We start from the raw sequence: 288,358 nt of genomic DNA on the forward strand, positions 1-288,358 counted from the left end.
AAAGAATGAGGGCTAGAGGGTCCAGCTCACAACATGAAGCTCACTACAAAGAGTGGTGAGTGCAATTAGAAAAATAACTACACTGATAACTTTTATAACAATGTGAATTTATGAGGGAAGTGGAAAACCTGTCTAGATTACAGGTGGGGTGGGGTGGAGAGGAGGGAGATCTGGGACATTGGTGGTGGGAATGTTGCACCAGTGAATGGGTGTGTTCTTTACATGACCGAAACCCAACTACAATCATATTTGTAATCAAGGTGTTTAAATAAAGTATTCTTGTATGTTTTTTTCTTTAGAAAGTTTATTGGAAAGTAGAGGAGCATAGAAAAGGAACTTCCCAAGTGGGAAAGAACTTAGTATAGGATTAAGTCAATATTGTTTAAGTTTTGGGGGTGTTATATAAAAATTGAGTTTGTGTAGGTTGTAAAAGTCTCTTTGCATTTCTTTTCAAAGAAAGTAAGAGTGGTTTGGCTGGCCTAAGTCTTTTGTGTTTGGCTATTTTCCTTAGGCATTGTCTATTATCTTATCTTCCTTAATAGGACAGAATTCCATGGTCCAGACTGAGAAAAATATGTGCCAGGTCCTTGGGGGTAAAATGTGTGTTAGGTCCAAGGGGACATATGAAACTGCTGTCAAAAGGAACTGGGGCTTCCATTTTTATCCACCCCTCTCAAAGATGAAACCTTGACTGAAGTCATGAAGTAGTCCAATCTATCAGGCTGACTCATAGGGCCCAATGCAAACAAAGTGTTCTTCAGAAGAGGAATAAGTGGAGGTCCAACATCATGTCTCAGGCACCTGCATCTGTGATTCCAAGTTCATTACCAACTGTTATGTGAATATCTCAATCATGGAGGAAACAAACCTGACAAGAAGGTTATAAGGTCACAGAGGCTCTTTCTGTTATGACAGGTTTAGATCCACCAAGGGACTGAGAAAGACAGGATACAAATGAACTAAAACCAAGTATTTTACATGAAAGTTACTTCTAAGAATACCATTTTCAAAATTTGAAGGTCTTCTTTGTAGGTTGAAAATTAATCCGGATTTATCTAGACTTTTTCACAAAGAAATAGTCTTTCTTTCCAAACATAGTACATACATGAAGACTGGAAGGTTTTTTTTATGTTGTTTTGTTGTTTCATTTTCATGCATATACAAAGTTATTTCACTAGAGAGCACTACAATTCTTTCTTAACCTATAGACATGTTATTTGTTTTTGTTCATGTTATTTGTTCATGCTATATTATTCTTAGAGATAATATTAGAAAATATTAATATTCAGACTTCAGAAAGCTATTTTGCTCTAATTTTTATCATGATTTATTAAAATATGCAAAAAGCATTGATTTTTAATTTTTTAATTGAAATGTATTTAAATATGTTTTCTTTTTTTTTTTTTTTTGTGGTTTTTGGGTCACACCCGGCAGTGCTCAGGGGTTACTCCTGGCTCCATGCTCAGAAATTGCTCCTGGCAGGCACGGGGGACCATATGGGACGCTGGGATTCGAACCGATGACCTCTTGCATGAAAGGCAAACGCCTTACCTCCATGCTATCTCTCCAGCCCCTAAATATGTTTTCTAAATAACCTGACATACAATATATTTTTGTTTTCATATTCATTGGCAGTTTCTGCTCTACTAAGCTATTAATTTTGAGATTGCAGAGACCTCTTTTGTTTCGTTTGCTATTGTATCCTCATCTTCTGAAACAGTTTTGACTCCTAGTAGACATTGTTAATTAGATCAAAAGTAGCAGATATACTTCAGTGAATGAGGATTTCACTTTTATCACATAACCACTAACTGGTTGTTTTAAGTCTTTTAGACATATGCCATTCTCATTATGTAACATGATAGTTTATTGTCATTTTACTAATAATAATTTATAATGAGTACTTTTTGATATGTCTAATGGTTGTCCATATGCCTCTTGTTGAAAGTTGATTGGAAGGTTGTGAGTTCCACAATCATGCCTTCTGTATGAGTAGGATATAAGACACAGGATTGGCAGCAATTTTGATGCAGGAAATCATCTGCACACAATTGGGAAGGTATAGCATGCCAGAAACTAATGCTGCAAGCTGTTCTCCCACCAGACAGTCACTCCACCAAGTGGAACCAGGAGCCAAGATGGCAGCTCCTCCTCCAGGCCTCCTGAGTAGCATTCATTGAGATAAAAAAAAAAAAGCCCACCCCAAAGGGGAATAGAAAAGGCCAGATGAGGCAGCATTGGGAAATATCTTGGGCGGAGGGGGTGGGGGTGAGGAGCCAAACCCGTTTGACGCTCAGGGGTTACTCCTGGCTATGCACTCAGAAATTGCCCCTGGTTTGGGGGATGTAGAATTAAATAATTAGCGATAATTATTTAATTCTACAGGGGGACCATATTGGACACCAGGGGATCGAACCGTCACGGTTCGTCCTAGGCTAGTGCTTGCAAGGCAGATGTCTTACTTTTAACACTTCCTCTCCAGCCCTGGGAAACATCTTAACAAGAAAACCAAAGGAACTAATTGAGAGATATCTACATAGAAGGAAATATGAGATCCAATCCAAAGGCCTCTACCAACAAATTGTTCATCTCTCTTCATTTTCTAATGGAGTTATTTTGTTGTTGTTGAGGTTTATGAATGTCTGATATATAAGATGTGAGCTCTTTGCCTGACATATATATTTCCTTTATTTAATAGTTTTAATTTTAGTTTGAGCTTCTTTTGGTGCGACATACTCATTAATTTGATATAGCCCCACTTCTTTATTTTGATATTTTTATCTTTATAATATAATCAACTCAATTCCCTTCTAATACTGATTACATTCTTCAAGGACTTAAGTTATTAAAATTTTTGTGGAATCAAATTCCTTGAATAAACAAATCTAAGAAAATACGACAAGTATCACATTTCCTGAGTAATATTTTTATAAAGTTACAATAATCAAAATGTATGCTAATAGGGCAAGAATAGACTCACACCTGTGGAATAAAATTTAGAATACAGATAAGCCCTCAAATATATGAACAATTAACATATGACATAGGAGCTTGATGTAAGAAGTATGTCTTTTGATAGTCCTTGATTCAGATCTAAATTACAGTGCTAACCACATTATTCATCATATTCACATTATTATTATTCATATTCACATTACTCCTCATATTCAGAACAACTGAGAGACAAAGGGATGAAACAAATGAATGTCTTTATGCCATTTTTCTCACAAATGTTGGAATATCTGATCCAAGTGATAGTAGAGTAGAAAGTTTAATGATATATTCTCCAGAGAACATATACAAAAAGATACATGTGCATATACTTATGCACAAAGATAGTTACTGAGGGAAACCATTTTCCAATGTTAAGAATGCATTTGGACATTCTAGCATGAAATATTGTTTAAAAAACTATTCTATGATCTTTTTCCCAAACATATATGTTTCCAATAAGGAACCAGCAAAATACAAAACAACTACTAAGAAACTTGAAGAAAGACATCAATAGCAACAAAATAGTAGATGGATATTTTAGTACAACTCTGTCATCTCTTGATTGATCAAGCAGGCTAAAACTCAGCATGGCTTTGAAGGAAGAAATGGAAGAGAATGTAGATATACATAGTGTTATTTATACCCCCAAAACTGGATACATATGCTTCTTCAATGCATATGGAACATTTTCCAAGATAGTTCATATACTGGGCCATAAAATATATCTCATAAATATAAAAGGATAGAAATTGTATCAGTTATCCTCTCAGACCATGATGTACTTGAAATAGAAGTGAATTAGAAATTAAGAGCTAGATAATTAGCTGCTCTGTTGTGTCTCTGAAGCACAGCACCCATCTTGGGCCTTCTCTTCATCCTGGGAACTTTGATCTTCTTCGGCATCCTTCTCTGAGGGTGTGCCTTCTCCTGAGGTGAGTCATTCCTGCCCAGGGACTGTGGAATTAGCTGCTCTGCTATGTATCTAAGGCACAGCAACCATCTTGGGCCTTCTCTGTGCACTTCAGCCTGGGAACTTTGATCCTCTCTGGGATCCTTCCCTGAGGGTGTGCCTTCTCCTGAGGTGAGTCATCCCACCCACAAAGGGTGGAGCCAGAGGAGTGTGGCCACTCAGCTTCACTTCATGGCTGTGCACATCATCCAGCCAATGAATTCCACCAAAACACCTAGAAAAATCCACAATACAAAAGTGACAATGGGAAAACAATGCAGACCTCCAACACCAGGCATAGAGAATAAAGATGACAACTCTTATGACCCAAAAACAGCAAACCACCTAGTTTGTCTCTCAGATATGGAGTTTAGAGAAGAAATATAGACGATGCTCACAGAACTCAAAGATCGCATAGATTGAGTTGAACAGAACACTAATAAGAATCAAGAGAATATGAAGATATAAATCAGAAAACTCCATATTTAAAAAACAGATCAAATAACAGGTCTGAAAAACTCAGTAGATGAATTGAAAAACTCAGTGGAAAACCTCGCCAACAGGGTAACAGCAGCTGAGGATAGAATTAGTGAGCTGAAAGATGAGATGCATAACAACTCTATACAGCAGAAGAGAATGGAAAAAAGCCTTAAAGCAAATGATCAGACAATAGAAAATTTACTCAAAGAATGTGAGCAGATGAAAATAGAATTCTTTGATAATAAGCTCAACAGAAACAAATTAAGAACTATTGGAGTTCCAGAGACCCAGGAAGAAAATATCCAGGAAAAATCAACAGTCAAGAACATCATCACAGAGAAACAACTAGAGCTAAAGAATACATGTGACCAAATCCTGCATGCCCAAAGTGTACCAGCTAAAAGATACCCCAGGAAAAACACTCCAAGACACATCCTAGTCACAATGACAAATCCCACAGATAGAGACAGAATACTGAAAACAGCAAGATCAAAAAGGGGAAATACATTGAGATTTACAGTAGACCTGTCACAAGAAACACTCAAGGCCAGGAAGCAGTGGTGGGTCATTGAATTCAATGAAATAAATGCTTCGCCTAGAATACTGCACCCAGTAAAACTCACTTTTAGGTTTGAAGAAAGTATACATAGCTCCATGGATAAACAGCTCAGAAACCTTACAGACTCATAACCAGCCTTAAAAGAAATTTGACACCAAGAAATTAAACAGCTCATTACTGATCAATCGGTGAAACAGAGAGGAAATAAAAGAGGAAAACAAAAGATTGGTGGAAATAAATGAAAATAAAGACAAATTATCAGAAATTGTGGACACAGAAAAAGCAGTGTTAAAGAAAAATGTATCACTTTCAAAGCTTTCTTTAGAAAGGATGAAAAGCCCTGCATGAATAACTTAATGGAACAGCTTAAGAAATTGCAAAGGATCAACAAAATGAGCTGAAAGTAGGCAGGCAGGAGAAAATACAAAATCTAGAGCAGAAATTAATGAAATGGAAAGCCATAAAAACAATCTGAAAGATAAAAGCGGCAGTCACTTTTTTTTGAAAAACTAAACAAGATAAATAATTCATTATCAAGTCTCACAAAGAAATGGAGAGACAGAAACTTAATAAACTGAAGCAGAAATAAAAAGGGGAATATCACTGCAGATATTCAAAATGTATTAAGAGATTATTTGGAGAATATTTATGCTAAAAACAAGAACACTTGGAAAAAATGGATAATTTTTTTAACTCCTATAATCTCCCAAGGTTGAACCAAGATGATTTGCAATACCTGAACAAACCTAGCACAACCAAGGCAATTTAAATGGTAAACAAAAGGCTTCCTAAACATAAAAGCCCAAGCCCCAGATGGATTCACTAGTGAATTCTTTGAAACTTTGAGGACCTACTGCCAATACCTTTTATGTTCTTCCTGGATATTGAAGAGACAGAAACACTGCCAAACAGTTTCTATGAAGTTAACGTATTCCTGATACTCAAAACAAATAGACACACCACCAAAAAAAGAAAATTACAGGCTGATATCCTGATGAACATAGATGCAAATATCCTCAAACAAAACTAGCAATTAGAACCCAACAGTTCATCAAGAAGGTTATACACTATGGCCAAATAGGATTCATCACAGAGATCCCAGTATGGTTTAATATTTGCAAGCCAAATCAGTATAATATACCAGATCAATAAAAGAAAAACAAAAATTATATGATTATATCAATAAATGCAGAAAAAACATTTGACAAAGTCTTGCACCCTTCTTATGAAAAAACTTTCAGCAAAACGTGAATTGTAGGAACTTTTCTCAATGTAGTTAAAGCCATTTACCACAAGGCCATGGAAAGCATTATGCACATTGGGGAAAAACTAAAATCCTTTTCTCTAAGATCTGACACAAGATAAGGTTGCCCCTTCTACCACTTCCTTTCAATATAGTATTAGAGTTACTTGCCATAGCAGTTAGGCAGAAAAGTTATATTAAGGGCATCCTGATAGGAAAGGAAAAATTCAAGCTTTCACTGTTTGCATATGACATGATACTGTATCTAGAAAGCCCAAAAGAGTTTACCAAAAAAAATCTTTGAGAAACAATAGACATGTATAGCAATGTGGCAGATTACAAAATTAACAAGCAAAAATATATGACTTTTATATATACAATTAACAAAATAGAAAAAAAAGATATCTTAAAATATTTATTTCACAATTGTGCCTCAGAAAAGTAAATACATACCTTGGAATCAGCTTAACTAAATAGGTAAAGACTTATTAAAGAAAACTACATAATATTGCTTCAAGAAATTGAAAAGGAGGAAATGCAGAAATATACCCTGCTGATGAAATGGGAGGATTAATATTATTAAAATGCCAATGTTTTCCAAAGTATTTTAAAGCTTTAATGCAATCCATATATAAAGATAAAGATATCCATGACATTTTTCAAAGAAGTGGATTAAACACTCCAGAAATTGATAGGGAATAATAAATGTCCATGAAGAACTAAAGCAATCCTTGTTTGAGAAAAAGGTGATTTGAGGAAACACTTCTCCAACTATAAAAGGTACTATAAAGTAGCACTCATTAAAATAGCATGGTACTAGAATAAAGAGAGACTCTAAGATCAATAGAGTAGGCATGAATATTCAGAGATTGATTCCTAGGTATATGATCAATTAATATTTGATAAAGGGGCAAGAAATACAAAATGGAGCAAGAAAAAACTCTTAAACAAGTGAATTGAGAAAACTAGTTAACTACATGCAAAAAAGTTAAGATCTGACTTAACACCATTCACAAAACTCAGATTAACATGGGCTAAAGACCTTAATATTAACCCCAAAACCATAAAGTACATAGAAAAAAATATAGACTGAATGCTCCGTGACATTGAGGCTAAAGGCATCATCAAAGGAAAAAACACCACTGGCAAAACAAGTGGAATAAAAAATAAACAAATGGGACTACATTAAATTGAGAGGCTTCTAAACCTCACAAGAATTGGTAACTAGGATACAAAGACTACCTATAGAATAGAATAAACTATTCACCCAATATCCATCAGATAAGGGGTTAATATCTAAGATATACAAAGCACTGGTAGAATGTAACAAGAAAAAAAAACTAATTCTATTAAATATGGAAAGAAGAAATGGTCAGATATTTCCTCAAAGAAGAAATACAGCTGGCCAAAAGAAACATGAAGAAATGTTCCACATCACTAATAATTAGGAAGATGCAAATAAAAATAATAATGACATATCATCTCATACCACAGAGAATTGTACACATTAGAAAGAACAAGAACAACCAGTACTAGTGCAGATGAGGGAAGAGACTCTCATTCACTGCTGGTGGAAATGTTGGCTGGTCCAACCTTGTATTTTTTGAAAACTATATGGAAATTCCTCAAAAACTAAAAATTGAATTTTCATATGAGTGAGAAATACCACTCCAAGGGATATACCCTTGAAAAATCTCTCCTCATTACTATGTTTGTAATATCATTATTTACAATAGCCAAAATCTGGAAACAAAATCTGAAAAAAAATCTGAGAACAGTTGAGTGGCTAAAAATATTTTGGTACATATACACAATGAAATATTATATAGCTTTTAGGAAATATGAATTCATGAAATTTGCTTATATAGTGATGATATGGAGAGTATTATGTATAGTGAAATGAGTCAGAGGGAGAGGTATAGACATATAATAATCCCACTTATTTTGCATAAAAAAGTATGTTGATAATATCCAGAGACAATAGAAATGACAACCACAAGGAACAATCTATGGTAGGAAGCTTAACACAAGTAGTGGAGCAGTGCAATTAGGGTAGAGTAAGGACTACACATCTAACCTGAGTGTCTTTAGGCGTTGTCCTTAGGCCACCTGAGCAATATCTGAGTCTACTTACCCCATCAGTACGCATGACACATATATGAAATCATGTAAAATATAATGAGAATTTTTATTCACTGCCATCTTCTGAGATGGACAAATGCACTTATATAAATGCATGTTATCTTTGGTCAGGTCACATATAAAATGGCTAGTGAGCATATTTATTTTACTTAAAGATAATACAGACGCCTTTACATTGTAAATGCAAATCAGTCTGGAACTGCTCTTATCCCCAGGAATTCAGTGATAGATGCCAGTGAAACAGGTACTTCAAAGGTAGTCATGCAAAACTTTATGCAAATAAAATTATTAATTTTAGAATGGGACTAATGAAGGCAGACAAGGACACGGTCTACTTCAGAAACACTCATTAGAAATAATGATTTGGTGCTCGATTCGGCAGCACATATACTAAAATTGGAACGATACAAAAATTAGCATGGCCCCTGTGCAAGAATGACATGTAAATTCGTGAAGCGTTCCATATTTAAAAAAGAAAAGAAAAGAAAGAAATAATGATTTGAGTTTGTTCTTTATCAAAGCTAAGAAGTAAATGAGTGAACCTCAGCAGCTTTGAAAACAGTTGGACCAGCTTCGAATAGCAGTGTAATCTAACAGACAACAGCTGTTTAGAGATCAGTTTGGTCAGAATGAAAAAGAAGGCAAAGAGCTTCCACTGCAGTCATAATAATCTACAGTGGGTCTGATTACTGTAATTTGGTAAAAGTTTGAAAATGTAATGAAGTTAGAGATTAGAGAATGAAAGAAGTAAACAGAAAGTAAGGGAGACAAGAGATGTGTCAAATAAAAAAAAAAGATCTAATCTTGATATAAAATAGTATTCAATCATTTTTAATTTAAATTTTTATTGATTGAGATTCTGCAATTTATGATATTGTTAATGATGGCTTCTCATGCATGTAATTCCAACACCACACCCAGCACCAATGTTCCAGCTTCCCTGTCCAAGTTTTTCAGTCTTTTCTATTTGTGTGGGTCAGCACCATAGAAAACAACCACAGATATAAACTATTTACATTAGAAAAGGAAAGCATTGCACTTCACAAAGAAAAAAATAGATTCTGAGTAAGAAATCTAGTTAGTAAGAGATAAAAGACAATTAGTATATGTGGAATAAGTTATATTTAGCCAACTGCCTTCTTATCCTATGAAATAAATAAACACTATATAAAAACTATGGGTAAGGCAACATGTCAATGGGATGTAATTTGGAGAAAGCTTTAAAATGTAAACTAAATTCAAAAGCAGCACCAGAACCATTTGGTGACAAGGGAATTGTAAAATTTATGTCTATAAGCAAATGTGGCTAGATAGGGTTAAAATGTAAACACTGTTTACAGTGTTACACTACATTTCTCCTTTATATTTTAAATCAATTTGGTCAAATCACAGGAGACATTGGAGGTTATAGATTCAAAACTGAATGCCTGTGTTATTCTTTGAGCGTGTAAAACTACATGGTGAGAGAAGGCTGAAGAGAGAAGTGGTTTTTATTGTGGACACAGGGAAACTGCATAGTTAGTATGACAATCTTTAGGTTTTGAAAAGAGATGACTGTTGAAGTAGACATTTCAAATGTGACAAAATACTGAAATTAATGATATAACTAAATAGGAACAATGAGAAACAGGCTATTGACTTGTAATGCACACAAGCCGTTGGGCTAGTCCTTAGGTCAATAAAATGAGATTAATAGTAGAAGGTACTTAAATATTATATGTAAGAATGAGAAATCTAAGTAGTGATCTCTAATCAGTGGAAATGAACATGGGACAAAGAGACGATTTTTTATTGGCTTCCTTTTGTTAGATTCACTCCACACATGCAAATTCTACTTCAGGTTCATTCCTCCAAGATGTTTTCTGTGATTCTAATATATGCATACATTTGCTTTGCAAACCAAATTATTGGAACACTATGCTTAATAGATTGCAATATCTGTTCATGATAGATCATGAAAAATTATGTTTATGGAATAATATTATATTAATTATAGATGAAAAGCAGATAGTCTTTGATTTTTGGTGATTTTTCCAGCTGTAATTTGAGAATTGTCTTACTCTTTGAGATCTCTCTCTTTATTCTTAATGATTGATGATTTCTCTCCAATCTCCCCTGACTATTCCACATAAAAGTGAACTAGCTCCTTATACTAAATACTTACTCCTAAAGTCCCCAAATTATTACTGGAACCAAATTATTTATATTAACAAATTAGTAATCAAATTACATTTTTGCTATGCTCATTCAACAGAGAACATGGATCATTCTGATTGAAATTATTATCATAACCTATCCATATTTTAAAATACTCATTTTTTTTGGTGTTTGGGTCATACCTGGCAGTACTCAGGGGTACTCCTGGCTCTACACTCAGAAATCACCCCTGGTAGGTTCAGGGGACCATATGGGATGCTGGGATTTGAACCACGGACCTTCTGCATGCAAGGCAAGCACTTTACCTCCATGCTATCTCTTTGGCCCCTAAAATGATTTTTTAAATAAAAAGAATTTGGCTGAGAATCACCTAGGTATAAAAACTGTATTCCAAATGGAGTATGTGGATCCCAGCTATATAAGAATTCTTTCTAATACTGCTTTTTGACTGAAATTTTTCTTTACCTAGTCTTTAAACATTAATCTTTGGCTAATTAGAAAATTGCCCTAATCACATTTTCTTGTTCTATCAACAGTAGTTTTTATTGCTTATACTATGTGTCACCATATAGAGAAAAAATTTTGGAGATAGTATATGTATTTTATATGTAGCTTTATGTTTTGTTGGGGTGGGTTTTATAGGCTGTCTTGGATATAATAAAGAATTATTTTTTTTGTTAAGGCTATGTTTTTAACCCAGAGTAAAATTGTTTACAGAACTCTCATCTAGGGGCCAGAGCGATAGTACAGTGGTAGGGAGTTTGTCTTGCATGCAACTGACCCAATACAAACCTGGGTTCAATATCCGGGATCCCAGATGGTCCCCTGAGCCTGCCAGCAGGAACAATTTCTGAGCATAGAGCCAGGATTAACTCCTGAGCACTGCCAGGTGTGGCCCAAAAACAAACAAACAAACAAAAAATTTTATCTGACAAATATTCATTGCCCTTGTATTAAGATATTTTTAGACATTGCCAAGTTAATTAAAAAGCAGTTAGCTTAGTTTTTACACAATGAAAGCAATAATGTAAAAGTTGAGAAGAGGTTTTGAAATGATCTGTTATTTATAAATCTTGGAGAAAAATTGTTAGACTAAACAAATAGTAAAATCTTTAAATTAATAAATATTACCTTTTTGCAGCTAAAAATATAAACCTATGTAAAACTCTAGACTGGAGTATAATTTTTATCTGATGCCTAATTGGTTAATTTTGTAACTTATTTTTCCCCACTCTACGTATCTAAGAAAATGGAAAGTAAGGTTATTGAAGATTAAAAAAAATAAGAACTGTATTCCAGATAAAACTTTTTGGGTCAGTCATTTGATCACCTCATTTACTTTTTAATCAGTCAATCACTATTTCTTTGGCACTTCTATAGTCACTTTTTTAAAAGAATTATCGCTTGAACTATATAGGTAAATAATTAACATAGCACTTTAAATGCATTAAAATGCATTACTTAGAAAAACTAATTTGATTTCACATTTTCTGCCCTGAAATCCATGATTTTCTACTGTTATTCTGACCTCTTCTGGATAATTCATAAAGTGTCAATCTAATCATTTGTTCTTTTCTGTTAATACTACATATATGACAATGGTTATTAGGAAAAGCTGAGTCTGGTGTAACTATTCAAAGCTCACTAAATCAAGGACTCATTAGAGATGGATGCCAAGCATGTTTATCATGTAGCAGAAAGACAAAGCTGTCTCCTATGACCTTAGTGCAAATGAAGTAATGAACAAAGTACAGGTACTAGCCTAGGACAGACTGTGGTTCAATCCCCTGGTATCCCATATGGTCCCCCAAGCCAGAAGCAATTTCTGAGTGCATAGCCAGGAGAAACCTCTGAGGATCACTGGGTGTGGCTGAAAAAAAAGACGGAATACAAGTAGCCAAAATATGCATGAAAAAAATGCTCCACATCACTAATCATCAGGGAGGTGCAAATCAAAACAATGAGGTACCTTTGCATACCACAGAGACTGGCACACATCACAAAGAACAAGAACAATCTGTTGGTGGGGAAGTGGAGAGAAAGGGACTCTCATTCACTGCTGGTGGAATGAGATCTAGTTCCAGCTTTTATGGAAACAGTATGGAGATTCCTCAAAAAAATCAAAATTGAGCTCCCATATGATCAGATATATTATTCCTAGAGATATATCTTAGGAATACAAAAATACAATTCAAAAATTCCTTCTTTACACCTATATTCATTGCAGCACTATTTACAATGCCAGACTTGAAACAACCAAGATGCCTTCAACAGAATAATGGTTAAAGAAACTGTGGTACATATACACAATGGAATATTAAGCAGCCATCAGGAAATACTAAGTCATGAAATTTTCCTATACAGGAATGCACATGGAATCTATGCTGAGTGAAATAAGTAAGGAGGAGAGATAGAAACACAGTATAGTCTCACTCATCTATGGGTTTTAAGAAAATTAAAGACATATTGTAATAATGCCCTGAGACAATAGAGATGAGGGCTATAATGACCAGCTCACAATACGATGCTCATCACGAAGAGTGGTGAGTGCTGGTAGGGAAATAACTACACTAACAACTAGCATGGCAACGTCAATGAGTGAGAGAAGTAGAATGCCTGTCTCGAATATAGGCAGGGTGGGGAAGGAGGGAGGGGGAGCATTGGTGGTAGTAATGTTGCACTGGTGAAGGGAGGGTGTTCTGTATATTACTGAAACCCAGATACAATCATGCTTGTAATCATGGTGCTTAAATAAAAATTTAAAAAAATAATAAAATAAAATAAATGATTAGTTGAACATAAAAAGCTGTTGAGATAAAAGTATCAATTTACAAGGAAATTTGGGGATAGGGCATTTCTGGGAGAACTCAGAAACTAGGTCAAGCCCAAAACTACCTGCACCACATCACTGGATAGAAAGTTTTTCTTTAGAGCCCTTTTTAAGTGACAGCATGGGGCTGGAGTGGTATACTAATACTAATAATTTTGCACTTTCTAAATTTTATAACTTAAATTTTCATAAGGTCCTTGTCCACAATAGATTCTAATGAAAAGCTTGTCTCAGAATTCTCTTTTTGCTGTTCTTTTAAAATAAAGTTTATTTTAGAAAGTTATGATTACATAAAACTATCATGAGTCAAGTTTAAATTTGGTTTTGCAAAAAAAAAAAAAATTGGCACAGTTAGAACTATGTACTGGAATTGGTGCCCAAACAATTTTAAGTGTGCTCCGAGCTATTTATGCCACTAAGTAAAATTAGATATGCCTGTTGCTAATGCAAACTGGTGAAACATGAGACCAGGCCCAAACACGTGAGACTTTTCTTCTACTCATGGTTAGTGGGCTGAAATTGTTTACTTTCACTCTCTTTCATTCTGCGAATCTTGAAGAAGTTTAAGCCACTCTAACTTGGACAGAGCACCAGCTGTTTTTCATTATTTCACCAAGTGATTTTTAATACCTTGAAGGTAAGTCACTAGTTTTATCTTAGATTTAAGATAATTGCATTGTTTAAATTTAAAATGTGAAAAGGTATAAGGTTTCTTGAATTTTTCCATGGGTGACATAGAAAATGGTGAATAAATTTATCTGAAAATAATTGTATATTGAATATTGACAAAATTTAGTGAACATCTCATTTAGTCAACTTCTTTTAAATTATTCTGATGAATATGCTATGTATCTTAGTATAATTTTGTGCTTTAAATAACTTTAAATTCTAGTCTGGCATGTTAATTATTTATTATTATTAGAATTCAGTTATTGTAGTCTGGACAAAATATAAACTTAACAACTTCTAATAACGCTATTCAAATTTTTGTGATGAAATTTATATTTGCTTTATATATTGTCAGTTTTGTTAGTCATTAATTTAAAAAATGAGACAAAAGTCCAGGTTGTTTAATAAATTAGGAAAGTAAAACACAAAACTTGTCTTCCCAATTATTCTTGAACATAAAAAGGGGAAATATTTTCTTCCTCAAGTCTGGGAAAAATGGGTTTTGTTCAAAATGAGTCAAGGGCTAGAGTGAAAGTCCAGTGGAGTGAGCTCTTGCCTTACAAGCTGCCAACCTGGGTTAATCCCAGACACCACATATTGTTCCTTGCTTGAGTGCAGAGCTGAGTAAACTCTGATCCTACCAGATGTGGCCTAACAAACAATAACAAGAAAGATGAGTCAAATGTGAAAGGGAATGGTCAAAGGTAAATATGTGCCAACAGTGCTTGAAATTGGCACTGCTCATACTTCATCTATGATAAGCTCAATTGAGATGATAGGAAAATAAGCTTTTAAAAGAAAGCATTAAAAACTACAGGGAAGGGAAATATATCTCATCCTATTCAAAGATTTGCGAGCAGAATGGTGAAACCCAGTGGTCCAAAATAAACTAGAAAGTGTAATGCTTTTTGTTTGTTTCTTTGTTTTCTTACTCATTTTCTTGGGAACCTCATGTAGAGATTGTAACAAAAAACATGTTTAGCAACTCAAAAGTCATGGTTCAAGTGGGTGTTAGTTTTATAGGTTATAGACTTTTTCTAAGATTTGTTTCAAAGCCATGTGAGTATATATATGTGAATATATTTTAACATATTTAATGACCAATTCTAATATTAAAAACCTAACTTTGTTAAATGGTGGTTAAGCTTAGTGTTGAAGTGTTTTAACAAAATTATTCCATATTTCTTTTTGTTGTTTTGTTTTGTTATGAGGGACTCACTCAGTGCTGATAATTGTTTACTACTGGCTCTGTACTCAAGAATCACTCCTGGCAGGACTCAGGTTCAGCTGTGATTCAAATCTGGGTTGGCCATATGCATGGCAAACTCCCTACCCACTGTACTATCAATCTTGCTCTTTTTAAACTGTGCCTTTAGCTAGAGATAGCCTAAAACATTTAGGCTCTTGCTTTGTATACTGCCAACCAGATTCAATCCCTGGCACCCTATGTTATCTGAAATATTACCACGAGTGATTTCTGAGCACAGAGCTAGGGGATAACTGTGAGCACAGCCCAACACCAACAAAAAGAATATACGTTCTAATAATCAAATTAAATAGTTATCATATATAATTTAAAATAAAATAGTAATTGGTTAATTATGAGTGCACATTTTGTTTAATTTGGTATATTTTGTAGGACCCCATTTTATTGCTCTGTGTGTGGCTCATGTAAATTTTTTTGCTAATCTCGTTATGCTCAGGGCTAGCTCTGGTTCAGGAAATTCTCCTAACAGTGCTGGGGTACCATATTGGATGCTGGGAATCAAACCTGTATCAACCACATGCAAGGCAAATACTCAATCTTCTATAATATCACTCAGACTCCAAGGACTTCAGTCTTTGGTCTGACTTTGCTTCCTCTCTTTCCTCGAGATGCATCTTTTAGGGCTACCCTCAACTTTTTCTTCTTAGTCTCATCAGAGCTTGTAAATTCCTGCAGTAATTCTGGTTTATCATTAACAAATTTTTCATCTTTTGTGTTTGCAATTTCAGACTTCAACTTTTAAAGTGTTTTCTGTGCTATTAGACCTCAGAGAATTATATAGATAAAGTGACACAGGAGTGTTTACTCATGTGTAAATTTTCAGAAGTATCCAGACTTCTCTCAGAATTTCTCACAAAGTTCAAGCTGACTTGACTTCAGCATTACTCAAGTGTTCTGTTCCATGGTATATATCATCTCAAGAAGATGATCAGTCATTTCAGCATTTAAAACAGAAAAGTAGCCACATACATTTAATTTTTAGGAAGGTCACCATAGTTGCCAAGAGAAGTAGACTTGAGACCTCATAGAAGGGGTAAAAAGAAGGGACTCCAAAAAGATGGATTTATTTTGGGTCTGGAATGGAACTATAAAGGGAAAAGACAGGAAATAGATATGATCAATAAACCTCAAATTCTGCCCTCATCTTCCAATTATTTTAACTATTTGAAACATGCTCTATGAGTTCTACTTGTAAAATGTTTCTAAGCCACATAATGTTAAGCAATTGTGACTTAAGAAAATTATTTTCTGTTTGGTTTATTTTAGGTCAACAGCCAGTGTTGCTCAGGGTTTATTTAGTCTTGATTCTGTGTTTATGAGTCAGTACTGGTGAATTTAGGAGAACCAGACACAGTGCTGGGAATAGACCTGGGTCTGCTGTGTTCAAGGCAAGCACCTTGCCAATTGTATTCTCTCTCAAGCCAAGAAACAATGATTTCTTTAGGTTCTTTAAGCAAACTAATACTTTCCACTATATAATATAATGGGAATTATTTTATTATCATGTCTCTTTTTTTCCTATATTAAATTTTTATAATCACAACACCTCTTCAAAAGTTAAAGAGTGAAAATGTAGGCCCACTAAGGTATGCAAGAAGTTTCTGACTTCTTGGTGATTGATTTCATTGACACCATCATTGTCATCAGCAATAAAAGGTAAAAATAGAATTTCTTATACTCGTTGTTGTTAGGATTCTTTGGGTAGTAATCAGCATTTCTAACTTGCTCCTCCCAGATCTTGTAAGAAGACATCAGGAATATTCCAGAGTTTCTAGGCTGAGCTATTTCTGCTTAAACAATGAATGTTCTCCACAGGCAGTGACTCTGCAGGGAGGAATGTATGCATTCCAGGATGCAAATAGAAAATCCTCCCTGACATTCCCACCCACTGGCTGAAAGTCCCTACATGGAGTAAGCCATGGATATTTGTGAAAGAAAGATCAAATGACTATTTAGGTTGTCTGTAACTGTTTTCCTTTTATACAAAATACATATTTTAATAAAAATGTTACACAAAATATTCTAAAATTTTAATCTTGGCAAAATATATAAATATACTGTTCTTCAACTGCAATATATTTATATGTGGGTTCATACCCCATACAAATTATCTTTAAATTTCTTTAATTGATCATATTCCAATTCCAAAGAAATTAAACTCTAAGGACAAAAATGTTTGTCTCATAACACTGAAACTTTCGGAAACTTTGTAAAAATGTTCAAAGCTGTCTGAAAGTTGCTTCTATACCACATACTATTAGAACCATAATTATATGCATCTCAAGATTTTTTTTCTATTCAGACTTCACCTATGAAGACTCAGCTATGAATCTTGGCCTGCATCATAGATTTTTTTAAATATATTTATTTAAACAAATTTGTTACATACATGATTGTGTTTGGGATTCAGTCATGTAAAGAAAACCACCCATCACCAGTGCAACATTCCCATTACCAAAGTCCCAAATCACCCTCCTCCACACCCAACCCCCACCTGTACCCTAGATAGGCTTTCCATTTCCCTCATACATTCTCATTATTAGGATAGTTAAAAACGTAGTTATTTATCTAACTAAACTCATCCCTGTTCATGGTGAGCTTCCTTAGGTGAGCTGTAACTTCCAGCTCTTTTCTCTTTTGTGTCTGAAAGTTATTATTGCAAGAATGACTTTCATTTTTCTTAAAACCAATAGATGAGTGAGATCATTCTGCATCTTTCTCTATCTCTCTGACTTATTTCACTCAGGATAATAGATTCCATGTACATCCATGTATAGGAAAATTTCATTACTTCATCTCTCCTGACAGCTACATAATATTTTATTGTGTATATATACAACAGTTTCTTTAGCCATTCATTTGTTGAAGGGCATCTTGGCTCTTTCCAGAGCCTGGCTATTGTGAATAGTGCTGCAATAAATATAGGTGTGAAGAAGGGATTTTTGTATTGTATTTTTGTGTTCCTAAGGTATATTCCTAGAAGTGGTATAGCTGGATCGTATGGATGCTCGATTTTCCCAGTCTTCTCGGAGAATCTCCATAACGCTTTCCATAAAGGTTGAACTAGACGGCACTTCCCACCAGGCATTGAAAAGAATTCCTTTCTCTCCACATCCCCACCAACACTGTTTATTCTCATTCCTTGTGATGTGTGCCATTCTCTGTGGTGTGAGGTGGTATCTCATCATTGTTTTGATTTGCATCTCCCTGATGATTAGTGATGTGGAGCATTTTTTCATGTGTCTTTTGGCCATTTGTATTTCTTCTTTGTCAAAGTGTCTGTTCATTCTTCTCCCCATTTTTTGATGGGGTTAGATGTTTTATTCTTGTAAAGTTCTGTCAGTGCCTTGTATATTTTGGAGATTAGTCCCTTATCTCATGGGTATTGGGTGAATAGTTTCTCCCACTCAGTGGGTGGCTCTTGTATCCTGGGCACTATTTTCTTTGAGGTGCAGAAGCTTCTCAGCTTAATATATTCCCATCTGTTAATTTCTGCTTTCACTTGCTTGGAGAGTGCAGTTTCCTCCTTGAATATGCCTGTAGTCTCAATGTCCTGGAGTGTTTTGCCTATGTGTTGTTCTACATATCTTATGGTTTGGGTCTGATATTGATGTCTTTAATGCATTTGGATTTTACCTTCGTAGATGATGTTAGCTGGGGGTCTAAGTTCAATTTTTTGCAAGTGGCTAGCCAGTTGTGCCAAGGCCACTTGTTAAAGAGGCTTTCCCTGCTTCATTTTGGATTTCCTGCTTCTTTATCAAAAATTAGGTGATTGTATGTCTGGGGAACATTTTCTGAGTATTTAAGCCTATTCCACTGATCTGAGGGCCCTGTCCCTTATTCCAATACCATGCTGTTTTGATAACTATTGCTTTGTAGTAAAGTTTAAAGTTGGGGAATGTAATTCCTCCCATATTCTTTTTCCCAATGATTGCTTTAGCTATTAGAGGGTGTTTATTGTTCCAAACGAATTTCAAAAGTGCCTGATCCACTTCTTAGAAGAATGTCATGGGAATCTTTTAGAGGGATAGCATGAAATCTGTATAATGCCTTGGGGAGTATTGCCATTTTGATGATGTTAATCCTGCCAATCCATGAGCAGGGTATGCGTTTCCATTTCCACGTGTCCTCTCTTATTTCTTGCAGCAGAGTTTTATAGTTTTCTTTGTATAGCTCCTTTACATTTTTAGTCAAGTTGATTCCAAGATATTTGAGTTTGTGTGGCACTATTGTGAATGGGTTGTTTTCTAATGTCCATTTCTTCCCTAATTACTATTGGTGTGTAGAAAGGCCATTGATTTGTAGAGTGTTAATTTTGTAGCCTGCCACCTTGCTATATGAGTCTATTGTTTCTAGAAGCTTTTTGGTAGAGTCTTTAGGGTTTTCTAAGTAGAGTATCATGTCATCTGCAAACAATGAGAGCTTGATTTTTTGATTTTTGAGTGTTAATTTTGTAGCCTGTCACCTTGCTATATGAGTCTATTGTTTCTAGAAGCTTTTTGGTAGAGTCTTTAGGGTTTTCTAAGTAGAGTATCATGTCATCTGCAAACAGTGAGAGCTTGACTTCTTCCTTTCCTATCTGGATTTCCTTGATATCTTTTTCTTCCCTAATCGCTATAGCAAGTACTTCCAGTGCTATGTTGAATAGGAGTAGTGAGAGAGGACAGCCTTGTCTTGTGCCAGAATTTAGAGGGAAGGCTTTTAGTTTTTCTCCATTGAGGATAATATTTGCCACTGGCTTATGGTAGATGGCCTTAACTATATTGAGAAAGGTTCCTTCCATTCCCATCTTGCTGAAAGTTTTGATCAAGAATGGGTGTTGGACCTTATCAAATGCTTTCTCTGCATCTATTGATATGATCATGTGGTTTTTATTTTTCTTGTTGTTGATGTTGTGTATTATGTTGATATATTTACGGATGTTAAACCATTATTGCATTCCTGGGAAGAAACCTACTTGATCATTGTGGATGATCTTCTTAATGAGGCATTGAATCCTATTTGCCAGGATTTTGTTGAGGATCTTTGCATCTGCATTCGTCAGCGATATTGGTCTGTAATTTTCTTTTTTCATAGCATCTCTGTCTGGTTTAGGTATCAAGGTGATGTTGGCTTCATAAAAGCTATTTGGAAGTGTTCCTGTTTTTTTGATATCATGAAAGAGTCTTGCCAAGATTGGTAGAAGTTCCTCTTGAAAGGTTTGAAAGAATTCATTAGTAAATCCATCTGGGCCTGGACTTTTGTTTTGGGCAGAAATTTGATTACTGTCTTAATTTCATCAATAGTGATGGGTGTGTTTAGATATGCTACATCCTCTTTCTTCAACTGTGGAAGATTATAAGAGTCCAAAAATTTATCCATTTCTTCCAGGTTTTCATTTTTAGTGGCATAGAGTTTCTCAAAGTAGTTTCTGATTACCCTTTGGATCTCTACGATATCAGTAGGAATCTCTCCTTTTTTCATTCCTAGTACGAGTTATCAAGTCTCTCTCTGTCTTTCTTTGTTAGTTTTGCCAGTGGTCTATCAATCTTGTTTATTTTTTAAAGAACCTACTTCTGCTTTTGTTGATCTTTCGTATTGTTTTTCGGGTTTCCACTGCATTGATTTCTGCTCTCAGCTTTGTGATTTCCTTCTGCCTCCCTATTTTTGGATACTTTTGTTTAGTACACTCTAATTCTATGAGCTGCGTCATTAAGCTACTCAGGTAAGCCCTTTCTTTCTTCCTGATGTGTGCTTGCAAAGCTATAAATTTTCCTCTCAGTACTGCTTTTACTGTGTCCCATAGGTTCTGATAGTTTGTGTCTCCATTGTCATTTGTATGTAGGAAGGTTTTGATTTCCTCTTTAATTTCATCTCAGACCCACTGGTTATTCAGAATTAGGCTGTTTAACTTCCAGGTATTAAAATTATTCTTTGTCCCTTTTTGATTCCCATATAATTTCAGGGCCTTGTCATCAGCAATGGTAGCCTGCAAAATTTCTATCCTCTTGATATTATGGAGGTATGTTTTATGTGCTAGCATGTAGTCTATCCTGGAGAAAGTCCCATGTACATTAGAGAAGAATGTGTATTCACGCTTCTTGTGGTGGAGTGTCCTGTATATATCTACTAGGCCTCTTTCTTCCATTTCTCTTTTAAGGTTTAGTATATTCTTGTTGGGTTTCAGTCTGGTTGACCTGTCAAGTGTTGACAATGCCGTGCTGAGGTCTCCACAAGTATTGTGTTGTTATTGATATTATTTTTCAGATTTGTCAACAATTTCATTAAATATTTTGCTGGCCCCTCATTCAATGCATATATGTTTAGGAGAGTGATTTTTTCATACCCCTTGATTAATACAAAATGTCCATCTTTGTCCCTTACAACATTCCTAAGTATAAAGTTTGCATCATCTGATATTAGTATGGCCACTCCAGCTTTTTTATGGGTGTTGTTTGCTTGATTTTGAGTCTATGTTTTTTCTGACTATTCAGGTGTGTTTCTTGTAGGCAGCAGAAGGTTGGATTGAGTTTTTTGATCCATTTAGCCACTCTGTGTCTCTTAACTGGTGCATTTAGTCCATTGACATTGAGAGAAAGAATTGTCCTGGAAGTTAGTGCCGTCTTTATATCGAAGTTTGTTGTGTCAGTTGGTCAGTCTTGTCTGAAAGTAGGCCATTCAGTTTTTCTTTTAAGAATGGTTTTGAGGGCCCGGAGAGATAGCACAGTGGTGTTTGCCTTGCAAGCAGCCGATCCAGGACCAAAGGTGGTTGGTTCAAATCCCGGTGTCCCATATGGTCCCCGTGCCTGCCAGGAGCTATTTCTGAGCAGACAGCCAGGAGTAACCCCTGAGCAATGCTGGGTGTGGCCCAAATCCAAAAAAAAAAAAAAAAAAGAATGGTTTTGAGAAAGGAAGAAGTCAAGCTCTCCTGTTTGCAGATGACATGATACTCTATTTAGAAAACCCTAAAGACTCTACCAAAAAGCTTCTAGAAACAATAGACTCATATAGCAAGGTGGCAGGCTACAAAATTAACACACAAAAATCAATGGCCTTACTATACACCAATAGTAAAAAAGAAAAAAATGGACATTAAGAAAACAACCCTATTCACAACAGTGCCACACAAACTCAAATATCTTGGAATCAACTTGACTAAAAATGTAAAGGAGCTATACAAAGAAAACTATAAAACTCTGCTGCAAGAAATAAGAGAGGACACGTGGAAATGGAAACGCATACCTAGCTCATGGATTGGCAGGATTAACATCAATAAAACTGTAATACTCCCCAAAGCATTGTATAGATTTAATGCGATCCCTCTAAATATACCCATGATATTCTTCAAAGGAGTGGATCAGACACTTTTGAAATTCGTTTGGAACAATAAACACCCTCTAATAGCTAAAGCAATCATTGGGAAAAAGAATATGGGAGGAATTACATTCCCCAACTTTAAACTTTACTACAAAGAAATAGTTATCAAAACAGCATGGTATTGGAATAAGGACAGGCCCTCAGATAAGTGGAAAAGGCTTGAATAATCAGAAAATGTTCCCCAGACATACAATCATCTAATTTTCAATAAAGGAGCAGGAAATCCTAAATGGAGCAGGGAAAGCCTCTTTAACAAGTGGCCTTGGCACAGCTGGCTAGCCACTTGCAAAAAATTGAACTTAGACCCCCAGCTAACATCATCTATGAAGGTAAAATCCAAATGCATTAAAGACATCAATATAAGACCCAAACCATAAGATATATAGAACAACACATAGGCAAAACACTCCAGGACATTGAGACTACAGGCATATTCAAGGAGGAAACTGCACTGTCTAAGCAAGTGAAAGCAGAGATTAACTGATGGGAATATATTAAGCTGAGAAGCTTCTGCACCTCAAAGAAAATAGTGCCCAGGATACAAGAGCCACCCACTGAGTGGGAGAAACTATTCACCCAATACCCATGAGATAAGGGACTAATCTCCAAAATATACAAGGCACTGACAGAACTTTACAAGAATAAAACATCTAATCCCATCAAAAATTGGGGAGTAGAAATGAACAGACACTTTGACAAAGAAGAAATACAATGGTGAAAAGAAATGAAAAAATGCTCCACATCACTAATCATCAGGGAGATGCAAATCAAAACAATGATGAGATACCACCTCAGAGAATGGCACACATCACAAAGAATGAGAATAAACAGTACTGGCAGGGATGTGGAGAGAAAGGAACTCTTATCCACTGCTGGTTGGAATGCCATCTAGTTCAACCTTTATGGAAAGTGATATGAAGATTCCTCCAAGAACTGGAAATTGAGCTCCCATATGATCCAGCTATACCACTCCTAGAAATATACCCTAGGAACACAAAAATACAATACAAAACCCCTTCCTTACACCTGTATTTATTGCAGCACTAATTTACCATAGCAAGACTCTGGAAACAACCAAGATTCCCTTCAACAGACGAATGGCTAAAGAAACTGTGGTACATATACACAATGGAACATAATGCAGCTGTCAGGAGAGATGAAGTCATGAAATTTTCCTATACATGGATGTACATGGAATCTATTATGCTGAGTAAAATAAGTCAGAGAGAGAGAGTGAAAAACACAGAATGGTCTCACTCATCTATGGGTTTTTAGAAAAATGAAAGACATTCTTGCAACAATAACTTTCAGACACAAAAGAGAAAAGAGGTGGAAGTTACAGCTTATCTAAAGAAGCTCACTACAAAGAGTGATGAGTTTAGTTAGAGAAATAACTACATTTTGAACTGTCCTAATAATGAGAGTGTATGAGGGAAATGGAAAGCCTGTCTAGGGTACAGGCGGGGGTTGGGTGGGGAGGAGAAATATTTGGGACATTGGTAATGGGAATGTTGCACTGGTGATGGGTGGTGTTCTTTACATGACTGAAACCCAAACACAGTCATGTATGTAATCAAGGTGTTTAAAGAAAATATAAAAAAAAGAATCGTTTTGAATTTGTAAAGTTTCTGAGGTGTTATTTTTCTGTGAAACCATGTATTGTTCCTTCAAACCTAAAAGTCAGTATTCCTGGGTGCAGTATTCTAGGTGAACCAATTATTTCATTGAATTTTGTCACTATGTCCCACCACTGCCTTCTGGCCTTGAGTGTTTCTGGTGACAGGTCTGCAGTAAATATCAAGGATGTTCCCTTGAATGTAATTTCTCTTTTCAATCTTGCTGCTTTCATAATTCTGTCTCTATCTGTGGGATTTGTCATTGTGACTAGGATGAGTCTTGGGTGTTTTTTCTGGGGTCTCTTTTAGTTGGCACTCTTCGGGCATACTGGATTTGATCACATGTATTCTTTAGCTCTGGTAGTTTCTCTTTAATGATGTTCTTGACCGTTGATTCTTCCTGGAGATTTTCTTCCTTGGTCTCTGGGACTCCAATGATTCTTAAGTTGTTTCTATTGAGCTTCTTATAGACTTCTATTTTCATCTGTTCCCATTCTTTGAGTATTTTTTCCATTGTTTGATCGTTTTCTTTAAGTTTCTTTTCCAAATTCTTCTGCTGTATGGAATTGTTATTCATCTCATCTTCCAGTGTACTAATTCTATCCTCAGCTGCTGTTAACCTGTGGAAAAGCTCAACCATGTTTTTCTTCAATTCATCTACTGAGTTTTTCAGACCTTTTATTTGATCTGTCATTTCAGTTTGGAGTTTTCTGATTTCTATCTTCATATTCTCTTGATTATTATTAGTGTTTTCTTCTATAATTTCTTTGAGTTTTTTGAACATCTTCCATATTGCAACTCTAAACTCCTTATCTGAGAGACTGCCTAGTTGGTTGGTCATGTTCAAGTCATCAGAGTTGCCATCGTCATTCTCTGTGTCTGGCGCTGGCCAGCATTGTTTTCCCACTGTCACACTTGTTTTGTGGGTTTATTCTATGTGTTGTGATTGTATTCATTGGCTAAATGATGTGCTTGGCCAGGAAGCGAAGCAGAGTGGCTCTGCTACTCTGACCCCACCCTTTCTGAGCTTGTGAACTCACCTCCAGGGAAGGCTCCAGGTAAGGCGAGCCGTTGGCAGATGAGCCACACACAGGATGAAATCAGGTCAAAAATGGAGCACAGCACAGAAGACAGGCAGATAGGGGTGCTGGCATCTGAGTTTCAGCAGAGTTCAGTGTTTTCCCCTTTCTGGGCCTGTAAGCTCACCTCCAGGGAAGGCTCCAGGAAAGGCAATCCATCCATAGATGGGCCACACACAGGATGAAATCAGGCCGAAGATGGAGCACAGCAAGAAGACAGGCAGATAGGGATGCTGGCATCTGAGTTCCAGCAAAGTTCAGTGGCTTCCCCTTTCTGGGCTTGTAAACTCATCTCCAGGGAAGGCTCCAGGGAAGGCGAGCTGTCCACAGATGGGCCACACACAGGATGATATTGGGCCGAAGATGGAGCACAGCACAGAAGACAGGCAGATAAGGGTGCTGGCATCTGATTCCAGCAGAGTTCAGCAGCTTCCCCTTTCTGGGCGTGTAAGCTCACCTCCAGGGAAGGCTCCAGGGAAGGCAAGCCGTCTGCAGATGAGCCACACACAGGATGAAATCAGGCTGAAAATGGAGCACAGCACAGAAGACAAGCAGATAAGGATGCTGGCATCTGAGTTCCAGCAGAATTCAGCGGCTCTCCCTTTTCAGGCTTGTAAAGTCAGCCATTTCTTATGCACTCGCTCGCTCACTTGCTGGGGAGCTTCAGAATGCAGTTTTTTGGGGGTTCGTTTCCCAGGGCTCTGAGGAGAGCTTCAGGGATTCAGAAAAGACAGAGGAGCAAAGGACAGGGCTCCTTTGAGGTCCTCAGAAGAAGCACAGCAGGGCGAAGACTCTGCAGGTGAAGCATTCAGCACTTCACCTGGCAGTCCCCACAGTCAGCCATTTCTTACTCACCTTGCATCAGAGAGTTGTTATTTTTTTATTAATTTTTTTAAAAGTATTCTGTTTTAGAAGAGAATAGTTTATAGTTGATTTGACTGGAAATTTTAGATCAAAAATACTTAGATTAGATTAGGCAAATAACACAGGAACACTGTTTGATCTCTGGCATCAAGTAGTCCCTCAAATATCACCATTTATAGCCCTGGAGGCTCCCTGATCACCATCGATTATGGCCTTTAGGGTATCCCAGAACACTGTTAGGTCTGAGCCCATCATATTCTCAGGGTCTAGTATCACCTGGAGTGACCCCTTGACCCCTGAACATTGGATGGGAGGTAGGGACTACAAAAAAATCAAGTCATCAGATGGCTGACTTGTTCTTTGGGCAGATACAGCTTTTGTGTATAGCTTTAAATAGTTAAAAAAAAAAAGGTTGTGTTATAAACTGATTTACCAAGTTGTTCATATGCAGTTGTTTCACGCATTAAGTATTCCAACACCAATTCAGTGTGACCTTCTCTCCACCAGTGTCTCCAGTTCCTGCCCACCACCTAGCAGGCACAAACAAATTTACTTCTTATTGTTACAAAACAAATTTAAATCAAACTATGAAAACAAATTAATAAGTATCGATTTGTAATAATTGTTATATATCTCAATGTTGTTGCTAAACTCATTGTCTAAGGATTTATTGAGCTATGGTTGGAACTGGTTGAGTCTTCTGTTTTACTATTCAGTCACTGAGTTTGGTGGACTTCTGTGAATCTTTCCCATAGATTTGTTGTGATACTACTGGACAGATATGACTAAAAAATTCTGAGGTGTTTCTGTAGTCCAGGATCTATAGATCTGAAGCAAATTTTGTGGTTTGAGCAATTGGATGAGGTTAAATTGTGGAGGTGAGCTGTTTCTATCATAGAGTGTGTGTGGCTATAGGCTGCGATGCTTTCAGGCAGAAAGCATAATCGGCCCATTGCCATTTCAAGTAGGCTCCAGGGTTTTTAGCCCAGACCAATCTATCTGGGAAGATTCGGTGCCCATCATTTTCATTTGGAGCTTGGTAATCTCATGTGCAATTTTAAGACAATTTCACACTCTTTTTTTGTAGATCATGATCAGCATGAAACATTACCTTCAACTTGGTATCTTGCTAGTAGCTGGAGTCACCTATCATAGATGGAAAATTAGTTATGCTGTACCCTGGTAGAAATGTTCCCATTGATAATACATTTCTGGATCCACTGTCTGGTATTGGAAGTATCTCTCTTCAAAAACATATATGGTTTATTAAGACCACCTTCAAAGTGCAAATTTTCTGACACCAAGATCACCAATTTCTCTCCCCCATCACCACCTGACTGTCTTTGAGACAAGTATTTTATTTCTTTCTATTCTTGTCATGTTAGTTGTAAGTGAAGTTATTTCTCTAACTGCAGTTACCACTCTATGATAAGCTTCATATCATGGACTGGTCCTTCCAGTCCTGGGTATTATTATTATACTGTCTTATATTTTTTAAATTCCACAGATGTGTGAAATTATTCTGTGTTTATCTCCCTCTGACTTATCTCACTCAACATATTTTCCATATTCATCCATGTATAGACATATTTTATGATTTTATTTTTTTTTGAAGCTGCATAGTCTTATATGTGTAGATGCACCAGAGTTTCTCTAGACACTCATCTGATGGGCATCTGGGTTATTTCCAGATTCTGGCTATTGAAAATATCACTGCTATGAAAATAGGAGTGCAGAGGGCATTGCCATATTGTGTTTTTGTGTTCCTAGGATGTATCCCTAAGAAGAAATACCATTTCCATTTTATCTTGGTTCCCAATTATATTTCTGATAGAGGGTCTACACTTTACATCATGAGGTACTACATTTCTCTTCGATCTTCATATTGTAGTCCTAGCAATATTTTAAAAGTCTACTTCAAGGCTGAAGAGATAGTACAATGATAATTGTCTTGTGTACAGCTGGCCCAAGCCTGATACCTGGCACTACAAATGGGTACCAGAAAATCTCCAGGACTGATCCTTGAGTATAGAGCCAGGAGTAATGCCTAATAATTTTAAATGAATAACAAATAAAAAAGCTATTTAATAACTCTATTAGACTGGCAGTTTCTGTGAAATTCAATGAGTGGTAAGACTAGTAGATCACACAGGCAAGTTTCATATTGTTGGCACTATAAAGTGGATCAAAATTTGTTAGTCATTGGATAGTAATAATGGTAAGACATTGTAGTCAAGGAAAATAACACACTCAGTTTGTGTGTCAACTTTACTCATGAAGAAACAGTGGATTTACCATTAACAGTTTTAGACCTTTTAGATATTCACCAATGGCAGTGTCTAGATCTGCCTTTGTTGAGCTTGTGTATAGTCTCCATTCCAGCCATGATGCACCCTTTGTGAGGCTTCTGCAGGGTAGATGATAATGATAACTCACTGAATCTTTAAAAACTTGCTTCTGCATATGATAATGATAACTCACTGAATCTTTAAAAACTTGCTCATTTGACTACTTTAGGTCACTTTCCATTTGAATTTTAGAAGAATTTTGAGGAATATTTATATTTATAAAAGTGCTAAATCTGAAAATATGGTTAAATAATATTTAAAATATTTTGAATAACTGATTGATTACCATTATTAGTAACACAATCATATGTTTCAAAGAAATATTTGATTTTCTTTTTTAAGCTGTAAATTTATTACTGGTGTGAAAATACATGTTTTGTTAGACTTATAATAAGTGAGTTTTGTTAGACTCATAAGTATTAACAAATAAGGTTTTTTCTTCCTTTCTCTGTCTACCTTTCCTCACACTTCTTGCTTTCATCCTCTTACCCCTTTGATTACCAAAACTTTTTTTCCATAACAGATGGTACGAGAGCAGTACACTACAGCTACAGAAGGTACTCACATAGAAAGGCCAGAGAACCAGTATGTATACAAAATTGGCATTTATGGCTGGAGAAAACGTTGCCTCTACCTGTTTGTTCTTCTCTTACTCATCATTCTCCTCGTGAATTTTGCTCTAACAATTTGGATACTTAGAGTGATGTGGTTTTCACCAGTAAGTATTTTTTTATTTGGATAAGTGTGTTGTTTTCATGTTCTAGCATATACATTGATAAAAGTTTCCTTTCGTGTAATAACTAATGTTTGTTTCCTGTCTGAACCAAAGGTTTTAGTAATAAAATAAACACTTAACATTTTCTCTTTTTTTGCCTTTTATTCTCTGTGAACAATACAAAATACATATTTGAAACATTGTTTTTAATGCAATTTTCTTTTTTTTTATTTTATTTAAACACCTTGATTACATACATGATTGTGTTTCGGTTTTAGTCATGTAAAGAACACCACCCATCACCAGTGCAACATTCCCATCACCAATGTCCCAAGTCTCCCTCCTCCCCATAATGCAATTTTCTTATGTAAATATCTTTGTGATGAGAAAAATACATAAAATAATTCTGAACTTTTGGTTGATTCAGTCAAAATTGCTTAATGGAGGGCTGTAGAGATAGTGTAGTGGGTAGCGTGCTTGCCCTGCATGTGAGTTGTCCATGGTCCATCTCTGATACCACATCCAATTCCCCAAATAAATTATTGAATACAGTTTAATATTGTAAGTAGAGTCTAAGAGATAGCACAGTGGATGATGCCTGTGTCTGGCACCTGGCTGAACAGGCTTTGAGCTCTAGTACAACATGTGGTTCTCTAAGCCCACCAGAAATGATCCGTGAATACAGAGATAGGAGTAAATCCTGAACAACTACAGATGGAGTCCAAAAGCCTAATTAATTAATTAATTAAATTTAATGAATGAAATTCCAGAAGTCCTATAATTTATATTATATTTTGAATAGCATTGTGTTTCCAAGAGTGACTTTTTAAATACTCATTTAATGTATAATGTTAGAATTTTAAGAGAAATCATAGAAAGAAACAACTATAGCTGACATCACAAGTTAAATTATCTGCTCTCCACAGGCATCTTAATATATGATGTATGTACATGTGTGTCATAGTTCTGTAAACATAGATACATCATTTGCTTTGTTGATGTAATAGATAAATATTTTGTTTTTATATGCAAAGGTGTGAAAATATATTTAAATATATTATATAACAAATATAAATGTATTTACTATGTTAAATAGACAATGTGTTATAAATTTACAGTTTTATATGTCAATAATTGTATCATTATACATAATTCAGTCAAATTTAAGTAGGTATTTTGGAGAGTCAGTGTTTATAAAGCAATATTTTTTGTAGTATCACAGTAGTATTTATTGGCAGCTTCACTTTATGAATGTAGCACAACAGATTGTGTGTCCTTTTCTATATATCATCTATGTTTTACACAATCTTTTTTTTTTGGGCCACACCCAGTGACACTCAGGGGTTACTCCTGGCTATGTGCTCAGAAGTCGCTCCTGGCTTAGGGGACCATATGGGACACCGGGGGATCGAACCACGGTCCGTCCTAGGCTAGCGCTGGCAAGGCTAACCTTAACCTGGTAAGGCTAACCTTACCTCTAGCGCCACTATGCCGGCCCCTCATCTATGTTTTATATCTAAATTTAAAACATTGTGACATTTTGTTTTCTCCAAATTAATCAAAGTAGAAGTTTTTAGTGTAGAATTTTGGAAAATTCTGTGAGGAGAAGGCTCTGCATCAGCTTGCAAAAAAAAGAAAAAGTCCCAGAAATAATACTGCTAGTAAGAAAACTCCCAAAAGGGCTCTGAAGAAGAAAAAAAAAAAGCCACCTGAGTCCTGAAAGGACCAGATAGCCAGTTTTTCCAACTTCTATGACACCCATAACTGTGAGCTTTGTCATCTATCAGTGACCATAATACAGGGCTTGCATTCAAAACACATCCTCTGAATGAATAAAGGTGTATATTTAATTCAAACTTGTATGAATTGGTTTCATACATTGTATGTGCCTCTAAAGAAACACTATTTCATTTGACTTATAGCATTTGAAACAATCTTTAGGTATGTAAGTTTGTTTCTACCCTTTATAAAAAAAATTCAAATTAAGCTTTACACTTTACCAGTTTGAAAAATATCTTTGTTGTTTTTATGTATAAGACGATGTATTTTCTTAAATATTTACATGCCAAGAAGGTAACCTGTCTCTAAAAAAAACCTTTTCAAATGTTTAGAATCTGAAATGAGAGAGAGAGAAAAATGAAAGATATGTTGAACATGTAACAAAATAATTTATTTCTCTAGCCAAATTTGGTGTAAGAACCTTTATGCCACCTACACTGTCATTGGGAAAAAAATATGTTCCACATTAGTCAAGTTTAGTAAGGCTTTTTCTGTTTCATTCACAATAGCAATAATGTTATTATTGTAGGTGTTTTAAATTAGTTACTTTTGGAAAGGAAAATTTAGAAATTTCCAATGAAAAATTTTCTATTCATAACCTGTTTAGAAATAAAACAAAATAATATAGATTTCTACTGATTTTGCTCAGTCAAATGTTTCATAATTAAGTATTTATATAAGTTCAGTGGTGATATAACCAAATGAGTAGAAATTCAAAACTCAGAAAACATGTATATCTATAAAGATGACTATAGGAATTCTTTGAATACACAATTTTCTAAACTTTGTCTATTTTAACTGTTGCATTTAAAAGCTCTCAAAATAGGAGTGAAATTTATTGGTACTAACTTCATATAAAACTGACTATAAATGGACTGTGTCTTTTAAAACATTTCATTTAGGAGCCGGAAATAATAGTACAGTGCATAAGGCCTTGCACACTGTCAACCATTTTCTCCATTTCTAGTACGTAATATAGTATCCCAAGTCCTTCCAGAAGTGTTTCTTGAGCTCAGAGCCAGGAATACACGCTGCATCTAGCCAGATGAGGCCCCATAACAAAAAAATTTGATGTCTACTATATAATACCCAAGTCCTTACTAATACAACATTTGATTATTTTAATATGCTTTATTTACCAATTTTATGAGGGTTTTTTTGGGGGGGTTTGGGCCACACCCATTTGATACTCAGGGGTTACTCCTGGCTAAGCACTCAGAAATTGCCCCTGGCTTGGGGGGACCATATGGGACGCCAGGGGATCGAACCGCGGTGGCGATTTTTCCTTAGCTAGCGCTTGCAAGGCAGACACCTTACCTCTAGCGCCACCTCGCCGGCCCCTATTCACCAATTTTAGAAGAGTATATTTCTCTTACCAGATTTATAATATTTTGGTGATAATGAAAGTGCAGCATATTGAATACTAGTTCCATGATAATGTTATGAAAATTTATTTTCATGACAATAATTGTTAAAATGCATTTATATTGTAAATTTTATATAATTTTTAAACTTACTTGTTAAGCTAAGTAGATGACTAAAACAAAGTGCTTGCTTTGCATGCAGGAATACAGGACTCAAACTCAGCACTGCATGATCATCCAGGAATTGCTGGGAGTGACCCCAAAACAAAATATAGAAAGGTGTATATGTTTAGACTGGTGACAGAATTCTAAGAATGTCACCTTAAACAGGTGTGTTAAACATCTTGTGTTTTCCCTCCTTGATTGTAGGCAGGACTCTCCTGATTTGCTACTTGACAATAGAATAAAGATAAATGACAGATTTCTTATTCTACTAATCTTTCCTTTCTATTCATTTTTTATTGTTGTTGTTTTTAATTAAATAATGTCTTGATGTAAACACCGTGATTACAAACATAATTGTAATTGGGTTTCAGTCATAACAAGAAAACCCCCCTTCACCAGTGCAATCTTCCCATCACCAATGCCCCCATTTCTTCCCTTCCAACCCCCCAACTGCATTCGAGACTGGTCCTCTACATCCCTCACTCACTGACATTGTTATGATACTTCTTAGTGAAGTTATTTCTCTAACTGCACTCAGCACTCTTTGTAATGAGCTTCATATTGCGAGCCATTCCTACTACCCCTCAACTCTGGAAATTATTTCAAGTCTTTAATTTTTCTTAAAACCTATAGATAAGTGAGAATACTCTGTGTTTCTCTCTCTCCTTCTGACTTATTTCACTCAGGATAATAGATTCCATGTACAACCATGTATACGAAAATTTCATGACTTCATCTCTCCTGACAGCTGCATAATATTCCACTGTGTAAATTTACCTCAGTTTTTTTAGTTATTCATTTGTTGAAGGGAATCTTGGTTGTTTCCAGAGTCTAGCTATTGTGAAAAGTGCTTAGATGAATATAGGTGTGAGGAAAATATTTTTGTTTTAATTTTATGTACCTTCGGATTATATGCATAGGAGTGTTATAGATGGTTCAAATGGAAGCTCAATTTCCAGTTTTTTGGAGGAATCTCCATATTTTAAGGGCTGGACTAGATGACATTCTGACCAGCAATAAAAGAGTTCCTTTCTCTTCACATCCTCACCAGCACTGATTGTACTTGGTCTTTGTGATGTGTGCCAGTCACTGCAGTGTGAGATGGGACCTTATTGTTGTTTTGATTTGCATCTCCCTGATGATTAGTGATGTGGAACATTTTTTCATGTGCCTTTTGGTTATTTGTATTTCTTCTTTAAGAAATTATCTGTTCATTATTCTCCTCATTGTTTGATGGGGTTATATTTTTTCTTGTTAAGCTCTGTCAGTACTGTATATCTTTGATATTAGCCCCTTAGCTGATGGGTATTGGGTGAGTAGCTTCTCCCATTCTGTGGGTGCCTTTTGCATTACTTCCTTTGAGGTGCAGAAGCATCTCAGCTTAATATAATCCCATTTGTATATCTGCTTCAACTTGTTAGAGAGTGCTGTTTCTTCCTTAAAGACGTCTTTAGTTTCAGTGTCCTGGGGTGTTTTACCTACGTGTTGTTCTATATACCTTATGATTTCAGGTCTGATAGCAAGGTCTTTCATCCATTTGCATTTGATCTTGATGCATGGTGTTACTTGGACGTCTGCATTCATTTTGTTTTGCAAGTGACTGACCAGTTGTGCCAACAACACTTATTGAGATTTTCCTTGCTCCATATTGCATTTCTTGTCCCTTTATCAAAGATTAATTGATTGTATATCTGGGGAGCATTCTCTAAATACTCTAGACTATTCCACTGTTTGGAGGATATGTCATTATTCAAATGCCATACTGTTTTAATGACTATTGCTTTGTAATGCAATTTAAAGTTGGAGAAAGTGATGCCTCCCATATTCCTTTTCCCAAGGATTGCTCTACCTATTCTTGGGTGTTAATGTTCCAGATGAATTTCAGGAGTGTTTGATCCATATCTTTGAAGAATGTTATGGGTATTCTTAGAGGGATTTCATTAATTCTGTACAATGCCTTGGGGAGTATTGCCATTTTAATTATGTTACTACTCCAAATCCATAAGCAGGGTATATGCGACCACTTTTATTTCTTGAAGCAGGTTTTTGTAGTTTTCTTTGTATAAGTTCTTCACATATGTAGTTAAGTTGACACCAAGATATCTGAGTTTGTGTGGCACTAATATAAATGGAATTGTTTCTTATTATTCATTTCTTTTCTATCATTATTGGTGTATAAGAAGGCTATTGATTTTTCTGTGTTAATTTTGTATCCTACCACTTTGCTATGTGAGTCTATTGTTTCTCGAAGTTTTTTGGTACAATTTTTAGGGTTTTCTAAATATAGTATGTCATCTATAAACACTGACAGCTTGACTTCTTCCTTTAATATCTGGATGACTTTAATATTTTTCTGCCTAATCTCTATGGCAAGTACCTTCAGTACTATGTTAAATAGGGTTGGTCAGAGAAGGCAGCCTTGTCTTGTACCGGATTTTAGAGAAAAAGCTTTAATCATATCTCTGTTTATTTATTCCTGGACTATTGTATGTATATATAGTGTATATTCTATGTACCTCAGAAAAGTGCTATCATTCTGTATTTATTCTTCTTTTGGCTTACTGAGTTTAACATAATGTCTTGTAGATCCATCTATGTTGCTGCAAAATCCATGATTGTGTCATTTCTAACTTCTATGTATTATTCCATTGTAAATAAATACCACTTCTTCATGATCCAATCATCCATTGTTGGACATTGAGGTTGATTTCAGATCTCGGCTATTGTGCTGAGTGTTGCAATAAATAGTGGAGTGCATATATATTTTGGTATGAATATTGTTCCATATTGGGGATAGATACCCAGCAGTGTGATTGGTGGATCATATGGTAGCTCAATTCTAAGTTTTTCTAAGCACCTCCATACTATTTTCCATAGGGATTGGACTAGTGAACATTCCCACCAGCAGTGGATGAAAGTTCCTTTCTTACTACATCCATGCCAAAAGAGATTGGTCCTGTTATTTTTGATGTGTGCCATCCTCACTGATGTAATGTGGTACCTCATTGTTGTCTTGATTTGGATTTCCCTAATGACAAGTGATGGTGAACATGTTTTCATGTGTCTCAGGGCCATCTGTTTAGTCTTTATTGGAAAATTGTCTACTCGTTTCTGTTCCTTATTTTTCTATAGCTTTATTAGGTTTTGTAGAGTTCACCTTTCTGAGTGCTTTGTATATCCTAGATATCAGCCTTTATCTGATGTGTCGAGTGTGAATATTTTTCCCATTCTGTTAGCTGTCTTCTGGTTTTAGACAGTATTTTTCTTGACATACAGAAACTTTAGCTTGATGTAATCCCATTTATTCAGGTTTGATGATAGTACTCTTGCAATTGGCATTCCATCTTGAAAGACTGCTTTTGAGGTATATGTCTTGGAGTGTTCTTTCTATTACTTCCTCAATGAACTTTATAGATTTGGATCTGACTTTAAGGTCATTAATCCATTCTGAGTTGATTTTTGTGTAGGGTGTGAGGTATGGATCAATCTTTACTTTCTTACAGGTTGTTATCCAGTTGTTCCAACACCATTTGTTGAAGAGACCGTCTTTGTTCCATTTCAGGTTCTTGGATCCTTTGTCAAATATTAGTTGACCATATATTTGGGTATTTATTTCTGGATATTCTGTTTTAACCCACTAGTCTGCGACTCTGTTTTTGTTCCAGTACCATGCTGTCTTGATGACCATGTCTTTATAGTAAAGCTTCGGGTTAGATAAAGAAATGACACCCAGTTTCTTTTCTTTTTAGTATGGATTTTGGCTAGTCTAGGTCTTTTGTGGTTCCAGATGAACTTTATTATTGATTGTTCAAGTTCCTTAAAAAATTATGTCTGAATTTGGATAGGGATTGCATTGAATCTATATAGCAATTTAGTTAAGATAGACATTTTGATTATGTTGATTTTTCCTATCCATGAGTGAGGGATGTTCTTCCATTTCCTTGGGTCTTCTTCAATTTCTTTCTAAAGTGATTTGAAGTTTTCATGGTATAGGTTTTTCACTTCTCTTATCAGGTTGATTTTCAGTTACTTGATATTTTTTGATACTATTTTAAATGGGATCGACTCCTTAATGTCTTTTTCCTCTGCTTTGTTATATTTATAGAGGAATGCTATTGTCTTTTGTGTATTGATTTTGTATCTAGCCACTTTGCTGTATTGGCTTATTGTTTCTAGGAGTTTTTACAGTGGATTCTTTAGGGTTTACTATGTATATCATCATATCATCTGCAAATAGAGATAGTTTGACTACTTCTTTCCCTATCTGGATTCCTTGGATTCCTTTCTTTGGTCTGATTGCTATTGCTAGCACTTATAAAACTATGTTGATTAAGAGTGGAAAAAGCGGGCAGTCTTGCCTTGTTCCTGACCTTAGTGGGAAATTTTTCAGTTTTTCACCATTAAGGATAATGTTGACAGTAGGTTTTTAAAAGATAGCTCTAACTATCTTGAGGAGGGTTCCTTCCAGCCCTATTTTGCTGAGTGTTTTCAGCATGAATGGGTGTTGGATTTTGTCAAATATCTTCTCTGCACAACTGATGTGATCATGTGTTTTTTGTCTTTTTTCTTGTTGATGTAATGTATGTTGTTGATTGATACGCATATGTTGAACCATCCTTGCATTCCTGAGATGAAACCCATTTGGTCATAGTGTATAATCTTTTTTATGTACTGTTGAATTCGGTTTGCTAAGATTTTGTTGAGAATTTTTGCATCTATGTTCATTAGTGAGAATGGTCTATAATTTTTTTTCTTGGTGAGGTTTTTGCCATCTTTGGCAATGAGTGTGATGTTTGCCTCGTAAAATGAGTTAGGAAGGATTCCTGTCTTTTCAGTGGTTTGAAAGAGCCTAAGGAAAAGTGGTTCTCAGTCTTCTCGGAATGTTTGTTAGAATTCACCTGTAAAACTATCTGGACCTGGACTTTTGTTCTTGGGGAGTTTTTTGATTACTGATTCAATTTCCTCAGATGTGATTGGCCTGTTTAGGTTTTCTACATCCTCCTTTTCCAGAAGATGATACTCTTCCAGAAGTCTGTCAGCTTTTTCTGGGTTCTCTAACCTAACTGAGTATAGTTATTCATAGTAAGTTCTCACGTTGTGTTCAATATCTTGGGGTTCTGTTGTAATCTCAACCCTTTCATTTGTGATCCTGGTTATTTGGGTGATTTCCCTCTTTTTTTGGTGAGTCTTGCCAGTGGTTTATCTATCTTGTTCATTCTTTAAAAAAACCAACTCATGTTCTCAATGATTTTTTTGTTTTTCTAGTTTCTATGTTGTTTATTTCTGCTCTAGTTTTTATTATTTATTATCTTCTGATTGTGTTTGGGTTTTGTTGTTGTTGTTTTTTCAGCTCCTTAAGGTATTCCTTTAAACTATTTAATTTGTCATTTTCCTTTTTCCTGACATAGGCCAGTATTTCTATGAGTTTCCCCCTTATTATTGCTTTTGCTGTGTCCCACAGATTTTGATAGCTTGCCTCCTCATTATCATTAGTCTCAAGGAATCTTATTTATTCCTTGAGTTCCTTTTTGATACAGCTTTTGTTTAGTAGCATGTTGTTTAATCTCCAGGTGTTGGATTTTCTCCACAGTTTCTTTTTATAGTCGATCATGATCTCTGTTGCATAATGATCTGATAGGCTACTTCTGATAGTCCTTATTTTTGTGACTTTGTGTAAGTTAGATTTATATCCTAAGGCATGATCTATTCTAGAGAAGGTTCCATGTGCACTTGAAAAGAATAAGTATTCTGTTTTCTTAGGGTGGAGAGCCCTGTATAAGTCCACAATGCCCATTTCCTCTAGTTTCTCATTTAAGTCTCAAGTCTTTGCTGGTTTTCTGCATAGTGCATCTGTATAGTGATGATAGGGGAGTATTAAAATCCCCTATTACTATCACATTTCCCTCCTTGTGTTTCTCTATGTTTGTGAGCAAATGCCTTATATATTTTGCTGGCTCTACAGTCAGTGCATAGATATTGATCAGAGTTAGAATTCCTTGGTTTAAGGTTCCGCTGATCAATAAGTAGTGACCCTCTTGGTCTCTGATCAATTTCTTGAGGTTGAATGCAATTTGATCTGATATAAGAATGGCTGTCCCAGCTTTTATTTTTTTGTTTTCCATTGGCTTGAGTAATTGATTTCCATCCTTTTATTCTAAGCATGTGCCTATCCAATTCTGTTAGGTGTGTTTCTTGCAGGCAGCAGAAGTCTGGTTTTTGTTTTATGATCCAACCCCGTATTCTGTGTCTTTTAATGAGGGAATTTAGCCCATTGACATTTAAGAATATTATTGACAGAGTGGAATGTTGGGTTATTGTACTGAGTAGATTGGTTGTTGTTTGGATTGTGTAGTACCTCTATAAGAAGTTCATTTAAAATTGGCTTGGTTATTGCAAATAGTGTGAGATCTTTCTTGTCTGAGAATGTTTTTAGTCCTCCCTCCCATATGAATGAGAATTTTTCTGGGTAGAGAGGTTGGAGGTTTCTTTCATTCAGTACTTTGAATATGTAATTCCACTGTCTTCTTCTTGCTTGAATTGTTTCAAATGGGAGATTTGGTTTGATTCTTATGTTCTTTCCTTTGTACTTGAGGGATTTTTTAAGCCCTTATTGTTTTAAGAAATTCATCTTTCTCTTAATTTCATTTATTTTTTTGCTATTTGGATTACTATAAGTCTTGGTGTTGATTTGTTAGGATCCATTTTATTAGGAACTCTTTTTGCCTCTTAGATTTGTACCAGAGACTCTTTCCAGAGGATGGAAAAGTTTTCTACTATGATTTCCCTCACCACTTGTACTTCCCCTTTCTCTGTTTCCTCCCCTTCTGGTATTCCTATAATCCGTAGATTATTTCTTTTGTCTTTGTTTATTAAATATCTGACATTTTCATCAATGCCTTACCTCTTATTTCCTTATTGGCTTCTTTGTCGTTTTTGGTTTATAGTTTTTCTTCAAGTTCTTCTATGCGATTCTCCAACTGTCTAATTCTGCTATTATGGCTTGTTAGGTGTTTCTAATTTCCTTTAATTCCATTTGTATGGATTCTCTCATCTGCTGTAAAAGTTCATCTTTGAGTTGGTTGATTTGCTTATCAATGGATTTCTTGCAATCACTGGCTGGTGATTCTTTGATTTCTAATGTCATGGCTTTTAATGCCACATTTATGTCCCCATCTATTGGGATCATGTGCTTTGGTGGACTTGGTAACTTGCTAGTATTTCTTTCCATATCTCTGGCTGATAGTTTCTTTCTTCTTTGCTTTAGTTGGTTCAAAGTGTCTGCCCTTGTTCCTAGCCTTCCTATGTCACCTGTGGCGTGTGGGTGGGTCCTACTCTGGAGTGAGGCCCTAGGCAGGGAAGGTAAGAGTGGTTGCTGAAATTTGACCCTGCCCTCAAATCTCTACGATCTCGATACCTGTGAGAGGGTATAGTCCCCCCAGCTCTAATAATGGCAATCTTTGATAGCCTCATCTCAAATCTACCCCTAGTAGCTGTGAGATGAGCAGATCATCACCCACCCAGTTCCCCAGGCACTACTAATGACAACGACCAGCAGTATCATTGAGCTCTGCCCTAGGTTCCTGGGAGAGAAGCAGGTCACTGCCCGTCTGGGTACCCAGGCAACCGGCAGCCTCCCCTAAGGTCAACCCCCAGTATTTCCAAGGGAGACATGTTGCCACCCATCTGTCCCCAGGCATGCACCACAACCTTCCGGGTTCAAGACCCAGTACCAGTAGGGAAGGCAGGTCAGCACCTGTCCGTTCCCAGGTGTGCTAATGGTGCCTGCAGCCTCCTGAGATCAAACCCCAGTGCCTGCAGGAAAGGCTGGTAGGCACTTGTCCGTCCCCAGGCGTACCCTGAAGCCTCCCGAGTTCAAGCCCCAGTATTTGCGGGAGAGGCTGATTGGCGCTCATCTGTCCCCAGGTGTGCACCACAACCTCCCAGGTTCAAGCCCCAGTAGCAGCAGGAGCAGCAGGTCGGCACTTGTCCATACCCAGGTGTGCTAATTAATCAGGCCTTTCTAACTCCATATCTTGATATTTACACAGGTCATGGGACGAAGCCTAGGAAGTCTTTCTTTATAGTTCTAGAAGTTTTGTTCCATCACTGTTGTTGTAATCAGACTTTTATAGTTGGTGGTCTATAGGTCTTGCACAGATCCTAGGGAAAAGCCTGGAAAAAGAGTTTTAAAATATGATTCTGGAGATTCTATTTCCAGTTGTTACAGTCAGACTTCTGGGATGGGAGATCTTGGTTTTTGTACAGATTCTAGGCATAAGCCTAGGATAGGGTCTTTTTTATTGGTTCTAGGGTGAGTACTACCTACTACCCACTCTTGGCTGTCAATGTCAGTTTTTAGTAGTTGGTAATCTTGGTCTTTGCATAGATTTTTTTTTCTGATGTGTGCTTTCAAGGCTATAAATTTTCCTCTTAGTACTATTTTTGTTGTGTCTCATAAATTCTGATAATTTGTGTCTTCATGGTCATTTGTTTCCAGAAATGTTTTTATTTCCTTTTTGATTTCATCTCTGACCCACTTGTTCAGTAGTGAACTGTTTAGTTTCCAGGTGTTAAAGTTTTTCTTCTATGTTTCTTTGTAGTTCACATCTAATTTTAGTACCTTATGGTCTGTGAAGGTAGTTTGCACAATTTCTATTCTCTTGACATTATAGAGTCATGTTTTATGGCCCAGCATGTGCTATATTCTGAAGAATGACCCAGGTAAATTGGAAAAGAATGTGTATCCAGTTTTCTGGGGATGGGGTGCCTAATATATATCTACTAGTTCACTTTATTCCATTTCTCTCTTCAGAGCTAATATATTCTTGATGGTTTTTAATCTGGTTGATCTATCAAGTGGTGTCAGGGCAGTGTTGAGATCTCCCACTATTATTGTGTTGGAATTGATATTTTCTTTCGGTTTGTCAAGAGTTGTATTTTGCAGGTCCATCATTGAGTGCATATATGTTTAGGAGTGTGATTTCATGTAGTGTATATACTTTGATTAGTACAAAATGACCATATTTGTCCCTTATAACTTTTTTAATTCTAAAGTTTGTTTTATCTGACATTAATATGGCCACTCCAACTTTTTAAAGGGTGTTGTTTGCTTGGATGATTATTTCCAGCCTTTTATTTTGAGTCTATGCTTGTTTCGATTATTCATATGTGTTTCTTGTAGGCAGCAAAACATTGTCTTTTTTATTTATTTATTTACATAAAATTAAGAATTGATTGAATATTTAATTAAAAATAAAATAAAATTATAAATGAAACATTTAAGGAGAATTAGAGAAAATGTTGATAAATCAATTCAGCTCTTTTTTTTGGGGGGGGGCACACCTGGCATTGCTCAGGGGTTACTCCTGGCTGTCTGCTCAGAAAGAGCTCCTGGCAGGCACGGGGGACCATATGGGACACCGGGATTCGAACCAACCACCTTTGGTCCTGGATCGGCTGCTTGCAAGGCAAACGCCGCTGTGCTATCTCTCCGGGCCCCAATTCAGCTCTTTGATCCATTTTGCAACTCTGTGTCTCTTGACAGGTGTATTTAGTCCATTAACATTGAGAGAGATAATTTAGAGAGAATTTCTTTCTCATGAAAACCCCACCAACAATGACTTTGCAGATTTTTTCATATGTGCCATTCTTATTTGGCCAATATTTTTGTTTGATTTGGATTTTCCCAAATATGAGTGATGATAAGTACTTTTTCACGTGCCTGTTGACTATTCTTATGTGTTGCTGGGTAAATGTTTATCTCTTTGCCAATTAATGGATAGGGTAGTTGAATTTGATGTTGTTAAAATTTGTGAGTGCTTTATAGGGCTTATATATCAACCTTTTATTTGATATGTTGTTTGCATTATTTCTTATCCCATTTAATGTCTTTTTATTATAGCTTGAGTTTATTTTTCTATGCATGAAGCAAAAATTAATTGTATATTATTCCACTTATATGAGCTTCTCAGTATAGCAATGCTCATAATATATAGACAGTAGATAAGACAGTGCCAGGTTTTAGTAAATACAGAGAAATGGAAAGTAATGATCTAAAAGCCACAAAGTTTCAGTGTGGGAAGCTAAAAAGTTCTGAAGATAAATGGTAATCATTGTACCATAATGTTCACCTCACAAGTCCACTCTTTTTTGGCCACATCGATAGAATAAAAAGGTAGTGCATTTTCCTTTCATGCAGCCAACCCAGGTTCAAGTCCCTGGCATCCTATATGGTCACCTGAGCCTGCCAGGAGTGATTTCAGAGTGTTGAGCCAGGAGTAACCTGAGTGTCGCCAGGTGTGGCCCTAAAAATAAACAAACTAGCAAAACTCAACTTTTTTCTCTTAAATATTTTTATAATAGCTAGGCTAAGAATTTTTTCTTACAAGGAAGATTTTATTTCTTACATGGTGTGCATTTATTTATTTTCATCTTGGTTTTTGGGCACAGTTGATGACACTCAGAGGTTATTCCTGGCTATGAGCTCAGAAATTGCTCCTGGCTTGGGGGACCACATGGAATGCAGGGAGATCAAACTGCGGTTCATCCTATGTCAATGTGTGCAAAGCAAATGCCCTACCACTTGTGCCACAATTCTGGCCCTGCACATTTATTTTTTAAATAAAATTGACATTAAATTATATGCACTTTTTAAGTAATTGTATTTACATAAAATTAAGAATTGATTGAATATTTAATTAAAAATAAAAATAAAACATTTAAGGAGAAATAGAGAAAAATGTTGATAAATCAATGAAAATACGTGCTTAATTTGATTTGATACTTTGGAAATGAAAAAGAAAGCAATCAAAAACTACTTTATTACCTTGTTTTTAACAGACTGGAATGGGGCACTTACGTGTTACACAAGATGGACTTCGCCTGGAAGGTGAATCAGAATTTTTATTCCCACTATATGCCAAAGAAATACACTCAAGAATGGTAAGAAAATGATAAAACATTTAAATGATCTGTGCTTTGTGAAGAACAGTTGAAATCACTGTTTTAAAAAATAATTCTTAGCCTTATATGTGCACATATCCATGATATACTCTCTAGGAAAAACTTGACTGTTAGCTTCTAGAACATATCTTTATTCCATTCTCAATGATTGCCTTTTAATGTGCTTTAGTTAGATGTCTTAGTCATTTAAACTATAATAATTATTTGGAATTAAATACATACATCAAAAATAGCCCAAACTTATTTCTAATAGAGCATATAATTTAAAATTTTATTAAATTATAATTTAAATTTTAATCATATATTAATTTAAAAGATTAAAATGAATGTATTAATTTAAAAGATATATTAAATATCTTAAAGATATTTTAAATTCTAAGCGAAGTTTAGAAAAATTGTTTCGGTAGTATGCTTTGTACTGATTATACTAATTATAGTGATTATATAGTGATATTTAGGATTCTAAATAAAGCTAAATATTATTAAATGATGTATGACTTTGAAAGTAAATATGCTTTCAAAGAAGACATATAAATGACCAATGGATTCATGAGGGTATATTCTAATCTGTGATTATTGGTAAAATACAAAACAAAACAATAAAATCATAGAAAATGGCCTATATATTTATTTTTTTAATTTTTAATAAAATATGGAGAAAATGGAACCTCTTTCTTTGTGGGAGGGAGGTATGTAAGCTAGTTCTACCTTCATAAAGTACAGGTTTTTCCAAAAATTAAAAATAGGCAGTTGAAATGTTTGTATTAGGCCAGCTCCATAGACTCACTCTGACTTGAAAAATATATAAACCAAATCAAGAAAAGTCATGGATACACTGCCATGCAACTGAGAGCTGGCAATCTCAGGAGGAGAGAGCTGGCCAAGTCCCCACTCTGCTGAAGACATGCCTGCTGCAACTATCACTCATTATTGCTGCTTTGCCAAACTGCTCTGACCAAACTGACAGTATTTGGGCTGGTATCACCAGGACTTTTTTTGGAGTGAGTGTGGGCACCTTCTACACACAAAAACACATGCATGCGTGTGCACACACACTGCCATTTCATGCTTTTAGAAGACCTGGCAGCTATAATCATACTCAAAAGCCAAAGTAGCAACAATAGTTTTTTGAATTCGTGGACCACAAATTCATTTGCTCAACATGGCCATCATCTTATGGACATGCCAGTTTAGATGCCAATGCATACTCAGCTGAAATCAATATTCAGAAACAATTGAATTAACAAAATGGTCAGTTAGCAACAAAACCCTAGAAAACTTTCTGATAATGACTTAATAACCTCATTGGATATACAATAATTTTCAAAAATGTGCTTGCACTGTACTTCATTTTCCTCCCTACTCTTTCTTCTTTTTTGTTCTCTTTCTAGTTTTTAATTAATTTATTTATTTAAAGAAAATGTATCACATAGTTGACATAACTGATCATATTACAATTGGTTCAGGATGACAGAAGGTGAAATAATTAAAAAATAGTAAGAAAATAGAAAATCTGAAAAGAAAAAAGAATTTGAGAAAGGAGTTTATTGGCAGTTATATTAATGAAAATTATTGTATCACCAATAAAGTCATTAATACAATAGCAGAAGGATTAGTATGCTCTTTTTTAAAGATATACACTAGAAAACAAGGTGTGTGTGTGTGTGTGTGTGTGTGTGTGTGTGTGGCAGAGTTTGCATAGGCACAGCAAAATATGGAAGAGATTGGAAGAAAAAACCTTTGGCCTAAAAATAGGGAGACCTTACCCCTGAAGAATTTTGGAAAAAGTCTAGCTCCGGACTGCAGGCATATTAGGTTGTCCAACTCCTTTGTCCTTCTCTGTAATCCCAGTAAGAGTTCTTTACCATCTCAGTTGTTGCTGTCAGGTTTCTGTAGTTATAGATCCTGGTTTCTGTACAGGTCTTACCAGGTGGTGTTTAGCATCTTCTGGTTTTATCTAATCATTAGGTAGCATTGCAGAGAATTCTGCCCTAAAAACAGATTGTTGCTGTTCCTAGGTTGTCAGGGTGTCATAAGAACCATCTTTGGAGTAAGTCAGTGCCATGGCAGTGGCCTTTCTTGGTAGAATTTCTATTCCTGGTGGTGATGTAGAAAACCATGTTTGTTTCTGTAGATTGTATACATGGTTCAGAGGTGATTGATCAATGACCAATGGACTGAAGTCTAAGCCATGTTTCAGGATGTAAGGTCCCACTACAGTATAAAATGTTGTGTTCCTATATCTATTAGATAAGAACTTGTTTGTATCTGTAAACTTTTCCCATTTTAATGTGCTTATGCAAAAAAGAATAATGCCACAAGGTATTACTATTGTACGTGGGGGCCAAGGTATCAGGACCAACAATTCCCATAACCATTTTCTTACATAAAGCAAAGACTTTTATACAAGAATTCCATATTAACCAGATCTTGAGGATAGGGGAACTTGCTGCTATCTAAGAAAATATTTTATTTTCTCTGATTTTACCTCAGACCCCCTGGTTGTTGAGTAGTAGGCTGTTTAGCTTTCATGTGTTAAAGTTTTTCTTCTGTATCCCTTTGTAGTTCACATCTAATTTTGAAGCCTTGTGGTCAGCAGTGTTAGCCTGCAAAATTTCTATCATCTTGATTTTATGGAGGTATGCTTTATGTGCCAGCATGTGGTCTATCATGGAGAATGACTCATGTACATTGGAGAAGAATGTGTATCCAGGTTTTTGGGGGTGGAGTGTCCTATATATATATATATATATATATATATATATATATATATATATATATATATATTTAGATGTGTTTCTTGTAGGCAGCAGAAGGTTGGATTCATCTTTTTGACACATTTTGCTACTCTGTCTCTTAGTTGGTGAATTTAGTCCATTGACATTGAGGGAGATGATTGTCATAGGATTTAATGTGATCTTTGTAAATAAGTTTGCTGTGTTTGTTTGTCTCTCTTGTCTTAAAGTAGACCCGTCAGTTTTTCCTTTAAGGCTGGTTTTGCATCTGTGAAGTTTTTGAGCTGTTGCTTATCCATGAAACTATGTATCCTTTCTTCAAACCTAAATGAGAGTCCAACTGGGTGCAGTATTTTAGGTGATGCCTCCATTTTATTCAGTCTTTTCATAATATCCCACCACTGCCTTCTGGTCTTGAGAGTTTCTTGTGATATGTCTGCTGTAAGTCTTAACGATGCTCCTTTGAATATAATTTCCTTTTTTGATCTTGCTGCTTTCAGTATTCTATCTCTATCTGTGGGATTAGTCATTGAAACTAGGATGTGTCTTGGAGTCAATGAGTATTAGGCGAATAATTTCTCCCACTCAGTGGGTGGCCTTTGTATTCTGGGCACTATCTCCTTTGAGATGCAGAAGCTTCTCAGCTTAATATAGTCCCATCTGTTTATCTCTGCTTACACTTGTTTGGAGAGTGCTGTCTCCTCCTTAGAGATGTCTTTAGTCTCAATGTCCTGGAGTGTTTCACCTACATCTTGTTCTATATACCTTATAGTTTCAGGTTTGATATTAAGGTCTTTAATCCATTTGGATTTTACCTTTGTACATGATGTTAGTTGGGGGTCGAGTTCGCTTTTTGCAAGTGGCTAACCAGTTGTGCCAATACCACTTGTTGAATAGGCTTTCCTTGCTCCATTTAGGATTTCTTGCTCCTTTATAAAAAGCAAGGTGGTAGGCTCCATTCTAGGAGCAATACAACGACCAAGAACACCAACTACAGAAGATGGATTAAAATGACACTGAAGAAGCATAACTGCTAGAACCACAAAGAAAGACTTCATAAACTCCATTCCCTGAGCTGCACAGCCACCAAGATCTCTAGAAACAGATGTCTGATTTTACCATCCAAGACAAAGCAGAAGTCTTCCGCACACCATGAAAGTTGCAAGGGGAGAGTAAATGATCATGCAAGAAGTCTAGAATTAATCCCATGACAGTATACTTCAAGGGTGGAGAAACCCTGTATCTCCTAGGTCAAGGGAATTCCCTCTACAATATCCCCAGTAGTTACTGTGCCTATGCAGGGGGATAAAGAAAAGGAGAAAAAAAGAAGCACAAAACAATCGTTTTGCCATATGTTTATTTATAGATTGATCGATTTTTTTTTGGCGTCTCTGTTTTGGTGTGGAGACTATGGTTGATATCTCCAATATTATTTTATATTATTTTGTCTTGTCTTTCTCTTTCTTTTTGCACTCGAGCATAGATTTGATTTCAGAACTGAGATTACTGTGTGGTTGCCTGTCTTTACTGCTGTAGGTACTCACCGGATATTTAATTCGATATTTTTTCTGTATTGTTGTGGTATCTCAATTACCTTTTTCACGTCCTCTCTCAAACTGAGGTTGGAAGCCTATAGAGGGACTCTGCCCATTTTCAGTGTATTTGACTTTAGACTTTTTTTCCTCTTATTTTGTACCCCAATCTATTGCTTTTCTTTCCTTCAAACAAAACCACATACCTCGATTTTTCCAGCTCTTCCTCTAAAATAGAGGGGGAAACAAGGGAGGGTTCCAGGACCAAACAGATATGTAATCACTAATAGTAAGCCAGTCAAAGAGGGGTCTACCTACTCTAGCAGCCCGGGAGTTGATGGTGGGGTATATGGGTTGTAGAAAGGGAACTGGAATGGGGGGAGGACATAGTTGGAGTTGAGTTTTTCCCTGATTCAATGTTAATATATACCTAAAATACTACAGTGAAAGATATGTAAGCCATTATGGAAAAAAATTGTGTTTTTAATCAGAAACTTTCTTTGACTTACATGTATTATTATATCAATTATATTATATATTATGTTATGTTATATATTATGTTATGTTATTTTACCTCATTATGTTAATCAATTTTGTCTCTTGAATAAATTCTTACAATAAAAAATAAAAGCAAAAATAAACAAAAAATAAAAGCTATAAAACAAACAAACAAAAAAACTAGGTGGTTATATGTCTGAGGAACATTCTCTGAGTACTCAAGCCTAGTTCACTGCTCTGAAGGTCTGTATTCCAATACCATGCTGTTTTTTATAACTATTGCTTTGTAAATACAGCTTAAAATTGGGGAAAGTAATGCCTCCCATATTCATTTTCCCAAGGAGTGCTTTAGCTATTCAAGGTTGTTTATTGCTCCAAATGAATTTCAGAAGTGTTTGATCCACTTCTTTGAAGAATGTCATGAGTATCTTTAGAGGAATCGCACTAAATCTGTATAATGCTTTTGGAAGTATTGCCATTTTAATGATGTTGATCCTGCCAATCCAATGTGTTTCCATTTCTGCCTGTCCTCTCTTATTTCTTAGAGCAGTGTTTTATAATTTTCTTTGTATATATCCTTCACATCTTTAGTCTAGTTAACTCAAAGATATTTGAATTTGTGTGCACTAATGTGAATGTGATTGTTCTCTTAATGCCCATTTCTTCCCTATCATTATTAGTGTATAAAAAGGCCATTGATTTCTGTGTGTTCATTTTGTAGCCTGCCACCTTGCTATATGAATTAATTATTTCTAGAAGCTTTTTGGTAGAGTCTTTAGGGTTTTCTAAGTAGAGTATCATGTCATCTGCAAACAGTGAGAGCTTGACTTCTTCCTTTCCTATCTGATTCCCTTGATATCTTTTTCTTGCCTAATCGCTATAGCAAGTACTTCCAGTACTATGTTGAATAGAAGTGGTGAGAGAGGACAGCCTTGTCTTGTACCATAATTTAGAGGGAAGGCTTTTAGTTTTTCTCCATTGAGGATAATATTTGCCACTGGCTTGTGGTAGATGGCCTTAACTATATTGAGAAAGGTTTCTTTTATTTCTATTTTGCTGAGAGTTTTGATCAAGAATGGGTGTTGAACCTTATCAAATGCTTTTTCTGTATCTATTGATATGACCATGTGATTTTTATTTTTCTTGTTGTTTATGTTGTGTATTATGTTGATAAATTTATGGATGTTAAACCAGCCTTGCATTCCTGGGATGAAACCTTTTTGACCAAAGTGAATGATATTCTTGATGAGGCACTGGATCCTGTTTGCCAGGATTTTGTTGAGGATCTTTGCATCTGTGTTCATCAGGAATATTGGTCTGTAATTTTCTTTTATGGCAGCATCTCTATCTGGTTTTGGTATTATGGTGATGTTGGCTTCATAAAAGCTATTTGGAAGTGTTCCTGTTTTTTCGATTTCATAAAAGAGTTTTATGGTAGTAGTAACCAGGATTGGTAGTAGTTCCTCATGAAAGGTTTGAAAGAATTCATTTGTGAATCCATCAGGGCCTGGGATTTTGTTTTTGGACAAAATTTTGATTACATCTTATTTTTTCAACCGTGGAAGGTTATATGAGTTCAAAAATTTATACATTTTGTCCAGGTTCTCATATTTAGTGGCATAAAGTTTCTCAAAATATTCTCTGAATACCCTTTGAATCTCTGCAGTATCTGTAGTGATCTCCCCCTTTTCATTTCTAATACATGTTATGAAGTTTCTCTCTCTTTTGCTTTTTGAGTTTTGCCAATGGTCTATCAATCTTGTTTATTTTTTCAAAGAACCAACTTCTGCTTTCAGATTGTTTTTTGGGTTTTTATTTCATTGATTTCTGCTCTCAGCTTTGTTATTTCCTTCTATCTCCCTATTTTTAGTTTCTTTTGTTGATCATTTTCTAATTCTATAAGCTGCATCATCAAGCTATTCATGTATGCTCCTTCTTCCTTCCTGATGTGTGCTTGCAAAGCTATAAATTGTCCTCTCAGTACTGCTTTTGCTGTATCCCATAGGTTCTGATAGTTTGTGTGTTCATTGTCATTTGTTTCCAGGAAATATTTGATTTCTTTTTTGATTTTATCTCGGACCCACTGGTTGTTCAGTAGTAGACTATTTAATTTCCTGGTGTTAAATTTTTTTCTTCTGTGTCCCTTTGTAGTTCAAATATAACTTCAGAGCCTTGTGGTCAGCAAAGGTAGCATGCAAAATTTCTATCTACTTGATTTTATGGAGGTATGTTTTATACGCCAGCATGTGGTCTATCCTGGAGAATGACCTGTGTATGTTGGAAAGAATGTTTATCCAAGTTTCTGAGAATGGAGTGTCCTATATATATCTACTAGGCCTTTTTCTTTCATTTCTCTTTTCAGGTCTAGTATATTTTTGTTGGGTTTTAAATTCGTTGACCTATCAAGTGTTGACAAGCCTGTTTTGAGGTCTCATACAATTATTGTGTTATTATTGATATTCTTTTTCAGATTTTTCAACAATTGTATTAAATACTTTGCTGGTCCCTCATTGGGTGTGTATATTTTTAGGAGAGTGATTTCTTCCTGCTGTACATATCCCTTGATTAGTACATAATATCCATCTTTGTCCCTTACAGCTTTTCTGAGTATAGAGTTTGTATCATCTGATATTAATATGGCCACCCCGCCTTTTTAAGGGTGTTGTTTGCTTGAATAATTTTCCTCCAGCCTTTGATTTTGAGTCTATGTTTATTCTGACTATTCAGGTGTATTTCTTGTAGGCAGCAGAATGTTGGCTTTAGTTTTTTTCATCCATTTCGTCACTCTGTGCCTCTTAATGGGGGCATTTAGTCCATTGACATTGAGAGAAATAATTGTCATGGGATTTATTGCCATCTTTGCATAGAAATTTGGTGTGTTTTTGTTTGTCTTGTCTTTAGAATAGATTTTTTAGTATTTATATTAAGGCTGGTTTTGAGTTTGTAAAGTTTTTGAGCTGTTGTTTATCTGTGAAGCCATGTAATCTTCCTTCAAACCTGAAAGTGAGTTTTGATGGGTGCAGTATTCTAGTTGAAGCATATATTTCATTGAGTTTTGTCACTATATCCCTCCACTGTCTTCTGGCCTTGGTTGTTTCTGGTGACAGGTCTGCTGTAAATTTCAAAGATGCTCCCTGGAATGTTATTTCCCTTTTTGATCTTGCTGCTTGCAGTATTCTATCTGTGGGATTCATCATTGTGACTAGGATGTATCTTGGGGTGTTTCTCCTGGGGTCTTTTTTAGCTGGTACTCTTTGGGGATGCAGGATTTGGTCACATGTTTTCTTTACCTTTGGTAGTTTCTCTGTGTAGATGTTCTTGACTGTTGATTCTTCCTGGAGATTTTCTTCTTGGGTCTCTGGGACTCCAATGATTCTAAAGTTGCTTCTATTGAGCTTATCAAAGACTTCTATTTTCATCTTCATATTCTTTGAGTAATTGTTCCATTGTCTGATCATATGCTTTAAGGCTTTTTTCCCTCATTGGGTGTGTAAAGTTGTTATGCATTGAATTTTCCAGCGTACTAATTCTATCCTCAGCTGCTTTTAACCTGTTTAAAAACTCATTCATTATGTTCTTTAATTTGTCTACTGAGTTTTTCAGATCTGCTATTTGACCTGATATTTCAGTTTTGAGTTTTCTGATTTTTATCTTCATATTCTCTTGATTTTTATTAGTATTCTGATCTATACTTTATTTGAGTTCTGTGATCATCCTCCATATTTCTTCTCTAGACTCCATTTCTGAAAGACTGCTTAGGTGGTTGGCCATTGTTGGGGCATCAGAGTTTCTATCTTGATTCTCTATGGCTGATGTTGGTCTGTGTAGTTTTCCCATTGTTACACTTATACTGTGTGTTTTTTCTACGTATTTTGGTGGTATTCATTGGCTAGGTGGAGTGCGCGGCTGCGAAGCGAAGTGGAGAGGCCACGTTCCTCTGCTTTGACCCCTTATAGGTGGGCTTAAGGGGGCCAGCAGAGTCAGCTTTATCCACAACTCCAGCCCAGAAAAACTCACCTCAGCTTAGGCAAGCTGTCAGGGGATGAATGCCAGAGAAGATCAAAGTTCTCAGGTTGAAGCAAGCCGCAGGAAGCTCCAAATTGTCTGCCAAGCTTAAGAGGCTCAGCAGAGTCTGTCTTATCCACAAATCCGGCCCGGAAAGACTCACCTCAACAAGGCATGCCCTCAGGGGATTAATGCCGAGGAAAATCAAAGTTCCCAGGTTGAAGTAACCTGGGGAAAGCCCAAAAATATCTGCCAAGCTTAAGGGGCCCAGCAGTCAGCTTTATCTGCAACTCTGGCCCGGAAAAACTCACCTCAGCTGGGGCAAGCCGTCAGGGGATGAATGCCAGAGAAGATCAAAGTTCCCAGGTTGAAGCAAGACAGGGGAAGCCCCAAAATGTCTGCTGAGCTTAAGGGGCCCAGAAGAATCTGTCTTAGCCACAACTCCAGCCCAGAAAGACACACTTCAGCCAAGGCATGCCCTCAGGGGATGAATGCCAGAGAAGATCAAAGTTCCCAGGTTGAAGCAAGCTGGGGGAAGCCCCAAAATGTCTGCCAAGCTTATGGAGCCCAGCAGTCAGCTTTATCCACAACTCTGGCCTGGAAAGACTCACGTGAGCTGTGGCAAGCCATCAGGGGATGAATGCCAGAGAAGATCAAAGTTCCCAGGTTGAAGTAAGCTGGGGAAAGCCCCAAAATGTCTGCCGAGTTTATGGGGCCCAGCAGTCAGCTTTATCCATAACTCTGGCCTGGAAAGACTCACCTCAGTCGAGGCAAGCCGTCATGGAATGAATGCCAGAGAAGATCAAAGTTCCCAGGTTGAAGCAAGCTGGGGGAAGCCCCAAAATGTCTGCCGAGCTTATGGGGCCCAGCAGTCAGCTTTATCCATAACTCTGGCCTGGAAAGACACACCTCAGCTGAGGCAAGCCTTCAGGGGATAAATGCCAGAGAAGATCAAAGTTCCCAGGTTGAAGTAACCTAGGGGAAGCCCCAAAATGTCTGTCGAGCTTAAGGGGCCCAGAAGTCAGCTTTATCTGCAACTCTGGCCCGGAAAGACTCACCTCAGCTGGGGCAAGCCGTCAGGGGATGAATGCCAGAGAAGATCAAAGTTCCTAGGTTGAAGCAAGCCGGGAAAGCCCCAAAATGTCTGCTGAGCTTAAGGAGCCAAACAGAGTCTGTCTTAGCCACAACTCCGGCCTGGAAAGACACACCTCAGCCAAGGCATGCCCTCAGGGGATTAATGCCGGAGAAAATCAAAGTTCCCAGGTTGAAGCAACCTGGGGGAAGCCCCAAAATGTCTGCCGAGCTTAAGGGGCCCAGCAGAGTCTCGTAATGGGTTTATTGGCTAGAAGATGTGTACAGCCATGAAGCGAAGTGAAGTGGTTGCTCTTCTGGCCTCACCTTTGTGGGCGGAACCATCCTATCTTTGTGATTGACCCTGAAGAGCTTATGTTTGCTGGGGTCTTCTTAGACTGATGCACACCAGAAACAGGAAATCAGGAAGGAGTGCAGGTGTAGCTCTTTATAGTGTCCCTTTTGTGCCCAAACACAGGCAGGGACCAGCCACATTGTTTTTGCTCAGAAACAGCCTACCTCTGTGATGGGCACTGAGAGCTTCTCTTCCAGGTCATTGATTCTGTCCTCAACTGATGTTACTCTATTGCATAAGATTTCTAGTGAGGTTTCACTTTGCCTACCAAAAATTTTAGTCCTGTTATTTTAGTTTGGATTTTTCTCATTTTTATTTTTATATCCTCTTGATTCTCATTTGTGGTTTGTTTAGTTTGTTTTATTCTTTCTGTTCTAGGAGGGTCCTACCTATTTCTTTGCTAAAGTACTTATATGTGGTCAGCACGTTTCATGTCATCAGTGCTGCCATCTTCATTCTCTATGCATGGTGGAAGCTTGTGTTGTTTCCCCCATTCTCACGCTTGTAATGTAATATTTTCTATGTGCTGGAGTTAATTGACTAGATGTGCACGGTCACAGAGTGGAGTTTCTGGGTTCTTCTGGCTCCTTAGTTTATGGGCAGGGTTGCACATCTCTATTGACTTGAGTTTTGTGGCGCTTTGGGTCGGAGTGGGTTTCAGCAACAGCAGTAGGTCAGGATGGCACCAGCATTGAAGTGCATGTGGCTCAAAGGGCTTTTTGCAGCACAAAGAGCTCTGACCTTTATGAGTGGTTCAGCTCACCTCCATTGACTTGCGTTCCATGGGCTCTTCAGTGCAAGGTAGGTTCCAGCACCTGTGGTGGTTTTGTATGTCACCTGCATTGAAGTGCCTATTGGTAGATTTTTGATTGATTTATTTAAGCATCATAGTTACAAAAATGTACGTAGTTGAATTTCAGTCAAAGAATATACACCACCCTTCACCAGTGTTACTTTCCTGCCACCAATGTCCTCAATTTCCTTCCCATTACTTACCCCTGCCTGTCTCTGGGATTTGCATTTTGCTTCTCTCTCTCACTTTCTCTTTCTCTCCAAGACTGTTATTTGCACTATTGTTAATGGGAGAGTGTCATGCATGTCACTTTATTCTCTTTCAGTTCCTGTCCAAAATGATCAGTTCCAACTATCATTGTCATAGTGGATCCTTCTCTGTCCTAACTATACTCATTGCTATTGAGGCATGCTTCCTACTATAGATTTATTCTACTGACCCTCATCTCTATTGTATCTGTATATTAGTATCATACTGTCTATTATTTTCATTATATTCCACAAATAAATGAGATTATCCTATGGCTATTCTGCTCCCTCTGACTGTTTTCACTCAGCTTAATAATCTCCATGTCCATTCATGTATAAGCACATTTCATAACTTTATTTTTCTTTTTTCCTTTTTTTTTTTTTTTTTTTTTTGGTTTTTGGGCCACACCCGGCAGTGCTCAGGGGTTACTCCTGGCTGTCTGCTCAGAAATAGCTCCTGGCTGGCATGGGGGACCATATAGGACACCAGGATTCAAACCAACCACCTTTGGTCCTGGATTGGCTGCTTGCAAGTCAAATGCCGCTGTGCTATCTCTCCGGGCCCATAACTTTATTTTTCTTAACAGCTGGTGGTATTTCACTGAGTAGATATACCAGTTTCTTTAGCCACTCATCTCTTGTCGAGTACCTGGGTTGTTTCCAGATTCTAGCTATTGTAAATAGTGCTGCAATAAACATGGGGGTGAAGAGGGCATTTTTGCATTTTGTTTTGTTTTGGTTTGTTTTTTGGGTTTTGTTTGTTTTGCATGTGCGAGTGTGTTCCTAGGGTAGAAACCTAGGAGGTGTACTGTTGAATCATATGGAAGCTAAATTCTAGCTTATTGAGGGATGTTCAAATTGTTTTCCAAAAAGAAAACCAGAAAATTCATTCCACCAGCAATGAATAAAAATTCTTTTCTTTTCACATCCATAACAGCACCGGTTGTTCTTGTTCTTTGTGGTGTATGCCAGTATCTGTGGTATGAGATGATACTTCATTGTTGTTTTGATTTGCATATCCCTAGTAATTAATGATAAGCAGCAATTTTTATGTGCCTTTTAGCCATATGTATTTCTTCTAGGAAATATCTGTTCATTGCCTCTCCCCATTTTTGTTGGAGTTTTTAGATGTTTTATTCTTGTTTTATTCTTGGATAGTTGAATAAATGTTAAATATCTATATCTTATATGGTAACCCTCTGAGGGTTTGGGTGAATTGCTTCTCCTATTAAGTGGGTAGCCTTTGTATCCTAGTAATTGTTTTTTTTTTTTTTCAAGTACAAAAGCTTCTCAGTTTAATGTAGTCTCATTTATTTATTTGCTTTCTATTGCTTGAACAGTTTGTTTCATCTTCTAAGATACTTTTAGCTTTATGCCTTGGAGTGTTATGCCTATATTTTTCTCTATGTAATTTATGGCTCAGGTCTGATATCAAGGTCTTAATACATTTTGATTTCACCTTTTTGCATGGTCAAATAAAATAAAATGAAGAGAAGTATGAGTTCATTTATTTTGCATGTAGCTGACTAGTTTTTACAGTACTTGTTGAAGCTTTTCTTGCTTGACTTTGTATTTTTTTGCTCCTTTATCAAAAATTAATTGATCATTGACATGTGGGTCCATCTTAAATATTCAAATCTATTTCATTGATCGGAGAGTCTATCTTTATTCCAATATTATGCTGTTTTAATTATTGCTGCCTTGTAATACAGTTTAAAGTTGAGGAAAGTGATGCCTCTCATCCCCTTTTTTGGTAAATTCTTAACTATTTTCATTCTGTTCTCTTACAATACAGCAAGTATATTAAGACAACAACATCAAATAAAAGTCAGTATGTTAATGGATTTATCTGCTTTTACCAAACCAAGCTGGAAAATTTATGAACTACTAGAAATCCAGAGTATAGCCAAAACATATTTTCTTCTGAAATATAGCATATTTCCCATAACTTTAGATGATACTTTGTTTCCTGAGTGAATCACAATATTATCTGTATCCAAAAGCAAATTCACTAGAATTGTTGTAAAGTAACCTCTTTATATATAAATTATCTTTTTAAAAAGTGGTTACTCATTCAGAACTACTATCAAAAATGCATATGTACTTATAAAGCCATGTAACTTTTCAACAAAAGATGGGAAATAGCATTTCATAAACTCTGAAAGCTCTTTTAGATTTGATAAAATTTTGAATCATAAAAATATTAAATATGTTGCTTATTATAGAAAATATAAACATTCTCTGATTGATCTTGTCACAACATATACTTTGCCTGAACATCAATAGTAAAAATAAATTTGAATTTATTTTTAAACTTGATGTCTTTACAAAGAAAAAAATTAACTGATGAAATATCAAAATGACTTAAGGGTATAACTCCAGACCCCAACATCATGTGTTTTACTCCCCCTAACATATAACACAATACTTGGTGGACTTCAGGGCAGGACCAGAGTACACTGTATTCTCTAGTCCTACTGCACCAATAGGCCCTATCAATCAATTATTATTGGGAATAGTTTCCAGAGATTCCCCCAACTACTGCTCAGCCATATCCCCATCAAAAAGAGTAGTTAAAACTTAAGATCATTCCCTTGAGAACTGACTTAACACATTGTAAAAACTGCAATAGCGATTATAAACATAAGAGAATATAATATTTAATAAAAGAAGTTAAAACATTTACATAGTCACTAATTTATAAAATCATGACAGTGATCTATAACTAAAAGAAATTATTTTAAATACATCCTAAATGTATGTTATATAAGTCTTTAATTTGTGACTATGAAAAATTATTTTTTATAAATCGCAAATGTATATGTAACATGATTTGGTAAATCTCTAGGACTCATCACTGCTTTTGCAATCAACTCAGAATGTGACTGTCAATGCACGAAACACTGATGGAGATGTAACAGGCAGATTAAAAGTGGGTGAGTCTGACTTTATCTCAATGCTTTGCAATTGGTGTCCAATGGAAAAGTTGTACTGAATGTGTGAATTTTTTTCTCCTTCTATATAATTTAGAGTTATTTAAAATTAGAGTATAAATTTTCTAAATATGATGCTGTATCAATCACAAGTAGTTAAAATCAACTAGAATGAAAAGACAAAACACTTTAATTAAAGTCATTTTGTTTTAAAGAAACATTGGTTTCCAATGATACCATATCATATCTACGATGAAGGTGCCAATGTCTACCACCAGAAATAATCCATAAGACTTTCAGTTTGGTAACTTTAATTAAAGTTTATTTTAAACTTTAGTTAAAGTTTGGTTTAAAGTTAAAGTTTAAAGTTACTAAAGTAACTTTAGTTCTAAGATAATTTTAATTTTGTTGATAAGATTTCTTTTATTATAAATAGAAATTGTCAGGTCAAAGCTTTGTTTATATTGGGGGTCGGTGAGGTGGCGCTAAAGGTAAGGTGCCTGCCTTGCAAGCGCTAACCAAGGAATGACTGCGGTTCGATCCCCCAGTGTCCCATATGGTCCCCCCAAGCCCGGGGCAATTTCTGAGCATTTAGCCAGGAGTAACCCCTGAGCATCAAATGGGTGTGGACCATAAAAACAAAAACAAAAAAGAGCTTTGTTTATATTATTAGAAATACATGGTTTATCTGTATTGATGAAGTATATTACATTAATTGATTTGCATATATTGTGCTGTCCTTGAATTCCTATAATAAATTTCACTTGTTCAAGATATATTATTTTTGATGTATTAATGAATTTGGTTTGACTTTGTGAAAGCATTTATATCAGGGGTAATAATCTGTAGTTCCTATTTTTGTGATGCTCCTCTATATCTTTGGTATCAAGCTATGTTTTTCTCATGAAAAATATTTGAAAATTTTTTTCTAGAGAACTGGTAACAATCATCTTTATTTTGGTAGAATTCAATAATAGAATGTTTGGTCATGTATTTTATTTGGGTAAAATATTTTTATTACTGTTTTAATGTCTCTGCATATATTTTGTATGTTTGTGTTTATTTTCCTCCTTGTATTTTTCATCTTGTAACATGTTTATTAGACTCAACCATTTTTCTATTTTTAAATATATAATAGCAATCATAAGTTGAATTTTATTGATCTACTTTCTGATAATTTATTTATCATTTTGTTTTAAAAGTTATATAAAGTAAATTTGTGTAAGCTAGTAAATAAATTGTTGATGTTAATTATTAGAGTTTTAAAACTTTTGAATCTAGACAAGAATGTGTCACTCATTCTATCATTTTAAAATATAAATATTTTACAATAAAACCTAAAGGACTGATTTAGAGAACTTGATTTATCAAGAACAGAAGGTGGGAGTGGGAGGTATTTGGAAGAGAATTATGAGATATGGTTTAGCATAGGGGACACATTGATCAAGAGTTTTGCAGTGTTGAAACATTGGATGCAAGAGACTATCATAAATACTATTGTAAATCATATCAATTCCAATTTTTAATCAACTTTGTCTCATATATCTCCTGTATTATTGATTTCTACTTGACTATATTAAATGTTCTGATTTTAACAATTCCCTTGTTTTAGATTTCTTCTATTTTTTTAAATATGAGGTTGAATTGTTTATTTTAGAGTTCTCTTATTTTCTCATATGATTCTGTATTGATAAAGAGCTTCATATTAATAAAGTCTTAGTTGTGATGCATATATTCTTTTAGGGAATTGTATGAAACAGAAGAAATACAAGTATTGGATGACTGTGTATTCTGTGTTAAATATATAAAGTAAAACTGATATTAAAGGGCCAGAAAAATAGCACAGCAGGTAGGGAAATCGCCTTTTATGTAGCTGACCTGGATTTGATCCCAGCATCCGATATGGTCCCCCAAGCCTATCAGAACTTATTTCTGAGCACAGAGCCAGGAGTAATGCCTGAGCTTGGCCGGGTGTGGCGCATAAGCAAAAATAAACAAAAGCCCTTTAAAGGACATTAAAAAGAGGTTGGTTTCTGCTGTATGATCTGAAACACGGTAGATGTAGTTTGATCCTCTCCACCATTGTTCCCTGAGGGCTCGTCTTCTTTAGAGGTAAGCAGTCTGGTCCACAAAGGATGGAGCTAGATGAGCAAGGCCTCTCCACTTCGCTTTGCAGCTGCATGCATCTTCTAGCCAATGAATACCACTACAACACGTAAAAAATCCACATTACAAGTGTGACAATGGGGAAACAATGCAGGCCAACATCAGGTATAGAGAATGAAGATGGCAACTCTGTGACACAAAAACTGCCAAACACCTAGTTATTCTCTAAGATAAGGAGTTTAGAAAACAAATGTGGAGATGTTCATAGAACTCAAAAAAGCATAGATCAATTTGAATGAAACACAAATAAGAATCAAGAAGATATAAAGATAGAAATCAGAAAACTCCAAACTGAAATAACAGGTCTGAAAAACTCAGTAGAGAAAATGAAAAACTCAATAGAAAGCCTCTCCAACAGGGTAACAGCACTTTGAATAGAATCAGTGAGCTGTCACCATCAATTTAATCTATGTCAAGGAAAACCCACACTGTTAGTTTCTCTTTAGGAGAGGAACTTCAATACATAAGATGCAGTAGACAATACTACCACCTACATAGGTAGGTCTCATTACCTCATTGCTTAGTACTCTAGATGCAAAAACTATGCATATTCTAAAATGTTCCAGCCATTATCTAACCCTGAAACCTTCATTTAGCAAGACAAACCCCACCAGTGATGAAATGCTGAGAAAGTGGGAAAATTTACCAACTCTAACACACTGGCCAAATATTCTTTTTTTTTATTAATCTTATTACTTTTTTTTTATTTATTTTTACTGTATTTACTTATTTTTCTTTTTTCCTCTCTCTTATCATTTGTTCTCCCTTCCTTTCCTCCCTAAGCTATATCTAAGCTATTTATATTAATTCAACCACTTCTTAAGAGCTCAGACTCATCCTATTAGAGTCAGACCTCCAAAGACAAATTAAAAATTGATCACTAATGTATGTTTTTATTTGGGCATGAGTACATAGACAGAGGACTCCTCACTGAGTGCCAAACCTAAATTGTAAACAATACATGCCTAAAGGGTATATAGCCCCTTATATATACTATCCCTCTTCCCCCCCTAAGAAATTCCTCTATTTCTTCAACCCCCAACCCCGAACTGATATCCCTCTTACTTAATGCTCTTTACCCACAGTTCTTAACTCATTAGGTATTGAGATGGACCTCCTGCCCCAATAAGCCATCATCCAATTTACAAGCGAAAGGACACCCTCTTAGGCCCACATCTTGTACCCCAGCAAGAAACAACAACCAACATTCCTGCTGACTCATGCTTTGTGGCTCTCCTTCTCACCTCCCCCCAAATGTGGAGTGTGGCATGAGACCAGACTCTGCTCCAGAAGGAGCCCCAGTACAAGAGCACTACCTGATTCCTTTCTGCCACAATCATTTCTCAAATTCAACAAGACCAGGGCGTGTGATGAAAATGTGTCCTGGATTTCAACCCCACAGAATATCTCAAAAGACTTAATGGGGAAGCTTATATTTCCTTTATATGTTTAATACCTCTATAATACTACGTCTTAGTCCCAAATGTAAGGTAGTTTCTTACATCACTTTTTTTCTTAATCACTTTTTTCTTTCATTTTTATTTATTTTTTCTATTTTATATATATATATATATATATATATATATATATATATATATATATATATATATTCTTCCTTAATTTCACCTGTTTTGGTTCTGCTTGGTACAAAGCATACAAGAAAAATTCTTTCCTGGGATAAAAGTTCAGGTCCAACCAGGTCACAGAGATGTTGTAGCATGGCATTTCCACGCCCAAATGCATCATATGTACATATGTACATAGTACCATTCTTTTTGCAAAGGCATACTAAAAAAGGCGAATTTTTTTTATAAAGAAAAAATCTCTTTATCTACTAGGAATACAAACTCATATATTTCACAATACATGAGTGCCTGAATATATGTCATGTGGACCCAACTTAGACTCCATGTGATCAGACAGTGATCGTCCAATACTGAACTCTAGATCACAGATAGAACTGACACAGATCTCCTCAACAGCACCAGAAACCAAACTCACCCTGGGAAATTCAATACTGCTCTGGCACTTTCATGTGCCAGTTTTGATATGACATCCTGAAAATGAGGAAATGGCAACAACTTTATCTAAGAACAAGTTGTCTTAATTGATCATCTAACAAGAGGATGAAATCTAAAGACAAGTCGTCCTTAAAATCTACAAAAAAACAAGAACGCTAACTACAGAAGACTGACTTTGACAACCATGACTGAGCAGAACTTCTCCTGGGACCAATAAGAAAGAAACTGGTCTAAGCATTGGCCTATGATTGGTACAACAACAAAGAGCTCTAATTTTAGAGCTTTGACTGTGACAACTGCGACTGAGAAGAATTTCTGGAAACACAATGAAAGACTATTGTAAGCTTCATCCTAGGATCAGTGCAAAATCCAAGACCACCAATTACACAAAACTGATTAACACAACAGGGATGGAACATAACTTCTAGAACCATAAAGTAAGACTCTATCTTAGGCTTTATCTTATAACCTGCACAAATACCAAGACGTCTAGTACTAATTTTAGACTGAGCAAAAAGTTTTCTGGAACCATTAAAAGACCTGGGGGAGTAAAAAAGAGCATGTACAATGCCTGTAGTTATTCCCATGACAGTATGCTTCAAGGGTGGAAAAGCCCTGTATCTCTTAGGCCAATGGAACTCTTTTTGTGATCTCCCCAATATTTACTGTGACTCTACAGAAAAAAAGCACAAATTTTTTCTTTCATTCTTTATTCTCTCTCTATTTTGTGCTCATAATTATTGTTTGGTAGCTGTATTTATTGCTGTGATGCTTTCTTGTAGTCAATGGTTTCAGTTATTTTCTTTGTTTGATTTTGTTGTTGTCATTGCTATTGTCGTTGTACTGTTTTTCTTTTTTTTGTTTTATTTTTTGTATATTTGTCTTTTGTCATGTTTTTCTTCTTTTTTACATTTCTTCTTTTTAAATTTATATTAATAACCTATTTTAATTAATATCTTTATTGAAACACCTTGATTACAAATATTATTGTAGTTGGTTTTCAGTCATTTAAACAACGCCGCCCTTCACCAGTGCAACATTCCCATCACCAATATCCTAATTATCCCTCCGGCTCATCCCACTTCCACCTGTACTTGAGATAAACTTTCTAATTCCCTCATTCATTAACAATGTTATAATAGTTTTCAATGTATTTGTTTCTCTAACTGCACTCATCACTCTATGTGGTGAGCTTCATGTTGTGAGCTGGACCTTCTAGCCCTCCTCTCTTTTGTCTCTGGGAATTATTGTAAAAATATATTATATTTAAAAAAAACAGATATGAGTGAGACTATTCTGCATCTATCTTTCTACCTCTGGCTTATTTCACTTAGCATAATAGATTCCATGTACATTCATGCATAGGAAAATTTCATGACTTCATCTCTCCTCATGGCTGCATAATATTCCATTGTATATATTACCACAATTTCTTTACCCATTCATCTGTAGAAGGGCATCTTGGTTGTTTCCAGAGTCTGGCTCTTGTAATTAGCTCTGCAATGAATGTAGGCATGAGGAAGGGATTTTTGTATTGTATTTTTGGATTCCTGACCTGGGGTATATCCCTAGTAGTGGTATAGCTGGATCATATGGGAGCTCGATTTCCAGGCTTTGAAGAAATCTTCATATCGCTTTCCGTAAAGATAGAACTAACCGACATTCCCACCAACAGTGAATAAGAGTTCCTTTCTCTCCTGCCAGCACTGCTTGTTCTCATTCTTTGTGATGTGCGCCAATTTTTGTGACATGGGATAGTACCTCGTAGTTATTTTGATTTGCATCTCCCTGATGATTAGTGATGTGGAGCATTTTTTCATGTGCCTTTTGGCCATTTGTATTTCTTCTTTGACAATGTGTCTTCATTTCTTCTCCCCATTTTAATGGGTTTGGATGTTTTTAATCGTAAAGTTCCATCAGTGCTGTATATTTCTGATATTAGCCCCTTTTTTGTTAGGGATTGGATGACTAGTTTCTCCCATTTAGTGGTTGGCTCTTGTATTCTGGGCACTATTTCCTTTGAAGAGCAGAAGTTACTCAGCTTAATATATTCCCATCTGATTATCTCTGCTTCCACTTCTTTGGAAAGTGCAGTTTCCTCCTTGATGATGTCTTTAGTCTCAATGTCTTGGCGTGTTTTACCTGTGTGTTGTTCTATATACCTATGGTTTCATGTCTGATATCAAGGTCTTTAATCCAGTTGAATTTTACCTTCTTACATGATGATAGATGGGGGTCTAATTTCACTTTTTTGCAAGTAGCTAACCAGTTGTGCCCACACCATCTGTTGAAGAGGCTTTCCTTGTGATCAGCAAGGGTAGCCTGCAAAGTTTCTATTCTTTACATTTTATGAAGGTATGTTTTATGTGACAGCATGTAGTCTATCCTGGAGAATGACTCATGTATATTGGAGAAGAATGTGTATCCAGGTTTCTGGGGTTGGAGTGTCCTATATATATCTACTAGAAATCTTTCTTCCATTTCTCTTTTTAGGTTTAGTAAATTTTTGTTGGTTTTCAGTCTGATTGACCTATTAAGGGTTGACGTGGCCATGTTGAGGTCTCCCACAATGATTGTGTTGATGTTGATATCCTTTTTCAAATTTGTCAACAATTATATTAAATGTTTTTCTGGTCCCTCATTGGGTGCATATATGTTTATGAAAGTGATTTCTTCCTGCTGTACATATTTGCTTGATTAGTACAAAATGTCCATCTTTGACCCTTACAACTTTTCTGATTTTAAAGTTTGTGAGTCATCTGATATTATTAGGCCACTTCAGCTTTTTAAGAGTGTTGTTTGCTTAGATGATATTCCTCCAGCCTTGGATTTTGAGGCTATGTTTGTTCTGACTATTAATGTATGTTTATTGTAGGTAGTAAAAGGTTGGATTCAGTTTTTTGATCCACTCTGTTTCTCTTAACTGGAGTATTTAGTCCATTGACATTGAGAGAGATAATTGTCTTGGGATTTAGTGTCAAATTTGTGTAGAAGTTTGGTGTGTCTGTTGGTCAGTCTTGTCTTAAATTAGACCTTTTCTGTCTTTCTTTTAAGGCTGATTTTGAGTCTGTAAAGTTTCTGAGCTGTTGTTCATCTGTGAAGTTGTGTATACTTCCTTCAAATCTGAAAGTGAATTTTGCTGGGTGCAGTACTCTAGTTGAAGCATTTATTTCATTGAGTTTTGTCACTATTTCCCACCACTGCCTTATGGCCTTGAGTGTTTCTTGTGACAGGTCTGCTGTAAATTTCAAGGATGCTCCCTTAAATGTAATTTCCCTTTTAATCTTGCTGTTTTCAGTTTCTGCCTCTATCTGTGGGATTCGTCATTCATTGTGACTAGGATGTGTCTTGGGGTGTTTTTCCTGGGGTCTCTTTTAGCTGGTACTCTTTGGGCATGCAGGATTTGGTTGCATGTATTCTTTAGCTCTGGTAATTTCTTTTTAATGATGTTCTTGACCGTTGATTCTTCCTGGAGATTTTCTTCCTGGGTCTCTGGGTCTCCAATGGTTCTTAAATTGTTTCTGTTGAGCTTATGAAAGACTTCTATTTTCATATGGCCATATTCTTTGAGTAATTTTTCCATTGTCTGATCATATGCTTTCAGGCTTTTTTCCAATCTCTTCTGTTGTGTGGAGTTGTTATGTGTTTCATTTTCCAGGTCACTAATTCTATCCTCAGCTGCTCTTAGTTGGAGAGGCTTTTCATTGAGTTTTTTAATTCATCTACTGAATTTTTCAGACCTATTATTTTAGTTTGGAGTTTTTTTATTTCTATCTTCATATTCTCTTGATTCTTCTTAGTGTTTTGTTCAACTAGATCTATGCTTTCTTTGAAATTTAAGAACATTCTTCACATTTCTTCTCTAAATTTTATATCTGAGAGATTATCTAAGTAGTTGGTCATTTTTGGGTCATCAGAGTTGTCATCTTCATTCTTAATGCCTGGTTTTGGTCTGAGTTGTTTCCCCATTGCCACTATTGTATTGATGGTTTTTCTACATGTTGTGGTGGTATTCATTGTCTAGATGATGTGCACATTCGTGAAGCAGAGTGACTGTGCTCCTCTGGCTCCACCTTTTGTAGGCGGGTCGACTCATTTCCAAGAAGTAGAGGCCCTGAGGAATGAATGTTGCACAGGGTCAGTTCTTAGGCAAAAGAAAGCAGAGAAAAGTGCAAAGATGTCTTCTGTGCTGCAGAGACACAGAAGAACTCAGCTAGCTCCACCCTTTGTGGACGGTCGATTCACCTCCAAGGAGGAGAACCCCTGGGGGGAAGAATGCTGACATTGGTGATGGGAATGTTGCACTGGTGATGGGTGGTGTTCTTTACATGACTGAAACCCAAACACAATCATGTATGTAATTAAGGTGTTTAAATAAATTTAAAAAAAAAGAATGCTGCACAGGATCAGTTCTTAGACTGAAGCAAACAGAGAAAAATCCAAAGATCTCTGCTATGCTGCAGAGACACAGCAGAACTGTGATATTTATAACCTTTTGATGGACTCCTCTGGGTATTTTTGTTTGTTTGCTTTTTTGTTTGTTCTGTTTGTTTGGGTTTTTCTTTCTTTTATTTTCTTTTTCCTTTTTTCTTTTTCAATGTTTTCTTTTCTTTTCAAAGAGAACCACATAACCTGAATCATCTTGTTCTGTCTCATAAACTGAGGGGGGGGGGGAAAATGAATGGTACCAAGACCAAACAGTCATATGAACATTGAGTAGAAATATAAAATGATCAGACTTAAACTTCAAATCTAAAGACAATGACAACAGAATCAATACCCCATCTACAACAAGATAGACACAGAGAGGACTACTTATGTTAACAGCCCAGAGGGGCATAGGAGGGAATATGAGATGCATGCTGGAACTGGGGTGGAGGGAGGACAACAAAGGTGGTGGGAATTCCCCTGAATCAATGTCGCAATGTACCTAAAATATTACTGTGAAAGATCTGTATATCACTTTCGTCACAATAAAAATCATTGAAAATATTTAAAGAAAAGAATCAGTGAGCAGGAAGATGAGATAAAAACAAATTCATATAGCAGAAGAAATTGGGAAAAACGCTTAAAGCAAATAATCAGGTAATGGAAAAATTACTCAAAGAATGTGAGATGAAAATAGAAGACATGGATAAGCTCAACAGAAACAACATAAAAATTATTGGAGTCCAAGAGACCCAGGAAGAAAATGCCAAGGAAGAATCAGCAGTCAAGGATGTGATTGCAGAGAAACTCCCAGAGCTAAAGGCTGCATGCAACCAAATCCTGCATGCCTGAAGAGTACCAGTAAAAAGACCCAAGACACATTCTAGAGGCAAGATGAATTCCACAAATAAGGATAGAATACTGAAAGCAGCAAGATCAAAAGATGAAATTACATTCAAAGGAGCATCCTTGAGAATTACAACAAACGTGTCACAAGAAACCCTCAAGGCCAGAAAGCAGTAATGGTACATAGTTATAAAACTTAATGAAACGAATGCTTTGCCTAATTATTGCATCCAGTCAGATTCACTTTCAGGTTTGAAGGAAGTATACATAGCTTCATAGATAAACAACAGCTCAGAAACATTTTGCAGACTCAGAACCAGCCTTAAAAGAAAAACTCAAAGGACTACTTTAATGCAAGATTAACCAACGGACACAGCAAACTTGTACACAAAGATAGTACTAAATCCCATGACAATTATGTTTCTCAAATGTTCAGAGACACAGAGTTGCTAAATGGTTGAAAAACCTAAAGCCAACATTCTACAAGAATGTTGCCTACAAGAAACACACATGAATAGTCATAAAAAACATATACTCAAAATCAAAGGCTAGAGGAAAATTATTCAAGCAAACAACACCCTTATAAAAGCTGGAGTGGGCATATTAATATCAGATGACACAAACCTTACACTCAGAAAAGTTGTAAGGGACAAAGATGGACATTTTATATTAATCAAGGGATATGTGCAACAATAAGAAATCACACTCCTAAACATATACACACTCAATGAGTAAAAAGAAAAATATTTAGTACAATTGTTGATGAATATGATATCAATAGCAAAACAATAATAATGTGAGACCTCAATACTGCCCTGTCACACATTGATAGTTCAACCAGATTGTCACTCAAGAAAAATAGACTAGCTCTGAAGAGAGAAATAAAAGAAAGTGGACTAATATATATATATATGTATATATATATATGTATATTATATATGCATATATATTTACATGGAACTCCACACCAGAAACCTGGATACACATTGTATTTCAATGCACATAGGTCATTATCCAGGATAGACCACATGCTGGCCTATAAAACATACGTACATAAAACCAAAAGGATAGCGCCGGTGTTTGGGTCGGACCCTTTGGCGGGCCGGCTGGAGGAGTGAGTGAGGGAATTTCTGTCTCTTTGCGCCGGTGTCTGGGTCGGACCCTTTCCCCAGGGACCCCGGTGGGCCGGCTGGAGGAGTGAGTGAGGGAATTTCTGTCTCTTTGCGCCGGTGTCTGGGTCGGACCCTTTCCCCAGGGACCCCGGTGGGCCGGCTGGAGGAGTGAGTGAGGGAATTTCTGTCTCTTTGCGCCGGTGTCTGGGTCGGACCCTTTCCCCAGGGACCCCGGTGGGCCGGCTGGAGGAGTGAGTGAGGGAATTTCTGTCTCTTTGCGCCGGTGTTTGGGTCGGACCCTTTGGCGGGCCGGCTGGAGGAGTGAGTGAGGGAATTTCTGTCTCTTTGCGCGCGGCGTTTGGGTCGGACCCTTTCCCCAGGGACCCCGGCGGGCCGGCTGGAGGAGTGAGTGAGGGAATTTCTGTCTCTTTGCGCCGGTGTCTGGGTCGGACCCTTTCCCCAGGGACCCCGGTGGGCCGGCTGGAGGAGTGAGTGAGGGAATTTCTGTCTCTTTGTGCCGGTGTCTGGGTCGGACCCTTTCCCCAGGGACCCCGGTGGGCCGGCTGGAGGAGTGAGTGAGGGAATTTCTGTCTCTTTGCGCCGGTGTTTGGGTCGGACCCTTTGGCGGGCCGGCTGGAGGAGTGAGTGAGGGAATTTCTGTCTCTTTGCGCGCGGCGTTTGGGTCGGACCCTTTCCCCAGGGACCCCGGCGGGCCGGCTGGAGGAGTGAGTGAGGGAATTTCTGTCTCTTTGCGCCGGTGTCTGGGTCGGACCCTTTCCCCAGGGACCCCGGCGGGCCGGCTGGAGGAGTGAGTGAGGGAATTTCTGTCTCTTTGCGCTGGTGTTTGGGTCGGACCCTTTGGCGGGCCGGCTGGAGGAGTGAGTGAGGGAATTTCTGTCTCTCTGCGCCGGTATTTGGGTCGGACCCTTTCCCCAGGGACCCTGGCGGGCCGGCTGGAGGAGTGAGTGAGGGAATTTCTGTCTCTTTGCGCCGGTGTCTGGGTCGGACCCTTTCCCCAGAGACCCCGGCGGGCCGGCTGGAGGAGTGAGTGAGGGAATTTCTGTCTCTTTGCGCCGGTGTCTGGGTCGGACCCTTTCCCCAGGGACCCCGGCGGGCCGGCTGGAGGAGTGAGTGAAGGAATTTCTGTCTCTTTGCGCTGGTGTCTGGGTTGGACCCTTTCCCCAGGGACCCTGGCGGGCCGGCTGGAGGAGTGAGTGAGGGAATTTCTGTCTCTTTGCGCGCGGCGTTTGGGTCGGACCCTTTCCCCAGGGACCCTGGCGTGCCGGCGGGAGGAGTGAGTGAGGGAATTTCTGTCTCTTTGCGCCGGTGTTTGGGTCGGACCCTTTGGCGGGCCGGCTGGAGGAGTGAGTGAGGGAATTTCTGTCTCTTTGCGCGGCATTTGGGACGGACCCTTCCCCCAGGGACCCCTGCGTGCCAGCCGGAGAGGGTTGAGTGACTCCCTTCCCCCAGGTGGGTAACTAGAAAGGCAAGTTGAGCGACCCGAACAGACGGGAGAGATAGGGCCAGCCATCTGGACTCGCAGGTGAACTAGAGCAGTCCACCCCCCTGGACCCTGGAGTGGACCAGGGACTCCCCAAAGGTGAGGACAGAGCCTGAAGGGTTGGACTGAGGGAACCCTTCAAGGGAGGCGTGGAGGGGGCGGAGCTCCATTGACTCCCAGAGAAAGGAGGGGGGACTGAGAGCTAGGCTCAAGAGCGCCAGTAACCATTGTGGCCAGGAGTGGAACTGCACCACTGACAGAAATAAGGAGCAGATAAGGGAAAAGACCCACAGCAGGAAGGCTGAACGCTAGGTAGCAAAGGGGAGGAGAAAGGGCTAGGCTCAACAAACTCACCCAACAGGCCCCTCTAGAAACACCGCCAGGAAGGGGACCAAAGCAGGCCAAAATTAGAAGCCACAGCACTCCAAAATACACCATTAAATACAAAGAACAATGCGTAAAGCAAAAAGATCTCTAATAACTGGAGACTCCATGACAAACTCTATCAAATTTCCAAGTCCACCAAAGCGCACAGATCCACGGGAAGAAGACCTAAAAGCTGTCATGAGGAAGGAAATGCAAGAATTAATAAAAGATTTGAAAGAAACCCTAGTAACCGAGTATAAGAAATCCCTGGACGAACGAATCAGCCAAATTAAAGAAGAAATGTCAAAGAACATGAGAGATTCCATACAAAAAGAAGTGAAGGAATTAAAAGATAAGGTAACAAGCCTTACGAGCAGAAACACAGAGTTGGAGAAGCACATCGAAGAACTCGAAGGAAAACTGCAATCAAAAAATGATCAAGAAACCAACAAAGAAATAAAAGGCAAAGCACTGGAAGGAAAAATCCAATATCTAATGAACAAGGATAAAAGAAACAATCTAAGGATTGTGGGTATACCAGAAGGGGAGGAAATAGGGAAGGGGGAAGAACAGGTAGTCAGGGAGATAATAACAGAGAACTTTCCCACCCTCTGGAAAGACAATTCAGGACAAATCCAAGAAGTCAAGAGAGTCCCTAATAAAATAAACCCTAATAAACCCACACCAAGACACATAATAATCCAAATGGCAAAAAACAAAGAGAAAGAGGAACTCCTGAAAGCAATAAGGGAGAAAAAAACCCTCAAGTACAAAGGAAAGGACATAAGAATCAAACCAGATCTCCCATTTGAAATTATTCAAGCAAGAAGACAGTGGAATGACATATTTAAACGACTGAATGAAAGAAATTTCCAACCCAGGGTCCAATACCCAGCAAACTATCATTCATATGGGAAGGCAGACTAAAATCATTCTCAAACATGAACGAACTTGAACTATTTGTGCAAACTAAACCGACCCTAAGCAACTTACTCAGAGACGAATTACACAATCCAAACCCCCGATTGTAACAACAACCACTCCACACAATACAACTGCACAACAGTCCTCTCTATCAATAATTTCCCTAAATGTCAACGGACTAAACTCTCCAATTAAAAGACACATAGTAGAGAACTGGGTTAGGAAAAATAAACCGGACTTCTGCTGTCTGCAAGAAACACACCTACAGTTACAGGATAAGCACAGGCTTAGAATAAAAGGATGGAAAGTAATTATTCAGGCCAATGGAAAACAAAAAAGAGCAGGGACAGCCATTCTTATATCAGACCAAATTGTATTCAACCTCAAGAAAGTGATCAGAGACAAAGAGGGTCACTACTTACTGATCAGGGGAACATTAGATCAAGAAACACTAACCCTGGTCAATATCTATGCACCTAATGTAGAGTCACCAAAATATGTGAGGCAACTACTGGTAAACCTGGAGAAACACATGAAGGGAATTGTGATAATAGTAGGGGACCTCAATACTCCACTATCACCACTGGACAGATCCTCCAAACAGAAAAATAGCAAAGAAATAAGAGCTCTAAATGAAAAATTAGAAGATTTAGGGATAATAGACTTATATAGAGCCCTTCATCCCCAGAAAGCAGAATACACATTCTTCTCAAACCCACATGGAACCTTCTCCAGAATAGACCATGTCTTAGGATATAAAGCCAACCTATGTAAGACCACAAAGGTAAGGATAATTAGAAGTACCATTTCAGATCACTATGCAACAGAGCTTAAAATTGATGTCAAGAAGAAGCAATGGAGGAAAACTAATACCTGGAGACTAAACAACATGCTGCTTAACAACAGCTGGATCAAAGAACAATTCAAGGAAGAAATAAAAAGATTCCTTGAGACAAATGACAATGAAGAGACAACATGTCAAAATTTATGGGACACAGCAAAAGCAGTAATTAGAGGGAAACTCATAGCAATACAGGCATATGTCAAGAAACAGGAAAACAACAAAACCAACAGTTTAAAAGATCACCTCAAAGAATTGGAACAACAGCAACAGAGAAATCCAACCACAACCAGAAAGCAAGAAATAATAAAAACCAGAGCAGAAATAAACAACATCGAAACTAAGAAAACAATACAAAAAATCAATGAGACCAGGAGTTGGTTTTTCGAAAAAATAAACAAGATAGACAAACCATTGGCAAGACTCACCAAAAAAAAGAGGGAAAACACCCAAATCAATAGGATCACAAATGAAAGGGGAGAGATTACAACAGAACCCCAAGAAATACAACATATCATGAGATCATATTATTAACAACTATACTCAACTAGGCTAGAGAACCCAGTAGAAATCGACAGATTCTTGGACAAGCACCCTCTTCCAAGACTGGACAAGGAAGATCTAGAAAGTCTAAACAGACCAATCACTTCAGAGGAAATTGAAGAGGTAATTAAAAAACTCCCTAAGAACAAAAGCCCAGGCCCAGATGGATTTACAGGTGAATTCTATCAAGCATTTCAAGAAGACCTATTACCACTGCTCCATAGGCTTTTCCAAACCATAGAAAAAACAGGAATCCTCCCCAACTCCTTTTATGAGGCTAATATCACACTCATTCCCAAAGAAGGCAAAGACACCACCAAAAAAGAAAACTACAGACCAATCTCACTAATGAACATAGATGCAAAGATACTCAACAAAATCTTAGCAAACCGAATCCAACACTTCATCAAAAAGATCATACACCACGACCAAGTGGGATTCATACCAGGAATGCAAGGTTGGTTCAACATACGCAAATCAATCAACATGATACATCACATCAACAACATGAAAGACAAAAACCACATGATCATATCAATCGATGCCGAGAAGGCGTTTAACAAAATCCAACATCCTTTCATGTTAAAGACACTCAGCAAAATAGGGTTAGAAGGAACCTTCCTCAAGATAGTTACGGCTATTTATGAAAAGCCTACAGCCAACATTATACTTAATGGTGAGAAACTAGAAGCATTCCCACTAAGGTCAGGAACTAGGCAAAGCTGTCCACTCTCTCCACTCTTATTCAATATAACCTTAGAAGTCCTAGCAATAGCAATCCGACAAGAGAAGGGAATCAAAGGAATTCAAGTAGGGAAAGAGGAACACAAGCTAGCTCTATTTGCTGACGATATGATGATATACATCAAAAACCCTAAAGAATCTACAGTAAAACTCCTAGAAACAATCAACCAATACAGCAAAGTGGCTGGATACAAAGTCAATACACAAAAGACAGTAGCGTTTTTATATACAAACAATGAAGTCGAGGAGAGAGAGATTAAAAATACAATCCCATTTAAGATAGTATCAAAAAATATCAAGTATCTAGGAATCAACCTTACAAGAGAAGTGAAAGACCTATACCAGGGAAACTTCAAAACTCTTCAGAAAGAAATTGACGACGATCTAAAGAAATGGAAGAACATCCCAGCCTCATGGATAGGTAGAATTAACATAGTCAAAATGACTATCTTACCCAAACTTTTATATAGATTTAATGCAATACCTATCCAAATCCAGACACAATTCTTTAAAGAAATAGAACAATCAATCACAAAATTCATCTGGAAACACAAAAGACCCAGGATAGCCAAACACATACTGAAAAACAAGAAGCTGGGAGGCATCTCCTTACCTAACGTGAAACTATACTATAAAGCCATAGTAATTAAAACAGCATGGTACTGGAACAGAGACAGGACCTCAGACCAGTGGATCAGAACAGAATTCCCAGACATAAACCCCCAGATATACAGCCAACTAATATTTGATAAAAGAGGCAAGAACCTGAAATGGTACAAAGAAAGCCTATTCAACAAATGGTGTTGGTACAACTGGAAAACCACATGTACGAAAGTGAAAATTGACCCATATCTCACTCCTTATACAAAAGTAAACTCAAAATGGATCAAAGACCTTGAAATCAGACCTGAATCTATAAAGTTTATCGAGAATAAAATAGGCAGAACACTCGAAGACCTATATATCAAAAAGGTCTTTGAGAACGGAGCACCAATGGCAAGAACGTTAGCATCAAATATAAACAACTGGGACTATATTAAACTAAAAAGCTTCTGCATGGCAAAAGAAACCCTACTTAATGCAAGAAGACAGCTAACAGAATGGGAAAAAATCTTTTCACTTGACATATCAGATAAAGGGCTGATATCTAGAACATACAAAGCACTCAGAAAGCTGAGCCCCTCAAAGCCAAATAAAGCCATAAAAAATGGGGAGATGAAATGAATAGACACTTCTCTGAGGAAGACAGAAGGATGGCCAACAAACACATGAAAACATGCTCACCTTCACTCATCATCAGGGAGATCCAAATCAAGACAACAATGAGATACCACCTTACACCAGTGAGGTTGGCTCACATCAAAAATAATGGAAACAACCTTTGTTGGCGAGGATGCGGTATGAAAGGAACTCTCATCCACTGCTGGTGGGAATGCCCCCTAGTCCAACATCTATGGAGAACAGTCTGGAGAGTGCTCAAAGAACTCAGAATTGAGCTGCCATTTGACCCAGCAATTGCTCTTCTAGGCATATACCCCCAAGAAGGAAGGACATTCATTCCAAAATATGTATGCACCCCACTATTTATTGCAGCACTCAGTATAATAGCCAAATCTTGGAACCAACCTCGATGTCCAACAACAGATGAATGGATCATTAAGATGTGGTACATATACACAATGGAATATTACATGGCAGTCAGAAATGATACAATCACAGACTTTGCAGCAACGTGGATGGACCTAGATCATGTTATGTTAAACGAAGTAAGTCAGAAGACAAAAGATAAACACAGAATGGTAGCACTATTCTGAGAAACCTAGAACACATATTTTATACACAACTAATACCTAACAATCAAATAACAGGGTTCAACAGGGTAGAAACTCCGAACACCGTAATAGTCAACATAGATATGGGAACAGTGTCCAAAATACATGAAAAAGGAACAAAGCAAACTCTTGACTACACATTATACCACAAAGAAAACAGCAACAACAGAAACGGCAGCATAGAGAGAACAGGTATGTAATCAGACTTCTACAACAAAGGTCCACAATAACCCCTTAGTGTATGCATACAGGAACACAAGTATAGAACACCAAGGGAAATCACGGACTGCAATGGCAACATACCATAACATTACCTTTTAATGCCTTTATCTTACTATACTTTAAATAACCTCTCAGCTTTTCTGTCCACAGGTGCCCTTGGATACAAAGGGCGAACAAACTAAAGTGGCAACTCGTGATACCACACGGGATATCATACCTTGCCTGCACTACGAGATGGCCACAAGAAAACTCTTTAACATACACTTTATCTCTAGGTAATACCTTCATTTAGGAATTGAAGCACGAGACCAGTCAGACCACTGAAGCAGTACCTGAGACGTACAGACTTAAACTACAGGCTCTATTCTTCGAACACAGTCAATCAAACCAGCATTCCCTTGCCATTTTCTCCTCTCTTCTCACTACTTTTTTTTTCTATTCTGCGCATTACTTTTTTCCCTTTCTCCCCCCCCTTTTTCTCTCGAAGTTATTTTCTCTTTTCTCTCCCTTCAAACCCTTCTCATATACCTTCCCCTTTCCCCCCTCCGGAAATCCAACTATCCCTTCACCCCTCAATCCCATCCAGATCTCCCACCATATTAAAACTCTTCACCCCCAGTCCTTATTCTATTAGGCATCAAGATCGACCCCCTACCCAACGAACCAGTACCCAGCTCCCAGGCGAGAGGACACCCAGATAAACCCACACCTCGTCTCCTGAAAGAAAAGACAGCCAACCCCCCTGTGGACTCACACTGCGAGGCCCTCCCTGCCATCTCCCCCTAACGCGGACTACTCCTTGAAACCGGGCCTAGATCCAAAAGTTTCCCCAATGCAAGAACTCTTCCAAGACCTCCCTGCCACAAATTTTTACCAATCTGAAGAAGGGCAGGGGGTGGGTTAGGAAGATGCCTGGGAACCCACACACCACAAGAAAAACTCAAAAGACAATGGGTAAAAATGTACTTCCAACATAGGCATAAGACCTGTAATACACCACCTCTTAACCTGCCCTCCCCGAAATGTAAGGTAATCTTTTGCACCACTTTGGCCCCTTAAAAATTTTGCTAACTCACTTTATTTCTTTTTTTTTAATTTATTTAATTATCTTTTTTGAATGTTCATCCTACATATATATTTGTGAGCACATACATTTTTAATTCCCCCCCCTTTTTTTTTCTTTTTCTTTTTTTTTTCTTTCTTTTTTCTCTCTTCGTTTTTTGATACGTGACCTGTGTCTGTTACCCCATCAGTCCACCCACGAATACACAGACATTATAATGTAACACCACTTCCCTCTGCAAAGGCACACTAAGTAAAGGGGAAATATTACATATAAAAAAAAAAAGAGCTCTTATCTACTAGAGATAGGAACTCATAGTTGTTTACAATATAGGGATATCTCCTGCCTTGAAAATATGTCATGTGGAATCAAATTAGACCTCAGGTGATTAGATACCATTCATCCAGCCTTGAACCCTTGATCCCCGACATAGAAACGGCACAGCTCTTCACAACAACTCCAGGAAACAAACTCCATCCGGGACGGCCTTAATACGATGAGACCAACAACAAGGCCCAGCTCTAACATGATATCCTGACAACGAGGAAAATGCGAACAGCTTGACCTTAGAGCAGATTAGCCTACCTTATCAACTAACGACAAGACAAAAACAGAAGTCTCGCCACCCTTTGGTAGGTCCAAAAACCAAGATTGGGATTTACAGATGACTGGCTGCTAGATCCACGACCAGACTGTATACATCTCGGGCCCAATAAAAAAGCCCTAGTTTAGGGTTTGAACTATGACCTGCACAATAATCATGATCCCCAGTCCCAAAGGTGCGGCAGAGACAATAGTAACGGAATGGGGCTTTTTGGAAGCACAAAGTAAGATGCTATCCTAGGCGCCACCCTAGGTTCAGTGCAAAGACCAAGATCACCAACCACAGAAGATGGACTAAAATGACACTGAGGTAACAGAACCTCTAGAACCACAAAGACTGACTTCATCATAAGTCCCACCCCAGGATCTGTGCAGATACTGAGACCTCTAAACACAGAGCAGAAGTCCTCCACACACCAAAAAATAAAAAAAAAAACCAACGAGAAAGTAAAGGATCCTGAGCAAAGTCTAGAGTTGATCCCATGACAGTATGCTCCAAGGACGGAGAAACCCCATATCTCTTAGGCCAAGTGAATTCTTTTTCGAATTACCCCAATATTTACTGTGCCAGGGCAGAAGGGAAAAAACAAAAATACAAAAAGCGCAAAACCTTGGTTACTTTTTATATAAATATATATATTACCTTCATTTATTATTGTTATTACTATTTTTGATTTACCAATCTATTTTGGTCGAATTCTCTGGGTGTAATTATTGAAAGTGTAGTCCCCAATTATACTTTTTTTTTCTTTTTTTTTTTTTTCTCTTCCTCTCTTCTCTTTCGTTATGTGCTATGCCATGTTTCTCAATTCAAGACCATGGCGTGATTTTTGTTTGTCTGTTTTTGTTTTTGTTTTTTTTTCCTATTTGTTTGTTTGTTTGTTTTGTTGGCTCTGTGTGGTGCTTATCGATATAGCTGGAGCCCTCACTGGATATTTGACACTTCTTTTGGTACTAGTGGAGTGTTTCACCTTCTTTTTCTCCATCTCCCAAATTGATGATGAGAGCCTTTAGAGGGACTCCACCCAATTTTGGGGTATTAAACTCTTATCCCAGTTTATTACTTTTCTCTCCTTCAAACAAAACCATGCAACTTGAACTAGCTAGTCCTGACTCCAGTTAGAGGGGGAAATAAGGGAGGCATCAAGACCAAACAGGTGCAAGTCTACTAAGTGGTGGGTTAGATACAGAGGAGACCACATATTCTACCTGCCCTGGGGTGAGGGAAAAGGAAAAGGGAGGTAGGACAGAAACGGGGGTGTAGGGAGGACAATTTGGCGATGGGAATCCCCCCGATTTTATGTAAATATGTACCTAAAATATTATTGTCAACAATATGTAAGCCACTATGATCAAAATAAAAATTTATATTAAAAAAAAAAAAAGGATAGAAATCATGTAGACTTCCTTCTCTGATCACAAAGCACTGGAATTAGACATGAAACTAAAAATGGACACAAAAAAAAACTTTTGTATCTAAAAATTAAACAGCTTACTACTGAACAACCGAAGAGATGAAATCAAGAGGAAATAAAAACATTCCTGGAAACAAATGACAAGGAAGACACAAATTATCAAAATTTATGGGACACAGGAAAAGCAGTACTGATAGGAAAATTTATAGCTTTGCATGCACACATCTAGAAGAGAGAAGGGGCCTACATGAATAACATAGTGACACAGCTTATAAAACTAGAAAATAATCAACAAAAGGAACCAAAAATATGTAGGTAGAAGGAAATAACAAAGTTTAGAGCAGAAATTATTGAAGTTGAAATCCAAAAAACAATCCAAAAGATCAACAAAAGCAAAAATTAGTTTTTTGAAAAAATAAAAAAACGTTGATAAACCACTGACAAAACTCATAAAGGAAAAGAGAGATAGAAACTTGATAAACCGGATTAAAAATAACGGGGAGATCACTACAGATATTGCAGAGATACAAAGGGTAAACAGAAACTACTTTGAGAAACTTTATACCACAAAATTTGAGAATCTGGAAAAATGGATAAATTCTTGGACTTGTATAACCTTCCACAGTTGAACAAGGATGAGGTTGCATATCAAAACAGCCCCATCAATATTGAGGAAATTAAAATAGTAATCAAAAGTCTTCCCAAATTCAAAAGCCCAGGCCCAGATGGGGTCACTAATGAGTTCTTTCAAACTTTTTGAGAACTACTACCATTCCTCTTCAAGCTGTTTCATAAAATTGAAGAAACAGAAACACTTACAAATAGATTTATGAAGTTAACATCACTCTGATACAAAACCCAGACAGAGATGCTATTAAAAAAATAAAAGTACAGACCAATATTCCTGATGAACACAGATGCAACAATCCTCAACAAAATTTTGGCAAATAGAATCCAATGCCTCCTCAATAAAGTCATTCAAAATGACAAGCATGTTTCATCCCAGGAATGCAAGGATGGTTGAACATCTGTAAATCAATCAACATAATACACCATGTCAACAAATAAAAAAATAAGAATCATATGATTTTATCAATAGATGCAGAAAAAGCTTTTGATAAGTTTCAACACCTATTCTTGATAAAAAAAAAACATCATCAACATGGGAATAAAAGGAACTTTTCTCAACATAGTAAAGGCCATATACCACAAGTAAATGGCAAATATTATTCTCAATGAAGATAAAATAAAAACCTTTCCTCTAAAATATGGTACAAGACAAGGCTGCCCTCTCTTACCATTCCTATTCAACATAGTATGAAAGTACTTGCCACAGAATTTAGGCAAAAAAAAAGATATCAATGGCATCCAGATAGGAAAGGTGAAAGGAAGAAGTCAAGCTCTCACTCTTTGCAGATGACATGATCCTATATTTAGAAAACCCTAAAGACTCTGACAAAAAGCTTCTAGAAACAATAAGTTCATATAGCAAAGTGGCAGGCTACAAAATTAACATTCAAAAATCAATGGCCTTCTTCTAGTACACCAATAATAATAGAGAAGAAATGGACATTAAAGAAACAATCCCATTCACATTAGTGCCACAGAAACTCAAATACCTTGGAGTCACTTAACTAAAGTGTTGAAAAAAATACAAGACCCTGCTTCAGTAAATAAGAGAGGACACAAAAAATGAAGAAACATACCCTGCTCATGGAATGGAAGGATTAATATAATTAACATAGGAATATTCCTCAAAGCATTGTACAGATTTCATGCAGTCCCTCTAAAGTAACCCATGACATTCTTCAAATAAGTGGATCAAACACTTCTAAAATTCATTTTGAACAATAAACATGCATAAATAGCTAAAGTAATACTTGGGACAAAGAATATGGGAGGTATTACTTTCCCCAGTTTTAAATTGTATTATAGAGAAATAGTTATTTAAAAGAGCACGGTATTGGAATAAAGATAGACCCTCAGATCAGTGGAATAGATTTGAGTATTCAGAGAATACTTTCCGGACATACAATCAACTAATCTTTGATAAATAAGCAAGAAATCCAAAATGGAGCAAGGAAACCCTTTTCAACAAGTGGTGTTGGTGTAATTGGTCAGACACTTGCAAAAGCGAAATCAGAGCCTCATCTAAAACCATGCATAAAGATCAAATCTAAACTGATTAAAGACGTTGATATCAGGCCTGAAACCATAAGGTTTATAGAAAAATACATTGGTAGAAATACTCCATGACATTGAGACTAAAGGTACCTTCAAGGAGAAAACAACACTCTTCAAACAAGTGGAAGCAGAGATAAACAGATGGGACTATATTAAACTGAGAAACTTCTGCACCTCAAAGGAAATAGTGCCTTGGATACAAAATACACCACCATAATAGGAGAAATTATTTACCCAATTCCCATCAGACGAGGGGCTAATCTTAAAAATATACAAGGTATTAACAGACCTTAACTAGAAATAAAAACATATAACCCCATCCAAAAGTGGGGAGAAAAAATGAACAAACACTTCCTCAAAGAAGAAATAATAATGCCAAAAAGGCACATAAAAATGCTGCACCTACTAATCATCAGGGAGTTGCAAATCAAAACTACAATGAGGTACCATCTTACACCACAGAGACTGCCACACATCACAAAGAACCAGAACCAACATTGCTGGTGGGATGTATACATAAAGGAACACACATTTACTGCTGGTGGGAATGCCATCTAGTCCAGCCTTTATTAAAAAAAAAAAAAAAAAAAAACAATATGGAGAGTCCTCCAAAAACTGGAAATTGAGCTCCCGTATGACCCAGCTATACCACTCCTAGGGATCTACCCTAGGAACACTAAAATAGAGTTTAAAAATCTTTTCCTCACACTTATTTTTACTGCAGTGCTATTTACAAAATCTATTTACAAGATCTTGGATGGAATCAATCAAGATGCCCTTCAACAGATGAATGGCTAATAAAAACTGTGCTACATATACACAATGGTATATACACAGCCATCAGGAGAGATGACGTCATGAAACTTTTCTATACATGGATGTACATGGGATCTATTATGCTGAATGAAATACGTCTGAGAGAGGGATTCAGAATAGTCTCACTCATCTATGGATTTAAAAAAAATAAGGACAGTATTGTAATAATGTCCAAAGACAATAGAGATGAGGGCAAAAGGACCAACTCACAATATAAAGTTCACCACAAAGAGTAGTGGTGCAGTTGGGGAAATACCTTCACTAACAACTATCATGACAATCTTAATGAGTGAGAGAAGTAGAATGCCTGTCTCAAATACAGGCAAGTATTTGAGTGGGGGCATTGGTGGTGACAATGTTGCACTGGTGAACAGGGGTGTTCTGTGTATGACTGAAACCCAACTACAATCATGCTTGTAATCATGAAGCTTAAATAAAGATTTTATAAAAAGCAGTCATTAAAAAGTAAAAAGCAAAAAATAGAAATATATGCTTTTTCCATTGACTATAGTGGGGTTGTTGACTGAGGTAAAGAGTGAGGGAAATGTGGTTGGGAAATGGGAGGAGTATATTCAAAGATAAGAATAAATGTTAGCTTTCTTGTTCTTATCTGTTTTATTTAAGAAACAATAAGTTCTAGTAGCAATTGACATACACATTTAAGTTAAAGTCATTGAAAGATTTTGAGGTACAAATTAATTCAAAAAATATGTCGGTGTTTATCTCTAAAGCTTACATGTTAACTGAGATCTATTTAATTTGCACCAGACATTTCATACGTGTTACTGTTATAAGACATTTCATAAGCATTATTGAGTATTGTAAGGGATATTTATACAAAAATCATAATATATTCTTTTATTAGTAAACCACCTTTTCAGATAAGGTTATATCTTATTTAGATATCTAATCTAAATGAATCTGACTGTCAGCAAACTGTGGAGCACATGTAATTCCTTAAGGAAATGTTGAAAGGTGTGTTCTAGGAAGATTACCCCATTATGCTTGTGGGATTAGAAAAAATTTTAAATCAAAAAAAAATCATGAAATATAAAATGATAAATACTCAAAAGTACTGATTAGAGAATCTGAGTAAGGTATGAGGTAGTCAGTGAGGGTACAATACTCCCAGTTCCTAGCACACAGCATCCATCGAACATTTGCTAATGGGAGTAATAATTTGACAGAGTGTATCTAAAACTCACAACGAAGAATTAAACCTCAATAGGACAATGAGTCCCTAGCCCATGAATCAGAAATACAAGCATGAATAATCAAAAAACATAAGGTAAAACACAAGGGCAGAATCTACATGGTATCTTCCTACCCACCCCAATTATCTGTGTTTTCTTTCTGAAGTAAAAGGAAAGGTACTCTTTTAAGAAAAAGGCCAGAGAAAATCCACTGAATATGTGTTATTTTTTTATTAACTTATGTAATTAAAGTAAATCATTATGCATATTTCACATTTCTTAGTAATAAATCATTAGTTAGATGCTTGAACAATAGTACAGTGGGTAAGTGCTTGCTTCAGCAGCACATATACTAAAATTGGAATGATACAGAGAATATTAGCATGACCCCTGCGCAAGGATAACAGGCAAACTCGTGAAGCGTTCCATATTTTAAAAAAAGGAGATATTTGCCTTGTATGCAGCTGACCCTCTGTCAAATTACAGATACCAGATATATTTCTTCAACAGTCATGGATGAGCCCTGAGCCCCATCAAGTACAGGCCAAAAACAAAAAGCAAGTTGGCAAACAATATTCTTGTTGACAAATGCCAATTTAAACCATCTGGGTCAAAGTGATAGCATAGCAGTAGGGCATTTGCCTTGCACATGCTCACAAAAGGACCTACCCGATTTGATCCTTGGCATACCATATGGTACCATGAGCCTGTCAGGAGCTATTTCTGAGCACAGAGCAACTCCTGACTATCAGTGGGTATGGCTCAAAAACAAACAACAAACAAAAACCAGTTTAAACCATCTGAGCAGAAGAATCAGATATTTTAGGGGAAAATTTTTTAAATCTGAAAAAGTAAACTTTTAAAAATGCACTCAATATATTAAACAAATATGTATATATGTTGAGTATATGTTATCATACATTTGACATGAATTCATAGGAATAATATAAATTTAGTTTTATAACTCGTAGAGTTTTTGTTATAGGGCCAGAGATATAGTATAATAGGTTAAGGACCTGCCTTGCATGTGGTTGACCTGGGTATAGTTCCTGGGACCACATATGATCCTCTAAGTTTTGCCAGAAGTGATTCATAGATGAAGGTCCAGGAGTAAGACCTGAATACCATGTAGCCCAATTCTGAAGAAGAAGAAGAAGAAGAAGAAGAAGAAGAAGAAGAAGAAGAAGAAGAAGAAGAAGAAGAAGAAGAAGAAGAAGAAGAAGAAGAGGAGGAGGAGGAGGAGGAGGAGGAGGAGGAGGAGGAAGAAGAAGAAGAAGAAGAAGAAGGAAGAAGAAGAAGATGTAGGAGGAGAAAAAGAGGAGAAAAGGAGGAGGAGAAGGAAGAGAAGAAGACAGAGGAGGAGGAGAAAGAGGAGGAGAAAGAGCAGGAGGAGAAGGAAGAGAAGAAGGAAGAGAAGGAAGAAGAGGAGGAGAGAAGATAAATTAATTATGGAATAAAAATGCTATCATATTTATATTTATAATTTGGTATTACTGGGTGACAGGCATGTGTCAAAATAGAGAAATCAGCACTATTTATAATAAACACTTTATAACGAATTGATTTTTCATTTAACTCTTTAGGTCCCAAAATAGTAGAGGTCCAGAGTCAACAATTTCAGATTAACTCCAAGGATGGCAAGCCCTTATTTACTGTTGATGAAAAGAAAGCTGTAGTTGGTACAGATAAACTACGAATAACTGGTAAGTAGTACCTCTATTTGTTCTTTGTTTGTTTACACTGTTTTATTATGACTAATATGAACATATGACTTGGGAAAGAACATTCTATTCTGATTTAGACATTATTCATTGGAAATTATTCATTATTCACAGACTGTAACTCAAACATAAGTGACCTTCTAAAAGATCAAATGCTATTAGTAGGTAGTATTTCTATGACAAAAATTTGTGACCTTGAAAGTTCTCACAAATCAGTAATATTGATAAAAATTATCAGTAACATCAAATTTAAATATTAAAGTAAACAAAATAATTTTTAATTTTAGGCAGCTAAACATTTTTTATTTGTAATTCGCATTCCAGATCCTGAACCAATACAGAAAATATAAATTACTGAGAAGTATATTTCTCAAATAGTAAATCTGTTCAAAATCATTTAGCTCTGAGTGGGGCCCGACCATGAGAAATTGTGAGTGCTGCCTGTGTGTGTCTGTCTCCTGTCCTGTCACCTGAACCTCTTAGGAGTGGACCGAAAAGAGGCTCCAGAAAACTTGCTTTCCCAGAGGCTCATTCAAGGGCGGGAACACCAAGGAACTGCTTCATGATGTGAAAACCAGCTATAAGCAGTACTTTGCAGAAGTCAGGTCCCCTGTTTGTGATGTCAGGCAGTGAAAATATTGTGAGTGCTGCCTGTGTGTGTCTATCTCCTGTCCTGTTGCTGGAACCTCATGGGAGTGGGCCAAAAAAAGGCTCTAGCAGAGCACAGCTGCTCCACTTTGCTTTGGGGCCAGGCGCTCTTTCTAAGTAAAGAACGCCATTGCAACAAGAAGAAAAAAATTATACTAAGAACTGTGCTGGATTACTGAAGCCCAGCATTTCTCCCCAGACTGTTGTCTCTGCTGCATATGCGGGCCTAAGATTTGATCCTGTGTGATGCTTCATCCACGGAGGACACCCCTTCCTTGGAGGCACGTCAACCCACCCATAAAGTTTGGAACCAGAGGAACGTGTCTGTGTACACCATTTAGCCAAAGAATACCACCACAACACGTAGAAAAAACCACAATACAAGTGTGACAATGAAGAAACAATGAAGGCCAGCATCAGACATAGAGAATGAAGATGAAAATTCTGATGACTAGAAAACAACCAACCAACTAATCAATCTCTCAGATAAGGAGTTTAGACAAGCAATATGAAAGATGCTCAAAGAACTCAAAGAAACCATGGATCGAGTTAAACAGAACACTAATATGAACCAAGAAAATAAGAAGACAGAAATCACAAAACTCCAAATTGAAATAACAGGTCAAATAACAGGCCTGAAAAACTCAGTAAATGAATTGAATGACAAAATGGATAATCTCTACACTAGGGTAACAGAAGCTGAGAATAGAATTGGTGCTGGGAAGATGAGATAAATAACAACTCCATACAGTGGGAGAGATTGGGAAAAAAAACTTAAAGCAAATGAACAGATAATGAAAAAAATTAGTCAAAGAATGGGAACAGATGAAAATAGAAATTTATGATGAGCTTAATAGAAACAACTTAAGAATCATTGGAGTCCCAGAAACCCAGGAAGAAAATTTCCAGGAAGAATCAATGGTCAAGAACATCATTAAAAAGAAACTACCAGAGCTAAAGAATATATGCTATCAAATTCTGCATGCCTGAAGAGTACCAACCAAAAGAGACCCCAGAAAAAATACCCCAAAACACATCCTAGTCACAATGACGAATCCCACAGATAGAGACAGAATTCTGAAAACAGCAAGATCAAAAAGGGAAATTACATTAAAGGGAGCATCCTTGAGATTTACAGCAGACCTGTCACTAGAAACACTCAAGGCCATAAAGCAGTAGTGGGAAATAGTGACAAAACTCAATGAAATGAATGCTTCACCTAGAATACTGTACCCAGCAAAACTCACTTTCTGGTTTGATAGAAAAATACATGGTTTCACGACAAACAGCTTAGAAACTTTACAGACTCAAAACCAGTCTTAAGAGAAAAACTGAAAGACCTAATTTAAGATAAGACTGACCAAAAGACACACAAAATTTCGATATAAAGATGACATTATATCCCAGGACAATTCTTTCTTTCAATGTCAATGGACTAAATACACCAGTTAAGAGAAACAGGGTTGCTAAATAGATCAAAAAAAACTCAACCCAATTTTCTGCTGCCTACAAGAAACGCACCTGAATAGTCAAAACAAACATAGACTCAAAATAAAAGGCTGGAGGAAAATTATCCAAGCAAACAACACCCATAAAAAAGCTTGAGTGGCCATACTAATATCAGATGATGCAAACTTTATACTCAGGAAGGTTGTAAGGGACAAAAGTGGACATTTTATATTAATCAAGGGGTATGTCGAGCAGGAAGAAATCACTCTCCTAAACATATATGCACCAAATGAGGGTCCAGCAAAATATTTAATACAATTGTTGACAAATCTAAAAAAAATAATATCAAAAACAACACAATGATTGTGCGGGACCTCAACACAGCTTTGTCAACACTGGATAGGTCAACCAGACTGAAATCCAACAAGAATATACTAGGCCTGAGAATAGAAATGGAAGAAAGAGACCTAGTGGATAGGACACTCCATAACCAGAATGGAACTGGATACGCATTCTTCTCCAATGTACATGGGACATTCTTCAGGATAGACTACATGCTGGCACATAAAACATACCTCCATAATATCAAGAGGATAGAAATCTTGCAGGCTACCTTTGATGATTACAAGGCTCTGAAATTATATGTGAATTCTAAAGGGACACAGAAGAAAAACTTTAACACCTGGAAGTTAAACAGCTTCATACTTAATAACCGTGGGTCCAAGATAAAATCAAAGAGGAAATCAAAACTTTCCTGGAAACAAATCATAATAAAGACACAAACTATCAGAACTTATGGGACACAGCAAAAGCAGTACTGAGAGGAAAATTTATAGCTTTGCAAGCACACATCAGGTAGGAAGAAGGGGCTTACCTGAGTAGCTTAATGACGCAGCTCATAGAACTAGAAAATATTTTTAAAAAGGATCTAAAAATAGAGAGACAGAAGTAAATAACAAAGCTGAGAGCAGAAATCAATGAAGTGGAAACCCAAAAAACAACCCGAAAGATCAACGAAAGCAGAAGTTGGTTATTTGAAAAAAATAAACAAGATTGATAGACCACTGGCAAAACTAACAGAGAGAGAGAGAGAGAGAGAGAGAGAGAGAGAGAAACTTGATAACTCGTATTAAGAATGAAAAAGGAGAGATCACTACTGGTATGGCAGAGATTCAAAGGGTAATCAGACACTACTTTCAGAAACTCTATGCAACTATAAATGAGAACCTGAAAGAAATGGATAAATTCTTGGACTCTACTTAGAAAACTCTAAAGACTCTACCAAAAACCTTCTAGAAACAATAGACTCATATAGCAAGGTGGCACGCTACAAAATTATCACACAAAAATCAATGGCCTTTCTATATACCAATAGTACTAAGGAAGAAATGGACATTAAGAAAATAACCCCATTCACAATATTGCCACACAAACTCAAATATCTTGGAATCAACTTGACTAAAATGTGAAGGACCTATACAAAGAAAACTATAAAACTCTGCTCCAAGAAATAAGAGAGGACACGCGAAAATGGAAACACACCCTGCTCATGGATTGGCAGGATTAACATCATCAAAATGGCAATACTCCCCCAAGGCATTGTACATAGTGACAATGAATCAGGGCCATTCTCACCACCAATGTTGTCTCCCTACACCACTGTTCCCATTAAGTCTCCCATATCCCCTCTGTTTTCCCCTGGACTGCTATGTAACTGGTCCCCTCAATGTATAACTTGTAGATAAGGTATCAATTTTGTTGTCTTTGACTTTTGGGTTTGGTGTTTAAGTCTGATCATTTTTTATTTCCACTCAATGTTCATAAGACTGATTGTTCCTGGTACCATCCATTTCCCCCACTCAATTTATGAAGGAGAAAAAAATGATTCAAATTCTGTGGTTCTGTTGGAAAAAAAAGAAAGAAAAGTTGGAAGGAGTTTGTCTAGAGGCTATAAATATCGACTTAAAAGAAGAAATGGGGAATCATCTCAAACCAATGATGAGAGCCTCCAGAAGGATCCCACCCATTTTCAGCGGATTAAACTTTTACCCCAGTTTAGTACTTTTCTCATCTTCAAACAAAACCACATAACTTGAACTATCTAGTCCTGCCTCCCAGTTAGAGGGGGAAATAAGTGAGGCACCAAGAACAAACAGGTGCAAGACTACTAAGTAGTACACTAGGTACAAAGGGGACCACATTTTCTAGCAGCCCCGGGGGTGAGGGAGGAGGATTTGGGAGGTAGGACGAAAACGGATGTATAGGGCAAATCACCACTCTGTGGTGAGCTTCATATTTTGAGCCGGTCCTTCTGGCCCTCAACTCTGGGAATTACTTCAATGTCTTTTATTTTTCTTAAAACCCATAGATGAGGGAGACTATTCTACATCTATCTCTCTCCCTCTGTCTAATTTCACTCAACATAATAGATTCCATGAACATTCATGTATAGGAAAATTTCATGACTTCATCTCTCCTGACGGCTGCATAATTGGAATCTTGGTCTTTGTAAAACCCTGGCTGAAGCCTAGGCTAAGATTTTTTATATTGGTCCCAGGATAAAAATCTGCCCAATTGACGTTGTCAAAGTCAATTTTGAGTTTATTAAGAACCCTCCATAATGCTTTACAACAAGTTGGACCAAGAAGCATTCCCACCAGCAGTAGATGAGAGTTCCTTTCTTACTGCATCCTCACCAGTAGTAATTGTTCCCATTATTTTTGACATGAGTCATCCTCACCAGCAGATATTGTTACCACTATTTTTGATATGTGTCATCCTCACTGGTGTAAGATGATGTCTCATTGATTGTTGTCTTAGTTTGGCTTTCCCTAATGATGAGTGATGATGAACATGTTTTCTCTTTTTCTTTTTGCTTTTGGCAAGGGGAATCACACCTGGCAGCACTCATGAGATACTCCTGGCTCTATGCTCAGAAATCGCCCCTGGTAGTCTCAGAGAACAAAATAGGATATCGGGAATTGAACCATCATTGTTCTGGGTTGCCCACGTGCAAGGAAAATGCCCTACTCTGTGCTATCTCTCCATCCCCAAGAGGAATGTTTTTTCATGTGTCTATTGTCCATCTGTTGATCTTCCTCCGAGAAGTGTTTATTCGATTCTTAACTCTATTTTTCATTGTTTTTGGTTTTTTTTTAGGTTTTGTGTAGCTAACCTTTCTGAGTACTTTGTATATCCTAGATATCAAATAATTATCTTATGTGTTGAGTGCAATATTTTTCCCATTTCATTAGCAGTCATCTAGCTTTAACCTGTGCATCTTTTGCCATACAGAAACATTTTAATTAGATGAGTCCCATTTATTTAGGTTTGATGCTACAGCTTTTGCCATTAGCATTCTATCATCAAAGACATAATTTGAGGTATAAAAGTTGAAGTGTTCTGACTATTTTTCCTCAATGAACTTTATAACTTCTGGTCTGATTTCAAGTTCTTGAATCCACTTTGTGTTGACTACTGTGTAAGGCATGAGTTATGGATTAATCTTTAGTTTCTTACAGGTGGTTATCCAGTAGTTCCAACACTATTTGTTGAAGAGACTGTCTTGATTCCATTTCAAATTCTTGGCTTCTTTGTCAAATATTAGTTGACTATAGATTTGGGGTCATGTCATTGGATATTCTATTCTTCCCCATTGGTCTGAGACTTTCTCTTTGTTCCAGTACCATGCTGTTTTGATCACTATGGCTTTATAGTAGACTTTCAGATTAGGTTAAGGATTCCCACCCTTGGATTGGATTTCATTGAATCTATAGGGTAGTTAGGTTAGATGATCATTCTAATTATGTTGATTCTTCCTACCTATGAGCATAGGATGTTATTCCAATTGTTTAGGTCCTCTTCAATTTCTTTCTGAAGAGTTTTGTAGTATTCATGATATAGTTTTTCCACCTCGATTGTTAAGTTAAGTCCTAGGTACTTGATAATTTTAGATACTATTTTAAATGGGATGTACTCCTTTATCTCTTTCCCCTCTGCTTCATTATTTGTGTAATGGAAAGCTCTGCCTTTTGTGTATTGACTTTATAGCCAGCCATTGTACTGTATTGACTTGTTGTTTTTCGGAGCTTTTCTGTGAACTCATTAGGATTTTTTGTGTATATCATCATATCATCTGCAAATAGACATATCTTGAAGTCTTCTTTCCCTATTTGGATTTGATTCCCTTCTCCTGTCTAGTTGCTATTGTCAGACTTCTAATGCTATGCAGAACGATAGTGGAAACAATGGACAGCCTTGTGTAGTGCCTGATCTTTGTGAAAATGCTCTCAGATATTTTGCCATTAAGGATAATGTTGGCTCTGGGCCTTTTATATATAGCTGTAACTATCTTGAAAAAGGTTCCTTTCAACCCTATTTTTCTAGTGTTTTCATCATGAATGGGTGTTGTGTTTTGTCAAATGCCTCTCTACATTGATTGATATGATCCTGTAGTTTTTGTCTTTCTTTTTGTAAATGTGGTTTATAATGTTGATGGATTTGCATATGTTGAGCCACCCCTGAATCCCTGGGATGAAACCCACTAGGTTATGGTGTATAATCTTCTTGATGTATTGTTGAATTTGTTTTGCTAAGATTTTGTTAAGAATTTTTGCATCCGGCAAAAGCCGGCTCCCTGTGTGTGACACCAGGCGGGGAAAATCCGCGAAAGTACACCGGCTCAGTGGGGCCCAACTGTGAAAAACTGTGAGTGTGACCTGTCCATGTCTGTCTACTGTCCTCTTGCGTGAAACTCTTGCGAGTGGGGCAAAAAGAGGCTCCAGTGGAGCATGGCCGCTCTGCTTCGCTATGCAGCCATGCACTCTTTCTAAGGAAAGAACTCCATTGCAACAAGAAGGAAAAATCACACTAAGAACGGCTCTATATCACAGAAGCAAACATTTCTCTCCAGACTGTCTTCTCTGTTGCATGCTCGGGCCTAAGATTTGACCCAGTGTGAGGCTTCATCCATGGAGGACTCCCCTCCCTTAGAGGCAAGTCAGTCCATCCAGAAAGGGAGGAGCCAGAGGAGTGTGCTGCCTGCATCATATAGACAATGAATACCACCACAACACGTAGAAAAACCCACAATACAAGTGTGACAATGGGGAAACAACGCAGGCCAGCATCAGACATAGAGAATGAAGAGGACAATTCTGAGGACCAGATAATGACCATCCAACTAATCAACCTCTCAGATAAGGACTTTAGACTAGCAATATGGAAGATGCTCAACGGACTCCAAGAATCCATGGATAGAGTTGAACAGAACACTAATAAGAACCAAGAAAATATGAAGACAGAAATCACAAAACTCCAAACTGAAATAACATGTCAACTAACAGGACTGAAAAAGTCAGTAAACGAAGTGAATGACAAAATGGATAAGCTCTGGGACAGGGTATCAGAAGCTGAGAATAGACTTGGTGCTGTGGAAGATGAGATACATAACAATTCCATACAGCAGGAGAGATTGGACAAAAAACTTAAAGCAAATGAGCAGACAATGGAAAAATTAGTCAAAGAATGGGAACAGATGAAAATAGAAGTCTATGATAAGATCAACAGAAACAACTTAAGAATCATTAGAGTCCCAGAAACCCAGGAAGAAAATTTCCAGGAAGAATCAACGGTCAAGAACATCATTAAAGAGAAACTTCCAGAGCTAAAGAATATATGTGATCAAATGCCCGAAGAGTTCCAACCAAAAGAGACCCCAGAAAAACCACCCCAAGACACATCCTAGTCACAATGACAAATCCCACAGATAGAGACAGAATTCTGAAAACAGCAAGATCAAAAGGGGAAATCACATTCAAGCAAGCTTCCCTGAGATTTACAGCAGACCTGTCACCAGAAACACTCAATGCCAGAAAGCAGTGGTGGGATATTGTGACAAGACTGAATGAAATGAATGCTTCACCCAGAATACTATACCCAGCAAAACTCACTTTCCGGTTTGACGGAAGAATACATGGCTTCACAGACAAAAAACAGCTCAGAAACTTCACAGACACAAAACCAGTCTTAAGAGAAAAACTGAAAGACATAATCTAAGACAAGACTACCCAAAAGACACACCAAATTTTGAAATAAAGATGGCGTTAAATCCCAGGACAATTCTTTCTCTCAACGTCAATGGACTAAATGCACCAGGTAAGAGACACAGAGTGGCTAAATGGATCAAAAAACTCAATCCAACCTTCTGCTGCCTACAAGAAACGCACCTGAATAGTCAGAACAAACATAGACTCAAAATAAAAGGCTAGGGAAAAATTATCCAAGCAAACAACACCCATAAAAAAGCTGGAGTGGCCATACTAATATAAGATAATGCAAACTTTATACTCAGGAAGGTTGTAAGGGACAAAGATGGACATTTTATATTAATCAAGGGGTACGTAGAGCAGGAAGAATTCACTCTCCTAAACATATATGCACCGAATGAGGGGACAGCAAAATATTTAATACAACTGTTGACAAATCTGAAAAATAATATCAACAACACAATAATTGTGGGGGACCTTAACACGGCTTTGTCAACACTGGATAGGTCAACCAGACTGAAACCCAACAAGAATATACTAGACCTGAGGAGAGAAATGGAAGAAAGAGGCCTAGTGGATATATATAGGACACTCCATCCCCAGAAACCTGGATACACATTCTTCTCCAATGTACATGGGACATTCTCCAGGATAGACTACATGCTGGCACATAAAACATACCTCCATAAGATCAAGAGGATAGAAATTTTGCAGACTACCTTCGCTGACCACAGGCTCTGAAATTATTTGTGAACTCCAAAGGGGTTCAGAAGAAACACTTTAACACCTGGAAGTTAAACAGCCTCATGCTCAATAACCAGTGGGTCCGAGATAAAATCAAAGAGGAAATCAAAACTTTCCTGGAAACAAATGACAATAAAGACACAAACTATCAGAACTTATGGGACACAGCAAAAGCGGTACTGAGAGGAAAATTTATAGCTTTGCAAGCACACAGCAGGAAGGAAGAAGGAGCTTACCTGAGTAGCTTAATGACACAGCTAATAGAACTAGAAAATGCTCAACAAAAGGACCCAAGAATAGGAAGACAGAAGGAAATAACAAAGCTGAGAGCAGAAATCAACAAAGTGGAAACTCAAAAAACAATCCGAAAGATCAACGAAAGCAGAAGTTGGTTCTTTGAAAAAATAAACATGATTGATAGACCACTGGCAAACCTAATAAAGAAAGAGAGAGAGAGAAACTTGATAACTCGTATCAGGAATGAAAAAGGAGAGATCACTACTGATATGACAGAGATTCAAAGGGTAATCAGAAACTACTTTGAAAAACTCTACGCCACGAAAAATGAGAACCTGGAAGAAATGGATAAATTCTTGGACTCTTATAATCTACCACGGTCGAAGGAAGAGGATGTAGCATATTTAACACCCCCATCACCATTGATGAAATTAAAACAGTAATCAAATGTCTGCCAAAAAACAAAAGCCCAGGTCCAGATGGATTCACTAATGAATTCTATCAAACTTTCCAAGAGGAACTACTGCCAATCTTGGCAAGACACTTTCATGAAGTTGAACAAACAAAAACACTTCCAAATAGCTTTTATGAAGCCAACATCACCTTGATACCTAAACCAGACAGAGACGCTACCAAAAAAGAAAATTACAGACCAATATCACTGATGAATGCAGATGCAAAGATCCTCAACAAAATCCTGGCAAATAGGATTCAATGCCTCGTTAAAAAGATCATCCACTACGATCAAGTAGGTTTCATCCCAGGAATGCAAGGCTGGTTTAACATCCATAAATCTATCAACATAATACACAACATCAATAACAAGAAAAATAAAAACCACATGATCATATCAATAGATGCAGAGAAAGCATTTGATAAGTTCCAACACCCATTCTTGGTCAAAACTCTCAGCAAGATGGGAATGGAGGGAACCTTTCTCAATATAGTGAAGGCCATCTACCACAAGCCAGTGGCAAATATTATCCTCAATGGAGAAAAACTGAAAGCCTTCCCTCTAAATTCTGGCACAAGACGAGGCTGTCCTCTCTCACCACTCCTATTCAACATAGCACTGGAAGTACTTGCTATAGCGATTAGGCAAGAAAAGGATATCAAGGGAATCCAGATAGGAAAGGAAAAAGTCAAGCTCTCACTGTTTGCAGATGACATGATACTCTACTTAGAAAACCCTAAAGACTCTATCAAAAAGCTTCTAGAAACAATAGACTCATATAGCAAGGTGGCAGGCTACAAAATTAACACACAAAAATCAATGGCCTTTCTATACACCAATAGTAATAAGGATGAAATGGACATTAAGAAAACAACCCCATTCACAATAGTGCCACACAAACTCAAATATCTTGGAATCAACTTGACTAAATATGTAAAGGACCTATACAAAGAAAACTATAAAACTCTGCTCCAAGAAATAAGAGAGGACACACGGAAATGGAAACGCATACCTTGCTCATGGATTGGCAGGACTAACATTATCAAAATGGCAATACTCCCCAAGGCATTATACAGATTTAATGCCATCCCTCTAAAGATACCCATGACATTCTTCAAAGAAGTGGATCAGACACTTTTGAAATTCATTTGGAACAATAAACACCCTCGAATAGCTAACGCAATCATTGGGAAAAAGAATATGGGAGGAATTACTTTCCCCAACTTTAAACTGTACTACAAAGCAACAGTTATCAAAGCAGCATGGTATTGGAATAAGGAAAGGTCCTCAGATCAGTGGAATAGGCTTGAATACTCAGAAAATGTTCCCCAGACATACAACCACCTAATTTTTGATAAAGGAGCAGGAAATCCTAAATGGAGCAGGGAAAGTCTCTTCAACAAGTGGTGTTGGCACAATTGGATAGCCACTTGCAAAAAATTGAACTTAGACCCCCAGCTAACATCATGTACGAAGGTAAAATCCAAATGGATTAAAGACCTCGATATCAGCCCCAAAACCATAAGATATATAGAACAGCACATAGGCAAAACACTCCAGGACATTACAGGCATCTTCAAGGAGGAAACTGCACTCTCCAAACAAGTGAAAGCAGAGATTAACAGATGGGAATATATTAAGCTGAGAAGCTTCTGCACCTCAAAGGAAATAGTGCCCAGGATACAAGAGCCACCCACTGAGTGGGAGAAACTATTCACCCAATACCCATCAGATAAGGGGCTAATCTCCAAAATATACAAGGCACTGACAGAACTTTACAAGAAAAAAAACATCTAACCCCATCAAAAAATGGGGAGAAGAAATGTACAGACACTTTGACAAAGAAGAAATACACATGGCCAAAAGACACATAAAAAAATGTTCCACATCACTAATCATCAGGGAGATGCAAATCAAAACAACGATGAGATACCACCTCACACCCCAGAGAATGGCACACATCACAAAGAATGAGAATAAACAGTGTTGGCGGGGATGTGGAGAGAAAGGAACTCTTATCCACTGCTGGTGGGAATGCCGTCTAGTTCAACCTTTATGGAAAGCAATATGGAGATTCCTCCAAAAACTGGAAATCGAGCTCCCATACGATCCAGCTATACCACTCCTAGGAATATACCCTAGGAACACAAAAATACAATATAAAAACCCCTTCCTTACACCTATATTCATTGCAGCACTATTTACCATAGCAAGACTCTGGAAACAGCCAAGATGCCCTTCAACAGACGAATGGCTAAAGAAACTGTGGTACATATACACAATGGAATATTATGCAGCTGTCAGGAGAGATGAAGTCATGAAATTTTCCTATACATGGATGTACACGGAATCTATTATGCTGAGTGAAATAAGTCAGAGAGAGAGAGAAAAACGCAGAATGGTCTCACTCATCTATGGGTTTTAAGAAAAATGAAAGACATTCTTGTAATAATAGTTTTCAGACACAAAAGAGAAAAGAGCTGGAAGTTCCAGCTCACCTCAGGAAGCTCACCACAAAGAGTGATGAGTTTAGTTAGGGAAATAACTACATTTTGAACTGTCCTAATAATGAGAATGTATGAGGAAAATGGAGAGCCTGTCTAGAGTACAGGCGGGGGTCGGGTGGGGCGAAGGGAGACTTGGGACATTGGTGATGGGAATGTTGCACTGGTGATGGGTGGTGTTCTTTACATGACTGAAACCCAAACACAATCATGTATGTAATTAAGGTGTTTAAATAAAAAAAATTTTAAATATCAATAATAAATTTCTCAGTAAAATTTCCACTAAAAAAAAACAAAAAAACAAAAAACAAAAACAATGATTACACTTGAATACAAAATCCAAATTCAACAACAAAAGAAATGAAACCCAATCTACATCAAGCTGTACATGGGAACAGTTGCACTAGCATTACCGGGGGGGGGGGGGGGGCGGAGGGCACGTAGAGGAGGGGGAAGTGGGATGCATGATGGGAACAGGTGTGAGGGAAGACAACACTGGTGGTGGTAATGCCCCTCATTCATTACTACTATGTGCCTTAAATATTACTGTGAAAGATTTGTAATTCATCTTGCCCACAATAAAAAATAAAAAGAAAAAAAGAAATATTAATAAAATTATGTAAAAAAAAGAATTTTTGCATCCATGGTCATTAGTGAGATTGGTACTCAGTTTTCTTTCTTATTGGTGTCTTTTTAGGTTTTTGGAATGAGCATAATATTAGCTTCATTAAAGGAATTAAGAAAGATTTCTGTCTTTTCAATGTTTTGGGAGAGTCAAGGGATCAATGGTAGCAATTCTTCTCTGAATGTTTCAATGTTTCAATTAATTTACCTGTAAAACCATCTAGCACTGGACTTTTATTCTTGGACAGTATTTTAATTACTGTTTCAATTTCTTTAGCTGTGATTGTTCTGTTTGGGCTTTCTATTTTCTCCTTATTAAGTCTCAGGAGATATTTTTCCAAAAATCTGTCCATTACTTTTGGGTTCTCTAACTTAACTTGAGTACAGTTGTTCATAACAAGCCCTCATGATATCTTGGATTTCTTGAGGTTCTATTGTTATCTTTCCTTTTTCATTTATGATCCAATTTATTTGGTCATTTTCCCTTTTTGCTTTGTGAGTCTTGCCAGGATTTTGTTTATCTTGCTTATTCTTTCGAAAAACAACTCCTGGTCTCATTGATTCTTTCTATTGTTCATTGTTGTTGTTGTTTCTATGTTGTTTATTTCTGCTCTGGTTTTTATTATTTTTTTTTGTCTACTACCTGTGTTTGGGTTTCTTTGCTGCTGTTTTTCCAGATCCTTATGGTGTTTTCTTTGAGCTGTTGATTTTGACATTTTTTTTCCTCCTTTCTAATGTAGAACTGTATTGCCATGAGTTTCCCCCTAAGTACTGCTTTTTCTGTGGCCCATAGATCTTAAAATTTTGTTTCTTTATTGTCACTTATCTCAAGAAATCTTTCTATTTCTTCCTTGATTTCCTATTTGTTGTTGAGCAACATGTTGTTGTTAGATTTTCTCCACATCTTTTTACAGTCAATCTTGATTTCTGTGGCATTGTGGTCTGATAGGGTGCTTGGTATTATTCTTTTATTTGTGTCTATGCAAGTTAGATGTATGTCTTAATGTGTGGTCTATTCTAGAGAAGGTTTCGTATGCACTTGAGAAGAATGCATATTCTGATTTCTGAAGATTTAGGGCCTTGCATTAGTCTGAGTTCTCCTAGTTTCTCATTTAGGGCTCTTAAGTCTTTACTAGTTTCTGCCTAGTGGATCTGTCTAGTGGCAATAATGGTGAGCTAAAGTGTCCTACTATGATCACATTTTTGTCCATATGTTTCTTTACATTTGTGAGCAAATGCCTTACATATTTTTCTGATTCTTCATTGTTGCATAAATGTTACTCAGAGTTAGTACTTATTGGTCTAATATTCCTTGATTACTAAGTAGGTAGTGTCCATCTTTGTCTCTGAGCACTTTATTGAGGTTAAGTGCAATTTGGTTTGATATAATTATGGCTGTCCCAGAGGTTTTTTGTTTTGTTTTGTTTTTTTATTGGCTTTAATAATTGATTTTCATCCTTTTATCCTGAGACTATGTCTATCCTGATCTTTTAGGTGTATTTCCTGCAAGCAGCAGAAATCTGGTTTTTGTTTTCTGGTCCAACCCTCTACTCTGTGTCTTTTAATGGGGGAGTTTAGTCTGTTGACATTTAAAGAGATTGACAGAGAGGGTCGTTGTGTTGTTATATTGTGTAGGGTGTTGTTGTTTCAATTGGGTGTTTGTGTTGTGTAATTGATCTCTAAATAGTTCATTTAGAGTCTGTTTGCTTAGTGTAAACAATGTGAGTTCTTTTTTTGTCTGAGAATGTTTTTATTCAGCCATTCCTTGTAAATGAGAGTTTTTCCAGGTAATGGACTCTAGGTTGGATGTTTCTTTTATTCAGTAGTTTAAATTTGCCATTCCACTGTCTCCTTGCCTTAATTGTTTCAAATGGGAGATCTGGTTTGATTCTTATGTTCCTTTATTTGTACTTGAGGTTGCTTTCTCCCTTATTGCTTTAAAATTTTATCTCTCTTTGTTTTTTCCATTTATATTACTATATTTTTTGTTGTTGGTCTATTAGGATCTATTTTATTTAGAACTGTTTTTGCCTCTTGGACTTATAGAGGTGCCACTTTCCAACACATGGGAAAATTCTCTGCTTTTATTTGCCTCACTACTTATTCTTCCCCCTTTGCTTTTTCTTACTCTTCTGGTATTCCTATAAGTAATAGATTATTTCTTTTTCTTTGTTCATTAAGTATCTCATATTTCCTTTCAATGTTTTGTCTCTTGTTTCTTTATTGACTTCTTAATTGCTGCTGGTTGCATTTTGTCTTCAAGTTCATCTATGTGTGCAATACTGCTACTGTGGCTTTCTAGCATGTTTTTTTAGTTCCTTTAGTTCCACTTGTATGAACTTTTATCTTCTGATAAAATTCTTCTTTCGGTGTATTGAATTGTTCACCTATAAATTTCTTAATTTCCTTAGTTCGTTATTCTTTGAACTCCATTGTTAAGACATTAAATGCTGCTCTTAGGACCTCATCTATGAGGTTCAGGCATTTTTCAGAACTTCGAAATCTGTTAGAATTTCTCTCCAGAGATTTCTCTCCAGACACCAGCTGCTGGTGTCTTCCTTAGTTTACCATTGTTCTTTACATAGGATGGTTTGATGTGCTGGAGTTTCAGGATGCTTTTTTTTATACAAGTATGTTTAAATGTGTAGAAATGTTTGGAGGTAGATCTATTTTAGAGTTTATTGATTCTAGGTACTCAAGGTTACCCAAGTATAGTAGAGATGTTAGTTTGATGAGGTTTTGTTTTGTTTTGTTTTGTTTTTTGGCGTGGAGGCTATATATTTTCTATGGGAGAAAGAAGTTAGGTCTAGTCTGCCTAGTTTTGTCTGCTATAGACTGAGGTGTCAGTGGTGTTTGTGTGGCGGGGGGGGGGGGGTTATGGCCTGAATGTGAATGTACAGATCTCACTGATATCTCCTGATCAGGAGGAAGAGCTTCTGACCAGTGTGGCTGAGGCACAGTGAGTGATAAGGGGAGGTGATACTACACATGGTCCATGTTTAAATCCTTCCCTTGCTTCCCAGCACCACCCAAATGGGGGCTCTGCAAAGTTGGGGTGTCTGGGCTTGAAGGGGTCACTCCCGGATGACCTTACTGGCCTCGGGGACAGTAATGGGACAGGGACTCAGGAGGTTGGGGCATTGCAGGGGCCAATTGGGGGGAGTAGCTGCTTTCACAGTCCATGATTAATCCCTTTGCTTGCTTCCTGCACCACCCAAATGGGGAGTTTTGGTATCTGGGCTTGTGGGGAGAAGTCACTCCCAGCTGCCATACCAACCTTGGGGACAGCAGTGGGACGGGAGCATGCAGGTGGCTAGGTGCAGAGGGTGCCAATTGGGGGAAGGGCAAAATATATAGATTTTTAACAATTGCTCTATTTGACCTAAATAGCATGTTGTTTTATTATTTCTGTTTTTTAAACTTAATTTGAGTCTGAAACAAGCTTGGAGTAAGGAGGACACAAAAGAACATGTTATTAGGGATTTGAATGACTGATATTTAAATACAACAGAAAGTCATTGAGTTGTTTTCTGCAGTGTATTACTTGATCTTCTAAGCCTAATAAGACCAATATAGCCATCACACCTAAGTTAGAATATACTTTTTGAAGAAGAGAGTAAATAGTAATATAAGTTAAAAGGTTTTTATTAGAGTATAAACCAAATTTATGACATATTCTGAGTAATAATTACATAAGGAGGTTAATGCCTCCAAATTAAGAATTGATATATGCGTATTGGCCAGTTGATCAAAGAGGTGGCAGGCACCTAGGGACAGGCCAAAGGTGCAAGGATTTATACATTTATTTGTGGTTGTAACATTACTCTGTGGATAATAAATATGTCTATATTTCCAATGCACAAATGAATTAAAATGTAATGGGTAGATACACAATTAACAATAACTGTGAAGGAAATAAACCAGTAGATATAATAAGTTAGTTTTGTTACTTGGAGCAAAAGTCTTGACTGAAAATACAATAAAGCTTCGAGAAGTGCTAAAGTTCCAGTCAGGTAAAGGGAGTATACCCATCAAAGTAGAATTAAAAAAGACAATTTGAAAGGAGAAATTTCAGGGGTCATTTTCTAGTGCCAAGAGAGATGGCCTAGAAATTGAGTCAAGGAAATGGATTACAACAACTGCCATTAAATTTATTAACATGCAACTTAAGACTTTAGGAAAGGGAGCACTTTAGGGCTGAAATCAGGTGTGCTTAGAGATTATTCCTAACTCTCTGCTCAGAAGACCTTAACAGTTAAAATGGAGTTGTTTGAATGCTATGCAAACCTTTAAGGCAATATTCACTCTAATAGCATTTTTATTAGAGTGTAAGGCCAAAAGTAGTTTGATATAGTAAGGGAATGAATAGAATAAGTGGCAGTAGAAACATAAAAATTTGACTGCCAACCAGAGCAACAGATTGGCCTTGGGGTGCTTTGCTTTGAGTCTCTTTTAGCTGGTACTTTTCTGGCATGCAGGATTTGGTTGCATGCAGACTTTATTTCAGGGAGTTTCTCTGTAATGATGTTCTTGACTGTTGATACTTCTTGGGGATTTTTTTCTTGGGTTTCTGGGACTACAATGATTCTTATGTTGTTTCTGTTAAATTTATCGAACATTTCTCTTTTCATCTGTTCAAAATATTTGAGTATTTTTTTTCATTGTCTGATCATTTGCTTTGAGTTTTTTTTTTCCAATCTTCTCTGCTGTATGGAGTTATTATGCATCTCATCTTCCAGCTCACTAGTTCTGTCTTCAGCTGCTGTCAGTTACTCTATTGGAGAGGCTTTCCATAGAGTTTTTCATTTCTTCTACTGCAATTCAGTCCCATTATTTCAGTATACTGGCACATTACTTCTGTTTATTATGTGTTATTATATGCCCAGAATCTCTCTAGCCATAGATGAAAGAGTGAGCTTTTAAATTCAGACCACAGCCATACCACTAAGCTTTATAACTACTCTGGCAAGGAAATAGATCTTTCTGTTTCTCAAGGCTTTTGTTAGTAAAGTGGTGAAACAGTCCTACCTACCTATACTGTGCATTAAATTAGCATATCTCATTAGAATACCACTTTTCACTAGCATGCTCTTCCATTTCTGCATCACAATAGACACAGTGTCTTGTGCATAAGTATAATCTCACTCAAATGGATGGAACATACTGCTTCTAGAGGCTTTCTTAAACTGACTTTAGAATCATTTAACTTTTTGTAAATGTTCTGAAGTATCTTTAAAAGTGAAGTACTTGAGGTGTCTGGGCATGCTGTTGATGTGGTATGGTATAACAGTGCTTTATCTTCTAAAATAATTTTGGCTTTATTGTAATAATAATATTTTAAATAAAAAATAAATGCAACCTATGAATTTACTGAAAAAGGAAGCAAATGTCACAAGATGCAAGTTTCATAAATAAAATCAAGGAATTATTATGATAGTTTGAGCAACTCTGAACAGAAATTCTGTGCAGAGTCCTCACTTTAGGAGCTAATTTTGTTCTCAGATTTTTTAAAGCTTGTATTACAATTGCTTTGAAAATCATATTTTGTTTTTAGGAGCTACTTACTGTCCTTGGAAAAGTATGCAATCAGATATATTTTCAGTCCTAGAACTCCAGCATCCGTACAAATTCAGCACCAAATATCAAGTCTATTCAGAATAGACTTTTGAACACCTACATTTATTGCAACATTATTCATAATAACAAAAACCTGAAAATAAAACCTAGTGTCCAAAAACAGATGACTGGAAAAATAAGCTATGCACACAATGTATTCTGAGTAGAAACACTAGTTGGCAAAAACAAACAAAAAAGATTTGCTGCAATGTGGATGAATCTGGAAAGTATCACATTGAATGAAGTTTGTCAGAAGGAGAACAGACATAGAATTATATCTTTAATATGTGGAATATAAAGGAACACAGTAAAGAATTAACAAATGGGGCCAGAGAGATAACATAGCAGTAGGACATTTGCCTTTCTCATAGCTGATCCAGGATAGACAGTGGTTTGAATCCTGGTATGCTATATAATCTTTCATACAGGCCAGGAGTGACTTCTGAGTGCAGAGCCAAGAATAAACCCTGAGAACCTCTGGGTGTGACCCAACAACCAAAAAAAAAAAGTGCCTAATAACAAATTTACAGAGTTGAGTTTGCCATGATGGGGGAACCAAAATTTAGGGGATGGTGGCAATCCCTCAGACAGTGGTGGAGAAAAGTGGATACTATTGGAGGGTGCAGTGTCAGAACATTGGAAACCTATCATTTAGTGTTGAAATTCATGGTAAGTATAATAAAAAGTAGAAAGCAAAACAATACATTTGTATTTTTATTTATTTGGTGTCATTTACTTTATGTTCATAAAACAATTCCTTTTTATTTTATTCTCAGGGCCTGAGGGGGCTCTTTTTGAACATTCGGTGGAAACACCTCTGGTAAGAGCAGATTCATTTCAGGACCTGAGGTGAGAACTTTATGCAAACTTTATTCGCATACTCACTTATGAAAAATATATGGGCATCTACTAGAGTAATACTTTGGCAGTAAATATCAAATTCTTATTTCATTAATTATGCTAATTCTTATGACTTTCCATTTGTAACAAATCACTATTAATTCTATTCCAATGGAGGGGGAAAGTCACTCCGATTCTTCATTCTGACCCTAAACTCCAGAGTCTTTCATTATCTCTAACCACTGTGTCAGTAACAAACTGTTCCGTAACCTCTCCCATTCTTTTCTGTATTAATTTTTAATTGTAATAAATACACAAAACATAAAATTTACCATCTTACTTATTTAGGTGTACGATTTAAAAAGCACTAAGTGCATTCACATTGTTTTTGCAATTGCATCATTGTTCATCTTCACAATTCTTTTCCTTTACAAAACTGAATCTCTAGATAATTTTAAAAAGTCCATTTCTTTTGCCCAAACCCTAGCAAACACCTCGCTGTTTTCTATCGCTATGAATTTGATTGTAGATATGTCATATAGGTAGAATTATAAAGTATTTGTCTTTGTGACTGACATATTTCATTTAGCACAAATCTTTCACTTTTATTATATCTTTATATAATATATAAAAACCACTCACTTTATAGATATATTATGTTATTATATAGTCTATTGTGTTCTCATGTGTACTTTTCCATTCGACTGTTGAATGTTTTTATTTGCTGTTCCAAAATGAAATTCCTATTTTATAATAAAACTAAATGATATTTTTTTAAAAAGTCTTAAAGTCCAAGATAAAACTGCATTTATGATTTGTACTTGAAATATATGCATAATAATTATCATGACTAACAAATATTTAATTATCTGAGTACAGTGTGATGTGCTTCCAAAACCCAATAAAATAAAACATTCATAGTTATATCAACATTTTATTAACCACTGAGTGGTCTAAGGAACATTTTATAAATTATTAGTTTAAATGTATATTTAATTAAGAGCCAAATATTAATTAAGAACAAGATCATTTTTATATTGTATACCACTACATAGAATTAGGCAATTCTACCTTTTTATATCTTCATCAAAAGCAATAACAATTTGGAGTTGGAGAGATAGTATAGTGAGTATAATGGGTAGAGTGCTCTGTCTTGAATGCTGCTGACCCAGGTGAGCTCTTCAACATCTAATAATGGTCACCTGGGCACCACCAGGAAATATTCCTGTGTGAACAGCCAAGAGTAAATCCTGAACTTCACTAGATGTGCTCCCCCCAAAAGAATTCAGTTTATCATACACTCTTCGAAAGTATTTGTAGTATGAAATAGTGGCTATTATTAAATCAAGAATTTCTCTAAATTTTAAGGGCATATTATTACTTTTACAAAATTATTATATTTGTTTTTTTGGTTTTTGGGTCACACCCAGTGTTGCTCAGGGGTTACTCCTGGCTGTCTGCTCAGAAATAGCTCCTGGCAGGCACGGGGGACCATATGGGACACCGGGATTCGAACCAACCACCTTAGGTCCTGGATCGGCTGCTTGCAAGGCAAACACCTCTGTGCTATCTCTCTGGGCCCCAAAATTATTATATTTGGAACAAGAAATATTTTCTATGACATAAAAGTTGATAATTGCCTATAATAAATACTAACAGTGATGGAGATAGTTCAACAGGATGGAATGTATGATTTGCACTAGGAGATCTGGGTTTTATCCCTGTCACCTCATGGTCCCCAAGGCAACACAGAGCATTAATCCAGGAGTAAAAAGGGGAGTCAGTGAGAAATAAGCACTAAAAATGTGTCCTTAATGAGGAATTGAACTGAGGTCAACCGTGTGCAAGGCAAACCCCTACCTTCTGTGTTATCGCTCTGGCACCAGTCTAGAAATAAGTTTTTTGACTGAAGATTTTCTTTTAATCTCCTACAATAAAATTCTTAGTTTATATTAGGGAAAACTAATAATGTATATTATAGTTATTACTTTCATTCTCAATTATATGAACTTATTTACCTTGATTTTTTCCTCTTTTTCGCTGATTTTTCTTAGATTTATTAACATTCTTTCAGTCTATAGGCATAGTACAATGGATAGGGTATTTATCTTACATGCATATGATATGAACCTGAGTTCATTCCCTAAAGCCATATATAGTCTCCTGAATACCCACCAGGAAAGAGCACTGCTAGGAGTGGCCCCAAACCGTAATATATATATTATAGTATTCTCACTACTCACTACTCATGTTTCTTTTTGATTGTTTATTATTTTTATTTCTGTAATGTCCTTATTTTTACATGCATGGAGATAAATAACTTCAAAATCAGTATCATTCTCTTCCCAAGTAATAACAGAACACTTGTAAGGTTCTTTTCTTTGGGGGGAGTTGGGGATACATCTGGTGGTGCTCAGAGCTTACTCCTAAATTTGCACTTAGATATCATTCCTGGTGGGGCTCAGGGATCTCTCCTGGTGCAAGGCAAGTATCCTACCTGCTACACTATCTGCTCCAACCCCCTCTAAAGTTATTTTCTTACCTGTGTTATTTTATTATGAACTTTACTTTTACTCAGCTCCTGCTTTTTTAAAGTAATACAGTTCTAATTTTCCTTTTTAAAAAAGTTACATTGCTTTTTCTAATGTGTGCTTCTGCATTGCAAAATGCCCTTTAATTCTGGTTTGAACTTCCCATAGATTCTCTTTTCAGTGAGGATCTGTCTAAAGTACAGTCAACATATTCCCTCTCCATCAAAAATATACTTCTTTAAGGTGAATACAAGTTAAACTGGACTGAATTTCTAGACTGAGTAATATTAGATCCACATTACTTTTTTTTTATTTTGATCATCTTGGCTTACATATCTTTCATAGTAGTATTTTAGGTACATATTAACATTGAATCAGGGAAATACCCATCACCAAATTTGTCCTCCCCCCATCACCATTCCCTTCCTGCAACCCATATCCCCCACCATCACCCTCCCCCCCCCCCCGGGTTGCTAAAGTAGGTGGTCCCCTCTTTGTCTAGCTTACTATTAGTGATCTGTTTGGTCCTGGTACCCTCCCTTGCTTCCCCCTCTATTTGAAAGGAGGAGCTAGATAATTCTAGTTTTGTGGTTTTGTTTGAAGGAAAGAAAAGCAATAGAATGGAGTAAAAAATAAATTAAAAAAATAAAAGAAAAATCAAATAAGCTGAAAATGGGTGGAGTCCTTAAAGATGCCTTCAACCTCAGTTTGAGAGAGGGCATGAAAAAGGTAATTGAAACACCACAACAGTACAGAAAGAAATATCAAATATCCAGTGAGCACTACAGCAATAAAGACAAGCACCACACAATAGTCTCAGTCCTGAAATCAAAACATGCCGAGATCCACATTACTTTTGAGGCTTCATAAACAATCTGGTTTTTTTGTTTTGTTTTGTTTTGTTTTTTAGGTTTTTGGGCCACACCCGGTGACGCTCAGGGGTTACTCCTGGCTATGCGCTCAGAAGTCACTCCTGGCTTGGGGGACCATATGGGACGCCGGGGGATCGAACCGCGGTCCGTCCGAGGCTAGCGCAGGCAAGGCAGGCACCCTTACCTTTAGTGCCACCGCCCGGCCCCAACAATCTGGTTTTAATTCTAATATTGATTTGAATTTCTCATTAATCTTAACATTCTGAAGTTTCACCACAAAAGATATATTTGAATTCATATTTTTATATTTCTTCAATTTTAGAAACTCATGTTATTTCTCAGTCTTGGAAAGTGATTATTACTCCTTAAACATCTATCTTCCAGAGGCCACTTGCCTGTGGTCTGTAGGTATGTTGGAGTTCCAAAGGATAAAATTTAGTGATTTTTGAATAAAAAAATATTAGTTTTACTGACTGATAGCTGAAAATCAACATTCTTCTGCTTATAAAAAATTATATTTTTTCTTTTCCTTTTTAACTCTATTTGAGGCACCATAGTTCACAGTAATGTTCATAATAGGGCTGTATGTATGCAATGTTTTAACCAACACCATAACTGTCAACCAGTGTCAGCTTCCATCCACTATCTCAGGGCCCCCTCACACTCTCCCTTCCTTGCCTTCCAACCTTGATAAACTCATTTCTTTAGACCAGTTATTTTCTATTGCCATTGGATACTTGTTATTCCCTTACTGTGCCTCTTTATATTTCACATGAAAGAGATCATTCTGGTCTGTCCCTTTCCTTTTGACTAACTTCACTCAGTAACATAATGCATGTTTTCTTATATAAAACTTGCAGCAACTACCTTAAAATACTTCCACCATTTAAAAAATACTTAAATTCTCTCCTATCTTCTCTCTCTCTCATTCGCTCTCATTCTCTCTCTCTGACTCTCCATCTTTGTTTCCCTCTCTCTCACACCATCCTGGACCTTTCTTGTTTCTGGCTGCTACACTTTCTCTAACTCTTTGTTAATTTCCTTTTATGCTTTCAAAAATCTTGTATGGGAGGCCAGCAGCAGCAACCACTATTGTAAAAATAGTTTCATGTGCCTTCTCAGCTTAGGAGTTTTGTATAGACAGCTGTATGTTTCTGCTTACTCCAATCTCAGAATAAACAGCCTGCTTAGAATTGTGCATCTGTTGTAAGTTACCTTCTATCTGTATACCAGAGCTCTTTTTCAGCTGAAAGGACCAGACAGAAGATGAAACAGGCCTCGAGTGTTGCAGTTGGCTTATTACTGTAAATGAAAAGCAAGTTTCCATGAAATGCCACCACCTAAGCTAACCATTGGAGCCCCACGCAGTCAGCCAGACAGTTTACTCATTTCCTCCCCACAAGCAGCCAATATCCTGCTTACAACAACCATAGAGCCCTTATTTAGGTATAGCTTTCTCCAATTTTGTAATGTGTAGCCAATCTCTGCAAAAGTCACCAAACCCATTTGAAAGATCTCTAAACTAAGAAAGTAAGAATGTAAATTTGGCTAGGGTTGTCAAATGTGCTTGGTTGACCCCACCCAACATACTGATTTGTGGCTCTCAATAAACTGCTCTTTGTATAATTGCATCTTGGGTGTTTTAGTTTTGATGGTGGCCTGGGAGACTAGACCCAACACTAAAAAGACTCCCAAATATGGCCACAGCTCTTTTCTGAATTTCTCTAAAATACCAGCCCCAAAACACTATCACCTCTGTGAATGCCAACATTTCAACTCCCACTCATCACTACTTTGTGATTCTTCTGCTTCTGGTATCTTAAAAATACCATCTATTTGTCAATGTTTTATGGAGAGTATGTGTGGGTTGAGGTTCTTAATTATATCTTATCCAGCAATCACACACACACACACACACACACACACAGCATACAAGTACTGGTAATGAGTATCTGTATCCAAAATGGAAACATTTTTTGTTGATTTTTTTTTAAATTGTGTTTACAAACACGATTGTAGTTAGGTTTCAGTCATAAAAAAACTACCCTTCACCAGTTCAGCACTCCCATCACCAAAGCTCCCATCTTTCTCCACCCCCACCTGTATTCGTGACTCATCTCCCAGCTCATTTTTAAAAAATATTTTTATTTAAAAACCATAATTACAAACATGATTGTAGTTGGATTTCAATCATTAAAAAACACCCCCATCACCAGTGCAACATTCCCAACACCTATGTGCCCATATCTCCTCCCCCCACCTCATCCCACCTATATTTGAGACAGGCTTTCTAATTCCCTCGCATATTGACATTGTTATGATAGTTCTCAATGCAGTTATTTTTCTAACTGCACTCATGATTCTTTGTGGTGAGCTTCATATGGTGAGCCAGTGCTTCTGGTCCTCATCTCTAGGAATTGTTTCAATAATCTTTTATTTTTTTTAAATCCATAGACAAATGACACTATTCTATGTGTGTGCCTCTCCCTGACTTATTTGACTCAGCATAATGGATTCCATGTCCATCCATGTATACAAAAATTTCATGACTTTATCTCTCCTGATGACTTCATAATATTCCATTGTGTATATGTACCACAGTTTCTTTAGCCATTCATCTGTTGAAGGGCATCTTGGTTGTTTCCAGAGTCTGGCTATTGAAAATAGCACTAAAATGAATATAGGTGTGATGAAGGGATTTTTGTATTGTATTTTTGTATTACTAGGGTATATCCCTAGGAGTGGTATAGATTGTATGGGAGTTCAATTTTCATTTTTCTAAGGAGACTCCATATTGTTTTTCATAAGGGCTGGACTAGACGGCATTCCCATGAGCAGTGAATGAGAGTTCCTTTCTCCCACATCCCCATCAAAGCTGATTGTTCTTGTTCTTTGTGATAAGGTCCAACACCCATTCTTGATCAAAACTCTCAGCAAGATGGGAATGGAAGGAACCTTTCTCAATATAGTTAAGGCCATCTACCACAAGCCAGTAGCAAATATTATCCTCAATGGAGAAAAACTAAAAGCCTTCCCTCTAAATTCTGGTACAAGACAAGGCTATCCTCTCTCACCACTTCTATTCAACATAGCATTGGATGTACTCACTGTAGTGATTAGGCAAGAAAAGGATATCAAGGGAATCCAGATAGAAAAGGAACAAGTCAAGCTCTCGCTGTTTGCAGATGACATGATACTCAACTTAGAAAACTCTAAAGACTCTACCAAAAAGCTTCTAGAAACAATAGACTCATATAGCAAGGTGGCAGGCTACAAAATTAACACACAAAAATCAATGGCCTTTCTCTATACCAATAGTAATAAGGAAGAAATGGACATTAAGAAAACAACACCATTCACAATAGTGCCACACAAAATCAAATATCTTGAAATAAACTTGACTAAAAATGTGAAGGACCTATACAAAGAAAACTATAAAACTCTGCTCCAAGAAAATAGAAAGTCACAATGGCTTGTAAAAAAATATTGTAAATGTGACTGTGATGAGACTTGGTAGAAGGGAAAAGAGCAGTGAGAACTCAAACTTTGGTAAAGGGAAGTTGGCACATGGGTAGGATTGTTTGCATTGGAAATTGTATAGCTGGAACTCTATTTTTTTTTTTTTTTTGGTTTTTGGGCCACACCCGACGGTGCTCAGGGGTTACTCCTGGCTGACTGCTCAGAAATAGCTCCTGGGCAGGCACGGGGGACCATATGGGACACCGAGATTCGATCCAACCACCTTTGGTCCTGGATCGGCTGCTTGCAAGGCAAACGCCGCTGTGCTATCTCTCCGGGCCCCTGGAACTCTATTTTATTTATTTATTTATTTTTTATTTTTATTTAAACACCTTGATTACATACATGATTGTGTTTGGGTTTCAGTCATGTAAAGAACGCCACCCATCACCAGTGCAACATTCCCATCACCAATGTCCCAAGTCTCCCTCCTCCCCACCTGACCCCTGCCTATACTCTAAACAGGCTCTCCATTTCCCTCATACATTCTCATTATTAGGAAAGTTCAAAATGTAGTTATTTCTCTAATTAAACTCATCACTCTTTGTGGTGAGCTTCCTGTGGTGAGCTGGAACTTCCAGCTCTTTTCTCTTTTGTGTCTAAAAATTATTATTGCAAGAATGTCTTTCATTTTTCTTAAAACCCATAGATGAGTGAGACCATTCTGTGTTTTTCTCTCTCTCTCTGGATTATTTCACTCAGCATAATAGATTCCGTGTACATCCATGTATAGGAAAATTTCATGACTTCATCTCTCCTGACAGCTGCATAATATTCCATTGTGTATATGTACCACAGTTTCTTTAGCCATTCATCTGTTGAAGGGCATCTTGGTTGTTTCCAGAGTCTTGCTATGGTAAATAGTGCTGCAATGAATATAGGTGTAAGGAAGGGGTTTTTGTACTGTATTTTTGTGTTCTTAGGGTATATTCCTAGGATTGGTATAGCTGGATCATATGGGAGCTCGATTTCAAGTTTTTGGAGGAATCTCCATATCGCTTTCCATAAAGGTTGAACTAGAAGGCATTCCCACCAGCAGTGGATAAGTGGAACTCTATTTTAAATAACTTTGTAAATCATAATCAATGCCTGAATGAAAATAATTTTAAAGATTAAAAATGTGTTGAAATAGCTTTATATAATTATTCACAAATAATATTTTCTCCTGATGTGGTACACAAAATAATTTAATGCACTGAAACTGTGACTCTCTGGCACTAGGATTGAATTTTAAGCTTATATAGGACACCAGTTCCGGAAATGGAAAATATGTTACTATGTGTTATCTTTTAATTTTTGAATGAAAATTCTACAGATATCACTGCTCAAGAATGATATAAGGATTATATTTGATTATATTTCCTATTTTAAGTCATCCGTCAAAGGATTGATTGCTGTGATATACTTTTTAAACAGCTTTTTCTTGGTTTTTATTTCATTCCAGGTTAGAATCCCCCACCCGAAGTCTAAGCATGGATGCCCCAAAGGGTGTTCATATAAAAGCCCATGCTGGAAAAATCGAGGCCCTTTCTCAATCAGACATTATTTTTCATAGTAGAGATGGAACGGTGAGTTCAATATCTCAAGCTTTCATGTATCCTATTAACAATCATAAATATCATGTCAATGAAGATCTTAAATATACTAAGTTTATGATTGAATCATTAAATATTTTTCTAGATATGCTAAATTTATGGTAGTTTTTAAATAATCATTATGAAAGGTGTAAAGTAGGGTCTGGAGAGATAGCACAGTGGTGTTTGCCTTGCAAGCAGCCAATCCAGGACCAAAGGTGGTTGGTTCAAATCCCGGCATCCCATATGGTCCCTCTTGCCTGCCAGGAGCTATTTCTGAGCAGACAGCCAAGTAACCCCTGAGCATAGCCAGGTGTGGCCCAAAACCCAGAAAAAAGAAGGGTGTAAAGTAGAAAAAAGGCAAATAATAAGAATGGCATTAGGAGAACTATTACAAATTAAATAACCTAATCGGGTACAAACAACATCCATTGGGTTCCTTTTACTCCAGAGCACAAAGTGAGGAGTGGAGTGATTGTATAGCAAGTAAGATGCTTGCCTTGCACACAGTCAACCCAAGTGCAATCCCTGGCACTCCATCAAGTGAACTCTAAGTTCAAAGCCAGGAGTAAGCAAGCCCTAAACAAAAACAAAGAAGCAAACAAAAAGTGTTTGGAATAAATGGTAGGTAAAATAACTACTCTACCTTTGTTGCCTAGGAGGAAGATTATGACTACCCACAATACACTTCAATTCCTTCTAATAAGAAACTTTTTCTTGTGGCTGTTCAGAGTAATAACTATTTTGTGGGGTTGAAGAGAAAAGAAAGATGCTTGCCTTGTTGACCCAAATTTGATGCCTAGCACCACATTTGGTCCCCTAAACTCTACCAGAACTCCTGAGCCGGGAGTAAACCCTGAACATTGCCAGTTTTGCCCCCAAACCCAAAATTAAAACATCAGTAACAACAATGATTTCCTTATTATCAAATATTTCCAAATTTCAATCAATGGGAATTTGTTTGAATTTCAGTTTAATTATATAAAGGACAAAAAATAAAACTAATGGTCATGGACCATAAAGTTATTAAAGCTGATAGGGAGTTTGCCTTACATGTAGGTGGACTGAATAAGATCCTCTGAACCACATATGGTCCTCTGAGTGCAGAGCCAGGAGTATACTGCCAGATGTGGCCCAAAAACAAACATACAAATAAAAACCATAAACTGTGATGGTTTATCACAGCCAAAACTTTTCATTGTTTCTGTTGGCTTTTGTCTGTGTCTACATGCTTTTCAGCATCTAATAGAATCACACATGAAAAATAAACAAATTAATTTCCTATGACAATTGTTTCTCATAAAAATAAATTTTAGATAAATTCTAACTTTCAAGTGTAAAAAAATTGTTTAAATGAACCTATTTCTATGGATTATACTTCACCTTAATGACAGGCGATTTGACCACAAGCTAAATGACCACAAGCTAATTATTTACTAGTGGCAAGAGAGACTGGGCTACAGCCTGCAATAAGATGGGTACCATATGGTGCCAAGGATCAAACTGGGGTCAATTATCTACAAAATCTGCATCTAAACCTCCCACACCCCTGGAACTTGCTTTAGACTAGTCAATTTGAAAGTAATTTTTAGGATCATACATTTTCCAAGCTAAACTAACACAATGAGTTTTAGAATATTTTTGTTTTAATGGCTACCGGCATGGGAGCTAGTTAAGTATGTGTCCACTGGGTTTGAGTCCTAGCACTTCTGAACTTCCAACCCCTCAGCACCACCAGTGATGGTGGCCCAGGGATTCCCAGCACTGTATGCCCAAGCAGCATCATGTACTCAAGCCCTTGCCTTGAGTGTACAACCACTAGGCTAAGAATCACTGGGCTAACACCCTTTGATCTTCTGAGCACCACTTGTAATCACTCTGAATGAAAGTGACTGTCTTCCAATGAGGAATAGGAATTAAATTTACATCTACCTTTACTCTAGAACTGGGCTTTAAAGAGTCAGATTACTGTGATTTATATGAGCCAGGTGAAATTGTATAAGCAGAGGGGACACTACTTTGGACATTGAATTCTATGCATGTGATGTTTATTCTTTTTTTAACACCTCATTTTTCATTTTCTCTCCAAGCAGCTTGTACTTGATGCTGAAACTGTGTGTTTACCCAAGTTGATTCCGGAGACAAGTGGACCTGGTAGCAGTTCGCAAAGACTCTACGAGATCTGTGTGTGTCTAGATGGGAAGCTTTACCTCTCTGTGGCGGGCACGAGTACCACATGTCATGAAAATAGTCAAATCTGTCTCTAAGTCATCTGTGTCTTCCAGAAGTACCCGTTTCGCTTTTGTGCAACTTTCACACTATTCACACGGGCTTTCACACTTATGACAGTGACTTAGCATCCTAAAATGCTCAAACAGTAGCTGGGAACAGAAAGACATACTTTCAAAGCAACTCAGAAAGGAAAACATAAGAATTAAGATATAGGGGCCGGCGAGGTGGCGCTAGAGGTAAGGTGCCTGCCTTGCAAGCAGTAGCCAAGGATCAGGATCATGGTTCGATCCCCCGGTGTCCCATATGGTCCCCCCAAGCCAGGGGCAATTTCTGAGCGCTTAGCCAGGAATAACCCCTGAGCACCAAACGGGTGTGGCCCGAAAAAAAAAAGAATTAAGATATAAACAACATGATTTTACATTGCAATGTGGACACACGAAACAAATATCAAAGTTTGTTAATGATGTGTTTATTCTACCCGACCTTCATCAGAACCATTGTGACTTCTCCTTGCCTCCCTCATGTGAATATACAATTAAACATTGAATGGGTATGCATAATTGATTGATGATTTCAAGCTGTGGATCTCTTAACTCTCTATAAATAACATTGTTTAATCCTAAAATGGCCCTATAAGGTGTTTCCCTAATCTTACTCAAACCTTTAAATTCTCTGGAAAAGTATGTCAAGTTTCATGGAAAAATCTTTTCATTCTGAAGGCGTTTTGATTTGATTTTCAATATATAGGCAAAGGAATTAATTATACAAAATCAGCTCATCCATATCTGCAGGATCAATAAAAAATACAGCAATCTTTATTTTTCACAAACTTCACTTAGGGTATACTTCCATTAATCCTTTCAAAAATCCCGAGATTGCAGTTGTTTTACACACACCTATTTCCGAAACTCTCAAGGTCATACTCTAGCAAATGGAAAATAACCTAAAATATTTACTTCAAAAGTTGATGTGTCATTCCATCCGAAACACGACTTTATATGTAAAATTCATTTGACAAAGAATTTCAAATCCAAAGGGGTTTTGTCATCCAAGATCGTAAGAATTGCTCTGTGCATGTATTTACCATGAAAAGACAGATAGAATAATTGTCACTCTACAGAACCAGTCTCACAATTTCTGAATATGTTTAGTAGTAATTGGCCATTATGTATATATTGTTACTGTGTAAATCATCTGGTACATACTTAATAAAAACAATTTTGTTTTCATCAATTCCCTCAATGTTTAACATGCCCTTTACCACCTGCCCACACAAAATATGGTGACTTTGGTTTGGTTTTCACCAGTTGTTTTAATGAGAATCCCCCAAAAGCTCAACAATGGTACTGGAACTTTCCAGTTATAAGATTCAGAACTATAAACACAAGTTTGAAATAATGTTTAATAAGTCTCAGAACTAAGAGTGAATTCTTTCTAATGCTGACTTAATAGTGCATCCCATTTATAACTATTCCTCAATATTTTAAATTATGATATGAAGAACACCTGCAATTGCAAAATAAAAATGCAATTTTTCCTAAGAGGTTAAGCCAAACACTTTAAATATGGGCTAAAGCTTTGCAGGGAGTGGGCATTTTTAGATTACGAATTAGCATTTTCCTTTCCATTAAGTCCTTTTTCTTATGTCATGTTAAAATATAAAGTATGTATTACCTTTGTTCAGCTCAATAAAATTTGGCAGAGAACATACAGCTCTGCCTCAGCTTGGTCCAGAAAGCTGGAAGCTCCCTGACCTCATGTTTTTCTCTCTTGAACCAGCTTATTCTGTGTGATGTTCTCACTGCATAATGGGTAGAACTATGGGGAGGACAGTCACCACAGATTACCTTTAGTTAGAAGCAAAACTTTCGCATAATCTTTTTTTCTAAATGTGTCACATATATTTTTGTTCCAATGTCAGAATAAGAACATATCTAGTGAAAAATACAGATATTCCTGATGCCTGGTTTATAGACCATTCAGTGTTGATATTTTAGTGGACCCCATCCAATAGCCTTAATTCTTTCTAATTTTAGAAGCAACAGAGAATTCATGCATAAAAAAAGATGAAGACCAAAAAACCTGCCTTAATAATAAAAGATCCTTAATTTGCAGCAAAATGAATGTCCTGATTTGGGAAGTAGGCATAATTGTATGTCCCCAAATGCTATGCCCACTGTGTTAAGTATTGATAGACCACCATTTCTGAAGTCAGCAAAATTCAAAATAATAAAATAAATGAAACACACATTTTCAAGTCCATCCTCATACCTCAGGTAAGCCTCTATTTCTAGGGACCAGTAAATGATGATGGGAGCTATGCTGAGAAAGCAAGAATCCTCACAGTAAAGCTACTGGGTCTGCTTTCTCTACTATTCACTTTTGCCAGCCCTAGTTTAAACTGCTTTTTATACTATGTATAAGTCTTCATATTTAACTCAAATCTGCAGCAGTTTGGAAATCAAATGAACTTGTATCAAACATAAACCATAAACCCTGTATGAAATGAAAGGCTTAAAAAGCATAGCTAAGTAAAATGCATACTTTCAAATAAAAAACTGCCACAACTGAGTTTGGATTGAAAGAAAATAGGAGTACTTATTGTGAAACTATAAAAGAGGAAAAGTATACAGTTTAAACATATAATATATAATTCTTATTTATAAAGAAAATTTAATTTGGGATTTAGTGTACAAGTAAACAAGTTAATATAAATGACATCCTGTAGTTGACAGAAATTGACATCCTGGCCTGCAAATACTCAGAAAAGATATTTTCAGATCAATTAATATATTTCTAAAATTATAAATTCAGATGAAGCTCTGAATATTTTTAATTTAAGTGAATGTTCATAGGTTTTCATTCCATCAATAGCTAGGTTAGTGTTGATCGTCTCTGGAATGCTTCAGTAAAAAAATTCTGCCACTGTATTCTTTTTAAAGCCCAAATTTTCCAATATATATACAGCTAAGGAGCTTGTTAATCCACTATATTTTTAAGTCTGTTAAAAAATATAAAAAACTATAACAAAAACCAAAGTTTATCTCTTAAGATTTTAACATCCAAAGCAAAAAAAGAATAATAAAAACCCCCACATATTCTGAATCTTATCAAAGTAAGACCCAGAAAACTGAAAACTCAGAATTCAAACAGAATCAGTTCTGGTCTAACAATGATTTCATATGTACATTTGCTTTATTAAAATTATGGCACTTAAGAGCAGATATAATTACATGGCTTCACATCCAGAAGCTAAACAATAGATGTGCAACATTCTTTATTACCAACAAAAGTAAAAAACATGTTCTGTAAGCCTTTAATTGCATTAAGTATATTTAGCATAATGTGTAGTAACACACTTATCTAAATTATCTTTTACGCCTTGTAAAAGTAATGTTAAATAAGTATGACATTCAAACATGATGAAAAGTAACTGTCAGTTCTATATCATTCATGAGGGAAATACATGTTACTCCTTTCTCTTTAACCAATTTTCATAATAATTATATAAGTATTTAATATTTTTAAAATAAAAATATTCCAGTGCAGAATGAAAGAAAAGTTTTTAACTGCAGCACCTTTAGACAACAAAAGAGTACATCCTGCTCAATCATATTTGACAAACATAAAATCTGTGAAAAAATATGTACACACAAACAGAAAACAAGAATTCTAACAGTTGATTTATGTTTTGGTAACTAGTCCTTGGAGTTTTGTTAACACCTGATAAGATTGCTACTGTTTTATATATCCATATCCTATTTTTATGAAATAGGAATCCTGTAAACATATTTAAAAAATTAAAATCAGAGCATAAAGTATACTTAGTATACCCTAAGAAGTACTTCTGCATATTCTTAATCAAGTAATAATCAGGATTAAAATATTGTACTATTTTTAATGTTTTGAGTCTTTAAGATATAAATTTGCAACAAAAATTATAATCAAGTCCAGCTGATACAACATCCAAAATGGATCTAATTAAAGAATTTACTCCAAAGAGTTTATTCCTCTTACATGTTTGATCAATGACATGTCCAGTTTTTAATTAGATCCTTCAAATACATCAAGACTTACACGGACTCATCTTGCAAACTGTTAAGTTTTTGTTATATAAAGTGCAGCTCAATAATGTGCCTTATTAGCCATTCCAATACAAACAGCAATTTTACAGTTCACCATCTTCAATAAAAGTGTTTAGTTTCAGTCAAGAATTTCAATACTATTCATGTTAATAACAATTCCCAAACAATCTTCTCTTCAATGTGCTTCAAAATTCCTAACAATGAAGCTTTTCACATTGTATACAGCAATTCGAAGCTGGAATAAACACATTCAAAATTTAGCTCTTTTTTCATATTCTTTAAATACCTTCATACTTTTTGTTGTATAAAATTTTCAAGTTTTATGATGATGCATGCCGTACATTCCATCACTCGCATAGCTACCTCTGAGGTGAACCTGTCATTTGGGATCTGTGGGAAAGGAAGCAAATCGGGATATCTTGTCTTTAAACTGTCTACACCATATGCTTCCAAAGTATGGACATCATTTGTCAGCCCTTCAAGTTGCTGACTATACTCCTCTATTTTTTGTGCAAGTGCAGTTGGCTTCACATCTTTATCAGATTTACCTCTAACAGCATAGTCAGCTGCAATCAAAGCTAACTTGGTAGAAAGGTAGCATTTAAAACATACCCATTCATTGGCATTTTTATGAAGATCATTCCTGGCAGCTGAAAAATTGGCTCTGGCTTGTCTTAACCATCTACGTGCTTCAACTGGATTACCAACAGACTTGAAAGTAGGAGGAACAAAGAACCTTTGAGAGTAAGTTTGTCCAGCTGTTGGGGGACACTTTTCTTTATTTTGTTGTTGCCTTTCAGATTTGTGGCTTGTTGCTTCTTGATTCCATGAAGTGTAGAATCTTTGAAATGAGTACTTGTCAGACTGAAATCGGGATGCAGAGCTTGAAAATGTTCTCCTTGAGGTTCTGTCTGTATTTTGATCTAAAAAGGTCTGCTTCTCTAATCTGTTGATCTCATTTTGCAAATGTTTAAAAACTTCATTAGCAATATCAAGATTCTCTGGATTTTTATCTGGGTGCCATTTCAAATACAACCGCCTAATAATCTTCTTTCTTTCGGATTCCGGCAATTTCCAAGCTTGCTCCACTACTAATGTCACTTCTTTTAAAATCTCTGGTAAAGAATTCACCTTAAGCTTTTTTGGGGAATGATGTTTGGAAGAAGTCTTTTGGCTCTCTCTAGCAAAGAAGGGAGGAATGCTTCGTAAACCTGGAGTTAGGAGCTCAGTAGGACTGGTAGGTGTGGAGGGGGCACTGTCTCTGCTTTGGGAGCTTTCTTCAGGTCTTGAAAATTTGTACAGATCAAGAGAGCTAACTATTTTATATTCACTATAACCAATATCTATCTGATATATCTTTCCTAGAAAACTAGAATTATCAGCATCTTCTCTTTCAACTTCTTGTACAATAATTGCATATGTATATGTTGGTTGATATGATCCATAGATATCACCACCTTCAGCATCAACAAGGTATCCTACATATTCTCCTGGATAAAAAACATTCATAGGATCCATAAGCAGAGTATAATGAATTTCAGCAGGTATGGGAGTGCCAGGCATTGGAAGCTCAAGCTTTGATGGTTCTGAAGAGTCATACTTCACTCCTAAACTGTCAAGTTTCTCACCAATCCTGTAAATATCATTGCATCCTAGCATAGCAATTAAATATGAAGTGTCAGATATCAAATTGTCAGTTGCTGACTTAAGTGTCATTGCTAATGCTAGTAAGAAATTAATATCTTTACTGTCTGAATGCTGTATATACAGAAGAATTACTGCATTACCAAACCTCTTCAAAAAAGCAAAAGTTTCACTTCTACTGTGGGGAATAGGATTAAAACCTTTAACTCTTAACGTTGTTTGAAGCTTTTCAAAACAGGACACTTTCAATCCTTCTCTGAGAGCTTTGCAAAGTCTTATGGCTTTTTCTTCATTTGCTAGAAAAGCATTATCATTTTCATGCTTCATAATTCGAATCAACCCCGTGATGAACTGTTCAGAAGATAAGAGTAACTGCAATCTTCCCTGAAGAGAACACAGTGCTCCAAATTGGCACACTTTGGGAGTCTCTTCATCTAACTGTTCTTCAAGTATGCTGCTCAATAAACGTGGCCTGAGCTTCTGAGGAAAAAGCATTATCAACTTAGTATGAAATCCGTGGTCTTTTCCTAAGTAGCACTGGCTAAGATCAACCAACATCTGCACACCAATATTCCCCTGGATTCTGCTTTTGTAATGTGGTGCATCATCAAACACTAAAATACTTGATTTTACTAATCTACCATCTTGACTTGGAAGGTAGAGTGCAAGATCTCGCATATTCTCAAGATCACTCCTCACCTTGACTGAATCATTTTGTAGACTCTTAAACAGGCCTGAAACTACTCTCTTGACTGTACGCATTTCATTAGGATCCAACTGTTTTCCTTCTGAATTTTTAAATATGCGGCTTAGCACTTCAACATACTGCTTAGTAGAAATAACATCTTCAGTACCTAAAAGTTTAAACAACTGATGAAATGTACCTAATTCTAAAGGTAGCTTATACAAATAAGGTTTGAAATCAGACTCATATTCTAAATTTATCACTACCTCTTCAGGCTTAAGAAGTTTCCAACCATCTTCCACCATCACAAAAGCAACTCCCCGGAGTTGAAAACGAAACTCTCTTTTGTCTGCACTGAGAAATTCATATATGCTCCTTAAGACCTTTGCTCTAGTTTTTACCATTTCTTCATCTAAAGTTGTTATATTACATATGTTTCTGCAATTGTTGATGACTTTATCAAGAGGAGGATCCAGGTTAACATTAAGCATGCTTAAAACTTGTTCAAGCTGTTCTTGTGGACCAAGGTCATTACCTTCTTGTTCTTTGATAGTCAATGGTGTGGCTTTCTCTGGGAGAATGGGGCAGGATGTCCATAACAGCTGAAGCACATCACACTGCTTGAATTTTGGATTTACTTGTGCTCCACTGAACTTTATAAGAGGAAGTGTTCCATTTACTTCTTGATACTGAGGATGAAATCTAATGAATTCAGCTGGGGCCCGCTCAGGACATAAGAATGGTATTAAAGAAAGTTCTTTTAGAAAATTTCCAGATAACAAGTCCGTTCTTTCTTGAAATATATGGTAGAGAAGTATGTCGACTGTATTTTGTAGTGTTTCTTTAGACCAATTTTCAGTATTGGCTCTCACACTAATTTCTTTGGCAAACTGTAACAGCTGTTGCTGTGAAAGTATGTGTTTTAATCCAATATTCCTTAAGAATTCTACCCAGGATGTCATAAAAGCAACTTGATTTTTGGGTTTTATAAGTTGTTCCAACTTTTTAAAGAATTCCTTAGGAATGAACAATTTTTCAGGAAGCATGACCTCAAAAACTCTCACAGTTCTATCATAAAAATGTTTTGCTTGCCTTAGTCGATTATTAGCATCATGAATTATTAATATACTTTCTAGTTTCTCAAAGAGTTGTTCCTTCATTTCTGATGATTCCTCGACACTTGATAACCTTGTCTTAAGATATATCAAGTGCTCTAACTTTGCATCGTAAGAAAGATTTTCAACTTTTGGTAAGAGATGTTTCAAATATACTTCAAGATCATCTACAGGTACACATCCAAGCACCTCATAGAGTTCCTTTAAGTGCATTTTCTCCTCCAGAAATGCAGATGACAATGATTGTGTCCATTTTTCTACTTCAACTGAAGGAATGCTTTTTGTCAGTACATAGCAAGTTCCAAATTTTGCAATGCTCATGTAGCGGCCACTGATAGATCTGTAGCATGGAAGTGACTTTAGAATTTTAATATCATCTTGAGACATCAAGTGACTCAAATTGCAATTGAAATACATCAATAGTGCTTCAAAGTCATTTTCTAATAATTTTTCAGTTCTAAATGTTGAGGTTTGAACCATGTATTGAAGAGCTTTCAAGATGCTTGTGGGACTTTCTATGTTGGCTGTGTGACATGACAACAAAGGAACAAATGCACTGTCCTTGGAACAGATTTTGTTCAATGCAAGCTGAACACAGCCAGCCTTCATGAGAACATGGAATACCTTATCACTCTGAGCATTTGGAAAAACTGCAATGTGCATGAGGCTTAGGGGAAGCAGAACATCCCCCTCAGGAACTACAAGCTGATTGGTTGAAACAGTGAATTTTGTTCCTGGAAGCAAGGCCCAGTCTTTTAGGGTATCAACAACAATGTCAAATGTTGGTTTTGTTGCCTCTTGATCATCATTCATACTTACAGATTCACTTATAAAATGCCATGCATTCTTAAGCCAAGACTCATTTGCAAAATTATCTTTCCACTTGGTACAATTTTTGGTCTTATATTCACGAGGCAATACAGAAGAAACCAAATCAGCAAAGCTAGAAATGTCAAAGACTTTAGCAACTTTACTGTTCAATAAAATATTACTATATTTCAAATACAATGTATTCATGAACAAGTCTTTGCGGGATGGAATCAATTCATGGTATGTTGTTAGAAACTTGGGTTTTTTGGCATCAAAAGTCTGTAAAACACTGTCCAATGTAATGAGAAGGGGCAGTCCCTCCACTTCAATCTCATTTTCTTCTGTCTCTTTGAAACAGTAATCAACTAAAAGTTTTAAACTATGGAAAAGTTTTAGGTTAGTCTGCTGGAGACGACAAGGCAGCTTTCCAATATGACAATTAGTGTCAGGAGAAGAAAATGTCATTAAAAAAGCTCTAACATCAGCGGGAGTTACGTAACTAACAGGGATATCTGCATCTATAAGACAGTGGTATAAATTAGCAGTTTCATCACAGTTATAAACCAAGTTGAAGCCAATTTCTAAAAGTAAGTGTTTCAGTCTATATACATTCTCTGCTACTGTTTTGCGTGTTGTGATATTATAATCGGCATTTTTAAGATGTTGTAATTCATCCTGCAGCAAGTTGTCAAAAAATGGTTTCGTTTTATTTGAAGTTGGCATATTAATCCAAGTAATTATAACTGCAGCATGTAAATCAGAACCATCAATGTTTGGGGCTCGTACAACTGGTAACAGACGTTTCATATCCTCATGAATGCAACTATAAAGTGCTTTTACTAGACAATAGAGATCTGGCTGTAGATCAAGTCTATTAACAGGAAAAAATGATAAAAATTTCTTTAAAGTATCTTTTACAACATGAATAGACGTATTCTGCAAAACTGACAATGCTGGGTCTGAACCAGGGAAATACCGCTTTTTTAACTGAATCAGTAATTCAACATATGCAGGAGCTATTAGTGCTGTCATTAAACTGTTATTCCAATCACTTCGAACACCAACTCCATTATCATCACGCCACAGATTTCTTCTGGCTGAATCGAGGGCAAAGTGGCCATTCACATGAAAAGGAAGCCCTGTCTCTAAAGAGAGTGGTAAAAAACAGAAGGCCCTATGTGGCTTTTTATAATTGTGAGTAATGCAGGCAGCCACTCCACCACGTGGGAAGAGAGTAATATCTTGGTTTTTGTGAGCTGATATTACACTCTTCGATACTTTTTCCATACTTGAAAAACCGGATCTATTACAAATTAGCCATGTTGTAAGATTTCCTTCAGAGTCTTCAGTGTCCATAGTATAGGTTATCTGTTGAACTGGTATGTCTTTCAATTGCCTCTTTTTAGTAACACTATCAATTACAGATGCATGAAATTGTTTCCTTTTCAACCGATCTCCATCAGTGATTTTACCTTTTACAGAATATAGCACATTTAGAGCTCCAGAAGCTTTATCTATTTCACAAATAGAAATTTTTTCCATGTGATTAAGAAACATTAAAAGTTCTGCTCCATCTGACCTCAGTTTGTCCAAAAGATTCTGAACCATTCTGTCTGATGATGGTACTGAGGAAATTTCTGAAACTTTTGCCATTTCTGCATTACGGAGAGGAAATCTGAACATTGTGCAATTATCCAATTTAAAGTGGGATCCCAAATAAAGATCCAGAACATCTGAGAACTGTGTTCTAAAATCTGCATCCAAATCTCTAAACATGCGTCCAGGACTAACAGATGTGGCTCCTGGTGCATATCTGGCATGGGGATCAAAAATACACAGGATGTCATTGCCAGAAATAAAAGAAGGGCAGTCTGTAATGTGGTATACAGAATTAAATCCTATTCCATACTGTCCAGTTTTATAAGGATTTCCTTCTTTGGTACCTTTTCCAAGATTCTGAATGCCCCTGACATCATCTTCTGTGAAAGGCTGGTTGTTGTAGACACAAAGTGCTGGTCCTTGCAGTGGAGCCCACTTATCATCAAATATTCTGTCCACTGGGTGCTGCCTAGGATCAAAAACAAAGCAGATTTCTGTGGCCTTTGCATCATCAGCATTTTGAAGAAGTTCTTTTAACATTTCCTTTTCCGAAGGATAGGCGTTAAGGATACTTTTAATTCTGCTAGTAAGTTTTTCTTTCTGTCCAAATTCAGTGCCAAGTGTTGTAAAACAGACGTTGGATGCATATCTTTCTAAGGCTTTATGTCGCTTTGGTACTGCTCCTAGTTTTACTGCTACTTCCCGAGGTATATCAGCATGACAATATTTTACAGTGGTATCCTTTACTTTTATCCAAGGACAATCATTATAGCATAAAGATTTAGCAGGGAGGAGTTTAAGATTGGTATCTGGCAATAGTATTTTACCATAATTTTTTTCACAAAATTCTTGTTTCTTCTCTCTAATAAGGCTCCATATTCCTTCACTAATTATTCGCCGACAAAGCTGAAATTTCTCTTCTGTTAGTTTCTGTTTTCCTTTTTCTTGATCAATAGATTCCAAAACAATGGCAAAATCTTCAACAGTAAATGACTGCCTTACACCCACATTCTCAAAAAGTTCACGAAAATTATTTTTGTATTTATTGGGCAACTGATAAAGGTAGGGTGCTGCTTCAAAATTCAAATGAAAAGAAACTTTTTCTGAATCAACATACGCATTCTCAACTAGAATGAAACTAAAGGTTTTTAACTTTTCGGTAACAGCTATCTTAGTAATTTCACTTTGCATCATTGCTTCATGAAGATATTTGTAACACGCATTTGTGATATTCTCCTGGTACAATGTAATACCATCATCAACTGATTTTGCAACTTCTTTCAATTGGTTTACAACCAGATCAACTGTTGGCTTTCTTAATAATCCCAAAAACTCTTTAACAGCCAATGGCACTGAACCACAACCTCTAAAAGAATGTGAATTTTCATTTAGAATTGGTTGTAAAAGACACACTGTATCCTGATGCTCAGAAGTATAAAGGTCAGTTGCAGCAAACATGGTTTCTGGCTTAAAACTATTACCTTTCCAGTCCAAAGAAAAACCCGCTGGTTTTGTTAGAAATGGAAGGAATGGTATTGTTTGGTATTTTGAGGCAAAATCCTTAGCCCTAGGATCCCTTATTTTAAGTTTTTCATCAATAAGACTAATCAGTATGCTACTTCTTAGACAAGCAGCAACATGATCACTTTTATTAATTTCAGCTACTGACTCCGCACGTTCTAGCATGTCATCCCATAAAATATCATCTTTTGCCATACCTAAATGAACAAGTTTAATTAAAATTATAGGATTAAGATAGTCCTGAGTAGAGCCATATGGAAACCGTCCATCATTTGTGTCAAATAGTTTTGCAACTCGTCCCTCAGGATGAATTAATCTTGATGGTAAAACCAAAGGATGACCCTCCAAAGAGCAAGGGATACAAGGAGTAACACGAAGAATTGCTGAGAATTCATCGACTTTTTCATTTAAAACAAAATTCATTAAAGGATCTCGGAGTTCTGCCTCAATTTCTTGAATATTTGGAAAAAATACTTCGGAAAAAAACTGTTTCTCTGAGAATGTATTTTCAAGCAGTATCTGTTTACACCCTGCTTCTTCAAATCCAAGTTTCACTGAAGAAGGAAGTTCAACAGCACAGAGGTTTTTTGAGCCAGTTTTCTTGAGGTATTTCAAAAATATCTTAAAGGCTGCTGGACCAACATCTTTTCTTTTAAGTATAGAGTCATCTAGAAATCTCACATTCTTCATGGAAACCCATGTTGATCCATCAGAGAAGACTCTGGTCAATTCTTTCCCCTTCCCATGAGCTATATCTTCATAAAATCCATGACATATTACAGAAAAGTCATCATGAACTAAGTCAGGATCAGGCCAAACTGCATAGTAAGTATAATCCATTAGCTCTTCACTGATGGCCAAGTCACGTAGAACACAGAGTGCCTCTAAGTAAGCTTTCACAATGACATGTCTCATGAAAGTGGTGTTCCATCTTCCTTTTGTATCTGTCTTCCAGATTTCTTTTCTATTTGAAGTAACAGCAAAGCACCCATTGATGTGAACTGGCAATCCAGTTTTTATTCGTAGAGGTAAATAGCAAAATACCTCTCCCACATGTGATTTAATTGTCCACTTCTGGTCCTGAACTTCGGAAAACAGAACTCCTACTGAACCACAAGGAACCAAACCTAGTCTGCGTCCACTTTCACTCAGTGAAAACTTTAGAGCCTCTCCAGTATCCATGCAGGTACATATAAGCCAGGTGGTGCAATCGACTGTTTTTTGTGGCAACTCTTCTAGTGGCTTCTTTGACTGTGAAGACTTGGCCATTTCAAAGAGAGCAGCTGGGTCATCATCTGGGCCTCTAAAAAGTGGTGACTGTAAATCAGCAATCCTTCTGAACACATGGCGAAATTCTTCAACTGTGATCTGAAGAATGCTACATGACTTTGGTGCATCTGTGGAAAGCTTTTTACTACTGCCATTGCAAGTCTTCATGAGTTTAGCAGCTTCTTTTAAAACACTCACTGCAGGTGCATTCAGTACTTTGGAAGTGCAAGTTTTTTTTTTAATTATGATTGTGTCTTGTGCTAAACTGGGATTAGTTTCCTCGATTTTCAAATACTTCAAATACATTGAGTTCACACTTTGAGTAAAAATGATAAGCCTATGTCCGCACAGACTAAATTCATCTACAAGAGAATAAATATCTGCCGTGTTATAGCAAGTACTACTAACTTCACTCACTTTTGCTTCTTGCTGTGTTCGAAAAGACAGTCTAAAAAGAGTTCCATTGTAACTATAGGGTGCTTCTACTGTCAAAGGCAGCTGACAGCCAAATACATCTATAAATGGTTTGAACTGATTAGGAAATTTCCTGAGTCTTTTCTGTTGTTTACTCCAGTTAATTTTGATTCCAGGATTAGATTTATCTTTAATGTGTTTACTAATATGATTTATGTTTGGATCAAACATTATCATAAATTCTCGACTCATAATGATGGGAATGTCAGTGATATGATATACAGAATTAAATCCAAGGCCAAATTTTCCAACTTTATCAACTTCTACCCTTTTTAGAGATTCTCCTAACCTAGTTATATTCAAAAAGTCTGAATCTGAAAATTCAGAATTATTGAATGACCACAAAGCAGGTCCATGACAAGCTGCCATTCCTGGGTCTAGAAGATTCTCTCTAATGTCCATATTTCTTCTCATATCAATCATGAAACTACACTCTGTTGCATTTGCATCATCAGCATTCTGAAGTAATTCTTTAAAAATATCTGACACTGAAGGGTATTCTTCCAGAATATTTTTTATTCTTACAGTTAGTGGTTCTCTTTGTCCTGACTGTTCAAATCCCATATTTTCTGGATTAATTAATCTTGTACTGAGACATGGAACTTTCAGCCATTCTGCTGTTTTCATAGGAATATCCTCATGAACCAAAATGATTGGTTCCACTGAATCTTCTAGTAAGTCATTAAGGTCATCAACTTTTATGTCACAGTAACAGCATTCATGAATTGGTTTCATAATGAGTTTAGACAAATTTTTGCTATGATGTATAGGAACTGGTGTATTAGGGCTTGCTGGAATCTGATTACTATACAGCCATCTGATAATATTCAACATAAGATGAAGATTTTGTTTACTTTCTTGTTCACTTAGCTCTTGTTCACTTTTAAGGTATATCTTCTGAATGACCATAGAAATGTGATCTGATGTCAGTTCCTCTATTGAGCCACAAGACTTAAATAGTTGGTGGAATTTTGCCATAGTTTTTGGCACACTATGCAAATAAGGCTGAAGATCAAGATCATGAAAAGGTTTTATCACAGCTTGATTAAGAGGACAAAATTTTTTGCCAGTCCAAACCCATGGAAATTTTAAGGCTCTGAAAATATCCTTCCCTTCATTTAAGTGATCATGCATAAATCCATAAATTTCAAGCAAAATATGCTGGAATTGATAGTAGTCTTCATCACTAAATGTTTTTGAAGTATACCAATCAACAACAATTTTAAAGTGTTTCAGGACAGCATTGATACTAGGTTTTGTGAAAATACCTAATGTTTTTTCTAAATTGGTATGAATGCTTTCAACAAGAGGGAGAGATGAACCCACTAGGATTGCATGGGCTACGTCACACATCTCTGGTGGTGCACAAAGATTACAGAGATCTCCTTTCCAGACTAAAGAGCCTGGGTAATTTGGGGGCCTTTCTTTGCAAGGAAGAACCCATTTGATTTTCTTTAGTGTCGTCTTGCCTTCAGAAGACTGTAAGAGTGTATGATTCTTATTTAAAACCAATAAAAGTGTTTTAGCTTTCTTCAGAACATTCTGATTTGGACAGGAATTGACATATAAGGCTTCAATTCTTTTTGCCACTTGCACAATATCTTTTTCTTTCAGACTAGCTTCGTTTTTCAAACCAATCTGTCTTAAAGAGTGAAGAATATCTGGTGACATGAAATCTGAGGGTGGGAAACAAGTATCTTCTTCATTATAAAAAAGATCTTTTAAAATTTCTACATCAGGATCAAAGAGATCACTAGCCGATATCATCTGTTCCTGTGAATTCTGAATGAACTTTAATGGCATTAACCAATCAAGCACATTTGGATTCTCATTTTTAAGAGAAGAGAGGTTCTCAAGAATCCATAACATAAGACATGTTATTTCTTCACGTGAATAAAATGCATTTTCAATATCTTTCAGTACAAGCTTCAAGCAACTAGTGGTCTTTAACTTCTCTACTTTCAACATGTTTGCCAAACGAATAGTAGCTTCATCACTACTATCTATTACTGAAATAGAGAGTCTCAGATCTGATGGAAGTTTAGCAGTATGGTGCAAGACTTTACAACCTTTCAGTTTTGTATAAGAGGAAACTCCCTGATCAGCTGGATTGTTAATGCGCTTAAATATCGTTAATTCCTGAATTATTCTTTTCTCCCTATCACTGCTATCGGATAAACTTGCTAAGAATTTCCTCAATGCATCTTTGTGTGTTGGAAGTAGAGAAGCTATTTGGTTGCACAGTTTCTGCAATGGCATCTTCTCCATTATCTGCAAAAGAGCAGTTGGCAACGGCGAATGAAGATATTTTTTAATGAGTGGGTGTTGAATGGAGGCATCTAAATTTTTAAGGACAATCCCTCCAAGTTTTTGTACAATGTCTGCTATAAATTCTGGAAGCTGAGCTTCAGATCCATCATCTAAAATGACTAATGATGGAATCCGGAGTCTAATGAGCTCCACACATTTCTGACCTTCTTCTAGTGTAGTTCTGGGGATAAGTGGCATCTCATCAAATAAAGTCAAATCCTCAGAAAAATGTATATAGAGAGTCTTCCAAACCATTTTAAGCCATGAAACAGATGGATGGTTTTTGCTTTTATCAAGTGGATACCACTGAACAATCAAGTCTCTGCCAGGCCAGAACATATTCATTACTTCTTTGATAAGACGTGCAAATCGTTCTGGATTTAGAAGCTGCAGCTGAGTACACGGTCTCCCTGTAAATCATATACACAAATGCTGTAAATACATGTTGGTTCTAGTATAACTTACATGTCTTTCATTTTCACAAATTAGAAAGTGATTAAGAATAATTTAATTTTACATTAAATAATTTAATTTTATACTAAAAATGTAAAAGTTCAATATAAATGGGATAAGATCATTTATATATATTCATAAATGTTCTAACAAATAGTTATAGTAACTTTTAGAAAAAATTATTTTCTCTGGAAAGTGCTTAAATGTGTAAAATAATTTAAATATGTCTAATTATCTGGTAAATATATACAAATGCAATTAACATGAAAAATCTTTGTACTTACATGTTCCTAAATAAAATAGCAAAGAAAACAGGGATAAACTTATATAAGCACCACTTTATTTAAGATGCTTATTAGGTTAGAGAAAAACTTATCAATACAAATTTCTTCTAACTACACTGTGTTACTTCATGTTTTCAGGTACCATGAGGCTGCTAGGACAGAGAAAAAAATCACAGCAGTAAGAATTCTTCTGCAGCTAAAACAGTAGACATCAATATGATTGCCTTTGAACTACTAACTGGAGATATAGTCAGATGCCACAGTCTTTCTGGGACTAAAAGTTTCTCATTTGGAAAAATTAATAGCATGGTTCTAGTTCTAAAGTATATGCTCAAGGCATATTATTATGCTAATTCTCAAGCAACTTTAAATTTTTTTTCTACTGGTTTGGCAAAACATTTTCTGAAAATTTTCCGCCTTGTAGAAAAGTAGGCACACAGGATACTGCTACAAAGCAGGCATGCCACCTTTTCACAAACCAGGAGACTGACACACATCCATATAAGGAAAAGGCTTTTGCTGATTTTTAACTACTGGCTTAGAAAAGATTTTATCTTTAGGAGCCAGAAAGAAAGTACAGTGGGTATGATGCTTGCTTTGCAATGCCAAAAGGGGTTCAATCCGTGGTACTCCATATAGTCTCTAATGAGCCCACCAGGTCACAGAGCCAGAAGTAAGCCAAGAGTACCATAGTGTATGTATGGCTTCCCACCAAAAAAAAAAAAAATGTTTTAGCTCTAAGTATATTCTCTGCTTCAGAATATGTATAATACCAATAAGAACTGAGTGGAAAAAAACAGCACTCTGTATCACAGGTATATACTTAGCATATAAAGAAATAAAAATGCATATCAAATTTAACCTTGTAGAAAACTAATACTCCATTTTAGCTCTATGTATATAAGTATGTATTCTAAAACTCTTATATTCTAAAACACTGATTTGCAAGAAATTTATATGACACATCTCCTGAAATCTTGCCAGTTTTTAGCTACGGAAAACTCTTTTACATTCTTGTATATAAAAAAACTGAATTTAGCGTTTCCCACTAAAATTATCTTGCAGTTTATAATAGATATCTTAAAAATTACTTTTATGAAAATTTAAGCAAGAACAAAATACACTTTTATAACTTTTGAAAGATATCAAGGTCTAAATAATTTCATTTTTTTACATCATGTGATTTAAGGTCTTATTAGTAGCCTACATGGTACAACTCATTAATCAATGAATCCCATTTAACTATAATTTTGTAATTATTTTAATAATGATATTCTTTAAAAAGTACTTAATAAGTAGAATTAATTATAATAGAATATTCAAATTATAAGACAAAAGATATAGCAAAGACACACATGAGTTAAATATCAAAAATCCACACTTAGAAAACAAAATTAAATATACCACAAAAGATATTACATAATTACTACCATGTAAATAATATCCATGACATGCAATTTGTAGATAATACTATCTGATATCCCTTCTATAAAACTTGACAATTTATGAAACACATACTAAACTTAAAAAAATTATCCAATAATAAAATGCAAAAGTAACACCAACAAAGCACATAACACATACAACATGCAACTAATTCATGCTCAACTGAAAAAAATAACAAAAAAAGGAGAGAGAAAATGCAAAAGACACATTTCTAATTATGTAAACTGATCCATCTATTTTCTGTTTATTTTGGACTTAAGGCTTTAGCTTTTAGACCTAATCAATACATGTTAATTCAAACCACAATTTTTATGTCCTGGGTTAGAAAGTCACTGAATTATAAAGCACCACTAACAAGATCTGCAAAATAATTTATCTAGCTTTTGTGTCTGTGTGACCTCACCTTTAAAGTGACTAGCAATGTCAAGAGATTAAATAGGAGCCAGGAGATAGTTCAGCAGTTCAGACTAGAGACCAACCTGAATTCTTTTCCAGGCACCACCTGGTCCCCTAATAACACTAGGTGCTCCCTGGTGCCCCCCAGCACTGCTAGATGGCTCCAGGTGGCCCCTCCCCAGCCATGCAAGACATGAGCTGCAGCACAACCTCAGTTCCTTACCCAGGTGGCTGATATTCACAGGTGGGGCCGCCTAACCTCCTGAGTACCACTTGCCCCACCCAACAAAATAAAAGATTAATTCTACTGTGAAATATAAAGAGCTTATCTAAAGTATTATCAAATAATTAGTTAGAAATAAATGTTCTGGGGCCAGAGCAATAATATAATGGGTAAGGTCTTGCACAAGGTCCTGAGCTTGGCAGGAGTAATTCCGGAGTACAGAGCCAGGAATAATACCTGAGCATCATTGACTGAGGCCTGAACAATGAGAAAGAAATCTTCTAAGATTAGTTTCTGCTCTGAAAGCGGTCACTAAACCAATAGCAATGAATCATGATTCAGACTGTTTTATATTGTTAATATTTGTTGAGTTTGTGTTTAATATTAAGTTGAAAAAGTATTTCCAACATTGGAAGGAAAAGGATATTATCATTGAATTCCAAAGGTTCTTTAGCAAAAACTCTCATCCTCAGTGCTATCATTAACCACCTGAAGAAATTTTCTCAAAATTCTGGGGTTAGTGCAACTGGAGTCAGTGCAGGATTTTGGTATTTTATGACCCTAATGAAAACCATGAGGTTTTCATGACACTCTGCAGCTGACTTACATCCAAGTTTTGTTTTCTTGTTTGACACATTAAAAATAGATAAAACACTAATTTTTATAGAAAAAAAAACTTTAGTTTTTAAATTAATTTTTGTGTAAGAATAGGCTGCTTCTGGGACTATACTGACTCCAAAAATAAACTCTTTAGTAGGTTAGTAATACAGCTCAAAGGACTCAGATATATGTCTTGTGTGTAATGAGGCCCCATATTTGAAGCCCTGCATGATTGTCACACAGCAAGATAAGGTATAGCCTTATAAGGCTATAAGGCTTATAAGGCCTCCCAATTCTTACCATAGGCTGTGTTCTTTACACTGACTGTATAGAAAGAGGAGGTACAGTAAATGCACCCCATATGCACCTCAACCCAGGCCCTTTGCCTGGTCTGTACTGTGAATTGGGGGACAAAAAAAGATAAGGTATAGCCCTTATAGGACCTTAAGGAGGTCCCTAAGCACTGCTTATGTGCACTTTGCAGCATCCAACACAGCAGCACCTTCAGATCCACAATGCATAAGAAGCTACCAAGCTCCAGGGCAGCATGTAGAAGATCCCCTCGACAGAAAAATTATCATTTCCATAAAACAAATCTTAATCCATTTTCTAAGGATAATTCCTCCACCTGAAATACTAAATGTTCTATGAAATAAATGTTTCCAAATTATTTAAACATGGTTTTATTGTGGTATTTATAACAACTATCTAGATTACTGCGCTAGTAGTTTCCTCTCTCCTTTAATAGTTATTGCCACAACAAATTGTTGACATAAATTTCTAACTACTACTGTAGATTGAATAAAATTAGGATTCAAGAAACCAAGTGAACAAAAACATCAGGCTACAAATGAACACAACATTTAGTTTTCATACCTGAGTATCCCCAGAGAAGTTGTTGTGCTAGAATATAATTAAATTCATCCTTAGAAAAAATCCAGAATCATCAATTTTCACATATGGATACAGAAATTACTCTGCATGTTAAAATAATACTCATTGCAGAATCTTTATAAATATCATTATGTGGAAGATAAGATAAAAGAAAAACCCCAAACATAATAGAAATACATTTTAAGAATTAAAAATGTATTTCAAAAAAAACAAACTGCCTAATTGTGGATACATTAAAATTGGGGAGCCTTCAAAAAGAGGCTAAGAAAAAGATGCATAAGCTTTAGATGCATAAATTGCATCTCAACATAAAATTACATGATAAGTTACCAAAGAGATTTTTGTATGGGTTACCATCATACATTACTGAGATAGTATTAGATAAAAATTAATTAAAGGGAAGAACTCTAGGGCCAGAGCAACAACAGAGCTGGTAGAGTATTTGCCTCACATACTGCTGACCCTCATTTGATCCCCGGCATCCCATATGTCCCCTTTTTACTGCCAAGAGTGATTCTTGAATGCAAAGCCCACTGTGTGTGTGTGGGAGGGAGGAAGAAAGGGAGGGGGAGAGAGAAAGAGAGAGAGAGAGAGAGAGAAGAGAGAGAAGAGAGAGGGAGGAGAGAGAGAACAAAGAGAAAAGAACTCTGATTTTAAAAATGTTTCAGATATGCTACGATGTAAGTATGTGTTTTATTCTGAATATATGATAAAGGGAGGTTTTAACCATGTATCTCCACTGCTTGCTTATGGTAGCAGCCATCAATAATTACTAACTACAAAGAATTATTCCATGTACACCTAATCTATTTTCTGACGTAAGCAAGCCATTTATTTACAAAGTACATCCCAACAAATCTATGTATTGGTTCCTTGAGCTAAGTTTGGCTTAATAACTTGGTTTAGTAGCAGAGCTCAAAGTTTTTTTTTCTAATCCTATTTCCAATTACTTTAGTAGTATTTTGTCAGTCAAGTATTCCAAAGGTATAATATATTTTGGAAATAATGTTGATCTAAAACTGGCACCGAATTGCTACATTTCCTGAAGCTTCTAAATTTATATAAGCAACATTATTATTCCTATAAAATATACAATAAATCACAACATAGCTATGTGGGCACGATCCCCCCAACTATGAGATTCACAGCATCTCCTATCCACACTCAAGTCAGAATGCATGCAGGCACCTCTGTAAGGCAATCACAGCTACTCTACCCTACTTAGCCAATATTTTTCATATTCAAAGAGAACCCATCACAGTAAATTACAGCATCATTTACACTACTACCCCCACTTAGCTGTGAGTTCCTTCAGTTTTACTCAACCATACATTATCCCTATTGTGCCTGGTACATAAGGGAAATTTTAAAACCATGTTTATTGAGTCTCTGGTCAATAAACCTATGAAACAAGGTATTAGGTGATATATATTACACATATGACCTTAGGTCCTACTTAAGAGAAATTCCAAATAGAATTAAAATTGTACAAGAAAGGTTTTCAATGACAAATTGTGATCATAAAAAGTTTAGTAATATTTAGAATGACTTCTGCCATCATCCCCTCACACTTACTCTCATCAACCCTGTGATAAAGCAATCTTGCATTCTATGTAGTTACTCATAAGGGCCACATATATATTTGTACGGACATATGTTACTGTATTACCATAATAAAGAAATAATCAAGAGAGGTAAGCAATTTGTTTGAAATCACACAAGGTCAAGTCTGAGCCCAGCTTCATGTGACAATACCAACAAAAGGGAGTATCTTCCCCCTCCTAAGAACAAAATTTTCAAGGTTACCTGGACACCAGAAAGACAAACCAAGAACTGAAAAGAGAAAAACTGTGTGTGAAGGGCAGTGATAGGCACTTGGAACTACAAAACAAGCCATAGTCTTCAAAGCAAAGAAGCCCACAAAGGTCAATGGCTGCAGAGTAGTCTGAAAAGTTGTACCACCAACAATCAAAAAAACTCTCAAGCAGTTTAGGTACACTACAGTGGAGGTGATTAATGAGCTTAAAACAACAGTAGTTCAGAAGTTATTAAAATATAAAAAAATATGAGTGGGGAAATGTGAGGTACTCCTTCCCTCAATGCCCTAAACTTCCTATTGAAATGGTGGATTTATATTGACATGGGAGATAGGGCCTTGGAATAAACTGAACTGACTCCAATGAAACTTCAACTGACTACTAGTGATTATTTCTATGCCATTATCCTGCAACCTTCAAACACATCGGCCAAAGGGCTACAGGAGCTGTGCAGAGAAAGGCCTCACCCCAACATAGGACTTTATAGTTTGTATTTATACAACAACTGGTGGCCAGCATGGGGACAAACCTGAGGACCCAAGAAGTCTGCAACAATGGTGAGTGCTTTGACCCTATGGTTATTCACAGCCTTTTTAAACTGGACTGAAAATGGAAAGCACAGAATATTGGAGTATATGGTGCCTAATCTGAACATGGCAGACCTCTTCAGGCAGGAGTGGAAAGTGAAGGGGGAAGATCTGAAAACTTAGAGCACATACCCCCAGAGGTCTACGCACCCAACCTTTCTTCTATGAAAGGTGCCTTTTCCAAGAACCTAGGTCCTCTAATCTTGTAGAGGTCACTGATTGACAAAAGGCCAGAAAGAGCTCCACTGGAAGGGGAACTGCAGCCCCAACCCAGATTCAGGCCTAAAAGAGCTCAGCTGCTCCAGGCTCCCAGACACATGGCAGCAGCGGCAGAGAACTGTAAGCCCCAAGATGCTCACTTCCTCAGCAAGCTGTAGCAGGAGCACTCCCTGTAGGCAGAAGCGACCACAGGCACTGTGCTCCAGCACAAGCTGTCATGAAAGGTAGCGGTGGCCCCAGCCCAGGAAGTTCCAGCCATAGGCTGTGGAGCTAAAGCCATATGGCCAGCCTGCTCACCCTAGGGAATCACCCCTAGCTGACTGGCTCTGGCAATCATTATGATGGAGAAAAAGAAGATGGAGAATCCAATACCAGCAAAGCTCAACAAAGAGGCTGATTTTCAAAACCTCCCTCATCGTGTGTGTGTGTGTGTGTGTGTGTGTGTGTGTGTGTGTGTGTGTGTGTGTGTGTGTGTGTTTCTTTTGAATTGTTTTTTGGGGCCACACCTAGTGATACTCAGGTTACTCCTGGCTATGTGCTCAGAAATCTCTCCAGGTTCAGAGGACCATATGGAAAACCAGGGGATTAAATCACAGTCCATCCTAGGTTAGCATATGCAAGGTAAATGCCCTACCACTGTGCTACTGCTCCGACCCCAACCTCCTGCATCTTAACTTTGGTTCAGGTTAAATTTTTTTTACCCTATCTGCATCGGTCACTGCTTTGCTAGTTAAAAATGTGTTTTATCTATATGGTTCTTACTGTTTTGTTCTAAGTTCCACTGCAAACAAAAAATTTTGTATCTAACTTTCGTGGTTCACAATTAGTGTACACAATTTTGGGGAAATGCATGTTACAGTTTTAAAGGTACTCAGCTATTATCGTGAATGTTTCCCAATAGCTATGATGTTTTATTGGGTATCTTATGTAGTAGCCTATTTTCAAACTGTATTATCTGCAGAAAAGTTCTAATGTTTATTATCAAAGAAGTCTAGGGAAAAAATTGCAATATGTATAAGATATGGAAAAGACTGATTGTTTTTAAAGGAATTGTGTACAATTTAAACTTTGATGCTTTCAGTTATAATAGTAGACTTCCTGCATTTGGTTTAAAAAGAAACAAAAACAAAAGTTTTGTAACTTTTCTCATTTTCTTTTGTTTTTGTTTTTTAATACACAGGAAGAAATGTGAGGTATTCCTTCCCCCCCCCACCCTAAATTTTCCATTGAAATGTTAATATCACCTGGATGGTCAGACCCGCCACACCTGAGATGGGCAGGGAAATATTTTTTTCTTTTTTTTTCTTTTTGGCTTTTGGGCCACACCTGGTGACACTCAGGGGTTTCCTGGTTATGAGCTCAGAAATCGCTCCTGGCTTGGAGGACTATATGGGACACTAGAGATCGAACCAAGGTCCAACATGGATCAGCCACATGCCTACCACATGCTCCAGCCCCCCTGCTGGGGTATCTTGAATAAAGAATAATAGTTTGGCTGGGTGGAAAAGAGGAGAGGTAGAGGCAAAGTGACAGAGGAGGAGCAGACAAGAAGCTTCTGGGAAAAGGCTTTTTAGCATAGAAGTCATGTAAGGAAATGCACATGGCGGATAGGGCTTTGGAATAAACTGAGCTGACTCCATTGAGACTTTCCCTGACTGTTCGTGATTATTTCTACACTATTATCCTGCAACCTTCAGACCTGCTGGCCAAGGGGGTATAGGCACTGTGTCAAGAAAGGCCTCACCCAACCTAGGACTTTATAATTAATTCAACAGGAAATAAAAAAATTATAATCAAGAAATGAGGAAGTTGAAAACCAAATACAAAGAAAAACAAGATAACAGTGGCAGACTCGAGTTACAGCAGCTGAAGAGCAAATCCATGACATCTATGATGTAACAAAGTAAATCACCAGAAAACAACAGAAGATGCAAAAAAGTCTGAAGAAAAATCAACATACCAAAAATTTTGGGACAGGTTCAAGAGCAACAATGTAAGAATCACTGGAGTCCTGAGGAATAGAAAAGTGAGGTCAATGGAGAGTTACAAGTCAAAGAAGTCCTAAGTAGGAATTTTATAGACTTAAGAAGCATCTGCACCCAGAATCAAGAAGCTTTTATGGTTTCTAGCAAAAAGAAACTAAAACAGAAAAATGCCAAAGCACATTCTAATGAAAATGACAAAAGACAAGGACAGAAATAGAATACTGACAGCTGAAAAATAAAAGAAGGAACTTATATAAAAAGGAACTCCATAAGAGTCACAACAGATCTATCAAATGAGACCCTATAAATCAGAAGAGAACGGACATTTTTATATTGTGTTTTTGTGTTTCTAAGGTATATCACTAAGAGTGGTATTGCTAGATCTAAACACAATATAAAAATGTCCTCTGCACTCCTATATTCATTGCAGTACTATTTACAATAGCCAGAATTTGGAGTCAACCCAGCAGATGAGTGCCTAAAGAAACTGTGGTATATTTACTCAATGGAATACTATGCAGCCATTAGGAAAAATGAAATCATGAAATGTTCTTATACATAGATGGACATGGAGATTTTTATGGGGAGTAAAATGAGTTAGAGGGAGAGAACACTCTCACTCATCTATGAGATTTAAGAAAAAATAAAGACAATATGGTAAAAATATCCAGAGAAATAAAGATGACAATGGACAAGCACATAATCTTAAGAGAAATTTTACATGAAGTATATTAAAGGATCTTCTTGAAAAATATGAAAAATGCTACAAACACTCATAATTTCTATAAAATGATGGCGTCTCAGTTTTCAGTTAATGTCAATAGCTTGAACCCACCAATCAAGAGAGGTAGGATGAATCAGAAAACTGAAGCCAACTTTCAGCTGCCTATAAGAAACACATCTAAAGAATAAGGGTAAACAGGCTCAAAGATAGAGGGTAGGGTAGCCATACTCTATGATTATATAAATTAATTAATAAAAATTATATAAACTTAAGTATGATTAATTATTTGATTAAAATTAAATTCATTATAAATTATATAAATTTAAATATATAAATTATATAAATTTAAAATTTGTAATTGCTGTAAGGGACTGGAAATTACTTAATAACCAAAAAACATAAAGTGAAACATATTTCTTAATACATATTCATCTAATGATGTGCCATTAAGATATTTAAAGGAACTGACAACAGATTTGATTTTTTTTTTGGTTTGTTTTGGGGCCACATCTGGCAGTGCTCAGGGGTTACTTCTGGCTCTGCCTTCAGAAATCACTCCTGACAGGCTCGGGGGATCATATGAGATACTGGGAATAGAACCAAGGTTTGTCTCAGGTCAGCCGCATGTAAGGCAAATGCTTTACAGCTGTACTATCACTCTGGACCCCTGACAACAGGTCTGAAAAAAGTTACTGACAATAATTTAACAATAGTGAAAGATTTTAATTTTTCTCTCATTGCACAGACCCAAGAGAGGAAGACCTAAAAGCAGCCATGAGAATAGAATTCCAAGCCATGCTAGAAGAAATGAAAGACACACTGGCCAGAGATTACAAGAAATCAATAGATGAACAAATGAACCAACTTAAAAAGGAAGTCCTACAAAATATAAAAGACTCCATAAAAACAGAATGAAAAGAAATTCATAAAACTGTAGAAAGTAAGAGCAAAATCGCACAGCTTGAGAATCACATAGAACAACTCAAAGATATCCTGCAAACAAAACACAACAAAGAAGCCAACAAAGAAATAGAAGGTAAAGCACTGGAAGTAAAAGTCTGATATTTAATGAACAAAGACAAAGAAACAATCTAAGAATTGTAGGTATATCAGAAGGGGAGGAAACAGGGAAAGGGGAAGAACAATTAATCAGGGAGCAAATCCAGGAGGTAAAGAGAGTCCACAACAAAATAGACCCTAACAAACCAACTCCAAGACACACACATAGTAATTCAAATGGTAAGAAATAAAGGAAAAGGCAACCTACTTAAAGCAATAAGGGAGAAAAAAACCCTCACATACAAAGGAAGGAACATTAGAATCAAACCAAATCTCCTATATAAAATACTTCAAGCAAGAAGACAGTGGAATGACATGTTAAACCACTGAATGAAAGAAATTTTCAACCTAGAGTCCACTATCCAGCAAAACTCTCAATCATATGGGAGGGAAGACTAAAATCATTCTCAAACAAAAATGAATTTGCGTTATTTGCGCAAACAAAACCGACCCTAAATGACCTACTCAGAGACGAATTACACAATCCAAATCCCTGATTGTAACAACAACCACCCTAAACAATACAACTGCACAACAGCCCTCTCTGTCAATAATCTCATTAAATATTAATGGACTAAACTCTCCCATTAAAAGACACATAATAAAGAACTGTATTAGAAAACATAAACCAGATTTTTACTGCCTACAAGAAACACACCTACAAGTACAAGATAGGCACAGGCTTAGAATAAAAGAATGGAAATGAATTATCCAGGCCAATGGAAATGAATTATCCAGGCCAATGGAAATCAAAAAAAGCAGGGACGGCCATTCTTATATCATACCAAATTGCAAGAAAGTGATCAGAGACAAAGAAGGTCACTACTTACTGATCAGGGGAACACTAGACCAAGAAGTGCTAACACTGGCTAATATCTACGCACCTAATGCAGAGCCAGCAAAATATGTACTGCAACTGCTTGCAAAACTAGAGAAACACATGAAACGGAGTGTGATAGTAGTAGGAGATCTTAATACTCCACTATCACCACTGGATAGATCCACCAGACAGAAAACTAACAAAGAAATAAGAGCCCTAAATAAAAAATTAGAAGAACTAGGGCTAATAGACTTATATAGGGCCCTCCACCCCCAGAAAGCAGAATACACATTCTTCTCAAGTCCACATGAAACCTTCTCCAGAATAGACTATGTCTTAGGATACAAATCTAACCTGCATAAAATCACAAAGGTAAGGATCATTAGAAGCACCCTGTCAGATCACTATGCAGCAGAGGTCATAATTGACTGTAAAAAGAAGCAATAGAGAAAATCCAACACCTGGAGATTAAACAACATGCTGCTCAAAAACAGCTGGATCAAAGAGGTACTCAAGTAAGAAATAAAAAGATTCCTCGAGACAAACGACAATGAAGAAACAACTTGTCAAAACTTGTGGAACACAGCAAAAGCAGTAATCAGGGGGAAATTCATAGCAATACAATCCTATGTCAGCAGAGAGGAAAACGACAAAATTAGCAGCTTAAAGGACCATCTTAAGGAGCTGGAACAACAGCAACACAGAAACCCAAACACAACCAGAAGACACGAAATAATAAACACCAGAGCAGAAATAAACAACATAGAAACTAAGAAAACAATACAGAAAGCCAATGAGACCAGGAGTTGTTTTTTTTGAAAGAATAAACAAGATAGACAAACCACTGTCAAGACTCACCAAAAAAAAAGAGGAAAACACCCAAATAAGTAGGATCACATATGAAAGGGGAGAGATTACAACAGAACCCCAGGAAATCCAACATATCATGAGGACATATTATGAACAACTATACTCAGTTAGGCTAGAGAACCCAGAAGAAAGTGATAGATTCGGGGCCGGGTGGTGGCGCTGGAGGTAAGGTGCCTGTCTTGCCTGCGCTAGCCTAGGACGGACCACGGTTCGATCCCCCGGCGTCCCATATGGTCCCCCAAGCCAGGAGCGACTTCTGAGCGCATAGCCAGGAGTAACCCCTGAGCATCACCGGGTGTGGCCCAAAAACCAAAAAGAAAGTGATAGATTCTTGGAAAAATACCAGCTTCCAAGACTAGAAAAGGAGGATTTAGAAAGCCTAAACATGCCAATCACATCGGAGGAAATTAAAACAGTAATTAAGAAACTCTCCCAAAACAAAAGTTCACCATGCTCAGATGGTTTTACAGGTGAATTCTATCAAACATTCCAAGAAGAATTACTTCCACTGAACCACAGGCTCTTCCAAACCATTGAAAAGACAGGAATCCTCCCCAATTCCTTTTATGAGGCTAACTAATATCACTTTGATTCCCAAAGAAGGCAAAGAGACCACCAAGAAAGAAAACTACAGACCCATAAAAATCCTTTAGGTATCTTATACAGGATTACAGGTAAAGAATACCATGGGAAATCACTGACTCCAACGGAAGTATTTCATAACAATTTGTTTTAATGCCTTAATCTTACTATATTTAAAATAACCTTTCAGCTTTTCTGTCCACAGGCATTCTTAGACAAAAAGGGTGGACACACTAAGACGGCATCTCGGGACTCACTCACACGAGATACCATATCCAGCTTACACTATGAGAATGTCCTGATAAAACTCTTTTTTTTTTTGGTTTTTGGGCCACACCCATTTGACCCTCAGGGGTTACTCCTGGCTATGCACTCAGAAATCACCCCTGGCTTGGGGACCATATGGGACACCGGGGAATCGAACCGCGGTTCATCCGCTTGCAAGGCAGACACCTAACCTGTAGCGCCACTTTCCCGGCCCCCTGATAAAACTCTTTAACATACCCTTTTTCTCTAGGTTATACCTTCTTTTAGGACCTGAAACATGTGACCAGCCAGACCACCAAAGCAGCAACTGTGACCTACGGACTTATAGTACAGGCCCTACTCATTGAACACATTCAAGCAAGCTAGCATCCCCTAGCTCTTTTCTCCTCTCTTCTCACTACTTTCTTTTTTTCTTTTTTTCTCCTTCTCTTTTTAATTTATTTTCTCTTTTCTACTCTCCTGCCCCATCCAAATACGTTCCCTCTTCCCCCCTTTGGAAATCCGACTATCCCTTCACCCCTCAATCCCATCCAAATTTTCCACCTTATTAAAATTCTTCACCCTCAGTTCTTAATCCATTAGGCATCAAGACTCACCTCCTACCCCAATGAACCAGCATCCAGCACCCAAGCGAAGGGACAACCAGTCAAACCCACACCTGGTCCCCTGCAAGAAAAGGCAACCAACTCCCCTGCTGACTCATGCTGTGCGGTCCTCCTTACCAACCCTTCCAAACGTGGACTGTTATTTGAAACCGGACTTAGCTCTAAAAGTATCCCCAATACAAGAACTCTTCCCAAGACCTCCCTTAAGCAAATCTTTTGCCATTCTCAAGAGGGTCAGGTTGTGTGAAGAAAAGGCACCCAGGAACCCACACACCACAAGAAAATCTCAAAAGACAATGGGGAAACATATACTACCATCATAAGTATAAGACCTGTATTACACTTCCTCTTTACCTGCTTTTCCTCAAATGTAAGGTAGTCTCTTGCATCACTTTGTTCCTTTAATTACTTTTCTATTTCATTTTTAAAATCTTTTTTCTTTTTATATATGTGTGCACATATATTTTTATTTCTATTTTTATCTTTTTTGGGGTGTGACCTATTTCTGTTCTCTTCTCTTTCCACCCTCAAATGCACCAACAATATAATGTTGCACCATTTCTCCCTACAAAGGCACACTAAAAAAGGGAAGTCTTACATATAAAAACGAGCTCTCATCTACTAGAGATAAGAACTCATACTTCTTTACAATACAGGGGCATCTCCCAACTTGAAAATATGTCATGTGGACCCAACTTAGACACAACTTAGACAGGTGATTAGACACCAACCGTTCAGCCTTGAAACCTGGGTCCCAGACACAGAAATGACACAGTTCTTCACAACAGCCACAGGAAACAGATCCCATTGATGACAAATTATCATCAACTTTTCCTGTAGGTATTAATTATTTAAAAAATAAAACACTGTTAAGTTCTAAAAGATGTGTCACAAATATCTTTACCAGTGGGACAAATCAAAAACTTTCCAGAGTAGCATCTAACTTAGAAAAAAATTAGAGTTCCTTGAAATGAAAAAGATATTTAATAAAGTTGAAAGATGGCCAACTATATACACTATATACACAATCATTCTCTTTTCCAAAAAGAAGTCTCATTTGAGCACCATGGTTCTTTGCTATGTCCCCAGGAGTCTCATTTCCCATCACTGCTTTAAGTTCATTGGGTCTCTTTACACAAACCCTTAACACTGTAGTGGGCAAGGTAGCAGAGCACCAGGACAACTAAGCAGAAGATAGTCTGAGCTCAAGGCCTGACAAAAGTTACCCTGACTACCACATATACAGGGTAAAAGCCAAAGTGACAAAAGAAATGAAAACATTGAAAAACTATAGAATACTGTATAATTATAATAAAATAGTTCCATAAATATTTATTAACACATCATGGACAATTTAATACAATGTCATCTTTTAATTCTTTCAGGTATCAGAATCCAGTAGAAAAATATCTTAAAATATAAAATTAGCTAAATCATTAGCTAAAGCTGTCAGACTTAAAATGGGTAACTATTGATAATTTCACTGATTATACTAAATAAAAACTTATTTTAAAAACTACTAATATTATTATTAAACTTAAGAAACAAAGCAACTATATAATACCTCGGGTTTGGGCAGCTTCCTTTAAAGCAGCAAGAAGGTGAGGTTTCAAGTCATCTAAAATAAGTCTTCCTTCAAGACCTGGGAAAAGGGACCTAAGGAGTGAAAGGAACACAATTATAATATACCTACAATGATAAGATACATTCAACCACATAATTTCACCTCAATTAAACGCACTATTTTATGTAAATTGTAATGTACATATTGGCATTGAATATTCTGTGACCAAATATTTGAGCTCATTTTAAAATCATAACAAGAAAATCTAAACAAATTAAACAAGTATTTTCTGAAATGACAATCTTACTTATTCAAAGTTTATCTACATTACTGATTAAACTTAGTAGGTTACCACTTTTCATAGCATTCAGTTATGGAAACCGCCAAGAAAGAATACTGAATAAGGAAACCTGGGAAACCCAAACTGTGGGAAAGGACTAGAATACCCATAATGACCCTGAGGAAGAGCTCCATCTCTTGGTTGCCTGACTCCTAAGTCTAGCTTTTGCCATGACCCTTTCTCCCTGGGGATTCCTACTATCAAGCCTAGTCAGTCCATATGCTCTTTTAGGTGGCATGGCACCATGGTTCAGATCCAGGACCTGTGCTCCTGAGACAAGTATTTTAAACCCTAAATCATCAACTATGCACCTCCTGGAAAACTTTTTTAAGTGATATCTGGTGCTTTTTCTATTTTTCATATAAAAATGTACCTTTTCCTATTCGCATCAAGTTCTTCGACAACAGTCCTCCTAACTTAAAATGGACACGAATCAGTAATTTTCAAATTGATAAACAATGGATTCCACAGACTCAAGTTTATTCCCCCCACTCCAACCCTGCCCTACCCACACTGTCTTCTTAAGACCTTTCCAATAAAGAACCCAAAATGGGATCAGGGGCAAAGATGTCTCTAAGAGTAGATTATGTGGTGGTGGTGTTTGTTTGTTTGTTTGTTTTTAAAAAAAAAAGGTGATTTTTGCCTTGGATAGTCTTCTGAGGTAATATAAATAACATCTTGATCTGATACAGATGAGGAGAAAGAAATGAAATGTCCATTCTGTAAAGGCAGTAGCTCCAGCCCCAGCAGCTCACTGTAAACCTGGTCAGAAAGCACGAACTCAAGAAGGTGGAGCCTGTCACTCGTGTTGTCGGGCTGTGCAGACTTCCTCAGCACCTGCCGCACCCAGGCAGGCGTCACCTTCCTCATGGGCCTTGCAGAGGTGGTGCTGAGGGCAACAGCTGCAGCAAGGTTGGCCGGCACCTTGGCAATCTGCTTCCCTGAGTTCTGAAGGTAGCTGAGCACAGACTTTGTGTATTCCAGACTCTCGTCGAGTTCCGAAAAGTATACCTGTTCCAACTTGACCCACTGGTTGCTGAGGGAATGGATGACGGCATTCTGGAAGAGTTCATTGAACAGAGGCTCCAGCACTGGCTGCCAGTGCACCTTGATTTTGGTCCTCTCAGGCCACAGCTTGTAGATGGCATCAACAGACAGAGGAAGATCAGCACTCCCCTCTGTCTCCAGAAGTTTTATGGAATCTAAGATGAGAGAAGCATAGGCTTTCGGGACAACATTTACTATAAGAAATTCATTCCACAAAGCAGCTGGATCCCGCCATTGGTCAAGCTCTCTCCATTTGATGCTCCTGCGATTGTCTGTCAGGCCAAAGAACCCACTGACATGAACAGGGAGACCTGTCTTGCTTTCCTCGCCAGGTGGTAATGGGAGGAAACAAAATGCTTTTCCTGAGAAGTCAGATGCTGCACCTTTTTCATCCTCACCTCTATTTAATAGAGACATGGCTATTCCAATGATTGGGACAAACTTCAGGTCATCGGCTAAAGCATCAAGTTCACCACTGATCCCTCGTCCTCCCACGCTATTACACACCAGCCAAGATGTCTTCTGTGTGTCTTTTGCACTCTCATCCTCTAAGACAATAGTCACAGGGTAAGACACACAAGTCACACTGTTGCTTGGAATTTTCTTACAATAATTGCTTATAGCAGTGCCTAGAATCTTTATGGAATTTGCACGTTCATGTTTCCAAGACTTGTTCTCACAAGAAGTCACTCTAAACACCAGCCTCTCTGTTCCATCAGATTCTCGGACATGTAAGGAGACATCCTGCACGCTTTTAAGGAAGAGGAGCACTGTGTCTGCATCGGCCTGGAAAGACTTGAACAACTCAAGAACCTTTTGCTTATTATAAAGGTTACTACTTAGCTGTGATGGCTGTAGGCGAAGAGGAAAACGGAAAAATGTTCCTTGAAAATGTCCATTTGTAAATGTTTCCTTGGTGCTCCCAAAAATGCCAATAAATGGTGCAAACTGATCTGAAAGTTCATTTATTTCTTTGCTGTCATCTTTGAGATTCCAACATTGGCCAGATTCATGTAGACCAAAAAGTGTCTGGTGAGGATCTAACATCCCAATCTGGTCACCACTAAAAATACAAGGAACATCTGTAAGAAAAATTCAACAGTTATGGTCAGCTCTCAAAGTTAATGGACAATAATGACATGACAATAATCCATATGAAACTATTACACACTGAAAAAAAGCATGAGGCAAAAAATGACTAAATTTATCTAGAAATAAGTAATTTAGCTTTGAAAAAATGATTCCTTTACTATGAAAATTATTTCTTTTAGTTTATAAGTGCCAGAGAGATTTTACATATTATATATTCTACATATTACTATAAATATTACTAATTCTGATTACTAATATGTATTTTCAAAGATTTACTGAAGAGTTGAAATATGTAGAACCCCCAAGTTATCCTACCAGGCTTTACTGGTATGTGAACCTATCTACAGAATTGTATTCTAGGTAGAAAACCAAACTTCAGGACAGAACGAAGATGGCAGCCACACAGGATCAATTTATGAAAACATATATATGTATATATATATATATATATATTATATATATATACAGCCTTAAGAGAGAATGTGTCCCTAAATACCCAAAAGCAACCCCCTTTGAAAAATTTGTAGCAAAATTAGTATAAATGTAGTTAATAGTTCTAAAGGCATGGAGAGTCCAAAGAACCATCTCTGCACTAACAAAATGGCAACATTCCTATAGCATCAAAGTTATCCTGCAAGAACTTTGGCTGATGATGTCTTAAGACAGGGATGGTGAACAAGTTCAACACAAAGAGCCAAAATTTTAAACTGTGAGAGTCAGGGAGCCACACCACACAGTGACCTGCCAACACAGACAAACACTCACACAAAAACACCCCATCTTAAGAGAACATGAAACTTCCTCAGCCAACAGAAGGACAGTGTTACAGCAACTAATCAAAACAGACAGCACCCTTCCCCATCATTTGGTTTCATTTTAGACAGTAGGTCCATTTTCTAGATTCATCTCAAAGACCTCAAAGTACTGATAAGGAAATTCCCATTGAAAGGCAATTTCAAATTAGTATACAAATTAGTATACTGCTCATGATATTAATGTGTTTTCTATTTAAAATATAAAATTGTGTTCTGACCAATGAATTACCCAGTCCTGTATAATCACTGTTCACTTAGTTAAACTTCTGGGATCCAGAAAGTATGTCGAAATCAATCTCAATCATACCTGATGGGCACATCTAACTCCACTGTGCAAAGATGCTTCACAGAAGTACGTGCTGCAAGTTGACATAGCCTGGGGCTCAGCCTTCCACACCCTCCCTGAACAGCCCTCCAGTATGAGGGCCATTAACAATAGATATGAAATTGTCAGATCCCAGTGTGGGCCTACTGCTGGGTATGTGGGGTACTTTACCTACACCCTTGGGGTCCTTATCAAAATCTTATATGGTGTCCCCCTTCCAAGCCATAGTTTTCTGTGCTCTCCATCATCATGCTGGTCCAAAACATAGATTGTGACCTAATATGCTCCCCTCTGAAACCAGCCTTTTGGGGAGAGAAATTCAGGGCTTTTCCTATATCTTCCACTTATCTTTCTTGACAGGTATTACTTTTCCTTCCTTCATCCTCAAGTCCTCTGTTATACTCTTTCTCTCTGTCTGTCTCTGTCTCTCTCACACACATTCACACCACACACACACACACACACACACTCTCTCTCTCTCTCTCTCTCTCTCTCTCTCTCTCTCTCTCTCCATTTTCTATCACACTCTCCCTTGCTCTAACCAGAAGCCATCAGTTACAGTTGAAAGACTCCTGCTTTATTTAGCTTTAAATCCACAGCCTAAGAAATGTATGCAGTCCTCAGCCCCGTCATCCACAGCCTCTTTGTTTCTTTTGTTTTTTTTTTTTTAACTCAGGTTTTTTAACTTTATGGTGAAGAGTCACAAGGGGTTAGACTACCCTGCCACCTATGCCAGTACTTGGTGGTTAAAGTTGAAGAAAGGCCATATGAAGACACTTGACAGCACACACAATCCCTCTAGATGAATTGTTTTCTTTTCTTCCAATTGCTTTTGCTTTTTTAAATGAAAGTTATGTTAAACAAGTGTTTCATTAGGTCAATTGGTAGTCCATTTGAGTCTGGTTTGGAATCTGACAACTTGAACAAAAAGAACCTTAAATTCTGTGCATACTTTTGTCTGGGTGCTGCCTCTTTCATCTGCAGCAGAGACTTAAGAGTGAACACAGCATCACACTAGATCCTTGAAAATTCAGCCACATTGGCTTTTTTTTTTTTTTTTTTAGCAAATTGCTGCATTTCTCCACTTTGCTATTCAGGACCATATAATGTTGAAATGTGGACACATACTAATATATAAGCAATTCATTGTGTTCTGAAAGGGTTTTGAGTGTTGGTGTAAAACCACTTTTTAAGAAAGCAACTACATATGAAAAGCAACTGTTGTTTCCATTCATCTTTCATGGGGATAAACACCCTAGTTTTAAGGAATTAACATCCTGTCTATAAAGTTTAGCATGATCGTATTCCAAAAACTCTTGTTAATATCTGACAATTGCCAAATTTTATTTATTTATTTCTTGGTTTTTGAGCCAAACCCGGTGATGCTCAGGGGTTACTTCTGGCTATGGGCTCAGAAATCGCTCCTGGCTTGGAGGACCATATGGGACACTGGGGGATCAAACCATGGTCCATCCTAGGCTAGCAAAGGCAAGGCAAATGCCTTACCACTTGTGCCACCACTCCGGCCCCATGCCACATTTTAATATAATAAAAAAACGTACATGTTAATTTTGTTTGTTCAGTTGTTTGTTTTGGAGTCACATGTGGCTGTGCTCAGGAAATACTCCTGGTTCAGCTCTTAGAAATCACTCCAGGCAGGGTCAGAAGACCATAGGGGATACTGGGAATCAAACCTGGGTCACCTACATGCATGGTAAACATCATACCTACTATACTATTGCTTCAGTCCCAAGAGCACTAATAATTTTTTTAAATCAAACTTCAAGCATAGAGTCTCTGAAAAGAGGAGGGGTAAGAGCTAGAAAGACTTGCACTAGGTTGCTCAGTCAGAAAATACCCTGGAAGTTTGCTTTTTATCTGGTTGTTGCTTTATCTTTGTTTTGGAGCCCTAGCCAGAAGTTCTCAGGACTTATGACTCACTATGCTCAGGAATCACTTCCAGTAAGCTCAGGGCACCTCATGGGATGCTGAAGATCAAATCTGGGTTTGCAGTGTACAAGGCAAATAGCTTATAGACTGACTCTAGCCTCTTGAAGTAGGTCTGAAATAAGCATCTGGGTAGATCTCATACAGCCACTCTCAGAGTACAGATACCTGTCATCTCAATATGCTGAACCCAACTACACTATTTACAGAAAAACATTTTGTATATAGCACAGCTCCTAAACTGATACCTAATGCTACACCTACTCCTTGGCCTAAAACAGATATGTATATACTCACAAGAAAACTACCTGTGTTGTACATACTATTTTATGGTGTTCTTTCTTGTGGTATCTTTTTAAGGCTACCAAAGTATCATTTTGACATGTTTTGACACCCTTGCAGAATTTTAGCATCTAACCCAGGGGTGGCGAACCCAAGGCTCTCGAGCCGCATGTGGCTCCCGGCCAAAATGAATGTGGCTCTTTGCCTCTTATCATTGTTTTGTATACTGTGGCTCTTTGCCAAGTTTGGATTTTGTTCTGCTGCTTCTGAGGAGGGACCTCTGAGGAGAGATCTCCAAGTGCGTAGTCCCGCCTCCAGGCTGCAGCATCCCATCCCCCATCCCTAGAAAACAACTGCATGGGCCAGCGAGTGGGGGGACTCGTGTGTCACATGTTGTGTCACATCTTGCCGTTAGTTCTCAGTGTGGAGGATGAAGCACACCCTCACCATCACTGCAGGATTTTGACCCTCACTCAAAATGGCAAAATGCAATATATGTTTAATATATTATTGTTAAAATTATATGCTTTTGTGTGAGTGTTTATCTGTGTTGGCAGGTCACTACGTGCTGTGGCTCTCTGACTCTCACAGTTTAAAATTTTGGCTCTTTGTGTCGAACTTGTTCACCACCCCTGATCTAATCTGAAGCAAAATTAAATCCCGAAGATCACTGTAACATATATAGTCATCATGTTAGCTCTGAATTTGAGATTCATTCTATAAAGACCATAGGAGAGCAAACAACACTATTAAAGGAGTCAGAGCTGAGTAAGGGGTCACTACCTTAGAGGGGCGACCCCAGCATGCTGATAAACTCCCATGCCTTATTGCAATGCTGTTATTCTCCTTGGTGGTCTTAGTAGGATGAATCTTGAATTCTGACCTAACACATTGCTCAGCATCAAAGTGTAGTCGTGGAGGTCCCTGAGCATCATTGAATGTGATTCTGAGCAAAGGATCTGGAAATCCCTGAACATCACCTAATTTGGCTCTGAGCATCACTAAATGTGGCCATGGAGATCTTTAGCATTGTGTGGGCTGCCAGGGTGGTTCCCAGCACCCAGCACTATAAGACCTAAGCAGTACCACATTCTTGGGTCCTAGCATTAAATCACTGGCCCAGCTTACCAAGTATCACCACGCCCCTGAAGTATATCCTAGCCCTATCTCCTGCTAATAAAACAAAAACCTGAGTATTTCATTCTGATTCCACAAGAAAATGATACCATTAACTTTGAATTATCACACACTGAAGATTTGATAGAACTTAGTAACTTCAGAAAAGGTGGACTACAGTAATAAACTTCTTGCAACATTTAGGAAAGGTGCCACTCAAAACAGTATAAGCTCCAAAATTAATGACCTAATTACAAAATACAGGTTAAAATCATTTTTAGTGTCAAGGCTGAAACATCAAAGACCACACCTGTTATATGGTAGACAGAATTAAAGCCAATTCCGAATCTCCCAACCTTCAGAGGATCATCCCTCTTCCTACTCCTGGCTATTTCTTGGATACCATGCCAGTCTTCTTCAGTGAATACAGCATCATTGTAGACATAGAGTGCCGCACCTGCACAGGGATACAGGGGTCAAAAGAAGGCTTACTTTTGAGAAAAATCTTTATAGAAAATTGCTATCTTGAAGAAAAGATGAAAAGTACATAAGTATCTAAAATCTACATTATGTTTTTTTTTTTCCACAATGAAAAGTAAAGCTCATTAGTAAAGATTACTCGCAGGAAAAAAATGCAGTACTGGGGTCCAAAACATTAAAATTTTTAAGGAATTATGGTACATAGACAGCACCTAAAACACAAAACAAGGAAAACAATTAAAATGTACAATACTTTATTTTTTCCTAAATAGCATAATTTTTGAAAGTTCAACTTACCTGAAAATATATCTATTAGTAATGCACCAAGAAACTTTCCATCTAAACAATAAACCTTACTGGGGCCAGAGCTATAGCACAGGTGGGTAGGGCATTTGCCTTGCACAAAGCTGCCCAGGGTTCGATCCCCACATCCCATATGGTCTCCGAACCTGCCAGGAGTGATTTCTGAGTACAGAACCAGGAGCAACACCTAAGAGCTGCTGCGTGTGACCCTATCCCCACCAAAACAGCACAGACACACATAATAATTAAGACATTTTATTAATGTCATAAGGCAATTTTTAATAATGACAATTAACTTTTTACATTCTTTTTACAATATTTTACTTTTTTATATTTTACATTACTTCTATAATTCTAAAATTTGCTAATGACAAAGCACTTTTCTTTCTATAAAAAATAATAATAAACACCGTGATTACAAACATCATTGTAGTTGGGTTTCAGTCATAAAAAGAATACCCTTCCTTCACCCATAGAACTTTCCCATCTCCAATGCCCCCATCTCCCTCCTCCACCTATCCCAAATTTATTCAAGAAAAGCTTTCTACTTCCCCCACTTATTGACATTATTATGGCAGTTCTCAGTGTAGTAATTTCTCTAATTTCACTCAGCACTCTTTTGGTGAGCTTCATATAGTGAGGCGGTCCTTTCAGATATCATCTCTGAAAATTATTTCAATAATATCTTATATTTTCTTAAAACCCATCGGTGAGTGAGACTACTCTGTGTCTCTCTCTCCCTCTGACTTATTTCACTCAGCATAATAAATTCCATGTACATCCATGTATAAAACAATTTCATGATTTCATCTTTCCTGACAGTTGTGTAATATTCCATTGTGTATTTGTACCATGGTTTCTTTAGCCATTTATCTGTTGAAAGGCATCTTGGTTGTTTCCAGAGTCTGGCTATTGTAAAATGTGCTGCAATGAATATAGAGGTGAGGAAAGGATTTCTGTATTGTGTTTTTGTGTTCCTGAGTATATCATGTGAGAGCTTAATTTCCAGTTTTTTGAGGAACCTCCATATTGTTTTCATAAGAGCTGGACTAGACAGCATTCCCACCAGCAATAATTCATTCCCACCAGAAATAATTTAGGGTTCCTTTCTTCTCATCCCACCAGCACTGATTATTCTTGTTCATTCTGATGTTTGCCAGTCTCCATGGCGTGAGACGGTAGCTCATTGTTGTTTTGATTTGCATCACCTGGATGATTAGTGATGTGGAATATTTTTTCATGTGCCATTTGGCCATTTGTATTTCTTATTTGAAAAATTGTCTTTTCATTTCTCCCCATTTTTTGATGATGTGAGATATTTATTCTTGTTAAATTCTGTCATTACCTTGTATATCTTAGATATTAGTCCCTTATCTGATGGGTATTAGGTGAAGAGCTTATGCCATTCTGTGGGAGGCTTTTGTCTCCTAGGCATTATTTTCTTTGAGGTGTATAAGCTCTCAGCTTAATATAAACCCATCTATTTATCTCTGATTTTACTTGTTTGGAAAGTGCTGTTTTGTCCTTGAAGATGCCTTTAGTCTCAATGTATTAGAGTGTTTTAACTATGTGTTCTTCTGTATACCTTATGGTTTTGGATCTGATATTAAGCTCTTTAATCCATTTGCATTTGACCTTTGTGCAGGGTGTTAGATGGAGATATGAGTTCGTTTTTTGGCAAGTGGCTGATCAATTGTGCCAACACCACTTGTTGAAGAGGCTTTCATTACTCCATTTTGCATTTCTTGCCCCTTTATCAAAGACTAATGAACTGTATATCTGGGGAGCATTCTCTGACTACTCAAGTCTATTACACTGATTTGAGGGTCTGTCTTTATTCTAACACCATGCTGTTTTAATGACTATAGCTTTGTAAAACAGTTTAAAGTTGGGAAAGCGACACCCCCCCATATTCCTTTCCCAAGGGTTGCTCTAGCTATTCGTGGGTGTCTGTGGTTCCAGATGAATTTCAGGAGTATTTGATCCACTTCTTTGAAAAATGTCATGGCTATTCTTAGAGGGATTGCATTAAATCTGTACAAAGCTCTGGAAAGTATACATGTTTTAATGATATTAATCCTCCCAATCCATGAACAGGGTATGTGTCTCCATTTCCTTGTTTTATTTCTTTAAGCAGGGATTTGTAGTTTTCTTTATAGGTCCTTCTCATCTTTAGTTGATATTTGAGTTTGTGTGGCACTAATGTGAATGAGATTGTTTATTTAACATCCATTTCTTCTATATAATTACTGGTGTATAAGGCCATTGATTGTGTGTTAATTTTGTAGCCTGCCACTTTGCTATATGAATCTATTATTTCTAGAAACTTTATAGTAGCTTATTTAGGGTTTTCTAAATATAATATGTTGTCAGCAAACAGTGAGAGCTTGACTTCTTCCATTCCTATCTGGATGCCCTTGATATAATTTTTTTACCTAATTGCTATGGCAAGTACTTCCAGTAATATGTTGAATAGGAGTGGTGTAAGGATTTTTATTTACCTCTAAAATTCAATATATATGATTATATAATAATTATGTATAATTAAATATACAGGCTGATGAACTCTGTGTGTAATCTGTCAAAATAATTTTGTTTTGGTTTTGGGGTCACAACTGGCAGCACTCAGGGATTACCCCTAGCTCTGCACTTAGAAGTCACTCCTGGAAGGCTCGAGGGACCATATGGGATGCCAGAAATCAAACCGGTCTCTGTCCTGTGTTGGCTGCACCAAGGCAAATGCTTTACTGCTGTTCTATCGCTCTGATCCCTGTCAAAATAAATTTAAAAGAATATTCTAGCATCTTCAAAAGTTTCTTTTTATATACCTCTAAAATTCAAGCTGAGTATATTGCTAAAGTGCACCTATTAATACATGAAACTTATTTCTGATCACTGTCTTACTTACCCTGATATGGTGCCATGTCTTTGGACCAAAGAGTCTCTGTTCCATACTGAGTTTCATCATACAAAAATTTAACTTCTGTGGCTCCAGCATCTTCTGCGTTCTGAATTAATTCCTAATCACAAGGTTTATCAAAATTAGTATTCAATATAATAATAATCCTTAAATTTGCCTACTAAATATTTAAAAATAATTATATTTAAGTGAAAAGCACTGTTTACACCATTAAGATCTAGTAATGCATAAATTAAAAGTAAAATGTAAGAGTACTGTAAAAAAATAGTGAAGTCCATAAATATACATAACTGTCATTTTTATCTTACTTTTTTGCCTTTTGCTTTCTCTTACAAATACTGTAACTATAGACTATTATTTTCCTTTTTTGGTTTTATTTTTGTGGTTTTTTGGGGGGGTTTGGGGTCACACCCAGCAGCACTCAGGGTTACTCCTGGCTCTATGCTCAGAAATCACTCCTGGTAGGCTCAGGAGACCATATGGGGTGCCGGGATTTGAACCACCGTCCTCCTGCATGCAAGGCAAACACACTATCTCCATGCTATCTCTCTGGCCCCAGTTTTCAATATAAACTTTATTATTCATTTCCCAAATTCACCTTCCCTTAGAAAAATATGACACATTCCTGAGACCTTAAAGCTTGTACTTTTTTTTTTGGGGGGGGGGCACACCTGGTGTTACTCAGAGGTTACTTCTGGCTATGCACTCCTGGCTTGGGGGACCAAATGGGATGCCGGGTATCAAACCTAGGTCCATTCTGGGTCAGCAGCATGCAAGGCAAACGACCTACTGCTGTGCTATCACACACACACACACACACACACACACACACAAATAAATTCATGAGATAGTTTCAAAGTTGTCCATGATTGAGTTTCAGTCAAAAAAAATGTACAGCACCCTTCACCAGTGCACATTTCCTGCCACCAATATCCCCAGCTTCCTTCCTGTCCTCCCCTCTGCAGTATGGAACAGTTCCGCTCCCCTCCCCCCACCTTCCCTCCTTCCTTTCCTCCTTCTCTCTTCCTCCAAGATCTCATTACTGAAGGGGTATCACACATATCACTTTATCTCCTTTTAGCACCCAGTTGTTGTCCAGAATGATCATTTCCAACTATTATTTTTTTTATGTGTCCATTTTCTGTCTTTGAAACAGTTGAGGGTTGTTAAATCCAATGCAGGACTTTGGTTTGTGATTAGAACTGTGTAGTACTGAAGTTAAAAAGGGTAAATGTGGGGTACAGATGGTTGGGGATGAGAAAGTTAAGGAGTAGTAATGAGCTTTGTAGGGGTGGCGAAAGGGCAGAATCTGTTGGGGCAGGAGGTCAGTCTTGGTGGCTAACAAATTTAAGAACTGAGGGTAAAGAGGGTTAATTAAGGGGAAGATAATGAATCCCGATTGGGAGATGAGGGAGTAGAAGGGGCTCTGGTGTGGAGGAGGGGAAATATATCAGAGGGGCTACATACATTCAGTGGTTCTCAAAGTATGGCCCGCTGGGCACATATTGTATTTGTATCTGTTTTGTTTCTTCATTGCAAAATAAGATATATGCAGTGTGCATAAGAATTCATTCATAAGTTTTGTTTTTACTATAGTCAGACCCTCCAATGGTCTGAGGGACAGTGAACTGGCCCCCTGTTTAAAAACTCTGAGGACCCCTGGTAGATGAATTGTTTATGGATTAGGCTTGGCAGTCAGAGAGGACCACTGTATAGAAAGTCACGTCTACCTATAAACTGATTTTACAGACCTATTTGAATATTATTCTCCAAATCTAGGGAATTCCATTTTTTTCCCTAGAAACAGTCGAGAATTAAGAATATTTTTGGCTGTTGTTAAAAAATATAAATGTTGAAAATGAATACTAGGAAGAAAAAAACTCCTGAATGGGGTCCAGTATGTATAGGGGAGGAATTTCTCTCCCCCACCCTCCCTTCAGGGTTCAATTTACCAGGCATGGCTCTGAAGACCACTCTGGCATGGGGGGGATCTCAGTCTCCTGGACTAAGTGGTCTGCCCAGGGGGCTTATGGCTAGCTCTCCTGCCCAGAGCCCCAACATACCAGTCGAAGAGAAACAGAAGAGCTGGCATGTATTTCCAACTATTATTGTTATAGTGGTACCTTCTCTGCCTTAATTGCCAGTGCAATTAAGCACTCCCCTGCTATTTGTGGCAAGCTTTGTACCATAGACCTGGCAGGGCTCAGTAAACCATTTGTGTGCCAGGGACTGAACCCAGTTCATCCATGTACAAGGTAAGTACCTTACTCACTGTACTATTACTCTGTTTAAATCTTCGTTTTAAACTTATTCCACAGACCTCTCTCTACAGAATATCTCCATAAACAAAATTCCTATCCCCACCTTCCTAATATCTCAATATTTTAAACGTTTTCAAACTTTCAGTGAAATGCTGGTGCTTTTTCTGAAAGATGGAACAAACTGCTCGAATAAACAATTCCACTTCTTGGCATCTATCCCCAAAACTCAAAAACACTACTTCAAAAGGATTTATGCATACCTATGTTCATCTAATGAAGGTATGGAGACCAGCCAAATGCCCAACTATGGATGAGTGGATTACGTACTTACAATACATATACACAGTGGGAATACTATGTAGTTCTAAGATAGAACAAAAACATGCAATTTATGCTGCCTTATTAACCAGTCCTATATGCACTTCATACTTAAAAAGAAATTGAGATTGGGTAATAGTGTAGCAAGTGGGGCACTTGCCTTGAATGCAGTCAACCCAGGTTCAATCACTGGCACCTCATATGGTCCCTGAGCCCACCAGGAGTGATCCCAAGCAATGTCAGGTGCAGCCCCCCCCCCAAATTTAAAATTGTTTGAAGGAAAATAAACAGCCATTCAAATAAAGCATAACTTTTCAAAACTAAATACATTGATGCTGGTCCATGTCACTAGTGGCTCACACTTCAGTTTGATTTAATTATCAGAAAGTATAGCTCATTAATCCACTAACAGGACTCATAGGTTCCCATTTTACTGCATCTCCTACTTTCTAGAGGCCACACTAAGCAGAACACTAGGCAATGCACAGTCTAGAGATGGTGCCTGACAGTTTGGTGCTTCCTTGTTTCAGCAGTCTGATAGTTGGGCTTCTTAACAGTAGTCAAGGCCTCATGCACGCCAGGTTAGGGCTATAACCTGAGTCATAGCCCTAACCTTATAACCTCATTTTTACTAAAGTAATTTCATACTTGTAGGGCTGAAGTGACAGTACAGTGGGTAGGATACTTGCTATCCATGTAGCATACCGAGGTTTGATCCCTGGCACTATAGATAATCCTCTGATCTCCTCCATGAGTGCTCCATAAGCATAGAGTCAGGAGTAAGGCCTGTTTACTGTCAAGTGTGTTTCCAAAACAAAACAAAATAAAAAAATAACACACTTGTAAACCACACACTGCCCAACCTTAAGAATTTGTCCTCCTTCTGGGTATCTTCTTAAAATGTCCTTGAGAAAATCAACAAGTGGAGGTGTTGTTTGACCAAATCGACCTAAGACAGAGAACATATTTTAATTAACTAAAAAATATTCCCAAGATGCAAGGTGCAGTAGAACTCTGGGTTCATTTTATACATTTTACAGCAAAACTTTGCGACAAAGTCCTCTTGGCTAAACAGATTCTGTTAAAAGCAGATTCAATTTTATCAAATCTCAAGATTTTAAATCAAACTACAGACTGTTTCAAAAAACACATGATTAAACCATAAAGAGCATCAGGGAAAGAAGGTTCCAGAGCAAATGAAACAAATGGCACTATCTGCTAAAAGTTTGCAATTAACAATAGTGGTGGCTTTTTACTCATATAGTATTCTCAAACTCAAACCATGTTCTGCTCTGAAATTCAATTCAATAGTTATTTACCCCAGAACACTTAAGTTTTTCCTAAACTAGTCTTAGAGCTAACTAACCAAGTCACCTTCAGGCTAGTGTCAAAAGAAGGGAAACAGACTATACAGAAGGAAACTAATTTTTCAGATGCACAAAGTCAGTGAAAAAAAGAAATATGATCTAGAGAAAAATCAAAATAAATGTGTTGTATCACGTTTATCACAATACAAGCATCTGCACTGCATGGTAGAATAAGTCACCATGCTTGCTTCACAAACAGCCATTCTAAAACTCAACCAGTTTCAGCTCTCCTGGTTTGCTTCTGGTTACCATTTCTCCCTTATCACAATCTAACTGCTTTTATTCTCAGATCGCTTTTATTTTGAGGAGTGGCTTCTTACAGTGCTTGAAGAAGGACCCATAGTGCAATCTAGGTGATGTGCCGTGAATTCATCTGGACAGTCATGGGCCAGCAATGCAATGCTACTCAGGCCAAGTAGTGCTGGGGACCACTGCAGCCACAACTGGTCTTGCTAATGCTCTCCTGCATTGTTTGGTGCTAGTGGAGTATGAGCTTGTGACTCCTGAGACCCTCTCCCTCATACTTAAATTCCCTTGTAAAACAGAAACATTATACAAATAAATACACACAATAAAGTCAGCATTATACCTCCCCCTTTTAAGCCTTTTGATTGAAGGTTTACAAAAAGGTGACCATTTTTAGAAGTCAGATCTCCAATCTTGATCCAGTCAGGTAACTGAAAAATATAAAAGAAAATGTGTGAAAGAAATTAGCTCCTAATATTCTGAATTCAAAACTTCACCACAATCCTTTTTTTATATTAAAAAATAACGCTTTGGGGGGATTAAAAATAATAATAATGCTTGTTAAGTATTCAAGTCATACATAAGTTATTCCTAATCTGAATGTTCAAAAAAATAGAAATTTATTGAAGTTTTTCAGTGAATGAGAAGTGAACAGACTTACACTTAATTATATGTACATAATTGGGGGGGGGGGTTGGGCCACACTCAGCATTGCTCAGGGGTTACTCCTGGCTGTCTCCTCAGAAATAGCTCCTGGCAGGCACGGGGGACCATATGGGACACGGGGATTCGAACCAACCACCTTTGGTCCTGGATCGGCTGCTTGCAAGGCAAATGCTGCTGTGCTATCTCTCCGGACCATGTACACATTTTCTATGATGACTATTTAATGATCAATCAGGATCATCAACATAAACAAAATCATTTTTTTATCAGCATTTCTAAAGTATATTGCTCAGAACAGAGTTCTAGAGAATACTAAACATATTACAGGTCAAAATAAAGTTTTTAATTACTTAAGATAATTTGGTTTTGGGTCATAGTAACATATTATGTGTGGTAATTTCTTAAGAAAGTATTTCACAAGTAAATAGTATTTCAAATTTTATCAGCAGACTTTTTCATTAATTTTTGAAGAGCAAACTATTAGGCCATTTTTTCTAAAAATAAATACAATGGAAAACACTTCTCTAATGTTGCTATAAAAAATGCATGAAAGGGCCCGGAGAGATAGCACAGGGGTGTTTGTCTTGCAAGCAGCTGATCCAGGACCAAAGGTGGTTGGTTCGAATCCCAGTGTCCCATATGGTCCCACACACACACTCCCCGTGCCTGCCAGGAGCTATTTCTGAGCAGACAGCCAGGAGTAACCCCTGAACAATGCCGGGTGTGGCCCAAAAAAACAAACAAACAAAAAAAAGCATAAAAAAAACACAAATATGAAAGGATAGGGCCAAGGGGCCAAGTAGTCTCAGGTGCATTGGAAAAGATTAAAAAAAAGAAGAAGACAGAATTAAATATCTAACCCAAAGTCAACAATATGGAATTAAGACACCCCAACTTTAATAATCTGGTCTGTAAACAGACCAGTTATTCTGGCAGGCAAAGGGTGGTGGTTGGGATACACTCTGGGAACAGAGTAGAGGGAGACTGACAACAGTGATAAAATTGGCCCTGATTCATTGCATGTCTGAAACCCAACTATGAAAGATTTAGAGCATAGTTTTTGAAAAATACAGTAACTCAAAGGCTTCCACCCAGCAATCTACTTCTCCATGTAACAACTACAGACCTCCTTACAGTTTAACAATCTATAAAACATTACTTTAATCCCACTCCATATTAAAAAGTTAGTAATTGTAGGCCAGAGAGATAGTACAGCAGGTAAGGTGATTTCCTTTCATGGCCAAACTAGATTCATGTCCCCAAGCCTACCAAGAGCAACATGGCATAGAGCCAGGAGTAAGAGCTGAGCAATACTGTGTCCCAAATATAAAAATAAAAACACTTCAATATTTCTAAGCATCTACCATATATAGATTTCTAAAGCTCAACTTGTCCAAAGGTGACCTCACTTCTTCCAAAACTTCCCATCTTTCACTCTGTATCTTAATTAATGGCAATAACATCCACCTACTCATCTTAACAGAAAAGCTCATGTTCATATCACCTCCTAACTAATCTCTGGGCTCTAGTCTGTTTATCTTTAGTTTCTCTCAAACACAGTTTGCCCTCCATTTCCAATTATTCAGAATTTCAGTATCTTTTTAATTTTTATAACAAAATCCCAATTTGTCTCCTTACTTTCTAAACATTATCTCCCATTTTTTGCCTATTTATAAATCACACATCTAAATACATTATAGTTTCCAATTTATAAACGTTATATATACACCCTTTAGTTTTAAAGTAAATCTATATTAAAAAAGTCAAGCATAAAAATAATCTTAAATATAAAAAGTATTTTAGGAGTAATCAAAACTCTATGATCTACTCAAACAGAATATTATTCAGTAAAGAAGAAATATATTAAGCTAAGGTCCTCAATAATTAAGCAATACAAAATGAATTATGATCTGCATCTCCTATTATACCCCTTCTCCCTTTGTTTAGATTTCAAGGGTACGAAAGTATCCTCAAGATCCAAGCATTTCTCATCAACTAAAGAACACGTGGTCTATGGTTCAAACACATTTGCCACAGGAAAGAAAAGATGATGAAGATGAACAGCTCTAACAAAAAGTCTCTGACTCACCCTTAAGGAAATAGGAAGTAAACTGAAGAACTTAAAAATTCAACTTCCGGGCAAAGACAAGCCAAGAGTGAAAAGAAGAAATAGGATAGGTAGCAACCCTAACTACACAACTCCAAAGTCCATTACAACCACACTAGTGAGTGAAAAGGAGCTTGTATCAACCCTGATAAATTTAGAATTTAAACAACATTTCTGTTACCTGCCCTCCAACAGCTCTGAAATCCTCAACAATAATTCAAATATAAAATGTTCTGGGCATCGATTAATTTAAAGGGAAGATAAAAACAGAGAAAGATAGGGGGAAGGAGGATGAAAGGGAAGGGAGGACAAAGAGGGGAAGGGGAAGGGAATGAGGAGGAAGGGATAAGGGGAGGAAGAAGAGGAAGAGGAGAAGAGAAGAAAGAGAAAAAGGAGGAGGAAGAGGAGAAGAGAAGAAAGAGAAAAAGGAGGAGGAAGAGGAGGAAGACAAAGAGGAGAAGGAGAAGAATGACTCCAGGAGGCAAGTAGGGAGAAGAAGGGAGAAGAGAAAGAGAGAATCTGGAGGTATCAATGCTATAATGTGCACTGGTGTTGCACATCGTATGACTGAAATTCAATCATAAACAACTTTGCAATTCTGGGGGGAAAAAAACCAACTGTGAAACCTGTAACCTTGTAACCACAATGTTTTAATACACTAAAAAGAAAATTAAAATTAAAAAACCCCACTCTAAAGGATTTCCTTCTATAACTTTTTCTGATAGCATGGTTTAGAATTGCTAAATGAACTAATTCAGTTGTCAGTATATCCTCTGAATGAGAAGAGAATTGTGCTCCCCACTTGTTAAAAAAAAATAGCTTTGTTTTATAGAAATTATAGAGCTATATAATCTGCATAATGCATAGAGCTTTCAGCAGAATGGTGATTTATTTATACTAATGCTTCAATTAATGAATAAGGATTTATTTTCATTTCCTTGTGTCTGCTATTATTTTAGTAGCTTTTGTTAAGCTCATTCTCAAGTGCTTGATTGGGGCAGGGGCACATTTGTGAATGGGATCAGTTTTCTTATTTCTCTTCTACTTGGCTGGATATAAAATACCATAGATTTATGAGTATTCATTTAGTAGCCTGCCATGTTCCTGTAGAGGTTTATTACTTCTAGAAGGTTTTCTATAGGTTATTTGAATTCTCTTTTGCTTGTTTGTTTATTTTTGTTTTGGGTCAGCACTCAGGGGTTACTCCTGGCTCTGCGCTCAGAAATTGCTCCTGGCAGGCACGTGGGACAAACCATATTGGATGTCGGAATTTGAACCACTGTCTTTCCTGGACTGGCTGCGTGCAAGGCAAATGCCCTACTGCTGTGCTATCTCTCCTGACCCCTATTTAGGATTTCAATGTATATTATCATGTTGTCTATAAACAGTGGTAGTTTGACATATTTTCCATTCTGGATCTTCTTAATATATCTTGCTTGTCTAATTGCTATAGCAAGACTCCCAATAATACTATGTTGTATAGCAGTGGTGAGAGTAGGCAGCCTTTTCTTGTGTTTGATCATAGAAGGAAAGGTTTCTAGTTTTTCACCACTGAGTATTTTAGCTATGAATTTGTGAAAAATGGCTTTAACTATATGGAGGAAAGTTCCTTCTATCATCTTTTTATTAAGAATCATTTTAATTATAAATGGATATTGGAGTTTATTAAATGTTTTCTCTAATTCTATTGATATGTTATGACTTTTTATCTTTCCTAGTACTAACTGGTAATTAATGCAGTCCCTATAAAAATTCCCATAGCACTTTTTAAGGACATAAGCCAAATGTCACTCAATTTATATATAGCAACAAAAACTCTAAATAGCCAAAGCAACACTAGGAACAGAAAAGAGGTTATACTTTCCCCAACTTTACTAAAACTATATTAATCAATAATACTGGGATAAACAGTGAGAGAATAGTGGAAAAGAATTGAGAGCCCAGAGTCAGATCTGTAAGTGAATGGTTAGCTAATCTTTGACAAAAGATCTAGGTGTATGAGATGGAGCACAGAAAACCACTTCAATAAATATGGTGTTAGGAACCCTATCTCATAGCATACACAAAAGTCAATTTCATATGAATTAAAGATCTCAATTTCACACCTAAATCTATACATTATATTGAGAAAAACCCTTTATCTCATTGAATTTAGGTCATCTTCAATGATTAAATGCCTTTGGTCAAGCAAACAGAAGAAAATACAAGCAAATAGGACCATTTCAAATTAAGAAGTTTCTTCACTACAAAAGAAATGATGACAAGAAAAAAGACACCATTCATCTGACAAAGGGTAATAAGTACAAAGTACTTGCAAACTTATTAACAAAAAGTGGGAGAAGAAACAGGCCAGGGGTTAAAGCACTTTTCCTGCACACATTTAACCCCAGTAATTCCTGGTCCCATATATCCCCGCCCCCCCCCACAGAGTACAGCCAGAAGTGACTCCCCTAACTATACAGCCAGGTGATCATAGCTGATTATCACCAATTATAGCCCTAAAACAAAAATGGGGAAGGGAGATAATAGACAGTTCTTCGTGTAAGGTCTAAAGATGGTCAAGAGATATATAATTAAGCCCCTTATCATGGAAATGCAAATCAAAGCAACAAGTAGCTATCACCTCACACTAAGACTAGCACACATCATAAAGAACAGAAATACACAATGATGTACAAATGGGGCGGAAATGGAACTTTCATCTACTGCTGATGGGATGTTAACTGGCTCAACACTTTTGGAAAACATGGCTACTTCACCTTAAATTATAAATTGAGTTCCTATTTGGCTCAGCATCCTCTTTAGGCATCTACTTAAAAGTCCCAAAAATACTATTTCAAAAGATATCTGCATTTTTGTGTTCACTGTAGCACTATTCACAATAGCCAAAAATCTAGAAACAACAGATGACTAGATAAAGAAACTATGGTACACATATATAATAGAATACTATAGTGCTCTAAGAAAAAAAGATGAAATCTTGCAATTTGCAGCTACATGAATGGAACTAAAGAATATTGGGCTGAGTGAAAGTAGTCAGAAGGAGAGAGACAAATACAGAAACGATTTCTAAGATTCAGGAGAAAAAAGTTAAATAAGGGAACAAAAAATGGTGAAAGTTAACAGAATCTGAGATTTAGTTTATAAAGCTGAGATCGACAAGGGGTATAGGGAAGGCCAATGACATTCTAGTGGACAGTGAGGTGTTTAAACACTGTAGGTCTGAAATTCTGTTGATAGTATTATAAATCACAGTGACTTAATAAAAACTAAAAAAATTAAAATATTTTACATAAAAATATTTTTAATGGGTTAGGTCTCCTCTTGTTTTAAAGAGCTCTGGGGTGAACTTTATTTAAACAGATAACATGTCATATTTTCTACAGCAGAGAATAGCTCAAAGCTCATAGCTTTTGAAATCAGACAGAGCTGGCTTAAAATCCTGATATGATACTTCATCGAGCAGAATATGACCTGTGCTTTTGCACAAAACGTCCTAGAAATAACTAACTCATTAGTTCTTGGAGTAATAATTGAGGGAGGATATGAAAAGTACCAAAAACAATAGCTCAGTAAACATTCATTTTGTGCTCAGTGCATTTTATCGATGTACACAAAGAGAAACAAGGGAGCTGCTACTTCCAAAAACTCTCTAGACTAGAGCCATCAGTCCTCTTCCTAGCACTACAAGCCCAGGTCTTTATCTGCTTGCTGACTCTCACTCTGTGGTCAATACTTACTTATACATGGCAGAGACATCAGAACTGGTTAGAATTTCTCTTTACCTCGTTCCTTTTAGAAACAGGAAAACGAAACCTAACATGATTTTCAATTTGGCTTCTGTTATCTTGATCACCTAATTCTTCATGCATCTTCCTGGCTGCTTTCCTTCTCTTGCCATTAGTTGAACCACATATAAAGGCAAACTTTCCTCCAAAGTTACATATCAGTAGTATTCATTTCAATTAACTGATTCATTGTTTTCCTGACTCCAGATTTGTGAATTCCTTTGGAAAAGCCTTTTGCTTTATTCTCACTTATCTCCCACTACCCTCACAAACACCCCCACACACACACAAGCACACACATGCACACACACACACATAAACACAGAAAATACCACTGCTCTTTCACAAAGTTTCCTCTCCTTTCACTTCTATTTCTATGCTCACGGTCTAAAATCTCAATACCACACACTAATACCTGAGACCCCTCCTTCCAAAACATGCACCTTCCAAAACCTGCCCTGTGCAGTATGGCACAGTCACATATAGACACTTTCAAAACACTTGTTATGACCATGTGAAGAAAGCAAAATGACAGGAAAACCTGAATAATGTATACAAAGCCAGAAAAATAATGAAGAATACTGCTGACTGAAAGGGAGAAGATAAGGAGGGCATTGTGTCCAGTAAAATAACTTAAAGATGAGCTTATGGATATTCTAGATCCCCAAGGCAAGATTCTTCTGCAGGACAGAAGGATCAGATGTCAAATCCTTGGAGAGAAAGGTTATTCAAGTTCAAAGGGCCAGAGCATACACAGGTTTTGTACACACAGGCATAGGCTTTCATTCCCAGCACTTTCCTGCACTTGGAAAACCATCACAGCACTGTTGGAAGAATAAGTAAATAAAAACACAATAAGTAAATACAAAGAGAAGCTACTTCTTACAATAAGAGAATAAACTGTAGGACCAGACAATTAGTGCAACAGGGAAGGTGCTTGCCTTGCACAGAAGACCAGGATATAATCCCTAGTACCCTATATGGTCCCTCAAGTGAATCCTGAATGCAAAACTAGGAGTAAGCTCTGAAACAAACAGCTTAATAAATACATTAGAAAGAGAATGGTGAGAATGCTGTCTAGTCCAACCTTTATGGAAAGCGATATGGAGATTCCTCCAAAAACTGGAAATTGAGCTCCCATATGATCCAGCTATATCACTCCTAGGTATATACCCTAGGAACACAAAAATACAATACAAAAATCCTTTCCTTACACCTATATTCATTGCAGCACTATTTACCATAGCCAAGACTCTGGAAACAACCAAGATGTCCTTCAACAGATGAATGGCTAAAGAAACTGTGGTGCATATACACAATGGAATATTATGCAGCCGTCAGGAGAGATGAAGTCATGAAATTTTCCCATACATGGATGTACATGGAATCTATTATGCTGAGTGAAATAAGTCAGAGGGAGAGAGAAAGATGCAGAATAGGGGCCGGAGAGATAGTATGGAGGTAAAGTGATTGCCTTTCATGTGGGAAGCATGGTGATTCGAATCCTGGCATCCCATATGGTCTCCCGAGCCTAGGAGCCATTTCTGAGCCAGGTGTAAGCCCTGAGTACTGCCGGGTATGACCCCAAAAACCAAAAAAAAAAAAAATAGTCTCACTAATCTATGAGTTTTAAGAAAAATGAAAGACATTCTTGCAATGATTTTCAGAGACAAAAGAGAGGAGGGCTGGAAGTTCCAGCTCACTTCATGAAGCTCACCACAAAGAGTGATGAATGTACTTAGAGAAATAACTACATTGAGAACTATCCTAACAATGAGAATGAACGAGGGAAGTAGAGCCTATCTAGAGTAAAGGCCAGGAAATGGTGGGGAGGAGGAAGATTTGGGACATTGGTGATGGTAATGTTGCACTGGTGAAGGGGGGTATTCTTTACATGACTGAAACCCAACCATAATCATGTTTGTAATTAAGGTGTTCAAATAAAGATATTTAAAAAAGAAACAATAAAATAGATAATATAAAAAAGAGAATGAGGGAGATAGGGAGAGAGAGAGAGTGAGTGAGTGAGTGAGTGAGTGAGTGAGTGAGTGAGTGAGTGAGTTCTTCACTCTTGAAGAACACAGATGGTATGCCAACAGTCCTATGAATTACACATTTTATCATTCAGAAGTTTTGATTTGATAAAGGTTTAATAGCAATTTGCGACTCAAAAATAAGAGCTCCGTGCGTGGATCTTTTAGGTCCCTAATCTCTGGGATCCAAAGAAAAAGATTCAGGATGTTTTTTAAAAACAACAATAACAACAACGAAGCTATCCACCCGGATTCCACCAGAATTCAAAGTCAAGTCGATAAGCACACAGTGTCTCGCATTATTACTGCAACCAGGAGGTTGAATCAGCACAGGAAACAAGCCTCTGCGGTCTCTCCCCAAGCATCCCCTGACACGTGGGGAAGTGAAACCGAGCCCACACAGCCTAGGGGGCGCAGACCCGGTCCCCGGATCACCACTGAAGGCAGGACCGCTGCAGCAGCGTGACCCCTCCAATGATACGCATGCAAGAGACAGTCAAGCGGGCGAGGACAGCGCGGCCCCTACCTCCCTGTGGCCGAGCCACAGCCTCTGCTCTGCAGCCGGGAAGCCCGTGTCCTCCGCGATGCGATCCTTGAGGTCGCGCACGGTCCGAGTCGCCTCCACTTCCACGGTCCTGCAGCCCACGCATCCGGGGAGGATGGTAACCCGCAGCCACCTGTGCAAGAGCAAAGGACGCTGATTGCAGGCCGCGCAGCTAGCGCCCTGGGGGCCCCCAGGCCGGCCCCACCCGCTTTACCTGGGCCTCATCATCGCGGGCGTCCCCGCCGCGGGTGCGCGCCCGGCCCACTGCGCCGGCACGGGGCCCGGTCGCTCCAGCACGCCGGGCGCAAGCCCGCCCTCGCGAGAGAGATTCTCGGGCAGAGCAGGCCAGCACCGCCCCAGATCGGCTCGGCTGCAGCTGGGCCAGCAGGGCGAGCCGAGTGGAAGGAGGTGGAAATGCCGGCGGAAGCCGCTAAGACGGGGGTGGAGCGGGCCAAAGCGATAGGGGCCCAGGAGGGCACCCGCGGGCCTGGAACCGTTAGCCGAGGTCCCGCCCCGCGCCACCAATTGGCTCGGCCCGCCCGACTAGAAATTCGGCAATACCGAGCTGGCCCCACCCAGTCCTGGCCGGGCCGCATTCGCGGGTGGGGTAGGACCAGACATTTCAACCTGAGACGCAAAACGCTGATTTAGAGATTGCCTCTGTGGTCCGTCCCTAAGGGCGATCAACAATGACTTGAGAGGCACACTGGACATTTCTGGAATTGACGTCTCTTTTTAATTCCAATGCCTGCCCTTTAATCCAGCCAAGGAGAATGGATGGCCTTAGGCACAAAGGAAGGAGGTGGCTCCCGAACATCTAGGGTCTTACGTGATTTCCTCTATTGTTTCTTTTGTTGTTGTTCCGTTTGGTTTCGTTTTGAGGACCACTTTCGGCGCCGCTCAGGAGCCACTCCCGGCTCTGCGTTCAGAAATCGCTCCTTGAACGCTTGGGAGATAATATGGATGGGAAGCTGGAGGTAGAGCCTGGGTCGACGCCGATAGTGCCCCGGGTCGGGTCTGCCACTTGCAAGGCAAATGCCCTACCCCTGTGCTACCACTTTATTGTTTCTTTAAAGAGCAAAAGTAGGACCAACGATTCGGCTGCCTGAAGAGTGTCAGCAGGAAAGTCTTAGATGAGACCACACAAAAACCTACCTACAACACGTCAAAATTAATCTAACTTATTAACTATTAATTAGCTTATTAACTTTGGTAATTGTTGGTGTCCTATTTTCCAGTGACAGTTCCAAGCTCCTTGAAATCGAAAGCTTAAGTTTTAAAACCAAGTTTTTGTCACTTGAACCTTCAGCAAATACCAGTTCATCCTTCTTGTACCTACTTAGTCATTGGAATGGGTGACACATTTTGTTACAACCTCCCCGAACTCCCACAAACACACCAAAAGGCATTCAATTAAGGTGATTCAGAGGCTATCACTAACCAGGACATTGTGTACTATTCAAGTATCTTAAATAGAATTTCATTGTTGAACAACAACAACAAAAAGACATGACTATTACCACTTCTTCACTTCCACTTCCCAATAAATATTTCTCAGAACGTTCTATACATAACTGCATAGAATGTCTTTGTATCTTATCCAGCCCCCACCTCTTCAAACCATATCTGAAAAGAAAAAGAATTCTAAATTATGCAAGTCTTCCCTGCTAGGAACAAGTAAGCACGGTTCGTTAATTAGAAGAGTATGTTAATTCAATATAAAAATTAGGAAGGAAAATCAAATCCTAGGGCCATGGAACTAGTCAAAGCCCTGAATCATGGTAAAGCTGTTTGAATCCATCTGAGCACTGCCAGGTATATAGCCTTAATGAACCATCTCTTCTGCCCAGAAGAGCTGAGAGTTGGCCCTAGGGACTCCAGAGCATTAATGAGGAGTCTTCATACCAGAAAACAGAAATATGAGTTTACAGATATTTAACCCTTCCAATAAGACTATCTGTCGAGGGGTCGGAGCGGTGGCACGGGGGGTATGGCATCTGTCTTGCCTGCGCTAGCCTAGGACAAACCACAGTTCGATCCCCCAGCATCCCATATGGTCCCCCATGCCAGGAGCGATTTCTGAGCGCATAGCCAAGAATAACCCCTTGAGCATCATCAGGTGTGGCCAAAAAACCAAAAATTTAAAATTCAAAAAAAAAAACTATCTGTGTAAGGGAATCCTTTAGCCTCGCAGTGGTCCTCAAGCTAGCCCGTGGGCCACATACTGTCTTTGTTCTCATTTTTGTTTCTTCACTTCAGAATAAGATAAATGCAGTATGCTTAGAAATTTGTTCATAGATTTTTGTTTTTACTATAGTCCGGCCCTCCAAGGGTCTGAGGGACTGTGAACTGGTCCCCTGTTTAAAAAGTTTAAGAACCACTGCTAGACCACTGCTAGTCAGTGATAAGAATGTGACAAGAACATGACAAGCTTGTTTCTGCTGAGATTGCGCACCTACACTGAACAAATCCAATCTAAATCCTTTTATAACTTAAGTTCTGTCTTCTTCTGCCCTCTCCTAGGGAACCAGGCAAACATGACAGCAGTAAGGAAAGAATACTAGGTGCAGAGTTGAATCATCAGAGACAAATAAATGACCTTAACCAAGAGTTCAGAGGAAGGGAAGCCAATCAATGTGGCTTCAGAATGCGGATGATCCTAAGAAGCTGGGAGCATGGAGAGTTTAGAGTATGCCCATATTGTTCTATATAGGATGAGTTATAATGGCACCAACTAGACAACTAAATTCCATATTAATGACATCTGGAGTGATTGGTAATTAATAAAATGTGTTATATGGGGCCGGAGTGATAGCACAGGGTAGGGCATTGCCTTGCACAGAGCTTACCTGGGATGGACCCGGGTTCAATTCCCAGCGTCCCATGAAGTCCCCTGAGCCTGCCAGGAGCAATTTCTGAGCTCAGATCCAGGAGTAACCCCTGAGCACCACCAGGTGTGGGCCAAAAGCCAAAAAGAAAAAAGAAAATGTATTTTCATCCCCTGATACTGCAATCTATCGCACAACATAGCTTCAGACCACAAGAGGCTTCCCATTGCCCACAAATGTCAACTTTGTAGAACTGTCAAATGTGATCTAGAATGTTAGAGGGAAACCTGAGCTATAACATGAATGATTCTTGGAAACAGTATATTAAGTGAATTAAGCCAGACACGTGGATGAAAACTCTAGAATAAACAAAATCATTGAGATGGAAAACAGATCACTGTTGCTTGGGCGGGAAGAGAGAAAGAGAGGGCCTGGTAAGTGAAATTTATTGAGGGTTGATACCTTTCTGAATAGTGATAGTGATTACACCTCCTGAAGAATATCCTAAAAATAATCACTGAAGTAGGCTCTGTAAAATGGTTGATTTCAGGGTATATGAATTTTATCAAGATAATAGCATTACATAGCTTTATAATGGATATGAATAGAAAAGTTTTTCCCAGTACAGTATTGGCTATCTTGCCATCTCTAGTAAATATGGAAGTTTGTTAATTTAATGGTCCTTTGGCCATTTTTTTTAGAATGATCGTAACTCGTATTTTTTCTCAAATACAGACCAATGAAAGAAATTAAAAAAAAAATTTTTTTTTTTTTTTGGTTTTTGGGTCACACCCGGCGGTGCTCAGGGGTTACTCCTGGCTGTCTGCTCAGAAATAGCTCCTGGCAGGCACGAGTGACCATATGGGACACCGGGATTTGAACCAACCACCTTAGGTTCTGGATGGGCTGCTTGCAAGGCAAACACCACTGTGCTATCTCTCCAGGCCCAGAAATTAAAACATTTTTTCATTGCAAGTATGAAACCCAGAGACACATGCATTGGAAGTGCTCTCTCACTAGCCCCTGAAATGAATGATAAAGGCTTTTCTGTTTCTCCTCTTCTACTCATCTTCCACTCAATTTGTTTCTTCTCCTCACTATACCCTGCCACCTATGGTGTTCAAGTGTTTCTTCATGCAGTTATTCTAAATACTACATATAAGTGATATTGAGTATTTATCCTCTTTCTGGCTTACTTCATTTAACATAATATCTCCTAGGTCCATCCATATTGCTGCAAATTAAATGATTCTATCATTTCTTACCCCTGTGTTGTATTCCATTCTGTATATGTACCATAGCTTCATGATCCACTCATCTGATATTAAAAATCTTGGTTAATTCTAAGTCTTAGTTACAGTATTGTGTGCTGCAATGAATAGCAGTGTACATACATACTTTTGGATGAATATTTTTCTGTCCTGGGGATAGAAACTCAAGAGAAGAATTTCTGGGCCATATGTTAGCTCATTTTTTAATTTACTGAGAGCCCTCCATACTGTTTTCCACAGCGGTTGGACCAGGTAGCATTCTTAACAGCAGTGGATGAGAGTCCCTTTCTTACTGCATCCCCACCAACAGAGATTGTTCCCAGTATCAAAAACATGGGAAATGGATGCCATAAGTATTTCAATCCTGAAAGTTTCAAAGCAATAATAAGTTCACTCAATGACCAATTTGCTGGACACAACCAACAGGATCCTCACGAATTATTATTGTTTCTTATAGAAGGACTACATCAAGATTTGCTTAAAAATTCAATATCAGATGAAACTGTACACTTTATAGACAATGATAAATATGAACAATTTAGAGCTTGCAAATCTATTAACTATGATACCTTTCAAGAACAGTTTAAATCTATACTACAGTGTCTTACATGTTACCAAAAGTCTGAGGTTTATGAAACATTTGTTCAGTTGTCCCTGGCTGTCAAGTCTGCAGATAAATGTACTTTACAGGAATGCCTTGTTGAATTTTTTAAAGAAGATTTGAGAGAAAACAATAGAATTCACTGTTATAATTGCAACAGTCAGGGGCTACTCCTGGCTCTGCTCAGTAGTCAATCCTGGCTGACTCGGGGACCATATGGGATGCCAGGATTCGCTGCATGCAAGGCAAATGCCCTACCCACTGTGCTATTGCTTCAGCTGCTTTGTATAATTCGTATATCTGTGACTTATGTAAGTTAGACTTGTGTCCTAGAACTTGGTCAATCCTAGAGAAGATTCCATGTGCACTTGAAAAGAATGTGTATTCCGCTCTTTGAGGATGGAAGGTTCTGTATACATCCATTAGCCTTAGTTTTACTATTTTCTTATTTAGGGTTCTTATGTCTTTGCTAGTTTTCTGCCTAGTGGGTTTGTCTAGTGACTATAATGGTGTATTAATCTCTCACTACTATCACATTTCCCTTCATATGTTTCTCTAGATTTGTGGCTCTACTTTTGCTGCATAAAGTGGATAGAGTTAGTACTTCTTGGTCTGATGTTTGCCTAATCAATAAGTAGTTTTTATCTTTGTCTCAGTACTTTCTTTAGGTTAAATGCAATTTGGTCTGATACAAGTATAGCTATTCCAGATTTTTACTGTTTTCCAGCAGCATGTATAAATGTTTTCCATCCTTTTACTCTAAACCTTTGTCTTTCCTGAACTTTTAAGTGATTCCTGAAGGCAGCAGATATCTGGGTTTTGTTTCCTGATCCAACCCTGTGCCTTTTGATGGAAGAGTTTTAGACCATTGAAATTTAAGAAAATTATTTACTAAAAAGGCTGTTGTGTTGTTATATTGTGTAGTGTTGTTGTTGTTACAATTGGGTTTTTGATTTGTGTAATTGATCTCTGAGTAGTTTATTTAGAGTTGGTTAGTGGAAATGTTGTGAGTTCTTTTTTGTCTGAGAATGTTTTTAACCCTCCCTGCCATTTAAATCAGAGTTTTACTGAGTAGTAGACTCTAGATTGAAAATTCCTTTCATTCAGTAGTTTAAATATGTTATTCCACTCTTTTCTTGCCTGATTTGTTTCCAATGGAAGATCTGGTTTGATTCTTAAGTTCTTTCCTTAGTACCCCGCCCATTCCTGGGAGGGGTCTTGCAGGTAAGGTCAAGTTACCTAGGAAGAAAGGAGGGATGAGGCTTCACTTGAGGTTTTTCTTCTCCCTTACTACTTTAATAAGTTCATCTCTCTCTCTCTTTGATGTATGTCATTTGGATTACTATATGTCTTGGTATTGTTCTGTTAGGATCTATTTTGTTTGGCACTCATTTTGCCTCTTGGATTTGTACAGCAGTTTCATTCCAGAGAATGGGAAAGTTTTCTGCTGTTATCTCCCTCACTACTTGTTCTTCCCCTTTCTCTTTATTCTCCCCTTATGGTATTCCTATGGATCATAGATTATTTCTTTTGTCTTTGTTCATTGAATACATTATATTTTCTTCTAATGTTTTGTCTCTCACTTCTTTATTGACTTCTTTGTTGTTGCTGGTTTTCATTTTGTCTTCTAGTTCATCCATGTGATTCTCCATGTGCAATTTTGCTACTATGTTTCTTAGTATGTTTTTTAGTTCCCTCAGTACCATTTGTATGGATTCTCTCATCTTCTGATAAAGTTCTTTGAATTGGTTAAATTGTTCACCTATAGATTTCTTGATTTCACATGCTAGTGATTCCTTGATTTCTATTGCTAAAACATTAAATGCTGATGTTAGGTCCTCCTCTATAAGGCTCATGCATTTTTGTGGACTTGGAAATTTGCTAGGATTTCTCTCCATTTCCCTAGCTGTGTCTTCCTTAGATTCCCATTGTTATTTTAATTTGGTGGTTAGAGTGCTGGTGTCTCAGAGTATTTTTAAGAAGTGGTCTATTTAACTGTTTGTATAAGAGGTCTTAGAACAGGGGTCTCAAACTCAATTTATCTGGGGGCCACAGGAGGCAAAGTCGGGGTGAGGCAGGGCTGCATAAGGGATTTTGCTTACCGAATATTCACAATAAAAAATCGCATTAGTAAGAGAAAAAATCGCAAAAAATCGCATTAAACATTTGCATACCCCGAACAAAACTGCTCGGGACATGCAAATGTTTAATGCAATTTTTTTCTTACTAATGCGATTTTTATTGTGATTATTTGGTAAACGAATAATCATGAGTACTGTGATATTTGAAGGCCGGCCGCGGGCCACAAAATGTTGTACAGAGGGCCGCAAGTTTGAGACCTCTGTCTTAGAGGTATATCTTTTTAGCAAGCAAAGTTATATAAGTATGACAAATATTGCAAACTAGTTTGTTTTTTTGTTTTTTGGGTTTTGGGTTGTATAGTTTTTAAGGGAAAGAAATGATAGTTCCAATCTGCCAGAGACTGCCAGAGACCAAACCCTGATATGGAATTCCGCAGGACAAGCTACTTTGTATGGCCTGGGAATATATAACCTAGGCATTAGCTATTAACTAGCCCAAGAGCTCAAAGAAATGCTACAGCATCACTCATTCCAGGAAGCTTGAGACATCTTTGAAGCTTTACTATCTTAGGGTGAAAATGGTTCCTGTGTAAAGATAGCATGTAAAGTTTACTCACAGGATGCTCCCTGTAGAGACTGTCTGTAATGCTGGCTGTTCCATTTTGCTTCCTCTCCACCCCCTGTTTAATCATGCTTAAAAGAGCCTGTACCAATCAATAAAGCGAGACCTTAATAAGGCACTTTACTTGGTCTCCATCTCTTCTTTCCCCCCATTCTCTTTTCAGGCTGGGTCCTCTCTATACCTGCAAAATAACAAAGTCCTGCAGGACGGGACACCAATCTGCCTAGAACCATATAGTATAAGTTGAATCATCTTTTGAAACTGATGGTGGAAGTGTGCTAGAACATAGTATGCCTAAAACTCAACTATGAATAACTTTATAAATCTTAATAAAAATATAAGTAAAAAGACTAAATCATAAAGGTAGGCAAATTATATTGTCATTTGAATATTTAACTAAAAAATAAAATAATATGACTATATTGATGATGGCCTGATCTAGACACAAACACAAATTATTATTGAAATTTGAAAAATTAAAATACTTAATGTATAATAATTTTCTAAAAATTAAAAATAATAAGAATGAGCATCTTACAAGGGTTAAAAATTATAAATTTTATCAAAAAGTAGAATCAGTGAACAACTATCAATAGCCAAGAGTAATTTAAGCTTATTGGCATCAAGTAGTTGTTTTCTTAAATCTTTTATATAATTTCTTTTCATAAAAAGTCCCCCGAGCCTGCCAGGAGTGATTTCTGAGCGTAGAGCCAGGAGTAAGCCCTGAGCACAGCAGAGTGTGACCCAAACACCAAAAAAAAAAAAAAAGTCTTATCTTTTTGTTCTCCTTTGGACACTGGGCTTCTACCCAAATCTCCCCAAACTGCAATTACTTTGAACCTAAGTAAACATGCTTTGTCTTCTAATTCTTCAATAGTTTACAGTTAACACTACCATCAAAGTCTAGACCCTGTTTTAGTTCAGAGAATAGAATGGGAAAGTGTAATGGTAAATTTTTTTGACACCCTGTAAAATACTATGCTAAGTGCTTCATATTCATTAAATCTCTAGTCTAACATTATGGCAAGCATTATTTTTTCATTAGTAAGAAAAAATATAGTTTACTTGAGGCCATATTACTAATACATGGCAAAACTGAAATTCAAATTAACAGTGTCAGCCTCAAAGGTTTGTATCTTTTCATTACACAGTTTATTTTCTCTTTAAGGAAGTAAGAAGATATTTATTGAGTGTGTCTGTTTTGTTTGGATGCAGAAATATCCAAGGAGAGAGAAGATACATGAAACAGGACAAGTCCCATCTTCCTGCATTCAAGAGATACCAGGAACTGGTTTTGATTCTATTAAAAATAAAAAGTGAAGACAGCCTTCATGATACATTCAACAAAACTAACTCCATCAGCATTGTTTCCCTTCTAGAAAATAATTAGCATGACCTTAAGGAGAAGGTGTTTGCAAGGCTACCCACAGCTGCTGAGTCACTTTGGGCTCAGAGATCTCACTGGGGTGCTGCGGTCTCAAAGAGCCACTAGCTTCAAGACTCTGAAAAGTCCCCTTTGCATTACTCAAATGAAAAGAGCATGAACAAACTTGTTCCAGAGTCCATATGAGACATCATTCCCCAAAGGACACCCAGAAATATCTTAGGAAGAATTTAAGATGACTGATCATGGGGGTTAAGACCTTGTGAAGCCATTTGGAGCCATTGAGATTAAGATTGTAAATGTTAATTTACTTTACACAGATGAGCTATTAAAAACTAGAAGGTGTGGAATAAATGCTTCTCCACTTGTTCTTTCTTTGGACTCCTATAAATCCTGACTATTTCTGGATTATTGTTACTGGATTTCTGATTTAATCCGGATCCATTCCTGCCACTCATCAGAAGTACAAGGCTAATCTGTTTTCTTGGTCCTCTTTATCATTTTGCTCTGGCCAGTCTGACTTACCTTTCATTTATTTGAACTCAAAGTGTACCTGCTCTAAGACATCTGAATTTTTACTATTCTACCTTACTATGTGGAATACTAATACTAAAGTGGAATAGCTATAAACATATATACACATATATGAAATAGTAAATACTATTCTACATACTAAGGTGGAATAGTAAATGTGTATATATACATATACATATATTTGGTCTGTTTCCTGAGCCTTGGCTTAGAGCTAAACCCTTGGAATTTCCTGACTGATATCAGTGTCTTTGTATGCTAATGAGATAACTCAAGGTGGGGTTTCTAAATATCCTCAAGATAGGGCCTGGTTGTCAGAGAAAACAACTTGTAGATTTGAAAGCTAGAATTTTTCAGCCCCATATTCTGACTTTGGAGGAGAATAGAAATGGAGATTGAGTTCAATCACCAATGATTCAATAAACCACACATTAAATAATAAAACTTTGGGGCCAGAGCAATAGCACAGCAGTAACGCATTTGCCTTGCACACAGTCAACACAAGATGGACCCAGGTTTGAATCCCGGCATCCCATATGGACCCCCGAGCCTGCCAGGAGTGACTTCTGAGGACAGAGCCAGGAGTAACTCCTGAGCATCACTGGGTGTGACCCAAAAAACTAACAATAATAATAATAATAATAATAATAATAAACAACTTAAAAAACTGAAATAACAATGAGGCTAAGAGAGTTTCCAGGATAATGAACATACTGAATAGTAGTTGGAAAAGAGGGTAGTGGAGCTCTGTACCCCAACTTTCATTCCGACCCTATTTATGTCTTTCATTTGACTATAAGTAATTAATGCCAGAATTGAATTGATGGATATTTATCAATATTAAAGAATGGGAAAATAGTTATAAAATGGCACAAAGCCAGTTCTTGGGGTTCTTAAATGTACATTGCCAAGAGTTATATAGTATTTTCACAACCTATTGAATAAATTGATACATACTAGAACCATCAGTTAAATTACTCCCAATATCATATCATTCTCATCCAAACATCCATCCTCTTTGATTGTGACTGTTACAATCCCTAATGGCTTTTTCCAATTCTACCTTTGCCCTTCTACACACATCTGTACATGAATAATTCTATAAAAACAAAAGTAAAATTATATCACACTTTAAAATTCCCTTTTCCTTCACAACAGTATACTACTAAGGTATCTCTTCAACTATGTCTTCAACATCATTTGTCTTCAACATATACCTGCTATTCAAAGCAGCTTCTTTTCTGCTTTTAAAAATGCTAGTAGGCAGGGCCAGAATGGTGGCACAAGCAGTAAGGCATTTGCCTTGCATGCCGCTAACCTAGGTTTCATTTCCCAGAGTCCCATATGGGCCCCAAGCTAGGAGCAATTTCTGAGATCATAGCCAGGAGTAACCCCTGGGCGTCACCGGTGCGGCCCAAAGGTGGGGGGGGATGCTAGTAGGCAGTTCTCACTTCTGCAGGTTTTTTTGTGTTTGTTTGTTTGGTTTTGGTTTTTGGGTCACACCTGGCAGCACAGGGATTACTCTGGCTTTTAGCTCAAAAATCGTTCCTGGCAGGCATGAGAGATATTTTGAGATGCAGGGATTTGAACCACCATCCATCCTGGATTGGCTGCATGCAAGGCAAATGCCCTATTGCTGTGCTATCTCTCAGCCCCCATCTCTGGGTTTTGTATGTGGTCTTCTGTCAGAATATTCTTTGCCTAAATAATTTATGATATAATTTATGATTAATTCCCTTCAAGTATTTTCTCTTCAAGTTTCCCATGAGTTCATGCCTATCCTACTTTAAATTGCCATATAAATTCCTACATACCCCCCCTCGAGACTGTCACCCCACTTTTCCAGGTTAACTTTTTAATTTTGTTTAATTCTATAAGATTCTATATAACTATTCATTGTATTTATAATTTCTTTTCTATCTTCCTCTGCTAAAATGCAAACGTTACAAGTCACTATGTTTTTTCACCAATATGCTCAAGTCTCAGACAACACATGCTCAATACATGTTAGCTGAATGTATAATTTTAAGAACTTAGGTCATAGAATCATAACTGAAAGTGCTATATATATTGCAAACAAATGGCTTAGATGTAGATCAGACACTTGGGAAGATCCTGTGGAGGAGAGGCATATGTAGCTATAACATGGCTGGAATCTAATAAAGTCTCTCTTTCCTTGATAAAGCTTAATAGGCTCTTCTGAATCCTTATAACACAGGGCTGGAGTGATAGTAGTAATAGTGGAGATGTTCCCCTGAGCCCAACAGGAGTAATTCCTAAGTGCAGAGTCAGAAAATATCCCTGAGCACTGTTGGATGTGGCCCCAAAACAAAACAAAAATTCTTTATAACCCATTCTTTTATGCCTAATAACCTTGGGCAACCTTCAGTAAGAATTGTTTTAATGTCAGATCAACAACATTCCCTCAACCCTTAATCTTTCCTTATAATTTTTCTCATCTCCATACCTAACCCTCAATTCACTGACTATAAATCCTAAACTATCATTTCTGGATATGGAGTCTCACTCCCCTATGGCAATAGTCTTGAAAAAACCCTTCCCACTACTTTTACAAGTCCCCCCAAAATATCTTCTTTGATCAACCCAATGTGCTTAAACTTCAGTTTAAGATAGTTGTCTCCATCTTATTCTTAGACACTGCCACGAATCTGAGTTAAACCCAAACATGCACACCTAACGAAAGCTGTCTCAAAAGCACTTCAATGGACAGTTTCTCCATCTGGTCCTCCCTTATATATTCCAAAATTTACTCACTGCACTGTCACATACTTATGTTCCAGAGTTTTCTGAGGGTAATGGAAAGGGAACTCTCACTAAGATATACTTCAACAAGTGATATGAAGTCCCAACTTTTAGTGCAAATATCCAGGTGGCATATTTAATAATATAACTGCTTTTATTTTAGCACAATATAACTGCCTTTATTTTAGAATAATATTTTGCATTGATTCTCTGAGAGACAACCTAACATCCTTCCCCAAAATATTAACATAATGTCAGTTCCCTAGGAAAGACCAGAGCATTAACTCTATAATTTGAGTAAGTCTGAGAATTTAGGATGGCATATCCAAAGCCCAACAAGCCCAGATTCAAGTCTGTTAAGCTATTAAAAATAAACTTTAAAAATGAATATAGTCCTAGGAACAAATAAACTATCATATGTTGCATACTCATGCTCTTAATAAGATAGGTTTATTTACTATTTTTGCAGGAATTATAATTGCATGAGATTTAATGGAGGCCTCATGTACATAAGATATATTCTCTTTCCATGAACTATATATCTGTGCTCTAAATTTCTTAATAAAAATGTGTTTACAGAAAATTCTGTTTTCATATGCATGATATAGTAGGATCATATACTAGTATCATATCATATAGTAGTATCAACATAGTAGGAGAATAATAAAATCCCAAAGGCAAAGAAATTGATTTTCAATAGCAGCTTTTCCCAGGGGTTGAAGAGAGATGAGGGTAAGTTTAGCAGGAGACTAGGACAAATGTGTAGGGAAGTTGACACTCTCCTGGAGGGTGTGGTACTGAATAATGCATGAAACCTTATCACTAACAGTATAATAAATCATGGTACTGAAAATACATAAAATTTAAAACTAAAAGTATGCTTATTAAAATAATCTTATGAGTGTTTTTTGATTCTTTTTTTTGGTTTTTCGGGCCATAGCCCAAATGCTCAGGTGTTACTCCTGGCTAAGCGCTCAGAAATTGCCCCTGGCTTGGGGGGACCATATGGGATGCTGGGGGATCGAACCGCAGTCCTTCCTTGGCTAGCGCTTGCAAGGCAGACACCTTACCTCTAGAGCCACCTCGCTGGCCCTGTGTTTTCTGATTCTTAACCTATGAACTCTACTGTGAATGCTCATAAAAGTTGCTATCTCCCATCACTGATGTTTTAGTTTTAAGGAAATATACAAGATTTACATAAATTTCAAAAATTGTGAGGAAATTCTAAAATACTCAAAGTGAGGGCCAATGGTCAGTAATTGAGCACACTGGCTTCTCTTCCTGGAACCAGAAGGAAAAAGAAGCTTAGCTTTCCATGACACCACAAAAACGTATTTAAATATTCAAAGTCTTTATAACCTACAAGTATGTACTCAAAGTTACTATGTTTTGTCTCAAGCATCTATAGAACAGATTTAGTTACTAGGCTACAAATACAATATAATTTGTTGGGGTTTTTTGTTTATTTGTTTTTAGTTCAAACCTAGGGGTGCTCAAGGGTTACCTCCCAGCTCTGTGCTAAAGAATCACTCCTGGAGGTGGGTGCGTGGAGGACCATATGAAATGCCAGGAATTGAACCCGGGTTGGCCAAATGCAAGACTAAAACCCTCCCCTCCCCGCTGTGCTATAACTCTGGCACAATATAATTTGTTTTTTATCTCAAAATCATTTATATGCAATTAGTCAATTCTAATCTTGTATGAAAATGTGTAATTGTAAGCAGCCTCAATCATTCTATGTAATTACTGATCTTTTAAAATAAATTGAATAGTGAAACTACATACAACAAACTAGTCAACTGAGAAGTTGAAAATATTGAGTTCACCTTTAATCTGAAAAATGCATGTTTCAAACTTATGTTTCAAGCACCTCTCGGGAACACAAAACAAGATTTAGAAAATAAATGTGCAGAAATTTTGTAATATTAAATGTACAATAAAACAAATATACTTCTCTTGTGTTTAAATAATCTAGAATCAGTAATAGAAAAACTTGTGAAGTAGAGAGATAACACATGGTTGGGGTTCATGCTTTACATTGAGGAGGTCTGAGATCCAGCCCTATCCCTGTATGGTTCTCTCAAAACCATAGGAAATGACAGCACAGGATAATGCTGTGGCCCAACCCCCACCTCAAATATAACATCAGAAAATAGACACATCTCCTAATTGATCAATAAAAATCAAAAACATTAAGTTGTATTCTTGTTGTATTCTCATGAACACATAAATTCATTCCTATGTTTTAGCAACAGGCAATCTTGATTTGCTGGGGGCATGTTCTACTGAAAATACTTAACTTACTTGCCCTGCTTAATAAATAAAAATCTTGAAAAGATTAAAAAAAAAACAAATACCCATTATTTTTCAAAGTTTCACAGTTGTATAGCCAGTGGTCGGCAACCTGTGGCTCGCGAGCCATATGTGGCTCTTTACACTTTTAATTTGGCTCTTCTGTGTGCAGGGCGGCCGCTCCGACCACTGGTATAGACAAATCTGAAAAGTCTTTTTTATCTACTGATAGCATCTGATTACAATATGTGAAGCTGTAATTGGAATCTAGGGCACCAAAATTTAATTACTGAATATATTATTTAGATATAACAGTCAATATCCTTGAAGGCATATTTTGTTATATTATTAGGAACAAAGAACACACAGTAATTTATTTTTAAATATTTTTAAATAAATTGTAAACCTTGCTTAAACAACAGAAACTAAATTTGAGGAAGAGAAAAAGTATTATCTTTTTTTTGCACCCACTCCCACCCAAAAAGTATTATCTTTTAATATTGTATTTTAAAATGGAAAAGCAGAATGCTCACTCTCTTTGCTATAGAACTCAAAGTACTTTATAATTGTCTATTTAATATATATGGATAATTATATGGCATTAAGAGGCTCTTATTAAATAAACAACTGGAAAGTATCTTGAATTCTATAGTTGAGAGACAGCAATCTCTCTGCTTTTCCATGTTAAACTATATATAACTATATGTACATACACTACAAGTAATATGAGATTTCCCCATTATTAAAGTCATCCAGGATATAAAACCCAAGTTTATCTGAATCTATATCGAAGAAATATTTTTTTAAAGATTTGGTTTGATATATCACATACATGATTGCAGTTATAACTGAAGAAGCTATAATTGCTTTTTACCCTTACAGATATTTCATTAAAATAGCAGTGAAAAATACTGTCATTGAAAACATTAATTTGCTTACCTATTTTTCTTGGTCTCCATGATCACTTTTCTGGGAATACCATGAAAATGTTTTACTTTTTCCTCTTTAGGTCTTTTATTTGTGTTTCCTTTCTATGTGCACTCCGAGTTCTTTGGCTGGACAGTGAAATTCTGTTTACCCTCAGTAACCATTCATCATCTGATGTCCCAAAGCATTGTTATGCTATATTTGGGTTCCTTAAATAGGGCTAGTCAGACTCAAATTGGTTGCCTCAGTTAGGTATGCCTTCTGTTCAGAAGGTAAAACAGTACTGATTATTTAATGGATTCTGGCTTTCCATCCAAGAAACAGAAAGTTCTTTTCATCTGAGAAACTTGTGTATTTCTTTTTGAATGTGGTGAAGTTGTGCTTCTTGAGTTCTCTATTCCGCAGATTCATTTCAGCAAATGTAAAACACTCAGAAACATTGTATATCTTCTTGTTCCAAGGAAAGCTGCTTCACAGCATTGCTTTTGTGATTCTGAAAGAGAAATGAAGGGTAAAGGAAGGGACAGGGGAAAGCACTTGAAGTAATATACTGAAAATATATTTGCTTCTGAAGGCAGTCATAGCCCTTAGCTCCACAGACTTTCTAATAATAAACTTCTGGTTGTTCTAGAACTCTGCCAAGTAGCATGGCATTTATCCCTTGCTTCCAAAGATAAGCAACCAACAAAGGCACATGTGTAAGAAGATATGGCAGTATCTATAAACAAAAAATTATATACCTAATTTGATTTCACATCCTCACTATCAATTTCATTTTTCTTATTCTTCTGTTTGCCAAGTTTCTTCAAATGGAAATATGTACTTCAGATTATGTGCCTTCAACCCAAAACTAAGTAATAAAATGTGGAAGGGCTGAGAAAGATAAAAGAAAAATCACCAAATTGAAGTATTAGTAATAAAAACTAAAATGCACTTGAAATTTAAGAGATAAGTGAACACTATAAAAGCTTTAAGATAATAACTTGAAAATTTTAAAAGCAGACAGATACTTGAGAGAAAAATGAAGTAACAAAACATATGAACACTGATAAAGAGATGGGTATGGAACACTGTATGACAGACTCAACTATCAACAACTTTTTGACTCTATATTTCACACCAATTTAATAAAAAAAAAAACCTTTTTAACCAACTTGAGAAATAAGCCAACCCTAGTAAATAAATTCAATTATTTATTAAAATTTTCACCATGAGAAAGCACTAGAGGGTTTTACCAGACCAGATGTTCTACTAGGACAATTGGTGAGCTATAGCCAAATATTCAATAAACCAATTCTGTTAATATTAAAAATTCTATCAGAGTTTGTAAAAAAAGAAAATTCCTTATGTTTTTAAAACATAAAAATAGAAAATATGCTCAAATAACCTAATACAAAATTAGGTTTTTTGGTTTTGGGGGGCAGACCATACCTGGCTGTGCTTATTCATATTTGATATCTCTAATATCAGAATATATTCCTGACTCTATGCTCAAAGATCACTCCTGGAGATGTTGAAGAGGGTGCCAGGAATCAAACTCAGATCTGCTGTGTGCAAGCCTTACCTACTGTACTATTGTTCCAGTCCCCAAATTCGACTGTAAAGCATATGGGATAGTACAAAAAGGGAAAATTATAGTCCAATCTCACTCATGAAGGTTGATGAAAAAATACATATTATAAAGTTTAACTCAGCAATTGTATAATAAAGACAATATGTCATTCCCAATTGACCAAATTTATCAAGTATTGGATTAAATAACTTAATGTATATTAATAATATCCTTCGAAGGGGAAATAACTGGAAAACTCATGTAAATATAAAGTAGACAAGAATTTATAAAAGGGCAAATCTCATTTTTGGGCAGTGATCATGATATTTATAGTTTCTGATACAATATTTTAAGGATAATGTCAGAATCAAAAGAGATAAAGGAAGACTGAGTAAATGAGAACAAGCAGTATTTGCGGGGATGTGGAGAGAAAGGAACTCTTATCCACTGCTGGTGGGAATGCCGTCTAGTTCAACCTTTATGGAAAGCGATATGGAGATTCCTCCAAAAACTGGAAATCGAGCTCCCATACGACCCAGCTATACCACTCCTAGGAATATACCCTAGGAACACAAAAATACAATACAAAAATCCCCTCCTTACACCTATATTCATTGCAGCACTATTTACCATAGCAAGACTCTGGAAACAGCCAAGATACCCTTCAATAGATGAATGGCTAAAGAAACTGTGGTACATATACACAATGGAATATTATGCAGCTGTCAGGAGAGATGAAGTCATGAAATTCTCCTATACATGGATGTACATGGAATCTATTATGCTGAGTGAAATAAGTCAGAGAGAGAGAGAGAAAAACGCAGAATGGTCTCACTCATCTATGGGTTTTAAGAAAAGTGAAAGACATTTTTGCAATAATAATTTTCATGCACAAAAGAGAAAAAAGCTGGAAGTTAAAGCTCACCTCATGAAGCTCACCGCAAACAGGGATGAGTTTAGTTAGAAAAATAACTACATTTTGAACTATCCTAATAATGAGAATGTATGAGGGAAATAGAAAGCCTGTCTAGAGTACAGGCAGGGGTTGGGTGGGGAGGAGGGAGATTTTGGACATTGGTGATGGGAATGTTACACTGGTGATGGGTGGTGTTCTTTACATGAATGAAACCCAAATACAATCATGTATGTAATAAAGTTGGTTAAATAAAAAAAAAAAACTCTGGATGCCACTGTAACGGAATTAAATTTTTCTCCCTTGAATATCAACATTGCAACTTTGAAATGCAATTTCTGGATTTAAAAAACAACTAACTGTAGTGCTCAAAATTTGAATGTCTTTGTGCTAATTTAGAAAGATTGGGGAAACACAAATGTGAATGTAGTTCATAGCACAAGTGGTCTGCTTTGAAAAACCTGGAGAAGGAAGATATGTTGATTTTTAACAACTGGAATAATATTTCTGACTTATATAATCAACTGAAAAAGCTAGCGTTTGCTGTTCTTTCCTTGTTCGGATCTACATTCATTTTCAAGCATGAATCTTATCAAGAGTAAATTGAGCAATCATCTCATCGATGAGAACCTGGAATCGTGCCTAAAATTAAAAACAACATACAAACCTGACTTTCTCAAACTATCCTAGGAAATTCAAGGCCAATGTTCACATTAGTGTTTGTGACTTTGTCAGTCATTGTCAGAATGTAATTTTCTCTACATTGTAAGGCAGATTTTATGGAATTTATCATTATTGATAAATAATATTGTTCTAAAGTTTCTGTTTCATTAGTTGTGTTATTTGTATCCTCCCGACCTATGTGGATACTTGCATGCAGAATATTCTCAATAAAAACTTATTGAAACTAAAAAAAAAAAAAAAAAAAGAATAGAAGAAACAAAATTGTTCCCATTAACAGAAAGAATTGTATTTTCAGATAGATCAACAGCAGAGTATGCAAATACTGATAAGAGTAAATTTGAAAGAAATGATTAATAGTTTATCAAGACTACTAATTTCAATTTAATTGCATTTTACATACCAGCAAAAATTTACTTGTAAACATGTTTTCTAAATATATTCAATAAGAAAAAAGTTATCTTCAGAATAAAGATAACAAACTTTTATAATTATAATAAAAAGTTAAGAATATCTACCATTTTTAATAAAAAAACATTAAAGAGGACTAAATGGACAGGAAGTTTGACATGTCAGCATTTCTCAACTTGATCTCTTAAGTCAAAGGCTTCCAAGTAGATTCCTTGCAATCTTTTTAGAAAAAGTTTTATGGAAGAAAACAGGGACAAAAATACTCCTCTAGAAGAATAAGGGTAAGACTTGCTTTACTAGATGTCAAACTCCCACAGAAATCTATATTAACCATCACCTTTACACAATACAATTAAGTAAAAAGACAAGAAACAAATCCATAAGTTAATGGAAAAGTAATTCATGCCAGAGGAACTTAGAGAATTTAGTGGGAGGATGCCAGACCATTCAAAAATGTTACCAAATAATTATGTACACAGAAACATATAATACACTAAAAATGAATCTACTCCTCACACTGTACATAAAAATCAATTTCAGAAAATCAAATCTTAAAAATTAAAAATTAAGTACATAAGCCAATAGCTTTATGGCCTTAAGCTAGAAGAAAATTCCTGGAACAACAAAAAATAGAAAGCACAAGCCATAAAATAAGATGTTTACATTAGAGCCACACTAAAATTAATAACAGGTTCAATTAAATAAGGCAAGCCATAAAAATCAGCAGACTATATTGGCTACTCATATCATTGACAAAAATGAAGTGTTCAAAATATAAAGAACTCTTGATATTGATAAATAAGGAGCAACCTAAAAAGTATGTAAGCAATTCCAATTATATATTCTTTGTATGAATATTTTCATTTTAATATTAATTTGTGCTGTAAAATATTTTCATGTGTAAAATAACATTGAAAATAAATGTATAACATGTTAACTGCATAATGACATTTTTGCTTATAGTAATTAAGTCTTTGGTAAATTTTGTTATCATACTAGATCTTAGGCATTAGGTAAAATGGAATGAGTTTACTTAATAAAGTTTGACAACTTTATTGTATAAGATATAAGGTATAAGGTTTAAGAAAAGAGTTAAAGAGAAAGAGTCAGGGAAAAATTTTACAATGGATTCTCACTGTATTCACACTAAATTGAGTGCCTCCTTCAGTAGCAACACTTCCTTTCTTTCAAATTTACTATTATCAGTATTTTCATACCAGACCTTATGAAAATATATACCAAAACTTATTCCTAAAGGTTGTAAAGACCCACATGTATTGGCAACCACTTTTATTTTTTTATTTTTTTATTTTTTTGGGTTTTTGGGCCACACCCGGCGATGCTCAGGGGTTACTCCTGGCTGTCTGCTCAGAAATAGCTCCCTAAAAATGGGGCTGGGCGGTGGCGCTGGAGGTAAGGTGCCTGCCTTGCCTGCGCTAGCCTAGGACGGACCGCGGTTCGATCCCCCGGCGTCCCATATGGTCCCCCAAGAAGCCAGGAGCAACTTCTGAGCGCATAGCCAGGAGTAACCCCTGAGCGTCACAGGGTGTGGCCCAAAAACCAAAAAAAAAAAAAAAAGAAATAGCTCCTGGCAGGCATGGTGGACCATATGGGAGGACACCGGGATTCGAACCAACCACCTTTGGTCCTGGATCGGCTGCCTGCAAGGCAAACACAGCTGTGCTATCTCTCCGGGCCCCGGCAACCACTTTTAAATTACTAGGAAATTCTGCATGTAGTGCTTAGATCATAGTCTCTTACCTCTATATAGTTAGAGATATAATAATTATATTCTCAAGATGACTTTACAAAAGCAGAAGGTCAGATGTTTTCCTCATTTTATAGCTTATGAAGGGGATGGAGGTCATGAAGCGTACAAAATGAGCAAAATTTACAAGGCCCCTCGACAGACAAATGATGTCAATCTTTATGACTTTAGGGGTAACCTGGTGGTGCTCAAGGCTTACTCCAAGTTCTATGTTCAGGGAATACTCCTGGCTCAGATACCAAGGATGGGATGGGTTTAGCAGCATGTTAATGGCTGGTCTTACCTCCTATATTATCTCTATAACCTAACATGTAGTATTTTCATTTTAAATTATTTCATTGATATGACTTACTTCAGACTCACAACTGATAGGAATATGTAAACATAACATATAAAATATTAATTTCATTTTATGGATAAGAAAACTGGTCTCGGGCTGGAGAGATAGCATGGAGGTAAGGCGTTTGCCTTTCATGCAGGAGGTCATCGGTTCGAATCCCATGTCCCATATGGTCCCCCGTGCCTTCCAGGAGCAATTTCTGAGCCTGGAGCCAGAAATAACCCTTGAGCACTGCCGGGTGTGACCCAAAAACCACAAAAAAAAAAAAAAAAAAGAAAACTGGTTTCTAGATACTGGAAGTTAAACACTGATCTTCTGCTTCAAAATTCTAGCCTCAATCCCTACTGATAACACAAGCTCACAGATATTTTCTTTCTCTTCTATTACAAGGGAAAAAAGCTGGTTCTGTCCTATCATTTTGTGAATATGACATGCTGGAACCTGAAAATTGCATAATTTCCCTCTACATAGTTTCATCATCTATCAATAAGGGTAGCCTGCCCTCTAAACATGCTAAGTAATCAGATGATTAAATATCAGAACAGTCCATTCCAAAATTTGCCAAAGTTTCATAATAATTGGTTAGTCTAAGCCTAAGAAATTAATGAATACGTGAAACTCTTAACTCTTCTAAATGGGCAGAAATTTTCAAGTCAGACATGCCAAGTTCAACAGCTAGCATTGAAAGGCCCCCTAGAACCACCTAGGGTTGCCCTGGTTGAGACCCCCTGCATCACTGGGCCAAAACAGTATCTGATTATCAAAACTTATCATTGAACTGTCTGATCCAGTGGTCTGACCATTGCAGGGAGTAAGTCCTATATCCTCAAACATCACTGAGAAGGCAAAATAAACATAAAATAAACCAAACTAAACAAAGTAAAGCCATAATTTTCTCTACCATCATTCTCTCTGTTCCACAAAGAGCAAGAAATAAATCTATCTATACATTACTCTCCTAGGGCTGGAGCAATAATACAGTGGCTAAGGTGCTTGCCTTGCATGTAGCCAACTTGATTTCATCTCTAGCACCCCACATAGTCCCCCAAGAGTAAGGCCTCAGCACCACCTGATGAAATGCAAAAACAAAAACTAAAAAAAAAAAAAAAGAAAAGCAAAAAATAAGTTCCCTCCTTGCAAAAGTGATCAAGAGATTCCACTCCCTTAATGTCAGTGACAAAGGCCAGAGCAAACTGACAAGGACTGATTAAGCAAACTCAGCCATAAGTTTCCACACCATAAGTTTCCAATTCAAAACTTTCAAGAAGTTCTTTGTCTTGTGTGTTCTTGATAGATTCATTGTTGTTTTATAAAATGGCTCTTTTGTTCAGACAGGAAGTCCTTGTATCTTATGGACTTCAATGTCTGCAAAATTAAATTTATCTTTTCTCTTCCCAATCTCTCATATCAGTATATTGGTAAGTGAACTAAAGGAAGCAAATAAAGAAAGAAGGAAATACCCTGAAAACTTCCCATAAAAGACAATTTTGAACTAAATCTAATAACAGTTATAAAAATTGCTAAAAGTATTAAAATACTAGTTAAAGGTAATAAAATATAGTTTTTTCAAGTTTTAGATGATACACTTTTGGCTCACATTTTGTTTTGTTGGTTTGTTTTGGTTTTGGTGGGGAGAACCACATTTGTAAGTACTAAGAGCTTATTCCTAGTCATGCTCAGGGTATAGGATATTGAACCTGGGTTTATTGGTATGAAAGGCAATTACTTCCTATATTACCTCTTGATCCAGTTGATGCAATACTGTTTAACAAAATGAAGTGTGAGGAAATGTATTCATGATTTGCTTAGTAATCCAAATTCTTTAACCAAATGATGTTCCAAACAATTTAGAACCTGCAACTAGAGAACAAGGGTGGACCTCCATCCTTGACTGCTATGGAATCTGCTTATTTGTCTCTGAAGTTGTTGCCAGGCCTAAAATGTGTTCACTCAATAACTTTTAGACCTTCCCATTTAAAATATCCTACTGTGCAACCTGAAGTATGCCCATAGTAACTAAGTGCCAACCGTGATCTCATTAAAGGGTAAGAAAGAAACATGGCTGTTCCATCTATTCACTGAATTGAATCTGTCTTTGAGTAATACTATTTGAAAGAGAAACAGCCAGAAAGTTCAGAGCTTAAATCAAGGCCACTTGAAAGTCAAGGGTGGGGGCCAGCGAGGTGGCGCTAGAAGTAAGGTGTCTGCTTTGCAAGCGCTAGCCAAGGAAAGATTGCCACCACGGTTCGATCCCCGGCGTCCCATATGGTCCCTCCAAGCCAGGGGCAATTTCTGAGCGCTTAGCCAGGAGTAACCCCTGAGCATCAAATGAGTGTGGCCTGAAAAACCAAAAAAAAAAAAGTCAAGGGTGATATGCTTTTAACCCTGGTAAGTAAAAGGAGTTTCAGCAAGAATGAATACTTCACCACCAAGGAAGAAAAACCATATGTCCCTGGAATTAGTATATAAACACATAAACACCTGGTTGTCACACAAGGGAAAGCAAAGATATTTCCTGAAAATATGAAATATAAATATAAAGAAGAAAACAAAGCAATAGTACTGGGGTAAGGCACTTGCCTTGCATGTGCCAACACAGGTTCATTTCTCAGCATGACAAAGGGTTTCCTGAGTATTTCCAGGAATATGTCCACTGCATTGTTGGCTACGACCTAACCATATATATGTGAAATACCTTATTCCTAGAAAAACCTCATCTATTCTGCATAAACTTGGAACTAGTAAAGCCTTTTCTATTGGGGTCCTATGTCCTAAGGGAATTGATGACATTGAGGGTTGACCCCCACCCCTGCCAATGTGCCAGAGTTGCAGTGCTTACAAGCACACCTCTGCAGATCTATCTCTCACAATGGTTTCAGTTTCCCCAGAAACAGTCTTTAATCCTTTTCTGCAAAACAGTGCCAGAATAAGTGATCTCCTGAGAAAAACAAAGACATTCACCTAATGGTAGGAACTAAAGAGTCTTTTGTCATGTTAAACCAAACAAATTCATTTGGAGATGTGAACTATCTCTCTGCTATGTGGATATTTACCCTTGAAAGTCCCTAATATTACAAGAACATGGACATGGTGTTCCCAGGAGCACTGACCTGGGAATACCCTCAGTGTAGCTTGCCTTGCCCTCCTGAAAGTCAGAACAAGGCATGAGTCAGCACAAATTTTAAAATGGCATCTTTACAGCATAGACAAATCAGATTAATTCAGCCTAAGAATCAATAGAGCAAAGTACAAGAAAGCAAGAATTGCTAATGTCATTAATGACCTAGTTTTGTCTTTACTATGTGCCATAGAAAAGGTCACTATCAGCTCACCCATCATTTTACCTCAAATGGGCACATAGTATGGACATAAATGAATATTAAAGAGACCAAAAATAAACCTAAGATAGGATCTACTTAATTATATGTAATTAAAGTTTCCTGTGTGAAATATACAACAGAAAAGACATTGTATTTCAGGTCTAATCAAAAATATATGTATCTATGCCTTCAGTCTTCCAAATTCTTTCTGTATTATATAAATCTTCCATGTCTACTTTGTTGAAAGTTCCTCAAAAAAAGTCCTGTCTCAAAACCCCATATATTTGGACAGTTTTTTGATAAAGGAGATGAAAACATAAAAAGGGATAAAATAGCCTCTTCATGGACCGGAGAGATAGCATGGAGGTAGGGTGTGTGCCTTGCATGCAGAAGGATGGGGGTTCGAATCTCGGCATCCCATATGGCCCCTGAGCCTGCCAGGAGCGATTTCTGAACATAGAGCCAGGAGTAACCCCTGAATGCTGACGGATCTGACCCAAAAACAAAACAAAACAAAACAAAACAAAAAAAAAAGATAGCCTCTTCAATGGTCCTGGAAAAACTACATGAACGACTACATGAAAAAACATGAAAAACTACATGCAAAACATGAAAAATTGATCTATATTTCATACCTTACACAAAAGTCAAGTCAAAGTGGATTAAAGACCTAGAGAAACAACCAGAAACTATATAATATGTTGAGGAAAATATAGGCAGAAATCTTTAAGATTTGGACTTGAAAGGTATCTTCAATGATGTGATACCACTAGCAAAAGCAACAAAATCAAAAACAAATAAATGGAACTAAAACAAATCAAAGAGGTCCTACATGGCAGAAGAAACACAGGCTCAGGGGTCAGGGCAATAGAACAGTAGGTAGGGCATTTGCCTTACACAGAACCAAAACATATTCTATCTGTGGCATCCCATTTGGTCCCCAGAGCCTGCCAGGACTAATTTCTGAGCACAGAGCCAAAAGTAACCCCTGATCATTAGCTGGTGTGGTCCACCCCACAAAAAAAGAAACAAAGACTAAAACTAAGGACAGCTAATTGGATAAAAAAATATTCACATTCAATACTTTATAAGGATTAAATATTTAGAATATATAAAGTACGAATAAGGATCAACAAAACAAATTCAAAAATTCTATCAAAAAATGAGTACACTAAAGGAACAGACACTTCTCAGAGATAAAAAAATAAATAAATAAATAAAACAGGTTGCCAAGAGGCACATAAAAAAGTGCTCAGTATCAACTTATCATTATGGAAACCCAAATCAAGATGAAAATCAGATATCACCTCACACCAATGAGAATGGTGTATATCAAAAGAGTAGGAATATCTGTGCAGGAATGAAAAGAAAAAAGAAACTCACATCCACTGCTGGTGCCAATGTTATCTGGTTCAATCCTCATGAAGAAAGGTATATAGAGTTCTGAGTAAACTTAGAATTGAGGTGCTCTATGATCTAACAATTTCACGTTGGGGGAATCTATCTCCAAGTCTTAAAACTTTCATTCAAAAAGATGTATGCACATCACTATTCATTGCTGGTACTTTATATAATAACTAAGATATGAAACCAACCTAGGTGTGCAATGACAACTGAACAGATTAGGAAGATGTGGTACATATGCACAATAGAATACCATGTAGCTACAAGGAATGATAAAATCATGTAATTGTTGCGACCTGGTTAGAAATGGAAGATATGTTGAGTGAAGTAACCTGGAAGAAGAAAGACAAATACAAGATGATCTCATTTATCTGTAATATATAAAATAATTGTATTAAGAAATTTATTGTAGGCAAAACACTCCAGGACATTGAGACTACAGGCATCTTCAAGGAGGAAACTATATTCTCCAAGCAAGTGAAAGCAGAGATTAACAGATGGGAATATATTAAACTGAGAAGCTTCTGCACCTCAAAGGAAATAGTGCCCAGGATACAAGAGCCACTTACTGATTGGGAGAAACTATTCACCCAATACCCATTAGATAGGGGGCTTATCTCCAAAATATACAAGGCACTGACAGAACTTTACAAAAAAAAAATCTAATCCCATCAAAAAATGGGGAGAAGAAATGGACAAACACTTTGACAAAGAAGAAATACAAACGGCCAAAAGACAAATGAAAAAATGCTCCACATCACTAATCATCAGGGAGATGCAAATAAAAACAACTATGAGGTACCACTTCACACCCCAGAGATTGGCACACATTACAAAGAATGAGAACAAACAGTGTTGGTGGGGATGTGGAGAGAAAGGAACTCTTATCCACTGCTGGTGGGAATGCCATCTAGTTTAACCTTTATGGAAAGCAATACAGAGATTCCTCCAAAACTGGAAATCGAGCTCCCATATGATCCAGCTATACCACTCCTAAGAATATACCCTAGGAACACAAATACAATACAAATACAATACAAAAATCCCTTCCTTACACCTATATTCGTTGCAGCACTATTTACCATAGCAAGACTCTGGAAACACCAAGATGCCCTTCCACAGATAAATGGCTAAAGAAACTGTGGTACATATATACACAATGGAATATTATGCAGCTGTCATGAGAGATGAAGTCATGAAATTTTCCTATTCATGGATGTACATGGAATCTATTATGCTGAGTGAAATAAGTCAGAGAGAGGGGCCAGCGAGGTGGTGCTAGAGGTAAGGTGTCTGCCTTGCAAGCACTAGCCAAGGATCAGGACCACGGTTCGATCCCCTGGTGTCCCATATGGTCCCCCCAAGCCAGGGGCGATTTCTGAGCGCTTAGCCAGGATTAACCACTGAGCATCGAATGGGTGTGGCCCAAAAACCAAAAAAAAAAAAAAAAAGTCAGAGAGAGAGAGAAAGATGCAGAATGGTCTCACTCATCTATGGGTTTTAAGAAAAATGAAAGACATTCTTGCAATAATAATTTTCAGACAAAAAGAGAAAAGAGCTGGAAGTTCCAGCTCACCTCATAAAACTCACCACAAACAGGAATGAGTTGTGAACTATCCTAACAATGAGAATGTATGAGAGAAATAGAAAGCCTGTCTAGAGTACAGGAGGGGTTGGGTGGGGAGGGAGACTTGGGACATCGGTGATGGAAATGTTGCACTGGTGATGGGTGGTGTTCTTTACATGACTGAAACCCAAACACAATCATGTATGTAATCAAGGTGTTTAACTTTTTTTTTTTTTTTTACTTTTTTGGGAGGTCACACCAGTATTGTTCAGAGATTCTGCCTGGCTCTGCACTCGGGAGTCACTTCTGCTACTCATGCTTGAAGGACCATATAGGATGCTGGAGACCAAATCCAGTCGGCCCAGAGCTAGGTAAATTCAATATAACTGTACCATCTCTAGCTTCTTCAACAAGTTGGCTCGACATGCCCATAACCTTCAAAGATAAAATTTTACATAAATATGATATACCACATGGGTGGGTTATGTGGTATTTGAATTATATTAATAACTCTTTTTAATGATATATTAAAACTGCATTCAATACTTCAATTGTGCATCACTGAATATTAACCTTTAGTAGTAAGAATGTTGCCTTATGAAGAGAATATAAATATACTTTTGTTCACTAGAAAACCAGTGGAGGGCATCCTGCTGAAGAAAGTGAGTCAAAACAAGAACAGATACCAAATAATTTCACTCATCTGTAGAGTATGAACAGAGTAAAGGAATGAATATTAACTTATGGTAGTAGACCCTGAGAGTCAGTCTATAGAGACAACTCAATTCAGCATGCTAACGGGTAACAGGGTGGTGAGGAGGGACCTTGGGACAGTGGTGGAGGTACCTTGACACTATGGTGGTAGGCATAGCTACATTGTCTATTAAACATTGCTCTTAACAGTTTCATAAATAAAAATTTCCAATGTAATAAACTAAAACATTAATAAACCAATCAGGTATGTGACATATGATCACAAGTTCATATTTTAAGCTTAAAAATCAAATACATTAATAATCTAATAAGATTCTAATGAAATATTATATAATTTACACATTAAGGTTTTAATTACCTAAGGTTGTCAGATCTAACAGTTAAAAAGAAATTTAAAATCCAAGTAACTAGCAAATCAACTTTTTAGCATACATAATGGTACTATAAGTGCATCATCCATTTCTCTTTACAGAACCAAGAACCACATTGATATCCATGCTGTGCAAGGAAGGGGTGTTTTTGGGTGGGGACAGCAAGTCAGGGCAAGAAAAGCAAACTTAAATATCATTTCGTGACTAGTCAATCACCTTTTCTTAAAAAAATAAGACAGAGTTGAATCCTAGTCACTTTACACTTTACAAGATGTGATGAGATGAAGTTGACTGTTTCAATAAAGTAAATTAAGTAAATAAGGTAAAATAAGTAAAAATAGACAATGAGTAAAAGCATATTATTTGATAAGATGATTGTTATAGACTGATCATATCTGCCCCAACACCTCTGTGAATTATGTTCCCAGGACTTAATAGAAATTTAAAGATGACCCACTTCATACCTTTTATCTCAGAGATACAGTTAAAATGCCCTTCCAAGGAGTCCAAAGAGAAGCTAAGGTCAGCTAGTGCCTCACCTCCTAATCTAGTGTGCTTCCAATTTCTTCCTGGTCCCCCTTAGGTATCTGGACACATCTTCATGGCTTGATCCCAAGCTTTTAAATCTTTACTAAGTGGGAGATGAAGAAAGGTTATAAAGAGAGAAGAGAGAGAATTAGAGCAGTATGTGAATTATGCTAATTTCTAATTTAAAATTCTTTGCTTCAGTCTAATGTCCTCATTTGGCCTTATGAGAGGACATATGAGGGACATAAAATCCCTGGCTCCGCTGCCCTCACAAAAAATTTAATATGGCTATCTAATGCAAGTGTACCTTCCCTCCAATGAAAGATTGGAATGATAGTAATATGGAAATACTGGCATTATTTTTGTATGTCAGAGAGCCTTAGCTAGTATAAAATATATTTTTTCTGAACTGATCAGAACTAAATTAAGATGAACTCAGTCATAATATCATTTCACAAATTAATTCCTTTAGGGAATGTTGTGAGAAATCACTTAAGCCCACTTTCCTATAGATGGGTGGTTGAAGTGGGAAAATGAGCCATCTGTTAAATAACTACACAGTGCCAAATATTGTGCTAGGTACCTTCACATATTCAACTTCTTCTGCATCCTGTGATAATGGTGTGAACATAAAGGTAATTATATCTGATAGAAGGACCCAAACCTCACCAAAATTAGGCAAATTTCCAGAGGCAGCACCACTCTACATGGCACAACTCAACTCACACCTGTAACAAATCTAACATAAAGTAGTTGTTCTTTAAAAGTTATTATTAGGCTGTCTCAATCCTTATATCAAAAACAAAATAGCACATTTACAGGGGAAAAAATCTTACAAAGCAAGTGAGGTCAAGAGAGATACAGAAAATGTGGCTTGAAGTTTTTGAAAGGGAGATTAAAGTAGTCTTGATGTAGAGAGAAGGGAAGGAAGAAGAAATTGGCCAGTCAAAAAGTCCCAGAAAAAAAAAATCTAGAAAGGAGGAAGAGGATTCGAAGTGGAGCTCAGGGAGGAAAGGAATTAGGCTTCTCTGGTTCACAGTATAAAGAGGACTTGAAAAAAAAAACAAAGAAGAAAGTTAGTTGATCTTAAATAAAACCGTTCAAACATGAACATGATAGCCAGGTATTAATGTAATATGTATGTGGTCATCAGTAAGTGACTTAAAAAAAAAGTGGGGGGAATGAAAACCTCCAGGAACACCTATGGGGAACACCTCCTGCTTGGGAAAAACAGGAATTAACCTGCAGAAGGCCTTGTATTTAAATGAAACAAACTTTCATTCTTCAGCTCTTGAAAAATTAAAGACCAAGGGAAGATGGGTACCTTACAAAGAGAGAAAAGAAAACAGGGCAGATTTCTGTTAAAACTGGAACAATTTTTCTAAGAATACAATGGTCGCGGAACTCCCATAAAATAAGACAACTACCAAAATGTTAACGAAAAGTCGATTTCTGAGTACGATTATATTAGGCGTTCTATAATATACTTCATCACTTCAGAGCCTGCTGTGAAAAAACAAGGTCAAGCCTGTCAACTAAACTCAGCTACCTGAAGAACCCCACTTCTTTTCCACAGGACTCCTCAACTCCCTAAAATCCCTAAAAACCTGATACCCCACCTCTACCCCACCCACTCAGCCCCGGGAGTAGACTAAAGTCACAAGAACATGTAGACTCATCCCAGCACCAGGGTTCTCTCCAGAAATGCATCCCCGATGCGTGCCAGGCCCCCAAGCCCACGAGCAGCTGCCCACACTGCACATTTAAAGAATCAATGGTGAGCATTATTCACCACTGCCCCGCAGGCTGCAGGAGGGTCTTCTGGAAGGCCGCCACTCTCACTCTCGGTAAATGCTCCAGGATTCCTGCAAACAGCCGCAGTGGGTGCAGACCAGGGGCGAACTCAGGAGCCGAAGAGAGTGCGCATTTCAGTTCATTCAACCTTTGTTATCTCCTGGGTCCTCAGATATCCTCTGAGCTGTAAGCATCGCGTCCGTAGGCAGTTTGCTGAAGTCTAAACAGCAAGCTCTGAAAAGCTTATAGAACCAAGACGGGTCTCTACGTAGCCTTTGCCGCAGTCTGCAACCTTCTCCCGCCCACCACAGGCCTTGTTTGGTTGTTCTTTTTTTTTTTTTTTTTAAAGGGAAAGGACTATCAGAAACCTTGGTTTTCAATAATGCTGCAAAATGCTGCAGCGTTGTTGAAGGTGACAGTGCAGAATAGGTGCATTTTCTGTTCTTTTAGCAAAAAAAATGCAGAGATTAAAATCAGTTGGTAGAAATAAAGAGCAAAGAGCGGCTCCATTAAGTAGTTGCTTGACTGCTGTTTAAGCTACCGAGTCTCTTTTATTTCATGAAAAATGAACAGTTGTGACTAGGCAATGCCTAATCTGGAAATCCTACAGTTGACTGAAAATGACGTGGTTTTTTGTTTAAAAAAAAAAAAAAGCGCGCACCAGTGGGATTGATAAAACACAGAAAGGTGTAACATTCACATTTTAAGTACTATTTTGTACTTGATTGGGTTTGAAAACAAAGGTCAGAAGGTTTAAAAAATATTGGGTTTGAAAACAAGGGTCAGAAGGTTTAAAAAAAATATTCTCACAAAATAAATGCTCTATGGCTGTAAAAGGGATACTGTTTACTTCTTGGGCCAGTTCTGTTATATTTCATTGTGTTATATGGAGGTATAGAGCATACTTTCCCTAAAATGTGTCACTTTGGCATAAGAATTATTTTGAGCTAAAAACAACTGAGAAGGGCCCGGAGAGATAGCACAGCGGCGTTTGGCGTTTGCCTTGCAAGCAGTCGATGCAGGACCAAAGGTGGTTGGTTCGAACCCCGGTGTCCCATATAGTTCCCCGTGCCTGCCAGGAGTTATTTCTGAGCAGACAGCCAGGAGTAACCCCTGAGCACGGCCGGGTGTAACCCAAAAACAAAAACAAAAAAAAAAAATCCTGAGAAATAGCAGACAGAGAGGGAAAAGGATCTTACCTCAAGTCATAATCACCTCACTGGACTCTATTTTGTTAACAGATAAGATATCAAGGTACAACTAGTCTGTCTTCCACTAATTTCCTCTTGAATTCATCTTAAATTTGCCTCACCTACATCCTGTGTGTGTTTCTATCTATAAATTCATTGTTCTTTACTAAGATCCTCTACAAGCACCAAGTTCTAACCAGTCTTTGAATGACTATTCAGCTGAGTCTCCCCTGTGTGCATGCACAGCCTGTGAACATTTGTACATTTCTCTCTTGCTAAACTTCTTTGTCAGCTTAAGTTTTAAGAGTCCCAGCCATAAAGCCTATGAGAGAAGAGGAAAAAAATATACCCACAGCTAAAAAAACATACCACAGGTTTTTCATTATTTCCTAAGCAGTCAGTTCCTATAGTTTGGCTCTTTCTTTACTTTCCACTTTCTGAGCCTGAGATATTCTAGAATAACCTGACTTCTCAAGGCCCAGTTGTGTAGACAAAAGCCCTTGTGGTATTGTATCCTTGTAAATAACTTTCTGAAAAAAAGTCTAAATTATGGGGTTTTTTGTCCCTACTTCCAAATAAAATTTGAAATAAAGAATGACAAACTTTGTGCATCTTAACTACAGTGTAACCAATTCTACCATCCAGGAAAGACTAGGAACATTATAATACATTTTTAGGTATACAGTAATAATCTCATAAAATTATAATCATGCTAGGGAAGAAGTATTCAGTATAGAAAGATCAAAATAAAAAAAGATATTTCCCTTTCATGCTAACAAAGAGCTAGTATAAAAGAATTATGGAATGTCAATGTGGCTGGTGAGCTATGATCAAATGGGAGAAAGAATAAGATGTAATCTGGGGAGTAGATTGCTGAAGTCCGATTCTGATAGTCCTTAAACATCATTATAAGGGATTGTATTTTAATTAATAATTTTAATATAAAAATAGCTCACTTCCAAAGCCAACTACAACAGAATCAATACCCAATCTACAACAAGCTATACACAGAAGGGACCATTTATACTAGCAGCCCGGGGGGCAAAGGAAGGGCGATATGTGATGCATGCTGGGAACAGACATGGAGGGAGGACAACACTGGTGGTGGGAATGCCCCTGATTCAATGTCACTATGTACCTGAAATACTACTGTGAATGATTTGTAATTCACTTTGGTCAAAATAAAAATTATTAATAAAAAAAATAACTCACTTAAAAAATAAACCCTAGGGCCAGAGAGACAGGACAGTAGTAGGGCATTTGACTTGCATGCAGCTGCCCAGGATGGACCTGGGTTCCATCCCCGGCATCCCAAATGGTCCCCCAAGTGTGGAGCAATATCTGAGAGCATAGCCAGAAGTAATCCCTGAGCATCATTGGGTATGGCCCAAAAATCAAAAAAATAAATAAATAAACCCTAGTCCTAGTATTCAGAGAATACTGTTGACATTTCAGTGGGTATAACTCATTCCAGGTTAATTCTTAAGCATAAATGTACATCAACAACTATTTATTTATTTGTGTCTGTTCTTTAAGAATAAGGCCCTAAAATAAGTGTCACAGTAGTAGATCAAACAGGCAGGAACTCGGCAAACTGAGTTTGCAGCCTCGGTGACAGTCAAATAGCCAAACATATATGACAAGTTATAGAATAAATGTTAATGTAAAAATTAATCAATATGACAGAAGTCAATTTAAAGTGGATCAAAAACCCTGACATCAGACCTGAATCCATAAAGTGCATTAAGGAAAACAGGCAGAACACTAAAATCTAGGCCTCAGAGGAATCTTCAGTGATATGATGTCCACAGCAAGGGCTATAGAATCAAATCTAAATAAATAGGACCCCATCTAACTAAAAAGTTTCTATATGGCAAAAGAAATGGACTAAAACTAAAAGATAGCTGACTGAGTGGGAAAAAAATATTTGCACTCAACACATCAAATAAGGGATTGATATCTAGGACACACAGTATACTCTCAAAGGTTATCCCCACAAAATCTAAAAGCTCCATTAAAATGGGAAGAAATAAATAGAAACCTCTCTGAGGAAGGCCAACAGGCACATGAATAATGCTCATCATCACTTGTCGTGAAATTCAAATGCAGATGACATCTTCACATCAGGGAGAATGGAACATATCAAAATATTTGGAATCACTTGTGTTGGTGAAGATGTGGTGAAAAGTGAATGCTTATCCGCTGCTGGTAGGAATGCTGCCTTGTCCAATCCCTATGAAAATCAATATGGAAGGTTTTCAGTAAACTCAAAATAAGACTGCCATATGATTTAGAAATCCCACTTTTGGGTATCAATTCCCCCTACCAAAAAAATTAAAACCAACACATCCATCCAAAGGTATTCATTGCACTATTCATTGCAACACTCAGTAGAATAAGAGTTGGAATCAACCTAGAGGCCCAACAATAGACAAGTGGATCATGAAAATATGGTACATAGATACTATGGAATACTACACAGTTGAAAAGAATGATGTAATCATACAATGTGCTGCAACATGAATGAAACTGGAAGATGTTATGGTAAATGAAGTAAGCCAGAAGAAGGATAAATACAGAATAATATCACTTATATATGGTATTTAGAATAACTGCATGAAGAAATGTAATAGTCTAAGATAAAAATTGTCAAGAACACTCTAGGCCCCAGAATATAGTGAAGATTAGGAAAGAAATTGTATGAAGGGAGAATAAAAATACACATAAAATGACAGGAAACAGGGCTTAAGGGGTATCAGAGGCATTGGTAATATTAAGAAAGAGCAGAGCTAAATATCCAAGCCAGAGTCAACAGCAAGCAATAAATAATGAAACCCAAAATTAAAAAAACAAAAACAAAAACACTTAACAGGGTCCTATTAGGACTGCAGGTTGGGGCAGGGAGTGGTGGCACTGTATGAACTCTGAGAATATTGGTGGAGGGAAATTGACACTGGTTGTAGGGCTGATCCTGAAACACTTTATGCTACAGCATGCATAAACTTTTAGGGGAGATCAGCCCACCAGATGTATCCCCAGATTTTCCTGGTGTGGAGAACTGAAATAACCCCTACAGGGTTCCTCAAAAGGCCTGCTGTGGATGCCTTTTCCCCTTGTGTGGATAGTTGAAGAATTTCTGAAAAGAAAAATCTATGCTTGGTATTACATTTTCCGTCATTATTTGAATATCTCTCCTTTGTAAAATCTCAGGCAAAATTATGACCTCTATCAAATAATTTGGCTCAGATATTCTAGCACCAAAAATGACTATGAAAACACCTTTTCTGGATAATATTTAGCACCTAAAAGCAAAAACAATATTTTTCACTTTTTCAAATATGTCCTTGCAGCTTCTGGTAATCAAGGGCATAGCCAGAATACAGATCTTGGACTATTGACTCTTCTCAGAAAAAGGGAACCACACCTTAGGGGATTTGGCTCCTTCCTTTACTTGACTTCTAAAACAATAGAGCCCAGCTCAGTGAAGACCATGTTCCTAGATATTTTCCTAATAATCCCTGGTTTTGCATTTGAAGTAAGCTTTCAAAGAGCTGCCTTGAGTTATAACCTTCTCTTTTGTAATTCAGAATCCTTATGACTCACACCCATAGCTCAAGTACTGTTTACTGTTAAACTTTGCTTTGTGATTGTAAACATTCTTCTCTATACCTATGACTGGTGTTTCCCCTTATAAAGCCCCCTGCTTAAAGATTAAACTTATCACACTCCTGCTAGAAGATGTGTTGACCCCACATATTCTGTGTGTGGTTTCATTATTTCACATTCGGCCGCTCGTGTTATCCCTTTCCCTCTTGTGAAGAATTTGCTCCCTACTAGAGATGCTGAGATGCAAGACGCTTGCAGCAATTTTATGTCTAAAAACCCAATGAATAACTTTGTAAATCACAATTGTTTAAATAAAATTTAAAAAACGGAAACAAAAATAATTAATCAGTATGAGAATACTGTAATGTCATTTTGTAGTATTATTTTAGATGGAGGAGAGTTCAATAAAAAGTATTTACTGGAGGTATCTTAAATCACAGGGTGGCAGTTTTTGTCTTTGTAACACAGATAGGACAGGATTCCATACCTAAGGACATAAAATAATAGGAGATGAAGTACATGGTCTCTTCAGTTTTTCTGCCAGCATCCCTCATTATACCACTATGGAACCTATGGCCACAGAAGGAAGACGAGTGACAGTGATATTAATAGCCATAAGTTATCCTGGTCATCAGAGGCCTAATTGGTCTGGAAATCTAATTGAAACACTCTAATAAAAGTGTTTTTTTTTTTCATTCAGATCTAGTAAGACAACATAAAAGATTTTTTGAGAATAATTAGAAACTAACTTTAAAGTCAACTAAGCTGTTAGAAAAAACCTACAAACTTGGTATCTCAAAAAAAAAAAAAAAGCCTCATTCTTGACTCCAAACCTCCTGCCTTGACCTTATCACATGATCTTCTCTGTGTCTCTTGTGCCCCCACATTCAGTGGATGCAGATTTTTTGGGTCTTTCCACTTACCACAGAGCATTTGCCCTTGCTTTAAGTCAACAGAGAAGACAATGATGGACTCCACCTGTGTGTAGAGCTGCTACCCCAAGGGGAATGAATATAAATCAGGTCCTGGGATCCTATTGGATCTTTCACCTTGTATTTACTACAGGAATGAGCAAAGCTGGAGAGGAAAAGCAGACATCAAGCCAGTTGGGAAAGTTGAACATCTTGAGTAAATAGTGCATGAAACTGTGGGAGAAATAGCAAAACATGTTGCCTAGGTTAATAATAAGCTGTGGGCATCTGATGAGTGGAACCAATATTTCAGACAAATTCAGCTTTCCTTGGAGCATCAATAGAAAAATTTTAATCTCAAATGTTGACTGGTTCTTTAGAAAGAAGAAATGAACTTAGGGCCTCTAATGTTCAGGACTGGAGCCTTACTTGGACTTCCTAAGAAATTTTGTTTTTACTATACTACATTACACAAGGTGAGTCAAACAGAAGTACTAAGTGGATCTAGAACAGCTGATAGTCAGCTCCCTGCTCTGCTGAGTTTGAAGTGTTTATAAGCTTGCCCAAGGTTACATGAAGATTTTGCAGAGTCAGAGCTTTGATTCCATTCAAAGCAAAGAGCATCCATCAAAAATAGCTGCCTTCTCTGCCTCTTGGAGTTTAATACTCTCACTTTGCAGGATAAGACCCACATTCCTCTTCAAAGATTGTGCAATAGTTCCCTATCATTTTCTGTACCTGCAGTAAGTACCCCCACTTTCAATTAAATATTTAGATGCATGGTGGTCATTGTCTCCTGCTGCTGCTGCTGTGTCTCCAGCCCACGTTGAATGAAATTATTAAGATATATTTAGATGCTTGGCGGTCATTGTCTCCTGCTGCTGCTGCTGCTGCTGCTGCTGCTGCTGCTGCTGTGTCTCCAGCTGAGTCACAGCCAGAGCAAGAACCATTCTCAAAATGGGCCTCTCTCCTTCAGACCCTTTCCTCTTCATCTTCTCAGATGCAGACTCCCCCTACTCTAAGATAAAGCTGGTTGATTGTTCTTAAGATTTTCTTGTAGATTTCATTGCCACCTAATAAACAGAGTGATTTCCATTTAATTCTTTTTGAAGGTTAAGATTATACACATTTGGATTTTCTATCTTCCATTAAGCAACTGTTGAAGCAGATACAGAATAACTTCTAAAGATACATTTTGAAAAAAAAATTTTGAATATTTTTTTTGGGGGGGGACATATCCTGTGATGCTCAGAGATAATTCCTGGCTATGTGTTCAGAAATCACTCCTGGCTTGGGGGACCATAAGGGATGCCAGGGGATTGAACTGCGGTCTGACCTTGGTCAGCCAAGTGTAAGGCAAACACCCTACTGCTGTGCCACAACTCCGGCTCCTTGAATTTTATTTTAGATTTATTCAGAATTACTATTGCAGAATCCTCAAATCACAAATCTTCTAATTTTTTAATTTTTTTAAATACTAAGTTGTTTATAATATAGTTATTTCAGGCTCAGGCATTCAATGTTCCAACACCAATCCATTACCAGTATAACTTTTCCTTCACCATTATCTCCAGTTTCCTACATGCCACCTCTAAAGCTTGCCCTCTTAGCAGGCACAAAAGGAATTACTTTAGAGCTGAAGCAATAGCACAGCTATAGGGTGTTTGCCTTGCACTGAGCTGACCCAGAACGGACCTGCTTCGATCCCCAGCATCCCATATGGTCCCCCAATCCAGGAGCGATTTCTGAGGGAAGAGCCAGGAGTAACCCCTGAGCATCACTGGGTGTGCCCCAAAACAAAAACAAACCAAAAAAAGGAATTACTTTATATTGCTTACTCTAACTGAATAGTTAATGGAATTATTGAAAAATTCTGCAGGATATGAAAATTTGTGAAAATTGTTATATCTGATAAGGAGATCAGAAAGTCATTGTCTAGAGGTTTACAATAATGTTATTATTTCTATTATTTGAACCTAATTGGCTTCTATGCTATTTTCCCTTCTAATTTGTGCTGGGATGAAATTGGAGGTGTTCTGTGATCAAGGAACTCCAGCAATGTAGAACTGGGTTGATGAGCTGACATGATGGCAGCTGAGAAAGTGGACATGGCTGCTGGGGCTTCCAGCATTTTGTGTATGGGGCAGGGTAAGAAACCCTCACTCTGAGAAGATCCCCGTGTTTTTAGCCCCAAAACCAGTGTACCTGAAATTGTTTTTGATTTGGTGTCTCTTCAGAGATTAGTCATGATGCTGTGAAGTTGTGTCATTGGCATGGCAGCAGCTGTACGATGTGGATGATGTTTTTGAGCCTTTAGTAGAGTGGGGATTGGACCCATCCCCTCTAAGAAGTTTGCAGTTAAGATACCAAGGAAAGCTGAAGGCATCTGAAGCCTTGAAGGAAGTTGGAGGCTCTTCCTGCATGCTGGTTCCTCCAGGACTCAGCTCTAGCTCACTATTGACATTTCCATAAAATTGAATGGGAGTCTTCTTATTATGCCAGTTGGCATCTACCAGAGCATTGACTCGCATGAGAGAGGATGAGAAAACTACATGTTCTTGTGTCCTGATTTTGCAAGTGACATGCCAACAGATTCAGTACTTAATATGTTTTAGACGCAAATCACTATGTGACTTAGATCATACAATTTGTGTTAAACCACATTCAACTGTGAGCCACTGGTTCATGTTTTATATGGACTTCATGTTATACTCCAAGAAAAGTACATCCAAGAATTGGGGACATTTTTAGAACTATTTAGAAATGTATGGTCTGAGAAATTTGACCTTGTTTTCTTTCTTTTGTCATATATCAGTGGCATATGCACAGCATGCCTCTTTGGTACCTGCAACCTACTGCTACAAAATTTTACTCCTGGCTATGCACTCAGAAATTTCTCTTGGCTTGGGGGACCATGTGGGATGCCGGGAGATTGAACTGTGGTCCGTCCTAGGCTAGTACTGGCAAGGCAGATACCTTACTGCTCCACGCCACTGTTCCCCCCACCAAAATTTCTATTCTTAATTATAGTTGCTGGAAATGGGCATCACAAATTTGGACTTCATTAGTTTTTTCTTTGGCCACCTTGGTTCCCATAGTACAGATCCTTGTATTTTTTTTATTTCAATTAAAAAATTTTTTAATCTCCCCTCATTTCTTTGTTTTTGTTGGTTTTGTTGTTTCCATGACTGGAATCATACCCTCTTAACTAAGGTTCAGCCGTTGGATGTGGAGCTCACCAAGGAGTGTACCCATTAATTGTGGAATCAACACACATTTGGTGGAGTATATCAGAAACCAGACTTTGCTGTGGACCTGAGGGTTTCAAGTGATAATGACTTTAAGAATGCAGTATATATGAGAGAGTGCTAAGCATTAAATTTTCCAATTCTAGCCTGCAAGGAGGGTAGTCTACTAGTGAACTACCCTCTGGTCCACATGCTTCTACCTTTCCTTGCTTTGTTTATGTATGGAACAAGGGCAGGAATTAAACTCAGTACATTTCATACTAGGAAAGACTGTGCTCTACCCTTTGAACCATATCCTTGGTTCTCAGCCTATTTTGTGAGCTTTTCTACAAAGCCATGAACTACCTAAATTCTTTTGGTATATTTCTTTTCTGCTCCAGGGCCAGAGTGATGGTGCAGCCTTGCATGCAGCTGACCAGGACGGTCCCCTGGCGTCCCTGGTCCCCCAAGCTAGGAGTGATTTCTGAGAGCATAGACAGGAGTAACCCCTGAGAATCACCGGGTGTAGCCCCAAAATAATTTTTTTCTTTTCTGTTCCTTAGTCAAACTCAGCTGTTAATGCTTGTAAAGATTCATTTCGAACAAATTTATATGCATGAAACTAAAAAAATATTCCACTAATAATTCAAAGGAAAACAATGGAATCTCTCAATAAACTCACTGATAGAAAAAGTCACTTGGCTTTTTATTTTTTTTCTTTAAAGGTTGCATCTATGTGCTCTAATGACAAATCTATATAAAATAGCTCTATATCTTCAGAATCAAGGTAACAATGCATGGCAGTGGCAAGAAACCAACCAAAATGGCTTAATAGGGCCAGAGAGATAGCACAGCTATAGGACGTTTGCCTTGCATTCAGCCGACCTGGGAGGGACCCAGTTCAGTTTCTGGCATTCATATGCCCCAGCCTGCCAGGGGTAATTTCTTGAGTGCAAAGTGAGAAGTAATCTCTGATCTCTGCTGGGTATGGCCCAACAACCAATCAATTAAATAATAAATAAAGTTTGTTTTAAAAAAAAAAAACCAAATGGCTTAATAGTGAATTAAAAATAGAAGTAATTGGTGAAATAAAGCAGACAAGTTGCAGTGAATTTTAGGGTTTCATATTTTCTTACAGCTAAAAATGTCTGTTGTGTATATATGTCATAATTACCTTACCCATTCTTCTGTCACTAATCATCTGGATAGTTTTCATATCCTAGTTAAATGCTAAATAGAATTTCCTTTATAATACTGGTGACACCATTCAAAGTGATGAATAAATTCTGGAACCATAAAACTCCCTTAAAATCCAAAGCAACTAAGGGGGAAATAGAGAAGTATTAAGTATTACATTTCTATAATTAAAACAAAGCTAAAATATCCAAGAAGTTATGTGGTACTGCAATAAATATAGACTTTATGACCAATAGAATACAGGGCACTGACAGAACTCTACAAGAAAAAAAAAACCATCTAATCCCATCAAAAAGCGGGGATAAGAAATGGACAGACACTTTGATAAAGAAGAAATACAAATGGCCAAAAGGCACATGAAAAAATGCTCCACATCACTGATCATCAGGGAGATGCAAATCAAAACAACTATAAAGTACCACCTCACACCACAGAGACTGGCACACATCACAAAGAATGAGAACAAGCAGTGTTGGCGGGGATGCGGTGAGACAGGAACTCTTATCCACTGCTGGTGGGAATGCCGACTAGTTCAACCCTTCTGGAGAGCAATATGGAGATTCCTCCAAAAATTGAAAATTGAGCTCCCATACGATGCAGCTATACCACTCCTAGGAATATACCCTAGGAACACAAAAATACAATACAAACCCCTTTCTTACACCTATATTTATTGCAGCACTATTTACCATAGCAAGACTCTGGAAACAACCAAGATGCCCTTCATCAGATGAATGGCTAAAGAAACTGTGGTACATATACACAATGAAATATAATGCAGCCATCAGGAGAGATAAGTCATGACATTTTCCTATACATGAATGTACATGGAATCTATTATGCTGAGTGAAATAAGTCAGAGAGAAAGAGAAAAATGGAAAATGGTCTCACTCATATATGGGTTTTAAGAAAAATGAAAAACATTTCTCAACAATTTTCAGAGACAAAAGAGAGGAAGACTGGACGTTACAGCCGACCTCATGAACCTCACCACAAAAAGTAATGAGTTTAGTTAGAGAAATAACTACATTGCGAACTATCCTAGCAATGAGAATATATGAGGGAAGTGGAAAGCCTGTCTAGAGTACAAGTAGGGGCTGGGAGGGGAGGAGGGATATTTGGGTCATTGGTGATGGGAATGTTGCACTGGTGAAGGTGGAGTGTCATTTGATATGACTGAAACCCAACCACAATCATGTTTGTAACCAAGGCGTTTAAATAAAAAATATTAAAAAAGTAAATAAATAAAATTTGCCAAAAAAGTATAAAAAATAGGAACCTCTGGGGCCGGGTAGGTGGCGCTGGAGGTAAGGTGTCTGCCTTGCAAGCGCTAGCCAAGGAAGGACCGTGGTTCGATCCCCCGGCGTCCCATATGGTCCCCCCAAGCCAGGGGCGATTTCTGAGCACATAGCCAGGAGTAACCCCTGAGCGTCAAACGGGTGTGGCCCAAAAACCCAAAAAAAAAATAGGAACCTCTAAAGATAAACTTTTAGATCTATGGATAATTAATCTAGGACAAAGGAGCTATGTGTAAGAAATTCTCTTCAATAAATGGTGATGGGGGGCAGACGATAGCACAGCGATAAGGCATTTGTCTTGCATGCAGCTGGCCCAGGATGGACCTGGGTCCCCCAAGGCAGGAGCAATTTCTGAGCACATAGCCAGTAGTAACCCCTGAGCATCACTAGGTGTGGCACAAAAACAAAACAAACAAGATAAATAAATAAATAAATAGTGATAAAAAACTAAATAGCTACATGCCAAAAAAATGAAATTAGATTTATATGCCATAGCATACATAAGAATTAAGATAAGACTAGAATCTTGAGATAAGACCAGAATCTCTTCAAAATACTTTGAAAAAAAAATAGACTGAATTTTTCAGGTGTCTTCAGTGATTTGACTCCAATAGAGTAAAATACTATAATAGCAAAACCAAAAATGAACAAATATGACTATATCAAATTTAAAAAGATTTTATATGACAAAAGAAGTTAAGGCTACAATAAAATGGTACACTATGGAACGGAAGAAAGTATTTGCACAGCATATATCCTCTAAAAAGTTAATATCCAGATTTCAACAACAGAAAAACCAGTAAGTGCATCAGAAAATGAAGGAGTGGGGGTCCAGGAATGATAGTACAGCAGTAGGGTGTTTGCCTTGCTCACATTCAACCCAGGTTTGATCCCAGCATCCTATATGGTCCCCCAAGCACTGCCAGGAATGATTCTTGGTGCAGTGCCAGGAGTAATCTCTAAGCAGTGGCCCCAAAACAAAAACAAAACATGGAAAAAAGGGACTGGAAAAATAGTATAACAGGTAGGGCATTTGTCTTGCAGGTAGGGCATTTCTCTTGCATGCTGCCAACTCAAATTTAATCCCTGGCATTCTAACATGGTTTCCAAACACTACTAAGAGTGATCATTGAGCTCTGCACCAGTAATAAGCCCTGAGCACCAATAGATGTATTCCAAATACACACACAAAATAAATAAATAAGTAATAAAAATGGAGAGAAAATAAAAAAAAACCACTTCCTTAAAAGAGCCATATAGATGACCAATAGGCATATGAAAAAGTTTTCAGAACCTCTTATTATCAGGGGAATTGCAAATCAAAAATAACCATAAGCTATCATATCATGTGAATAAGAGTGGCTTGTATTAAAAATACTGAAACCATGTACATGCATATTAGCTTAAGTTAACCTCAAATTTTAAGTGGGTTCTTTTTAAGGATCAGAGTCAAAGGAGCACAGTAAAAATGGTGTTAGAGTGGCAATTGTTGTTTGCATAGGCCCACCAAAATATGAGGGACATGGAAAGGAATAACCTTGGCCTAAATACAAAGAGACCCAACCCCTGAAGTTTCCTGGCACAAGACCAACTCTAGGCTCCAGACAAGCTAGATCGTCCGTTTCAAGACATTGTCTGTAGTGCCAACACACTTTTATTTTTTACACAGTCTCTGTTGTTGGTATCATGTTTCTGCATTAAAGATCCTGGAATCTGCATATCCTACATTGAAGTCAGGATGTGGAGCGTCCTCTCGTTTTACCTCACAATCAAAGAGCAATGCAGGGAGCCCTGTCCGGTAAGCAGGTCGTTGTTGTTGTTAAGTCTTCTCAGTGTTAAGGGTACATGGAAATGTAAAAAAATACTATGCCTGTAATGTTTAAGGAGTTACGTAAGTTTTATGGATTTAGATTGCCTTGTGTGCTGTTAAGAAATATTATAATGTGTTACAATCTGGGGACTTGAGGGACAAAGTAATTGTACATGGATTCTGTCTTATTTATCTTAATGTTCTTTGGCTGAAATTTCAAAGTTAAGATATCAGCAAGAAGACTTCTGAGAATTATGTTATGGGTGATTGTCCTTCCACTGTAACTTTACTTTGTCCTCTTTTTTTGCATCTTTGTTCTCATAATTAAAAATAAAAATAAAAAAAATGCAAAAACAAAAATAGCAAAGATGCTACTAGAATAAATAAGTGATTATAGGGGCCGGGCGGTAGTGCTAGAGGTAAGGTGCCTGCCTTTCCTGCGCTAGCCTTGGATGGACCGCAGTTCGATCCCCCGGTGTCCCATATGGTCCCCCAAGCCAGGATCAACTTCTGAGCGCATAGCCAGGAGTAACCCCTGAGCATTACCGGGTGTGGCCCAAAAACAAAAACAAAAACAAAAAAAAAAAAGGAAATAAGTGTTTATAAAATTATTTCATGATACGAGGTCAGTATTTTAAAATAAATCATGTTTCTAAAACTAATAATAAATTGAAACTTCAAAAAAAAAAAACCCCAAAACACAGTACCACCAAAAAGCATAAAACAATGTACAAAGTTTATATGTATAAAACTTCAAAAGTCTGATGAAAGAAACTAAAGGGGACCTGGCTAGATAAGTCTGCCTAGCTAGGAATAGAAGACATAGTATTGTAAAAATGTCAATGATTTTGAATTTATTTTTCTAGATTCAATGCAATCTTCACAGGATTTTTAGTGGTTTTACAAAATTACTATGTAAAAATAAATTATTTTGGAAAGAAAAAAAAAAAGACTGAAACCACCAGTGTGGGGATAATGTGGTGAACAATGAATCTTTATTTACTTTGTTGCGAGTGTCAATTTCAGTTTCAACGAAAACATTTTGGATATTTCTCTGAAAAGTAGTAGAGTTCCTATACTTTCCAGTTCTATCACTTTTTGGCATCTATAACCCAAATGCAAAAATATTATTCTGAAAAGGAATGAGCTTTCATAGATGCCAATTCAGTACTCATCAGAGGCCTCAGGCCACCTTTGGTGTTGCAGACTAGCAATGCAGGCCTTAAGGTCTAAACCTTATAAACTCACTATAGCTACACCTAGCAGTGCTACAGTCAAAGCCAGGGTCTCACTTATACTAGACATGTGCACAACTATTTGAAATATCACTAAAAGTGAGATTGTTGAGCAGCATTCAAGGACAGTGATAACATTTCATGATGTTATCCAGTCAGACCTAGTGCATGAACTTCAAGAAATTCTATAAACAGACAATTTTATTCTCCAATGCTATTAAAGCCAGATTTAGTTTAATTTTTTTTTCGTTTTTGTGTTTATGCCACATTCAACAGTGCTCCTGGCTCTGCATTTAGAAGTCACTCCTAGAGGGATTGGGAGACTGGGATTAAACCTGAATCAGTTGCATGAAAGGACAATGCCCTATCCTGTGTACTATTATTCCAGGCCCTTGATTTTTTTTTATTTAAAGAAAATAAATCACATAGTTGACATACTGACCATAATACATTTGTTTCAAAATAAGGGAAGGCAAGTTATTAAAAAATAAAAAGAAAATAGAAAAAAATAAAAAAATAAAATGAAAGAGGGGCTTGAGAGATAGCATGGAGGTAGGGTGTTTGCTTTGCATGCAGAAGGATGGTGGTTTAAATCCCGGCATTCCATATGGTCCCTTGAGCCTGCTAGGAGTGTTTTCCAAGCATAGAGCCAGGAGTAACCCCTGAGCACAGCCGGATGTGACCCAAAATCGAAAAAATAAAATAAAATGGAAGAATAGAAGAAAGAAAGAAGAAAAGACCAATAGCAAGTATATTTGTGAAAATTATTGTATCTCCAGTAAAGTCATTAATACAATAGCAGAAGGTTTAGTAAGCTCTTTTTTAAAAGATTAGAAAAAATACAGTAAAAAGGGGTGTGTGTGTGTTTGTGTGTGTGTGTGTGTGTGTGTGTGTGTGTGTGTGTGTGTGTGTGTGGCCGTTGCTGCTATTGTTGCATAGGCACAGCAATATAGGGGGAAAATAGAAAGAAAAAACCTTTTTTCTAAGAAACAGTCTTAACCCATGAAGTATGCTGGCATAAATCAACTACAGGGTCCAGGCATACCAAGTTGTCTAACCCCAAAGTCATTCTCTATGGTCTCAGTAAAACTCTTCACAGTAATGGTTGTTGCTTTCAGGTTTCTGTAGTTAAAGATCCTGGTTTCAGAATAGATCCTATGTTAAAGTCAGGGTGATGTAGAGCATCTTCTGGTTTCATTTAACCATTAGATGGCAATGCAGAGAACTCTGCCCTGAAAGCAGGTTGTTGCTGTTACCAAGTCGCCAAGGTGTCACATGAACCCACTCTGGAGGAAGTCAATGCCAGAGCAGCAGTAGGGCCTTCCCTGGTAGAAGTCCAATTCCTGGTGCTGGTGTAGAAAACTGTGCTGTTTCCACAGATGGGACCCAAGGTTCAGGGGTGAATGGTCAATGTCCAAGCTTCTGAAGGCTAAGCCAAGTCAGTATGACAAGTAAGTTTTCAGGGTGTAAGGCCCCACTAAAATATAAAATTTATGTGTTCCTATATATTAGATCAGAACTTGTTTGCATATGTAAGATTTCCCCATTTTAATGTGCCTATGCAAAAAGGAACAATGCCACGTGATACTAGTGGTGCATATGGGGATAAAAACAATAAACTAAACAATCTCTATAACCTGGTTCTAACATGAACTCAGAACAATGAAAAGACTTATCTACTAGAATTTCCTACTAAATAGATACCAAAAATGGAGGAAATTGCCACTACATAAAAGGATAGACAACAAGAGTTATACCTATTAAGGAAATATTTCTAAAGAAATATACCCTTTAAGCCCATTCTTCAGATTTGGGGGCTCTAGTTAAACTTGAAACAAATCCCATGAGCAGATGCATAATTAATATATTTCAATTTTATCATTCATATTTCATTTTCAAAAGATTAGTACCTGAACAATTAGGGATTTCAGCTTCACCCAGGAGATAAATGCAATGTTGGTGTTGATCCAACACCAAGGCTGATCTTATATTCTAGGGACTGAGCTCTTAATACAGGGGGCTGCTTACTGTTGCTATCTTAGAGACTGTGCCTTCTCTCCAGTTGTGTCAGACTTTCTAGCTCAGAAGCTTCTATTCCCTTCCGTGGTCCTGATTACAGCTGAAAACCTAGACTGAAATCCAGAAAGAATAAAGACAGTGAAAATAGAAGATTTCATCAAGATAAATCTGATTAGGGGTACAGTTGGTCCTTGAACAATAGGGATGATTAGGGGCTCTAACCCCTATGCAGATGAAAATCTATATAAAACATTGTATTCACCCAAACATAGTAACCTGCTATTGAATGGAAGGCTTAACAGTGATTAGCACACGTTTTGTTTACTATATGTCTCATGATAAAATAAGCTTGACCAAGAAAATTTAAGAAAAACCCTCTAGAGCAGGGGTGGCTAACACATGGCTCTCGAGCCGCATGTGGCTCCCGGCCAAAATGAATGTGGCTCTTTTCCTCTTATCATTATTTTGTATACTGTGGCTCTTTGCCAAATTTGGATTTTGTTATGCTGCTTCTGAGGGACCAATGAGGAGAGATCTCTGAGCACGTAGTCCCGCCCCTAGGCTGCGTCATCCTGTCTCCCATCCCTCAGAAACAACTGCACGGACCAGCGAGGAGGGAGAGGAGGAGCCATGTGTCACATGTTGAGTCACATCTTGCCGCTAGTTCTTAGTGTGGAGGACGCAGCACACCCTCACCATCACTGCAGGATTTTGACCCTCACTCAAATGGCAAAATGCAGTATGTGTTTAATATAGTATTGTTAAAATTATATGCTTTTGTATGAGTGTTTGTCTGTTTTGGCAGGTCACTGCGTGGTGTGGCTCTCTGACTCTCACAGTTTAAAATTTTGGCTCTTTGTGTTGAACTTGTTCACCACCCCTGCTCTAGAGGAAGAGAAAATACATTTTCAGTTTTATATTTATGTAGGGAAACCCATGTATATGTGGACCTATACAGTTCAGAACTACTATTTTAAGGCTCAATTATCTATTGAAAAGTGAATGTAGAAATAATTAAAAAGTTTTCTTCATTTTACCCAGTAGGGTAAATGTTTCAAATGAAAATAAAAATAAAATGTCCTCCTACTTTCTCCTATAAGGTGGACAGTCTAGCATTTTTTTATTTAAAGTCTAAAATTAAGGTAAAAAAAATAAAGTCTAAAAGATGAAGGGGTCAAAGCAAGTCTATTCCTGCCAGGATTTTTTGTAAAAGGTAGACAAGCAGGGGCCGGGCGGTGGCGCTCGAGGTAAGGTGCCTGCCTTGCCTGCGCTAGCCTAGGAGACGGACCGCGGTTCGATCCCCCGGCGCCCCATATGGTCCCCCAAGCCAGGAGCGACTTCTGAGCGCATAGCCAGGAGTAACCCCTGAGCGTCACCGGGTGTGGCCCAAAAACAAAACAAAACAAACAAAAAAAAAAGGTAGACAAGCAGCTGCAAGTTGGTAACAGTAGGCCTAGAAACATGATACTAAGGAAAGCAGAGGAGAAAATTGGAAAATAAGGTTGTGCTGGCCCTGTTGGTTAGCAAGGGTCAACTTCCTTTACTTTCAGAGACTGAGGATATTCCTCCTAGCTAATGACAATAAAGAGCAGGTTTCAGACTGATGACTAAAAACAATTTATTTTCTTAAAAGGTATCCTCCAACTTTTTAATCAGAGGGACAGTTCACTGTCTCTCAGACCACTGGAGGGCTGGACTATAGTTTTTAAAAAAAAGAACAAATTCCCATACACACTATGCATATCTTATTTTCCAAAATCGGACTGTTAGAGTCCAGACTTGAAGGACAAAACTACACAACTGGAATATAGTTTAATACTTTAATCTGTCTGCCAAAAAGATCCCAAACTGGCTGGTCAGGGTTATCTTCCGAAGAAAATGAACCCCTCCCAAGGTCTTGAAGAAGATTATATAGGGAAGAGATATAGGAAGGTTCCAGTTTTCTGATAATCTTTAAAATAATTGTCTATTGTCTAAGGGTACCTCCCTACTGCTCCCTTTTCTTTCCTGGATAGGCAATGTGGTATGGCCAGATAGCTTGGGACAGTGTAAATGGAAATAGACTTGTGGAGACCTAGCATGTGGCTTATACCATGTGGTTTTTAGAAAATGGCATATCTCCCTGATCAGTACCTAAACAGAAGCCTGCCATGTGGTCTTTACAAATTGGTATACTTCCTTGTTCAGAACCCAGGCCCCAACAGGACAAATACATTATTTAAAAATAAAGAACAAAGTTAAATCAACAAACTTATCAGTATTTTATTGGGAACTATGGGCCTGCTCTTGGTAGACTGTAGTTGGAGTACTTCTGCCTGAAATCGAGAGGGGTCAGAGAGTCAGAGAATGAGAGGAGTCAAGTTGTAGAGTGTGGCACACATTCCACACATGTGCACTGTCAGCTGCTAAGAACAGGCCGTGACAGCAAAAACATCCAGAGAGCTGTATAAATATCCTTGGAAAGCTGCATATGGCCAGTGGGCCATAGTTTGAGGACCTGTGCCTTACAACAAAGCTTATATAAGACCAAAAAAGGAACTCAGATATTTGAAGGGTAATAGGACATAGCCCAGAGGGGTACTTAAGGCAATGGAGAGGTGCTCATCATGAAAAATGAGGCTTAGCAGCTTATTGTTGGCGTTAACAAAATGGATTCCACTGAGCCACCCTACAGCCAGAAGAGATATGAGGAAATTGTTAAGGAAGTTAGCACCTACATTAAGAAAATCGGCTACAACCCACATACCGTAGCATTTGTGCCAATTTCTGGTTGGAATGGTGACAATATGCTGGAGCCAAGTGCTAACATGCCATGGTTCAAAGGATGGAAAGTCACCCGTAAAGATGGCAGTGCCAGTGGAACCACACTTCTTGAAGCCCTGGATTGCATCCTGCCACCCATTTGCCCAACTGACAAACCCCTGCGCCTGCCCCTCCAGGATGTGTACAAGATTGGAGGTATTGGTACTGTCCCTGTGGGCCGAGTTGAGACTGGTGTTCTCAAACCTGGCATGGTGGTCACATTTGCTCCAGTCAACGTTACAACTGAAGTTAAGTCTGTTGAAATGCACCATGAAGCTCTTAGTGAAGCACTTCCTGGGGACAACGTGGGTTTCAATGTCAAGAATGTATCTGTTAAGGATGTTCGTCGTGACAATGTGGCTGGTGACAGCAAAAATGACCCTCCAATGGAAGCAGCAGGCTTCACTGCTCAGGTGATTATCCTGAACCATCCAGGTCAAATCAGTGCTGGCTATGCACCTGTGCTGGATTATCACACAGCCCACATTGCTTGCAAGTTTGCTGAGCTGAAGGAGAAGATTGATCGTCGTTCTGGGAAAAAGCTGGAAGATGGCCCTAAATTCCTGAAGCCTGGTGATGCTGCCATTATTGATATGGTGCCTGGCAAGCCCATGTGTGTGGAGAGCTTCTCTGACTACCCTCCCCTGGGTCGTTTTGCTGTTCGTGACATGAGACAGACTGTTGCTGTGGGTGTCATCAAAGCAGTGGACAAGAAGGCAGCTGGAGCTGGCAAGGTTACAAAGTCAGCCCAGAAGGCTCAGAAGGCTAAATTAATATTATCCCCAGTACCTGCCACCCCAGTCTTAATCAGTGGTGGAAGAACGGTCTCAGAACTGTTTGACTCAATTGGCCATTTAAGTTTAATAGTAAAGGACTGGTTAATGATAACAATGCACAGAAAAACCTTCAGAAGGAAAGGAAAATGTTTTGTGGACCATTTGTTTTTTGTGTGTGCGTGGCAGTTTTAAGTTATTAGTTTTTAAAATCAATACTTTTTAATGGAAACAACTTGACCAAAAATCTGTCACAGAATTTTGAGACCCATTAAAACAAAGTTTAATGAAAAAAAAAAAATGAGGCTTAGGAGTGCCCTAGAGCAAGACTGTATTAATAGGTATTGTAACCGGAGCTCTCTGTGAGGGAGGAGAGACAGCCAAGGTCAAGACCATCATAGGGAGATAGTGCCCCTTTTGTGTTGTCCATCCCCATATCTGGTGCAGTGCTATCTCTTGAGCTTTCAGCCACAAGGAAAATCCCTAGAACAATTGCTCTACAGGGATCCCTGGAACAAATAGTTCTATAGGGATTCTGTTTGCCAGGCAGTTTTGGAACAGCATCACAGGAGCATCCAACAGTAGCAAAATTTTAAAAATAGTATTCGAAATAAAAATTTAGTCATTTTTGGGGCCAGAGAGATAGCACGAAGGTAAGGCATTTGCCTTTCATGCAGAAGGTCATTGGTTCAAATCCTGGCATCCCATATGGTCCCCTGAGCCTGCCAGGAGCAATTTCCGAGCATAGAGCCAGGAGTAACCCCTGAGCACTGCCGGGTGTGATCCAAAAAAAAAAAAGAGAGAGAAAATAAATGTAGTCATTTTTTTAATTCACAAAATTGTCAATTGATTTTTTTCCAAAAGGAATATGATTTTTTAACTTTCCTGCATTTTCAACTAATTATGTATTTATACTTATTATATTTATAGTGACAGATTTTGAAAAAGAGGTTTACCTAGTTGTCAAGAGAGTCACAATTACAAGTTTACCCATTTAACTTAAGAACTATAACAGTTACATTGAACAGTTCATTTGATGGCTTATTTTGTATAAATCAGAAGGAAACTCTGAACCCACAAGATATGGAAACCAAGAGACAAATTATGTTATATGTTGGTGAACCTTTAAAGATTATTAAAGACCATCTTTATGCTTCAAGCCTACCTAAATTTAAACCCGCCATAGAAGATGAGTGCTTGACTATCCAGTTATGCCACCTGCTTCTCATTAATCAGAAATGACATCCACAGTTAAGCATTTATTCACAGTTAAGATTTATTCTAGAATTCCTAGCTCAGGGAAGGGAGCAACAAATAGAGGTGGGTATGGTGACCAGAAACTAAGGAAGAACTAGTGAAGCACCAGTAAGGTTCTCTAAGCTTAAAATACCTTCAGTAACTTAGTCTTCATACTGACCCTCCAAGTGAGATCCATCAAGATTCTTATATGTCATCTGTACCCAGGATCTAATTTACCAAGGAGGCAGAAAGGTCAGTCTCATTGTTATACCTTGGATTCTGTAAGGCATCTGGTGCGTAACAGTGTTTTTCCTTGTACAATGAAACTGAAATAGTTGCCAGAGTGTTGGCACAAGTGGTAGGGCATTTGATTTGCACACACTGACCTTGGATGGACCTCGGTTTGATTCCCCCGGCATCTCATATATTCCCTTAAGCCAGGAGAGATTTCTGAGCACATAGCCAGGAGTAACCCCTGTATGTCACCTGGTGTGGCCCAAAATCCAAAAAAATAGAAAACCCTGAAATGTATTTAATCAAGTTGCAATAGTAGCTTATGATTTTATACTAACTTTGAAAAGGTGTCTTTCATTTTTTATTATACATTATATAAATTTTACTAGTTAAAAATAAATTTCTTGCCATAATACTTGAGTTATTTTATTTAATGTTAGAAAGGTCAACATTAACTAGAGACAATTATCACAGGACATAAGACTAGCCACACACTTCAGTGTGTATTCTTATGCAAGTTAATAAATTCTCTGTGTCAAAATATTCTCCTTTGTCAATGGAGTGATGTATAGTCATGTACTTTATATTCTGTATTTCATGAAGCTTTGACATTTTGGTTTCCTTATTGACTGAGGAAAGAAGACCTTCCCTGAATTAGATAATGCTTAGATATAAGGAGTGCGGTATTTTTCATATGCAAACCAGCCAGTTCAAAGTTTCTTTTCCATATACTCCCTGTGCCTAACTAAAACAGCAAATAACTTATTCCTAAACTACCTAGGGCATAATACCTAAAAAGCAGAGACCACAATAATTGCAGGAAACCCAGCAAAACTATTTAAAGGATTCAATCTTAAAATGACCAATTTGCCTTCATAGCCTATCTCTTCTTTCAGAAACCTCAATGACATAAGGCAATCCTTTCATTCACTGCTTAGTCTCCTGATTCCATTATTTCTCTATGTGGTCCTACATGGGCTAGTGTGCACCCTCTTTTTGAAAATTTTAAGGTATAAAACATCTTTCAGTGAGACTGACCTCTCTGCCTCCTTGGTAAATTAGATCCTGGGTACAGATGACATGTAAGAATCCTGGTCAGTATGAAGACTAAGTTACTGAAGGTATTTTAAGCTTAGAGAATCTTGCTGGTGCTTCACTAGTTCTTCCTGGGATTCTGGTCACCATCCTCACCTCTATTTGTTGCTCCCTTCCTTGACCTAGGAAGTCTAGAATAAATCCATTCCCTGCTCTTTTCTAAGTTCCTTTCATTCATTTCCCTTACTCCAAACCAAGTCTTAACAACACAACATTCCTTAAAAAGTATTTCTTTCTTCTCTTGCATTCTCTGATTCCTCCTAAAAGCTTATCACCTTGTAGACCAAGATCAAGAGGGAACATTTCTTCCCAAAAGGGCTTCAGGTTGGCCCACACACTCATTTCCTCTTTTGCTCAGCACACATACCTGCCACCAGCCACCAGGTGATTTAATCATATGCACTCCATTCCAAGACATCAACAGAAGTCCTCAATTATTCACCGCATCAAAATTTCAAACCTAAGAGCTGCCTCCACTAGTAAAAGCATGTAACTCCTCTGAGACAGACTTTATTCACTTTACACTTAATTATTGACATTTTAGTCTTAGTATATTTCTAAAATATAGATGCTATTTTACAAGAAAGAAAGACTGCATAGAGAAATTTATTCATAATAACATGGTAATCTAGTTTGCAAACTCAGTTATACTTTACACCTCATTAAACTCTTTCACATTATGTGGCTAATATTGCTCTAATAACAGATGTACAACTGCTCTAATAACATTGTTCTACTGCTTATCATTACTATTACTAGGAATGTGCTATTACATTATTAGAACTCATTACAAAAGTAGCTACCAGTATCACTCCAATTATAGTTATCACCAAAATATAATCAAAATTCTTGAATAAGAACAAAGATTGCTTCTATTCAGAACATTAGCAATCCATAGTTTTCTTGTCAAGTGGACCTCATGCCAGTCTTAGTTTAGTCTTTCCTAGCCTACATTAGCAAACCATAGTTTCTTTGTCAAGTGGACCTCATACCAGTCTTAGCTTAGTCTTTCCTAGCCTATTATTTGTTACAAATTATTTGTTCTTTCACCATTTCTGTTGATTTATCATTGGTTTCCACATCAATCCTATGGGAATACACATATGTCTGGATGCATGCATACTTCCATGTGTGTATTCCTCACTACCACCACAAAAGTTCTCCATCTTTTCTCCTATCTCGACTTCCCACTTCTGGATCATAGGATTTTTTGTTTTTTTTTTTTTAACTTTGTTTGGTTTTGCAATTTATATTAATTATGCAAAATAATCACTTAAAATATAAATTTTTATTCAATAAAATAATTAAAAAAATTAAAAGCAACACATCTACACATATTCAAAACCAGTTTGAGAATTTATTTATTTTTAGATATTATTATTTTTATTTATTTATTTTTTATTTACTTAAACAAATTTATTACATGCATAATTGTGTTTGGGTTTTAGTCATGTAAAGAACACCACCCATCACCAGTGCAACATTCCCATCACCAATGTCCCAAATCTCCCTCCTCCCAATCCAATCCCCACATGTACTCTAGACAGGTTTTCTATTTCCCTCATACATTCTCATTATTAGGATAGTTCAAAACTTAGTTATTTCTCTAACTAAACTCATTCCTGTTTGTGTGAGCTTCATGTAACTTCCAGCTTTTTTCTCTTTTGTGTCTGAAAGTTATTATTGCAAGAATGTCTTTCATTTTTCTTAAAACCCATAAATGAGGGAGACCATTCTGCGTCTTTCTCTCTCTCTCTGACTTATTTCACTCAGCACAGCATAATAGATTCCATGTACATCCATGTATAGGAAAATTTTATGACTTCGTCTTTCCTGACAGTTGCATAATATTCCATTGTGTATATGTACCACAGTTTCTTTAGCCATTCATCTGTTGAAGGGTATCTTGGCTGTTTCCAGAGTCTTGCTATGGTAAATAGTGCTGCAATGAATATAGGTGTAAGGAAGGGATTTTTTTGTATTGTATTTTTGTGTTCCTTGGGTATATTCCTAGGAATGGTATAGCTGGATCGTATGGGAGCTCAATTTCCAGTTTTTGGAGGAATCTCCATATTGCTTTCCATAAAGGTTGAACTAGACAGCATTCCCAACAGCAGTGGATAAGAGTTTCTTTCTCTCCACATCCCCGCCAACACTGCTTGTTCTCATTCTTTGTGATGTGTGCCAATCTCTGGGGTGTGAGGTGGTACCTCATGGTTGTTTTGATTTGCATCTCCCTGATGATTAGTGCTGTGGAGCATTTTTTCATGTGCCTTTTGGCCATTTGTATTTCTTCTTTGTCAAAGTGTCTGTCCATTTCTTCTCCCCCTTTTTTGATGGGATTAGATGTTTCTTTCTTGTAAATTTCTATCAGTACCTTGTATATTTTGGAGATTAGCCCCTTCTCTGATGGGTATTGGGTGAATAGTTTCTCCCACTCAGTGTGGAGCTTTTGTATCCTGGGCGCTATTTTTTTGAGGTACAGAAGCTTCTCAGCTTAATATATTCCCATCTGTTAATCTCTGCTTTCACTTGCTTGGAGAGAGCAGTTTCCTCTTTGAAGATGCCTTTAGTCTCAATGTCCTGAAGTGTTTTACCTACATGTTGTTCTATATATCTTATCCTATTTATTTATTTTTAATATTATCTTTATTTAAGCACCTTGATTACAAGCATGATTGTAATTAAGTTTTAGTCATAGAAAGGATACCCTCTTCAACATCACGACATTCCCACCACCAGTGCCCCTAACTGTCTCTTCCCCCAACCCTTTTTGTATTCAAGACAGGCATTCTACTTCTTTCATTCATTAACATTGTCATGGTAGTTGTTAGTGTAGTTATTTCTCTAACTTCACTTATCATTTTTTGTGGTAAGCTTCATATCATGAACCAGTCCTTTCAGTCATTATCTCTGGCATTATTACAATAATGTCTTTTATTTTTATTAAAATCCATATATGAGTGAGACTATTCTGTGTCTCTCTCACCCTCTGACTTATTTCATACAGCATAATAGTCTCCATGTTCATCCATGTATAGGAAATTTTGATGACTTCATCTCTCTTGATGGGTGCATAATATTCCATCGTATATTTATACCACATTTTCTTTAGCCATTCATCTATGGAAAGATATCTCTGTTGTTTCCAGATTCTGGCTATTGTAAGTAGCACTGCAATGAATATAGGTGTGAGGAAAGTATTTTCTATATTGTGTTTTGTGTTCCTAGGGTATAGAAGTGGTATAGCTGGACCATATGGGAGTTCAATTTCCAGATTTTTAAAGTATTTTCATATTGTTTTCCATAAAGGCTAGACTAGCCAACATTCCCACCAGCAGTAATGAGAGTTCCTTTCTCTCCACATCCCTGCCAGCACTGATTATTCTTATTTTTGGAATGTGTGCCAGTCTCTGTAGCATGAGATCTTATACAAAAATAATGATAGGAAAAAATAGACATTAAAAAATAATCCCATTCACATTAGTGTCACACAAACTCAAATACTTGAAGTCAACTTAACTAAAGAGGTTAAGGACCTACACAAAGGAAACTACAAAACCCTGCTTCAAGAAATAAAACAGGACACAAGGAAATGGAGACAAATACCCTCCTCGTGAATCGGGAGGGTCAACATCATTAACAGGACAATACTGCCCAGAGCACTGTACAAGTTTAATGCAATCTCTTTAAGTATACCTATGACATTCTTCAAAGAAGTAGATCAAACACTCCTAAATTTATTTGGAACAGTAAACACCCACAAATAGCTAGAGCAACCCTGGGGAAAAGGAATATTGGAGGCATCACTTTCTCTAACTTTAAATTACATTACAGAGCAATAGTCATTAAAACAGCATGGTATTGGAATAAAGACCTTCAGGTAAGTGGAATATGCATGAGTATTCAGAGAATGTTCCCCAACATGCAATCAATTAATCTTTGATAAAGGTCAAGAAATGCAAAACAGAGCAAAGAAAGCCTCTTCAACAAGTGGTATTGGCACATCTGGTCAGCAGTTGCAAAAAAGCGAACACAGACCACCATCTAACACCATTCATAAAGGTCAATGCAAATGGATTAAAGACCTTGAGATCAACTCAAAACCATAAGGTATATGCAACAACATGTAGGTAAAACAATCCATGACATTGAGACTAAAGGCATCTTCAAGGAGGAAACAGCACTTTCCAAAGAAGTGGAAGCAGAGATAAACAGATGGGAATACATTAAGCTGAGAAGCTTCTGCAGCTCAAAGGAAATAGTTACAAGGATACAAAAACCACCCACACAATGTGAGAAAGTATTCACCCAATACCCACCAGATAAGGGGCTAACATCTAAGATATATAAATTACTGACAGAACTTAACAAGAAAAAAAAAAAGACATGTAATGCCATCAAAAAATGAGAGAAGCAATGAACAATTTCTCAAAGAAATACAAATGACCAAAAGGCACATAAAAAAATGCTCCACATCACTAATCATTAGGGAGATGCAAGTCAAAACAACAATGAGGTACCATCTCAGGCCATAATTTGAGAATTTAATTAGCCAATTCTATACAGGAAAAAAAAGATTATCCCATCTTATGATGTATACAAAACTGCCTATCAATTTGAATAGTAAGCATACTAATTATTTGGGGAATTATCTAAGTAAAATAAGTCACTTTTGGTATTCAAGGTAAAATTATTATTATAGATATTGTTCAATGAAGTGTTTAAATTGATTACCAGTATTTTTTTTTTTTTGGTTTTTTTTGGGGGGGGGTCACACCAGGCAGTGCTCAGGGGTTATTCCTGTCTCCAGGCTCAGAAATTGCTCCTGGCAGGCACGGGGGACCATATGGGACGCCGGGATTCGAACCAATGACCTCCTGCATGAAAGGCAAACGCTTTACCTCCATGCTATCTCTCCGGCCCCTGATTACCAGTATTAACATTTATGATTTGCTGCTGTTGTTTTCAGGTTACACCCAGTGAAGTTCAGAGGTCACTTTTGGTGCTGCACTCAGGAATTATTCTTGGAGGTGCTCGAGGGACCATGTGGGATGCTGTTGGGCCACATGTAAGTAAAGTGATCTACCTGCTCTACTGCTGTACTATTATTACTCTGGCCCAGGAGTTGGAGCTTCTTTTTTTTTTTCCCTCGAGAAATAGAAAACCCTTTTATTAACAGGTTTTACACTTACAGTTTATTAGTTAATCAACACCAACATGCAAAAATAGGTGCTAAGTACTTCTACTTGTGTGGACTACAAAGACTCTCATCTGATTGGAGTCAGTAGTGAGAATTCAAATGAAGATTTGTTTCTGGCATGAGCAGTGTTTAGGTCTGAGTCGTGGACCTGCGTGGCAAAGCCTTCCTGCTTCTTGCAACCAAAGACCAGTGAGCAACAAAGAATGCTCTGGGAAGAGAGGAAATCAACTCTAGTGAGTTTGTACTAGAAAACATGTAGGTTGGAAGGATTTTGTAACATAAGTCAGCTATTAATGCTTCTGAAATGAACTCTCATCTTGCTTCTGAAATGAACTTCCATCTTTCAAAGAAACTCCTTTAAAAACTGAAAGTAACACATTTCACAGATGGAAATCTACTGCTGTGTTCCTATAGCTGCCCCTCCTGCTAATGACAAACCCAGCGAGCTGCCCTTGATGGCTGTGGCCCTAAGAGCCCTGGAGCTATGTAGTTGCTTTCCAAGGCCAAGTGGCCTTGGGGTGGCTGTGAGCTCCTGTCATCCATGCACCTTATTTCCTGCTGGAGAAGAGATTCCTGAAGAGGGCCACTGGGTCAGCTTCTGTAGGAGTTGGAGCCTCATTGGAGCAACTTACTTCAGAAAATTCCTCTTTCTCATTGGAACATATAGATTTTTTTCTTTTTAGATTTCTTTTTTTTTTTTTTTTTTGAGGGGGCCACACCTGGTGACGCGGGGTTGCTCCTGGCTATGCAGTCAGAAATGGCTCCTGGCTTGGGGGACCATATGAGACACTGGAGATGAAACTGTGGTCCATCCTAGGCTAGCGCCAGCAAGGCAGATGACTTACCACTTCGTGCCGTGCCACCGCTCTGGCCCCACATATAGAATTTTTGATCCAAGTCAAGTTGACCTTGCTTTGAAAACAGATGCCATAAATAAGCAGTTAAAGTTCTGAAATAAATTAAAGACTTATAAAGATAGTATATTTATAGAATTCTAATTCAGAAATTTATTTAACACTTTTAAAGGAAATAAACCAAAGCTTAAAGATAACTGTCTTTAAAGAATAAGGTTATAAAACATACACATTTAAATAATAATATTTAAAATATGTCATTGCAAAGCTAACATATGAAAATATTGCCTTTTCATGCAAACAATGCATTGTTATATTTAGAACAAATAATCCTGACAGCAACTTTATCAACATTAGTTTAGAATCTTCAATGTGCTGGAATACTGTACCAGAAATTGACATTCATGAAAGTAAACACATTGCTGCATCCAAGAAATAACTCTCTAGTGAGATCCAGGATTTAAAAGTTTAATCTATAAGGTGATGATGATCGAGGGATACTGAGGTACTGTGGATTTAAATAATGTGGAAAGAGAATTCTGTACAAGTGTAAAATTACACAGGGGACATTTCACTAGTGGCATTTGGGCCATTTGTGCACTTGAGTGAAAAAAAGGTGCACTTCTTCCACTGATATAAATATCAGTCCTGTTCCCTGACACTATCCCCTGTAGCTCTGCTCATTAATTCTTAGCATGCTCATTTGCTTCTATCCTGACAGTGGCAGTTCTCCTGTGACCACATTCCCTGCCTGGATTTTCTCAAATTTGCATCTTATACACACCCACTTCTGCTCCCTTTATTCTGGCTTATGGGCCTATCCAAAAGTCACTCTTCCTGATTCCCTGCAGCCCCACTCCTAGGGACCTCTGATCTGCAAAGCCACTTCCACCAAAACATGTAGATCCCCTCATTCTATTTTCTTAGTTCTTAGGGAACCCTGCTGTCTGTGTCTATGGCAACCAACCCAAGAAGCTAATTTATGCAAAGAAGGCACTCTTCAACTGAGCCATCTTCAGACCCCTGACTCAGTGGTCTCTGTGCTGCTCCAGAACAGTGATGGGTTCTGTGGGATATTTCAATATTGAACCACCAGTGCCCTGTACAAGTTCATAGCAGGTGCACAGAAAGTAGGGAGAAAAGTAGTTTTCCTATCATTATAGCAAGATCCTGCATGCCTCTTTAAGTAACTGCATAAACAAAATGACATGTGCTTTGCACTTTCTGATTTGATATTGGTTATGGACACTGTCCGAAATTTCATTTTATCCTTTTGTAAGTAGAAGACACTAAGACATCTCAAGCAGAATAGGATCTTGAAGAACATACTCAGTATATTTAAAGGTGCATTAGAGATTTTTATGTCTCTAAAAAGTTTTGTGCAATTTTAAGCAGTTAAACCTTTAACTGCTTTAAATTCAAATAAATTCTTTTGTATGATAATGGTAACAGTTATAAAATAAATTTGAATATATCTGCTACCTATGAATCAATAATAATGTTGGTGGTCATGAGGATCAAGTGTTTGGACAATAACCTCCTGATTCAGTTTTATTCCAGATCAGTGGCTCTACTCTCCTAGCTTTTGCCAACCTATTCGAATACTGCTGTAACCAAGAACAATTCTTCAAACCTGAGAATGCCTACACCTTTAGCAGCAATCACCAATTAACAGAAAATACCAAGAACACTCCGATCTTGATACTCTCCCACCTTACTCAACTTAGTAGAACACCCTAGCACCCAGCACTGATGAACTTTGAAATACAATATTATTATGGGTGGAGAGCACAGAATGTAGACCAGTGCCCTGGGAGGAGCTTGAGTTTACATTCAGGATTCTCCTCTTCTGGCTGTGGAACCTTGTTCATATGAGCAAGATTTGGAAGTCCTGATTATTCATCTAAGAACATTTATGACAAATTATTCTCACCAGGTTTGTGTGAACATTAATAAGTCAAACAGTAATTTTTCTATATTATGAAACCATGTAAAATACAATAAGAATTGTAGTATTCAGTAAGCACTAAACAAATTAACTATCATTAGTGCCATTACTATTTAATAAATAAGGATATCTTGGGTTTAAAAAAACAACTCAAAAAAGGAAAATACTGAACCAAGGAGATAGTCCATTAGACTGAGCTTGTGCATTGTATGCAAGAGGTGAGATTTAAACACTTGTTCCAACACTTGTTCCCTTAAGCACATCAAAGACTGACTCTGAGCACCAAGCTGGGAGTAACTCAAAAGCCAGGGAGAAAAAAAAAGAGGGGATGAAGTTCTGGCTTTGGATTTTACTTTATTTTTTGTTTGCTTGTATTGTAACACACTGTGCTCAGGGCTTACTCCTGGATCTACTTTAAGGAATCAATCCTTGTGAGACTTGAAGTAGGCCATATTGGGATGCTGGAGAACAGGTCCAGGTATGCAGCGTGCAAGACAAATGTCTTTCCAAATCCCAGATCTTGGCCTTAGATTTTAATGAAATAAAGAGTAGGAATGCTATAAGGACTAAGGACTCTAGTCTGCTTTTCTCGTCCACCAGTCTTATTCTCTTTCTGGATTACAGGCATAGTTCAAGTAGACCCTGAGACTGGCAGCTGCTGAATGCTATGTAATCACTACAGACAAGGTGTAGGATTTGAGGAAGGTAGGCCTGACTCAAACCTGAAATATGGGAGGTCTCTGTGCAGGAAAAGCCATTACTGTGTGTACCTAAAAGAGTAGTAAACTGCTTTCTTCACTGCCATCTTCTGCCTGAGCAATTTACAGAGTTCAAGTGCTTTCTTGAAGCTCCTGTGCGCCACTTATTCATCCTCACGAGTGCCTATGCATAAATATTTAATTTCACTTCTATTCAGTGCCAGGTTTGAGGCTTCAAGTTGGGACCCTGTAAATGAAAAAACACAGTCACTCATGATTCTGAGATACTTTTTACATTCTTATGCCCTTTGACTTGTACAAATACATTTATTTAATAAAAACAAATCACTTCATACACACAATCTCACCCTGTTTAAGCTCTATTTAAAACATCAATGAAGCAGCTGCCACCCAGAAAACTTGCCAAGGAAACTATGGTTTCTTATGGCCCAAGAGCAGCTGTCTCAAGTCATGCTATAAGTTTCATTACATCTTTCAACAGAAGAGGATGGACAAATGAAGAGTTATATCACCAAGGGTGAGTGATTGGAATGTGGAGGGGAACAATGGGCCCAGCTCTCTGTTCTATAAACAACTGTGGGACATATGGGGTGTAAGAGAATTTCTCAGAGACTACCAGAAAAATAGTTGTGGCAAGCCCAGGATCTCCGTGATGGAAGCCTCATGCTCCAAGACCAGGACAGTGGAGAGACATGGGTCTGGAAGCAAACATAGATGCAGAAAATAATTCACACACTGAAGAGGGTGAAATGAATTTAGAAATTCCAACATGCAAGCCTTCTGCTCCTAAGATGTAGATAGCTTAGTGGAGGAAAGCTGGAAATGCAAGAGACCATTTTCCTGAGACCTGGAATTTTTTTTTTAAAAGACTTCAGACCATATCCTGTGGTGGAGAATAGGGAAGGACCTGGGGTGGAGAATAGGGAGGAACCTAGTTAATCCAATAATCTCCCTCTTCTAAAGTTGTTCTATTTCTCCTGGATCTGCTTCATTTCTCTGTTGATTGCTTTGTGGCATTTCTTGAGTTCTTCTGTGGGGACAGATTGTCTATACACAAACCCCAATGTTCAAGCTATATAATCAAATTGATTTTATTAGGAGGTGGTAACTATGAAAATAATGAGGTGTATGGGGAGGAGAGTAGTATTTTTATAAACCATGGGGTGAGGAGTAAAGGTGGTCTCTCTAAAAGTCAAGGACACAGCCCAAAATAGGAGTCTACAAGGCAGAGAGAGGACCCTCATTAAAACTGACCAACTACCATGATAATTGCAAACTCCCTGGCTCGGCTGTTTAAGCAACTCTGTCTTGGGTGTTAGTTGTAGCAGCCCCAGACAGAGTTCTGGGAATGGAAAAAGAAATCTGAATGGTTTGGGTCCTGGGGGATTCAAAGCCTCCTAAGAAGAGGATATCAGGACTGGGGTGCAGGCTGAGTATAGCATCTATATTATTGAGAACGATTATTCTAATGAGAAAAGAAGCAGAAAGGGGGTAATTATTCTTTCTGTGACTTTAGTATCCAGAAACATTGTTTTGAAAGTCTTCTACTGCATGTGGTAACCAAAATATAAAGAAACATTTTGTTAATAAATGAAGTTTTTGAGACTTATACTTTTTTTTTTTTTTTTTTTTTTTTGGGTTTTTGGGCCACACCCGGCGGTGCTCAGGGGTTACTCCTGGCTGTCTGCTCAGAAATAGCTCCTGGCGGTCGGGTCTTTTTGTATTTAGGCCAAGGTTATTTCTTTCCATGTCCCTCATATTTTGGTGGGCCTATGCAAACAACAATTGCCACTCTAAGACCATTTTTGCTGTGCTCCTTTGACTCTAATCCTTAAAAAGAACCCAGTTAAGATTTGAGGTTAACTTAAGCTAATATGCATGAATATGGAAATGTAAAAAAAATGCTATGCCTGTAATGTTTAAGGAGTTATGTAAGTTTTATGGCTTTAGATTGCCTTGTGCGCTGTTAAGAAACATTATAGTGTGTTACAATCTTAATGTTCTTTGGATGAAATTTCAAAGTTGGGATATCAGCAAGGGGACTTCTGAGAATTATGTTATGTATTGTCCTTCCACTGTAACTTTACCTTGTCCTCTTTCTTTGCATCCTTGTTCTCATAATTAAAAATAAAAAAATTAATTAAAAAAAAAAAAAGAAATAGCTCCTGGCAGGCTCGGGGGACCATATGGGACACTGGGATTCGAACCAACCACCTTTGGTTATGGATCGGCTGCTTGCAAGGCCAACGCCGCTGTGCTATCTCTCTCCGGGCCCTTATACATTTTTAAAACTACATTTGTTCTTTCAGATTTTAATCTTGTTTGAAAAATTTTAAACACTTTTAATAAATGCATAGGGCTAGGAGTAACCCCTGAGCACAGCCAGCTGTGACCCCTACCCAAATAAAAGAATTAAAATAGTAAATACATGGCATGAGTCTAGCAAATAGTTGGTATCTCTAAAAGAAATGTTTGCTACTTTGTGGCCAGAGGGATAGTAAAGCAGGTAGAGTGCCTGCATTCGCCTGACCCAATTTCAATCCCTAGCATCCCATATGGTTAAAATGAGCAAGTTAAAATGATCAATTTATAAATGTACTTTAGTTGAATTATAAGGTTAATTTATTCTTTTAATGTGCCAAATCCTTTTTAACATTACAAGGTCAAACATGTATGACATATATCTCAGTACTAAGCTGTTAATAATATTTTATCTTACTAAGTGTTAATATAGATTTTAAACAGCCATTACTTTGCTTCCTGTTTGGTTTTCTGTTCCCTACTTTGTTCAATGAGGCAGTGAAGGGGCGGGGGAGATCCTCAGGTCCTCAGGGCACATCAGCGAGATAAACTGTCTCCACCCACAAAGGGTGGAGCTTCATACTGCCCTGTGCTTTGGCACAAAGGGGACATTTTAAAAGGCCGCTCCTTCATTTTCCTTTCTTTGATGCCAGGCCATGAGAGGGAAGTGCCATTCTGCCACCATCTATGCCTGGACCTAGAATTTCAGGGGGTTCTTGTGGTCACAAGGGGCTTTGGAGAGACAATTTTTCTCTCTGACATTGATCAAGGGGCCTCTCTAAATGCCCCTGAGCTGCAGAGTTTCAGCCAGGACTGAGACCATTTTGCAATGGTCCTTGCTGCTGCTCGTAGGAAATAATCCAAGCTGTCCTCAGCCTCTAACCAAAGAATCATCTATCTGGGCAGGACATTGTAGGGTGAAGCATGTCCTGATATCCTGGTTGGAAGGAAGAACACTGGAGAGGTTGCAGAAAGGCATATTTGCAGAAGAACTAAAGCCAAAAATCCATCCTTGTCCCTTCTGTTCTCATTTTCTCTAGACATAACTTCCTCAGTTGCCACTTAAAATGTAGACATCCCTCTAGGATCCTCCCAGGAACATCTGCAAGAAAGCATCCTCAATCAGAAAATTCTTCTCCGTGTGACCAGGAACAGTGACATCAGTATTCTAATCCACATACTGACAAACCATGAATGGCATACTTGAAAGTCAAAAGCACAAAAAAAAAAAAAAAAAAAAAAAAAAAGCTCCTTACCTTTGTTAAGAAGATGAGGCATAAAAAACACCCCTTTCTGGACTATTTTGTAATGAAACAGCAAGTTCTGGTAAACAGATGGCACTGGAGGAAGAAACTAGTATGGGACAGAAAGAAAATCTAAAGGACACAGGTAATGTAGTTCAAGGAATAGAAATGCCAAAATTTTTAAGAGACTGGTATGTAAGGTATGGGCAAGGCTTCTGTGATGGATCAAATCTCATAACGCACCAGAGGACATACACAAGAGAAAAGCTCCATGTTCCTGAGACTGTGGATGAGGCTTCAGTTGGAGATCAGATATTATCACACAGAGGACACACACAGGAGAGAAGCCCCATGCTTTCAGGGAGTGTGAGTGAGACATCAGTCAGTGGTCAATTCTCATCAATCAGTAGAGGACACACACTAGGGAGAAGCTGTATGTTTGCAGGGAGTGTGGGTGAGGCTTCAGTTGGACATCAAATCTCAATACACACCAGAGTAGACACACAGGGGAGAAACCCTATTTGTGCAATGAGTGTGGGCGAGGCTTCAGTGAGAGGTCAAGTCTCATCAGTACCTAGTGAACACAGAGGAGAAGCCCCATGTTTGCAAGAAGTGTGGGCAAGGCTTCTGTGAAAGGGCAAATCTCATCAGCTACCAGATGACACACATATGGGAAGAAGCCATATGTTAGTATAGAGTGTGGATGAGGCTTCAGTCAGAGGTCAAGTCTCATAGCACATCAGATAATATACACATGTGAGAATCCCTTTGTTTACAGAGAGTGATGAGGCTTCAGAATGAGTTCAAATCTCATCTGACATAAAAGGATACACATAGAGGAGAAGCCCCATGTTTGCAGGGAGTGTAGGTGAGGTTTCAGTGATACGTCAAGTTTCATCAGACACAAAGAGAGTGTGGGAAGGCTTCAGTCATAGGTCAACTCTCCTCAGACACAAGAGGACATACACAGGGGAGAAGCCCCACATTTGCAGGGAGTGTGGGAAAAGCTTCAGTCAGATATCAAGTCTCATTAGATACCAATGAAAACACACAAAAAGTCCTATCTTTGAATCAAAGTTGAATAATGAATAGTAAACATCTCATCATCTACAAAACACAAATGCTACCATCTCAAAATACATTCCATACTTGAGGAGGTGGCCAGAGAAGTATACTGATATCTAGCTTAATCGTTATTTTGCTCTGTTTTCTAATATACTTAATATTCTTTGGTTCCTGTTTGGTTTTCTGTTCCCTGCTTTGCTCCATGAGGCAACCATTAAAGACACCAGCATAACAAAACTGTTCAGAGCACATCAAAGAGGTAAGCTGTCTCTATCCATGAAGAGTGGAGCCAGAGGAGAGTGGGTGCTTGGCTCTACAGTCACACACCTCTTCTAGCTAAAGAATCCCACCACCACAGTAGAAAAAACCAGACTACAATGATGAAACTATGCAGGCTAACACCAGGCATAGAGAATGAAAATAGCAGCTTTGTAAACCCTAAAAATGCCACCACTATTTAGCCTCTCAGAGAAGAAGTTTAGAGAAGAAATAAAGAGGATCCTCACACAAATCAAAGAAAATATGGATCAAGAGGAATGAACCACAAATAAAAATCATGATGATATGAACGATATGTAAGCCACTATAATTAAAATAAAATTATATTAAAAATCATGATGATAGGGGCCGGGTAGGTGGCGCTGGAGGTAAGGTGTCTGCCTTGCAAGCGCTAGCCAAGGAAGGACCGTGGTTCAATCCCCCGGCGTCCCATATGGTCCCCCCAAGCCAGGGGCGATTTCTGAGCACATAGCCAGGAGTAACCCCTGAGCGTCAAACGGGTGTAGCCCAAAAACCAAAAAACAAACAAACAAACAAACAAAATCATGATGATAAAGATAGAAATTAGAAAACTACAAACTGAAATAACAGGACTGAAAAAATAGACCACCTCAGTGGAAAGCCTCTCCAACAGAGTAACAGCAGCTGGGGACCGAATCAGTGAAGCTGGAAGATGATATGCATAACAACTCCATACAGTGGAAGAGATTGGAAAAGAGCCCTAAAGCAGATGAGCAGACAATGGAAAAAATGCTTAAAGAATGTGAACAGGTGAAAATGTAAGTCTTTAATAAACTCAACAGAAACAACATAAAAATCATTGGAATCCCAAAGACCTAGAAAAAAATCCCTAGGAAGAACTAACAACATATCATTGCAAAGAAACTCCCAGTTCTAAAATCTGCATGCAACCAAATCCTGCATGACCAAATAGTACCAGCTAAAAGGAACCCCCCCCAAAAGCACCCCAGACACAGTGTAGTCACAATGATGAATCCCACAGATAGGGATAAAAAACTGAAAGCAGCAAGATCAAAATGGGAAATTACATTCAAAAAAAGCATTCGTGCAAAAAGAAAAAAAATATTTAAAGCAGACCTGTCATAAGAAACCCTCAAAGCCAGAAGGCAGTGGTGGGACATAGTGACAAAACTCAAGGAAATGAATGCTTCACCTAGAATACCACACCTAGCCAGACTCATTCGGGTTTAAAGAAAGCATACATAACTGGGTGGATAAACAACTCTTCATAAACATTATAGTATCAAAACTAGCCTTAAAATAAAAGCAGAAAGGTCTAATTTAAGAAAAGACAAACCAGACTTCTACACAAAGATAACACAAAATCCCATGACAATGATGTCTCTGAACCTCAGTGGACTAAATGCACCACCAAAGACACAGAGTGGCAAAATGTATCAAAAAGCTGAAGCCAACATTCTGAAACACATCTGAAAAACCAGAACAAACATAGTTTCAAAATCAAAGGTTGGAGGAAATTATCCAAGTAAACAAATTCCTTAAAAAAACTAAAGTGGCCATATTAATACCAAATGACATGAACTTTAGACTCAGAAAAGTTATAATAGGGCTGGAGAGACAGCATGGAGGTAGTGCATTTGCCTTGCATGCACAAGGATGTGGTTCGAGTGCCGGCATCTCATATGGTCCCCCGAGCCTACCAGGAGCAATTTCTGAGCATAGAGCCAGAAGTAACCTCTGAGAGTTGCCGGGTGTGACCCCCCCCCAAAAAAAGAAAAGTTATAATGAACAAAGATGGACATTTTATAATAATCAAGGGGTATGTACAACAGGAAGAAATAACATTCCTAAACATTTACACTGATCTCAATGAAGGACCAGCAAAATATTTAATACAATTGTTGACAAATCTGAAAAATGACATCAATAGCAACACAATAAAAAAGTGGGAGACCTCAACAATGCCCTATCACCCTTTGATAAGTCAACTAGGCTGAAATCCAACAAATATACTAGCTCTGAAAAAAGAAATGGAAGGAAGTAAACTAGTAGATATATATTGGCACTCCATCCCCAGAAAGCTGGATACACATTCTTCTCCAATACACAGAGGTCATTCTCCTCAATAGACCACATGCTGGCCCATAAAACATACTTTTATAAAATAAATAGGATAGAAATTGTACAGACTACCTTCTCAGATCACAAGGCACTGAAATTAAAAGTGAACTACAAAAGAACACTGAAGAAAAACTTTAACACCTGGAAATTAAATTGCTCACTATTGAACAACCAGTAGGTCAGAGATGAAATCAAAGAGGAAATCAAAAGATTCCTGGAAACAAATGCCAATGAAGAAACAAATTATCAGAATTTATGGGACAAACCAAAGCAGTACTAAGAGAAAAGCACATATCAGAAAGGAAGAAGGAACCTATATAAATAGCTTAATTACACAACTTATAAAATCTGAAAATCATCATTAAAATGAAGGCAAAAAAGGTAGACAGAAGAAAATAACAAAGCTTAAATAAAAAATCAATGAAGTGCAAACTCATAAACAATTTGAAAGATCAACAAAAGCAAAAGTTGGTTTTCTGGAAAAAATAAACAAGATTGATAAACCACTTGCAAAACTCTCAAAGAAAGGGAGAAAGAAATTTAATAAACCATATTAAAAATGAAAAGTGGGATATCATTACAGATAATACAGATATACAAAAGGTAATTAGGTACAAAGGTAATACAAAGGGTAATTTTTTGAGAAACTTTATGCCAGGAACTATGAGAACCTGGAGGAAAAGGATAAATTTTTGGACTATTATAATCTTCCACAGTTGAATCAGGATGACCTATCATATCTGCAGATCTAAACAGTCATATCACTATTGAGAAAAATAAAGTGGTGATCAAAAGTCTTCCCCCCCAAAAAAGCCCAGGCCCAGAGGGATTCACTAACAAATTCTTTCAAACCTTTCAAGAGGATCTACTACCAATTCTTTTCAGTCGCTTTCAGAAAATTGAAGAAACACAAACACTCCCAAATAGTTTTTATGAAGCTAACATCACCCTGATACCAAAACCAGACAGAAATACTGCAAATCTCCACCCTCAAAACTACACACCAATATCCCTAATAAATAGAGCTGCAAAGATCCTCAAGAAAATCATAGCAATTAGGATTTAACGCCTCATCAAGAAAGTCATACACCATGACCAAGTAGGTTTAATTCCAGGAAAGCAAGGATGGTAAAACATATGTAAATTAATCAACATAATACAACCTATCAATGAAAGGAAAAAGTCATATGATCATATTAATAGATACGGAGAAAGCATTCAATAAAGTTCAACACCCATTCATGATAAAAAAAAAAAACAACAACCTCTCAACAAGATGGGAATGGAAGAACTTTTCTCAGTATAGTTAAGGCCATTTACCCAAGCCAATAGAAAATATTATTCTCAATGGAGATAAACTAAAAGCATTTCCTCTAAAATCTGGTACAATACAAGGCTGACTCCTCTCATCACTCCTATTCAACATAGGCCTGGAAGCTCTTGCCATAGTAGTTAGACAAGAAACCTATATCAAAGACATCCAAATAGGAGAGGAAAAAGTAAAGCTCTCACTGTTTACAGATGACATGATATTATATTTAGAAAACCCTAAAGACTCTACCAAAAAGCTTCTAGAAAGTGTAGATTCATATAGCAAAGTGGCAGGTTACAAAATTAACAAACAAAAATCAATGTATATTTTATACAACAATAATGATAGAGAAAAAATGGACATTATAAAATACAATCCCATTCACATTAGTGCCACACAAACTCAAATACCTTGGAATCAACTTAACTAAAGAGGTGAAGGACCTATACAAAGACAACAACAAAACCCTGCTTCAAGATATACAAGAGAACACAAGGATATGAAGACACACACCCTGTTCATGGACGGGAAGATTAACATCATTAAAATGGCAATACTACCCAAAGCATACATATTGTTTACAATCCCTCTAAGGCTACCTATGACATTCTTCAAAGAAGTGGATCAAACAACCTGTAATTCATTTGGGACAATAAATGCCCATTAATAGCTTAAGCAAACCTTAGAAAAGAGAAAATAGTAAGCATCACTTTCTCCAACTTTAAATTGGACTACAAAGCAATGGCCATTAAAACAGCATAGTGTTGGAATAAAGACAGACTCTCAGATCAGTGAAATAGATATGAGTATTCAGAGAATGTTCCCCGACATACAATCAATTTTTGCTAAAGGTGCAAGAAATGCAAAATGGAACAAGGAAAGCTTCTTCAACAAGTGGTGTTGGGGCAACTGGTCAACCACATGCAAAAGGCGAGCTTCGACCTCTATCTAACACCATGCACAAAGGTCAAACGCAAATGGGTTAAAGTCCTTGATATCAGACCATCAACCATAAGGTGTATAGAAGAACACATAAGTTAAACACTCCATGACATTGAGACTAAAGGTATCTTCAAGAAGGAAGCACCACTGTCCAAACAAGTGGAAGTGAAGATTAACAGATGGGACTATATTAAGCTGAGAAGCTTCTGCACCTCAAAGTAAATAGGTAAGAGATGCTGTCATCATATCTGGTCAAAGGTCACATAAAATGCTCCACATCACTACTTGTCAGGGAGATACAAATCAAAGCAACAATGAGGTACCATCTCATACCACAGAGACTGGCACACATCACAAAGAATAAGAACAATCAGTGCTGGTGGGAGAGTGGGGAGAAAAAAACTCTCATTCTCTGCTGGTGTGAATGTTGTCTAGTTCAGCCTTTATGGAAAGCAATATGGAGTTTCCTCAAAAAACTGAAATTGAGCTCTCATAAGATCCAACTATACTACTCCTAGGGATATATCATAGGAACACAAAACATAACAAAAAGATGGCTTGTCCTGGCTCCAAACAGTTCTTTATTACTGTGCTCTTACTGTGTGCAAGGCCCTGTTCTAAATATTTCATATGTATTGACTTATGTAGTAGCCTTGACTCAAGGAGGCAAGGATGATGATTCTATCCCCACTGGATGATGATGCAACTATTGTACACAGGTCAAGGCATATAGAAACTCAAGGTCTATTAAAGATAGAATCTGCAATCTTGCCCAAATAGCATAACTTCAGCACTCTTAAAACTTGCCTTCCCTGTCCAGACACTACAAAGAGCCTTCATTTTGTTTAACCTGATATGGTACAAGTCTTAGAACAAATATTAGGGTAGAGAAACACAGTTCTGATATCTCTCTAGTATCCTGATATCAGGGTACCAGTAATATATATATACATCATATATGTTATATGTTATATATGACATATATATTACTCCTGAGCTTGCACACAAAGATCAGTCAATGATGGTCTTGGGTATTTGTTGCCTATCAGGAGATTAAATCCTGGGCCAGCAACATTCAAGAAAAGCATCTTACCCATTATGCCATCACTTCAATTCCTGATATATATATTTATAGATAGATAGATACATTATAGTTCTCTTCTTTTCCTTAGCTATTGTTTATCTATGAATTTGTATATAGTTCCTTCAATTCTGAATTATAATTTGGAAGAATAAAAGGAAACAAATACAAGACAGAAAGTAAAAAAAATGCCTGTCATAGATGTAGGATGGGAGTGGGAGAATAGAAGTAGAATGACAACAGGAGTATAACTGGGGAAATGGTGGTGGGAAATGAACACTGGTTTATTATATGATTATATTATATCATATTATTTTATTATATATAAATAAGGAAATGGTATACATACATATTTTGTATATTCTATGCATTTCTGATTATGCATAACATATGCATTATTGATGCATATGTTAATACGATTAGTTGTTTCCCACAAATAAATGTTATTTAATCTGTCTTGGTCAAGTTTGATTACAGGCCTCAAGATATACAATCTAGGAGACTTATAGAAAAGGAAACGTCTTCTCTCTTACAAAGCCAAGTAGAATAAATGGTAATTTCCAGGGAGTAGGAGAGGGGAGTAGAGAGCTGTCCCTGGCATAAAAAATGTGTACCTGAGGCCTGAGCGATGGCGCAGCTATAGGGCGTTTGTCTGGCACGCTGCTGACTCAGGACAAACCTCGGTTCGATCCCCTGGTGTCCTATATGGTTCCCCCAAGCCAGGAGAGATTTCTGAGCGCATAGCCAGGAGTAACCCCTGAGAGTCACCACGTGTGGCCCCAAAAAACAAAAACAAAAGATGTGTACCTGGCTCTAGAGGTAGGCAACCCAGGTGTGAGAGGACTGATTTAAAAAACAAACAAACAAGCCGGCCTGGAGGATGGCATGGGGGATGAGCGACCCTGCTGTGCTCAAGGGCTTATTCTTGGCTCTGCATTCAGAAATTACTCCTGGCAAAACTCTAGGGTATATATGGAGTACTGCGGATGGAGTCTGCATAGTACATGCAAAAAAAAAAAAAAAAAAAAAAAAAAAAAAAAAAAAAAAAAAGACCTATCAGCATGTCCTCAGGTGCTGTTCTGAGTTCTGAGTTCCACAAACTAGGAAGAAAGAATGTCAGCATGCTGAGTAATTCCGGCTAGTAACCGAAAAGCACTCAACACTAGGATTAATCAAGGGCTTGGGTTCCCAGGTTCATGGCACTTATGACCTCTTTTGTATACTTAGCATCTACTCTGATTAGTTGGACAGTACTCTGGAAAAATTGGTTTACATGCAATACATGTGATCTCTCTGATTCTTTGTCTAGATTTCTTCGTTTTAGCATCTAGCAACTGCGTCGTGACTTACCACTGGAGGGCGCTGCGATATCATTAAAAATAAAAATTAAAGTTAAAATTAAAAGTTTTTGCACCTTCAAAGCCAGTGTTAATAATGCCTTTGGGGAAATATCAAGCATTTGGTGTGTATTGTTCATCTGTTTGCTTGTTTTGGTGTCCATTATTTTAATCTAAACTCAAGTGAGATTTTATATAAATGGGAGCCTATTCTGGTGCTCTTATTTTACAAATAAGTAATGCATGGCCAGAAAGTTCAAGGCATTCAATATGCCAAGGGGATTGGGTGGCGGGTGATGAAGGGGCTCACTCCCAGTTTCTTCAGAGAACCTTACCAAAACCCAGCCAGAGTCTCTTGAGAGGGCATTCACAACCCACAAAAGTTGGCCCAGGGGACAGCTGAGGAAAAGTATTGTTTTTTCATTTGATCATTTCAGCTTGTGTGCTTCTACCTACAAGAAGGAAGCACATAGAACCCAGAAGAATTTAAAAATTGTAGTTACATCAAACAATGCATAAGTGCATTCAGAGATGAGTGGAGTGTGGATACACATGTGTCCTCAGGGATCATCCCAGAAGATTTCTTTAAGTATGTAGCTTTAAGAAATTAGAGGTGGTTTGCCTTGCAAGCAACCAATCCAGGACCAAAGGTGGTTGGTTCGAATCCCGTGTCCCATATGGTCCCCCGTGCCTGCCAGGAGCTATTTCTGAGCAGACAGCCAGGAGTCACCCCTTAGCACTGCCGGGTGTGGCCCCCCCCCAAAAAAAAGGGGGGGGCCGGGCGGTGGCACTAAAGGTAAGGTGCCTGCCTTGCCTGCGCTAGCCTTGGACGGACTGTGGTTTGATCCCCCGGTGTCCCATATGGTCCCCCAAGCCAGGAGCAACTTCTGAGCAGACAGCCAGGAGTAACCCCTCAGCATTACCAGGTGTGGCCCAAAAACCAAAAAAAAAAAAAAAAATTAGAGGTGGCGCTAGAGGTAAGGTGTCAGCCTTGCAAGCGCTAGCCAAGGAAGGACCACGATTAGATCCCCCCTGGCGTCCCATATAGTCCCCTCAAGCCAGGGGCAATTTCTGAGTGCTCAGCCAGGAGTAACACCTGAGCAACAATGGGTGGGCCCCCTAAGCCCCTCCCCCCAAAAAAGAAATTGGTGTTTCTGTAGACATCACCTTTGCCTCCATGAAAAAAACACATATTATAAATATATTTAATATTGGATAAAGCATTGAATTTAAGTTATTATTGAAACAAGACAAACTTATGAGAGATGGTCAAGACTAGTCATATACTGAGATAACTGTAGAATAGTAAAATAAACTGTAGCCTCTGTATCCCAACTTGTAAGTTCAACCCTTGAGTTCAAGTGTTGAGTTCTCTGCCTATCCGGTACAGAAATGCAGGCTGTTCCAGATCTGAACTCCTAGTAAGTCCTCTTGTCCTTATCTCCCTGTTTTTAGCCTTAGATGGCACATGACTGGGAATAGGGACTAAATAAGGTACAAACCCTCAGTTCTGACATCTCTTTGGTTATGTCACTGGTACTCCCAGGCCTGATGCACATATCAATAAAATTTATTGTTTGGGCCAGCATTTTTCTGAATGTGCAGAAATGTACCCATTTTTTATTTTATTTTACATGACTTTGCTCTACTTTATTATGATCACTCAACATAATCACCATCGTATATGTGATTTTCTAAAATAGTTTTTCTCAGATAATAGCTTTGTGCACATTTTATGTAGTAAATAAAGAGGAGGACAGAGTTAAAAGATGGAAAGCTATGAAGCATATATAAGAAACAAAGTTGACGGGTGATTGTCAAAGTAGATATGGATGCCACATTCATGGTTTATTTCTTGACATAGAAACCTTTTGATTTTCCATTTTTTAAAAGAAGCAATTTTTACCTTCTAGAGATAGCAATGGTCAGTTTTGCTTTATCCTTTCTATAAAGCTTGGCTTCTGAAAAATGGGTTTTTATTTAAGTTACAATAAAAAGTTTATGATAATACTAGTTTTAAAAGTGTTTGGCCCGGAAAGATAGCACAGCGGTGTTTGCCTTGCAAGCAGCTGATCCAGGACCTAAGGTGGTTGGTTCAAATCCCGGTGTCCCATATGGTCCCCCGTGCCTGCCAGGAGCTATTTCTGAGCAGACAGCCAGGAGTAACTTCTGAGCAACACTAGGTGTGGTCCAAAAAAAAGTGTATATGAATGGGGCTGGAGTGGTGGTGTAGTGGTAGGGCAATTGCCTTGCACATGGCTGACCTAGGACGGACCACAGTTCGATCTCCAGCATCCCATATGGACCCCCAACCAGGAGCAATTTCTGAGCGCAAAGCCAGGAGTAACCCCTGAGCATAACTGGGTGTGGCCCAAAAACCAAAAAAAGAAATGTGTATATTATTGTTGAGGTTTGCCATGGCATGCATGAACTTTTAAGTGAGCTCAGCCCACCAGATGTATCCCCAGATTTTTCTGGTGGTGAGAACTGAAATAACCCCCCACGAAGTTCCTCAAAAGGCCTATTGTGGATGCCTTTTCCCCTTGTGTGGATAGTTGAGGAATTCCCGAAGAGCAAAATCCATGCTTGGTATTACATTTTCTGTCATTATTTGGCTATCTCTCCTTTGTAAAATCTCAGGCAAAATTATGGCCTCTCAAATAATTTGGCTCAGAAATTCCAGCACCAAAGATTACTAAGAGAACTTCTTTTCTGGATAATATTTAGAACCTAAAAGCAAAGACAATACTTTTTCTCTTTTTCAGTCCTTGCAGCTTCAGTTTCTGTTAATCAAGGGCGTAGTCAGAATACAGATCCTGGGCTATTGACTCTTCTCAAAGAAAGAAGGGAACCACACCTTAGATTTGGCTCCTTCCTTTACTTGACCTCTAAAACAATAGAACCCAGCTCAGTGAAGACCATGTTCCTATATTTTTTTTTTTTTACTTCCTAATAATCCCTGATTTTGCATTTGAAGTAACCTTTCAAAGAGCTGCCTTCAGTTGTAACCTTCTTCTTTGTAACTCAATTCTTAGGGCTCACACCCATAGCTTAAGTATTGCTTATTGTTAAACTTTGCTTTGTGATTGTAAACATTCTTCTCTATACCTATAACTGATTTTTTCCCCTTATAAAGCCCCCTGCTTAAAGATTAAACTTGTTGCACTCCTGCCAGAAGATGTGCTGACCCCACATATTCTGTGTGTGGCTTCATTATTTCATATTTTATATTTCACCGCCCATGCAAAGCACTCTCCCTGAAGTGGATTCATTGGAATCCCACTGATGCTGTAGGACAGAAGCCGCCTACAGCAAAGGTTCAAGAGGAGAAATTATGGTAACTGCATGGGGTCTTTTTTAAATAAAATGTTCAAAAAGCTAAATCTAGGGAGCCTGAGCCTTAGCACCGCTGGTAGGGCATTTGTCTTACACTTGGCTGGCCCAGGTTCCATCCCTGGCATCCTATATGGTCCCCAAGCCTGTTCTGAAGTTCATCCTGTCACTCACAGATTCTTGAACACATATTTCCTGTTAATCCTTGCCTGGCAACTTTCCTCTCACAGATCAACTTCTTTGCAGGGATTGAAGCATGTTTCTCTTCAATAATAAGCCTCAGCAGATGTTCAGTCATGTCCAGAGCACACAGCAACAGGATATAATGAGAACATTTGTGCAGAGGAATTCTGCCTAGCTTCTGATACAGGGTAGTATTTAGGAATGTAGTAGTGCAGAATTTTTAATTTTTATTTTTCTTCCTTCCTTCCTTCTTTCCTTCCTTCCTTCCTTCCTTCCTTCCTTCCTTCCTTCCTTCCTTCCTTCCTTCCTTCTTTTTCTTTCTTTCTTTCTTTCTTTCTTTCTTTCTCTCTATCTCTTCTTTCTTTCTTTCTTTCTCTTTCTTTCTTTCTTTCTTTCTTTCTATCTTCTACTTTCTTTCCTTCCTTCCTTCCTTCCTTCCTTCCTTCCTTCCTTCCTTCCTTCCTTCCTTCCTTCCTTCCTTCCTTCCTTCCTTCCTTCCTTCCTTCCTTCCTTCCTTCCTTCCTTCCTTCCTTCCTTCCTTCCTTCCTTCCTTCCTTCCTTCCTTCCTTTCTTTCTTTCTGTTATAAAGGGAGGGCGGGAACACCCACCCAACAGTACTTAGGATTTTCTCCCCAGCGCTCTTTGCTTAGTGATCACTCCTGGCAGACTTGAGGTTCAGGGGATCAAAACTGGGTTGGCTGCCTGCAAGAAAAATCTTTCCATTGTATTGGTCCCCATAGTTATACTTGGAATAATCCTTTGATTGTGGGCACGTGTCTATTGCACAAGTAAACAGAAACTCATACATATTCTATGCACGTACACAATGCACATATGTTGCACAAAATTTATCTGGCTAATTTTGAGTATTAATGGGAAAGGACAATTGGAATCTTTGTGAATAAGACCTTATTTGGACCTTCATCTCATATAACTGTAATAACAGGCCAAAGGATTGTTGGCCATTGAGGATGCCAGCTTTTGTGGGTTTTCCTATTTCTTTGTGTGACATGTGTGAATAAAACTCTTATCAAGCCAGGACTCAGCTTGGGAAGCAATAAATATCTAATTTAGTAGTAACATCATGAGTCCAACTGATAGATATGTAACAGTGATCTTTGATGCCCACTATCAGAAATTATTATGCATTTTATTTTGTATGACTTGCATATTTTAAAACATGGTTTCAGACTGACAAAAGCTCACTCACTTGACTAAATAACAACTGTAGCCTTATTTCAGGCTACCAGGCATCTCAAACTCAATTTACCTGGGGGCCGCAGGAGGCAAAGTCGGGGTGATCCTTGAGTGCAAAGTTAGTAGTAAGCCTTGAACATTGGGGGGTGTGACCCAAACAACTAAAACAAAACAAAACAAAAAAAGATTCCTTTAGGGCAGGGCCACAAAATGTTGTACAGAGGGCCACAAACGGCCCACGGGCCACAAGTTTGAGGCCCCTGGTAGTGTGATTAACAAATAGTTGCTGTCCTTTGAATAGCCATGGTTTTATAGGGCAACTCTAGAAGCAGGGAGTAAAGAAGTTCTCTGAGGGGTTGGTTGGCCTTTTGAACTCAATCACAGTTGTTAAAGATAAACTGGTCAGCATAGTTGGAAGGAAGGATAGAGGCAAGATAGACATTTCAGAAAAAGGAATTAACTAGGTGCAAAAGCACAAAAAGAATGTTTGGAGCATGAAAAAAACATTTTACATGAGAGTGAAAGAGAGTAAGAGATTCTTCATGAAATATGGTTGAAGAAAGGTAAAGTGCCAAAGCTTGGGTCACATAAAGGATGTCTTATGCCACACAAAAGAATTTAGTTTTTTTTCTTTCTCTTTAGGCATAAGGAGTTGATTGAGGGATTTTAAACAAGGAACAATGTAATCACATTTACTCTTTGAAAATCAGATAAGAATTATAATTATAATTATTAATAATAATAGTTCTTTTATTTTCCTGTATGTTTCTCATGGTTTTACTGTTTGGTCTTTAGACCCCCAGTAATGATTGAAATAACAAAATGATAGAAGTTAAGAGGCTATGCAACTTAATATTAAAAAATATTGGTTTAATCTGCTTTACCTTCTTAATTTGATGTAAAAATAAAAATAAAATGCAGAGAAATATACTTATACATATATTATTATTGATGTGTTCATTGTATTGCATCAGTTAGCTGGTACAAAACATTATGATTATGTCAGTAGTTATTACTGGAACAATTATGGGCAAACCCCCCAAACACCCACTAAACTTTATAAAACACTGACTCATTTTGCATTTAAAAATAATTATATCTGGGTCTAAATTCAGTAGATTCTAATTGCATTCATTATAAGGACTGAGTGAATGAGTGAATTCCCTCATCAAGAATTAATGAATTCACTAAATCATGGGGCTATCAGGATCTATTTAATGTATGCACAGAACTGGTATTAAGTCCTGCAAGCTCCTTGTAGTACTGAAGCACTTTCTAGGCACCAGCACTGCTATACACAGTTAAGTCTGAAAACCACTATTATTATGTAGCTTTATAAGTTGGTTCCTTTAAATTCTCCATTAAGTTTAATTCATGCGATTTATCTCACAGCACTAACATATAAATGGACAAGTTATTGAGTTAATTCTGTTAAGCAAGGACAATCTTACTGAAAAAAATGCCTTAAAATTTTATTCAAAAATAATTGAGATTAGATATATATTTTTTTCTTTTTCATATGAATATATTACACAAATAATATTTAATATTTTAATTCAATGTTTTTCTTAATATCTCTGTTTAAACACCTTGATTATAATATGATTGTATTTGGGTTTCAGTCATGTAAAGAATAGCCTCCTTTACCAGCAAAATTCTCATCACCAATGTCTGAAATTTCCCTCCTCCCTACCCAATCCCTGCCTGTACTCCAGAGAGGCTTTAAACTTTTCTCATTCATTCACATTTTTTAATAGTTTGTAAGTTATCTTCGCTGTTAAATCCTTTGTTGGGTATTTGTGCATCCAAGAACAGTCCCCAGAATGAGAAATTACTTCCCATCCCCTTGTCCCCTTCGGGGGGAGACCTTGGTAATATTTATCCGCAGCAAATAATGATCCACACAGACAAGAAGGATAGGGTGTAAAAGATTGGGCAAAGAGAGCGAGAGAATCCTCCTGCAGCCTGCAGCTTTCGCAAAAGGACCCCTCTCCCCTGTTCATCAAGCTATTTATTGCCAACTCCACAGCGCCCCACCTGGAAGGGCTAGGTGGGGCAATAGTCACAGAACAATCCTAAAGAAATACTTTTATATACAACAATTCCAAGAATAATCTTACGGAAACTTTTTCATATATTACAATAGTTGTCAATGTAGTTATTTTCTTTTTATAGCTATCTTTATTTAAACACCGTGATTACAAATATGATTATAGTTGTATGATTACAGTCATGTAAAGAACACCCCCCTTCACCAGTGCAACATTCCCACCACCAATTTCCCAGATCTCCCTCCTCCCCAGCCCCCCCCCCACCTATACTCGAGACAGGCTTTCTCCTTCCCTTATTCATTCACATTGTTATGATAGTTTTCAGTGTAGTCATCTCTCCAACTGCACTCATCACTCTATGTGATGAGCTTCATGTCATGTGCTGCACCTACCAGCCCTCATGTCTCTTGTCTCTGAGATACTGTTAAAAATGTCTTTCATTTTCCTTAAAGCCCATAGATGAGTGAAACCATTCTGCATCTTATTCTCTTCCTCTGGCTTACTTCACTCAGCATAATAGATTCCATGTACATCCATGTATAGGAAAATTTCATGACTTCATCTAACCTGACGGCTGCATAGTATTCCATTGTGTATATGTACCACAGTTTCTTTAGCCACTCATCTGTTGAAGGGCATCTTGGTTGTTTTTAGAGTCTGACTATTGTAAATAGCACTGCAATGAAGATAGGTATAAGGAAGGGATTTTTGAATTGTATTTTTCTTTTCTTCGGGTATATTCCTAGGAGTGCTTCCACTTGTTTGGAGAGTGCTGTCTCTCCTCCTTAAAGATGCCTTTAGTCTCAATGTCCTGGAGTGTTTCACCTATATGTTGTTCTATTTACCTTATAGTTTCAGATCTGATATCAAGGTCTTTAATCCATTTGGATTTTACCTTTGTACATAGTGTTAGCTGGGGATCTGAGTTTGCTTTTTTGCAAGTGGCTAACCAGTTGTGCCAACACCACTTGTTGAATAGGTTTTCCTTGCTCCATTTCGGATTTCTTGCTCCTTTATCAAAAACTAGGTGGTTATATGTCTGAGGAACATTCTCTGAGTACTCAAGTGTTTGTCTTTATTCCAATACCATGCTGTTTTTATAACTATTGCTTTGTAATACAGCTTAAAATTGGGGAAAAGTAATGCCTCCCATATTCCTTTTCCCAAGGAGTGCTTTAGCTATTCGAGGTTGTTTATTGTTCCAAATGAATTTCAGAAGTGTTTGATCCACTTCTTTGAAGAATGTCATGGTATCTTTAGAGGAATCGCATTAAATCTGTACAATGCTTTTGGAAGTATTGCCATTTTAATGATGTTGATCCTGCCAATCCATGAGCGGGGTATGTGTTTCCATTTCCGCATGTCCTCTCTTATTTCATGGAGCAGTGTTTTATAGTTTTCTTTGTATAGATCCTTCCCATCTTTAGTCAGGTTGACTCCAAGATATTTGAGTTTGTGTGGCACTAATGTGAATGGGATTGTTCTCTTAATGTCCATTTTTCCCTATCATTATTAGTATATAAAAAGGCCATTGATTTTTGTGTGTTAATTTTGTAGCCTGCCACTTTGCTATATGAATCTATTATTTCTAGAAGCTTTTTAGTAGAGTCTTTGGGGTTTTCTAAGTAGAGTATCATGTCATTTGCAAACAGTGAGAGCTTGACTTCTCCTTTTCTATCTGGATTCCCTAGATATCTTTTTCTTGCCTAATCGCTATAGCAAGTACTTCCAGTACTATGTTGAAGAGGAATGGTGAGAGTGGACAGCCTTGTCTTGTACCAGAATTTAGAGGGAAGGCTTTTAGTTTTTCTCCATTGTGGATAATATTTGCCACTGACTTGTGGTAGATGGCTTTAACTATATTGAGAAAAGTTCCTTTTATTCCTATCTAGCTGAGAGTTTTCATCAAGAATGAGTGTTGAACCTTATCAAATGCTTTCTCTGTGTCTATTAATATGACCATGTGATTTTTATTTTTCTTGTTGTTTATGTTGTGTATTATGTTGATAGATTTACGGATGTTAAACCAGCCTTGCATTCCTGGGATGAAACCTACTTAATCAAAGTGAATGATTTTCTTGATGAGACACTGGATCCTGTGCACCAGGATTTTGTTGAGGATCTTTGCATCTGTGTTCATCAAGGATATTGGTCTGTAATTTTCTTTTTTGGCAGCATCTCTATCTGGTTTTGGTATTAAAGTGATGTTGGCTTCATAAAAGCTATTTGGAAGTGTTCCTGTTTTTTTCAGTTTCATAAAAGAGCCTGGCCAGGATTGGTAGTAGTTCCTCTTGAAAGATTTGAAAGAATTCATTCATGAATCCATCAGGGCCTGGGCTTTTGTTTTTGGGCAAATTTTTGATTACGGTTTTAATTTCCTCAATAGTGATGGGGGTGTTTAAATATGCTACATCTTCTTTATTCAACCATGGAAGGTTATACGAGTTCAAAAATTTATCCATTTCGTCCAGGTTCTCATATTTAGTGGCGTAGAATTTCTCAAAGTATTCTCTGAATACCCTTTGAATTTCTGCAGTATCTGTAGTGATCTCCCTCTTTTCATTTCTAATTTGCGTTATCAAGTTTCTCTCTCTTTTGCTTTGTGAGTTTTGCCAATGGTCTATCAATCTTGTTTATTTTTTCAATGAACCAACTTCTGCTTTCGTTGATCTTTCGGATTGTTTTTTTGATTTTTATTCCATTGATTTCTGCTCTCAGCTTTGTTATTTCCTTCTGTCTCCCTATTTTTCGTTTCTTTTGTTGATCATTTTATAATTCTATAAACTGCGTCATTAAGCTATTCATGTATCCTCCTTCTGCCTTCTTGATGTGTGCTTGCAAAGCTATAAATTGTCCTCTCAGTTCCACTTTTGCAACCATGGCTTTTTTTGTGGTGCTTATCCATCTTTGTCCCTTGCTTATCGTTATTGTTGGAGTGCTCACTGGATATTTGACACTTCTTTTAGTACTGTTGGGGTGTTTCACCTTATTTTTTTCCTTCATCTCTCAAACCAATGATGAGAGCCTCTAGAAGGATTCCACCCATTTTCAGCATATTAGACTTTTACCCCAGTTTATTACTTTTCTCTTCTTCAAACAAAACTACATAACTTGAACTATCTAGTCCTGCCTTCAGTTAGAGGGAGAAATAAGGGAGGCACCAAGACCACGACTACTAAGTAGTAAGCTAGGTACAGAGGGGACCACATATTCTAGCAGCCCCGGGGGTGAGGGAGGAAGATATGGGAGATAGGACAAAAACAGAGGTGAAGGGAGGACAAATTGGTGATGGCAATCCCCCCTGACTTTATGTAAATATGTACCTAAAATAATATTGTCAACAATATGTAAGCCACTATGATCAAAATAAAAATTATATTAAAAAAAAAGTTTCCCTCTGTATCTGTGTTCCCATTGCCTTTCTTCCTGCTTTTCCCCTCCAACCTGGAGGGGTTGGTGTTGGAGCTGAATGAAAAGAGGCCGAAAAGCTTTTCATTTGGGCTTGTGATTCCACATGGTGAAGCGACTGGCTTGTGGGTGAACAGTTTCTGGTGTGATTTTTCTTGCCTGCCATAACTTTATATCTGTGTGGATTATTTATTGCAGAAGACTACAACCAGACCAACACCTCCAGTCTCCCCCAGATCAAAGGTATGGGATTTCCTTTCCTTCCTTGGGGACAGTGGAACAATCAATCTGTACCTCTTCATCTGGCACCCAGTCAGTCTTCATCTAAAGACTGAAATATTTCTTTGGAAAATCCCCTTAGTTCTTTTTGGATGGATGATGTGGTTAGTTTCTTGGATAAGTGCCACCCTTTTGTAAACAGATTGGTTTTGTTTGGTTGAGAGCTTTGGCTTTAAGTTGCCAGTGGTCCGAATTGCCAATGCAATTATATAATTACATTACTACCTTTTTCGTCCTGTATATGTTCATGATTGTTTTTGGATTTTCAATATTTGTGAACATTGTTTTTGGGGGTATATGGGTTGGCTGGTCATTAATAGAAAAAAAGAATAAGAATTTTGAACACTTCCCATTACAGAAAAAAAAAGTATTTATTTTGTACAAATAAGCCCAAGGTTTAGAAAAAAAAATTCTCTTTCTATTTCTACTACTAGTCCACAACCACCATTATTACTAAGTTCACAGGTCAACCCTATTCTATTAATGATGACAAAATAATTACTGTTCATTCTGGAGCTGAGTCAGAGGATGAATTACCATCCAAACCCTCCATACCACAGAGTCCTCACCTGAGTAATATTGTTAACCTGAACTCAGTTCCCTTACTTGGGGAAAATTGTTGTGTTAAATAATTAACGATGGGGCTGGATGGTGGATGATGCCATCCAGCCCACATGGCTCTGCAACCTTCATGCAGCCGGCGAGTTCCAGGCCCAGGTGAAATCACTCACTCACAGGCAGCCATCAGAAGAATCATCTTTATTCATGCCCTTTGCCACCACAGGTGTGTGGCCTATGTCAACCTTTTAAGCATTCAGCTATATTTTGCTAGCCCTGCATCTTATCTCCTGTTAGCCATCTTCCCTTTGGTTCCATGCGGCCCAAAGATCCAAAAGCCAGAAGCCAGCCGGGCCAAGAGTCCAGGGTTCAAGTCCCTGTTCGATGCGCCAGATGTTGCATTAAATAATTAACGATGGGGCTGGATGGTGGGAGGATGCCATCCAGCGCCACGTGGGCTCTGCAACCTCCATGCAGCCGGCGAGTTCCAGGCCCAGGTGAAATCACTCACTCACAGGCACCATCAGGAAGAATCATCTTATTCATGCCCTTGCACCACAGGTGTGTGGCCTATGTCAACCTTTTAAAGCATTCAGCTATATTTTGCTAGCCCTGCATCTTATCTCCTGTTAGCCATCTTCCCTTTGGGCTCCTTGCGGCCCAAAGATCCAAAAGCCAGGAAGCCAACCGGGCCAAGAGTCCAGGGTTCAAGTCCCTGTTCGGTGGCGCCAAGATGTGGCATTAAATAATTAAACGATGGGGCTGATGGTGGAGGATGCCATCCAGCCCACGTGGCTCTGCAACCTCATGCAGCCGGCGAGGTTCCAGGCCCAGGTGAAATCACTCACTCACAGGTCAGCCATCATGGAAGAATCATCTTTATTCATGCCCTTGCCACCACAGGTGTGTGGCCTATGTCAACCTTTTTAAGCACAGCTATATTTGCTAGCCCTGTATCTTATCTCCCTGTTAGCCATCTTCCCTTTTGGGCTCCATGCGGCCCAAAGATCCAAATTAGCCCATTTAACATCTAATTTCTAACCACCTGCATCTTTGTCTTAAGTCATTTCTTTATAATTTAAATGTGTTTTGTTTGTCTTTCAGAGTTAATATTTTCAATTGCAAAATGTTTTACTGTGTATTTTAATGTACTTACCTGTTTTTAAAATGTATGTTTTGCATGTATGCTGAAGTACTTGTGTATAGGAAAAATATAGGAACAGTGAAGTTCCCCCAATATAGTTTAAAAATATAGGAACATGAAAGTTCCGAAATAGTGCTGGGTAAAAAAGCATTAATAGAATTTTAGGTTACAGGTGTAAAGTATATTTTGCAAATGATATGTTTTTGAAAAGGGCTGGTATATTAATTTTTCACTCTATTACGTTGGTGCATAAAAATATTAAGAAAGAGGAGGAAATGTTGGTGTACCTAGCTAAAACCCTGAAGTTTGGGTGCAAAGACCCTAAGACCCACCCATATCTGGGAGGGGTCTTGGAACCGGGATAATAGGTGTAACTACCTGCAGAGACCTCCCATTTCTGGAGGGGTCTGGAAAAGGATAGATAAACCTCTGAGCCAGGGGATTCGGGCCTTTTGCCTTTTCTCTCTTGGCCCGGCTTGGCTTCCTGGCTTTTGGATCTTTGGGCCGCATGGAGCCCAAAGGGAAGATGGCTAACAGGAGATAAGATGCAGGGCTAGCAAAATATAGCTGAATGCTTAAAAGGTTGACATAGGCCACACACCTGTGGTGGCAAGGGCATGAATAAAGATGATTCTTCCTGATGGCTGCCTGTGAGTGAGTGATTTCACCTGGGCCTGGAACTCGCCGGCTGCATGAAGGTTGCAGAGCCATGTGGGCTGGATGGCATCATCCACCATCCAGCCCCATCGTTAATTATTTAACGCAACATCTGGCGCTCCGAACTTTGACCTGAATCCTGGACCCAAGAAACCAGCAACAATGGTAATATTTCTGCTTTTCAGTTTAATTTTGGCTCTTGTCGGGTGCACTGAGCCCAAAACCCTGGGCCACGTGCAACCATTTTTCAAAATGGCCGACACCCCATCTGGGGGTTCAAAGGCCATTAAAACAAGAGAGGTGAAAGCTTGCACCACCTCTGGCCAAGGCCCAGAACTAAAACTTTGTTACAAAAACCAAAAACCTCGGCCTCTTCAAAAACTTATTAAAAGTCTAAATTGGAAACGGAGGAGAAAAAAGACTGTATTTAAAGTGGACTGATTTTCTAAAAATGACCTTTGGCTTGAATTTGGATTTCGACTTTGGAAATTTCGAACTGAACTTTTAGTTTAAATCACTTGGAACTCTGAACATCCAAAGTGCTCCCAGAGGGGAAAAAAGGCAGCGGTGAAGCCCCTGCGGCAAAAAGCTCCAAGCGGCAAGCTCCAAGCAGCTCGGCTCGGCTGGAATCTCGGCTGGGATCGGCTTGGCTGGGCTCAGCTTTGCCCGGAAAAGCGAAAAACCTGGAATCCTCGCTCCAGATCACAAACCGGCAGCGGAGCCTGGAACTACGGAAGAAAGCCACGTGGTAAGATCAGCGTGGGACAAAACAACATCTGAACTTTAAAAGTTTAAAGAAGCCACGTGGTGAGATCAGCGTGGGACAAATTAATCATCTGAACTAAGTTTTAGGTGTAGAAAATTAGTGGGTAGTAATATTTTACTCATAGTTGGTGATGGCATAATTTTTACGTAGTTAGTAGTTAAAAAATAAAAATAAAAGGGTAAGTAATTCTGGTTAGCTCATTTAAACATCTAATTTCTAACCACCTGCATCTTTGTCTTAGTCATTTTCTTTATGATTTAAAGTGTGTTTGGTTTGTCTTTCAAAGTTAATATTTTCAATTGCAAAATTGTTTTACTGGTGTTTTTTAATGTACTTTAGCCTGTTTTTAAAATGTATGTTATGCATGTATGCTAAAGTACTTGTGTATAGAAAAATATAGGAACAGTGAAGTTCCCCCAATATAGTTTAAAAATATAGGAACATGAAGTTCCAAAATAGTGCTTGGTAAAAAAGCATTAATAGAATTTTAGGTTACAGGTGTAAAGTATATTTGTGCAAATGATATGTTTTTGAAAAGGGCTGGTATATTAATTTCACTTTATTACGTTGGCGCATGAAAATTATTTAAAAAAGGGGGAAATGTGGTGTACCCCAAGACCCACCCATATCTGGGAGGAGTTTTGGGAACCGATAATAGGTGTAACTACCTGCAAGACCTCCCATTTCTGGGAGGGGTCTGGAAAAGGATAGATAAAACCTCTGAGCCAGGGGATTGGGCCCTTTTGCCGTTTCTCTCTTGGCCCGGCTTGGCTTCCTGGCTTTTGGATCTTTGGGGCCGCATGGAGCCCAAAGGGAAGATGGCTAACCAGGAGATAAGATACAGGGCTATCAAAATATAGGCTGTGCTTAAAAGGTTGACATAGGCCACACACCTGTGGTGGCAAGGGCATGAATAAAGATGATTCTTCCTGATGCTGCCTGTGAGTGAGTGATTTCACCTGGGCCTGGAACTCGCCGGCCTGCATGGAGGTTGCAGAGCCACGTGGGCTGGATGGCATCCTCCACCATCCAGCCCCATCGTTAATTATTTAATGCAACAGAAAATGACTCATTCTATGAACCCCTTGATATGAATAGCATAACCTACTTAATAAAAGCATGTTCAGAGTATGGCCCCATATCACGCATATTGTGCTGAGCTTCTTCAGTTTTTGGTGTCAAAAAATGGCTTGAATTCTCTGATTTTCAGACATTTTTCTATGTTTAACAACATTTCAGCATGTTCAATGGGAAATGTTTTATGCAGAAGGGGTTAAAGTCAAACATTATAGTCTAGATAATACTAAAAAAGGGGTATCTGGAGTGACTATCTTATGAGATGTTAGTGGGTGAAATGTAATCTCTACTGTACAAAACAGGCTGCATTATCCAGTGCTGTGCTGAATATTATAAAGGATATTGCATTAAGAGCTTGGCAATGCATAGATGCCATTGAAGAATATGCAGGAAATTTTATCAAAATAACCCAAGGTAATTCTAAGCCATATAAGGAATTTATAGGATGGCTCCAAAATGCTCTTAAAATACAAGTGCAAGACCTCGCTATTAGAAAATTTCTTAAAAAGACTTTGGCTTATGAGAATGCAAATGAAACCTGCTGGGCACTATTGGGACCCATCAGGGATACAGAGGACATTAATGACTTTCTTAAGGCTTGTCAAAATTTGTCAGTTGCCCTCCAGCCCCCAACCCCACAACCTCTGTAAAGCATTTGAGGCGACAAAGCATGGCCTGAGGAAGTGAGCTACAGTGAGGAAATGTGGACTTTGCCCCAAGTGTGGCAGTGGTTTTCACTGAGCCAGGGATTGTTTTTCATCTGTAAACAATTTTGCTAATTACAAGGGAGGGGTCAAAACACAGACCCTTGGAATTAAAGTTGTTTCCATTGTGGGAAGCTGGGAGAATATACCAGAAGAAATTGCAGATTCCTTTTAAATTCTGTTACCTTGGGCCTAATCCTCCTGTGCAGAGAAATTGGAAATGGGCCAGTCTCCGGCCCCTTAAAATTAGGGATTCCTCCCATCAATGATAATGTTTAGGAAACTCTATAACATAAAAGATCTCAGCCCTGTGGTCTCCGGTAGTGGTGCATTGGACACAATTTGTCCCAAAGACATCACCATAACTCTGGGCCAATGTACTTAAAAATTGTAAACAGGAATAATGGAACAAATGCTTCTAGGAATAGTCAGGTTAATTTTAGGATACAGCAGCCTCATCATTCAAGGCATTATCATTCATATAGGAATACTAGATTCAGACTCAATTGGAGAGACTATTGCGGTTATGACAGTACCGGTGACCTAGGCTTTTAAAAAGGGTCAGGGAATAACTCAGTTACTACTTTTACCAGATGTTATGCAGGACCAGACAGAAAATAAATTGTGCTTTTGGCAGTACTGATCCTAAAGCTTCCACTAGTTTATTAATAACTCTAACCATTAAAATAACAGATTGAATACCCAATGCTAACTCTTGAAGTTCAGGGGCAAAAAATTCTTAAAATGGTCAATACAGAGGTGGAAATTACCATAATCTCTAAGAGATTGGCCTCAAAATTGGCCTCTTCAAGAAATCCTGTATTCTTTGGAGGGAGTAGGCGGAATTTTAAATTCCTCTCAACAAAGTACAAAATTCACAGTTTACAAAGGCCCAGAGAATCAGCAAGCTATAGTTAGACCACATGTGGGCCTGATTTTTCTGACCCTGCAGGACCACTATTTGCATAAGCACTGGCATGCAGATTTTCATATTTCCCTGGCTCAAACAAATCCCAATTTATCCTCTAATTTAAAGACTCAAAAATTTTACTAGGGGCCACTGCCATTAAAGAAACAACACCAAAAAAGATAAAATGGACATCTAATGACCCAATATGGAAGGGTCAGTGGCCCATAATAGCTAACAAATTAGAGGTACTGAAGGAATTAGTGAACAGTTAAAATTGGGAATATTGAAACCCCCTTTTCTCAGTGGAATTCGCCTATCTTTATAATCCAGAAATAAATTAAGGAAATGGCAACATTTAATGGACCTTAGAGCAGTGAATTTATCCATGATCCCCATGGGTAAACTGCAGACTGGCTTACCATCACCAGTAGTCATTCCAAAGGATTGGCCCTTGATAATATAAACTTAAAAGATTGCTTTTACCCTATTCCAGTATACCCGAATGATAGGAAGCACTTTGCATTTTCCATTCCTTCATACAATAATCATGCTCTAGCTTGTCATTACCAATGAAAGGTGCTCCCTCGGAGGATAAGCAATTCTCCAACAATGTGTAAATTTTTTGTGGATAAGATCTTGAGACCTGCTCTTAAAAAGTTCCCTCAGGCACTAATCAGTCATTATACAGATGACATACTTTTAGTTCTGCCTAATCAGAAAGTCTTGCAAAATTTGTATTCATCTGTTACTGACTGTTTACAGGCTTCAGAGTTAAAAATAGCTATGCAAAAAATCCAGACTTTGCCACCATACCAATATTTGGGCTTCATATTAGATGGAACTTCTGTACACTCTCAAAAGATCTCTATAAACCAGAAAAAAAAAAACCTCAGAACTCTTTTTTTTCCTTTTTTGGACCACACCCTATGACACTCAGAGGTTACTCCTGGCTATGCACTCAGAAATAGCTCCTGCTCAGGGAACCATATAGGATGCAGGGGAATTGAACCACGTCCATCCTAGGTCAGCCACATTAAAGGCAGAAAGCCCCACCGCTCTGCCACCCTCCAGAACCTCAGAACTCTTAATGACTTCCAGAAATTCCTGGGAGACTTGAATTGGGGTATGCCCCTTCTCTTGTTGTCTCAAATTCTGAGATAACTAATCTTTTCTAACTTTGAAGAGAGACCCTGCCTTAAATAGGCTGAGGCAGCTATTGAATGCAGCAACTCAAAAAGAATTGAATTTTTCTTGGACAGGCTTCAAAAATTCTATCTTTCCAGGTTTATACTGAAAAGAAGGTATATATTTTTGTATTTCCAACATCCAAATTACCAACAGTGCTCTTCTCAACTGTCTGGACCCTTGGAATGGGTTTATTTACATAATAAACAATCTAGGGATATGGGTGTTTTATTTTGTAACTGATTTCTGCGTTTATCATCAAAGTGAGGTTCAGAATGGTTTTCTTTTTTTGAATTTTGAACTGTGTAGGGTTCTGGGTGCCAGGCCCCATCTTTGAAGCTGATGCAAGGATAGGTAAAGATTTTCTTCCAGCCTATTGTTGAAAATCATCCCTGGATGGGGGCTTGAGTGATGGTGGGATGGAGGATGAGGGTCTTTCTCCTCCAGCTCAGACCATGCATCTGCCACACTGTTCAGTGTTCAGATATTTACCCCATTTCATTACTTTTCTCTTTTTCAAACAAAACCACATAACTTGAACTATCTAGTCCCGCCTCCCAAATAGAGGGGGCAGTAATGGAGGTACCAAGACCAAACAGTTATAAGACCACTAAGTAATAAACTAGACACAGAGGGGACCACTCATTCTAGCAGCCCTGGGGTGAGAGTGGAGGATATGGGAGGGAAGGATGGGAGTGGAGGTGGGGAAGGACAATTCGGTGGTGGGGATTCCCCCTGATTCAATTTTAATATGTACCTGAAATATTACTGTGAATGATATGTAAGCCACTATGATTCAATAAAAAGTATATTATAAAAAGAAAGCTGGGCAAGAAAAAGATGTCAAGGGAATCCAGATAGAAAAGTAAGAAGTCAAGCTCTCACTGTTTGCAGATGCCATGATACTCTACTTAAAAAACCCTAAAGACTTTATCAGAAAGCTTCTAAAAAAATATACAGCAAGGTGGCAGCCTCCAAAATTATCACACAAAAATCAGTGGCCTTTTTTATAAACCAATAATAATAGGGAAGAAATGGTCAATAAGAAAATAACCCCATTCACATTAGTGCCACACAAACTCAAATATTTAGGAGTCAACTTGACTAAAGATGTGAAGGACCTATACAAAGAAAACTAAAAAACACTGCTCCAAGAAATAAGAGAGGACACACGGAAATGGAAACACATACCCTGCTCATGGATTGGCAGGATTAACATCATCACAATGGCAATAGTCCCCAAAGCATTGTACAGATTTAATGAGATCCCTCTAAAGATACCCATGACATTCTTCAAAGAAGTAGATCAGGCACTTTTGAAATTCATTTGGAACAATAAACACCCTTAAATAGCTAAAGCAATCGTTGGGGAAAATAATATGGGAGGCATTACTTTCCCCAACTTTAAACTGTACTACAAAGCAATAGTTATCAAAACAGCATGGTGTTGCAATAAAGACAGACCCTCAGATTAGTGGAATAGGCTTGAGTACTCAGAGAATGTTCCCCAAACATACAATCACCTAATCTTTGATAAAGGAGAAAGAAATCCTAAATGGAGCAAAGAAAGCCTCTTCAACAAGTGATGTTGGCACAACTGGCTAGCAACTTGCAAAAAAGCAAACTTAGATCCCCAGCTAATTTCATGTACAAAATTCAAATCCAAATGGATTATACCATAATGTATATAGAACATATACCATAAAGTATATAGAACATATACCATAAAGTATATAGAACAACACGTAGGTAAAACTCTTTATGACATTGAGACTAAAGGCAACTTCAAGGAGGAAACTGCACTCTTTAAACAAGTGAATGCAGAGATCAACAAATGCGAATATATTAAGCTGAGAAGCTTCTGCACCTCGAAGGAAATAGTGCCCAGGATACAAGAACCACCCACTGAATTGGAAGAAACTATTCACCCAATACCCATCAGATAAGGGGCTGATATCCACAATATACAAGGCACTGACAGAACTTTACAAGAAAAAAACATCTAATCCCATCAAAACATGGGGAGAAGAAATGGACAGACACTTTGATAAATAAGAAATACAAATGGCTATAAAGCACATGAAAAAATGCTCCACATCACTCACTAATCATCAGGGAGATGTAAATCAAAACAACTATCAGGTACCACTTTACACCACAGAGATTGGCACTCATCACAATGAGAACAAGCATTGTTGGTGGGGTGATGTGAGATAGGAACTCTTATCCATTGCTGGTGGGAATGCCGTCTAATTCAACCTTTCTGGGGATCAATATGGAGATTCCTCCAAGAACTGGAAATTGAGCTCCTATACAATCCAGCTATACCACTCCTAGGGATATACCCTAGGAACACAAAAATACAATACAAAAATCCATTCCTTACACCTATATTCATTGCAGCACTATTCACCATAGCAAGACTCTGGAAACAATCAAGATGTCCTTCAACAGATGAATGGCTAAAGAAACCGTGGTACATATACACAATGGAATATTATGCAGCTGTCAGGAGAAATGAAGTCATGAAATTTTCCTATACATGCATGTGCATGGAATCTATTATGCTGAGTGAAATAAGTCAGAGAGAGAGAGAGAGAGAGAGAGAGAGAGAGAGAGAGAGAGAGAGAAAGACGCAGAATGGTCACACTCATCTATGGGTTTTAAGAAAAATGAAAGACATTTCTTAACAATTTTCAGAGACAAAAGAGTGGAGGCCTGGACATTACAGCCGACCTCATGAGCCTCACCACATAAAGTGATGAGTTTAGTTAGAGAAATAACTACATTGAGAACTATCCTAACAATACAAATAAATGAGGGAAATAGAAATAGAAAATAGAAATAGAAAACCTGTCTAGAGTACAGGTGGGGGCAGGGAGGGGAGGAGGGATATTTGGGACATTGGTGGTGGGAATTTTGCACTGGTGAGGGGGCTTTTATCTTATATGACTGATACCCAACCACAATCATGTTTGTAACCAATGTGTTTAAATAAAAAATATTAAAAAATAAATAAACTATGGGACTGGAATAAAAACACTAAATTAGGAGAAAAATACAATAAAAAGTATAAATTATAAAAAGAAGAAATTATTATGAGTAAAATAAGTCAGAGAGAGATAGACACAGAATAGTCTCACTTATCTATGAATTTTAAGAAAAATAAAAGACATTATTGTAATAACACTCAGAGACAATAGAGATGAGGGCTGAAAAGAGTGGCTCATGATATGAAGCTCGCTATAAAGAGTGGTGAGTACAGTTAAAAAAATAACTACACTGACAACTATAGTGACAATGCCTGTCTCAAATACAAGCAGGAGAAGGAGGAGATTGGGGACATTGGTGATGGGAATGTTGCAATGGTGAAGGGGGATGTTCTTTTTATGACTGAAACCCAATCATATTTATAACTACAATCATATTTATAATAAAGGTGCTTAACTATTTTAAAAATTATACAAAAAATCAAGACTGAAAAATAATAAAGACTCACAAAGAGAGATGGTCAATCTTAATAAACTAAATCAGAAATGAAAAGGCATGTTTCAAAACAGATACTTTAGCAAAACGAAGGTTAATCAGAGAACTTTGAGAATCTTTATGCCACAAAATGAGAGAACCTGAGAGAAATAGATAAATCATTTGACTGCTATAACCTCCAAAGGTTGACCACGATATCTGGAATGCATGAACAGATCAATCTACTGAGGACATTAAAATAGTAATCAAAATACTTCCCAAAAACAAAATCCCAGATCCAGATGTATTTACTAATGAATTCTTTCGAACTCTTTTTCACGCTCTTCCAGGGAATTAAATAAACAGAAACACCCTCCAAACACTTTCTATGAAGCAAACAACATACTGATATCAAAAGCAGACAGAGATACTACAAGAGAGATATAAGGAATAATATTCTTGATGTACATAGATACAAAGATTCTCAACAAAATACAAACAAATAAAATCCAACAACTCATCAAAAATGTTATACATTACAAGCAAATAAGATTAATTTTAGAAATGCCTGGATGGTTTAACATAAGCAAGTAAATACAAAATCATAATAAAAGAAAAAATAAAAATCAATAGATGGAGAAAAAGCATTTGACAAGTTTCAGCACTGGTTCATCCCAACAAGATTGGAACTGAAGAAACCATCTTCCATATAGTCAAAGCCATGTCCTACAAGGTCTTTAAATTCCAGCTTTCACATGTCCATCTTTTTAGCTTTATCAGCTTAATGCCCAATACATGAGCTTAAATGCAAGCACATGTGTAAACATAAAACAAAATAGTTAATCATCTATGAGGTGAGTAGTGTTATTCTTAGTCTTTGTTGTTATTTTGGGGGAGGCAACACCCTGAAGTGTTCAGAGACTACTCCTCGCTAAGTACTCAGGCTTTGCTTCTGGCAGTGATGACAGATCCTGCCATAATGTAGATTGTACAAAGCATGCAATCCATAAATTTTTTCTCTGGTCCTATTCTTATTTTGGCACTCAGGAAGCTGAGACCCAAAGAAGTTAGCTCTAGGTCACAAAGCTGGGATCTGAAGCTAGGTTCCTGTACATATTAAGTAAGTTTATTCATGAAAAGCCCTTAGAAAATTCTTGCATATTAGAAAACACTTGGTGGACATTAGCTCCTTTATTGCTCCATTTGCTATCCCTCTATTTAAATCCCTTTATCTTATTCCAAGAATGAGAATTTGATATAAGAGTCACATTAATTCCTATACTAGCAAAACTTTGGACATATCTATTTCTTAGCCTTTTTGGGGAAAAATGTAGAAATGGAGGTTGAGTTCAGCTTTAGCAGATAACAAGGCTTGAAAATATGGACAAACATTCTCACCTGCGATATGGTGAGAACGACAGTACCAACCTCCTGTTTGTGTGAGAGTGCAATGAAAAAACATTAAAAAAGAGTCCTGGTCAGATGAAGCATTCTCTATTAAACTTTACTGATTAGTGTTCTCTTTATAGAAACACTAGAACAATTGTGGCCACTATGAATCAAGTATAAAGAAACTTGAAAGAGATTATGGAATGATTTCAAAGGCTGAAAGCAGTTTCATTACTCTAACTCTGCCAGGCACCCATGGCATATCCTCTTACAGGAGCTGGCACTGGAGTAGATAAAAATTTCCAGCTCCATTATCTCCATTTCCTTTGAACTAAAGTTTGGAACATAATGTTATAAACTTTCCCCAAAAGAACAGTTCACATGAAAATGTAATTACTTTTAGAAGCTACTTTTGGGAAATATTTGTTTTCTTATAAAAAAGGCCATTTTAATGTGGTTCAAATGAAATACCAGAAATTTGTTTGATAAAGAAAGCATTAGAAGTAAAGAACAGTATTACATTATGGTCCATATTTTTCTTTCATTTATTTATTTTTTTAAATTTTTATTGTGAACAAAGTGTATTACAAATCTTTCACTGCATCATTTATGGTACATAGTGACAATGAACGAGGGGCATTCCCACCACCAGTGCTGTCCTCCCTCCACCCCTCTTCCCAGTATGCATCCCATATCTCCCTCCTTTATCCCCCAGAATGCTAGTGCAAATGGCGTCCACTTTATAGCTTGTTGTAGATGGAGCATCCATTCCACTGTCATTGGAGATAAAAAGGATAAGAAAAAGGGAGAAAACAATTGGTGACAACTACCAAAAAAAGAAAGAAGACAGAGAGAGAAAAAAAGAAAAGAAAAATGAAAGAAAAAAGAAAAAATTGGATCCGGCAAATAAAAATAAAAATAAATCTCTAAATAATAACCACAAGAATAAAAAGAGAAAGAGAAAAGTGGAAGAAAAAAGAGAAGAAAAATAAAGTCAAAAACTGAAAGATCAAAACAAAACAAGAAAAAGTATGGGTGCTGGAGTGGCAGGGTTTGGCATTCCCCCCACTTTTTTTTTTATAGGCACAGTAAGTATTGGGGAAGAAAGGGAATTCCCATGGCCTAAGAAATTCAGGGTTTCTCCATCCTTGAAGCATACCATCATGGGATCAATCCCTGGCTTCATATATACTCATTACCCCATCCCAAAGGCTTTTTTGTGATGCCAGGAAAGTTTCCTTTTGGTTGTGTGTGAGAAAATCAAGCCACTGTAGCTAGCGATCTTGGTATTTGCACAGGTTATAGGTCAGGGTCTAGGATAGAGTCTCTAGGTTCTAGAATCTAGAGGTTCCTATCCATCGCTGTTGTTGTGTTCAGTTTTCTGTAACACTTGCTCCCTGTTTTCGTTCAGTCCCTAAGCCGAAGCCTAAGATATTATGGATCCAAAGGTTCTGCTCAGTCTCTTGTCCAATTTGGACCTCTGCAATAAGACATCTTGTTGTTGTTGTTGTTGTTGTTTTTAATGTGTCCTGGGCTACAGCCTAGGGTAGGGTTTTCCTTATTAGTCCCAAGGTAGGTTCTGTTCAGTCACAGTTGTCAAAGTCAGTTTTCTGTTGTTGGTGCTCTTATTTTTCACAGTTCAAAGGACAATATCTCTTCTGATTTTCATTTAGTGTTAGGCGATGTGATAGGACAGCCTGGTCTTAGGTCAAGTTTTCCTTCCTCGTTGTCATATCAAAACTGGCACAAGTTGGTGCCAGAGCAATGTTATAAACCTCCCAATGGAATTAGTTTCTGGTGGTGTTGCCCAGAGCTGTATCATTTTTACATCAGGGATCTAACACTGTCCAATCTCCTGGGGACTGCATTGTATCCACATGACACATGTTCAGGATGGGAGGCACCCTTCTGCTATAAAAAGTGAGTTCTTATCCCTAGAAGATAAGATCTTGTTTCTGTTTATGTTTATGGTCCCCCCCCTTTTTTTTACTGTGCCCATACAAAAACATGTGGTGTCATACTGTGTTGCTGGTTCTATTCTGGGTAAGGATGACAGGCTGCACACACAGTCTCTGTCGTCTGGTTTTGTTCTGAGCTTTTATCCCAGTCAAGGCTTTTTGTACCAAGCAGCACCAAAAATGGTAAGGATAGAGAAAAAAATGTATATATTAAAATAGAACAAATAAATAAAACTGAGTTAAAAAGAAAAGGTATTCGAATAAAACAAGTGGTGGAGGAGGCTACCTGTATATTTTAGAAATACACATCTTAAGATGTATTGTTATACAGGTATTGAGCTTCCATAATATAAGACTCCCAATTAGGTCTTTTGATATATTCTTGTGGGGAGTAAAAGCCAAGGTACTTTTTGATTCACAAGCCTTTGGGGTGAGAGGGGCCATCAAGCATGGGTCAGCAGGCGTGCTGGTTGTAGTTCTTTGCCGAGGCATGAGAACAGGGACCCAGAGGGTGTCTTTCACTGAGGAGCTGGAAGGTGGTTTGCTGGGGTAGGAGGTCAATCTTGGTGCCTACCGAGTTAGGTACTGAGGGTAAAGAGAGTTAAATTAGGGGAAGATAATGGATCAGGATTGGGAGATGAGGGGATAGAAGAGACACAGGAGTAGGGGAGAGGCAATACATGACATATATATATAGTATGTAACCCCTGTCATGTATTGCCTCTCCCTTACCCTGTGTCTCTTCTATCCCCTCATCTCCCAATCCTGATATATATATATATATATATATATATATACTGACTCCAAGCCGAAATCACAAACAATTATATATATGAATTGTTTGTGATTTCGGTTGGAGTCAGTACAAAAAGTCACATTCGCATAAAGACTGACTTTAAAGATCTATTTGAGTGTTATCATCCAAATCTTTGGCATTCCGTTTCCTTTCCTAGAAACCATCTAAAATAAAGAACATTTTTAGATAATGCTTAAAGAGTATATTTGTGCAGTTATGAAAATGAGTATTAGTAAGAAAAGACACCGCTGCAGGGGGTCCAGTATGAATATGGGAGGAGTTTCCCTCCTCCCCCCTTCCACCAGAGTCCAGTTGCCAGACTTGGCCCTGAAGACCAGTCTGGCATGGGAGGATCTCGGTCTCCTGGACAAAGTGGTCAGCCCAGGATGCCATTGGTCAGTTGTCTGCCCAGATTCCCAGCCTTACCCGTAGGAGAGGAGCAGGAATTCTGGCATGTGGGATCTTCTGGGTCCAGCTGCAGCCTCCCTCTCCAGTATAAAAAAGCATGGGGGAGGAGTTTGCCTCCTCCCCATCCCCCCAGAGCTCAGATGCCAGACCTGGCCTTGAAAGCCAATCTGGCGTGGGGGGCTCTCGGTCTCCTGGACTAACTGGTCAGTCCTGAAGGCCTTTGGCAAGCTGTCTCTCCAGAATGCCAGTAGAAGAGGAGCAGTAATCCTGGCATGTGAGATCTTCTGGGTCCAGCTGCAGCCTTCCTCTCGGTCCATATTTTTCTAAACAACAGTTTTGCTTGCTTAATTTTTTTTCTCTTTTTTTATTTTACTTTTAGTTTGTTTTTTTTTTTTTTTCTAGGCCACATCCAGCTGAGCTCAGAAGTTGCTCCTGGCTCAGGAGACCAAGTGGGATACCAGGGATCAAACCCTCATCCATCCTGGATCAGCCACGTGCAAGAAAATTACCCTACTGCTGTGCTACTACTCCAGCCCTGCTTCCTTAATTTTTCAAAATTCAATTTTTTTAAATTTTTCTTCAGCCATTTGGATATTGAATTAGAAGAGAAAGCCAATTATGAGCCAGAGAACTTTGAATCTGGTCTATTTATGAATAGTGGGGCACCTCTGTTGTTTGGCCTTCTTGATGGTTAGAGTTCTATATACTTTGAGTTCTCTTGGCCACAGAACAAGCCCTCGAATGCAAGCATTCAGCATCTGCCGCTGTCACTGACAGTTTTCTTCCCTACTCCCACCATTTCCCATATCCCCAATCTCTTGGTCTTTTCATTTCACCCAATGATTCCAACTGTCTGGATCATTTTTGATTGTTATTTAATTTTACAAAGGAAATTTTGACTTGATTAGTCAAGAACTGTTTAGTCTCATGAGTGTTGACTGAAGTCACAAACGAGAAATCTGTGAAAGTTTGTATATAATTCAGGAGAAAGAAATCTTAAAAAATATGACAATGGCACCAACAAATCTATTCACACCACTGTATTAAGATTACTTATCAATAATTGTTAATCAAGAAAGCATTGTTTTATTTATGATTGGTTACCAGATTATGTTCTCAATCTGCTCTTGGGAAATATGGTTGACACACAGACTGGCCACTTTTTAGGCCCTTTAATCAGTATTTCAGAGACAAGGAATGAAGTTTTAGTATCATGGGCTGCTAATGTCTAAGAACAGATAAGTGTAATATACTGAACAAGCTGCAGAGAAATTCATGGGACATAATATAATTACTTTTTCTCAATAGATTAGCCCCATTGAATGAATTAATAAAAGATAAATGGCAATAGACTCTAGTGTAAGTGTCAATGATGACAGTGTGCTGTAGATTCTATAAATATGTGTGGATGTTGATTTTATTTTTTATTTTTATTTTTTTGCTTTTTTGGGCCACACCCATTTGATGCTCAGGGGCTACTCCTGGCTAAGCGCTCAGAAATTGTCCCTGACTTGGGGGGACCATATGGGACGCCTGGGGATTGAACCGCGGTCGCGATCTTTCCTTGGCTAGCGCTTGCAAGACAGACACCTTACCTCTAGCGCCACCTTCCCGGCCCCTGATTTTATTTTTTATTTTACTTGGATGTTGGTTGCATGAGATTGCTTTGAAATATATATGTGTGTGAGACAGGAAGTCAATAACATTGAGCATCTTAAGCATTAAATTAAGAAAATAGAAACAAGAAAAATTAATATTCTTCTCTCATTATAGCCACAAACCAATCTCTTCCAATTAAGCTTCAGTTCAACTTGACTATTTTATTTAACTAATTTACCACAGAAAATGCCAAAAAAGTTTAAACTCCATGACAATTTACCTAATCTAACATTAGTAAAGTTCCCTATTGGTATACATGCTCAGCAATAAACCCCAAATGGAGATGAAGCTGACAACTTTCTCTCCTTGTAATATATTCTACAACACCCCAAAAGAAAAGTACAAAAATAGCACTCAAAGCCCTTCTTCATAAACCATTTATTTTCCTTGGGATTTGCATAGCCAGAGGAAAAAAAATAATCCAATAGGTGTTTTATTATTTGTTTTCTTTAAAAGGCAAATGATTGAGTTTCCTTTTTTTAAAGTCAGAGACTATGAAGAAAGAGTATGAATCAAATAAATAATACAACAAAATTTGGCAGAACTAAGATACTAGAAAATTTCAAGCATGTTTCTAACTACCAAAGAAAATACTACTTAACTTTAGACATATCAACAGTAGTAATAAAACCTAGAGGCAAAAGAATAGTTTTGAAACCAGATTAGAATGATTCTATCTCAGAATCATATATTAGTGCAGTTGTAAATAAAGTATAAAGACAAAATTATGATATTCTAAAAGGTATAGTTCTCCAAAACAAGTTTTCTCCCTTGTAGCTTCTCACGACTTCTTACTGGAAACTAGTTCTACCAATAAAAAGAAAAATATGAAATCAAGTATTAAGAAAACTGCAGAGGAAGAAATAATAGTGATGATGGAGAGAGATCCTAAGAAAACAACAATATAGCAGGCAGAGAACAAACAGATGGTCATAAGAAAGGAAAATGAAAGGTATGGAAGAAACCTCTACTGAAAAATAGAATTTTTTCACCAGAGTGATAGTACAGTGGGAAGGGTATTTGTCTAGTACATAGCCAACCAGGATTTGATTTAGACACCTCATATTTTCTTGAACCTGCCAGATTCCTGAGTATAAAGCAAGGAATAAGCCTGGAGGACCACCAGATGTGACAATAAATAAATAACTTAATTTCTGCTATACCTAAAATTCTTGAAAGAAGACTTCATTTGTGAAGCATTTTCAGTTTATTTTTTTAATGGTAAAAAGTCACATGGGAACAAGGGGGGTTTAATTGAAGATTAAAAAAAGACTTTTCTAAAGGGAAGTTATTATTTTACTATAAGGCTTAGTTATAAATAGCATTTACATAGTCATAATGTTGTAAATACTGATTTGTGAGCTACTTATTTACAACCTAACTCTGAGGAGTTGAGGACTAGAAAAGGATAGTTAATAGAAGAAAATGTGATCAATGAACCTTTTTTATCATTGAAAAACAACTTAAAAGTAAAATATTGTGAAGTATAAATAAAAGCATGCCATTTGAAATGTAAGTAAAGTAAAATTATTAGCTAAAGGAGGTAAAGGTTATTGTTTCAGGAAGTAAAAATTTGAGAAGAGAATGCATCCAGGTAGTTCTTTTTCATAACTTACTTATTGACTAAAACTATGGGCTAAAACTTTGGTAAAAGATTTGGTAAAAGAAAATGTACAAATATAATACACCCAAAGGGACAAAGGGATAGTACAATGGGGTATTTTGTAATAATTTTGTGTTTTGTCGTAAAAGGAGCATTTACCTTACATCTGTCAACCCGGGTATGATCCCTGGTACTCCATATGTTCCTACAAGCCAGACAGGAGTTGAAAGTTGGGCACAAAACCACAGGTGTAATTTCTTTCCCCACCCCACCCTCAAAATCCAAACTATAAGGAAGTTAATTCTGAGAGGATTTGTTTCTAAGACCATACAACAGTACCATGGGAATTGAGAGCTTCCGATTGTAAGATGCAAATTCAAAATTTATAAAATTACAAAAGAATTCTCTAAACTGTGCTCAATTAGGGGAGAGTGAACTTTAGACAGTTATACTCAAAGACATTTTAGTTAGAAGTTACTGATATTCTCTGAAGTAACTTTCTGCAATTAATCAAAAATCAAGATATTAGAAGTTAAAAATATATGGGGTTCATAACATTTTAATTTAGGAGTTCCTTAAAGTTAGTTATTTCCCAATAATTAATAACAATTTAAGTTTTACTGATTAGCATCTAAGCATGAGTGCATTTTCACATAAGACAAACTCTGTTAGAAGCCATTTTGTAACCTAAAGCCATATAGTAATGTGTAATGAGTAATGCTGCACCTTTGTCTATATTAACTTATCTTTAATTTACTTCAAATAAAACCAGTGAGTTTCTAGGAATTTTTGAACCCAGATTTCTAGAAATAAATGGAAAAAAGCCTAGAAAAAGTCAATGACAACACAGAAGACTCAAAATAACTTACCTAGGAAGTAAAATCCCCTGATAGCTAAAATAAAAATGTCCATATCATAAATAAAATGAAATTCAAAATCAAAGTATAGGTTTGCATGTCCTTATTGTAAGATAATAGAAAAAGAAACCCCTGTCACAAACAAACAAAAAATCTGTCCTCCAAATGACTAGAAGTATACTCAATTTTCCATCTGTTTAAATTTGCAGAAAAGGACTTTGCCAACAAAGTTGGAAAAATGTATAAAAATAATTCCATCTTAGCTCACGCAGGCAGTGTAATCAGAAACAAAATACAACAAAAACATTCATGTAAATTGTGGGGGTGTAACTATATAAAAATTAAAGGCCATAACATTTGAGTCAGAACTGACTTCAATAAAATCTTACTGAATTTCCCAGGACATCATGTTTACATTTCCCCCAAAAGAATCCCAATCTAAAATAACCTGATAGTGTTATGGTCAAATTCATGATCCTTAAAACTCTACCAAAGATTATCCTAAATAGATGTTATTAGAAATTCTAAAGTATATTCTTGGTTAAATTCAGTGTAATTTTGATAGAAGTCAACTACAATAATAAACCTACACAATGACTCCTAATCCTGTCGATTGAACTCTCAAATAAAAGTATATGTCTTGTGCACCGAGTGTAGGATATGGAAGAGGCTCATCAGTAAAGCATACACACCTTGATATTTAACAAATCAAAGTACAGAAGGTCCTTCATAAGTCTAGCTTTTCCTCTGACTCCACAAATCATATATTTCTGATAAAAAGGGAACAACTTTAATCGCTCATATACCATGTTTCCCAGTAGGAAAGAGTGTCAACTCAGAGGGACCACACTGCACAAGATCAATGCAATATGCATGAGTTATTTTAAAAGTTTTACCAAAGAGGGAGAGACACCTAAAGGTAAACTGCATTTGGGCTCTGTGTGGCCTCTGGCTTAAAAAGGAACAAGTTTGGATGATTGGATGACCAGCGTTAAGTAACGATAATCTTGGAGGGATAAATTTAATTTAGTATGGGCCTAGTGCAGGGATTGGAAAGGGAGAAAGAGAAATAGAATCTCATTTCTCTTGTTCTCCATTTTCATATTTTTCCTTGAAGAAGCTTAAAAAAAAGAAGTTTATAGGGGTTAGTCTCATATTATTTAGATAGAATAATGGAAAAGCATAAAAATTGAGATTAAAAATCAAGATTTTTAAGATTCGACTCAAAATGGATCACCTAACACTAACTTTTCAAAGCTTATAAAGTATAGACATACATATGTAAAACAGAGACTAATACAGATACCCACATATGCTTACTAAGAATCTCTGTAACTACAGAAATTCTGTTTGCGTGTAGCACTAAAGACACAAAACACTTGACATTATAAAATATGGTTATTGTAGCCTTCTTTCCACACCTTCCTTCATCAAGTTTCCTATTCAGTGTGGAGTAAAGGACATAGTGATTAGAATCTTTAAAAACTCAATGACAAAGTAATTACATACAAAATTCTGAGAATACTCATTTCCATCTCAATACACCAATCACCTCTAAGGAAAATTCTTTTGACTGGGGTAGGTAATATGCGACATGAGCAAGAAAGAAACAAGAGAACATGCTCAAAAAGTAAAAGTGTAAATGAATTATCATGCCCCAATCCTGAGGGAAAAGAGGAAGCAGGTCTGGAGCAAGGTCGTGGGCAAATTATTTAATTTTAATAATTTAATAATTAAAATTATTATTTTAAAAAGACAGTCATGAGGGAGAGAATCGTGAAGTTGGACAGCTTCTCATCTAGAGGTCTTTAGACACAAAACTGAACTCTCTTTATTTACCAGTTCAAACCCCAATCAGGCAGGAGAGGGTTGAGTAAGAGGCAAAAGTTAATCTAATCAAGGTGAATTTTTACATGTCAAAGAGATGAATGAAAAGGAAAGAGAAAGTTGGGACATGCCTTTGTTTTGGGTATAAGCAGAGTGTAATCTAACAACAACAATAAAAAAAGATAAACAGAGCTTGTAAAGGGGAATAGGAATCTGAAAGAGACCTAATGGGCAAAGCTAAAACATTTAGAGAAACATGATAAATGAATTATTGTATTATAGACTATATCATAAAATAAATATATACAATTCTATAATTATATAAATAACGAGTAAATAAATAAGAGAAGACAAATTCTCAAACAATAGAAATGTCTATTTTTAGGGGGTGGCATTTCATTGTTCTCTGGAATCAGTCACCTACTTCCAAAGCATAAATAAATAAGAAAATAAAATACTATCTATGGAGATAGCTGATCATCACTCCTTGAACCTGATAAAAAGTTTTAATATTCTGTTATGAGATATAAATATTGCATTACTCTATATAACACATAGAAGGGATATTTCTCAATGATATTTTTTTCAGAAACCCATAGTTACAGTCCAATGGTAAGAAAGTCAAAAAATATACAAATGTAAGGGAATTCTTCAAACTTCCTGACCATCTTTTCTCAAAATTGTGTACAAAGGATGGGAGTAACTAAAAAATAATGTAATATTGAGAAATTGGTAGAAAGAATAGAGGAGTTAGAAAAAAGCAACATGATATCTGGAATGGCTCATGGAAGAGGGAAGGATAAAATATGTGGAAATGAAGCTAAATTATGGAGTTTATTTTATTTTAATATAATAATATTAAACAAAATATTTCACCATCATAACACCTTAAACAGAAGAATAGTGTCCTTTCTATATTATGTAAGGCAACATTTTAAAAAGACATTGACTATATTCCTATTAACATTTTTGGATAACTAATATTACAAAAGGTTATATAAACTTAACTGATTTATTTTATTCCCAGTGCATATCTGGATACTTCCACTTACTTTGCTAAATTAAAACCATTTTATCTTCCAAGAAGCAAAAGTAACTACCATATGAGTTTACTGATGAAAAGTGACATAAATAAAACCTCAAAGTAAGTTTTCTGAAATATTTTTGAAATAAAGATAAGCAAAAGAGTTGGTGATGACTAAATCACTGATAAATTTATCTAGGAGACATCCCAGAAGCTCTTGAGATAATCATCTGATTCCACAATAAATGTCAGACTGTTGACCCATGGAAATTTCACTTTTCAAAGTAATAAATGATTTTCATTTTGAAAAAATATCTTTCTAGAAGTCACAAATAATAATAATTTGGATAATAATAAATTATATTGATAAAAGTAAGTGCTATGAATAAATAAAAAATTGTATTATATTTCTTAGCTGGGGAATGATATGCTCAAACACTTATAGTGCCTTTTTCTTGACAAATTTCAAAGTTCTTAGCACATAATAATGACAATTTATACATTCCTCTAGATATTTCTCTGTGAAGACTGTTATCTTAGAATTGTTTTAGATAGAGGTAAGTTATCCAGAGCTAAGTATTCCCTTATGAGTCTTTTTTCATTCTTTAAGAGTGAATTTTCACTATCCTCAAGATTCTCAATTTATTAGTTTTTTTTTATTTATAATTTTTAATTTTATTTAAAAACCAGTCAGGAAAATAAACTTGTTTATAATAAGCAGCCTTTCTTTATCTTTTGGTTGCCAAAACATATCATTGATCTTTCTGAGAGAGAGCAAGTGCCATATCTTTTTGTCTTCAATCTAAAACAAGAATAGCCTAAGGAATAGTAAATATTCCTCAAATGAATGACTAAACCAGACTCTTTTGCCATTCTTGATCCCTTATATAAACTCTAATCTAATAGAATTTACCATCAAAAATGTCTTTCTAAGGTTTTTATATGCATTTTATACTGGCATTATAAAATCCATGAAATAGTTTTTGCCCTGGTTGCCAAATCAGAAGCAAATATTATGTTTAAAGCAACAACTAGACCAGTACTAATAGCCAGACTATTTCCTTCTGTGTTTTGTGCTATTCAACTTATTGTATTTTTATGTTTTATTCTAGGCCATGTCAAAATTGGAAAGGCAGTCATCATTCAATAATTGAACATGTGGTAGCATGAAAAATAATATGGTAGTATGAAGACCTGGGTTACGATAGTTATCCATAGTTTCAAGAAGAATAAGACTCTCTATAATCTTTTTGTTTTATTTTGAAGTCACTCCCAGGGATATGCTGAACTATAAGGTGGCATGAATAAACCCCAGAATATGCAAAGTATACACTCTAGCTCTTTGTAATTCCATTATCTGGAATCTTCCAGTCTTTCCATCAGCAACTTCTATTAAGATTTTCTTTCTATAAGGCCCCCCCTTTTATTCCAGAGATTATATTCACCTGTACTTGAATCTTTAGAAATTTTCTCACATTCTTCTGCATTCTTCCTACTCTCTAATATAAAGGTACATTCCCTCTTTCACTCCCAGTGATTTGTTTGTTTGTTTTGTTTGAGGTTCCATTCATTGATACTTATAATTTCCTCTTGTCTCTCCATACAGAAATCAATCCTGATCAGACTAAAAAGGCAAGTACCTTTCTTACTGTGCTATCTAAACATGCACTCCCAAGTGTGCAGAAACCCTAGATCTGAGATTCTCACTTTGGAGTTCCATTCACTAAGTAACCTTGTGACTTCAACTTTCTGATGAGCTACTAGAAAGGTATGATTTTATAGATATCAGGCGTTGAGTCATTTATAGAATGAAAGCAAACACTTTTTTTTTTGGTTTTTGGGCCACACCCAGCGGTGCTCAGGGGTTACTCCTGGCTATCTGCTCAGAAATAGCTCCTGGCAGGCACGGGGGACCATATGGGACACCGGGATTCTAACCACCTTTGGTCCTGGATCGGCTGCTTGCAAGGCAAACACCACTGTGCTATCTCTCCGGGCCCAAGCAAACACTTTTTATTTTTCAATATCTTATATGCATGAAGAATCCATTAAAGGTGATCTTTTGAATTGTCCTTACTTAGCAAGTATGCCTTGATAATTTTGTGGATACCTTCACAGATATAATATGCTTTTTGTTCCCATCCTTTCCTCTGGCTTCCTTGCATCCAGCAGTATGCATTGGAAGCAACATCAACCATTATTTTGGCTCTATTTTTCCAGGATCAATGTATTAATCAATCACATTACCAGATCTGTCATGAAACCAGCCATTCTAATGCTAAGTCAGATTTTAGAATAAGAGGGAGGAAAATCAGAGCTTTACTTCTTTTCCTATCATGGTGGTGATTCAGCAAGATCTCATAAATTCTCAGAATGAATCTTTAGAAATATTTGTACAAATTTCACACAATACAAGGAGAAAAATTAATTAATTATTTCGGTGAATGTGCAGTATTTTGATCAGCACCATCGATTCAAACATTTTATGCCTCTATGATATTAGTTCTCTAAAGTTAACATGAATGTGGTTTATCTGGCTCAGTACTTAAAATAGTCATATTTTTTCATGGGTTTTAACCATTCTGAAAAAAAATATATAATGAAAATGTACTAACTACTTTAAGATTATTTTATTTTTCAAACTAGGAAGAATATTAAATGTGTATTTTGCAATTTGTGATGAAATTTCTCTCTGTCATTGTAATTTTTGTTTTGTTTTGTTTTTGTTTATTTTGTTTTGTTTTTTGTTTTGTTTTGGAAATGAAACCACTAGTGAGTGCTTAGGACTTACTTCAGTCTCTATGATCAGGGATCATTTCCAGCATGGTTTCTGGAGTCTAGGAAGCCATATGCAGTGCCAGAAAACAAACAAAACAAGAGAATCTAGAAGAAATTGACAAATTCTTAGACTCTTATTACCTCCCAAAGTTGAACCAAGATCATATAGCATATAGAAACAGACCCATCACTATTGGGAAATTAAAAGGGTAATCATAAGTTTTCCCAAAAACAAAAGCCCAGGATCAGATGGGTTCTTTCAAATCTTTAAAGAGGACCCACTACCAATCCTTTTTAGGCTATTCTAAATATTTGAAGAAACAGAGACACCTCAAATAGTTTCTACAAAACTAACATCACCCTGATGTCAAATGCAGACAGAGATGCCACAAAAGAGTGAGAACTACAGACAATATACTTGATAAACACAAATGCAAAGATGCTCAACAATATCCTAGTGAATAGGATTCAATGCCTTAGCAATAAGGTCATACAATGTGACCAAGTAGGATTCATTCCAGAGATGCCAGGATGGTTCAATATATGCAAGTCAATAAACTATACCACATGAACAAAAGGAAACATAGAAACCACATGAACATATGAATAATGCAAAGAAGCATTTAATAAGGTCCAACCCCATTCATAATAAAAATATCAACAAGATGGGAATGAAAAGAACTTTTCTCAATATAGTCAGGCCATTTAACACAAGCCCATGGTAAATATTATATTTAATTAAGAAATACTTTAAGCCTTTCCCCTAAAATCTGGTACAAGGCAAGGCTGACTCCTCTTTTCACTACTATTTAACATAGTACTGAAAATACTTGCCAAAGCAATTAAGCAAGAAAAAGATATCAAGGGAAAAAAAGAAGTCAAGCTCTTGCTATTTGCAGATGACATTATATTATATATAGAAAATCCTAAAAACTCTATCAAAAAACTTCTAGAAACAACTTTATATAGCAAAGTTTCAGGCTAAAAATTAATTTGCAAATATCAATGGCTTTCTCATAAATAAATGAGGGTAGAGAATAAATATACATTAAAAACAAAACAATTTCATTCATAATAGCACCACAGATATTCAAATACCTTCAAGTCAACTTAAGAGGTGACTTCATATAGGTGGAACCTATACAAAGAAAACTACAAAATACTTCTCTTCAAATAAAAGAGGACACAAGGAAATGAAAACTTATACCCTTTCATGGATTGGGAAGATTATCATTGTTAAAATGGCAATACTCCCCTGTTGTGTATGTAAATATTTTATGAGATTATTATGTTACTGACCCTACCCTGATGGTGATTGTGCCCTACCCTAGGGTGTGACCTGGCATTCTGCCCCCACCCTAGGGTGGTACCTGATTCTGCTTCCACCATTGGGTGGTATCTGATCCCACCATTGGGTGGTACCTAATTCTGGGGGATAAAAACAAGGGTCTGTGAAAGGTGAGAGGCTTTTGGCTGGAACTTATGCTGAGTCTTTGGACTTCAGTCTTGTCCACCGAATAAAACTAATATTTCCACAAACCTGACTGTCTGCGAGCTGTTTACCCACCGTTTCACCTCAGAACCGACGGCTGGACAGGGTGGCAGATGCGTGCTCTGAGTTGGAGGGGAAAGACCTCATCCTCCATACCTCCATCAGTCAACCTCTTCAGGGGCTGACTTGGAACACCCCCCAAAGCATTGTTCAGGTTTAATTCAATCCCTCTAAGGATACACATGAAATTCTTCAAAGAAGAAATTCATTTGGAATAAACGTCCATTAATAGCTAAAGCAACCAGTAGAAAAAAGAAGATGGGAGGCATTAATTTCCCCAGCTTCAAATTGTATTACAAAGCAACAGTCATTAAACAGCAAGGTATTGGAATAAAGACAGACCCTCAAATCTGGAATATACTTGAGTATTCATTGAATGAATCCCATACATAGAATCAATTAATCATTGACAAAGGGGCAAGAAACACAAAATGGAGCAAGGAAAACCTCTTAAACTAGTGATGTTTGTACAACTGGTCAGCAATATGCATAAAAGAAAATTCAGGGGCCGGAGAGATAGCATGGAGGTAAGGCGTTTACCTTTCATGCAAAAGGTCATCAGTTCGAATCCTGGCATCCCATATGGTCCCCCGTGCCTGCCAGGAGCAATTTTTGAGCACAGAGCCAGGAAAAACCCCTGAGCACTGCCGGGTGTGACCCAAAAACCACAAAAGAAAAAAGAAAAAAAAGAAAATTTAGACCTCCATCTATCACCATGCACAATGGCCAAATCAAACTAGAGTAAATACCTTGATATTAGACCTAAACTACCAGGTTTATAGAAGGAAACACTCCATGACATTGAGACTAGAGGTATGTTTAAGAAGGAAGCACTACTGTCCAAACAAGTGAAATCAGAGAAAAACAAATAGAACTATATTAAACTGAGAAGTTTCTGTACCTCAAAGGAAAGAATGATGAAGATTCAAGGGCTACCCACAGAATGAGAGAAATCAATCACCCAATACCCATTAGATAAGGGGTTAATAACTATGCAGCTGTTAAAAAAATGAAATAATAAAATTTGCCTATACATTGTTGGACATGGAAATTATTATCCTAAGTGAATTAAGTCAGAGGGGGAGAGATAGATATAAAATAGTCATACTCATCTGTGGCATTTAAGAAAATTAAAGACAGTATGGTAATAATACCCAGAGAAAACAAATATGAGGGTTGGAAGGACAGCCCATGATATGAAGCTTACCACAAAGAGTGGTAAGCACAGTTAGATAAATAAGTACACTAAAAATATGACAATGATAGTGAGCAAGAGAGAAATAAAATGACTGTCTAAAGAAAGGCAGAGGGTTGTAGAGGGGAAAAATGGGAGTGATTTGTAACAGTAAAATTGCAGTGGTGAAAGGTAGTGTACAACTCAACTAGAATATATTTGTAATAACCATGGTGCTCAAATAAATCAATTATATTTTTAAAAGAATATAATTCACCTGTAATTTTCTTTTGTAGAGTCTCTGCCTTTGGTATTATGGTGTTTGCTTCATAGAAACTGGGAGTGTTTCTGTTTCTTCACTTTCCTGGAAGAACTTGCAAAGACTTGGCAGAAGGCCTCTTATGTTTGAAGGAAATCACTAATGAAAGCCTTTTGATTACCATTTCAATGTCATCAATAGTGAGACTTCTTCCAGTATTCCACATCATTTTGGTTTAATCTTGGTACATTATGGTGTCTAAGAATGTATCCATATCTTCAGGTTCTCTCATTTTGTGGCATAAAGATTATCAAAGTAATCTTTTATTGCCCTTTGAGTTTTTGTATTATCTGTAGTGGCATCCCCCTTTCATTTCTGATTTTATTTGTTAAATTTATGTTTTTTTCTTTACATGTGAGTATTGCTAAAGCTTTATCAATTTTATTTATTTTTTAAAAAATCAGCTCTTGATTTAATTGATATTTTGAATTTTTTTGGATTTCCAGTTCATTAATTTCTTCTTAAGTTTTATTATTTATTTTCTTCTGCCTGCTTTCAACTCAATTTGTTGGTCATTTTTCTATTTCTTAAGCTGTACAATTAAGTTATTTATGTATGCCTTTTCTTTCTTATTGATAAATGCTTGCAAAGCTATAAATTTTCTTCTTAAAACTGATATTCCCATGTTTTACAATTTCTTTTTTAAACAATAATTTCTTATTTTTAATAATATCTTTAATCAAACACCATGATTACAAACCTGCTTGTAGTCGGGGTTCAGTCATAAAAAGAACACCCCTCTTCACCAGTGCAATATTTTCACTACCAATGTCCCCATATCTCTCCTCTCCCATCCCCTGCCTGTATTCTAAACAGGCATTTTACTTATCTCACTGATTAACATTGTCATAGTAGTTCTTAGTGTTGTTATTTCTCTAACTGCACTCACCACTCTTTGTATTGAGCTTCATATTGTGAGCTGGTCCTTTCAGCCCTCATCTCTGGACATTATTAAAATAATGTTTTTAATTTTTCTTAAAACCATAGATAAGTGAGACTATTCTGTGTCTCTTTTCCTCTAATTTATTTCACTCAGCATAATAGTTTCCATGTCTACCCATGTATAGGAAGTTTTCATGACTTTATCTCCCTTGACAGCTGCATAATATTCCAGTGTGTATATGTACCACAGTTTCATAGCCATTGATCTGTTGAAGGGCATCTTGGTTGTTTCCAGAAGCTGGCTATTGTAAATAGCACTGCAATAAATATAATTGTGAGGAAGGTATTTTTTTATTGTGCTTTTGTGTTTCTAGGGTATATTCCTAGGAGTGGCATAGCTGAATCATATAGGAACTCAATTTTCAGTTTTTGAGGAATCTCCATATTGTTTTCCATAAAGGTCCATGTCTCACAATTTCTGATAATGCATGTCTTCATTCTTATTTGTATTCAGGAATCTTTTTATTTACTCCTTGATTTCATCTCTGACATACTGGTTGTTCAGTAGTGCACTATTTTATATTCAGGTGTCAAAGTTATTTCTGTTTTGGTTTGTTTTGCTTGATCTACTTCTATTTTCACTGCATTGTAGTCTGAGAAAATAATTCTTACAATTTTTATCTTCTTGATTTTATGAGGTATGTTTTTGGTCCAGCATATGCTCTATTTTGGAGAATGTCAAATGTTTATTGATAAGAATTTATATTCTGCTCTTGAGGGGCGGAATGCCCTATATATATTTACTAAGCACACTGTTTTATTTCTTTCTTCAATATAGTATATCCTTGTTGAGTTTTAACCTTTTTTATCTATCAAGAGATGACAGAGCAGTGTTGAAATCTCCCAGTGCTATTGCTAATGCTATTGATTTCTTTTTTTCAACTTTATTAGCATTTTAAGTGATTTGCTTGCCCATTTTATATATGTAATATATTATATATGTGTGTAATTCTTCCTGATGTACATATTCCTTGACCATTAAAAATTACCTATTCTGTCTCTTATAATCTTTTTAAGCCTTAGTCTTTCATCAAATATTAATATAACCATACCAACCTTTTTCAAGGTGTTGTTTGCTTGAAAGATCGTCTTTCACCTTTTGACTTTGAGTCTGTGTCTGCTCTGACTATTCAAATGTGTTTCTGGTAGGCTGAAAAATGTTGGATTCAATTTTCTGAGTCATTGTTCTATTCTGTCTCTTAACTTATGCATTTAGTCCACTGATGTTGAGAGAGATGACTGTCATGGGATTTTGTGCTTTTTGTACAAGTTTAGTGTGTTTAGTGTGTTTGTCTTGTCTAAAATAGACCTCTTAGGACTTCTTTTGTTTTGTTTTTGTTTTCTTTGGGTCACACCTGGTGACACTCAGGGGTTAATCCTGGCTATATGCTCAGAAATCACTCCTGGCTTGGGGGACCATATGGGATGCTGGGGGATCAAACTGTGGTCTGTCCTAGGTCAGCTGCACACAAAGCAAATGCCATACTACTGCACCACACCCCAGCCCATCAGTACTTCTTTTCCTTTTTCTCTTTCTCTCTTTCTCTCTCTCTTTCTTTCTTTCTTCTTTCTTTCTTTCTTTCTTTCTTTCTTTCTTTCTTTTTCTTTCTTTCTTTCTTTTTCTTTCTTTCTTTCTTTCTTTCTTTCTTCTTTCTTCTTTCTTTCTTTTTCTTTCTTTCTTTCTTTCTTCTTTCTTTCTCTTTCTTTCTTCTTTCTCTTCTTTCTTTCTCTTTTTCTTTCTTTGTTTCTTTCTTTTTTCTTTCATTCTTCTTTTCTTTCCATTTCTTTTTTTTGGGGGGGGACACATCTGGTGATGCTAGGAATTACTCCTGACTATGCTCTCAGAAATTGCTCTTGCTCTTGGCTTGGGGGACCATATGGGATGCCAAGGAATTGAACCACAGTCTGTTCTAGGCTAGTGCAGGCAAGGAAGATGCCTTACCACTGTGCCACCACTTTGGCCCCTCAGTACATCTTTTAAGATTGGTTTTGAGTTTATTAATTTCCTGAGCTGTTATTTATACCTGAAACTGTGTGTTCTTCCTCCTAATATAAATTAATATGTGGCTTGGTGAGGAACTCATTTTATTAATTTCTTTCTTTCACTGTATCCTACTACTGCCTTTGGCCTAAAGTTTTGTTTATGATAAATCCACAGTCAATCTTAAATCTACTTATTGCTATGTTATATCCCTTTTTGAACCTGCTTCTTTCAGTAGTGTATTGCCATAGTTTTCATTATTGTGTCTAGAATGTGTCTTGGGGTTCTCTTTAACTGGTATTCTTTAAGCATTCAGAATAGGGTGCAAGTATACTTCAGTTCTGGGAACTCTCAGCATTATTGTCTTTGACTATTGCTACTTTATTGGTGTTTACTTCCTGGTACTCTTGGACACCACTGATTCTTTTTTTTTATTTTATTGAAACACCTTGATTACATACATGATTGTGTTTGGGTTTCAGTCATGTAAAGAACACCACCCATCACCAGTGCAACATTCCCATCACCAATGTCCCAAATCTCCCTCCTCCCCACCCGACCCCGGCCTGTACTCTAAACAGGCTTTCCATTTCCTCATACATTCTCATTATTAGGATAGTTTAAAATGTAGTTACTTCTCTAACTAAACTCATTACTCTTTGTGGTGAGCTTCCTGAGGTGAGCTGGAACTTCCAGCTCTTTTCTCTTTTGTCTCTGAAAATTATTATTACAAGGGTGTCTTTCATTTTTCTTAAAACCCATAGATGAGTGAGACCATTCTGCATTTTTCTCTCTCTCTGACTTATTTCACTCAGCATAATAGATTCCATATACATCCATGTATAGGAAAATTTCATGACTTCATCTCTCCTGACAGCTGCATAATATTCCATTGTGTATATGTACCACAGTTTCTTTAGCCCTTCGTCTGTTGAAGGGCATCTTGGTTGTTTCCAGAGTCTTGCTATGGTAAATAGTGCTGCAATGAATATAGGTGTAAGGAAGGGGTTTTTGTATTGTATTTTTGACACCACTGATTCTTATCTTGTTCCTATTAACTCTATCCCAAAGGTCTCTTTTTCTGTTCACTTATTTTGAGGATTTTTTTTCACCTTCTGTTCATTTATTTTAAGTTTCTTTTTCAATTTCTGCTTTATAGAGGTGTAATATCACTCAACATCCAGCTTACTGATTCTGTTCTCAGAATCTGTTCCTCTGGTGGAGAGGCTTCTCAGTGAGTTTTCTAGTATGCTTAGCAAGTTATTCAGTCCTAATATTTCTTTTATTTTAATAATTTTTATTGAGACCAATGTGAATTACATATATTTAAGGTACATAGTGAAAGTGAATCAGGGCAATTCCCACCACCACTGTTGTCCTCCCTCCACCACTGTTCCCAGCATGTATCACATACCTCCACCCTTAGCCACCTGGACTGCTAGTGTAACAGGTCCCTTTTGTGTACAGCTAATTGTAATTTGGATATCTTCGTTCTATTATCTTTGACTTTGGGTTGGGTATTTAGGTCTGACTTTTTTTTTAATTTCCACTCAATGCTCATGAGACTGATTTGTCCCTGATGCCACACACTTTTTTCTCAGTTTGTAGGAAGACATAGAATTATGAGGCAGAACAAGATGATTCATGTTCTATGGTTCTGTATTTTTTTAAAGTCCGCAGGAGCCCCTGTCTAGAAGCTGTTAATATAAATTTAAAAGAAGAAAAAATAAAAAAAGGAAGACGAAAAAATAAAAAGAAGGTGTCTTTGTGGGAAGATTTTTGGTTTTCTTTTGTTTTATATTTTGTTTGATTGTTTTTTTTTTTTGCATAGGTATAATAAGTATTGGAGAAATTAGAAAGAAAATTCCCTTGACCTAAAGATATATGATTTCTCCACCCTTAAAGCATGCTTTCATGGGATAAACTATAGGTTCCAACATGTTTATTGTTAAAACCTAAGGTCTTTCTATGGTGCCAGAAAAAGTTCTCCTCAGCTATGGTTATCAATTCAGCCCTTTGTAATTAGAAATCTTGATTTTTGCACAGATCCTAGGATGAAGTCTAGGATAGAATCTTTCTTTATGGTTCCTTAAGTTTAATTCTTAAGTTTAAGTAATTATAAGTTTAATTCCTTAATATTTATATCTCTTAGTGTGTTTATTTCCAAACGAAAAGGTAGCCTCCTCCATCCTTTTTATCCTTTTTTATTTATTTTGGTGTTTCAAAATTCTAATAGAAAAGTGTTGCTTGGGATAAAAGCTCTGGTCAAAACAATGCACAGAGATTGTATAACTTGTTATTTTTACCCCAAATGCACCATAATATAATATGACATCGTTCCTTTTTAAATAGGCACAAGGAAATGGGGGTAGAAACAAATACTTTCTCCTAGGGATAAGACCTCAAAGATTTTATAATACAGGGGCTATTCCCACCCTGAACATTTGTTACTTACTTACTTACTTACTTACTTACTTACTTACTTACTTAAACTTACAACTCAGTCATGGTTGTAGTCAGTCTTCTGTAATTAGTGATCTTGGTTTTTGCATAGATCAAAGGATGGAGTGTCTTCTATTTCATTTCACAGTTAGGTGATGAGGTAGGTCAACCTGCCCTTAGATCAAGTTTTTGCTGTTTTCTTGTCATTATCAGGATGTTGTATGAACCTACCCTGGCACAAGTTGGTGCCAGAGAGGTATTAGGGACTTCCCCGAGGGGAGTTTGATTCCTGGTGCTGTTGCAGAGAACTGTGTCAGTTCTAAGATTGGGATCCTGGATTCTGGGTTGGATGGTCAAAGTCTAATCACATGAGATCTAAGTCGATTCCCCATGACATATGTTCAGGATGGGAGGAGCCCCTATATTATAAAATTGTTGGGGTCTTATCCCTAGTAGAAAGAATTTGTTTCTACACATAGATTTTCCATTTTCTTGTGCCTATTCAAAAGGAACGATGCTGTATTATATTGTTGGTGCATTTGGGGTAAAAATGACAAGTTATACAATCTCTGTGCACACTGGTTTTGACTAAAGCTTTATCTCAAGCAAAACTTTTCTATTAGAATATAAAAACACCGGGGCCGGGCGGTGGCGCTGGAGGTAAGGTGCCTGCCTTGCCTTCGCTAGCCTAGGACGGACCGCGGTTCGATCCCCCGGCGTCCCATATGGTCCCCCAAGAAGCCAGGAGCAACTTCTGAGCGCATAGCCAGGAGTAACCCCTGAGCGTCACAGAGTGTGGCCCAAAAACCAAAAAAAAAAAAAAAAAGAGTATAAAAACACCAACAAATAAAAAAGGATTAAAAAAGGATGAATGAGGCTACCTTTTCATTTGGAAATAAACACACTAAGAATTATGATTATTAAGGAATTAAACTTACAAAGAAAATATTGATATCCCCATTAAGGCTTTTGAGATACTATTGGAGGGGCATGAGATTCAGGGAACATTTTAGTCTCACACTGTGGTCTTATTGAGTCTGAGAGTGATTTGTAGCAGTAAAAGATTAGGTAGTTTCCTTGACCTGGGGCTCCTTTTGGAACTTAATTCAGTAGCATGTCACAGTCTACATTGAGGTGGAGGTGAGAAAAAGGGCCTCATAGAATGAGTCTGCAGGAGTGTTGGTTGCAGCTTCTTGCCAAGGCAAGAGATATGGGGCTGAGAAAGTGTCCTTCTGTTTTGGGAGACAGGTAGCAGCTTACTGGGGCAGGGGCTTTGTCTAGGTTTCTAATGAGTTAAGAACTGAAGGCAAAAAGGGTTAAATAGGGAGAGAAAATGGATCAAGATTGAGGGGGTGAGAGGATAGGAGGACTTCTGAACAGTCGGAAAATCTTTTTTCTCCAATGTGCCAGCCTGATTTATATTTTAATGTATTTTATTTAATTATTTTTCTTAATTCAATTATTTCTTAAGCCCTATGACCCATCCTATAAGGTCAGGCCTCCAACTACAACCTATGAATAGACCTCTAATGTCTGTCTACAAGTGGGCATGAGCTTGTATGCAGTAAACTTCTTTTTTTTTTTTTGTAATTTTTTTATTTTGAATTATGAGAACAAAAGATGCAAAGAAAGAGGATAAGGTAAAGTTACAGTGGAAGGACAATCACCCATAACATAATTATCAGAAGAAGTCCCCTTGCTGATATCTTAACTTTGAACTTTCAGCCAAAGAAAGTTAAGATAAATAAAACAGAATCCATGTGCAATTACTTTGTCCCTCAAGTTCCCAGATTGTAGCACATTATGATATTTCTTAACAGCACACAAGGCAATCTAAAGCCATCAAACTTACATAACTCCTTAAACATTAGAGGCCTAGTATTTTTTACATTTCCATGTACATGCATATTAGCTTAAGTTAACCTCAAATTTTAAGTGGGTGCGTTTTAAGGATTAGAGTCAAAGGAGCACAGTAAAAACGGTGTTAGAGTGGCAATTGTT

General features: G+C 37.3%; 3 protein-coding genes, 3 non-coding genes and 1 pseudogene across 6 annotated transcripts; 6 read left to right on the forward strand and 1 right to left on the reverse strand.

Annotated features, from left to right (window-relative positions):
* Positions 1-8,733: 8,733 nt before the first annotated feature.
* LOC126017100 (U6 spliceosomal RNA) lies at positions 8,734-8,837 on the forward strand. Its single transcript, XR_007498773.1, has one exon. It is a non-coding gene; the product is annotated as a U6 spliceosomal RNA (small nuclear RNA).
* Positions 8,838-13,969: 5,132 nt separating this feature from the next.
* Positions 13,970-114,343, forward strand: SGCG (sarcoglycan gamma). Its single transcript, XM_049778354.1, has 8 exons — positions 13,970-13,991; positions 29,077-29,271; positions 43,416-43,517; positions 57,624-57,711; positions 84,112-84,231; positions 103,349-103,421; positions 111,779-111,902; positions 114,002-114,343. The coding sequence occupies exons 2-8, from the start codon at positions 29,077-29,079 to the stop codon at positions 114,173-114,175; spliced, it is 876 nt and encodes a 291-aa protein (XP_049634311.1). The 5' UTR covers positions 13,970-13,991; the 3' UTR covers positions 114,176-114,343.
* On the forward strand, positions 82,857-82,963 carry LOC126017030 (U6 spliceosomal RNA). The gene has a single exon (XR_007498707.1). It is a non-coding gene; the product is annotated as a U6 spliceosomal RNA (small nuclear RNA).
* Positions 114,344-117,867: 3,524 nt separating the features above from the next.
* On the reverse strand, positions 117,868-200,020 carry SACS (sacsin molecular chaperone). Its single transcript, XM_049778209.1, has 11 exons — positions 199,706-200,020; positions 184,357-184,837; positions 169,027-169,177; positions 160,250-160,337; positions 159,157-159,242; positions 155,703-155,814; positions 152,322-152,468; positions 146,031-147,516; positions 145,048-145,139; positions 133,931-133,957; positions 117,868-130,062 (listed from the first exon to the last, which is right to left on the reverse strand). The coding sequence occupies exons 2-11, from the start codon at positions 184,374-184,376 to the stop codon at positions 118,514-118,516; spliced, it is 13,758 nt and encodes a 4,585-aa protein (XP_049634166.1). The 5' UTR covers positions 184,377-184,837; positions 199,706-200,020; the 3' UTR covers positions 117,868-118,513.
* On the forward strand, positions 133,338-133,470 carry LOC126016505 (small nucleolar RNA SNORA51). The gene has a single exon (XR_007498300.1). It is a non-coding gene; the product is annotated as a small nucleolar RNA SNORA51 (small nucleolar RNA).
* On the forward strand, positions 147,990-148,362 carry LOC126016381 (ubiquitin-conjugating enzyme E2 variant 1-like; annotated as a pseudogene).
* An 18,454-nt stretch (positions 200,021-218,474) lies between the features above and the next one.
* Positions 218,475-220,076, forward strand: LOC126015907 (elongation factor 1-alpha 1-like). The gene is made up of 2 exons (XM_049778450.1): positions 218,475-218,489; positions 218,828-220,076. The coding sequence occupies exons 1-2, from the start codon at positions 218,475-218,477 to the stop codon at positions 219,968-219,970; spliced, it is 1,158 nt and encodes a 385-aa protein (XP_049634407.1). The 3' UTR covers positions 219,971-220,076.
* The last annotated feature ends 68,282 nt before the right edge of the window (positions 220,077-288,358 follow it).

This window comes from Suncus etruscus, chromosome 8, assembly GCF_024139225.1.
Source record: "Suncus etruscus isolate mSunEtr1 chromosome 8, mSunEtr1.pri.cur, whole genome shotgun sequence".
Classification (NCBI taxonomy): Eukaryota; Metazoa; Chordata; class Mammalia; order Eulipotyphla; family Soricidae; genus Suncus; species Suncus etruscus.

Bases quoted from the DNA above. Each gene is read 5' to 3' on its own strand.
- SACS (XM_049778209.1), bottom strand. From the start codon at position 184,376: ATGGAGACCAAGAAAAATAG. The intron at 160,338-169,026 runs GTAGGGGCCGCG...TATATTTTTCAG, and splicing joins TGTGGCTCGGCCACAGGGAG to TTACCTGACTGGATCAAGAT. The intron at 147,517-152,321 runs GTGTGGTCTTTG...TTTTTCTTACAG, and splicing joins TTCTGTCTACCATATAACAG to ATGTTCCTTGTATTTTTAGT.
- SGCG (XM_049778354.1), top strand. From the start codon at position 29,077: ATGGTACGAGAGCAGTACACTACAGCTACAGAAGGTACTCACATAGAA. The intron at 43,518-57,623 runs GTAAGAAAATGA...GTAAATCTCTAG, and splicing joins AAGAAATACACTCAAGAATG to GACTCATCACTGCTTTTGCA. The intron at 103,422-111,778 runs GTGAGAACTTTA...ATTTCATTCCAG, and splicing joins GATTCATTTCAGGACCTGAG to GTTAGAATCCCCCACCCGAA.